Here is a 288,358-nt window from a genome sequence, read left to right on the forward strand (position 1 = left end):
TGCACAGGGAATACAAAATCACTTTAGTCCTTTCTCTTTGATGGCTCAGAAGGCATTTGAGACCATGCAGAGCCCCAGGGTCATGATTATGAACAACAATTATTGTACTGGAGATTTACAGATGTTCTGGTTACTAGAGGGTTGTGGTTAATAGAATGTCGAACAACAGAACAACAAAGAGTTTATTGTATAACCCAGAAGGGGAAAGCCCTCCAACAGCTAAATACATAATCTCAGAAAGTCAGGAGATCTAGAGGCGAACACACAAAGTTGAATTTTTTCCCTTTATTAAAAAAATATATTGTTTCCCAAAATGAAATGGTCAAACTTTTAAAAAGCCACCCTGTGGGGAACATTTTTGCTTCAAAGAAAAGATCAAATGTAGAAGCAACAAACCAGCATGTCCCATATGTAAAGTCTCTTCCACAGCAGAGTTCAGCATCTGATGAAATCTGATTAGCTCATGTCACTAAGGAGCTGCTTCAGTGGCTTTTTAGTGCACTATCCCAATTTGGCTTCCCTGGACCTCCTACTGAACAAAGAACATCAGACTTGATTGTATTGTAGCAAATTCAAACACAGTTCAGGTACTACTATGACTTTACACTGAGTTCATTACCATGATGCCACCTTTTACTCTAATAACCATCTATCTAAATAGGGTCATGCTAAGCATATTCACTCAAAACTAAGAAAACTCCATTGTGGTAATGTCAATTATCAGTAAATGTAACTGCTTTGGACCCATTTCTCAAAACCAGGGGAGAGCAAATCTGTAGAGCAAATCAATTGCTATTGAAAATTTACCTTATGTAAAGGGTATACAGGTTACAGAATTCTAGGCAGGTGGTGGTAAAATATACAGTATTTGTGTCCAATGACTTCTCTCTGTATCTTTGACTTGCTCCTTCAGATCCAACATTTCATGTGCCCATGAAGGTTGGCCTTAATGAGAGCACCATAACTGGGAGATTCAAAGAAAAGACTAGATTAATATTCCCACTTCTGGCTCCTAGGACCTAGTATTCACTTTTCCCTATTGACATCCATAGCAATTTGCTAGGCAGTTTATTCTACCTCTTGGTTCAGTGACTACTCTCTTCCTTGATCTTTTCAGGTCTAAGAATTCTAAGAGCTAGCTAGCCCTGTTGTAGCTTGCCCTAAATTGCGTACTATTGGGATGTAAAAAAAAGTCACAAGACATTTTTTTTTCATAGGAAAAATGTATTATGAATTTTCTTTTTTTTAATTTTTTTTATTTATTAAAAGGAAGCAATGACAAAACCATTAGAAGGGTACAGCTTTGCACAATTCCCACCAACAGAACTGTGTATCCCATCCCCTCCCCTGATAGCTTTCCTATTCTTTAACCCTCTGGGAGTATGGACCCAAGGCCATTGTGGGATGCAGAAGGTTGAAGGTCTGGCTTCTGTAATTGCTTCCCCGCTGAACATGGGCATTGACAGGCCGATCCATACTCCCAGCCTGCCTCTCTCTTTCTCTAGTGGGGAAGGGCTTTGGGAAAGCAGAGCTCCAGGATGCATTGGTGGGGTTGTCTGTCCAGGGAAGTCTGGTCAGCATCTGGAACCTGGTGGTTGACACGAGTGTTAACATACAAAGCCAAACAAATTGTTGCACAACCATGGACCTAAGGGCTGGAATAGTACAGATGAAGAATTGGGGGGTCCTCCATTTTGTAGGTAGCTAGTAGGCATATTTTAGTTAAATTCCAAAGGGCCTGTGGCTATAGTCTTTTTTTTTCTTATTTTTCTTATTGCCCCTGAGCCTGAAATCTGATATGCCAGTGGATCCAAGTTATTATCTGGGGAAATGATGTCATGCCTGGAAAAGGACCAGAAAGCTGGATCAGGGAAGAGAGTAGCTCCCTAATATGGGAAAGGGGTATAAATATTGTTAACTGTAAACTCCAACCGATTTGATGTGATCTGGGGGTATGATGAATTTTCTAACAAGTCAATACCTTTTGTGAATTCTCTCTCCTGCCCAGATCTTTGGAAAGAGCCCTTTGATTAATTTGGCCTTTAATAATCCAGATTGAGTGTGATGGCTTGTTTTCTGCTGGAATCCTATTGAATCCACAGACTTAGCCCCAGTCCTCTCTTTACTTGCAGACCCACATTTCTGACTGTAGGTAAGAATGAGATAATACTAGGCTCTGATGAGTTTTTCTTTGCCTCCTCAATATTTTCTGCAGGAAAACTTTCCATTGCTGTTCTAAAAGTCCTCTTTACTTGACCCTTCAGAATCATGACCTTCCTCACTTCCTGTTCCAAATCAGTGGGCTGATAATTCTAACCATCTCAAAAGTTAGCAGAGCCAGACTTATCCTCCAACTGCTTCCTTAGCTTAACTCCTGCAGAATATGAAAGTCCTGCATACAGATACCAAAAATCTCTATAGTTAATGCAATAGTTTCCAAACTACAGTTGTCAGCACCAGTGTGTGTGTGTCCATTCCACCATGATCTTTTCTTCATACTCCAAGACTTCCTTGTAGATGATATTTTTATTTTTGCTTCTTCACCAGAGCCTGCTTCCTCAGAGACATGGGCATGTGCCAAGTGGAATGAATTTAATCTGAGGGACAGCTAGTGAACTGATCTTACAACCAGGTCACTCTGGCTTATCAGCCTTTCTGTCCTTAAACAATCCCCCTGCCTCCATTTACCCTTCCCTTAAGGGAAGTAGTCTTTCTCAGGAGACAAGTTTCTCATGTCAGACTGTCTTATTCTTTATTCTTAGGAACTTGCCTAGAAATGCCTGAATCCTAGGGAGAATGCAACTTGAATTTATTTCATCCCTTCTTCTACTGGTTACTCTACTTTTGTACATAGAGAGCTATCTTCTGGCCTCAGCTGCCTCTATCTGTACTGGAGTAGCTGAACTTTATGAATTCCACCATCAGGCTCTCCTACCTTCTCCATGTCCTCCAGGTTCAGGAAATGAAACTGCAGGACATTAGAGGATGAGCAAAGAACAAGATGCAGAGTATTTGGCATTCTCCTTTCTCCTGTTGGGACAAAGTTCGCTGATAATTATTTGCTCTTCCAGCAGCTTCCTAATAATTCACTTTTCTGCATTCTGATAAAAGTGCCCTCCTGTGGTTCTTTCAGTTCTGAAGTAGAAAAACAGAAAAAAAAGGTACTCAAAGTTGGTAATACTCAAGTCCATAGAGTCTGTTACATGACATGGCAAAAGAGATTTTTGAGTAAGAATATGGTCATTTAAGGAAAGAAGAATTTGCAGGTGTTCCCAAATCTAATCATAGCACAATCCCACCCCACCTCCACCATTACCACCGAACACTGAGAATTCCCTTCAGCTGAATTAAGAGAGTAGCAGCAGTGGAATAAATTATTGAGATTTCAAGCAAGAGAAGCAGTCAATTATGATCTGTGGCTGGAGGGGCCAGTGAAAGAAGCTAAAAACAATCCCTAGCTGACAATCAGCAAAGAAACTAAGATCTTTGTTCTTTTCTTCAAGGAAGTGTAATATACCAACAAACTGTTTGAGTTGTAAGAGGATTCATCCCCAGAACCTCCAGAAAGGAATATAGGCCTGTCACAACCTTGATTTCAGACTTATGAAACTCAGAATCACACAGACTTCTGACCTACAGAAAAAAAAAGAGATACTAAACTGGTGCTGTTCTAATACACTAAAGTTGAGGTCATGTGTTATAACAGTTGTAAAAAATGAATGCAGCTGTCCAGAGTGTTCCATCCTTGTTGGTGTTTAGGTGCTACACCATCCATTGTGCCCTCAACTCTGCCTATAACATATGGAGTGTTTCATCACACTGTTTTTAGTTACCACCGTGGGCTGTTAGCATTTTCCTGTTGGGATCCTCACAGATACAAACTGCTTTATTTAAAGCCCTAAGGATACTCATCTTGATATTTTCCATGTAGCCACAATACATTTTTGAGATACAAAATGTCATAGAATTCATCAGTCTCTATAGAAATCTGTTTCTCTGGAAGTCGGGTGGTAGCACAGTGGGATACATGCACATGGCACAAAGCACAAGGACCGTTGTAAGGATCCCGGTTCGAGCCCCTGGCTCCTCACTTGCAGGGGAGTCCCTTCACAGGTGGTGAAGTAAGTCTGCAGGTGTCTATCTTTCTCTCCCCGTCTCTGTCTTTCCCTCCTCTCTCCATTTGTCTCTCCTATCTAACAATGACAACATCAGTAACAACAACACTAATAACTACAACAACAATAAAAAGACAACAAGGGCAACAAAGGGAAATAAATAAATAAATAAATAAATAAAAACTAAAAAAAAAAAGAAAAAAAATCTGTTTCTACAATACCTATGAAGGCATTTTAAACACCAACTGGAGGGTTTATGTATGAGATCGGTGACCTGGAAGAATTTGACTACCCTTACCTCTACGATTTATGCAGTTTTCTGGAACACAGGGACTACAAAAAGCAGAAAGGCATGACATTTAGTGCCTTTCAGTGTTCCCAGGGACTCAGATACTCTCAAAGACCCATGTACCAGGTTGGGTAGGCAGATCACTGTACTGACTGTAAGGATGCAGGATCCAACCAATATTTGCTGCTCTTTTCCACCTGCTTGTGAAAGTGAAGAATGCCCAACCCTGCAAGTCGTCTTACATCTTACACTAAGAATTCCCCATCTCTGTTCCAGATGAGATGGTGTGAATGGATCTATGCTTTTTGTGAAAGGCCTGCAGGTGGCAAATCCTTTTCATTTGCCAAGTGGACTGTGTCAGGAGATACTGGCCTGCTGTTCTTACTCCTCTGAATTCACAGAAACAACTTAACACAACTGCCTAGCCTTTTAAGGGGCTCCTGATAGAGAGTTTCAGAAATCTGTGCCTAGTGCAAGAGTGGGAACTGAGATTAAGTTTTACAGGAGCAATGTAGTAAGAGTTGGCATCTTAATGAAAAGACAAAAGATTGGCTTAAACTTCACTTTGAAGCAAGATTTCCCTTCATTTACATTCCCCAGGGGTTCCTGGGTGTGGGATATTTTCCCTAGGATCTGAAAGATGCTTCTATTACAATAAGCCAAGGATGCAGGGTATCATAAAAGACATTGCAGTTGAAATCAGAGCACAAAGAAAGCTCTTCACAGGGCCTTTGTTTCCCTCACCAGTCACAGCCAGTCCTAGACGTCATGGGTAGTATGTCACTAATTATAAACAAGCGGACAATGGAGTTTGTTTTTCACCCTGAGAATCTGCACTCACTCCTAGTCAGATTTGAATGCATTTTCATCAGTAATAGAAACCAGAACTGAGAGCTTTATTATGTTTGGAGAGAAACAGAAATAAGTGAAGAACCCAAGACACATACACACACACACACACACACACACACACACACACACACACACACAGCCATACTATATGTGACTTGTTTTACACATTTTTTCACTAGTAGATAAAATAATTCTGCAAATTCACTATAGCCCCAGTTCCTAACTGATAGATGTGAAAACCAAAGCTCATTGTCATTATTTCCACTTGAGTAGAACTTGGAATGTCCATAGAAAGAGAGAGATCTCTGTAAGGGTGTCTTTCTCTAGGTTAGGACTGGGGAACATTTTTTTGTCAATGATCATCTGGATATTTATAATTTCATTTGTAGGCCATATTACCAACTAAAAATTAACACTTAGGACCAGTGAAATAGCTCATTTGGGTAGTGCCCTGCTTTGTCATGTGTGTGGCCCAGAACTGAACCTGGCCCCCACCGCATTGAAAGAAACTTTCTCTGTTGTAGTCTTTAATTGAATTAGTAGGGCCTTAGTTGCCTTGGTAGGGCCAGACTAAATTATTTTGCTAGACATTCCCCATCCCTGCTGTAGGTACTAGAGAAAATTTAACTCCCGTATCTCAAATCCATGCAGATGGGGGAAATTAAGTCTATTTCTTGTGTTTATTGTGTCCCTTTTGTGGTTACTCTCCTAATACTTCTTTTAAAAAAGCATTTAATTTATTTCTTTGTTTTAATGAAATGGAGAGTGAGAGAGACCAGAGCACTAGTTTATGGTTGTTCTGGGGATATAACCTGGGACCTGAGGGCCTCAGACATGAGTCTTTTTAGATAACCATTATGGTATCTCTCCAAACCCCTAGTGCTCTGTCTTTCTTCTCAAAGTCACCTGCATTAGTGAAGTTATTTAATATCATATCTAGGGGAAAATAGGTGAGTTACTCAGAATATATGGGTTCCTTCCACCTGTGTGGTAGTTATACATGTGATTAATGCATTTGTCTTACCAACTTGCCTCAGGCCTGTTTGGTTATTTGTCCAGCCTCTGGAGAATCCAGAAGGGAATGAGATGATTTCTTTTCCATCCTGTACACTAGCCTTTTCCAACCTTCAGTATTCTTAACAATCATTTCTACTTATTCCCTTTCACCTCCTTTTCTCTCTCATCATCTTCCAGTTAAAAGACAAGAAAAGAGACAAAAATTGGAGACAGATTGGAGGGAGGCAGTTAAATATAAACATCAAATAGTCTATTAAATTTATTTGCTAAAAAATGTCTTTGTGGAAAGCAAGATGATAGGGCAGAAGAGCAAAGGAGACCACCTCTCCTGCCTGGCACCCAAAGTACCATAATACACACCTGACTGAACATGAGAACAGCTCATCAGGGCCTCTTGAGTGGTTGGAAGATCAAAGCAAATGAACTCTTCCCCCTGGTCTAGTCTTTTCTTGGAGGAGTCTGGAGCTTGTCTGGAAAGGGAGAAACCAGCCAAGGGAGGCTGCCCACTATGGATGAGGATCAGAGGCAGGGCTGGGCAGTGTGGTCAGTGGTTGGTAATAGTATTCTCATTCAGGACTAGCAAGGCTTTGAAAGGGAGCCAAGATACTAGATGGCAGACCCCAGTCTTGGTTCAGAGGAAGCCACAGTGGGTACTACAACACTGTGAAGATCTGGGAGCTGATCAGTTCCCTGGTGTTGGCTCTTGACATTCAGAATGTGCTGGGCAAAGAGCAGAAACCCATGCAAACTGAGATTATGCTGGGTTCCCTTCTCCTGCACTGAGACCTCCTTGAGCTGTTACATAAATTCTCAGGGTTTTAGTCTCCACCTCAGCTCTCTCTCCATCACAGTTTCTGTATTCCTCTGGACAACAGGTCCCTTTTTTTTTTTTGCCTCCAGGGTTATTGCTGGGGCTCAGTGCCTGCACCATGAATCCACTGCTCCTGGAGGCCATTTTTTCCCTTTTGTTGCCCTTGTTGTTGTAGCCTTGTTGTGATTATTATTGTTGTTGTTGATGTCATTCATTGTTGGATAGGACAGAAAGAAATAGAGGAGGGGAAGACAGAGAGGGGAGAGAGAAAGATAGACACCTGCAGACCTGCTTCACCACTTGTGAAGTGACTCCCCTGTAGGTGGGGAGCTGGGGGCTCTAAATGGGATCCTTATGTCAGTCCTTGTGCTTTGCACCATGTGCACTTAACCCACTGTGCCCCCCAGATCCCTATTTTAAAAGCCACTGGAAGGCCTTTCTTCCTCACCTTGGACATTAGCTTCACTCTTTCTAATTCTCCCCAAGTTGGGGAAATTCAGAATCCTCTGAGTCCTCTGATGCTCTGACCCCTACTCTCATCCATGTTCTGTCATTGCCTGAATTCAGGCCTCTCTTATTTCAATGAAGGATTAAGACAAATCCTCATCAACTTCCCCATCATAGTCTTTGTCCATCATTGAATTTGTCCTTTGCTCTACATCAGATGGACTTTACACACCCTCTACATCCAGTTGCACCCTTGCTCTACAGTTCTAGAGGTTCCTTTATTGTCTGAAGAACACAGGTGAGACTTTTTGGTCCTTCATGCTCTGACCTAAAACTAACTTTCAGAGTGCCTTGTCTTTATCACACCTCTGCAGTTTAGGCTCTGAAATCAGCACATTGAATTTATAATCCTGGCATCCTGGGAAATAGTTTTGTTTTCATTGTTTCCTGAGGGTGGAAGGCTATGGGGAGATATCTGATAGCTTTTTCACATCCACTGATTGTTCACTTAAGTGATAAGATACTTGTGTGTATGCATATCTAAATGTATTTGTAGATATATACTTCTGTGAATATCCACTGAACATCTACAGTTCCAAATTCCTTATATATGCTAACTCATTTATTTCTTCTTCAAGCCATTTGATGTAGCTGTTGTTATTAACCTTCATTGCAGAAGAGGAGATAAAGGCATAGAAAAGTTGAGACTCAGTCCAAAGTTGTATAGCTAGTAAGTAGTTGAGACCAGATTTGAAGCTGTGCTGTGGATCTCTGGAACCTGTACTACAACTAAAAGGCCTTTGCATACAACATACTGCCCCAATATTAGCTACATAACACCACCTCACTCTATACTGCCAGAGCTCACATGGGTTGGCTCTCAGCCAGGAAGGTAAACGACCGGTTCTCCCTCGCTGGCTCAAGGGCCCAATGATACAGACAAGAGACACCAGGGATAATTGAAGCACTCTCATTTATTTGGGCGTGGGCTTGGGTTTAAATAGGGTTTCAGACAAAGAACATTTTTCAAATATGTCAGAAATTACAGGTTTCTTAAAGTTCAGCTTGCCCCTATGGTAGGGGGCTGGTATGACAGGAATTGATGAGATACATAAAGGTCAAGACAATTATTCTCCATGATGCAAGCAACTTAATTATCCAAAGGTATTTGAGAGAAACATAGGGGTTAAACCAGTAGGGTGAGACAGAGAGAAGATAAATAAGCTTGATAGATATCAGAAGGCTATAAGGAAATAACATTTGGAGTTTCACTGACTGAAGTCAAGGAGGTCTTTGATGGAGTATGCTTTCTCTAGTGATCAAAAGTGAGGTGATTGTGTGAACTCTGGGTGACTATGTGAACTTTGAATGAACCTTAAGGCAGACAGCCATGTGGACTGCAGTTAATGGGAGAGACAGTGAGGTTTCTGTGGGCTTGAGAGTCTGAAAGGGAAGAACTGAGTCTGGGAGACTGTTTTTCCCCTTTGCTTATCTCGGTGAGAGAGACTAACAAGGGGGTGTCTTTCCCAGACCTCCATCCAAGGATGAGGGGAGTTTTCCTTAAGCTCTATCAAGTTTACACATAGCCCCACACTATACCTTCTGACTATGGGACAGTCCTTTTGCCTGGAGAACCTGGGGATTCTTTTACCATTAACCCTTCTGTATTTTGGAATCTTGGAAAATCCAAATTGGAAGGGCTTTCTACTATGGCTCACATGGCCCTACATTCAGAGAGTGCCAGAGGAATAAGGATCTAATAGGCATGTGTTTTGCTGTACACACAGCCTACATTCAAACCCTGGCACCATATGGGTGATATCATGTGCTGAAGGTAGCTCTGTGACTTTGGTGTTTTTCTCTCTCTCTTGCTATGGCTCTTTTCCTTTATGTGGATGACAAAAGTGGCCTGAGAACCCTAAAATTATCCATGTGTGAGTCCTTGGCTCATCAACAACAACAAAAAAATTGTTCAGGGAAAGAAAATGACTTAAATAGAATCAACAGGAGAACAAACAAGGCACTATACAGAAATTCCATACTGCTCTTGTTTTATGCTTCTGGATGCAATTTCTTGCTCATCACCCCCTTGTTAGTTCACCTCTGATTTGCAGTTCCTGCAAGATCTACTGTATCTTGGAGAAAAGAGGAAAATATGTATGATATATACACACACATACTCAGTTATATAAATGAAGACATATCCTCAAGCTTTGCCATAGTGAGTTCTTTATCCTCAGTCAAACTCTCCTCTCCTCTCTCTGGGCTCCAGGCCACAGCATCCTTTCCCAGTTCTTGTTGATTTTATCTAGGCTAGAAATGTGGAAGCAACTACAGTGCCTCAAAGAGCTAAATACCTTACTGTGACTGTGCTCATCTGTTACTAATGCGCAGTGAATGCAAACAAGGACTAACAAAGGCGGAGGGATAAGCACATTTAAGCCAGACCGATTTCCAGAGAAATAATTTAAAGACGGTTCAAACAAGTGCTTCAAACACACCAGCATAATGACTTCCCCATGGATGCATTGTGTGTTCACTGGCACTCTGACTTTGGACTTACATGCAGAATCCCATAAAATGTCAGGGGCAAGATAAAAAGAAACAAGTAGTGTACAATAGAGAGAAGCCATTTCTGTTACAGACCAATAGTTCTGTCCCAAATTCCCCAGGCAGAGTCTGCTGTCTGGGAGTTGAGGGAGTTGGGGTGTTGCAAACTCATGCCTCTAGGACACGTGAGGAACAGACTCTGATATGTTGATTCCTTGTGACTTTTTGGTTTTGCAATACATAAAATTACTTCATGAGTTTTTTTAAAGTTGCCATAGTTTTATTTTGATGTGGAGAGTTGTAGCTAGATCTTTTTAATAGGTTTACAAAGTTGTTTTAGAAGTATAACTTCACCACTTCCTGTATCTATAACCATACCACACAAGTACCAGTATTTCCGTGCTTTTTTTTTTAATGAATTAAATAAAATATTAATTGTTTGCCAGAACATTGCTTAGCTCAGGCAATTGATGGTGCCTGGGATCAAACCTCTTTAATGTAAGTCCTGTGTGAAACCACTACACTATCTCCTCAGCCCTCCTATGCTTTTTTTTGAGTGAACACTTTAATCTGCACACAAAATATGTTTGCCTATCCTTATTTCTCTCCCTTCCTCTCCCTCTCCTCTCTCTTGCAAAGAATATCACAAATGCAGACATGTTCTTGGGCAGTGAGCAGTAACAGGGACCCAGCAGGTATAAAATATACCATACAGGAGACTAAGTTATTTCTGATTCCAATGAAGTCCACCCTTTCTCAGGACATCACAAGACACTTTGGCCATCTTGAAGTGTTGTATGACTCTGATCCTCAAAGTTTCCTTTGGCCATTCCCACTACCCACATAGTAGACCAACATTTTGGCAAGAGATATAGGAGAAATTAGTCCAACTACCTATCTATTTTGACCTGCCCCCACACTGGAAATATCATCTATACTGGCAGTGAGTTGTGTTTCTCAGAGCTTCTTTCCATGCTCAGAGATCAACTGAAAGTAATTAGTTATTTTCAGTATTTTAAGGAAGCTTTGAAAAAGTCTACTTCTACAACAGCAGCAAATGCTGGAGAGGCTGTGGAGACAAAGGAACCCTTTTGCACTGTTGGTAAGAATGTAAATTGGTTCAACCTCTGTGGAGAGCAGTCTGGAGCACTCTCAAAAGGCTAGGCATGGACCTTCCATATAGCCCAGTAATTCCTCTCCTAGGCATATACCCCAAGGATTCCATAATGCCCAACCAAAAAGATATATGTACACCTATGTTCATAGCACCACAATTCATAATAGCTAAAACATGGAAGCAACCCAGGTGCCCAACAACAGATGAGTGGGAGGAAGCTGTGGCATATATATATATATACAATGGACTACTACGCAGCTATGAAGAACAATGAACCCACCTTCTCTGACCCATCTTTGATGGAGCTAGAAGGAATTAGGTTAAGTGAGCTAAGTCAGAAAGACAAAGACAAGAATGGGATGATCCCACTTATAAACAGAAGTTGAGAAAGGAGAACAGAAAGGGAAACTCAAAAAGCAGGATTTGACTGAATTTAGAGTAGGGCACCAAAGTAAAAATCTCTTAGTTGTGGGGGAAGGCAGAATGTTGGCTTCACTGGTGGGGTGAGGGGAGGATGGATGGGACACAGTCTCCTTTGGTTGTGGGAATGGTGTTTATGTACACTCCTATTAATTTATAGTCATATAGATCACTATTTAATTAATATGAGAGGGGAAAATTGATTAAATGTCTCAAACTTTTTAATGCACAAACCATAGGCTGAGCCTTTGATATGTTGACTCTCTTAAAAGCTTAGACCAGGGAGAACAGAAGCAACCAGTGACACAGCTATATACAAATAATGTCAAAGGACATAAATTATGGTGTTGTTGTGTATGATACAACAAATCCTAACAAAGAGATATTTCAAAGTTAACCCAATTGCCAAATAATGTGATTATAGCAATAATTATCTATTGCCTTCTTAAACCCTAGGACAGCAGGAACCTCTTGCTTCCTCTATAGAGCCAATATTTCCCCTAGTCTTGGAACTTCTAGGGTGGGGCTCACTTTCCTGCATGCTTCTCTCAATTCATACCAAATGATATTGCATCTGCTGATCCCAACCTAATCAATGCAATGAGTACCACCTCAGCATGTTTCACTTCAGACTGTGTCCAGAGACCTCAGGCATGGAATGTCAACTCCTCAGCATCATTACTCGGGTGAGACCTTTCCTTTCATTGGATTCTCTAATTCCATTTTGGCTGGTTCACTTCCTAACAAAGTTCTAAAACCTAGATATAGACTAGGTCTCATGAGATAGAGCATATGTTCAGATGTATCCATAAATTAAAGCAAAATATATACCTGAAAGCAAAAGTACACAATAGTCTTCAGTGAGTCAATATAAAGTTCATAATGAAATAGTGTCTACTTATACTTAGATACCCTCCTCACCTCCTTCCTATTACACTTCCCTCACTCACTCCAAAGTTAACCTTATCAAAGCAAGGACTGCAAAAGCTGAATAAGGGCAAGAGACTGGCAGCTATCTACAAAACAGAGACCCCTCAACTCTTCATTTGCATTATTCCAGCCTTTAGGTTCATGATTAGTCAACAACTTGTATGTCTTTATATGTTAAGTTTCTTTTTAGGCACCATGTTCCAGATGCTACCATGATGCCAAACAGACTTCCCTGGACAGACAACCCCACCAATGTGTCCTGGAGCCTCGCTTCCCCAGAGCCCTGCCTCACTAGGGAAAGAGAGAGACAGGCTGGGAGTATGGATCGACCTGCCAACACCCATGTTCATCAGGGAAGCAATTACAGGAGCCAGACCTTCCACCTTCTGCACCCCATAATGACCCTGGGTCCATAATCCTAGTGGGTTAAAGAATAGGAAAGCTATCAGGGGATGGGATGGGATGGGATGGGATGGGATGGGATGGGATATGGAGTTCTGATGGCAGGAATTATATGGAGTTGTACCCCTCTTATCCTATGGTTTAGTCAATGTTTCCTTTTTATAAATAAAAAATAAAAAAAGAAAAAGGAAAAAGTCTACTTTTTCAGTAACATGAGTGTACATGTTGGCTAAAAATATGTGTTTTTGCTATGAATAGAGTCATATTAACTCAGAATACTGATGTTTTGACATCCTGCTCACCTGTGCTGACAGCTATTGATGGCATCTGAGAAATTGCCTGAAACTTTATAAGGCATCAGTTCTGGGTTTCAGAACCACACATGATTTCTCTCTTCTCTCTCTTTTGTAATGGAATATTTTATATTTGCATTTATTTATTATAGGATAGAGACAAGAGTTGAGCAAGGAGGAGGGGATAAGGAAAGAGACACCTGCAGTACTGCTTCACTACTTATGAAACTTTCCCCCTATAGGTGGGGGCCAGGGACTTGAACCTGGGTCCTTGCCCACTATAACGTGTGCTTAACCAGATGTGCCACTGCCTGGCCCCTCTCTCTTCTCTCTCTTCATGCATCCTATCCAATTCCTTGTGGAATGCTTAGATAGCCAACAGGTAAAACACTCAGCTTACTCCTGACTTTGGAGCTCCTGACTTGTTATCTTTCCCAAATTTGGGTTCCTAGCTTACCACCCTATATACCAATGACAGATTAAGCTAAGATTTTTCCTAGCCTCCTAATTTGTCTTCTACAAAGTCCTCATCAATAAGGAGGGCTGATGGGGTACTCAGTAAGTTTTCTCTTCTAGAGGCCTCAGTGTGGGTCCTAGATACAGTCCAAGTTCCCTTGCTGAGATGTTTAGAGTAAGAGTGCTAGATATGCAGTCAATCAGAAATCCCAGTTTCCAATGAACTACACTAGAATCAGAATCTATTACTAGATCAGCATATGATTGTGGAATGAAAGCCAGGGTTGAGGGACACATCACAAAAAGAATGTTAAAGTGAATACTTGTTGCTGATATTGGAAACCACTGTCTCTCCCTGCAAAAGGTATACCCAGTATCCTGAGACTGGAAGATGTGTCTGACCTTGGGAAATGCTCTTTCAGTTGTAGGATCTTGTATAGTGGGGTTGAAGAAGATAAAGTATCAGAAGCAAGGATTAGAATGCTGCAAACTCAAGAAAAAAAAAAGGTTCATCTGAAAGGTATCAAATTCCAAAAGACAAAAGATTTTAAAATGTATATTTAGTATCTGGTTAGAAGGAAGGAAAATTTAGAGGTGACTTAAACAGCTCCCCATGCTTTAGACTCTTCATTTGACTGATGACTTAGGTAGAATGCGACAGGAGCAAACCTGAGACAATGACTTATTTATAAGTAAATTATTAAGAAGCTACTCCTGGGTGTCAGGCAGTGAAAAACCTGGTAGATTACACATGTTATCATGCATAAATATATAGTGTCAATTTCATGTCCCCCACCTGTAGGGGGGGGTAAACTTCATGAGCAGTGGAACAGTACTTCTGATGTCTCTATTTTTCATTCTCTCCCTTTCTTCTCTCTCATTTTCCTTACATCTGTATCATAAATCAAAGAAAAAATGGCCACCAAGAATTGTGGCTTCATTATATACCCCCAGTGATAACACTGGTGGCAGTACACATATATTAAAGCTGCAAATGGTTATAAAGGAATGGAGAGGCTAACCAGGAAAGAGGAAAAATATAAACAAGGAAGCATCTCTGGCAAAACTCTAGTTGGGGAGGACTTTATAAGGAGTCTCTGAATGTATAATCTGCCTCTGAGTGAACACAACCTATTGCAAAGGATGGGGATTTCTGTTCTCCTCATCACATGGGCTAAGGACATTGAGTGTAGGGAGAGCATTGTAGACAATTACCCAGCTCTCTGTGTGAGGGGGCAAAGTATCCAGAAGACATACAGCTAAAAAAAAAAAAAATCACATGTGCAGGTGATTAAAACCAACCAAAAAAAAAAAAATCAATGTATGAGCAAAAAAAAAAAGTACAAAAGAATTCCAGGGGACTATCTGGAATCATCCACATGTTCTTCCACAACCCAACTTCCCTTCATGGATCCTTTTCTCCAAGCTGACTTTTCAGGTGTGGCCAGGAGCTGGTTTAGAAGCAGCCACTCAGTTGCTGACTTGAAGATTCTGTCCTCCCTCTCTCACAATCAGAGACCTGAGAGTCAATGGCTTGTCCTAAAGACAGAAGACAGAAGTCAAGAGACTGACATGGAGCCCACCCCATATCTTCATGGTCACTCTGCCACTCAAATCTATACACTCAGTCCTACTGCAGTTATATAGGCAGTTCCCCCAATATGTCTACATAGTAGGGTTTGCCCATGCCAAACAGTAGAACACTGATTATCTGTCAGTCAGGGTTGTTCACACCACTGCTCTTTTTCCATTGTCTTATTTGTTGGATTTTACAATTATGCCCAGTGCCTTTATTTATTATCTAGATTTATTGATGAGAGGAAACAAGAGAAAAATCACTCTGGAATACGCAATGCTTAAGCTCAAACTCAGGACCTCATACTCGAGAGTTCAACACTTTATTTACCATGCCACCTCCTGGCTCACATACCTAGATTTATCAAGTAAAAAAGTAGGAAATAATATACTAATGATTTATGTTTATGGAATTTTGCCAAGCAAAGAAGTACATGATCATTAAAGAGCATACATCAGCACTATCCCTTCTAGGTTTATTTCTTTTTTTTTAATTATCTTTCTTTATTTATTGGATAGAGACAGCCAGAAACTGAGAGGGAAGGGGGGATAGAGAGGGACAGAGACAGAGAGACACTTGCAATTGTGCTTTACCATTTGCAAAGCTTTCCTTCCCCCTGCAGGTGGGAGCCGGGGACTCAAGCCAGGGTCCTTGTGCACAGTAACATGTGCACTCAACCAGATGTACCACCACCAAGCCCCTAAGTTTATTTCAATTGATAACAATATACAGTAATAATCACCACAGCAATAGTACTGCATTGTTTTCTTTGTATTGTGCCTCATGTGAATTACATTGTCACTATTTTTATCATTCTCATTTTGCAAAGGACATAACTGATGCACAAAGAGGAAAAGGTAGCTTGCTCATAACTACACAGCAACTAAGGCATAGAGCAAAGAATCAAACCGAGGTCTGGCAGATTCCTCAGTTCACCTGCTCATTCACATTGCCACTTGCTATTGGTTGCTATGCAGAAAGGTGCTGAAAGTTTGATGAAATGATATTGTAGAATAAAGAGAACACTAGTTTAGGCACCAGGCAGTGGCGCACATGGTTAAGCACTCACACTACAGTGTGCAAGGACCCAGGCTTCATGAGTGGTGAAGCAGGTCTGCAGTTGTCTCTCTGTCTCTCTCCCTATCTCCCCCTTCCCTCTCAATTTCTCTCTGTCTTTATCCAGTAATAAATAAATAAATAACTTTTTTAAAAAAGAGAGAGAGAGCACTAGTTTAGAAATCAGGGGAGATGGTGCCCACAAGATGGTGCCCACAAGACAGTTAAAAGTAACAGTATAGACCAGTGAGATAGTTCACTTGGATAGCTGTTTCACCACATGTGTGATCCAAGTTTGAGCCCAGCCCTTACCAGACTGGAGAAAGGTTCTGTGCTGTCATTCCTCTCACTCTCTCTCCACCTTCTCTCTTCTCCCTCTTTCTCCCTCTCCTTTCCATGCCTTTGCTGTCTATATCTGATATAGTCATCCTAGAGTGGTGACACCCATTTACAACAACAACAACAACAACAACAGCAACAACAAAAATCATGACAATAAAGGGCCAGTTTTAGCGCTGACCACGTGTGGAAATACCAGGTACTCAGGAAAGCTCCAGGGGTGATGGAGCAGTGCTGTAGTATCTTTCTCTTTTTCTCTTATTTTCTCTATATAGATATCTTTGTCTTATCTTAAATAAAAAGAAAGGGGGGAAGTTGGCTCAGGAGCAGTGGAATCATGTATGTGCAATGGGGAAAAGAAAAAGAATAAAATGAACAGAGTCTTGGCCTTCAGAGAGAGTATGATTACTATAAAGCTGATGACAGGTGCATGTGCAGCCTTCACAGAAGCACAGATGCCTAAATAATTGATGAAAGCCCCATGAGAATCTAAACATGGTACTAGCTTAGCTTCAACCCATATTCATTTTTATAATATATTCTTATTAGTGATGCTATATAAAAATTCTAAGATGCCAGGTATATTTTTAGACCCACGAATAGTGTATGTGAGTCACCATAATCTTCACCAAAGTTCTGAGCCCCCACTCTTCCCTGTAAACACCTTAGTTCTCATGAAGTCCAAGAAACAATTTGATTGTTATTTTTTTTCCAAGTTCTTACACTTTAGTCATCTATATTCCACATTACGACCAAAACTATTCAGTAGTTGTCCTCCACTTCTTATTTCACTGAGCATAATCACATCCTGCTCCATCATGTTGTTCCAAATGATACAATCTCATCTTTATTTTTTAAAACATTTATTTATTTATTCCCTTTTGTTGCTATTGTTGTTGTTGTTGTAATTATTGTGTTGTTGTTGGATAGGACAGAGAAAAATGAAGAGAGGAGGGGAAGGAAGGGGGAGAGAAAGATACCTGCAGACCTGCTTCACCTCCTGTGAAGCGCCTCCCCTGCAGGTGGGGAGCCGGGGGCTCGAACCCGGATGCTTATGCCGGTCCTTGCTCTTGGTACCATGTGTGCTTAACCTGCTGTGCTACTGCCCGATCCCCCCCTTTTTTATTGCAGAGTAGTGTTCCTTTGCACAGATATCTCGTAACTTCTTTATCCAGTCATCTGTTGTTGGGCACTTCAATTGCTTCCATATTTTATTTATTGTAAACAGTGCAGCTATAAACATAAGAATGTATATATCCTTCTGGATTAGTGCTTCTTTGTCTTATGGATATATGCCTAGGAGGGCTATTACTAGATCACAGAGTTATTTCCATGCTTATTTAAGTATCTGATAAACTGTTTTCCATAGATGCTGCACTTATATTCCCACAAACAGTGCACCAGAATCCTCTTTTCACCACATCCTTATCAACACTTCTCATTTGTTGTTTTGTTGAACCCTTTCTGGTGGGTTGGAGGTGTGATCTTATTTACTCTTCCTCAATTTTATCCAATAGTTAAGCATTTCTCCTGAAATGCAGTGGGAAGCTGGGCAGAAATAAGAGGAATGAACAGAATCAGGAGTTTGCTACAGTAACTTTGGGCTGTGGATACACACTTCCATAAGAAAGATAAAAATTCTTTTTTAAAAAAGATTTTATTTATTTATTAATGAGAAAGATAGGAGGAAAGAGAGTGAGAGAGGGAGAGAAAGAACCAGACATTACTCTGGTACATGTATTGCCAGGGATTGAATGTGGGACCTCATGTTTGAGAATCCAATGCTTTATCCACTGAGCCATCTCTCGGACCATAAGATAAAATTTTTTATACTGACACCTCTACATGTAAGGTCAAAGCAGTCAGAAAATTTGGCCTTCAGCTTATAAATAAAATGACATGGTCTAAAAATAAATGAATGCAAAATAGTAAAAGGGAAGAACACTTTATTATGAATTTCAGGCTTTATTTTTTTAATGTGATGACATGTGAAGATAGTCTGACTTGAGATGGCTAATTTGTAATCTAAAAATAATTATTTTCAATTGAAAAAGGGAGACTGGGGGACAGAAAACAGTTTTCTGTAGGTGATTTATAAAAACAAGCTATTCTTGTGGATTAAGACTGTCTACCTGGGTTTGAGTTATTTGATTGGTTAAAAACATGAGTGAACAGAAAAGAGTTAATTTGCTGGCTTTATGGTTGACCTCTGTGTCATCATGGCCTCTCCAGTTGAGCTCTGGAGAGATTTATTTAGGGTGGCCTCTCAGTCGCACTGGTGTTGTAATAGCACTTTGTCACTCTTCCTTCTCCAAAAGCCCCTCTTGTGAAGCTTTCACAATGGTTGCCATTGAACCTAGAGAGCCTCCATCTTGTGGGCTTCTGTCTAATGTCTCTGAGGAAAATGTTAGAATCCCTCAGAGCAGAAGAAAACTGGAAGGGGAGACATCATTCTTCCAGTGCTGACTATAAATTGTGTTGTTTAGTCTGTAAAGCAGTTAGGTCTGGGTAATGTAATAAGATGCTTTAGGCAGACTGGACTGTGTGACTTTTGTTGATCTGTCAGTTCTTTGTGGGCACCAACACTGAGCTTTTCAGGTCAGTATCCTGTTCTCCTAAACCTAAACACATGCTTCAGAATACATTAGTATCCTCTGAGGAACTGAGTGCAAAAGGTTTGAACTTGGGTCTTAAGGACCTGAGGACTGTAAGTGTAAATATATCTTTCATTTGAAGTATCACATCATGAAAGTAGTCCCGAACAGAAATAACAAGGCCTGCTTAACAGAAGGAAGACTTGTTTGGGATACTTCAAATGAAAGGTATGTTTACACTTACAGTCCTCAGGTCCTTAAGACCCAAGTTCAAACCTTTCGCACACATAGCAGTCCCAAACTAGTCTTCCTTCTGTTAAGCGGGCCTTGTTATTTCTGTCACAATGTTTTATAAAATGGTACGGGACTGGCCTACTGTATGTAGAGTGCAATGCATGCTCTTCTAAGCTTATACATGTCCATGTACAATGGGCCGGGTGTTACATGGCAGCAGTCATGTACAGAAGATAGCCTATCCTTTCCTTTTTAAAATGTATTCTTTATTTTTTATTGCTACCAGGGTTAGCAATACACAATATGCCTTCACAATGAAGCTACTTCTCCCACTGGCCAATTTTTCCCTTTTGTTTTTTTATTGATAGAATGGAGAGAAATTGAGAGAGGTGGGGCAGATATAGAGGAAAGAGAGAGATACCTACAGCACTTTTTCACTGCTCATTTTCTTCCTGTAGGTGGGGGATCTGCCAGGTCCTTGCACATGATTATGTGTGTGTTAACAGGATGCTTGACCACCTGCCCCCCCCCCCCCAGTGCATCTTATCTGATTCTTGAAAATCCTGACTTGGGACAGGGAGATAGCTTAATGGTTATGCAAAAGACTTTCATGTCTGAGCCTCCAGACTCACAGATTCAAACCCCAACATCACCACAACCCACAGTTGGGCAGTGTTCTGGTGGAAGGAAGAAAAGAAGAAAGGAAAGAAGGAAGGAAGGAAGGAAGGAAGGAAGGAAAGAAGGAAGGAAGGAAGGAAGGAAGGAAAGAAGGAAGGAAGTAAAGAAGGAAGGAAGGAAGTAAAGAAGGAAGGAAGGAAGGAAGGAAGGAAGGAAAGAAGGAAGGAAGTAAAGAAGGAAGGAAGGAAGGAAAGAAGAAAAAAAGGAAAGAAGGAAGGCAGGAAGGAAGGAAAGAAGGAGGGAGTCCGGCGGTAGCGCAGCGGGTTAAGCGCATGTGGCACAAAGCACAAGGACCAGCACAAGGATCCCGGTTCGAGCCCCCGGCTCCCCACCTGCTGAGGAGTCGCTTCACAGGCGGTGAAGCAGGTCTGCAGGTGTCTGTCTTTCTCTCCCCCCTCTGTCTTCCCTTCCTCTCTCCATTTCTCTCTGTCCTATCCAACAATGATGACATCAACAACAATAATAATAACCACCACAACAATAAAAACAACAAGGGCAACAAAAAGGAAAATAAATAAATATTTAAAAAAAGAAAGGAAAAAAGGAAAGAAGGAAAGAAAGAAGGAAGGCAGGAAGGCAGGAAGGGAGGGAGGGAGGGAGGGAGGGAGGATAGGAGGAAAAGGAGGGAGGGAGGCAGGGAGGGAGGAAGGCAAGCCTATAACTTGAAAATCTCTGCCATGGAGAAGTCTCTTCTCCATTTCTGTTGAATTCTAGCTCTTTTTCATACCACTTTGAATTAAGGGGGTTATCCATAAATTATTATTTCTATTATTGTACCCTGACTGCTCTCTATATGCCACTTAAGCTTCATTTTTCACTTTTTAAATTTTTTTATTAATTTATTTATAAAATGGAAATATTGACAAGACCACAGGATTAGAGGGATACAACTCCACACAATTCCCACCACCAGAACCCCATATCCCATCCCCTCCCTTGAAAGCTTTTCTATTCTTTACTCCTGTGGGAGTATGGACCTAGGTTCATTATGGGGTACAGAAGGTGGTCTGGCTTCTGTAATTGCTTCCCCGCTGATCATGGGCGTTGACATGTTGATCCATACTCCCAGCCTGTCTCTCTCTTTCCCTAATGGTGCAGGGCTCAGGGGATGTGGGGCTCCAAGACACATTGGTGGGGTCTTCTGCCCAGGGAAGTCTGGTTGGTGTCATGGTAGAATCTTGAACTTAATGGCTGAAAAAGCATTAAGATATAAAGCAGAAAAAATGTTAACTAGTCAGGAACCTCAAGGCAAGAATATTGCAGATGAGATTTGCGGTCTCCATTTTGGAAAAAAGTTAGTAGGTCTATTTTAGGTATATTCCAAGGGGCCCATAACTTCACTATTTTTTGCCAGACCCTGACAGCTGACATGCAGGTGGGCCTTTGGGCAGATGGTGTCAGAGTTGTAACATTTTCATTTTGTTTGCTTCTTATTTGGTTTCCTTATTTGATTTGTAACAAGAACATTGGCATAGTTACTTTAGTCACACTATACCCTGGTATCTGGCATATAGTGACTATGCAGGAAATATTTTGTAGGATGACCTATGAAAAATAATACCCACTAGGTAGGTGATAGACAGGGTGGGGTAGATGCCCACTACCTTGCAGGCCTGATAAAAGCTCAAGGGAAATTCTGCTGGGGCCTTCACTTTGATTCTTGGTTACCTCTGACTATGCCACACACATTCTCTGCACCACACACACAGCCTTAGGCTCCCTACCTCTGTTCTTTTCTTACCTGAACAAGAAACAAACTTCGCTTCATTTATGTCACTCTGATGGATTTTCCACTATATGACAGCCAGGATTTATTTACTTGGCATGCCAGAGAATTTATGTTTAAGGCATACTTAAGGATAGAATCATTTTAGGAATAGCAAATAAAGCAACAAGAGACCTGGGAATGGGTAACAAGGAGGAATTTTCTCCAGAATCCTGTGTGCACTTGTGTAAGTAGGAAGGAGTCACTTTTCCCTAGTGAAAAAGAAAACACTAGGAAGACTTCTTACAATGTGCAGTAAGCCAAACCTATTTTTCTCTGTGTGGACTCCAGTGCACATTTGTTTTAAATTATTCTCTAATTGCTTAAGTGTTTGTGGTGTCTTTGCTATTAACTTGGGGCCTTGAGAATGGAAAGTGGGAATCTTGCTGTCTCCAGCCCTCTACTCTTCCTCATTGAAGCTCCCTTTACTAGGCCTGGGGGAAGGTGTGTTGGTCAGAGAGCCAAGACTCCTGGGCAAAAGGAATGAAATGGCATGGAGGCTTTTTTGAGCCTACAAATTCCAATTCTCAGCTGGGTGTTGTGTTGGGAAACCTGACTCCTTTGCTTTTGTGGCAACACTAACATATACTTAATTAGTCTGTTTGTCTTAAAATCCACCCTCTCTTCAAAAGAAAAGGGAAATAACTGGGGCTTAAAATAGTTCAGTTGTATATGTGGGAGACCTTGTCAAAACTTTGATAAATACAGAGTTTCTTTTTGGCTTTTGCTGGACCTGCTTCTGGAGCCAGTGCTCTCTCACTCTTCTGAGATTAAGAGTGGTCTTTCATGACTATAGGTGTATGTGGGGGAAAGACACACACACATCTGTGTCAGGTAGGAGGCATAAAGCAGTCATACACTGTTAGAGATGAGAGTGAACAGGAAATTATGGCCATTAACCCAACTAATTATTATAGAGACAAGAGAAGTGTAGAGAGGGGAATGGGTTGCCCAAAGTCTTATAACTCAGAATAGTAGAGTGGTAACTTGAGCACATCGCAGACTTAGTCCTCTCCCTTTGCATCTCAAATCAGAAACATACAGAATCCAACTTTTATATTGAATAGGTACTTCTTTCGAGTCATACCCATAATTTCTTCTTCCTCTTCCTCTTATCCTCCTCCTCCTTTTCTTCTTCTCCTTCTCCTCCTTCCATGTTTTTTTTTTTTTTGGGGGGGGTAGAAAATGTTTTACTGGATAGAAATGAAGAAGAAGTGAGAAACACCTGCAGCTCTCCTTTTCCCTCTGCAGATGGGGACCGCTCCAACCAGGGTCCTTGTGCACCACTACCCAACCCTCCAAATATCTTCTTGCCCAGAAACTTCTATGTTCTGTTACTTTGTAAGAAAAGCTAATCATTATTGACTTTTTGCTACGGTCCTTGACCCCATGCTTTGCACATGGAGCTCATTTGATTCTTATTACAATCTCATTCTAACTATAACAATCACTATAAACTAATAGATAACTATTATTATGCTCTCCAGGCCTAGAAGAGTTAGGAACACAAGTTCACACAGCTTGAATATGAGGGAGCTTAGATATGAGCCCAGTGTTTTTGCAATCTGTTCCTGGAGTCCCTAGTTTTAAACATTATATTGCCATCCAGACTTTTAACATCTTAACTTCATGACACTGCTGAATTTGTGTCTCTGCTGCTCTGTTTCTGATCCTCGTGTAACCAGAAGCAAAAAATGAGCTTTCATAGGAGTTGGGTGATAATGGAATAAACTTTACCCTTGTATTGTATTATCCTTCCACACCTGCAACTCAGAGGACTGATCTTCTCTGATACTAGATAAAGTCTCAGGCTCAATGACTTTCCTTTTCATTCGTAGGCATTAAAGTTTACTTCTGGTGCTGGGCAGTGGTGCAAGCAGTAAAGTGCACAGGTTGCCTCATTCAAGCCCCTTTACTGCTTCACAAGTGGTGGAACATGCTACAGTCGTCTCTCTTTCTCTCCCCCACTGTCATTCATTGTATTTCTCTGTCTCTATGATAACAAAAAATAACAAAAAGTGGCTGCTGAGAAAGGTCAATTCATCATGCAGGCACAATAATCCTGCTTGCAAAAACAGAAAAAAAGAAAAAGTTAAAAAGTTAATTTTTGTCATTGCTGAGGTTTCACTGCTTTGGGCATTTTATTTTTTTGAGAGAGAGAGAATATGACACCACAGCACTGAGGCCTTTCTCAGTGTAGTGGGTGACTGGGTTTAAAACTAGGGGCCCAAGAGTGAGGGAGAGAGTATAATGGTTATAAGATTTTTATGCCTAAGACTCAAAGTCCCAAATTCAACCCCTGACATGCCATAAATTAGAGCTGAGCAGTGCTCTGGTAAAATGAATGTGTAACTTAATTAAATAATTAATATTGAAACTATGGGCCTGCTTTGCCATGTACATCCTCACATGGACTATCTCACCTCTTGTTATTAGAAAGTTTTAGGAACATGTTATGAGATAAAACATATACCTGGCTTAAAATACTCAATCCTATATTTACACTGGCATTTCAATTTATATGTAAAAGAAAAAAAAACTTCTCTAACCTCCTTATACTCACCTCCTCCCCAACTGAAATTAGAGTGTAACTGTAACTTTAGGGAAGGGATGTGGTTAGTATCTTTTTTTTCTGGCTTTATTTGTGCCACCAGGACTGGGTGGTGTGAGAAAGGAAGAAATGCAGAGAAATGATCCCTCCCCCAAGTTTTGCATATACCCACACTGTCTCTTAAACTTTGTCAGAACTCTGGTGGCTGCACAGAACTTTTGTGAAGGGAGTGGTGATTTATAAACATACATGAATGAATGGGTGTGAAACTGTACCCCTGAAATCTTGCAAATTTGCAAAGCATTTTAAATCACTAATAATAAATTGTCGTTCAGAGTTCAAGGCGCCAGTATGCCGGGCTAGCTTCGACGATCAGGGACACATGGCTGAACTGAGAAGCAGTATTTCTTTATTCACGAATGAACGGTTCAAAAAACTAATCTAATCTAATCACCACACAATTCTGTCCTGCATCTTTCTCCTCCAGTGGAGTCAGGAACCCAGGAAGTATGTAGGATAGGGGGCGGGGAGAAGCAAGAAGCGCGAAAAGGCAAAGACTAAACCAAAATCTCCCTGAGGCAGGAGGAATGAGACCAAACCAAGACTAAACCAAAATCTCCCTGAGGCAGGAGGAATGAGACCAAACCAATGTAACAGAATGACCATGTAAATAGACCACAACGTCAAGCAATGTAACAGAAGGGATCCCAGAAGCAGAACTAGAAGCATAGCAACAATAAATAATCTGTAAGTTTTGCATACCACAATTTCTACACTGTAAGATTTACCCGCTGTAAGTGTATGAGTTTTAGTAGATTTGCAAAGATGTTCAACCATCATCACTAGCTGTTAGAATATATCTCTGAACTCAAACGATCTTTCAACATATTTGCGGTTATCTTCCTGCCTTTCCTCTGGTCTAAGGTAACTAATGATATATTTTCTGTCTTCATGCATTTGTCTTTTCTAGATACTTCCTAAAAATAGGATTATAAACCACTTACTGTTTTGTGTCTGCATTCTGTCACTTAGCATAAGGTTTTTATGTTTATCCACAATGTGGCACAAAAAAAGCCCAGAATTTTTTTCATTACTAAATAGTATTCTACTTTATGGACATGGCATATTTGATTTATTAATTTGCCAGTTGATGAACATTTGGCTTATTTCTAGATTTTTGTTACTGTAAGAAAGGTTATGAGGCCAGTGAAATAGTTCTCTTAGATAGTGTGCTGTTTTGTCATGTGTGCAATTCAGGTTTGAGCCTGGCCCCCATCACACTGAAGGAAGCTTAGGTGTTGTGGTCTTTCATTCTCTCTCTACTTTTCTGCCTCTCTATCTAAAAGTAAGAATGAATGAAAAAGAGAGAAAGGAAGGGGAAAATATTTATTGCTATGAGCACTCATGCACACATACTTGTATGAATTATTCTTGAGTATATTTCTAGAAAACAAATTTATAAATCTAATGATATGCTTATATTGAAGTTTTTAGAAACACTAGACCGTTTCCCAAAGAGATGATAGCATTTTATTATCTATTTACTTATTTTTATTATTATCTTTATTTACTGGATAGAGACAGTAGAAGCTGAGAGAAGGGGAGAGACAGAGAGGGAGACACCAGCAGACCTGCTTTACCACTTGTGAAACTTTCCCCCTGCAGGTGGGGGCCAGGGACTTGAACCCAGGTCCTTGCACATTGTAACATGTGTGCTCAACCAGGTGTGCCACCATCTGGCCCCGGGATGGTACCACTTTGCATTTTTGCTGATAATGTGTGAAGCTTCTAGTTCTTCAAAGTCTTAGTAGCATTTAGTGTTTATTTTTATTCTATTCATTCCAGTGGACTTACAGAAGCATCACACTGTGATTTTAATTCTCTTCTTATCCTAATAACTAATGAAATCCATCATCTCTTCACATATCTGTTAACCATTTGTGCATCTCTCATAAATTATCTATTCAAGTCTGTTGCCTATTTTAAACTTGGGTTGTCTTCTTTCTGAATTGTAAGATTTTTTTTTTATATTTCTGGATATAAATACTTTATCAAACACATGATTTGTAGATATTTTCTCCTCTATGGCTTGTTCTGATTTCAATAGTATGAAATACAAAATTGAAATTTTGTGACATTCCGTTTCTCAATTTTTAAAATTTGTACATCATACTTTTATTGTCATATCTAAGAACTCTCCACTAAATCCAAAGTCAAAAGGTTTTTTCTAATTTTTATTTAGACATTTTCCCAGATATTTTCATTTTTTTCTATTTGTTTTTATTAGTGATTTAATATTTATTTACAAAGTTATACACCATTCCTGCTACCAGAGTTCTGAGTCGCTATTCCCTCTACTGGAAACTGCAGTAACCTTCCCAAGGTCACGGACATGGGTCAACTATTATTTCTCTAACTACCTGTCCCCATTCTCTGGGTCCTAATGGAATTGCAGTCCAGAGGCCTCTGGTCATTTTACCCTAACATATCTCACCCTCTGGAAGTATGAATCAAAATTCTTTGTGGGGTGCAGAAGGTGGGAGGTCTGGCATCTTTAATTGCTTCTCCACTGAACATGGGCATTGACAGGTTGACCCATACCCACAGCCCGTTTCTATCTTTCCCCAGTAGGGTAGGGCTCTGAAGAGGTGGGGTTCTGGGACACATTGGTAGATCATTTGCCCAGGGAAGTCAGGGTTGAATCATAGTAGCATCTGCAACATGGTTGCTGAAAGGCGGTAAGATATAAAGCAGAACAAACTATTTAATAAACAGGAACCAAAAAGTAGAAATAGAGTAGATGAAATTAGGGATCTTGGGGTGGAAAGAAGCTAGGTAGTCTATTTTAGGTAAGTTCCAATGGGCCCTGACTTTGGTGTTTTTTTTTTTTTGTTTTGTTTTTGCCTAAGCTCCATAGACTAAAAATATTGTCTGGGAAGATGGTGTTGAGAGTAGAACTAGAAAGCCGGGTTAGGACAGAGAGTAGCTCCCAAACTTGAAGAAAGTATGTAAGTATAATTCACTGTTTAAACCATAGATCTGGCCCGTGTCCATATATGTTCACATTTAACACAAGAGCCTGTGTAACCCCTGAGTCCCTGTCAGTCTGAGCTTGCAGTTTGCAGTTAATGGTCACAGTTGAGAACATTGTAGGTCGTATTAATTTCAGGACTAGTTCTCCTGGAGTGGTAGTGTAGGATGACCCAGCCTCCCTTTAGAAAGTGGGGCAGTCTCTCCCATTGCTACCTCATAGTGAGGGTAAGGTCCTTGAGTAGCCCACAAGAGATCTTATGATGAAATTCTATTTTTATAATTTTAAATGTTGTATTTATTTATTAATGAGAGGGATAGGAGAAAAGAGAAAGAAAGGCCCCAGCTGTACAAAAATAAAAAGTAAAAAATTCTTCTCAGATTGTTATATGACTTTGAGTGAGCTGAAATGTTTGTTTTTTGTCAATTTTCAGCTGGATTCACTGATGCTTTGAGGAGGAGAAGGGATAAGGTTTGGTGATGGACTTACTCTGTCATAGCTAGAAATTCTGTGCTCCATTAGGAAGTCTTTAACTCTGACAGTTATAAAAGATCTTTTTATGTATCAGATTTTTTTCCCCTGAATCTTTTGGTGGGTTCTCCAAAAACTATTTAGCTGGACCTCTTCAACTACATGTCCTGTGGTTATAGGCTATGCATTCTTTTCCTTTGGATGTTTTTTCTTCGGCTAGTTTGGCTTTCCAATAGCCTACTCCACACCACTTCTTCATATTCTTGGCTCATTAATTCCTTCAGGTAGTATTTTTGATAAGATCTAAAAATGGCTCCCACATCACTTTTTCTCCCACATGGACCACATCTGGTCCTCAGGAAACACCTATTAATTCTTGTTCTAGCAAGCAAAGGGAGAACCAGCCTTCCCAATAAAGTAACTATTTGGTTTTATTTGCTTTCTTTGATCTATCTTTAGATCAGTTGACCACCTGTTTCTTCCCTTTAGCTTTCAAGAATACTGACACTGTCCACAGTGCCCAACTGTAGGAGCAGTTAGCTCCCCTCATTTTGGAGATGGGAAGGTGCACTGGGGCTCTCAAAGAAATCCTCCTTATTCTTACTCAAAGTAGACACTTGCAAGTCTTTCATCAGAAGAGGTTTTCAGAGGCCTGAAATCAATTCCCAGATACTTCCTTTTGGAAAGCTGCTTTTCACTCTGACATATTATTTTAGAATTTCTTATCTGTTGTTTCTTGCTGCCTCATTAAAAATTCCAATTTAGCATCCTGTTACACTTGTGTTTATTTTTAAAGACTTCTGCTCCCCGTTCAGACTAAACATTATTTCTTCAAGTTCTGGGACGTTCCTAGATGTTATGTGAAAAATGGGTCCAGTGAGGAAATAACTTTGGGGAAGACTGTGTTAAGCTAAGTTAGCTGGATCTCTTTTGCTGTAGGCCTTCTCACAATTCTTCACTGAATTAATATGAAGTTGGAGGGGGGCAGCACATAGAATACAAATGTTAGACCAAATATGTTTTTTTCTTTCCCCTACTTCTTGGCAAGACATTCAAAGGAGTTTGTATTTTGGAGACTATTAGCATTGAAGGTACTAATGGAAAGGGAAGGTATTTTCTTCATCAGTCTGAGTGTTCCCCTAAGGTTAGCAACATGTCATTGCCTATCACCTCCTCCCAACCATGACAGTTCTGAAGATTTCGTACTGTCTTCATTATTTTTAACCTAAGTGTAGTGATGTTTGATCACTCCACTAGACAAAATTCCCTACTGATGGGAACATTCTCTTAGTCATTTTTTTCACTGCCAAAGTTTATTATATTGCCTGGCATCTAGCAAAAATGAACAAATTAATTAATGTTAAAAGAAGTCCTCCTCCCTGCCCTTTCTCCTCTTAAAAAAAAAGTTGAAAAAGTCTCCACAACTATAGTCCCAAGCTACATATATACAGCAATCAAACAAGCCTCCATGGCTGTTTGTGAAACTCCTCAGTGTGTGAACATCTGTGCATATGAATATTTACAGGATGATTCAGCAAGTGTGTAAATGGTCTGTGCTCTTTCCAGGGGTGACCAGGGTTGGTTTTCTCTGTATTCCTATCTGAGTATGTGATTGCGGATGCATGGATAAAGAGGCAAGTTCAGGACTTTCCAAAAGAAATGAATGGGATAAAAGAGATTGCCAAGTTACTGAGCGGTAATTAAGAGCAGACTCTTAACATCATCACTTTTTTAAAAAACTATTTTTAAGATATTTTCCTTTAAAAGACAAAACCATTGAATGATGAAACTTATCATGCTTCTCTGAAGTCACTTAGTCTCACGAAAGATTTTGCTCAGTGAATGCACACGTACACCCTCCCACACACACACACACCAGTCCAAAGTGTCATATGCCTGAACATTGTAAGCAGTTTCTATTTACTTTTCAATGAAGAAAAATTTGCATGCATTCCTCATCCTTAGTTCCAATATAGAATCAGTTGGGAAGATTTCTTTCTCTCAAATGTATCAAAATACAATTTCATCCTAACTTTGACCTAGGTCTTGCCCCTGAGCAGTATGTTTCAGAGGATTTTGAGTTACTGAAACTGGGACTATCATGAGAGTTTGTATGCAAGCACAACTGTACAGGAACTCTGGCTCCAGAAATAACATAAGCAGCTGTGGCTACCAGTGGGCACAGGCTTTCCTAGCCTAAGGACTTTGGGCTCTCGTAGTAGTGGTGTGTGTGGGGGTAGCCAGGAAAGATATCCACTTCCTTCCCACCCACTTACATACTCTGTGCAGTGGGTGATACTCCATTCCACATCTGGCCAGGTGTAGTGCCTTACTGGCCTCTGCTTGGGATGGAGGGGGGGACTCAGGGGTGGGAAGGGTACATACCGAATTAGACACACGCATGGCTTGCCTCTCCACGGGGGTGGAGGGCCGCCGCCACAATGTCCCAGGACTGTGTGTCTTGTGGTTAAACACTTATGGTTTTGACGTAGACAAGGCAGCAGAGCTGACCCTTAAAGCCTCTGAAAACAACCTGAGAAGGCTTCTCAAAAATGTAACCCAGCACCTCGGAAGGAGACGGCCTTTATGAGGGCAATTTTCTAATCGCTGCCTATTAGGTGTGGTCATGTCTAAGCCAGAGGAGGTTGATTTCTTAACTCTGGGCAAAGATGTTTGCAAAGAGCTAGATTCCAGGAACCTGGTGAATAGTAGACTAACATTAACTGCCTTTTTGGTAAGAACTAAAGGCTGTGTGTGTGTGTGTGTGTGTGTGTGTGTGTTAAGTGTAGGGCAGGGCAGAGGTGGAGGTGGTAAAGGACAAAGAAAGGAAAAGACAATAATAATGGTCATTCATAGGGTGCAGAGTATTTGTAATTTACTCATCACTCTAGTATATGAAATTGAAACTTCTCAATCTTTTTTTTTTTTATTATTTCCAAGAGAAGCCATTATACATGATGTCCTTATTCAGCTGTAAGAATAGAGCTGAGATTAGAAACCAAGTTTTTTTCTGGTGTCATGCTTTCTGACATTTCTACCACAACTTCACCACAACATGAACCTAGCCCTATCTTTTTGGAAAGATTTTTAAAGAGGTTTACATTCTGAAGAAGGGTACCAATGGAAAGGGTAACTTTGTGTTCTATTGAAAAGCCCCAAATAGACATGAGCCTGAGATTATATCTATGGGGTTTATAGTTAATGGTATTTTATATACTTTCCTCATTTTGGGGAGCTTCTCTCTGCCCTTATCCAGCTTTCTAGTCCTATCCTCAACTCAGACACCATCTTCACAGACAATATTCCTAGGCCACTTGTATGTTAGCTGTTGGGCTCAGTAAAAACATAGTAAAGTCATGGGCCTCTTAAGATGATCTAAAATAGACTTCCTAGCTCCTTACAGCATGAAGACCCTAAATTTCATCTGCTATACTTTTAGCTTTAGGTTCTTGGTTATTAAACAAATTGTTCTGCTTTATATCTTAATGCTTTTTCAACCACCAAGTTGCAGATGCTTCCATTATGCCAACCTCACTTCCCTGGACAGATGACCTCCCCAGTGTGTCCTGGAACCCCACCTCCCTAGAGTTCTACCCCCCTAGGGAAAGATAGGAACAGGCTGGGGGTATGAATTGACCTGTCAATGCCCATGTCCAGAAGAGAAACAATTACAAAAGCAAGACCCCTCACCTTCTGCACCCCATAAAGATCTTTGGTCCATACTCCCAGAGGGATAGAAAATAGGGAAATTTCTAGTGGAGGGAAGGGGATATGGAACTCTGATGGTGGGAATTGTATGGAATTGTACCCCTCTTATACCACAATCTTGTCAATCATTATTCAATCAATAATAAATAAATTATTTTAAAAAAGAAAAAAATCTTTCAGGAAGAAATCGTAGTTCTGGATTTTTCCTCTCTTTGGTCATATTCTTGGAAGTTATTGTCAGATAATGTCTAGGAGGTCACTTCTAAGTAACAAAAATTACATTTGCCATTATAAGTGACAGAAGCAGGAATGAGCTTAGGATCAATATGGCTGATGTATGACATGTCTATGCTGGACAGAGTCCAGTTTAGCAAAATTCTTTTTTTTTATTTATAAAAAGGAATTCATAGGATAAGAGGGGTACAACTTCACACAATTCCCACCACCAGAACTCCGTATCCCATCCCCTTCCCTGATAGCTTTCCTATTCTTTAACCCTCTGGGAGTCCATAGACCTAAGGTCATTGTGGGATGCAGAAAGTGGAAGGTCTGGCTTCTGTAATTGCTTCCCCGCTGAACATGGACATTGACAGGTCGATCCCTACTCCCAGCCTGCCTCTCTCTTTCCCTTGTGGGATAGGGCTCTGGGGAAGCAGAGCTCCAGGACACATTGGTGGGGTTGCCTATCCAGGGAAGTCGGGTCAGCATCATGCTAGCATCTGGAACCTGGTGGTTGACAAGAGTGTTAACATACAAAGCCAAACAAATTGTTGACCAATCATGAACCTAAAGGCTGGAATAGTGCCGATGAAGAGTTTGGGGGTCCTCCATTTTGTAGATAGCTAGTAGGCATATTTTAGTTATATTCCAAAGGGCCTACTACATTAGCTTTTTTTTTTCCTTTTCTTTTTTCCGCTGAGCCTGAAATCTGATATGCAGGTAGATCCAAGTTATTGTCTGGGGATATTGTTGTTTTCTCCGGGGCCCAAACCAATGTGAAGCATACAACAGGATATGATGTCAGTTAACACAAATTCTACCTTTTAGGCATTAGCAGTTCCCTTGATCCCAGATTTTGGCACTTTGCTGAACAAGTAGAGATTTGAAAATCTGTTTTGACTAAACTGACTTTTTCAGCAATCCTTCAGGATAGAACAATCTTTATCCCATATTACAAATGAGGAACATTGTATTAGTCAGGATTATCCAGAGAAGTAGAACCAACTGGATGCCTGTATATGTGTCAGTGTGTATACTAAGATAGATGGATTATTGCTAGATAGATTTTAACAACATATGTTCAGCGGGGAACCAATTACAGAAGCCGGATCTTCTACCTTCTGCATCCCACAATGACCTTGGGTCCATACTCCCAGAGGGTTAAAGAAGAGAAAAGCTATCAAGGGAGGGGATGGGATATGGAGTTCTGATCATGGAAGTTGTGTGGAGTTGTACCCTTCTTATCCTATGGTTTTGTCAGTGTTTCCTTTTTATAAATAAAAAAATAAGGGTCTGCCAAACTACTATTTAAAAAATTATATATATATATATATATATATATATATATATATATGGCAGAGAGAAGGGGGTGATAGAGAGGAAGAGATGTTAGAACACTATTCAGCTCTGGTTTGTGGTGGTGCTGGAGATTGAACCTGGGACCCCAGAGCTTCAAGCATGAACGTCTTTTGAATAACATTATACTACCTCCTCTGCCCAAGGTCTGTAATTCTAATCCCTTCATTCTTTTCAAAGTGTTCTACAACTTATGCTAGTAAATCAGGAGAATTTTTATGTTAATGACAAAAAGCCTCATATTGATTAGGTGTCCTATCTACAGGATTCTTATTTATTCTCAAAAAGATCTTTACTCAGTATTCCTATGCTCCATATGCTATAAACTATGAGTTCTACCCTTAAGGTTGGTGATGATAGTGAGCAAGGAGGAATCTTTGCAAAGTTTCCTTAACAGCAACACTAGACTGGGTCTTGGGAATACATGGTTGACTTTGAAAGCTGGAAAAAGTATGGTGCACTATTTGAAGACATATTAGCATGTCTTGCCCAGAACTTGACTGTATGTTCAGAGAACACTCCAGGGGTATGACAGTTGAAGAAAGAGACCCATCCTTGAAGGTCTTGAGAACAAGAGATTAGTACTGTCTCCACAAACATTAGGGTTTTTTGTGTGTGGATTTGGGAGGAGGAGGGTGAACCAGATGACTTTGGAATGGGTTCTCCTAATCGTGGACTGTTCAAGACTCACTAGACAAAAAAAAAAAAAAAAAAAAAAAAAAAAAAAAAAAAAAACAGACTGGAAGTGAGGAAGGGGAGTTGGAGGGCCGAAAACCACACATTTTATGATTTTATGAGCTTCTTGTATTTTTCCCAAGAGAAAGTGAATAAACTGACCTATGCAAAAATGGAGACACTCCTCTCCCAGACCTAGAGAATTCTGGAAGATTCAGTTGTATAACCTCACTCCCCTTGTAATATTCTCCTTATATCCCCCCGCTCTCACTGCTAGGTCTTTATCTCACCTCACCTGTAATCCCTTTCCTTTTCTCATTTTGCCTAGAATAAGGTAGCGAATATACTTTAAATCAGTTACCTCTAAAATGATTTAACCAGGCTATTTTATTTCTCATTCAGTCTGCTACTTCATTTCTATTTGGTCTGCTGCTGCTAATTTCTATTAATTCTATTACATTTCCTTTTCACTGTGGATATTGGCCTGTGGCATGGTTTCCAGGCCAACCACAGCTCTTGATACTAAAAATGAGTCAGTTATATAACTATTTTATGTGTTAGTAACTTTCCTGTATTCTTTTTTGCACAAAATAATTAAAAACAAACACCACTTATTTAATATTAACCATATGCTGTGACAATAGACAATAAAAGTTGGTAAAGGAAAATTGAAATTAAGAAGGAAATGGCAGCTAGAATATAGATTTGGACATCAAGATAATGATTGATTTTCCTATGCAGTTATTGAGACCATGGTGTACTTCACCAGAAAGGTACAAGAGGAGGGTCTATGATGCTAAGGAGAAAGGAGAACACTGAAGAATCTCTGGGGGATAGCAACATGTAAATGGAAGCAAGGAACTAAAGAGAAACTTTTTCTCCTAGGACAAAGTAGTAATGGGAAGGTAGAAATCAGAGAGGGGAAATCTATGAGAAATGAATGCTCTAACATTTCAAAGCATGCCAGGATACAGAGTGAATACCCGGATTTATCACAAAGACCATGTATATGACATTTGAAAGAGACACAGCAGAGATTCAGGAAAGAATATCAGTGAGCAGTCTGAAGGTGAACAGAATTCAGAGAAACAGTATACTGGACTTCATTTCCAAGTAGACTGTGGCACTTTGCAATTGCAGAATTTATTTATAATAATACATTTGTTTATGAAATGAATGCAAATTGAAGTGAGCACACGAAATGCAAATTGCTTGTATGGTTAGATAACATCAGTGTTAATGGGAGGGTCAGGGAAAACTGCAAATGATTACTAAAAACAAGTCTAGTAAGCTTTCTGTTAGCCTAGTGGGGTGGGGGCAGAGTGTGCCCTAACCACAGTTGCAGGGCAGCAGGGACTCAAGAACCTGGGAATGAACAAATGAAGTCTTTATTTTTGGGTTTGGAATTTTTAATTATTATTTTTATTTATTAATTGTATATAGACAGTAAGAAATTGAGAGGGATGGGGTGATAGGGAAAAAGACAGAGAGACACCTGCAACACTGCTTAATACTCACAAAAGCTTTGCACTACAGGTGGGGGCAAGGGGCTCAAACCTGGGTTCTCACACATTATAACACGTGTGCTCAACCAGGTGTGCCACCACTTGGCCACAAATATAACCTTTGAAATGAATAAATGAAAAATTTGATTCATCAAAGTCAAATTAAATAGGACCCACTTTGATTTGGGCATGAGAATTCTTCATTAAGCGCTTCTTAGCTGTTTTGTTAAAAATATTGCTGAAAATCCACAAAAAGGAGATATGTAGGTGAAAGTCCAAAGTTTTTGCAGTGTGATTGTGAGCACAATACTTATTAGATATGACTTCTTTTCATACATAAGTAATGGAAGTTTTGAGTTTCAGGTGAGATATATGAGAACAGACTCTGAAAACTGTAAAGAATTGCACTATTGCAATGTATCATTTCAAAAAGTAATTGCCATACCTATAATCTAATGCCTAAGAATTGCCTCAGTGTAATACTTTTTGGAACATTTAGTGTATCAGTGTTGTATTTGGTTGTAATCAACAGAAAATTCAATCACAACAACTTAAATACATAAGATAAGTTAGAATTTTCTCATCTAACATAAAGTCAGAGAAAGGTACAGTTGCTTAGGGATATCTTCTTGAATACCAGCTTCTTCTTTCCTGCTCAACTGTCTGTAAGTATCTTTTGTTCTTAAGGTTGCAATTTGGCTACTGCATTTCTGGATATAATATATAAGTACTTAGGTTCTAAGAGAAAAGAATAGAGGAAAGAGGATACGAAAAGTTAAAGGGATGAAGGAATATGCCATCTGAATCTGACCTTTCCTTTTCTTTTCCTTTTTTTTTTTTTTTCTCTTGATGGGCCAAAGAAGTTTCTCTGTTGGTAGTGAGCTGCTTTGCCATGTGTACAACTCAGGTTTAACCTTGGAGTCCCACTACATAGGAGAAAATTTCAGTGTTGTGATCTTGGTGTGATTCTCTTTTTCTCTCACTCTACTTCTCTGGATCCATGTCTTTATATAAAAACAAAACAAAAAACACCTCTAGTGCTAGAAATAACTCAAGTGGTCATCAATAGATGACTGGCTAAAGAAAGTATCTATAGCTCAATTATAAGAAAGGCCAAGTCCTGCCATTTGAAGCAGCATGAAGGAACATAGAGAGCACTATGCTTAATGAAATAAGTCAAAGACAAATGTCATACAATGTCACTCATATGTGGTATATAGAGAAACCAAGAAAGTCAGTTAAAACAGAAGACTATAAGAACAACTAATTAATGGTTAACAGAGTGGAAGAGGGGAAAGGAGTAAGTAAATGAGATAAAAGGAGCCAATTATATGGTAAAAATTTTGCTTATATGTTCAATTCTCTATATTCTGCATATAAATGAGACCATTCTGTAGTTGTTCTTTACCTCCTTATTTGCTTCACTAAGCATTATCTTCTCCAATTCTATCCATTTTATTGCAAAGGACACAAGAGCATCTTTTTTTATTGCTGAGTAATTCTCCATTAAGCATCACTATCTTTTTCTCTCCTTTGGTAGAATGACCTTGAAACCAAGCCATTTTCCTCAGCTCCCTCAGTTAAGTGGAGAAACGAATGGCCACCAGAATCCAGACAAGAACACCTAGAAAACTCTCTCTGGATCCTTACCTAACATCGCTCAGACATCATCTGCATGTACATTTTGTGAGGGCAAAAAGAGTGGAGAAGATAAACATCCTCCCAGGAGATAATGACGCCAGTTTTGGAAGAGGTAGTTGCTCTTAAGTAAGGCAACGTCCAACCCATTTCAGGAGATGGATCACAATCACATTAAAAAAAAAAAAAAAAAAAAAAGAGAGAGTGAAAGAGAAATAATAAAGGTAGTTTTTAAAAGTATGAATAAGAAGTATTGTAAATGGTTCAAACTCAGTATATAAGCAGTGAAGGAAGATGAATTGACTGGCACTGAGTTGGAAAAGCTATACAGAGGCAGTGAGTGTGGAGCATAATTTAATAAAAATAAACTTTTTTTTAAACATACACACTCCCAAAGAAGAAATGGGCAAGTTGTTAGGGTGTGGATCAGGGCTTCTAATGAGCTGTTTTGTTCAGTCTAATGTTTCTCCTTTCTTAGTCTGTACCTTCCTAAGGCTATCCTATCCGTTGAAGGTATGCTTTGGCCAAAAAGGGAAGCCATTCTCCAGCACCTGTCTCTTCAACAGGCTCAAACCATGTCTTTCTGCCAGTGGCCCATTGGAGGAGGCACTTGGAGAAACTCACAGCCCATTTCGCCCCCTTTGCCTCCTTGACCCTTCCATGTTTCCAAAACAGAGGGAGCCTTGAGAAGGCTCCTTGCCAGAACTGGAAACAGCCACCCTCATTGCCTCACCCTGCCTGCCGCAGCTCCCTCACAGCCTCCTTTCCCTCCTTTCTGTCTGAAAGTGTGAAACTTACAAATCCCAAGGAGCTGCAATCAGAACTCTACCTAGGGAAAATTCGAGAGTATACTTGCCATAAATATCCCGCTCCAAGACGCCTGACGTCAGAGCGGGGCGGGCGGTGAGCGAGGCGGACCGGGAGGGGCTGCCTGCCGCGGTGCTTTCCCTGGAATACAGCGGCTGCGGAGCGGCCGGCCGGCGGGCAGACCTGGGAGAGCAGAGCGGAACGGCAGCTGCGGGGGTGACTCGGGCTGAAGAGCCGCGGGCGCTCCATGGGGTCCTCACAGTAAGTACGGCTGCCCTGCCTATCCTCCCAGCCACCCTTCTAGGGTCGGGGCGCCCCACTTGAGGAGGACTTTTCAGCGGGCCGGGCCACACTTTTTCTCTCCGTCCACGAACTTTCTCGACTCTGCTACAAGGGGCTTAGAAATGCAGTCAGTCTCCACTCTGGCTGGGATGTTTTTGTTTTTTTCTTTTGTTTTGTTTGGTTTGTTTCTATCAAGTGTTTGCAGGAGCCCCTAGTACGTAAGTGAGCTCCTTGCTCATGTGTGAGCTCCTTGCAAATGTGTGCGTGTTTCTGTTGTGTGGATGTGATTTGCATGTGTGTGTGTGTTTGTGTGTGTGTTTGTGTGTGTGCGTGTGCGTGTGTGTGTGTGTGTGTCGGTCCATCTGGACACAGGAAATGTCTTTGGAAAACTTGGGAAAATGTTGCTTGTGGCTTTGAAATCCGAGTCCTTGGTGTCACAAGTGGACAAACAAAGCTGGTACCCCTCAAACTTACAACTTAGTGTGTGTGTGGTAAAACTCTCCCCCTCCCCCCACTTAGTTCACTTGTACCTTCATTTGGGTGATGGGTGATTTAACTCTTTACAAACCCTGGGGGCTGGAGAATGGGGGGGGGTGGTGGTGGTGGTGGTGTCCTATTTGCAGGCTTGGCCTCTAGCCAACTGACGGGGGAGAGGGGGCTGGAGGTTCTTGTTCTCAGCTCTCAGTGGCTCTGGGACCTTACAGGAGAGAAGGCTCTCCTAGGAAAGGAGTCTTGGTTTTGGAGTCTTCAGCACCTGAGCCTCTGCCCAGTCTTGTGCTGTGGCCCTGACATCATCAGGTGATGAACTGTGCACCCAGAAAGGGAGGTTATGGACTGGAAGCAGGTAACTAAGAAGGAGGAGGAGGTGGTGGTTCAGATGCCCTTTAAGGATGGGAGTGTATGCCAAATGTGCCCATGGTAAGAGACAGGCTGACTTCTCTGGGCACCTAGCGGTGCCCCAAACAAGATGCAAGCTCCTAACATAAAGAGACATGTCTGAGCTGTGGGCTGGAGGAAGGGGGGCTGATGGGGGAGAGGGAGAGAGATTTTTATCAAAATTGAACACAGATTGCTGAGGTCTGGGCTTCATTTAACTCTTCTCTCTCTGCCTCAGCCATTCTTCCACCCTTCTGTGGGGTTATTTGGGAAGTTCCTGGGAAAGGTGGGAAGGAAATCATACCTCTTCAGCAAAGAGTCCTCTGAGGTGTTCCTTGAAATCTAAGTGAGCATGAAAGCCACTTCTCACCTTTGAGAGGCCTTCAGTTTTGGTTGCTCCAAGTTCAGTATCAGTTTCTTGGGTTTCTCAGTAAAGTCTACTGAAAGTAGGGGGAATTGTGCTCTACGATGAGTGGAGCAAAGGGAGCATGTGGTTCTAAGCACCCATGGGTCCTGGATTGCCCAATGCCTGGTGCTGGATGTCAACAGTTGGGTTTTAACAGTCAGCACAAAGAGAAACCCTTCCAGTTTTGCCCTTGTCACCAGTTTTGTCTTTTGCAATACAGACAACCTACAGTTAGAGTGGGAGGAGGATAACTGGATTCTCCCTGTGTCTTAGGGAAAAAAAAAAGCAGCATGAAGAGACAGGGAGAAAATGTGGGTCTGAAAAGAGGCCTACAGGAAGTTTGAGATTTGGACAGGGTTTCAAAAATTATACAGATTGATTCCTAAGGAACTGCTCTAAAAGATCTAGGCAGAAAACAATGTCAGAGGTAGCCTTTTTTTTTTGTTTTTGTTTTTGCCTTTTTACTTCAGGAGTGTGTCCTCTAACTGGAGTGTGATGAAGAAGCAGGAACTTTACCTAAGGGCAGTGTAAACAGGCCTTCTGTTAACAGGGGTAGCTGGGCCTCTGTGAGGTGCACAGCAGCTGCCTATTTATGCATTCATGGCTGTGGTGATGGTCTTGGCCTCAGGCATGGAAGCATAAGTGGCCCATTTCTCATCTGCATTGGGAGCTGTATCTGACCCCCATTTTCTTCCTTGAAAAACAAACAAGCATGCTATTCTTGTCCTGCTCCCTGGTATTGCATATTCTGGCTCCCAACTCCTAGCTGAGTTCTCAGATTTATTTTTCCTCTGGATCCTTGGATGTTTAGGGAATACTAGTGCCTCCATCAGGACAAAAAGTGGAGAGAACACTCTCTTGGGTATTGTCACTTAGAGAGTCAAGAGTTCAGGAAGAAGGGGGTACATAGGGGGTGGGGGAGTGTAAGGCAGGACCAGTAAGAAAGCCAGCAGGTGTTTTGTTTTGTTTCTGCTGGTGGGTATGGGGGAGGATGAAAGTCTACTGCTTTCTGTGGGGGACCTGTTCTTCCTTCAGTCTTCTTTCCCAACCTTTTGTTTTCCCCCAAAGCTTGCTAAGCAGGTTCAGTTCTCCCTACTGTCACAAAGCCTGGATCCTGGCTGAAGAAGACAAGGAGGTGAACTCTATGTAGTCAGGAGGAGGCAAAGTTCATGTATAAGGTAGAGGCTTGCTGCTTTGGTTTCAGGGGAGCCAAAGGAAGTAACAAGTTTGGATGTGTCTGCTCATTCCCATTGTTTATAAACAGAAAACTGAGTGTCCAGGTGACCTCAGGGAGGTAGATTCCCAGGAATCTTCCAATTAGCCTTCTCGGAGAGAGCTGAGGGTGAGGACTGTTTTTTCAGCTCTTTCATATGACCTTATTTCCCCCCAGAGGATCTATGGAATTCTGACCCTCTGAGTTTGCTCAGGGAGGTGTTTCACTGACTTTAGAAGGGGGCAGCAGGGGTGGGAGGGTTGTAGTTGTCAGGTCACTGCGATTTGGGCTGACCCTGAAGCTTTCTCAGTATCCAAACATCTTGCCTGCTTTTCAGTGATTTTTGAGATCAGAATACTTAGAGAGGAGATGATACATTTTCAGGCTCTCCTGGAGTCCAGAAGGCAAATCATTTGACAGAAGGAAAAGTTTGGAGGGTGTCCTTATCTTTGTTTTTTTGTCATTAATTTATTTATTAATTTATTTTTAGTTGTAAAATGGAAACATTGACAAAAGCATAGGATAAGAGGGTCACACACTTCCCACCACCAGATCTCTGTATCCCATTCCCTCCTCTGATAGCTTTCCTATTCTTTAACCCTCTGGGAGTATGGACCCATGGTCATTGTGAGATGCAGAAGGTTTCTGTAATTGCTTCCCCACTGAACATGGGCATTGACAGGTTGATCCATACTCCCAGCCTGCCTCTCTCTTTCCCTAGTGGGGTAGGGCTCTGGAGAATTAGAGCTCAAGGACACATTGGTGGGGTCATCTGTCCAGGGAAGTCTGATTAGCATCATGGTAGCATCTGGAACCTGGTGGCTGAAAATAGAGTTAACATAGAAAGCCAAACAAGTTGTTGATTAATCATGAACCTAAAGGCTGGAGTAGTGCAGATGAAGACTTGGGGGGGGGGGGGTTTCTCTAAATCCTCATGGCCCGAGGCTCTGTACCTAGACTTAAAATGTCACCTGGTACAAGAATACAGTGAAAAGATTGCAGACATCAAAGCAGACTGCTCTGGGAGAGAATTAGGAACATAAGAATTTGTTTACTTGCTCTTTCTCAGTGTCAGTCTTCTCATCTGTAAAATGAAGATATTTACCTCATAAAGTTACTATGAAAATGACATTTTTGAGGAAGGATGTAGAACAGAGCTAGGAGTGCTTCTACTCTCTAATAAAGGGGATTTCATAATTTCAATTTTAAATGTTTTTAGCCATCCAGATTCCATCTTACTTGAAAAGGATGTCTCCCCAAACCTAGCTGTATATTTCCCATACTGGAAGGACATTTGATGAAATTTTGAGGGTTTAGGTTACCCTTACTTCCTCCTTTTGGGAAAGATGGCCAGTGGGGTTTTCTTGGTCCATTATTCTGAGAGGTGGGAAGAGGCACCAGGAATCTGGACATTTGGTCTGAAAACACTCCTATATTGGAACTCTCTTGAGAAGAGACTATGTGACTATGACAAGGCATTGAGGAGATGGGGAGGTGTGGAGGTGGGGTGAGAGACAAACAGATGCTCATACTGCTGATGTATGTAGTGCAAGAGATAAGACTGAACTCAAGCATGCAAGTCCTGTATTCTTTATGGTGCAAAAGAACTGACCTGAAGAGCCAGGTGAGTTTTGAAAAATAAGGGTGAGGTCAGAGGTCAGTTAAGCAGCCCTCAAGGGTGCTCTGGTCAGAATAAGAGGAGGATCTGATGGGTTGTAAAGAGTGGAGACTAGCTGTCAGTAAACATTTCCAGTGGGTGTGGTTGGGGTGGGGGCTGCTCTCTGCTCCCCAACCCCCCTCCCCTGCTTGACACTCTAGAGAAATGTCTCTTCCAAAGGACACAAGGAGCTTCTGATGCTGGCAGGCACAGCTGCAGGTTTTCTTGGCCCATCTCACTGCTTCTAAGTTATCCTTCAAGTTGACATTTAAGACTTTGAAGATCACATTTGTTTCTGCTTTGTTCAAGCTCTCTTTCTTTCTTTCATGATGGCCTGGGATGACTTTTCAGCTTTTAAGAGGCTTAGTCAGTGGCCAACTTCCCTTGAGATGGCCTAGATTTAGGGTCAGTGAATTCCTCATTTCTGACAGTATCTATTTCTTTTACTCTCTCCTCACATTTCTTGTTTGTTTGCTTCATTGCAAGACCATAAATCTGCACCATCAAGATGCAGTGGAAAGAGGAAATGCCTTTTCTCAGACCTGTGTAGTATTTGGCTAGTGCTGTTCAAGACTGATCAGAATATAGATGTTAACAAGTGATGTGGATTCTTCACAAGTATTTTCCTCAAAATTCAAAAAAGAAAATTAAAAAGAAAAAACTTGAAAAGTTAAACCTCAGACAGTGGTATCTCTGAATCCTGCCCAAGGGCAGCTGAATTCTTTGCATAGTACCTCAGGGTTCTATGGAAAGACCTTCAGATCCACGTAGACCCATGTTTGAGCTCTGGCACCATCCAGTCACAAACAGTTCACTCTCTATTTCATCTATGAAATGAGAACACTATCTAGTTCCACTTCTAAGGGTAGTTGTGAAAATTAAATAAAAATGATATACAGGAAAGACCTTGCAAACCCTCTCATGCCCTTCTCCCTTTCTGGTTTTGATCTTAGCAGAGTACATAGTTTTGGATATTTGTCTTTTGAGTCAAATTAATAGGCCATTGATTCAAGACTTAACAACAATACTCAAAGGCCAACTAACTCAGGTTGGAGGCCTTTAATCCAGAATAGGGGTACAGAGCTGTGTCTTTCTTTCTTTTTTTTAATTTATTTAAGAAAGGAGACATTAACAAAACCATAGAATAAGAGGGGTACAATTCCACATGATTCCCATAATCCGATCTCCACATCCCACCCCCTCCCCTGATAGCCTTCCCATTCTCTATCTCTCTGGGAGTATGGATCCAAGGTCATTGTGGGTTGCAGAGGGTGGAAGGTCTGGCTTCTGTAATTGTTTCCCCACTGAACATGGGCGTTGACTGGTCGATCCATACTCTCAGTCTACCTCTCTCTTTCCCTAGTAGGGTGGGGCTCTGAGGAAGTGGCGCTCCAGTACACATTGATGGGGTCGTCTGTCCAGGGAAGTCTGGTCAGCATCCGGAACCTGTTGGCTGAAAAGAGAGTTAACATACAAAGCCAAACAAATTGTTGAACAATCATGGACTTAAAGACTGTAATAGTGCAGATGAAGTGTTGGGGGTATTCCCTGCATGCTCTTGTGTACTTCTGCTTTCAGGTATATATTTTTCCCCTAGTTTATGGGCACGGGTGAACCTATGGTCTATCTCAGGGGACCTGGACTATATCTAGGTTTGGGGACTTTATTGGGGAGTGGAACACCTGGGATGGAATTAGAGAATACTATGAAAGAGAAGGTCTCACCCGAGTGATGAAGCTGAAGGGTTGTCATTCCACACCTGAAGTCTCTGGTCACAGTCTGAAGTGAAGCATGCTGGGGTGGCACTCGTAGCGTTGATTAGGTTGCGATCCATGGATGCAATATTATTTGATTTGAATTGAGAGCAGCATGCAGAAAAGTGGGCCCCACCCTAAAGTTCCAGGACTGGGGGAAATATAGGCTCTATAGTGGAAATGTGAGGTTCCTGTTGTCTTAGGGTTCAAGAAGACAATGGATAGTTATTGTTATCATCACATTCTTTGGTGATAGGGTTAACTTTGGAAAGTCCCTTTGATAGGGTTTGGGGTATAGTATCCAGCATCTTGTGTATAGCTATACTACCGGTTGCTTCTGTTCTCCCTAGTCTAGGCTTTTGGGAGAGAACATATCAAAGACAGCCTATGTATTAAAAAGACTCATTCTGTGTTTTAAGAAGTTCTAGACATATCATCAGTTTTTTGCCTCTCATATTAATTAAATAGTGGTTTATATAATGTTTACACTTTAATAGGATTGTAGATAAACACCACTACCACCACCAAAAGACTGTGCCATCCCCAAACCCATCCCTGCCCACCCACCCTCCACCTTGCCGGAAAGCCCAATGGCCATCCTCCCCTTCATCACAGTGCTTTTACGTTGGTGCCTTATTCTCAATTTAATCAGATCCTGCTTTTAGTTTCCCTTTCTGTTCTTCTTTCTCAACTTCTGTTGATGAGTGGAATCATCCCATACTCATCTTTATCTTTCTGACTTAGCTGACTTAACATAATTCCTTCTAGCTCTGTCCAAGATGCGTCAGATAAGGTGGGCTCATTGTTCTTAATAGCTGCATAGTATTCCATTGTGTATATGTACCACAGCTTTCTCAGCCACTCATCTGTTGTTGGGCACCTGGGTTCCTTCCAGGTTTTAGCTATTATGAATTATGCTGCTATGAACATAGGAGTACACACCTCTTTTTGGTTGAGCATTATGGAATCCTTGGGGTATATCCCCAGGAGAGGAATTACTGGGTCATATGGAAGGTCTATGTCTAGCCTTGCAAGAGTTCTCCAGACTGCTCTCCAGAGAGGCTGGACCAATTTACATTCCCACCAGCAGTGCAGAAGGGTTCCTCTGTCCCCACAGCCTCTCCAGCATTTGTTGCTGCTGTCCTTTTTGATGTATGCCATTCTCACAGGAGTGAGGTAGTATCACAATGTTGTCTTTATTTGCATCTGTCTGACAATCAGTGACCTGGAACAGTTTTTCATATGTTTGTTAGCCTTTTGTATCTCCTCTGAAGTGAATGTTTTGTTCATATCCTCTGCCCATTTTTGGATGGGGTCATTTGCTTTTTTGGTGCTAAGTTTGCTGAGTTCTCTGTATATTTTGGTGATTAGTTTCTTGTCTGATGTTTGGCATGTGAAGATCTTCTCCCATTCTGTGAGAGGTCTTTGTGTGATAGTTTCTTTGGCTGTACAGAAGCTTTTCAATTTGATGTAGTCCCATTGGTTTGTTTCTGCTATAGTTTTCCTTGCAATTGGGTTTGTTTCATCAAAGATGTCCTTGAGGTTTAGGTGGGAAAGTGTTCCACCCATGTTTTCCTCTAAGTATTTGGTAGTTTCCAGTCTGACATCCAGGTCTTTGATCCATTTGGAGTTGATTTTTGTTTCTGGTGAGATAAGGTGGTTCAATTTCATTCTTCTGCATATATAACCCAGTTTCCCCAGCACCATTTATTGCAGAGAGCCTCCTTCTTCCATTTAATACTTTGGGCCCCCTTATCAAAGATTACATGTCCATAGGTGTGGGTGTTTATATCTGGGCTTTCAATTCTGTTCCACTGGTCTGTGTGTCTATTTTTGTTCCAGTACCAGGCTGTTTTGATGATGATGGCATTATAATATAGTTTGAGATCTGGGAGTGTGATGCCTCCGTTTCTGTTTCTTTTGGTTTTGGCTATTCTAGGTGTTTTCTGGTTTTGGCTATTCTAGGTGTTTTCTGGTTCCAGATAAATGAATGTAGTTTTTGTTGTATTTTCTTAAAGAAGCTTGGTGGAACTTTGATGGGTATTGCAAATTTGTATATGGCTCTGGGGAGAATATTCATTTTGATGATATTTATTCTTCTGATCCATGAGCATGGGATGTCTTTCCATTTCTTGGTATCAGTTTCTATTTCCTTGAAGAGTGACTCATAGTTTTCAGTATACAATTATTTCACTTCTTTGGTCAGCTTTTCTACTAGGTATTTTATTGATTTTGATGCAACACTGAATGGGAGTGATTTCTGGATGTCTTCTTCTTCAGTATTAGTGATTTTTATAGAGAAATGCCACTGATTTTTGTGCATTGAGCCTGACTCCTTGCTATATTGCCTAATAACTTCCAGTAGTTTTCTGCTAGATTCTTTAGGTTTTTCTATGTATACTATCATGTCATCTGCAAATAGTGAGAGTTTGACTTCTTCCCTTCCAAACTGTATTCCTTTGATTTCTTTCTCTTGCCTGATTTCTATGGCAAGAACTTCCAATACTATGTTGAAGAGTAATGGTGGTAGTGGATAGCCCTGTCTAGTCCCTGATCTGAGGGGAAATGCTTTCAACTTCTGTCCATTGAGTATGATGTTGGCTGTAGGTTTGCTATATATGGCTTCCACTATCTTGAGGAATTTCCCATCTATTCTCATTTTTTGTAGAGTTTTGAGCATGAATGGGTGTTGGATTTTGTCAAAGGCTTTCTCTGCATCTATTGAGATAATCATGTTGCTTTTGGCTTTGCTTTTATTGATGTGGTGAATGACATTGATTGACTTATGGATGTAGAACCAGCCTTGCATTGCTGGGATGAATCCCACTTGGTCGTGATGAACAATCTTTTTGATGTGCTGTTGTATCCGGTTGGCCAAGATCTTGTTTAATATTTTGGCGTCTATGTTCATCAGAGATATTGTTCTGTAGTTTTCCTTTTTTGTGTGTGTGTCTCTATCTTCTTTTGGTATCAGAGTGATGTTGGCTTCATAGAAACTGGAAGGGAGTGTCCCTGTTTCTTCGATCTTATGGAAAAGCTTTAGAAGTATGGGTATTAATTGTTAAATGAAGGATTTGTAGAATTCATTTGTGATGCCATCTGGTCCAGGACTTTTGTTGTTGGGGAGATTCTTAATAACAGTTTTGATTTCTTTGTCTGTGATAGGTGCATTTAGGTTTTGTAGTTCTTCTTGGTTCAGTTTTGGAAGGGCATATGCTTCTAGGAATTCTTCCATTTCTCCCAGATTTTCTAGCTTGGTGGCGCATAGTTCTTCATAGAAGTTTCATATGATTTTCTGGATTTTTGTGGTGTCAGTTGTGATATCTCCTCTAACATTTACAATTCTATGAATTTGAGTCTTCTCCCTTTTTTGTGTAGTGAGTCTGGCTAGGGGTTTGTCAATCTTGTTTAATTTTTCAAAGAACCAACATTTGGCTTCATTGATCTTCTGTATGGTTCTCTTATTTTTTGATGTTGTTTATTTCTGCTCTAATTTTAATGATTTCTGTCCTTCTGCTTGCTTTAGGATTCCTTTGTTCTTCTTCCTCTATGTCCTTATGTGTGCAGTAAGGTAGTTTATTTGGTTTTTTTCTTGTTGTTTAATATGTGATTGTATGGCTATGAGTTCCCCTCTCAGTACTGCTTTAGCTGTGTCCCAAATATTTTGATAGGTTGTGTCTTTATTTTCATTTGTTTCCAGGAACATTTGTATTTTCTGCTTGAGTGTCTCTCTGACCCAGTGGTTCTTAAGCAGTATGTTGTTTAGTTCCAGATTCTGTGACTTTTAATAATTTTCTGTTTGTTGTTAAATGTTAGCTTTACTCCACTGTGGTCTGAGAAGATACTTGGGATGATTTCAATGTTCTTGAATTTATTGATGCTGTCTTTGTGGCCTAACATGTGGTCTATCCTTGAGTATGTGTTGTGTGGATTTGAAAAGATTGTGTATTCCAATTTTTTGGGGTGAAGAGCTCTGAAAATGTCCAAGTGGTCTGGTCTGTCCATCTATTCATTTAATTCTCTTGTTTCTTTGTTGATTCTGTGTTTTGTTGATCTAAGTATGAGAGTGGGGTGGTAAAGTCTCCGACTATTATTGTATTACTATTGATGTATTTTTGAAGTTCTTTGAGAAGGTGTTTAATATATTTAGATGGTCCCTCATTGGGTGCATAGATGTTAATAATTGTTATATCTTCTTGGCTGATTGATCCTTTAATCATTATGTAATGACCTTGCCTATCTTTTATTACTTTATTTAATTTAAAATCTATTGTGTCAGAGATGAGAATGGCTGTTCCTGCCTCTTTTTTTTTTTTTTTGGTCCATTAGCCTGTAGGATAGTTTTCCATCCTTTCACTTTAAGTCTGTGTTTATCTTGTTGTGTCAAGTGGGATTCTTGCAAGCAGCATATGGTTGGGTTATGTTTGCTGGTCCATCCTCCCACTCTGTGCCTTTTGATGGGTGAGTTTAAGCCATTGACATTTACTGATATTATGGATTTAATGTGTTGTAGTGCAATTGTTCAGCAAGTATTTATTTGATGTGTTGCAAGAGTTACAGTGATGTTCTTGTTTATAAGAGGTCTTTTAGAACCCCTTTCAGGGCCGGTTTGGTGATAGTTGCTTCCTTTAACTGTTGTTTGTCTGAGAAGGTTTTGATGACTCCATCTAGTTTGAATGAAAGTCTAGCAGGATATATTATCCTTGGTTAAAACCCTTTTTCATTCAGGGCTCGATAGATATCTTGCCATTATCTTCTGGCCTTTAGAGTTTGGGTAGAGAAGTCTGCAGATAGTCTTGTAGGTTTTCCCCTGTATGTGATTTTTTGTTTTTCTCTTGCAGCCTTTAGGATCCTTTTTCTTTTCATTGTGACTATGATGTGTCTTGGTGTCTTCAGGTCTTGGTTGATTCTGTTTGGGACTCTCTGAGCCTCTTGGATCTTAATGTTCTTTCTGTTGTTTAGGTCTGGGAAGTTTTCTTCTATAATTTCCTCTAGAATGCTTGCTTCCCCTTCCTCTCTTCCTCTGGCAGGCCAATTATACGAATGTTACTTCTTTTGAGATCATCCCATATGTCTCTGTTGTTGTTTTCAGTGTCTCTCAATATCTTTTTGAGCTCTTTCACCTCTTTCTTAGTTTTCTCTAGCTCATCCTCTGTCTGGCTAATTCTGTTTTCTGCTTCTGCTAGTCTGCTTTCTCTTCCCTTGGCTGCTTTCTTCATTACAGCTATTTCAGCTTTCAGTGCTCTAATTGCCTCAAGGTAGTTAGTATTTTCCTTGAGGGTCTCATCTGTTGTTTCCCTAATAATGCTATTCCTTTCTTCCAAAGTTGTTTTCATTTCTGTGATTAATAAATTTATTATTGCTTGCATGCTTTTCTTATCTATGGTTACTTCTGGCTTATTTGTAGTTTCTTCTAGGCTCTTCTCTTCATTCATTGGAGTAGCAGTTTTATTTGCTCTTGATCTACCCATTTTTTAATGTGTTTTTTATTTTTATGTTCTGTTGTTCCTCCGTTGCTTTGTTTTATGTACAAGCCACACTATACTAGATAGCTTTATGACAATTGCAATCACCATCCTCAGAAATTGCAGTAGTAACTAAAGCAATGACTGAGCAGTTTAACCAATACCAGTTAGTCCCACATTGTCTCCAGTTCAAGAAAAAATAACAACCAAATCTAAATGAAAAAGAACGAGAAAGGAAAAAAGGGATAGCAGGAATAGACAATTATGCAAATCTACTGTCCACTGTGGATTCTAGGGGTAGAAAGAGGGGAAGGGGAAGTAGAGCAGAGACACACACAAAAAGAGTCTACTCTGATTCAGACTTCTTCCCTGAAATAGTTCACATATATGTATCAGTGAATTCAGAAGGCAGAGGGAAGAGGAAGGGAGAAAGGAAGATGGGAAAAAATAGAGAAAAGAAAAAAGAAGGAAACAGAAAAAAAAAGCAGTGAAAGGAGAGTTGTGTGTATATATATATATATATATATATTTTTTTTTTTTTTAATTGGCTTGGAGGTGGGAGAAGGGCGATAGTGTATAGAGGAGGTATGAGAAGTGAGACAAGTCTCTCACAGTGGCTGATAATTCTTGTCGTCTAGCAATAGAAAGTATACTAAGAGTTAATTTTGGTCACCTGAGGGGGGGAAGGGATATGCGTGTATATATAATAGTATTTGTAAAATAGAACAGAGTAAAATGCCCACGCAGTGGGTCTACAGCTTGGACAGCTCCCTGTTAGCCTATGTACATTTAGTCTAGACAACTGATTGAGAAAGAAAACACAATACAAAACAAATGTGAAAAAAAGAGAAAGAAAAACTTTCATGCAGGCTAGGTGAAGCTTGCTTGATCAGCTAATTGTCACTTGTGAATGGGTCTAAGTCCCTTACTCAGAGGAACAACAGAAATAGCCTAGAAATTTGGAAGCAGGGTTTAATGGCACCCTGGTGGCCAGGAATCTTGATAAAGAAAGGAGCTCCACGGGGAGCCTGCTAGCAGCAGCTCCCTACCTCTGGGGTCTGGTTATGGGTAGAGGGGGGCTGAGAGAAATAATCAAGAAATTTCCTTTCTTTTTGCTCTAACTTTTAACCCAAATTGAATTATAATCACCTCCCTGGTCTACCTTTAGTATGCCTCCTTGCTTGTCCCGCTGAATGCCAGGATTTCAAGGCTTTCTAGCAGTTGATGTCAGAGCCCATGGGTGCTGCTACATTCCAGTCGCCATTTTGGCTCCACCCCAGAGCTGTGTCTTTGATGCCAAACAAATGACAGACTCTGTGATCATCTACTGGGATAGAAAGACCAATAACTTACCCAACCCATGAGTCTGGGCTATTAGTGAGCTCTTTATTTATTTATTTTTTCTTTCCTTATTGGGTGGATTAGTAGTTTATAGTCAACACGAAAATACAGTAGTTTCTAGCATGTGTAAAATTTCTCAGTTTTCCATATTCAGTCCTTTCTAGGTCCTCCTCTGCCATCATTTTCCAGAACCTAACCCCCCCCCCCCCATGCCCTAAAGTCTTTTACTTAGGTGCAATATGCCAAACCAAGTTTCAGTTCTGCTTTGTATTTTATTATTTTTCAACTTAAAAAAAATATTATTGATTTAATAATAATAGACAATTGTGGGATGAGAGAGATACAATTCATGCAGTTCTTACCACCAGAATGTCGTATCCCATCCTCTCCATTGGAAGTTGCCCTATTCTTTATCCTTCTGGGAGTATGGACAAAAGATCTCTATGGAGCACAGAAGGTTGGAGGTCTGGCTTCTGTAATTGCTTCTCCACTGAATATGAGTGTTGACAGCTCAATTCATACCCCCCATCCTGTTTCTGTCTTTCTCTAGTGGGGTAGAGCTCTGGGGAGGTAGGGTTCCAGGACAAATTAGTGAGCTTGTCTGCCCAGGGAAGGCAGATTGGCATCATCCCATATTCATCCTTCTCTTTCTGACACTTAACATGATCACTTCAGGCTCAGTGAGCTCTCTTTAAACTTGATTTCAGAAATCTTAAAATATTTTCTTGATTCAAAGAGTCAAGGTCAAACACTTGTGGAGTGAAAGCAATGAGACAGTACCAGAGATTAAAACTTAGAAATAATGACAGTCCCTTATATTTGCTTAACCTTCTTTAGTCTAAAAGAATGTGATCTCATTTCATCCTCATAAAAATCCTGTGAGATTGGCATTAACCAGAGTTTATGACTCAAACTCTGAGGGCATAGAAGATTTACTCTATGCTAAGCTACAGGTCTTGGAAGAAGCAGGAGGCCTGCAGCAGTCCAGGCTGTAACTCTGACTAGACTTAGAATCTGATTAGAATCACCTGGGGGAGCCCACCCAAGGCTGATCAAATGAAAATCTCTGGGGAGTGGGGCTTAGGTATAGCTGCTCTCCTACCTCCTCATGTGATATGAAGGCTACAAAAGAAATAGGGGTATGAGAAAAGGGCAAAAAATACCAAGGCTCAGACCCAGGGAATCAAGCATGCATAAAGCATACAAACAAAACTTTGATAGGATTTAAGCTCCCAGAGGGGAAGGACTTTTGTCATTCTTCCTGTATCCCCAGAACCTAGATTGGTGCCAGGTGCAAAAGAATGAGTGAATAAAGTAATGTACATGTTTAGCTGTTAATTCCAACAGCTAAATTCAACCTGCCACCTTGTTTTTGCTTTTTTAAACAATTATTTATTTATTTTTAAATTTATTTATTTATTTTAAAAAGGAGACATTAACAAAACTGTAGGATAGGAGGGGTACAACTCCACACAACTCCCACCACCAGGTCTCTATATTCCATCCCCTCCCCTGATAGCTTTCCTATTCTTTATCCCTCTGGGAGTATGGACCCAAGGTCATTGTGGGTTGTAGAAGGTGGAAGGTATGGCTTCTATAATTGCTTTCCCTCTGAACATGGGCATTGAGTGGTCAATCCATACTCCCAGCCTGCCTCTCTCTTTCCCAGTAGGGTGGGTCTCTGGGGAAGCAGAGCTCCAGGACATATCTGTGGGGTCTGGTTGGCATCATGCTAGTATCTGGACCCTGGTGGCTGAAAAGAGAGTTAACATACAAAGCCAAACAAATTGTTCAACAATTATGGACATAAAGGCTGGAATAGTGCAGATGAAGAATTGTTTGGGGTACTCACTGCAGACTATTGTGTACTTTTGCTTTCAGGTATATATTTTGCCCTAGTTTATAGATACGTGTGAACATATGCTATCTATCTCAGGGGACCTGGTATATATCTAGGTTTTGGGACTTTGTTAGGAAGTGAACCACCTGGAAAGGAATTAGAGAATACTATGAAAGAAGGTCTCACCCGAGTAATGAAGCTGAAGGGTTGTCATTCCATACCTGAAGTCTATGGACACAGTCTGAAGTGAAGCATGCTGATATGGCACTTGTTGCATTGATTAGGTTGTGATCAGTGGATGCAATATTATTTGATATGAATTGAGAGAAGCATGCAGGAAAGTGGGCCCCACCCTAGGGTTCCAGGACTGGGGGAAATATAGGCTCTATAGTGGAAATGTGAGGTTCCTGCTGTCTTAGGGTTTAAGAAGACAATGGATAGTTATTGTTATCATCACATTATTTGGTAATTGGATTAACTTTGAAAAGTCCCTTTGTTAGGATTCGTTGTACAATAACCAACATCTTGTATATAGCTGTGTCACCGGTTGCTTCTGTTCTCCCTGGTCTAGGCTTTTGAGAGAGTCAACATATCAAAGACTCAGCCTATGTATTAAAAAGACTCAGTCTGTGTTTTAAAAAGTTTGAGACATACAATCAATTTTCCCCTCTCATATTAATTAAATAGTGATTTATATGACTACCATTTAATAGGAGTGTACATACACACCATTGCCACCACCAAAAGACTGTGTCCCATCCAACCCCCCAAACCCCCCCCCCCCCACTGCCCGGGGAAGCCAAATGTCCACCCTTCCCCTCACCACAGGGTTTTTACTTTGGTGCTCTACTCTAGGTTTAGTCAGATCCTGCTTTTAGTTTCCCTTTCTGTTCTTCTTTCTCAACTTCTGTTGATGAGTGGGATCATCCCATACTCATCTCTACCTTCCTGACTTAGTTCACTTAACATAATTCCTTCTAGCTCCATCCAAGATGGGTCAGATAAGGTGGGTTCATTGTTCTTAATAGCTGCATAGTATTCCATTGTGTATATATACCACAGCTTTCTCAGCCACTCATCTGTTGTTGGGCACCTGGGTTGCTTCCAGGTTGTAGCTATTATGAATTGTGCTGCTATGAGCATAGGAGTACACACCTCTTTTTGGTTGGGCATTATGAATCCTTGGGGTATATCCCCAGGAGAGGAACTACTGGGTCATATGGAAGGTCCATGTCTAGCCTTGTGAGAGTTTTCCAGACTGCTCTCCACAGAGGCTGGACAAATTTACATTCCCACCAGCAGTGCAGAAGGGTTCCTTTATCCCCACAACCTCTCCAGCATTTGCTGCTGCTGTCCTTTTTGATGTTTGCCATTCTCACAGGAGTGAGGTGGTATCGCAATGTTGTCTTTATTTGCATTTCTCTGACAATCAGCGACATGGAGCAGTTTTTCATATGTTTGTTAGCCTTTTGGATCTCCTCTGAGGTGAATGTTTTGTTCATATCCTCTGCCCATTTTTGGATGGGGTCATTTGCTTTTTTGGTGCTAAGGTTGCTGAACTCTTTGTATATTTTGGTGATTAGTTTCTTGTCTGATGTATGGCATGTAAAGATCTTCTCCCATTCTTTGAAGGGTCTCTTTGTGTGATAGTTTCTTTGGCTGTGCAAAAGCTTTTCAATTTGATGTAGTCCCACTGGTTTGTTTCTGCTTTAGTCTTCCTTGCAGTTGGGTTTGTTTCATCAAAAATGTCCTTGAGGTTTAGGTGGGAAAGTGTTCCACCAATGTTTTCCTCTAAGTATTTGATAGTTTCTGGTCTGACATCCAGGTCCTTGATCCATTTGGAGTTGATTTTTATTTCTGGTGAGGTAAGGTGGTTCAATTTCTTCTGCATGTTTCAGCCCAATTTTAACAGCACCGTTTATTGAGAGCCTCCTTCTTCCATTTAATACTTTGGGCCCCCTTATCAAAGATTACATGTCCATAGGTGTGGGGGTTTAGTTCTGGACTTTCAATTCTGTTCCACTGGTCTGTGTGCCTATTTTTGTTCCAGTACCAGGCTTTTTTGATGATGATGGCCTTATAATATAGTTTGAGATCTGGGAGTGTGAGGTCCCCATTTCAGTTTCTTTTCCTCAAGATTATTTTGGCAATTCTAGGTGTTTTCTGGTTCCAGATAAATGAATATAGTTTTTGTTCTATTGTCTTAAAGAAGCTTGGTGGAACTTTGATGGGTATCACATTAAATATTCATTTTGATGATATTTATTCTTCTGATCCATGAGCATGGGATGTCTTTCCATTTCTTGGTAACAGTTTCTATTTCCTTGAATAGTGACTCATAGTTTTTAGTATACAAGTTTCTCACTTCTTTGCTCAGCTTTATTCCTAGGTATTTTATTGATTTTACTGAAACAGTGAATGGGACTGATTTCTACATGTCTTATTCAGGTTTAGCATTAATCATCTCTGCCTTATGATGTTGTTATGGATTGCCCTGAGAACTCACCTCATTCATACTCATTCACATTAAATTTGTATATGGCTCTGGGGAGAATATTCATTTTGAATATTCATTTTGATATTTATTCTTCTGATCCATGAGCATGGGATGTCTTTCCATTTCTTGGTAACAGTTTCTATTTCCTTGAATAGTGACTCATAATTTTTAGTATACAAGTCTTTCACTTCTTTGGTCAGCTTTATTCCTAGGTATTTGACTGATTTTGCTGAAACAGTAAATGGGAGTGATTTCTGGATGTCTTCTTCAGATTTAGTGTTTGCGTAAAGAAATGCCACTGATTTTTGTACATTGATTTTGTAGCCTGACACCTTGCTATATTGCCTAATAACTTCCAGTAGTTTTCTGCTGGATTCTTTAGGTTTTTCTATGTATACTATCATATCATCTGCAAATAGTGAGAGCTTGACTTCTTCCCTTCCAAGCTGTATTCCTTTGATTTCTTTCTCTTGTCTGATTTCTATGGCAAGAACTTCCAATACTATATTGAAGAGTAATGGTGATAGTGGATAGCCCTGTCTAGTCCCTCATCTGAGGGGGAATGCTTTCAACTTCTGTCCATTGAGTATGATGTTGGCTGTAGGTTTGCTATATATGGCTTCCACTATCTTGAGGAATTTCCCATCTATTCGCATTTTTTGTAGTGTTTTGAGCATGAATGGGTGTTGGATTTTGTCAAAGGCTTTCTCTGCATCTACTGAAATAATCATGTAGTTTTTGGCTTTGCTTTTATTGATGTGGTGAATGACATTGATTGACTTATGGATGTAGAACCAGCCTTGCATTGCTGGGATGAATCCCACTTGGTCATGATGAACAATTTTTTTGATGTGCTGTTGTATCCGGTTGGCCAAGATCTTGTTTAATATTTTGGCGTCTATGTTCATCAGAGATATTTGTCTGTAGTTTATTTTGCAGTGTCCCTATCTGCTTTTGGTATCAGGGTGATGTTGGCTTCATAGAAGGTGGAAGGGAGTGTTCCTGTTTCTTTGATCTTATGGAAAAGCTTTCGAAGTATGGGTATTAACTGTTTCCTGAAGATTTTGTAGAATTCGTTTGTGAAGCCATCTTGTTCAGGACTTTTGTTGTTGGGGAGATTCTTAATAATGGTTTTGATTTTCTTTTCTTTGATTGGTGTATTTAGGTTTTGTAGTTCTTCTTGGTTCACTTTTGGAAGGGCATATGTTTCTAAGAATTCTTCCATTTCTTACAGATTATCTAGCTTGGTGGCATATAGTTCTTCATAGAAGTTTCATATGATTTTCTGGATTTCTGTGGTGTCAGTTGTGATATCTCCTCTATCATTTACAATTCGATGAATTTGAGTCTTCTTTCTTTTTTGTTTAGTGAGTCTGGCTAGGGGTTTGTCAATCTTGTTTAATTTTTCAAAGAACCAACATTTGGCTTCATTGATCTTTTGTATGGTTCTCTTATTTTTGATGTTGTTTATGTCTGCTCTAATTTTGGTGATTTCTGTCTTCTGGTTGCTTTAGAGTTCCTTTGTTCCTCTTCCTGTATGTCGTTATGTGTGCAGTAAGGTCATTTATTTGAGCTTTTTCTTGTTGTTTAATATGTGGTTGTATGGCTATGAGTTTCCCTCTCAATACTGCTTTAGCTGTAATTTTTTATTTATTATTAATAGTTTGTTACAAAATTGTAAGATTATACTGTATATTTCCATACCACACCCACCACGAAAGTTCTGTATCCCCACCCTCCCATCTCCCAAAGATAACCATAGGTCTTACAGTTTATGTTTACCCTCTCAATCTCCTCCTTCTCCTGCTCTCAACTTCTCTCTGCCCTATTAAATAAAGTATTATAAATAAAAAAGGAATATGGGGTCTAGAATCAGATTAGGCTGCATTTGACTTCTAACTCCTCTATTCACTTCCTGCAAGAGCCTGCATTTTACCCCACCTCTCAGTCTTCTCATTTGCAGGATGGGGGTGATAGCAGGTAACACTGCATCACAGGGTGGTTTCAAGTATTGTCAGCCCCTGGTCTAAAAGATAAGCACCTAGTGGATGTTAGCTAATTTGTTAAAAAAAATATTTATTTATTTCTTCCCTTTTGTTGCCCTTCTTGTTTTATTGTTGTAGTTATTGATGTCGTTGTTGTTGGAGAGGACAGAAAGAAATAGAGAGGAGGGGAAGACAGAGAGAGAGAGACACCTGCAGACCTGCTTCGCAGCATGTGAAGTGACTCCCTTGCTGGTGGGGAGCCAGGGACTGGAACCGGGATCCTTACACTGGTTGTTGCGCTTTGTGCCATGTGCACTTAACCCACTGCACTATCACCCATCTCCCAACCTTTTTTTAAAAATTGGTACCCAAATGTTCGTTGTTTTTTTTTTAATATTTATTCTCCCTTTTGTTGCCCTTGTTGTTTTATTGTAGTTATTATTGTTGTTGTTATTGATGTCATCATTGTTGGATAGGATAGAGAGAAATGGAGGGAGGAGGGGAAAACAGAGAGGGGGAGAGAAAGACACCTGCAGACCTGCTTCACCTCTTGTGAAGTGACTCCTTTGCAGATGGGGATCTGGGGACTCAAACCCAGGACCTTTCACTGGTCCTTGCACTTTGTGCCATGTGCAGTTAACCCACTGCACTACCACTGGACCCCCTGTTAGCTAACATCTTTATGTTCAGTGTAGTTACTGGCAATTAATCAAATAGAAAACTAAAATAAAAATTCAATTCTAGTGTCACAGAAAGTACAAGGGATATGGTAGGAAGAAAGAATAACCTGGTGTAATTGACAAAGACAGATGTGAGATTTCAAGGTAATGGAGATCATGGATTTACCTGCATGATTGTATGCTATGATGAACAGCAGTCACCATCATCTCTTAAAAATTAACTTTGGAGGGGTAGGTGGTGGTGCACCTGGTAAAGCACACATATTATCATGCCAAAAGACCTGGGTTCAAGTCCTCTGCCCCCACCTGCAGGGGGAAGCTTCAGGAATTGTGAAGCAGTGCTCTAGGTGTCTCTATCTTTCCTTCCCTATCTCCCCATCCTCTCAATTTCTGTCTCTATAAAAATAGTGTAAAAATGTGTTTTAAAGGAATTAACTTTGGCTTTATTGCACTGATTCCACTAACAAACATGCCTCTCATTGATAGTCTTTCTACCTGAAAGGACCGTTTCTCAACCCTGATCTTCTCCCTTCAGATTTGCTCCATAACAACTATTTCTTCATCCTCACTCCCATGAACTGGGCACACAATACTTAACACACTGCACTATGATCAAAGATCAATTAAGTCTTCATCTTGCAGTTCATGTGCTTAGTGCTTATAAAAGTCAGATTGCTTTGTATCATCTACACCTAGAGCCAAACAGGATCAGACACGTTTCGACTCAATGATACTTGAGTTAAGTCTTGAGACACCAGTGGGACTTATCCAAATGCTGAGGGAATGGTAAGAGCAAATCCCCATAACTTACCAAATAGAAAAGAGCTACCTGGTTTATAGATGAGGTAGACCCTTTGTGTCCTCATGCCTCTGCTTTATGCTGACTCCTGCCCCCAGGAATACCTCTTCTAGAGGGTAGACAGGGACAGGGAAAGAAGGAAGGAACTTAAAACCAATTCTTTTGACCTCTTGTCAGCAAATGTGGTGAAAAGTTGGGTTTTGGCTTCTCTGGGATTTTCATGTATATGTGCCAAGATAATTGAGAGTTGACTATGTATGGTCAGCTTTCATTAGCATGGAAATAAAGAGAAGTGTGGTCACGGATCAGATAATCCACAGCATTGCCTGTCAACTGTAGGATATGTTGGGTCATTTTTAGAGATTTTAGTGGCAGATTTACTTTGGTCGATGCTATATAGTGCATGTGGAATAATATTAAAGTTCTGACAATTAAAGGGAGAGCATAGAAAAATCTTGACCCTGAATTGTATTTTCCTGTCATTAAGTCAAAAGACAGCTAGGAGTTGCCTCTTAAAAAGGAAATGATGCAAGAAAATGAAATAATATTTTAAATTAAAAATATTTATTGATTGATTGGACAGAGAGAGATTGAAAGGGGGATTGGGAAATAGAGAAACACCTGCAACAGTGCTTCACCCACCGTCCATCTGCAAGTGGGGACCAGGGGCTTGAATGTGGGTCCTTACATATTGTAACAGTGCACTCATCCAGTGGGGCCACCACTGGTCCCATGAAATAATATTTGTATGTAGGTTCCCACTGTATACATGGAACCATGCTGATGATTTTTAAAAGGCATATTTTGCATTTGACTTTTCCCAGATAATGAAGGTCATACTGTTTTTGCTTACAAGTGAGTCAGTATCATGTAGAGAAACCAACAAACAGGTTGAATAACATCTCTAGTTCCCTCTACACCCTGGTAACTACTATATATAACCTAGAATCATATCCTTCCTCAGTTTTTCCTTTGTTAATACAAATGTCTATAGATGTATATATAGTTGGGGGGGGTTGTATCTTAAGTGTTTGTTTCCTCCTAAAATGGCGTCTAACTGTATATTACTCTATGGTCCTCTATTCTACCAGCTGAGCTATCGAAAGGGGTTGTGTATGTTACTCTGCAGTTTCTGCCCTTCCTCTTGACTGTGTATCAAGACATCCCTATGATGGATTGAATTTCTTTTTTTTTTTTTCTCATTTCTTTATATCTATACACACAGCTCTCTATATTTGAGGTCATGTCATTCTTGTAGGGCTATTTATTTTTTTCTGTCAGTTTTTAATATGGTTTCATCCAAGATAATCACGAGCTCAAGACCCTGGAGTCTTATGCACCAAAACATCTACCACCCAGGAAAGTTTATCTTGGCATAAGGCTGAGTGATTGATGTACTTAGCTTGTTGACCATGTTAGATATCCCTATCCCTCGTGTGTGTGTCCTCAGTTGTCACTTAGGGAAGTTATTGAGCACCAGGCTGCCTCCCAATTCTCCTCTCTGCCTCATTTGGCTCTCCTCAATCACTGAATATGCAGGAAATGCAGCAGAAGACAAACATCAAAGATGGATGCATTCCACTGGGGAATGATTTTGATGGAATAAATCAAGGAGTGTAGCATAATGGGAAAGTGTATGGACTCTACACTTAGATTGCTTGACAGGATCCAGATCCCCATGGAGGGACAATGGGTTTTTCCTCCAGTACTCTGATCAAAGCTGACTCACAGGGGCAAGAAGTCAACAACTCATTTAGAATTGTCTCAGTTGAACAGAGTTGTACTGCCCATGTTCATTCTTGTCCATGAGCCTGCCTGTCTCACCTGTGCTCAATGATTGGTGATAGTGATGAAAGTCTGGCTCTGTTGTATCAGTGTAGGAACATCTCAGCTTCCCAGATCCTCAAGGTACTGCATGCATGACAGCCTCATATCTCTCTCTGCCCAGTGCTGCCTCCCATTTGTTCTTCTTCCCTGTGGGTGGCTTTATTTATTTATTTATTTATTTATTTATAAAATGGAAATATTGACAAGACCATAGGATACGAGGGGTACAACTCCACACGGTTCCCACCACCAGAACTCTGTATCCAACCCCCTCCCTTGAAAGCTTTCCTATTCTTTGTCCCTCTGGGAGTATGGACCCAGGATCATTATGGGGTACAGAAGGTGGAAGGTCTGGCTTCTATAATTTCTTCCCCGCTAAACATGGGCACTGACAGGTTGATCCATACTCCCAGCCTATCTCTCTTTTTCCCTACTGGGGCAGGGACCTGGGGAGGTGGGGCTCCAGGACACCTTGGTGGGGTCATCTTCCTAGGGAAGTCAGGTTGGCATCATGATAGTATCTGGAACCTGGTGGCTGAAAAAGAGTTAAGATAGAAGACAGAACAAATTATTGACTAATCATGAACCTAAAGATAAGAACATTGCAGATGAAAGTTTGGGATCTTCATTTTGGAAGAAGCTAGTAGGTCTATTTTAGGTATATTCCAAGGGGCCCATGACCTTACTAGTTTTTTCTAAATATTTTTAAAATTTATTATTTTTTTATTTTTAAATATTTATTTTTCCTTTTGTTGCTCTTGCTGTTTTTTATTGTTGTTGTAGTTATTATTGTTGTTGTGATTGATGTTGTCATTGTTAGATAGGACAGAGAGAAATAGAGAGAAGAGGGGAAGACAGAGAGGGGGAAAAAAAGAGACAACTGCAGACCTGCTTCACCATCTGTGAATCAACTCCCCTGCAGGTGGGGAGCCAGGGGCTTGAACCAGGATCCTTATGCCAGTCCTTGTGCTTCGCACCACATGCACTTAACCCACTGTGCTTCTGCCCAACCTTACTGGTTTTTGTCTGAGCTTGACATCTAACATGCAGGTGACATAAGCTATTGGAGATGGTGTCATAGTTGAAAAAAGGACTAGAAAGCTGTATCAGGGAAAAGAGTAGCTTCCAAATATGGGAAAAATATGTAAATATTATTAACTATAAATCCCATAGATTTGATTTGAGGCCCATATTCAGCAAAGGAGCCTATGTAACCCCTGCATCCCTGTAAGTCTGAGCTGGCATTCTGTGGTCATGACTAGGAACATTCCAGGCTGTACTAATTTCAGGATTCATCTTCTTCGAGTGGTGGGTAGAGTATGTTGTCCAACCTCCATTCAGAGAATGGAACATTCCCTACCCTTGTTTATCCACATTAAGGGCAAGGTCCTATAGGGGCTCACAAAAGGATTCATTATGTTGTTCCTGATGGAGATGACCAGTGACAGTGTTGAGATGAATCCACTAGAGGTCTAAGTGGGTGGCTGATTTTGATAGCTCTTCCTAATAACCTCCTGCTTGCCCCCAGAAGGTGTGTATGTGTGTGTGTGTGTGTGTGTGTTATGACATTGCTTTACAGTAGTTCAGCCCCCCCCCCCCCCCGGTAATTGTTGGTTGCCATATTGAACTAGGAAAAGCCTATTTTTTCTTTAATTAATAATTTTTAAACAATTCTTCTATTTTTTTCTTTATATATAATAGTGACAGAGAGAAGTTGAGAAGGAAGGGGGAGACAGAGTATGAGAGGAAGATACCTGCTCCATTGCTTCACTGCTTGTGAAGCTTTCCCCCTGCAGAAGGAGATCAGGGGCTTGAACCAGGTCATTGTGCATGATAACTTGTATGCTCAACTGGACGTGCCACTATCCGAACCCTGTTCTATCTTTTATAGATTCTATTTCTGCCTCTCTATTCTACTTTTTAGACAGTCAGAGAGAGAGGAGAAGAGGTGGAGAAAGACTTTATTACTGAAGCTTCCTTCAGTGTGGTGGGAACTGGGCTGGAACCTAGGTCAATTCTATGACAAAACATGGCACTAGCCAAGTGAGCTGTTTCACCATCCCCACTTTCATTGTTAAATTTACATTTTTTCATTGCCGCCTCCCTTCTTCCACCAGAATCTTCAATGTTGAGTTGAAAGGTGTGAATTTTTCTGGGTCAAAGTATGTCTGGAGGTCTTTGTGACCATCCTACATGGAAACTGTGGGCTGGACAAGTTGACCATTGGGTATTCTGCTCACCGCCCCAGCACATCTTACTGGTCTTGAAAGGATCCCACCACCCCACTCTAGGCTGCCTTCCTCCCTGCAGAAGTATTCATACCAGTCCTGCAGGGATCTCTGCCAAATCTGATTTGTTCTTATGGGTGTTTGTTTCTAACTTCTTTGTCTGAGGCCAGGGCAGTCTTTGGCGCTGTGTGTTCAACATTCCACCTTTCAGGTTATGTACACTGCTCGCCTGTCCCAAGTGCCAAAGCAAAGCTTTCCTGTGTGATGGATGCTCTGTGTGCCAAACTCAGGGACCCAGACTCACAGCTCAATGTCAGCCCACATTCCTGGGGGTCAGCGTCAACATTCCCTCCCTCCCTCCCTCCCTCCCTGTCTCTCCCTCCCTTCTTCAAGCCTTAGGATACCCTAGTCAGGCTGCCAGAGAAGGGAGTAATCTCAGGTCAGCTAGGAGATTGTCAGCACTTTGACAGTGCCAGAAGCAGCTTTGAAGTGAGTTTTAAGCAAGTCTGGAGTTCCTGTGGATTTGGAGTACTTGAAGGACCAAGCCAATTTAAATTTTCTTTCTTAATCACCATCAGTGTATCTGTCAGTCTATTCCCTGCCATGTGGCTTTGGGTTGTCAGCTGCTCATTGACTGGGTTAGGTGCACCCTCTCCCTTTCTGTGACACCAGTTGACAATGCATCATTACTGCTGCCCTGAATTGAAATAATGCTGTTGATTTCTGTAGATACCCGAGTGGATTGGACAGAGCTTGGGATGGACAGAGCTGGTAAGCAGACCAGATTTCTGAGAATAAGGCTGTAGAATAAGCCCTGGGTTCAGATTCTGGGTCTACTTCTTGGTATTTGTGTGGCCCTATTATATAGCTTATATATTCCTGTGTCCTAATCTTCATCTTTTAAAATGAGTTTTTAATATGAGTTTTTAATAACTATCAATCAAATATATGATTTTTTAAAAGAGAAATACAGATAGAAAAATTAACAGAAAGAGAGAGAGGGAAAGGGAGAGGGAGAGGGAGAGGGAGAGGGAGAGAGAGAGAGAGAGAAGCCATGACTGGCACATAGTAAGCACTAAGCATACAGTAAGCACTAAGATATGTTAGTGATGATGGTGTTGAAGATTGTGATGGAGATGAGGATGGAAATGATCACAGAGAACAGGCACAAAATCTAATTTCCTTGATTTCCCAACCATCTTGCACAGTGCCTAGTTCAGAACTGGGGAATAATAAACATTACTTAAGTAAAAAATCCCCTTGCATTTTGCTCTACATTGATTGCCTTGTCTGTTCAACTGTCTACCAGAAATATGCTTTCCATTTTGAAATTTTCTTTTAACTTTTTACTGCAATTCAGCATATTCAAAAAAGTACAGTTCATAAGAATATGGCTCTGTGGAGGGTCAGACACTAAATATTCTTGTATAGAATTGTTTAGACAGGGGCCTGGTGGTGTCACACCCAGATGAGCATACACATTACCATTCAAGAACTCAGGTTTGAACCTCTGCTCTGCTCCTCACCTGCAGGGGGGGATGCTTCATGAGTGGTGAGGCAGGTCTGCAGGTGTCTATCTTTCTCCTTCTCTATCCTATTGAAAAAATAGAAAGAACAAAAAAAGTAAATGAAATATGGCTACTAGGAGTGGTAGATTCATAGTACTGATACAAAGGCCCAGAGACAACCCTGGTGGCTATTAAAAAATAATTGAATTGTTTAGATCAAGAAACAACATTTCAAACCTCCTGTCTTCTTTGTCTTAAGAAACCCAACATCTCCCTCTTATTATCATCCCACAATCCTGACTTCTTATAATGCAGTTACATTTCCCTGTCTGTGCACATCATATACATGGAGTCATACAGTATGTGTGTTTTGTTGGCCTGACTTCTTTTGCTCAGGATAATGCTGCCTCATAGATTACTCATGCACATTGTTGTTTAGTATTCCATCATGTGACTATAACACACATTTTCCTCTCTTATACTGGGCATTTGGAGGGTTTTTAAGACTAGGATTGTTGTAACTGGCCTTGCTGTGAACATTTGTGCCTTTGGCCATGGGTGAGCACATGAGTGCTTTGCTTTTGGTGTGTTCTGGGGGCAGAGGGAGGTGGAACTTTTAAATCATCCAGAATTATATAGTCCACTTTAGGAAATTTTATGAAACAGTTTTATGAAGTAGTCGTACATGTTTTCATTTTCTGAGATGAAATGAATAAGGAAGTGATTCTTACAAACTATTGTATTCACTGTCAAATGTAAAACATTAACCCCCGCCCCATAAAGGAAAAAAAAATAAATAAAAGAAGTGATTCTAACTTGGTAGTATATGGGGCTTGAGGTCTTGTAATAGTACTGGAGTTCCTGAAATTCTTATGTTCTCCATGCTTTTTGTATCTATGTGTCTCTGAAGTCTATAAAACCTGATGAAGTTAACAGTATCCTCCATACTGCATGCATGATGTTTGCACTCACAGCACTTTACCAAATCCTCACAAACATCCCATGAGGTGGGAGGGATACGGGTTTTCACCCACCACACTTACAGATGAGAAAACTGAGGCTCAGGCAGATTAACTTGCCTAAGATAAGAAGAAACTATCAGGATGATCTCACCAATGTGTCCTGGAACCTCACCTCTCCATAGCCCTAACCCACTAGGGAAAGATAGAAACAGGCTGTGGTTATGGATCCACCTGCTAATGTCCATGTTCAGCACAGAAGCAATTGCAGAAACCAGACCTTCCACCTTCAGCACCCCATAAAGAACTTTGTTCCATACTCTCAGAGGAATAAAGAATAGGAACACTTACAGTGTTCTGAGTTGGGACACAGAACTCTGGTGGTAGGAACTATATGGAATTGTGTCCCTGTTATCTTAAAATCTTGTTAATCATTATTAAATTACTAAAGAAGTTTTGAAAAAATAAAATAAAATGAGACTGCCAGAGTCAGAATATAAAACAAATAAACCTCAACCTAAATCTCATGCCTTCTGGGATGCAATGGTGAATAGTTTTGGCTTCCTAGCTAACCCTAGAGAGAAACATAGGCACACATGTGGGAGCTGTCCCCCTACAACTGTTGCCAGCTGTGGGTGGTGGCTACAAGGGGAGGCTCTATAACAAGGAACAGAAATAAGACAACTCAGTGACCTTGGGAAGCCAAATTGTTTTCTGGCCCAGGGACTGTTGGAGAAAATCATAAATTTCCTGGAAGACCAGGGTGACCATATAATTTACTATCTAAACCAGGACTCTTTCAAGAGTAAAAGGGGCTATAATTGGATGGGACACTGAGGAAGCAGGTGTAAATTGGGACTAGAAATTAGGCTCACCTGCTGGCAGTCTGGTCACTTGCTGGTCATCACTTTTTCCATTTGTGAGACTATATAGCTTCTTTTTAACTCTTCAAAACACTGTCTGGAGTTTTCCCTGATGTTGGTATTTTTTTAATATACTGGGGGATTGATGTTTTACAGTCAATAGTTTGTTCAAGTGTAACATTTCCAAGTTTTCCACATAACAATACAACCCCCACTAGGCTCTCTACCAACCTGTTCCAGTACCTGAACTCCCCCCTCCCCTCACCCCAGAGTCTTTTACTTTGGTGCAATACACCAACTCCACTCCAAGTTCTGCTTAGTGTTTTCTCTTCTGATCTTGTTTTTCAACTTCCGCCTGTGAATGAGATCATCCCGTATTCATCCTTCTGTTTCTGACTTATTTCACTTAACATGCCTTCTTCAAGGTCCATCCAAGTTCAGCTGAAAATGGTGAAATCGCCATTTTTACTCTGAAAATGTCCAATAGTTCTAGTTTATCTATCTCTTCACTTAGCTCCTTTGTTTCTTTATTGATTTTATGCCTGGATGATCTGTCAAGCTGAGAGAGTGGGGTGTTTAAGTCTCCTACTATTACTGTGTTAATAATATATTGCTGTAGCTTTTTCAGAAGATACTCGATGTATTTTGATGGCCTCTCCTTTGGTGCATAGGTATTGATAATCATTAAGTACTCTTGATTAATTGATCCTCTGAGAACTAAGTACTGTCTATCCCTATCTTTTAAAATTTTATTTATTTTAAGGTCTATCATGTTAGATATGAGTGTAGCTGTTCCTGCCCCTTTTTTTGTGGTCCATTGGCTTGTATGATAATTTTCTATCCTTTCACTTTGAGTCTGTGTTTGTCTTGTTGAGTTAGGTGGGATTCCTGCAGACAACATATGGTTGGGTTGTGTTTTCTGATCCATCATCCTATTCTGTGCCTTTTAATAGGTGAATTAAGGCCATTTATTGATATCATAGATTGAAGATATTTACATTTCATTATTGTATATTTTTAGAATGTTCTGATATATGGCATGTTTATGGTGATCTGATTGTTTATAGGAGAACTTTCAGAACTTCTTTTAGGGCAGGCTTGGTGATAGTTCATTCTTTCAACTGTTGCTTGTCTGAGAAGGCTTGCATGCTTCCATCTAGTCTGAATGACCATCTAGAAGAATACAGTAGTCTTGGTTGAAAGCCTTTCTCCTTGAGCAATCCATAGATATCTTGCCATTCTCTCTGGCCTGTAGTGTTTGTGTGGAGAAGTCTGATGTTAATCTTGTGGGTTTTCCTCTGTAGATGACTCTTTGCTTTTTCTTTTGCAGCCTTCAGGATCCTTTCTTTATCCTTATTGCTTTCCATTCTAAATATGATGTGTCTTGGTGTCTTTAAGTCTGGATTAATGCTGTTTGAGACCCTCTGAGCTTCTTGAAACTTTATGCCTTTTATACTGTCTAGAGTAGGGAACTTCTCATCTATTATGTTCTGTAGACTGCTTTCTTCCCCTCCCTCTCTTTCTTCCTCTGGTAGGCTTATAATGTGTATATTATTTCTTTTGAAGTCATCCCATAGGTCTCTGTTGTTGTTTTCAGTATTTCTTAATTGCTTTTTGAAATCTCTTACTTCTTAGTTTTCTCTAATTTGTCCTAGATCTTGCTGATTCTGTTTTCTGACTCATTTATTCTATTCTCTCTCCCCTTTGTTATTTTCTGTAGCTCAGCTATTTTGTTACCCTGTGCTGATACTGTATTAGCTAGTACAGATAGTTGTGCTCTTAGATCAGCTATTTCAGCTCTCTAATTACCTCAAGATAGTTAATGCTTTCTTTTAGAGTATCATTTGTTGTTTCTGCATTTCTGATGGCAATTCTTTCAAACTCTTTCCTCACTCCTGTGACTAATTCCTCAGCTAGTGTTTGGATGTTGATCTCATTCTTCTCTTCTACCTTTGGGGGGCTTCTAGCTGGGCTTTTGTCATAGTTCATTTCTCCAATATTTCTCCTTGGTCTAACCATCATTATAGTGTGTTATGAGGTCCTTCTCTCAATACTTTTCAGTCCACTGATCACTGTTGCCTGGATTGACTTGTGTCTAATTAAGGTACTTAAAGAGTTCACAGTTGCGGAAATTAACAGTTGTTTCAATGCTATCTCAATCACTGGGTTGAAGCACAGTGGCTTTTAAAGTATTTTTTTTCTTCCCTTTAGACTATGGTAGTCTGAGGGCTTTTTACCTATAAGTAGGTTTTTTTAGCTTAATCACTCACTCCAGTTACTTGGTGGGTTCCCAGTGTCATCCCAGTCTCATCTTGTTGCACTCTCAGGTGATCTTTGATATTTCTTATTCTTTAGAGAAGTTTCTTGACTGGGTAGAGCTGGAGGTCTGGGCAGAGTTGTGTTCTCTGGATGCTCTGGTGATTTGGTGGGTTCCCAAAGTAGTTCTAGTCCTGTCTTGTTGTGGCCCCAGGTTGTCTCCTTTGTTATCTTCTTTTCTCTTTTTTTACTGAATTTTTTAATTTATAAAATGGAAATATTGACAAAACCATAGGATAAGAGGGGTATGATTCCACACAATGTTATTAATTTTAGTCTTCTATATTTATGCTAAAACAGGGTGTGCCTTTTTCTTTTTCCTTTTCTCCTAATCCGTGCTCAATGGAGTTCTGATCAGATGCATTTGCTTTGACAGATCCAGCTATGCCGAGATACATATACCAACAGACTGGAAGTTCCTCATAGTTTTAGACTATGCCATTGTTATTCTGGTTTTTATAATCTCTACCCCTAACCTAGTAACAGGTTCAACATTAGCATTCAGGGAATACTTGTTGATTGTATGTGTCATTGATCCCCTGCGTTCATTCATTCAGTTATTCATTCACAGTTCATACAAAGCTTAGTTTAAATTATTTCCTTTTTTTGATTTGACTCATATGCTACTGATTTGGAAAGAGAAATCAGTTGTGTGTGGGTGTGCACACATCTACAAAGGACAAAGAACAAAATAAATGAAATTTGTGAGTAGAAAAATATGTTGTATGGTGGGATTTGGCATCAGGATCTAGGTTTGAATTTAAGCCATTCACTAGTTAGTTAAACTACTAACTTAGATAAGTGATTTAGTAAGTTAGCATTTCCAGTCCTTGGTTTTAGTCATGTGTAAAATGGAAAAGACAGTAATCCCCATGGTTATAGCAGTTAAGTAAGTCTGTGAAATGGGGTATAAGAAAAGGGGTGGCTTTACTGTGGACTGCTAATTCTTAGGGTTAATGGAGGCTGTAGTTTTATACTATATAAAGAACACTGGGATTAGACTCTTGTCTACTGAGGCAAGTCCTGTGGTATGAACTCCATGAGCAATAGTTTCTCCTTCAGGCTGTCTAGTCTCTCAAAGTGCTGTTCACAGTGAGTATGTGATGAACCCATGTGCCTGGGAGCTTTTACTAATAACAAAGGAAGGAATCAGCAAATTATTCAAGGTTATAGAGATTTGATGTGGGTGTCAAAGATAAGGATAAAGGATAATTAATTTCTTATTAAGCCCACAGCTGCATGTTCACAAGAACAACATCAAGAAGGAATTCCCCCCCCCCCCGTTTCAAGAAGGATTTTTAAGGGCTTCTATGTGTTCAGCATTTGCTTCAGGTGGGTCATTATAACTTCTAGTGAAGAACTGTGGGTGGAGGGGTCAAGCTACTGGGACCCACATTTAAATTCCACCACTTACTTGACTGCAAGTAAAGGACACTTGAGCAAGTGTCCTTTATGAGATTAAAGTGTCTTAATCTGTACAGTTACAACATGAACAAATGAGGGCAGAAGCAATATGTGGAAAGTATTTACAGAAGTTGTTGAGGTATAGTATACACTCCATGAATCTTTATGATTATTTGTTAAATAATTTGCTTTCTGTTGGAATACTAGGGATTGTCTGTAGGTACTGTGTTGTGCTGGTGCAATATGTGGGACAGGGAAAGTAATTTTCAACTAGGAGAGTCATGCAAGACTTCATGGAACACCCCAAAGATTTTTAAAATTCTTTTATATTTATTTATTTATTGGATAAAGACAGTGATAAATTGAAAGGGAAGTTGGAGATAGAGAGGAAGAGAGACAGAGAGACACCTACAGCACTATTTCACTACTTGCAAAGCTTTCCCCCTATAGGTAGGGATCAGGACTCAAACCTGGGTCCTTGTGCACTCATCCAGCCAGGTACACCACCACCCAGCCCTTCCAAATATTTTTTAATGCTGTGCTAAGGAATGAACCCAGGGACTCTTGCATATGTAATATTGCTGAATAGTCTTCCTGGCATGGTTTTTATTATATATTTTTGAGGGAGGGAGAGATGACAGGAAGGAGGGAGAGAGATACCAAATTATCATTCCACCATCTAAGAAGCTCTCTTGGTGTTGTCTCTGGTGACCCTATGTTGGGACAGAGCTGGAATCTAGGCATCATAAGGTGTGTGTTTTGTCTGTTGAGACATCCTTGAGATATTTCAACTTTTATACCTTGAGTAAGGGGGTTTATTTCCACAATTACCCTTTACTTAAGGCTGAAAAATTTATAATGGAAGAATATCACTTCCCTTGAGAAACATACATCAAGTGCTTCCATGGATTTTGAAGTTGAATATGATGTGATCTGTCATGCATATCCAAACTGGTCCATCTATCCTTGTGCCAAGGACAAGGAATATTAACATAAATTCCCAGAGAGCTCATAGTGCTATGGAGGCAGAGTCTAGAAAGAAAGAATTCCATGCAATCAGTGCTAGGAGATGTATATGCTTGAAGTGGAAGATTTGAGAATCCATGTAAGAATATTTAGGAAAGGAAATAAGTTACGGAATCTCCTTCCAGGGGTCTGTTGTTATCAGAGCAATGATCTCATCTGTTAGGATGGTTAATAGATGGTACTTTCTGCACTTGCAAGATGGATAAATGATTCAATGTTGTCTTGAGCCCACTTGTGATGTGCACATACTGGTGTTTCTGGGTACAACAAAGACATTCTAAACTCTCCCAGATAATGTCAGTAAGATCTAAGAAAATATATTCCCCACATTACCCAGGGATTATTGAAATTTCTGTTTTATTTGCCTCATCTCTAAGAGCATGACTGATTAAAAAAAATCTCCTTCTCTCAGAGCCAAGGGATAAGGGGAGTTTTCCCTCTGTCTCTATCTATAGCTCTTTTCCATTTGATTCATGATGAAATACCCAACTTGCTTAAATTTTTATAAATTAAAATTTTCTTGAGTTTTCAAGGCTGACAGATATAATAGTAAAGTGATGCCATAGAATAAAAAAATATTAAAGATGTTCAGCCTCATTTGGAATTAGGAAAGTATATAATCTGAAATCACACTAGAGCCAAACCTAACACCCACTCACTAACAGTGAGAATTAAATTAGTATGTATACTTTAAAGAGAAATTTGGGAATATTTAGTAAAAGTGGAGATCCACTTACCCGATAGGCCAGTAGTTTCACCATTAGGTTAGTTTAGAGAAAAGTTCACACATGTGAAAATGAGGTGTGTTAAAAATATTCATTATAACATACCTTCTAAGAGTTAGAAAGCAACTGAAATATCTCTCACCAAAGAAGACTAGCTAAGTAATGTGACATATACAGTGAAATTCTATGGACACAGTGAAAAGAAAAATAGTCACTAAGATTTTTCTAGAAAAGCATAAATTCAGAAACAAAATTCAGTGGGAAGGGCAAGTTGTAAATGAATGCCATTGCTATTAAGTTTAAAATAATGCAAAGTAATGTTCCTTTCTATACAAATAATAAAAAATGTAATCAAAGTGCCAAAACATGTTTGAAATTAAATTCAGAGCAGTGGCTGCATTGATGAAAGACAGGAAGACCAAAGAGGGATACGCACATTATGATAGTATGTCTCTTATACTGAGTTTCTACACAAATGCTTACTTTATTATAACTTTCATTTGATAGGTGGGTAGACATTATTTATGCTTTTTTTTTTGTAAGTTCATTTCTTTTCTTTACAAGTTCATTTCTTTCAGCTGAACACAAATTCCCAATTTATCTCCTCTGCTGGTTGGCAAATAGACAAACTAAAATGCAAAGATGAAGCTGCTTCATATTTATTCAAGGCCCTTCTGGGAAATTTTCAGTAGCTGTGACTGTCTTCAAACTGTCATTTCTTTAATGTATGAATCCTGTATGCACATGGAAAGCACTATTTTTGAGCTAACTAATCTTACTTTTTTTTTTTTTAGTTTGTCATTTGTTGGGATCATATTTTGATTATTGGTGGAGCTAAGACAGAAAGTCATAGTAATGGAAACCAAACAGCAGCTGTCCAGCTTGTTCCCTGTGTAGCATATTACTAGTGCTTGTCTCTCATCCCATTCCTTCCTTGAGAGTTACTAGAATTTCTTATATGTACTGGCCAATGACTGTAGTCATCATCTTCACATCTTTTTCTTAAGGACCAGCAGTCTCTAGTATTTCTCATTGGCCCCCTGGGGGTGACTGTGGTTGGTGGTGGTAATAGAAGAAGCTCCCTCTCTCCACTATCCATGTCTGGTTTCAATGAAGCTTTCCCTCCCTTCTGATTCTCATGAATGCACTTAGCCCTCCTTTCCTCTTACAAACATCCTGCCCTGAAGTGGGAAAGTATTGCCACTGGGAATTGCTTCACTTTCATTCACTGGACAATGAAACCATGCTGATTTGTCTTCTGGGTGTCTTATTGAGTTGCCATACATTTTGCTCTTGAATGTGCCATACTCTCCTTACAATCTCCTCTCACTTGGTATCTGGTGACAGCTCAGTCCAAGTGACACTCACTGTGTTGAACTATTCTATCCTCTTTTGTACACCCTCTTCTGTTGACCAAATCCATTAACTTCAGTGCTCAGTCTTACCACATGGGATCCCTTATCTGGCTGACATGTGACATGGTGCTTCCTTTGGGGACAAAAGTTGGGGGGGGGTTATGGGGTGGGAGGGTGACATTTCTCTCTGCTTCTTGCTTATTGTTACATCATAGAATTCACCTTAATTAGAAAGAGGGAAATCCTATAAAGTCAGGATTTGTCAGAGCCAATATGGTTGTTCTGGGTATGTACATTGTAGACTGTATCATCCTGGCTTTGGGTAGGAAACAACTGACACTCCCCAAGGGCTTAACTGATAAAAATGTAATAAAAAGGCTATTTGCAGAGAGATAAGGGCCTGGGGAAGATGCCCAGGCCACCAGGGATGAGCAGAAGGAAGCTGTTAACACTCCCATTCTTGAAGGGAAGCAGGGGAGGAATAGTGTTATCAGAGCCCTGTGCCAACTGCAGACAGAGAAGAGCACAGCCACATTCAGACTTAGAGGGGAGTCTAAGGGCAATAAACACTTTGAGCTCTTGAATTATTACCTTCTAGTCACTTGCTGCTGCTTCTCTCTAGTTGAATCCTACTAAGCATTAGATGCCCAGACATCTGGGAAACATATTCTGGAAGGTCATGGATAGGAGAATGGCAGAAGAGGACAGGGAGGTGGCATATAGGGACAAGCAGAGAATATTTACTGCTTTATATAGGTCTGTATACATCTATAGTATAACTAGATAAATCAAACATAATGATAAATCACCCATGATTTGATCAAGAATCACTTTTGGGCAGTTTGGGCTAATTCTAGGAGGTTTAGATGAGTTAATGCAGGAAGGTGGATGGGAAAAGGAATTGACATTTATGGTTATGGGTCATGTACCTTGTGCTGGACATGGAAAAGGAAGATGTTTGGGATGAATCATATTGTCTGTTTATTATGGTCTAAATACTTTGCTATCCATGGAGTGCATATGTCTCCCTTAAAGTCACTGAACTCTGGTTTCAGGTGGTAGGTTGAGGATTCCACTCTGTTCAGAGCCACACTACATTGGCCTTGAGCTAAGAATGGATAAACCAAGGATGCCTTTGATGTAAGCTAGTCTTAATAGAATTTTCCTCCTGGTTTCTCCTTCTTCCATACTTTTGACTTCCTTTATCCTAAGGTTTGCTTAAATATATCTCACCTCCAGTGAAGGGTGTGATAATATCAGCCAAGAAACCTTGACTAAGTGTCCCATATTGTGGAGCTAAGTGAGAAGGTTCAGAGAAAGGAGAAAACAACATAATCCCAGCAGACAGAAATATAGGACCTGCTCCTGAGAATTCTAAAGTCAGTATATGATCAGGGTGTACACAACAAACACCAAAGTTCACAGTATACAAACAAAATGTGTGCTTGATAAAGAAGGGTAAAAGAGGGGGCAGGGCCAAGATGGCAAATTGCAAGCAGCTGCTGGCTTGAGCTCCAATAAGCAGAAGCTTGTGACCAGCGATTCTCTGGATAGGGTAGGATACTGGGCCATCAGCGGGAGGGTGAATAAGAGTGGATGAGACCACTCTTGGGTTAGAAAATGGAGGGCAGAGGTAAAAGAAAGGAAATCTTTTGATTATTTCTGAAGATCACCCATCCCCCCACCCCAGAACCAGCCTCCAGAGGCAGGAGAGCTGTTCTTAGCAGACTCCCTTTACCAAGATTCATGGCTCACTAGGGGTGTCATTCCAAACCTTTTCCCTTTTTGTTTTCCTTCACTTTTTTTTTTAAGTGGTTGGAGCTCTATTTGATGGAAAAATGCCTCACCAGTCAGAGCCCTACCCCAGCCTGGGAAAGATTACCAGGAGTTTTTAAATTTTTTTTTTCTTGGATACTTCTTACAATTGGCTGTCTTTGCTCAGGCTGCCTGATCCAGAGTGGTCCAGGCTGCAGACAGACTATTAGGGTTTCTTACTCTATTCTATTTTATTATTACTATTATTATATACATGTGTCCCTTTTCCCTCCCCTTCTTTAGGTTGACCAAAATTAACTGTTGTTTTCTCCATTGCTAGGTGACTGCATATCCTATCCAGTGTGAGAGGAACTTGTTTCTCTCTACCTCTTCCCTCCACTCTCCTTTCTCCCTCCTCCTAGCTAATTAAAAAAACAAAACAAAACTCTTTCCTTTCATTGCTCTTTTTTTCTTTTTTCTTGTTCTTGTCTTCTTTTCTTCCTTCATCCTTCTTTTGATTTCTGAATTCACTGATACTCATTTGTGAATTATTTGGGGGAAGAAATCTGACTCAGAGTGGAAATCTGACTCTGTGTGTGTGTCTCTCTTCTGTAGTTCTTTTTCTCCTCTTGCTATCCCTAGAATTTACATTGGACAGTAGATTTGCATAACTATGTATTCTTGCTTTCCCTTTTTTTCTTTCTCTTTCTATTTCCTTTGGATTTGGTTGCTGTTTTTTTCTTGGACTGGAGCTGTTGTTTGTCTAACTGGTATTGGTTGAACTGCATCAATCCTTGCTTAAGTTACTGTTGTTGTAATTTCTGAGGTTAGGTGACTACATTTGTCCTAAAGGTATTTAATATAGTGGGACCTGTACTCAAAATACAACAATTGAAGAACGACAGAACAGAAAAATAAAAAACAGATCAATAAAAAGAAAATGGATAAATCAAGAGCAAATAAAACTTCTTCCACAATGAATCAAGCCAGAAGCCCAGAATGAACTCCAAATCAGTCAGAAGTAACCATAGATAAGAAAAGTATGCAAGCAATAATAAACCTAGTAATCACAGAAATGAATACAACTACGGAGGAAAGGACTATCAGAATTAGGGGAACAACAGATGAGACCCTCAAGGAAAACATTAGCTACCTTGAGGTAATTAGAGAACTAAAAGCTTAACTAGCTGAACTAAAAGGTCAGTTATCAGAAAAAACTAATACTATAAATGAACTGAATAAAGAAGCTGAGAGAAGGGAAATCAGGCTAACATAAGCAAAAAACAGAATTAGACAGAGCATGAGCTGGAGAAAACTAAGAAAGAGGTAATATAGCTCAAAAAGAGATTGAGAGACACTGAAAACAATGACAGAGACATATGGGATGATCTCAAAAGAAGTAACAGTCATATAATTGATAGTAAGGGAAGTAAACATTCTAGAAGAAACTCTAGAAGAAAACTTCCCAGACCTAAACAACAGAAAGGACATTAAGATTCAAGGGGCTCAGAGAGTCCCAAAGAGAATCAACCAAGACCTGAAGACACCAAGATACATCATGGTTACAATGAAAAGAAGTAAGGATAAATAAAGGATCCTAAAGGCTGCAAGAGAAAAACAAAAAGTCACATGCAGGGGAAAACCCATAAGATTATCAGCAGACTTCTCCACTCAAACTCTAAAAGCCAGAAGAGAATGGCAAGATATCTATTGAGCCCTGAATGAAAAAGGGTTTCAACCAAGGATAATATATCCTACTAGACTTTCATTCAAACTAGATGGAGGTATCAAAACCTTCTCATACAACAGTTAAAGAAGGCAACCATCACCAAGCCTGCCCTGAAAGAGGTTCTAAAAGATCTCTTATAAGTAAGAACATCACCATAATCCTTGTCATATATATCAGAGCAAATAAAAAATTCTTGAATAATGGCACTACAATATATTAAATCCATAATATCAATAAATGTCAATGGCTTAAATTCACCCATTAAAAGGCACAGAGTGGGAGGATGGATCAGAAAACATAACCCAATCATATGCTGCTTGCAAGAGATCCATCTGACCCAACAAGACAAACATAGGCTTAAAGTGAAGGGATAGAAAACTATCCTACAGGCTAGTGGACCACAAAAAAGGGCAGGAACAGCCATTCTCATCTCTGACACAACAGACTTTAAATTAAATAAAGTAATAAAAGATAGGCAAGGCCATTACAAAATTATTAGAGGATCAATCAAGAAGATTTAAGAATTATCAACATGTATGCACCCAATGAGGGCCCAACTAAATACATGAAACATCAACTGAAAGAACTAGAAAAATACATCAATAGTAATCCAATAACCCAATTGCCAAATAATGTGATTATAGCAATAATTATCTATTGTCTTCTTAAATCCTAAGGCAGCGGGAACCTCCCGCTTCCTCTTTGAAGCCTATATTTCCCCAGTCCTAGAACCTCTACAGTGGGGCTCACTTTCCTGCATGCTTTTCTCAATTCATACTAAATGATATTGCATCCGCCGTTCCCAACCTAATCAACACAAGGAGTACCACCTCAGCATGCTTCACTTCAGACTGTGTCCAGAGACGTCAGACTTGGAATGTCAGCCCCTCAGCCTCATTACTCGGGTGAGACCTTTCCTTTCATAGTATTCTCAGATTCCATTCCAGGAGGTTCACTTCCTAACAAAAGCCCAAAACCTACATATATATATCAGATCCCATAAGATAGAGCATATGTTCACATGTACCCATAAATTAGGGCAAAATATATACCTGAAAACAAAAATACACAATAATCTGTAGTGAGTCAGTACTCACTACAATTTCATAATGAAATAGTGTCTACTTAGACTTAGATACCCTCCTCACCTACTTCCTTATTACAGTTCTCTCACTCACTCCAAAGCTAACCTCATTAAAACAAGGACTGCAAAAGCTGAATAAGGGCAAGAGACTGGCATATTTTAATGATAACTCTTTAGTCACTATCAGGTCACCCCATCAGCTGGGGCCGTATTTGAGGAGTCCTGAGATTCCCAAACAGACATGATGGGACTATACCTCAAATAAATCCTTCTCTCTATTGTTACTGGTCATTCCTAATAGGAGCAACACAATAGACCCCTTTGTGTGCCCTCATAGGACCTTGGATCAACAATAATAGAGAATGTTCCATCCTCTGAAGGGAGGCTGGACAACATACTCTATGCTGCACCTGAGGATAATGGGTCCTGATATTGGAGCAACTTGGAATGTTCCTACTTATGACCACAGAATGTGATCTCTGATCTACAGGGATGCAGAGGTCACATAGTCTCCTGAGCTGAATATAGGCCCCAGATCAGATTAAATTGATGGGGTTTACAGTCAACAATATTTATACACCTTTCCCATATTTGGGAGCTATGCTCTTCCCTAATACAGCTTTATGGTTCTTCTTCCAGCCATGACACCACTTCCCCAGACAATAATTAGGATCCACCTGCATATCACATTTCAAGCTCAGGCAAAAAGAAGAAAAAAACAAAATGAAACAAAACACTAGTATAGCCACAGGCCCTTTGGAATATAACTAAAATATGCCTACTAGCTATCTACAAAATGGAAGCCCCCCCCCCCCCCCAACTCTTCAGCTGCATTATACCAGCCTTTAGGTCCATGGCTGGTCAACAATTTGTTTGGCCTTGTATGTTAGCTTTCTTTTCAACCACCAGGTTCCAGATGCTAGCAAATGCCAACCAGACTTCCCTAGACAGACAGCCCCACCAATGTGTCCGGGAGCTCTGATTCCCCAGAGCCCTTCTCCATTAGGGAAAGAGAAAGACAGGCTGGGAGTATGGATCAACCTGTCAATGCCCATGTTCAGTGGGGAAGCAACTATAGAAGCCAGACCTTCAGCCTTCTGCATCCCATAATGATCTTGGGTCCATACTCCTAGAGGGTTAAAGAATAGGAAAGCTATCAGGGGAGGGGATGGGATACAGAGTTATGTTGGTGGGAATTATGTGGAGTTGTACCCTTCTTATCCTATGGTTTAGTCAATGTTTCTTTTTTAAAAATAAAAAATTAAGTTAAAAAAAGAAGAAGAAAGAGCAACCCTAGAAGAAGCAGTGGAGTTGGTCATGCTTCCTGCTTACACTTCTTTGGATGGACACAACACCCTCACTCACCCACGTTCAACAACAGTGCCATCCTTATGATATAAGCTATGGAGCAGAGACAAACAATGAAAAACATTTTTGCACTCCTGTAGTTTACCAGATTCATTCCTCTAGCTCTGGTGCTTCAATGATACCTTCTCTTGGGGATCCAGTGATCCTGACATGGCAAGATTATAATGGGTTTTTCTTGAGGTTACCCATTATTGTATATGTCTTAAAATATTTAATTCTTATACAGTATAAAATAATTTCATTTAGCAAGTATGACTAATATTGGAAGCTTTTAATCTTTGTCTTTTATTTAACCAACACTTGTAAATAAATCTAATAGGGGAAAATTTTTAGAACTGGAAGGAAGAATATGTTTTAGGTCATTCACTGAGTCATTGTTGTTGTAGATTCAGTATTTGTATCTAATATTTCAAGTTGTTCTTACCTCCCTCAAAATATTCAATATTGTTTTTAGTTTCTATTTTACCTTAACTTGTGCTTTTCTGTCTAGTCTTTTGCTGTGAACTCTATTGGGTGGGGCCACTTGGGTTAAACTGGGTAAATGAAGTCTACATTTCAATGAGTATTAAAACAAAAGATGGGTAGAAGAATTAAACCATTTAAGTCGATGAGACCTTGAATATGTATTTGGCAACTTCCAATAGATTTCAGGTTCCACATATGAAAAGTGAGCAAATTGAAAGTATAATTTCCACTATGCAATTGAAAGAATTGTCTGTGGGTAGCCCGTCCAGTATAACATAAGCGTTCAGTAAATGTTAACTTATCAATACCATTATTATGTCTGCAAGGAGTACTGATCACTGCTTATAAATAGGGGTGAGCACCTCAGAATTCCAAAGGAGTAAACATCTCCTTCTTAATTTATCTAGTTCATTGACCTTTTCCAACTTCCCCCAAGCCCTTACTTCTTGGATTCACACTTGTTCTCACAGAGTCACATTGTCAGAGGAGCACTGTTGTTTCATACTATTTAAACTAGTATTCTCTCATTTGTCTAAAGAGACCTTTTGTCTGTTAGACATTCCATGAACATTTTTTTTTGAGGTATAAGTTCATTCAAATTCATGTTTAGCTGCATGGTACAGAAACCTGACCTACAGTGATGTTGTCAGTAAGAGTTAGTTACTTTTCTTATACAATAAATCCCAAAGACACAAGCCAGAGTTGGCAGAGTGGCAGTGTAATACCATCAAGGGTTCAAGCTCCCTCTATCTCTCTACCTTAGAATGAGACTTTTGTCTTCGTGCTTATTACCTCATCACCTCGGCCTCACGTGAGCTTAATTGCAGCTTGGCAATACGAGAATCCGGCATGCAGCCCAGCCAGTCTATCTTGGTGTTACTCTCGATCGCACTCTGTCATTTCACGAACATCTCATAAAAACTGCAGCAAAGGTGGGCGCGAGGAATAACATCATTGCAAGACTGGCCAGCTCCTCATGGGGCGCGAGCGCTTCCACACTACGATCAACATCTCTGGCATTATGCTATTCCACTGCAGAATACTGTGCCCCAGTATGGTTCCGTAGCCCCCATGTCCACTTGGTCGATTCCAAATTATATTCCTCCATGAGGATCATTTCTGGAACCATCCGTTCCACCCCGGTCCCATGGCTGCCAGTTCTTAGCAACATCACCCCGCCAGATATTTGTCAGGATGCGGCATCATCTAAGTTCATTTCCCACATCTACGCTCGATCGGACCTGCCAATATACGCGGATATCTTTGCCCACCGTGTTCAACGCTTGATGTCTCGTCACCCAATCTGGTCCCCTATGCCTACACTGAACTTCTCTGTTCCAGTCTCTTGGAAACAGAGTTGGCAGTCAGCTGAGGTAAAGAACAAACACCTCATCGCAGACCCCTGCAAGCGTCAACCCGGCTTTGACCTAGCACATTATGATCGGGCCCTCAATCGCTATCAAACAGGCCATGGCCGGTGCGCTGCTATGTTCCATCGCTGGGGAGCCAGAGACGACCCAAACTGCCTCTGCGGCTCCAGACAGACTATGACCCACATAGTCAACGACTGCCACCTCTCCAGATTCAAAGGAGGTCTCGAAACTTTACATCAGGCTCAACCTGATGCTGTTGACTGGCTACGGAAGAAGGGCAAACACTAGAAGAAGAAGACCTCATCACCTTTGTCTTTACATCTGCATTCCAAGCAGGAAGAAAGAGAAGTACAAAAAGTGCATGCCAGCTAATTCTACTTTCATTGACAAACTTTTCTGAAGCCCCGTTCAGAAACCGACCAAAACTTTGTTAAAGAGAGACTTCAAACTACAGGTCTAGGGGAAAGCTGACCTTTTTTTTTTTTTTTTTTAATTGGGCATGTTTCTGCCTCAAATAAGGGAAGACTGGATCAGGTGGTGGCTCACCCTTTAGAGCACACACTATGTGTAAGGACCCAGGTTCAAGCCCCTGGTCCCCACCTGCAATGGGAGGCTCCAGGAGCAGTGGAACAGTACTTGCAGGTATCTCTTCTTTTCTCTCTTCATCTCTGTCCCCATCTCTCCCTCTGTTTATAATTGACCACTGGAGATAATGGAATAGTATAGGTTCTCAGTTCAGTGGTAATGCCAGTGGGGGGAGGGGGCAGGAATCTGTGCATATGGAAGGAGGTAAGACTAACGTTAGGTGAGTAACTCACATTATTTATGTGCCCCATGCTGTTCAAATGTTCCTTTCTCTCAAGTCAATTTTAAAAAACATTATATACAAGAGAAAAAAAAAACAAAGAAGCAAACAAAAATTCAAAGCAACAATGATTTGAGACTGGAGGACCTTGTAGAAGATACTCTGTGTACCTAGCCCAGGTGCCCCAGCTGCTGTGGGTGCTCGAGCGAATGACTCACAGCTGTGTGGGCTGCCTGTGGATTATGGTATTCCTCATCCGGGCTTGGGGGCCTGGAGGCTCTGTCACACTCATCCTGCCAGCTGCTTCCTATGCCATTGACTACCAGGGATAAAGGTGCCAGTGGCTCCTTCCCCTGCCTTAGCAGGACCTTGTCCAATGGGGTAGAGCAGATTCTCTCTAGAGCTCACCATAACTTCCCCCAGGTGGAAGGTCTGGCTAGAGTTCTCCAAAAATCACATAAAAAATTTGTTCTGGAGGCCAGGCGGTGGCATACTCAGTGGAGTATACATTACCATGTGCAGGGACCCAGGTTCAAACCCCTGGCTTTGAACCTTCCCTACCTGTAAGGAGGAAGCTTTACTATTTATTTGGTAGGACAGAGAGAAATTGAGAGGGAAAGGGGTAAGAAAGAGGGAAAGAGAAAAAGAGATACCTGTAGCAGTGCTTTACCACTAGTAAAGCTTCTTCCCTGCAAGTAGAGACAGGGACCTTGAACCTGGGTCCTTGTGCATTTTTTATATTTATTTATTTATTTATTTATTTTCCCTTTTGTTGCCCTTGTTGTTTTTCATTGGTGTTGTAGTTATTGTTGCTGTTATTGATATTGTTGTTGTTAGATAGGACAGTGAGAAATGGAGAGAGGAAGAAAAGACAGAGAGGGGGAGTGAAAGATAGACAACTGCAGACCTGCTTCACCACTTGTGAAGCGACTCCCCTGAGGGTGGGGAGCTGGGGGCTCGAACCGGGATCCTTATGCAGGTTCTTGCGCCTTGTGCCATGTGTGCTTAGCCTGCTGCACTACCGCCTGACTCCCCCTTGTGCATTTTTAACATGTACACTCAAATAGGGGCTGGAGCCTGGGGCTTACCCCCTCTTTCTCTCTATTTCCCCTTCCCTCTCAATGTCTCTTTTTCTATCTAGCCATCAAAAAGAAAAAAAAAGTTGTTTACTTTGCTGCTAATGTTATTGCTGGATTCTCATACTTGCTCAGCTCCACTGCTCCTAGGGCAATTGAGAGGCAGAGAGTGGAGGAGAGACTCCATAACATTGCTCCACCACACCTGAAGTTTCTTCCGTGCAGGTATTCCCATGTGATGGGTCTTTGCACAGGGTAAAATGCGTGCTGTACAGGATGAGCTATCTCATCACATTCTTACATCACATTCTTGCCTTACATCACATTCTTGCCAGATCCTTCCCCTGACTTTCCTGGCTCTCTTATTCTATTCCTTGACCTCAGTAAATCACATCTATGCCAAATTTTGCCTCTGCCTCTGCTTTGAGGGAACCCAACCTGAGGTGTCCTGCATCAAGTGGAGTGCTTTCTCAGGGATTCAGTTCACCCAGATGTTAGGGAACAGCTCTAAATTTATGATTCTAGTAGCCTCTCTCCATATCCTGCCAAGTTTGTTTGAATATGCCTCAGTACAAGATAATGACCAAAGGGGCAGCACTATATGGGGTCAGGCAAACTGACTTTGAAACATGAATTTACATCCTTTAAACTCAAACTGTTTGAAGGTGTGTGTGTGTGTGTGTGTGTGTGTGTGATTTTCCATCTTGTGGCATTGGCAGCTGGGTATTTATAGCTGGATCTACAGGGCCATTCTCACATGGCTAGAGAAAATCAAAACCTCATGTGAATTTTGTTTTGTTTTCCCTCTCTGCCACTGCTGTTGCAAACCCTCCAGTTCTTAAACCCTTGTTGTTGTAACTAGAGCCTCACCAAGCATCACTCAGATTTGAGGTTATGTAAATTTACTATTTCGGGCAAAAGTGCTTGTTCCACTTCATTCAAGCCACAGGGCCTAAGAGGGGGAACTTGGGGGGAAATTTGTGGGTGACACTAAGTGGCAACCCCACCCATCACTGCTCTCTCCAGTCTTCCTGAATTAACCCTGTGGAATGTGGATTCTTCAGATCACCTCATGATCCCTCTGCCCATATGAGTTCCTTTGAAAGAAAACTATTTTCCTTCCCCCTTTTCTGTATTCCTAAGTCTTTTATGTCTATGTTTTGCCTTCTTAGTTAGTCTGAGAACACCCTGGGGGCCTGGTCTGTTTGCCCTTGGTTAGTAGAGCTCTTGGCAGGGGGTGTTTGGGGAGGGAAGGGGCTTAGTGGTAACTGGTCCCTGCTTTCTTCATTATGGTTTAAGAAATGCTTATAGTTTTCAAGAGGGCAAGGTAGGGTTCTTGCCTGAGCTTGGCTGAAAGGTCGCTGTGCTTGCTGATCTTTTAAGTTGAGAACACATTCGAGACCCCTTTACCTTTTTCATCCAGATTATCTGGAAAGCCCTTATCTAGACTCTGAATTTAAGCAACTGAGGATGTGGAGGGTCTGTAGCTGGGAGCACAAGGTAGGAAGTTACCACCTATACCTGGCAGCACTAACAGAGACCCCAGAAAAGCATAGACTGAGCTGCTATCCCTCTGCCTCCCCCCACCCCAACAAGAAGGTGCGTTTTCTCATTCTCTAGCCATCTCATTGTCAGGCCTTCTGCAGCTGGTCCATGGAGAGTTTTATTAACTCCTACTTCTCAGATCACCAAACTATACCTAACTGTCTCTTGAAGTCACACCACATATGGGTACTGGGCTAAGTGGGTGCATAGCTCAACATATCTCATCCTCACAACAGTTTCTTGATCCCTATACAAACCAGTTTTGCAGACGAGGCAACCAAGTGTTCTAAGTTTGGGCACTTGGCCTGAAGGCACAGAGTTAGAAGCATAGAATGTACCCCAAGATTCCAAGTAAGATATGTCCTCATAGGAGACCTCACTCTCTGAATGGCACCTGGCTTTGTTGTTGTTATATCCTTCTAAAGTGAACGCCACAGTCCACAACTGGCTTCTAGTATGCTGTAACTTTCTAACTTCAGCAAATATTATTTATCTCCCACTCCCACCCTGCCTATCAAACAGTAGAAAGTGACAACTGATTTGGGGGTCTATGACTTCTCTCCTGCCTATAGCTTGGGCACAGTGAACCTGTATTTTAAACCTGTCCCAAACCCACCACCACCACTACCACCACCAGCAAGTGCTCTCCTTTTCCACTTCTCTCCTCTCCTTGCCTGGGGCTTTCAAAGAGTTTCCAAACCTTGGACAGGGTCAGCAGTTCCTCAGCCCTTATCTGTTTCCAAGAATCCCAAATATATAAGAATTCCTCATTGAAAGTCAAGCATTCTTGAGCTAAGTATGTGTCACAAAGAAAAGAATCCTCACATTGGGAATCAGGATCTTAGTCCAGTCCAGGAAAAGAAGTGTGGATTTCGGAGCCAGAGGGAAGCAGATTGGCTCTTCCTGACATTCCTCCTGCCCCTATCCCCAAGCTTAGCTACTCACTCTCTAGAAAACCACAAGTGGGGAATTTGCCTTCCTGGTTCATCTGAGGGCACTAAGCAATGACACTTTCCTCTAAATACAAAGGAACGAATAGATAGTGCACTCGGTTGAGAGCACATATCTCTCCGAGCAAGGACCCATGTTCAAGCCTCTGATCCCCATCTGCAGGGAAGAAAGATTTATGACTGAAGCAGGTCTGCAGGTGCCTCTTTCTCTCTCCCTCTTTATCTCCTCTACTCTCTCAATTTCTCTCTGCCCTATAAATAAAAATAGACATAAAAAGGGAAAAATGGTTGCTGGAGCAGTGGATTTGTAGTGCCAACACTAAACCCCAGCAATAACTCTGTGGCAAGAAAAAAAAGGGAGTTAAGAGGCCTGCTGTGCATTTGTAATGGCAGTTCTCACCAGCAGGTCACTCTGTGTGACATTCTGGTTGGCATGAACCACTCACTTCATGGAGAACTTTCTAGTGAGTCTCCTGGGGCACAGGTGGAGCCCAGGATAGAAAGTGGCAGGCAGTGAGCTAGTCTGCTCTTCCATGGCAAGAATCCTCCCACTTTGGGGCAGTTTTGCTTACCAGAGGGTCTCAGGTCGAGGCCTAGGAAACCTGCTGCAGGGCATTGAGAAAGCAATTTCCTACTGTTGCATCTGCAGACTCAAGGGCTAGAGCCAAGTGGCTACATGAGTACAGCGAGCTGGGTGGATATAGAGTGGGGTATAGTCAAGAAAACTCTGTAAGGCTGTGAAGCTAAGAAACAAAAAAGTCCCACCTCAACTATGGAAAAAAGCAAGTTATTATAGAAAACATAGAAATACACAGAAGCAGAAATATAAAAATACAATTAACAGGTAAAATATAATTAGCAGGCTGGGGAGACAGCATAACTGTTGCACAAAAAACTTTCATGCCTGAAGCTTTGAGGTCCCAGGTTCAATCCCCAGCACCACCATAAGCCAGAGCTAAGCAGTGCTCTGGTCTTTGTATCTTTCTCTCTGTAACTATTTTATAAAAAACAAAATGCTTTTTTAAAATTACTTTATTGGGGAATTAATGTTTTACATTCTACAGTAAATACAATAGTTTGTACATGCATAACATTTCTCAATTTTCCATATAACAATACAACCCCCTCTAGGTCCTCTGTCATTCTTCTTGGACCTGTATTCCCCCCCCACAAATACCCCCCCCACACACACCCCAGAGTCTTTTACTTTGGTGCAATATGCCAATTCCAGTTCAGGTTCTACTTGTGTTTTCTCTTCTGATCTTGTTTTTCAACTTCTGCCTGAGAGTGAGATCATCCCATATTCATTCTTCTGTTTTATGATTTATTTCACTTAACATGAATTTTTCAAGGTCCACCCAAGATTGGCTGAAAACAGTGAAGTCACCATTTAAAAAACAAAATACTTTTAAAAATACAATTAGCACATAAACCCATCACTAGGAGCCTGAACATGGCTTGAGGTCTTTTCTGTCCTTCTGCTGGCTGGAACCCCACAACTTCCCACAAAGCCACAAGCTTCACCTGGAGGGACTTGCCTACCTCATTCACTAAACAATTGGCAACTCACATTCCATTCATGTCTCTTTGCATTTTAAAACAGGGCTGAGTACCTATTGTATGTGCAGATGTTAGGCACTAGGCACTTTTGTGTTCTGATTTTTCCTCCTCTTAGTGCTATCAACTTTGTAAATGAGGGAAGATTTGAGGCAGGTGTGGAAAGGATTTATTAGACTTGCTTTGGCTAGAAAGCAAACTGTAAACTGGGGGCAGTGCCCAGAAATATCACAAGAGACAAGTGGTAACGGGAAAACAATGGCAGTTGAAGAGGATTTCAAGTTCAACCTCCCAACTTGCTCTGTTAGCAGCAACAGTTACGCAAATTTACCTGTGACCATGGTTTGGACTCCCTGGCTGTGCTATAGAGATCTCATGCCATCACTGAGGCTTGGCAGAGCATAAGTACTCCAGTGAACCTTTCACAAACACCTGACTTTGAGACTTGCTATTTGGTCCATTGTATAGATTCAGAAACTAAAGCCTGGTTAAGACTCTTAAACAAGGTGTATACTACACAATAGCAGGACCAGAATATGAACTCATTCTTACTCATCCTCCTCCTTACCCCTGCCCCTCCACTGCTTTGTTTCCACCAGAACTATCCCTGGGGCTTGAGTACTACTTCTAGTGGACTCTTTGTCTCTCTCTTTCACTCTTTCTTTCTCTCTCTTTCACTTTTTCTCCCTCCCTCCCTACTTTCCTTCCTTCCTTTCTTTCTCCCAATGGAGTGGGAGAGAGAAAGACAAAGAGATGAGAGACACCACAGCCCTGCCCCATAGCTTCTGAAGCTTATCTCATACAGGTACTCCCATGTGCTGTCCAGGGCCTTGAACTTGGGTCCTCACACATGCTAAAGCCTGCTCAGTACCAGCTGAGCTATCTTTCAGTACCCACTCCTCTTTCTTCTAACAACTGCCCTACATAGTCCCCATTCTATGAAAGAGAGTATCTCCTAGTTACACATTTTCTGCTTAGACTTTCTGAATGGTCTCACCAAAGAACCCAGGGAGCACTTTCCCCAGCAGTTTGTGGGAGGGTAGATAATCTGAATTAATTACATTTTCCCAAGAGAGGAAATGCTTGAACCCTACCATCTGAAGTGTATAACAAATGAATAATCCCAATGTCACTTCTGTGCAACATTCGGCTGTTTCTCCAAGAAGTTTTCCAGGTTGGTTTTACTCCCCCCTCCTCCCATTTAGTAGTTGATGTTTTAACCAGATGTTGCCTGAGAAGGTCTGTCTTTGTCAGTCAGAATGAATGGACTGAATCAGCCCCTACAAGCAGAGGAAGAACCACATCCCTCTGGTGAAGTATGGTACTGAAGATAGTGGTGTGTAGCATTATGTAGGACTTCTTAAAAATGCACACTTTTGTACCCTGCTTGAGGCCTACAAAGCCAAATACTGGGTGCAGCCGGACTGTTTTCTCAGATGCCCAATCCCAAGTGGTTATGGTCATATTCTTAATAGATTTTAAATATTTTATTTACTAAGTGGATTGATACAGTGAGAAATTCAGAGGGAAGGGAGAGAGAAAGGAAGGCATCTGCAGCACTACTTTACTGCTCATGAAGCTTTCCGCCTGCAGGTGAGGAGATCCTGGTCAGATTTTAAACCTGATAGCCACTGGTTGGTGCTGAAATTCCAAAGTGTGAGGAGGTGACTTACATCCTATCCATAGGCTTCAGTTCTCACTTCTTATTTCCCAGCCAATGAATTCAGACTATTAATTAGCTTCTGGTCACAGTCAGAGTGACCCAGAAGTTAAGAACATAGACCCTGGAGCACAAGACCACTTAGGTTTGGATTTTGGTTCTCTTTTTACAACCTTTGTGGTCTCTGAATGAGTGGCTTAAATTCCTTTTGCCTCAGACCTCTTACCTCAATGTAAGATAACAGTGGTGCCGCAGAGGCCAATTTTGAACATTCAGCAAGACCTCAGGGTCTTGAATAGTGCCTGGGACATGGGCTATTAACTATTAAGTTAACTATTAAGGCTATATTTATACAAATAGACTTGCACTATATTGAACCAGATGCCAGATGTGGGATTTAGGCTCCATATCCTCACTTATGGAGAGAGGAAGAGAGAGTGAGAGAGAGAGAGAGAACTTGCACAACATTTACATCACAGGACTTTGTGAACACAGTGTTAAAGAAGTCTGAGGAGACCAGTGGTATTTAAATCATAAGGCAGTTTGAAACTGGATATTGGGTAGTCATGTTCTAAAGATATGGATTATTTGGCCAGAGTCCTGATGTTATCTTCCTCTTTTCATAGTGTTTTCAAGCAACTCAAACTAGCACCACTTCCTTAAACTGAATCATTCATTCATCTTTATTCTCCAACTCCATTCCTAAACATTACTCAGCAAATCTTAGGACAACTTCAAAACAATGGACCTTCTACTGTATTTCTCACACTGTCTTCCTCTCTCATCTAGGAGGGAGAGAGTAGTGATGAAATGTATCTCCCTAGAGATGTGAACTATGTTACTTCTCATAATGTTTTAGTGGCTTATCTGCATATATAAATATGTCTTTGAATATCTCTGTTTTCTCCACATTGGGCATTTCACTGTAAATGTTCTTCCTGTTCCACATCTTTATAATTAGGGAATTAATCTCAAGCAGGACATCTCAGCCTTGGTGCTAGTTCAGATCATTCTTTGTTGCAGGAGGCTGGTGGGATTGTCCCCCTCCCCATCTTATATGTTTATAATAGCATTCCTGGCCTCTTCATATTATATACATTAACATGCCAAATGTCTCTGAAACCACCCCAGTTGAGGACCTTTCCTTCAGGCTAAATGTTTCCTGTAGTAATTTAATTCCGTTACATCTTAGTCTGCCCCAGAATTTATCTCTGCAGTTTATTTAAGGTCAGGGGACGGGATTTATCCATTGAGAAGAAAATCACAGAGTCTTAGCAGCCTCTGGGTCACTTTTGATTCATAGGGAGTATCATCAACACTTTGTAATTGCATCTGATTTGAGCCAAGGACATCCAGCTCTGCTTCTAGTACCCTCTCTAATCTTCTTGATCCTCACTGTACAACAGGAAACCTCACAGGAACCAGGGAATGGCCTTTGGATTTTGGCTTATAAATACTCACGGTCTCATTTTTCTTACTAAGAAAAAAAAAAAGTCTTCTTAAAACATGTTTAACATTCTTGTTGCCGTAGTGGAAACTTTTGTTCTTTGGAGAATTTCCCATTCCAGTCCAGTCCCTGGGTCAAATTCTTCAGCAGAACTATGAACATTTTCTAGGGAAGTTTCTTTCACCGGTGAGATTACGCCTTTGATGCACTTACACTGTTGTGGCTAGATTCTGTGTGAAGACATCCAGGACCCCAAGTTAAACAGTGAAAGAAGCTAGGCAGATGGTGGAAGAGTGTGTGATGGGACTCAATGGGAAAGACCTTTTGTGACTTCTTTCCTTTTTTGGAGGGATTTCCCTTCCGACACCCTGGCATCTCAAATCCATGATTTCAACCACTTAGACTATAATGTGGTAATTTACAATCTACAAGTGTCAGTCAATTAAAGTACCACCAGAGGCTTGATTTTTATGCTACCTGTTTTTAGTGGATTACCAGAGGGTCTCTGCAAAAATAGTCATTTACGGGAGTCCAGAGGTAGCGCAGCGGGTTAAGCGCGCGTAGCGCAAAAACTCAAGGACCAGCATAAGGATCCTGGTTAGAGCTCCTGCATCCACCTGCAGGGGAGTCGCTTCACAAGCTCTTTCTCTACCCCTCTCTGTCTTCCCCTCCTCTCTCCATTTCTCTCTGTCCTATCCAACAACAACAATAATAACTACAACAATAAAACAACAAGGGCAACAAAAGGAAATAAATAAATAAATAAATATTTAAGAAAAATAGTCATTTAGGAACCCAGATAGCAGAACAGGCGCTTTCTTAAATGTTGGCAGTTGCTGTGCCAAAGCAAAAGAGTCTTTGAGCCAATTCAGTATTTTAGATAATGGATTACACGTTCATTCATCAAGTTTATTCAGAAAAACAAAAACAGTAGGCTATCTATCATCTATCTATCTTTTTTACACCTAGATTTGTTTGAGGACTTATCTTAATTGTGGCAGCGGACAAATCTGGAATCTACAGGCAGTCTGAAGGCAGAATTTCTTTTTTCCTTTGGGGACCTCAGTCTTTTCTCTCTAGACCTTGAGTGAGTGATGTGACCCTCCACATCATGGAGGGCACTCAGCTTTCTGCCAGGCTTACTGATTTAAATGCTTACCCATTGAGAAGTTGCCTCCATAGAACCATCCAGACAGGTGTTTGGCCTAATGTCTGGTACTATGGCCTAACTGAGTTGATACATAAAATTAGCCATCACATACTCAACTTCTGCTTTCAACTGATAGGTCTAAATTAGTCAGGTAGCCTCACCTAAGCAGAAGTTACCAGAAAGTACAGTTTGCTATGTAACTTCAATGAGTGTTGGGGATCAGTAGTCATTGACAGAGTGCAAATATCCATCACAGGGGTAAATAAAAGATAGTACAGTCTCTATAGAGTACCATAAAGGATAGTCTCATATCCTCTTATCAGTGTGTTCTACTAAGTCAGCACAGAAACAGTTTCAGACTTTGTGTAACAAGCTTTTTTTGCTCAGAGGTTATGCAGGGGGTGAGTTATTTTCTAGTCTCCATGGTTATTAGTTTTAAGACAAGTTGCTGGACACTATTCTCTGGTTTTCTTTATGAACTATTTTCTCTGATGTTGCATTTATGCATCTTTCGTATATTGTGTACATGAAGAACTCCTTGTTAACATGGCCTCTTTGACTTCCTTAATAAGAATCTTTCAAATTGTATTTTTCTTGCTTGGATCTGAAGGGCTCAGAAATCAGCTCTCACCTTGCTTCTATCTCTCTTTCAGTTTTGTGTACATCTCTCCCCAGTCGAGTTTGAGTTTTTCTGGATAACTATCTAATGGGGTGTGAGTGAGAGAGATGTGTGTGTGTGGGGTGGTGGTGGATGGTTAAGTAGTTAAATCTTTTTCTTTTCTTTTCTTTTCTTTTCTTTTCTTTTCTTTTCTTTTCTTTCTTTCTTTCTTTCTTTCTTTCTTTCTTTCTTTCTTTCTTTTTTTTTTTGTCTCCAGGGTGTTGCTGGGTCTTGGTGCCTGCACTACGAATCCACTGCTCCTGGTACCATTTTTTCTTAATTTAATTTATCTATTTGGATAGGATAGAGAGAATTTGAAAGAGAAGGGGGAGATATAAAGGTATAGAGAAAGATAGACACCTGCACACCTGCTTTTCACTGCTTGTGAAGCATCCCCCCTGCAGGTGGGGAGCCAGGGGCTCAAACCCAGATCCTTGTACTTAGTATAATGTGCATTTAACTAGATGGGCCACCACTTGGCCCCCATGAGATCTCTAAAGTTTTTTCTAGCATTAATATTTTATGCACATTTGGTCTACATCTCCTCCCTGATATGCCCAGTTCCTGGCTGTTTACTGGCAGAGCTGTTCCATGAAAGTGACAAGACCATTCTAGGTTCTCACTTGAAGCTGAGGCTTCCTTAGCAAGCACCTGGCTCTGCTGAATTCACTATCCCAGAGAAGCATCACCCTGTCACCCACTGACCCTCTGATGTCCCTGTGTCTGGCTGGAGTAGGAGCTAATGGCAAAGGTATGTTGGGATGGAACATTGAGGGTCATGAATAGAGCAGGAGATGGGGAGGTTCTAACCTTTTCAAATATGAGGCCAACAAACATGTCCAGCCTTCCAGGACTATCTGGGCAAACTTGGCTTCCAAAGTGCAAGGTTTCAAGGACTTCAAACACAGCTTGTTTTTTCCATTATTTGTATTTGATACTTTCAGTATCTATTCAGGCCAGTTGTTAGGAAGCTTCTATGGTTTAATACAGGAAGTAGTGCCTGAGAAACTGCACATTTATTTTTATTTTTTAATTTATTTTTCATATTGGATAGAGAGAGAAATTGAGAGGGGAGAAGGAAAAGGACAGAGAGACACCTGCAGCCCTGCTTCACCACTGATGAAGTTTTCCCCATGCAGGTGGGGACCAGAGGCTTGAACTTGGATCCTTCCACACTGTAATGTGAGTGCTTAATCAGATGCACCACTACCTGGCCCTTGAACATAGTGTTTAAACAGTAATTATGTTTGCCATGTGCTGCCATTTCTCCTAGATATTCTGGTGCTAGGTGCTAGAGACAGAAAAGTGAAAAAAAAAAAAGAATTAAATCTATTAGAATGCAGTGCAGTGCCAGCTTGTATAGAATACTTTGAATGGGTAAATCTTGTGGAGGGGGTGGTGGAATAGGAGCAATCAATTCTACTTGTTAGGTAGGATGGGACATTTCACATAACAATAATGATTCAGCCGTGTCTTGAAGGAAGCCAATGACTTAAAAGAAAGAAAGCAAGGGCCTTCTAGGCAGAAGGTACTCCATGAGCAAATGTCAGAGGCTGTCTAGAAATCAGGCCAGAATGACCTGGGGACTGTGGAGGTGGGTTGATGATCAAATTATCATTATTAAGGGAATGGAATTATATGTGAGATAGGTTTTAATCAAGTTTTTAAAACTCTTTATTTTTAATTTATTACCCAGGAGAATAGAGTTTTACATGGAGAAGAGTTAGAGAGGCAGAGAGAGAGAGAGAAAAAAAAAACTTAGTGGTTAAGCACCAGTAGAAGGACTTATAGCCTAATACTAATGTTTCCATTCATGACCTGTGAGGCCTAGGCAATTTATTCTCTGACTTCAGTTTCCTAATCTGTAAAATGGAAACAAAAGCAACCCCCTACTGCCCATCAGATTGAGTGACAATCAGCAGACAAAACCCCTTATCTGTCATCTGCATTCAAAGAAGGATGCAGAGTGTTTTGTTTTGTTTTGTTTTTGCAGCCTACATCCTAAAACATGGGAGTTTACAAGTTCCTTCAAGCAAACTGTATAGGAAAGAAACTTGTACCCAGTAAATTATGCATATCACTGTTGATGATCATACTGACTTCTTACGGAGTCCAGCCCCCCAGGAACTGATACAGATGGAGAACACTCCCCTGGAGAAACATCTTTCTGTGTTCTGTGTCCCACTTATCAAGAGATGGGACAAGTCTATCAATATCTCAGGGTCAAACCAAACTCTGGTACTTGTTCACAATTTTCCCCTGGAGGAGACTGGTGCATCCTTACATCTCTACTTCCTCCTTCCAGTCTAGTATTTCAGGCTGTCTCTCAGGGTAGGCTGTTCCTTTGAGAAAGGTGGCCACATACTAAGCTATGTAACTCTTTGTCCCCTGCTGGGTATGCTGGGTAACAACTGGGACCCTCCAAGGGGGGTTTAAATGCTAGAGCCTCTGGAGTGAGGGGCAATAGCAGAGGAAACCCACCCCCTTCCTATCAAGTGGCCTCCCCTCAAGAGTGGAGGCCAAAAGAGAGAAAGGCTCCCTGTCCACATGCCCCCACTGCAGCCCCTGGCTCTGGGACATACAAGGGTCATTCTTAAAATCTGAGCTCAGGATACCTAAAAGGAAAGTTGGAAAATAGCAGGATAAAAAAAGCCTGCTCTGCATCCTCTTCAGATTGCGGATAACAAATTAAGGATTTTGTCTGCTCAGTGGAATCTGATGGGCAGTGGGGATTGGGAGTCCCAGGGGATATAGTGCTTGGACTTGGGGACAGCCCTGAGACCCTTCTGTTGTTACCCTGGAGGCAGGGGGCCGAAGGTTGACATCTGGAGCTATCTAGAGCCTGGCTTCAAGGGAGAGGAATAGATGTCAGATATCTTTTGAAAACAGTATAGTCTATTTGCAGAGATACCAGAGGAAGCAAAGTGACATTTGCAGTCTGAGGGTGAAGTCAATGACCCTAGGACTCTGCTCAGCAGGGGACTCATGCCAATTCCTTGTGCTGCAGGAGGGCTGTCCCTGAATCTAAGAGGTAGGCATAAGGGCCAATCCCTCTCCTGGGGGTTGTTGGTTTGCTCACGGATTACATTCTAGAAGAATTATGAAAGACTTTGTAAACCAGGTGTGCAAACTCCATCTCAAACATTATTCCAAAGAAGTGAGGTAGGAAGTGTGCAGAAACAGGATTGAAGGTACAGATAGCTCCAACACAGTCATACATGAGAGCCACAGAGAGTCTGTCTGTCGGATTTACACCCTACCTTAATCTCACCTCCACCTGAAATCAACTTATTTCAGATGTGGCAAACTTCTGGGTACTCCTTCAAGTCTCTTCCCTTCTCACTGCGGAAATCAATGAAAACAAAAACAAAATGGCCGTAAGTCTTAAGTAGTCTCAAGTAGAACTATGGTTCAGGGTCTCTTTTGCCCTGTTCTTCCCCTGACACTTTTTCTCCTGGAATAAGCAGATGGACTGGATCCTGGACTTGTTCTCCAGACTCCAGTGAGATTTGTGATGCCCTACTTGGATTGGGCAACAAGTGTCCGTGAGTAGCAGGAGCCAGAGTGACTGTGGGAGGAGGCAGGTCTGCCAAGAGCAGGGAAGAATGGACGGCCTGTTATTGCTGAGGCCTGGGAACACTGCCCTGGGGGGAAGCCCACGCTATCCAGAGTTCAGCATAAGAAAGAATGAGGGCAGAGGTCTGTCCAGCAGGCGTAATGGGGCTGGGCTGCCACGCCTACCCTCTGCAGAGCAAATGGTCCCCCCAGCCCTATCCCTAGGGCTTAGATACAGGTGTGCTCCCTGACCTTGAATGACTTGTTTCAATTTGGGAGCTGAGGTCTGTACCTGGAGGTCTGATGCTCATGGAGGATGCAGACTGTGGTAGCAGCCTCAGTCCCTGCCCCATTCTAAGCATATTTTCTAGATGTGCTCCACCAGCCCTTTCCAGTCCTCCCATCTATGTCGGACTCTAGGATGGAGGTGGTGTTTACAAAAGCAAAAGTGCCACCCCATCAATGTATACTGGAGCCCCACTTCCTCAGAGCCCCACCCACTAGGGAAAGAGAGAGGCAGACTGGGAGTATGGATAGACCAGTCAATGCCCATGTTCAGCGGGGAAGCAATTACAGAAGCCAGACCTTCTACCCTCTGCAACCCACAATGACCCTGGATCCATACTCCCAGAGAGATAGAGAATGGGAAAGCTATCAGGGGAGGAGATGGGATATGGAGATTGGGTTATGGGAGTTGTGCGGAATTGTACCCCTCTTATTCTATGGTTTTGTTAATGTCTCCTTTGTTAAATAAAAAAAAGAAAGAAAGAAAAAGAAAAAACCAAGTAAAAAAAAGTGCCATGAAGGAATAGGAGGGTGTGAAGATCTGGAACTATGGTTTGGATATCTCACCCAGATAGTTCATCTAGATAGTGCACCTGCTTTGTCATGCACATGACCCTGGCTCATTATGAGCCCAACCCCCCACAGCACTGTGGCGTCCTGCCCCCCCCCCCACATACTCTGCTTGTCTCCATGTCTTTGCCTTTCTCTTTCAATCTGAAAAAGTTAGCTAAGAGCAGTGAAGCTCCAGTGATGACAAAGATCTTCGAAAAGTACCAGTAATAGTTATTATTTGGGAGTTGGGCTGTAGCGCAGCGGGTTAAGCACAGGTGGCGCAAAGCACAAGGACCGGCATAAGGATCCCGGTTCAAACCCCGGCTCCCCACCTGCAGGGGAGTTGCTTCACAGGCGGTGAAGCAGGTCTGCAGGTGTCTATCTTTCTCTCCTCCTCTCTGTCTTCCTCTCCTCTCTCCATTTCTCTCTGTCCTATCCAACAACAACAACAATAATAACTACAACAATAAAACAACAAGGGCAACAAAAGGGAATAAATAAATAAATAAATAAAATAAATATTTAAAAAAATAGTTATTATTTATTCTGCACCTTGTGATTGCCAGTCACTGTGCCAGAGCTTTATGGGCATCATGCCATATAATTTGCACTGTAATTGCTTGTTGAGTCCTTAAGCATTTTGAAGATTGGGGCTGGGCAGTGGCATGGTGCACTTGGTTTAATGCACATTTTACCATGAGCAAAATCCAGGGTTCAAGCTCCCTGTCCCCATCTGGAAAGGGGACGCTTCACAGGTGGTGGAGTAATACTTTCTTTCTCTCATCTCTCTCCCTTCCTCTCTCAATTCCTCTTCACCATATCAAATTAAAAATAAATAAATATTTTTTTAAAGTCTTGAAAAAAAAGAATCTTAGAGATTTTACAAATGAAGAAGCAAGCTCACAGATTTTGCTTGAGGACACAGAATTGTCAAATTGTTAAATCACAACTCCAATATCTATATTCATTGATTTTTTTTTCTACAAAATTATCTACTATGTTCTAGAGGCATGAAGACACAGTGGAACATGGGACTGCAAAAGGTCTAGACTCTTTTAACTCCACAGTGTGGGGCTTGAAATGGCCCAGAGACCCTTGTGTGGGTGGCGTAAAGAATATATTAATCTCTCTGAGGTTCTTCTTTTTCAGAGACATCTCATTTTAATCATCATCTAAAAATTGAATACATTCATTCTGGGTCAACTGACATACTGTCATGTAACTTACTGCTAGCATGAATTTTTAGTCCTTGAGTTTGTGCCTCTGTGCAACTTGGCACCAATTGGTTTCCTGAAATGATAATGTTTAACTTTTAATGCCTTGTTTCTTAGGCTGAGTTGTACATTGTATGCTTGGAAGGCCCAAAGCTACATTGATTCTATTCCAAGAGAGGAGATGAGTAGTCAGGGTATCCCCAGAGCAATGGCTCAATATCCCTCTCCCCACAGGGCAGTAAACTGAATTCTGTTGGGGTGGAGGGTAGAGTTCTCATCTTCCAACCTTTGGGTCTCTAGGATCAGAATGGACCCAATCTAGAGAATGAGTAGAACACATAAATCAAGAAAGTAGAATTCTGGAAGTAGGAACCAGAAGTCCTCTTCTGATACAGTCTCTCTGGCCTCTAGCAAATGATTGCTCCTCTAGTTACCTTTGCAGATGGAAATTATTGTACTGTCACTGAAAAGGTCAAGCACTGAGCACCTTTCTCTCTTAGAGCAGTATTCTCCCTCCAGTCATTCCAGAACTTTCCATCCATCCTGGGATCCATCCAGCCATTTTTTGAGAAGACTGCAACAGGGTTCTGAGGGCCTGTGGTGCTTTGTTCTGACCGGAAGGGCAGCCATGATGGATCCTGGTCCTCACACCTATATCAGTCTAGCACCCAGAGTGGTTCTGATGTCCTGCTGGTGCAGGTGGCTGGAGACAGGTAACCTACGACACAGAACTCCTTTTGTTTGTTTGTTTTCCTTTTTCATTTCCTTTTTCCAGTTCTTTTTGCTAAAGCTTGAGTTTGGGTTTTATCATGAAGTTACTTGTGTCCAAAACTACACTTGAATACTGGTTCAAGGTCTGTTCATTCTTTGGTTGCTACGTCTTTCCTGGAATCAGGGTGATCATCTTGGTCTTCCTGTCTCCAGAACCCTCTCTGCTCTTGACCATTTTATGACAGATGTGGACTCATCTTTTCTGTCAAGGTCCTGAGAGTAAACATATGTCAGCTTTTGTGGCCATATAGTCTCTGTTGTAATCAATTAACTCAAGCAGCAAAGAAGCAAACCTGTAAATTGTCCAGTGACACTGTATTTACTGAAGGTAACCTGGGCTGAATCTGGCAACCGCAGTCCTGAATGGAGCTTGACTCTGCTGAAACCCCTTTGATATCTCTCCTCTAAGCTGATGGGCCTCTCTGTCTACTCCTTCTGCCCCCTTGGGTGCCTGCTACAGCAGTGGACTTTCTGCTGTCCACCTGTGCTGTCCACCTGTGGGAACTTATGATCTTGTCACATGTCTGGTGCTAAGACATCCTACAGCTAAGCCCTGCCATGCTCTTGTCAGCCTATGTGATTCTCTCTCATGCCTCCTAGCTTCTTCCTGTGCAGTCCCTCTGTCTGCCATGTTCCCCATCTCCCTCTTATGCATCCTGTTCATGCAATAGACCTTGACTCCTTGCTCAGGGCAGATGTTTCTTCTGTGTCTGTCTCTGAGCCTCCATTTTCTCTTCTCTGTGACCCTGTCACTTTAGACTTGCCTTAAGAATGTTCCTTCTGATGTTACACTGTAATAATCTGTTCCCAACTTTATCTCCCCAAGGACAAGAATCAACAGAGCTTTCTTTCAGCTTTCCTGGCCACAGGGTCTCTGTTACAAGCACTTAACTAGAGCACCAAGGAAACAACCCTGTAAATAGATGTGACTGTGGTCCCCTGAAAATGTATTTGCTGATAGTATCTTGGGGCCAGATCTGGCAACCACAGACCTGAATGGAGTTCTGGATCCTTAAAGCCTTTCTTCTCAGCCTCCCTTTCCCCAGCTTTGTCCCTGCTCATGAGTAGACAGACACTCAGGCAATAAAGCTGGCAGTCAAACCCATATCTTCCTTTCCTCCTGGGATGCCTGCTGCAGCAGTGGACTTCTTGTTGTCTATCTGTGCCATTTTGGAAACTCGTGATCTTGTCATATGTCTGGTGCTGAGGCATCCTACAGCTAAACTCTGTAACCTGAAACTGCCATTTCCCACACCCCAGGATCCACTATGTCTGTTTATTTTGACATCCCATGCAGGGCATGCAGTAGGGCATAAGAGATCCAGATTTCAAAGCAATAATTTTCTCTAGCAGTCACTGAAGGCCAGGCCCCTGCCAGCTCCTGGGCTCCCATGTTAGCATTTTCAGTTAATTAATAAAACAAGCCCAGCTCCCTAACAGAGATGGCTCTATAGCTTCAGGTCAAGATTTGTGTCAGCAGGCAAGAGTAGCCTCCTAACTCCTGCAAGCAGGACAAACTAAAAGGGGTGGGGTGGAGGGTATAAGCCAGCAAGGAGCTACTGGGACCTTTTCAGAATGAGAACGGTATCTTGTATGTCTTCTTATGGGAAGCCAGCTCCACACAGGGTCCAGAGCATAAATATGTGTCATATATTTTTTTTTCCACAGGGTTGAGAGAAATTGAGAAGGAAGGGGGGAGGAATATTGAGAGGAATAGGGAGAGACACCTGCAACATTGCTTCTCAGCTTATGAGCCCCCCCCTTGCAGTTGGGGACCCAGGGCTTGAACCTGGATCCTTGTGCATAATAACCTGTTTGCTCAAGCAGGTGTGCCACTGCCTGGCCTCTTCTGGGGTGTTTCTTGAATGGGTAGAATATGGAGCAAGGTCATCTAGGTGAGAATATGATCGAAGGATATAAGATAATGATTTGCCAGAATCAGGTTCTTTTAGCTGCCTAACTTAGGAGAGTGGGGGGCAAGGGGTGGTGGCTTCAAGTTGGCCCAAAAAGCTGACCTGCCAACATGGAGCCCTGATCTGGGATGCTGCCCCTGCATTTGAAGTCTTAGTATGTATTTAAGTTCATGTCTATTTCTTAAGGGGGAAAGATATTAACCATATTATTATAGAAGCAAACCAACTCTACCTGAAGGTAGGGGGCTAGGCTTACTTCCCCAAGTCAGACAAGCACACCCTCTGCCCTCACATACACTCTGTGCTGGGATTCTGCCAGCACTATTTCCTGACACAGGTGCCATTTGGCATGTGGAGGTTGGAATTGGTATCTGGAAGTTGCAGGAGCACAGCTGAAATGCTGAGGATTTTTTCACTTGGGTGTGTGCCCCATGGGTAGGCAGGCTGAGTTCATACATCCCCTTGAATGAGCAGTTTTCTTGGAGTTGACATCCTGAAGAATGCACATAGTAGTCCTGGCCCTTCTAAGACAGGTTGGAGAACCATAGAGCCTGTTCAACCACTGCAAATGAGTCCAGGATAAATGATCTGGCCTTTGTGAACCTATGATCATTTAAAATTTTTATTGGTGATTTAAAATTGATTTATAAGATTGTAAAATAACGGGAATAATTCTATACAATTCCCACCACCAGAGTTCTGTGTCTCATCCCCTCCATTGGAGACTTTCCTAAGGTCTACACCTCTGGGAGTATGAACTACAATTATTTTGGGGTGTAGAAGGTGGGAGTTCTGACTTCCTTAATTACTTTTCCTATGGGCCATGGATCTTCACAAATTGATCTATACCTCCAGCTTAATAAACCTTTAATTATTTTTTAATTTCTTTATTGGGGGATTAGTGTTTTACAGTCGACAGTAAATATATAGTTTGTATATGCATAACATTTCTCAGTTTTCCACATAACAATACAACCCCCACTAGGTCCTCTGTTCATCCTTTTCCAGAACCTGAGCCCTCACCCCCTACCCCAGAGCCTTTGACTTTGGTGCAATACACCAATTCCACTCCAAGTTCTCCTTAAGTGTTTTTCTCTTCTGATCTTGTTTTTCACCTCTGCCTGTGGGTGAGATCATCCCATATTCATCCTTCTGATTCTGAGTTATTTCACTTAATTTCCTCAAGCTCCATCCAAGATGTACTGAAAATGGTGAAATCACCATTTTTAATAACTAAGTAGTATTCCATTGTGTATATAGACCAAACTTGCTCCGAGACTCATCTGTTGTTGGACACCTGGGTTGCTTCCAGGTTTTGGCTATTACAGATTGTGTTGCTATGAACATAGGTATACACAAATCTTTTTGGATGGGTGTGTTAGGTTCCTTAGGACATATCCCCAAGAGAGGAATTGCAGGATCATAGCGTAGGTCCACTTCTAGCCTTCTGAGTGTTCTACCGACTGCTCTCCACAGAGGTTAAACCAATTACATTCCCACCAGCAGTGCAGGAGGGTCCCTTTGACCCCACAACCTTGCCAGCATTTGTTGCTCCTACCTTTTCTGATGTATGACATTCTCACAGGAGTGAAGTGGTATCTCATGGTTGTCTTTATTTGCATTTCTCTAACAATCAAAGACTTGGAACATTTTTTCATGTGTTTGTCAGCCTTTTGGATCTCTTCTGTGGTGAATATTCTGTCCATGTTATGTTGCCATTTTTGGATGGAGTCAATTGTTTTCTTGTTGAGTTTGTCAAGCTATTTATATATTTTAGTTATTAAAATGTTGTCTGATATATGGGATGTAAAGATCTTCTCCCACTTTGTGAGGGGAGATCTTCTCCCACCTTGTGAGGGGTCTCCTTGTTTGGGTATTCCTTTCTTTTGTTTTGCAGAAGCTTTTTAATTTGATGTAGCTCTATAGGTTTATAGTTTCCTTAGTCTTCCTTGTCACTGGTTTTGTTTCATTGAAGATGTCTTTAAAATTTATTCAGAAAAGAGTACTGCCAATATTTTCTTCTAAGTATCTGGTAGTTTCTGATCTAACATCCAAGTCTTTCATCCACTTAGAATTTACTTTTGTGTTTGGTGAAATATAGTGGTTCAGTTTCATTCTTCTGCACGTTTCAAACCAATTTTGCCAACACCATTTGTTGAAGAGACTCTGCTTTTCCCATTTAATAGTCTGGGCACCTTTGTCAAAGATTAGATGTTCATAGGTGTGGGAACTTACTTCTGGGCACTCAATTCTATTCCACTGTAGGGTATGTCTATTCATGTTCAGTACCAAGCAGAGTTGATTACAATGGCCCTGTAATACAATTTGAGATCTGGGAGTGGGAAATCTCTAATTCTGTTTTTTCTTCTCAAGATTGTTTTGGTAATTCTAGATCTTTTCTGTCTCCAGATAAATATTTGTAGCATTTGTACTATTCTCATAAAAGTTGTGGTTGGGATCTTGATGGTGATAGCATTAAATTTGTAAATGGCTCTGGGTAGTATATATATTTTAATGATAATTCTTCCAGCCCATGAACATGGAATATCTTTCCACTTCTTTGTGTCTTTTTCAATTTTCTTGACAAGTGACTCATAATTATCAGTATACAAGTCTTTCACTTCTTTGGTGGTTTACTCCTAGATATTTTATTGTTTTTGTTGTTATAGTAAAAAGAATTGATTTCTGGATTTCATCTTCTTCTAACTTAGTGTTTGCCTAGAGGAATGCTACTGACGTTTGAATGTTAATTTTATAGCCTGACACCTTACTATATTGCTTGATGATTTCAAAAAGCTTCTTGCTGGATTCTTTAGGTTTTTCGATGTATACTATCATGTCATCTGAAAATAGGGAATGTTTGACTTCTTCTCTTTCAATCTGTATGACTTTAATTCCTTGCTCCTTCCTGATTGCTATGGCAAGAACTTCCAACACTATGTTGAATAGTAATGGTGATATTGGGCAGCCCTGTCTAGTACCTGATCTGAGGGGAAATGCTTCCAGTTTTTCACCATTGAGTATGATGTTGGCTGTATATAGACTCCACTGTCTTGAGGAACTTTCCATCTATTCCCATTTTTTGTAGCATTTTGATTGTGAAGGGATGTTAGATTTTGTCAAAGGCTTTCTCTGCATCTATTGATATAGCCATGTGTTTTTCGGTCTTGTTTTTGTTGATGTGGTGGATCACACTGTTTAATTTACGTATATTAAACCAATGTTGTATCCCTGGGATAAACTCCACTTGGTCATGATGAACAACCTTTTTAATATACTGCTGTATCTGGTTGGCTAGAATTTTGTTCAGTATTTTAGTATCTATGTTTGCTGGTGCTCACATGGGTGGCCTCACAACAGAGGTAAGCCACTGGCTTTCCCATCATCAATTCCAGTGATCACGTGGTGCAGAAAGAAATGCCAGGAGAAATTCAGGTATGAACCTCCAATTTATTTGGAGAAGGAAAAAGCTTATATAGCCAGGTGGAACAAAGAACATTTTTCATATATGTCAGTAATCATAAGTTTTCAAAAGGTCAGTACCAAACTATAGGGGGGAGGTCTAGGAATGATGAGAATTAATGAAATACTAAAAGGTCAAGGCAATTAGTTTCCATGATGCAAGAGATATTAATTATCTAAAGGTATTAAGAAAAACATGGTGGTTAAACCAGCAAAGTGAGATAAAGCAGATAAGGGCAGAGTTTGATGTAAATCATGGTGATCAAAGAATCCAGGAAGTGCGGTGTGGGGGTCTCACTGTTAAGTTACTGGCAAGGCAGTGATGGAGTGTATACTTTTTATGTGATCAAAAGATGGTTAACTTATAGTGAACATAGTGAACTTTAAGTGAACTTTCAAGCAGGCAACCATTTGGTATGCAGCAGGGGAATGAGGTAAGTGTGAGAGGTTGCAGGCCTCTGTGAAGCCTGGGAGACTGACAAGGGGAAACTGAGTCAGGAAAGCATTTCCCTCTGAGCTTTATCTTCAAAAGGGAGAGACTGAGAGGTGGAGTGTCTTTTCAGACCTCCATCACAAGGTTGGGGGAGTTCCCCTATGCTCTACCATGCTTTCGTATAATCTCATATATGTTCATCAGAGATATTGGTCTGTAGTTTTCTTTTTCGGTTGTATCCCTGTCTGCTTTTGGTATCAGAGTGATGTTGGCTTCATAGAAGCTGGCAGGGAGTACTCCAGTGTCTTCAATCTTCTGGAGGACTTTTAAAAGTAGAGGTATTAGTTCTTCTTTGAAGGTTTTGTAGAATTCATTTGTAAAACCATCTGGTCCAGGAGTTTTATTCTTGAGAAGGTTTTTCATAACTGTCTCAATTTCGTTAGGTGTGATGGGCCTATTATCTAGTTCCTCTTTACTTAATTTTTAAAGGTACCAAGTAACATTTCTTTCTTTCAGGTTCTCTAGCTTGGTGGCATATGGTTGTGCATATAAGCCTTGCATGATATGTTGAATTTCTGTAGTGTCTGTTGTGATATCTCCTCTTTCATTTACTATCCGATGTATTTGGGTCTTCTCCCTTTTTTGTTTTGTGTGTCTGGCTAAAGGTTTGTGAATTTTGTTCACTCTTTCAAAGAACCAACATTTACTTTTGTTGATCTTTTGTATGGTTTTCTTATATTCAATGTTATTTACTTATGCCCTACCTTTAGTTATTTCTGTCCTTCTGGTTGCTCTAGGGTTCCTTTGTTCTTCTTCTAGGTCTTCATGGTGTGCAATCTGATTGTTTATTTGTGCTTTTTCTGGTTTCCTAATGTGTGCTTGTATTGCTATAAACTTCCCTCTCTGAACTGCCTTAGCTGTGTCCCAAATATTTTGATAGCTTGTGTCTTCATTTTCATTGAACTCTTGAAACATTTTGATTTCTTCCTTTATTTCATCTTTGACCCAGTAGCTGTTGAGTAGTGTACTGTTGAGCTTCCACATTTTGGGACTCTTACTAATCTTTTGTTGATTGTTAAGTGTTAGTTTAATTCCACTGTGGCCTGAGAACGTGCTTGGGATGATTTCAATGCTGTTGATTTGCTGATGCTGTCTTTATGGTCTAACATATGGTCTATTCTTGAGAATGACCCATGTGAATTTAGTTGAATGTGTATTCATTCCAGTTTCTTGGGGTGAATGACTCTGAAAATGTCCAATAGTTCAAATTTATCTATCTCCTCACTTAGCTCCTTCATTTCTTTATTGATTTTCTGTCTGGATGATCTGTCAAGCTGAGATAGTTGGTTGCTGAAGTCCCCTACTATTAGTGTGTTGCTGCTAATATATTGCTGTAGCTCTTTCAGTAGATGTTTGATGAATTTAGACGGCTTCTCAATGGGTGCATAGGTGTTAATAATTGTTAAGTCCTCTTGATTGACTGATCCTCTGAGATTAAATAATGTCCATCCCTATCTTTTTTCATTTTATTTATTTTAAAGTCTATCATGTCAGATATGAGAATAGCTGTTCCTGCCCTTTTTTGTGGCCCATTGGCCTGTATGATAGTTTCCCATCCTTTCACTTTGAGTCTGTGGCTGTCTTGTTGAGTTAGACGTATTTCCTATAGACAGCATATTGTTGGGTTGTGTTTTCTAATCCATTTTCCTACTCTGTGTCTTTTAATAAGTGAATTCAGGCCATTGACATTTATTGATATTATAGATAGAAGATTTTTTAACTTCATTATTTTATATTTTTAGAGTTTTCTCATATATAGCATGTTTATGTTGATCTGATTGTTTATAGGAGACCTTTCAGAACTTCTTTCAGGGCAGGCTTTGTGATAGTTCATTCTTTCAACTGTTGCTTGTCTGAGAAGGCTTTTATGTCTCCATCTAGTCTGAATGATCATCTGGCAGAATATAGTAGTAATGGTTGAAAGCCTTTCTCATTGAGCACTTGATGGAGATCTTGCCATTCTCTTCTGGCCTGTAGGGTTTGTGTGGAGAAGTCTGCTGCTAATCTTACGGGTTTTCCTTTCTAGGTGACTCTTTGTTTTTCTCTTGTAGCCTTCTTTATCCTTATTCCTTGCCATTCTAAATAAGATGTGTCTTGGTGCCTTTAAGTCTAGGTTGATTCTGTTTGGGACCCTCTAGTCTTCTTGAACCTTTATGTCTTTGATGTTGTCTAGACTAGAGAAGTTCGCAGCTATTATGTTCTGTAGACTGCTTTCTTCCCCTCCCTCTCTTTCTTCCTCTGGTAAGCCAATATATGTGTATATTATTTCTTTTGAAGTCCTCCGATATGTCTCTGTTGTTGTTTTCAGTATCTTTTTTGAGATCTCTTACTTCATTTTTAGTTGTTTCTAATCGTCCTTGATCTTTCTAATTCTGTCTTCAGCCTCATGTATTCTATTCTCTCTCCCCTCTACTGTTTCTGGAGTTCATCTGTTTTGTTACCCTATTCTCTTACTGTTTTAGTTTGTTCAGCTAGTTGTGTTCTTAGCTCAGCTCTTTCAGCTTTCAGCTCTCTAATAACCTTGAGATAATTATTGTTTTCTTCCAGGGTCTCATTTGTTGTTTCTGCATTTGTGATGACAATTCTTTCAAACTCTTTACCTGCTCCTGTGACTATTTATTTAACTAGCGTTTGGATGTTCCCCTCATTATTTTGTGTTTCAACCTTTGGGGGGCTTTTAACTGGACATTTATCCTGGCTCATTTCTCCAGTATTTCTTGTTGGTTTAACCATTCTAAATAGTGTGTTATAAAGTCCCTCTATCAGTACTTTTCAAATTACTGATCACTCTTGCCTGGATTGACTTGTGTCTAATTAAGGTACTTAAAGAGTTCACAGCTGTAGAAATTAACAATTGTTTCAATATTATTTCAGTCTCTGAGTTGTAGCACAGTAGCTGTTAAAGCCCCCTTTTGTTCTTTTTCTTCCCTGTAGGCTATGAGAACCTGAGGGCTTTTAAACTATAAGTAGGCTTCTTAGCTTAATGACTCACTCCTGACCAAGAGATAAAACAAGGTGGAGGAGTGATAATACAGTGCTTATGCAAAGAGACACTCACATCCCAAGAATCCAAAGGTTCGGGCTCAGTTCAGCTTCTCTGCCCAGCTGGGCCACACAGCTGGTCCCTGTGAGTTTCTAAACAAGTCCTATTTATAGTTTGTAGGTTCTGAGGCAATTATTCACCATGTTCTCATCAGAAGGACAATGTGGAAAGGCTCCCACCACACAGCCCTCTGCTAGGCTAAGGAGGTGAAGATCTTCTCCTGAGTGTCCTGGTCAGTTCCCTGTCCCCTGATGTTAGTACAGGACCTTACCTCTGCTGCTCTGGCCTCTGAAGGCAGTAGCAATGGAGACTCTCAGTTGCATTTGGTGAGTCTTAGGGGAGTCCTCTCCTCATTTTAGCAGTCTTTTTGTTGGTAAAACAGACTGGAGGTGGTGCCTCAACCAGTAAACTACTGGACTGTTACCAGCCACTCAATCTCTCCTTAGGCTCCTCTCTGTCCATGAGCCACAATAGGTGTTTGCACTTACTGATGATTTGGTGGGTTCCTGAAGCCATTCTAGTCCTGTCTTTTTGAGGTCCCAGGTGACCTCCTTTGGTATTCCTAGTTGACCTGGGAGTGGAGAGGAGAAGAGAGGAGAGGAGAGGAGAGACAAACCTTTGATTTTAATAGGCAATGAGAACTAGGCTCACATTTTCAGTTTCCCAATACTACAGAGGTGCTGGTAGATAGTGTAAACAAGTATATGCCCCACCTGTCTACATGAACCTGTTTTTTTCTGTTGTTGCCACCAGAGTTACATTTGGGGTTCAGTGCTCACATGGCTACTGTTCTCATAATTTTTTTTAAGAAAGAAAGGGAGGAGAGGAACAAAGAGAGATACTTGCAACATTTCTCCACTATTCACGAAGTTTCTCCTCTGCCCATAGGAACTGAAAACTTGAACTTGAGGTTCATGCGTGGTAATGTGTGCCCTACTGCGTGAGCCCCCACCTTACCCTGACCTGTTTTTCTTCCCCATCTGGCATGTGTCTTGGTTAAGTTTTTGGTACAACTTGCTGGCTCTCTGTCTGGCTGCTTTAAGAGGGACTGGGGAAAAATAACCAAGTCAGGGTTCACATCTGTTCAGCTAGGACAGGATAGGGCAGTAGAGGAAGTGGTTATGGGACTACGTCTCAGGATTGGCTATGATTATTTCAAATAACTGAGTTATTTTTGCCTTGAAAGAGCCCTCCCTCTACTCCCCTGGGATTCTTGGGGCTCCCTGCCTTTTGCAAGTCACCGATCATTATTCTTAGGACAGAACTCCATTTAGCAAGTAGTTGGTGACAGTTTAGGAAATCAAGTCTCCAAAAGGTGAACATCTTATTGTAAAACCAGAAAAAAAAACATTATTTAGGGTTTTTAAATTTCATGTCTTTCCCTATGGTTTTACTTTTTGTATTTCTGACAAAGTTTTCAAGCTATATCATTGGTCTAACCAGTAATTCTTTCCTAGAAAATATATTAAAAATGCCAGCCTATTCTCCTGAAATTCCCAAGACACTGGCCTGTTTAATGGTTTCCTGCTTCTACTGCTGATTTTTCTTACTTTACATAAGGGATATTTGCAGACAAAAATTAAGGAAAATACATACATACATCAAGTGTGGATTATTATAAAACCTAATAGTAGGTAGGTGATAATTACATATACATTTAATCATAGTTTTAAGTTTCTTTAATTTTAACTTGACTGATCTAAGCTTTTTGGACTGACAGTATGGAGCTCTTCCCCTACCCTCCTCCCATTTTTAGGAACTTTCTAGGCTTCAAAGAGAAAAAACTTGTAAAAACCAGGAGAAGATATGAATTTGTTTCTGGAATACTAGGGAACATCAATTAAAGAGTGTAATAGAATAACATAAACCCAAGTAAGTATCACGGAATTTATGGAGATACGTGTTTGTTTTTATGTATAGATGAGGTAGAGAAAGAAATTGAAAGAGATCACAGCACAGAAGCTTCTTTCAGTGTGGGGACTGGGCTTCAACCTGAGTCTCACACTTAGCAAAACAGCACAGTACCCAAGTGAGCTAATCACTGGTCCAATTTAGGGAAATATTTATGAATGAAACTTGCCTAACATTTTTTAGTGCATTGTTGTGTTAAATTTTCGCAGTTGTCATTTACATAATATATATACAATCTCTCTATGTGAAGGGAAACCAAGAACCAAAGTAGGGCCTGGTGCTGCTTTCTTTTAAAAAATTTTTAATTATAAAATGGAGACAGTGACAAGACCATAGGATGGGTGCAATTCCACACATTTCCCACCTCCAGAACTCTGTATCCCATCCCCTCCCCTGATAGCTTTTCTGTTCTTTATCACCCAGGGTCATTATGGGAGGCAGAAGGTGGAAGGTCTGGCTTCTGTAATTGCTTCCCCACTGAACGTGGGCATTGACAGGCTGATCCATACACCCAGCCTGTCTCTTTCTTTTCCTAGTGGGGCAGGGATCTAAGATGGGGGCAGGGTTCTCATTGGTGGAGTCATCCGCCCAGCTAAGGCAAGTTGACATCATGGTAGCATTTGGAACCTGGTGGCTGAAACAGTTAAGATATAAAGCAGAACAAATTGTTGACTAATCATGAACCTAAAGACAAGAATATTGCAGATGAAGATTTGGGGTCTCCATTTTGGAAAAAGCTAGTAGGTCTATTATAGGTATATTCCAAGGGGGCCATGACTTTACTAGTTTTTGCCTGAGCCTGATGGCTAATATGCAGGTGGAGCAAAGGTATTGTCTAGGGAGGTGGTGTCGTAGTTGGAAAAAGGATTAGAAAGCTGTATCAAGGAGGAGAGTAGCTCCCAAATATGGGAAAAGTATATTAATATTGTTAACTGTAAACCTCATTGATTTTATCCCATATTCAGCACAGGAGCCTATGTAACCTCTTGTCTCCCTGTAGGTCTGAGCTCACACACTGGTCATGGCTAAGAACACACCAGGTTGCAATAATTTCAGGACCCATCTTCCTCAGGTGGTAGGTAGAGTATGCTATCCAACCTCCCTTCAGAGAATGGAATAGTCCCTACCATTGTTGATCCACACTAAGGGCCAAGTCCTATATGGGCCCACAAAGAAGTCCATTATGTTGTTCCTGATGGAGATGACCAGTGACAGTGGTGAAAGGGATCTGTTAGAGGACTAGGCCCATCATGTCTGTGTGGGAATCCCCAGGACTCCCTGACCTGGGTCCCAGGTGATGGACTGGCCTGATAGTGACTAAAGAGTCATCATTAAAGTTTGCTGGTCTCTTGCCCTTATTCAGCTTTTGTAGTCCTTACTTTGTCTAACAGGGTTAGCTTTGGAGTGACTGAGGGAAGTGTAGTAGGAAGTAGGTGGGGAGGTCTAAGTAGAAACTATTTCACTAGGTACTTTATGGTGTCCTTTTAGGTCTTTCTACTTTCTTGCTGCATTTATTGACTCACTGCAAACTATTGTGCATGTTTGCTTTAAGGTATGTATTTTCCCCTAACTCATGGATACATGTGTATATATGCCTTATCTCATGGGCCTAGAAAATTAGTAAAAGTCATAAAATTTGGAAACTCAATAAAATACTGCTTAATAACTGCTGGGTCAAAAAGGAACTCAAGCAAGAAATTCAAATGTTCCTGGGAACAAATGAAAATGAAGACACAACCTATCAAAATAGTTGAGACACAACTAAAGTGGTACTTAGAAGGAAACTCATAGCCATAGAAGCACACATTACAGAATAAGAAAAAGATCAAGTAAATGACCTCACTGCATGCCTTAAAGACTTAGAAGAATAGGAACAGTGGAATGCTAAAGCAACCAGAAGGACCGAAATCACTAAAATTAGAGCAGAAATAGCGTCAAAAACAAGAGAACCATACAAAAGATCAATGAAGCAAAATGTTGGTTCCTTTATAAATTAAACAAAACTGACAAACCTTTAGCCAGACTCATTAAAAAAAAGGAGAAAACTCAAATAAATAGAATTGTAAATGATAGAGGAGATATCACAACAGGCACCACAGAAATCCAAAAAAAAAAAAACAAAAACAAAAAACCGGCACTGCTTTCTTATGGGAAAACATAAAGTGTGCTAAGGGCAGGAGGATGAGATCCTAATCATGGAATACAATTAGTTTTCTATAGGGTGGGGTTTCGGGGTAACTCTCTCCCTCTCCAGCGGGGTGGTCTCCAGGGGAAAGGTAACGGGCTGGTTCTTTCTCGCTCACGACAGGGGTGACACGAAGTAAAAGACACCAGGGGACTCTTAGTGTGAATCTAGAATCTGAGTCCTAGAGTCCCAGAATCCTAGAGTCCGTTTATTAGCAAAATTGACATGAGTTAAATAGCAAAGCAATGGAGGTAATTATTGTTGAAATATGACAGAAATTACAGGTTTCTTAACAGTCAGCATGCCCCTAAGGTAGGGGGCTGGTATGACAGGAATTGATGAGATACAAGACAGTTATTCTCCATGACACAAGCAACTTAATTATCCAAAGGTATTTGAGAGAAGCATAGGGGTTAAACTCATAGGGTGAGACAGAGAGAAGATGAATATCAAAAGCCATATAGTTTGGAATTTCTCTTGTCTGGGGTCTGAGGTGTGTGATGAAATGTGTGATAAGGTGTGTTCTTCTGTGATCAGAAGGTGACTTTGAATAAGTGAATCTGCAGCCATGTGGCCTGTGGTTAATGGAGGGAAGTACTGGGGTATCTGTGGGCCTGAGAGTCAAGAAGGAAAGAACCAAGTCTGAGTTTCCCCCCTTATGCTCACCTCGGTTGAGAGAGACTTACCAAGAGGTTATCTTCTCAGACCTCCATCCAAAGATGGGGGTAGTTCTCCCTAAGCTCTATCAGGCTTACACATGTTACCAACAGTGGGGGAAGGTGTTGTTGTTTCTCAGACTCTTCAATAGTCTTCTCTGTAAAGTCGTCTTAAAAATGGTCTATTTCTTTTGGTGTGAGTGATTGTGTTTGAGACATCTGAGCACCTCTCAGCACTGGTGTATGGAAGTACCAGGGATTGAACTTGATGTTCTTGCAGCCTCAAAATGCATGTTTGGTGTCCTAACACATTGAGTTATCTCCCTGATCCTGTAAAATAGTTTCTTTTTTTTCTTTATTGGGGGGTTAATAATTTACAGTTCATAGTAAAATACAGTGGTTTATACATGTGTAACATTTCTCAGTTTCCCACATAACAATTCAGCCCCCACTAGGTCCTTGTCTGTAATCATGTTCCAGGACCTAAAGCCTCCCCCCACCCCAGAGTCTTTTACTTTTGTGAAATACACCAAAGCAGTCCAAGCTCTGCTTTTTTTTTTCCCTATTCTGTTCTTATTTTTCAACTTCTGTTGAGTGAGATCATCGCATATTCATCTCTCTCTCTTTCTGACTTATCTTAACAGGGTCTCAATTCTATTCCACTAATCAGTGTGTCTATTTATGTTCCAGTCCCAAACAGTTTTGATTACAATGGCTCTATAATACAATTTAAGATCTGGGAGTGTGATGCCTCCAGTTATGTTCTTTCTTCTCACAATTGTTTTAGCAATTCTGGGTCTTTTCTGGTTCCAGATAAACATTTGTAGCATTTTATCTATTCTCCTAAAAAAATTAGGTGGGATCTTGATGGGAATAGCATTAAATCTGTAAATGGCTCTGGGTAGTATATTCATTTTAGTGATGTTAATTCTTCCAGCCCATGAACATGGAATATGTTTCCACTTCTTTGTGTCTTTTTCTATTTCCTTGAATAGTGACTCATACTTTTCAGCATATAAGTCTTTCACTTCTTTTGTTAAGTTTATTCCTAGATATTTTATTTTATTTTATTTTGCCATAGTAACAGGAATTGATTTTTGGATTTCTTCTTCTGCTCCCAGAGAGGAATTCCATTGACTTTTGTATGTTAATTTTTAGCCTGACACCTTACTATATTGCCTGATAATTTCTCTCTCAGGCTGGGAAGGTCAGTAGTGTTCAGGCTGGCAGAACTGGGCTCTGAACCCAGACCTGTGCTGAGACTGTTGTCTTTCTCCTTCTGGATGGGGACACAATGAAGCAGAGGGACAGACCTGCCCCTGAAGGCCTTTGGCTTAGTCAGCTCAGTGGGGCCAGCAGAAGAGCAGGCCACTTGGGAATGACTGGGAAGCAAGTCCAGGCCTCGGGCCCACCTCCCCCAAGGCCAGGATGTGGCGTGGGACCCAGGCAGGCTGAGGTTCCCACTGCTCAGCTCTTCTACTTGCTCTTAGTGCTCCAGACCCAGGCAGCATCTCCCAGCAGGAGAGGCTTGGGGGAAGACTCCAGCTGCTGGGGTCAAGGCCCCACATTAGGACTAGGCCAACTCTGCAGGCATCCACCTCTGACATTTGCCCTCCACCTGAATAGCTTCCAGTAGCCCTGCAGCCCAGGCTTGCTTTGTATGATGGGGGTAGGGGAGCCAGGGATGAAGCCTTTGCAGGCTCTGCTAAGTTAGCCAGCCTGATCCTCCCAAATTAGCCAGCACATCATGTGCCAACTGCTAGAATGAGCATATTCACAAATATTACCGCCTTTACTCCTCACAAACTCAGAGGTGGGAGATACAGGCCCAACACTATTTTTCAGATGAACCAACTGAGGTGCAAGGAGTTACATGATATCTTTATGTACTTAGTAGGTAACGTATTTTTAGGCACTGGGCGGTGGCATACCTGTAGAGTGCACACATGACAGTATACAAGAACCAGGTTTAAGCCCCTGGTCCCTGCCTAAATTGTAGGAAGATTCAACAGTGGTATAGCAGTGCTGCAGACATCTCTCTCTCTCTCTCTCCTCCCTCCTTTACCCTTTAATTTCTTTCTCTCTTTATCCCAAATAAATAATTTTAATTTTTTAATAGACATCCTTTATTATATGTGCTATATACTAGGCAGTAATCCCAGACACTATGTACACAATAATGAATAACAGATAAAAATGGCATTTTTTTTTCGATTATTGAATGATGATTAGGAGATCCTGGTACCACCTAAGGGATGATAAAATGTTTCATGATGTTTGTGAGAACTCTCTCACCCTTGCTCACCCATCCCTGGAAGAGCCCTGTTCTGAGCTTGGCTGCAGGCAAAACTTCTCTAAAAGACATGACATTTTCCAGGCATTCATAGCAACCCATCATGGGTGTGTGTGTGTGTTGGCGGGGGGGGGGGGGATGAGCCTTTCCTTTGTCTTAGGTGGGCTTCCAAGCCCCTCCTTCTGCCTGGAGAGAACCTTATCTCTCGTAGCAGCTAGAATATCCCCGCACTCAGTCATTCTTTTGGTTCTGGGGACATGAGTGATCTTTGCCAAGGGAAAATCAGGGAATGATTTAGCTCTGATATTAGAAAGGAACAGATAAATCAAACACCTGGATTTGTGTCCCAGAGGCAACAATTCATTATGGTCTACTTTAGATATTTTCCTTATAAGATAATCTATACCAGGGATGTAGTCTTATCCTGAACTGTTACTCCTCATGACAACATTACAAGGCATGTCCTGTCATAGTTCCTTTACAAATAAAGCAGATAAGGCCTGCAGAAGATAAGTCATATACTTCCCAAGGTCTTATTATCCCTCATGACAGAGCCAAGTTTAGAAGCTGAAATCTCTGGATTCTTGGCCCCATTCTACTTCTGATATTTTTGTTGCTTCTCAAAAAGGAATCTTGGGGTCCAGGTTCTTGAGTTAGCAGAGACAGAAAGTTTAGCCCCTTGAATAATGCATCAAATCTCCAGAGAACAAGGATTGGCTTCCACAGGCTCAATCCTGATAAATATTGAGGGTGGGGGCTGAAAGAGGCTTACCCCTCATGCCATAGGAAATCTCATTGTGACTGTGCTTGATCAAGGGTGAAACATTATCCCCCCTCTCCCACCCCCTCTGTTTCCTTAGTTAGAGGAATTTGAACCTACAGCTCCTTTACAGACTGCCACAACTCTCTCTGCCCATGAGTGAATCAAAGTCCTGCCCTTTGCTGTCAGTCTGTAGCTGTTTTCCTATTAGACCTGGGGTGAAACATTTTAAAACTCAGCTCTGGTCTTCAGCTGCTTGGGAGTTATGTGATGACTAGGGGGGAATCATGGCATCACTTCAACTTAGCCAGGACAGTCTCTTCCTTTAGCTTATATCACACAAGCCTGTGGACTATGGTCCTCCACCTAAACCAATGACAGGATTTATGAACTGGCCTCACTTTTCCATGGCATACTAACAAGTTCACTGAGGCCAAAGATAGGAAGTCACATATCCCCCTGGCTTTACCAAGAGCATGGCTGATATTAAGAGCTGCATTGCAGACAGAGAGAAGCTGAGATAGGAGAGAGAGAGAGAGAGAGAGAGAGAGAGAGAGAGAGAGAGAGGAAACCAGCCCATTTGTGAAGCTTCTGTCAGGCATCAGGTAGGGACCAGGGGCTTGAACCTGGGCCTTTGTGCATTGTAATATGTGTGCTCAAGTGGGTGTACCATTTCCCACCCCCCCATACCTCCTGTACGTCTATGTCTCAGCTGGTCCTGGACTCATGGAAGAAGAGGAAAATTGTTGTTTATTTATGCATTTATTATAGAAGCAGGGCCACTAGGATCATTTCTTGGTGTTATAGTACTAAGTCTAAATTAAAGGAGAGGGGCCTAGGAGGCTGTATAGCACAAAAGCACAAGAGTCTCAAGCATTAGAACCTAGGTTTTATCCTCAGCACTTGCATGTGCCAGAGTGGTGCTCTGGCTCTCTGTCTCTCATTGAGATTTTGGTTTTTTTGCTTCTTTTTTTTGTCACCAGAATTTTCCTTGGGGTTTCATGACTGCACAATGATGACATTACTTTCAGTGGTCATTTATTTCCTTTTTCTCACAGAGATAGAGAGAAACAGAAGATGAGTGACACCTGTAGTACTGCTCCACTGAGTGAAGCTACAGATGGGGACCCAGTTTTGAATGTGTGAACTCAGTAAATCTTTGTTAAAAATAAATTAATAAAGTAGAGAGGAACCCACCTGTATCTGTGTCACACACACCCCTTTACACCCCCTCCCCCCCCACACACACACAGTTCTATAGTCTTGATGTCTAGGCTTTCTGACTGGGGGTGGGAGGGCAAGAAAGGGAAAGGAGAAAAGGCAGTGAGATATGTGGTTAAGATGATCTGGAATCACAAAAGTCAAGTCAAGGCACAGGTTCAATTTTCAACTTGCTGTTTCTCTCCTTAGTTTCCTCCAGGCACCCTCCCCTGGTTTCCTCTTTGTTAGCAATCTGATTGTATTAGGACCATCTCTGTGTGTTTCCCATTCTGTATTATGACTTCATTTTCATGTTAGGCAATCCTACTGAACTCTGTTCTCCAGGTTATTAGGAATAAATTGTAGCCATCTCTGTGTCTCCATGGCCCTGTTCACCCAATCGGGTCAATTACTGTTGGTTGATATAAGCTACCAGACCTATGGGTGCAGAGAGTTACTGAGGATAGCATACACCAAGGCAGACAACTTCTGATGTCTGCAGGTTGGAGAGCAATATGGACTCCAGACATGTGTTATCTGCTTCATGTGGGTGGGTTTTTCTTACTCTGCGGGAGTAAAGTATATGTGCAGGGCCAGGCAGGGGATGGGGGGAGAAGAGGAGGAGATGTGGAGATAGGTTATTGGTAGAACATAAGACTTGCATACATAAGGTCCCAGGTTTGATCTTGGCACTGGATACTCCAGAGCTGACTGGTACTCTGGTCTTTCACATAAAACTTGTCCGGAAATTGTGAGGATGTGGTAGAGCCTGGCAGGGCTTGACCTGAGAAGTGTGTCTATCCTGTCAGTCTCTCTCTTTACCAAGAGGTTGATCAAGGAGGGACAGGAGTAACCCCAAAGGTTTGCCCCATCTTATCAGACTCCCTGCCTCACAAAGCAAAGCACCCTGCATTCCTGATACTATGGCCATTAGATAAAAAGAAAGGGGGAGATGTCAGGAAATTCTGAGGATGTGGTTGAGCTTGGCAGGGCTTGACTTGAGGAGATATCCATCCTCTCATCTTATCAGATTTATTATCTACATAATCATTGTTTTGCCTGAAAGATCCCTACCCATTCCATTCCTTTGATCTATCTTCTTTCTATCCTCAAGACCCTCCCTGCCTCCAGGATATTATTAATCCCACCAGTTAAAACCCTCACAATAACTGCTAAGGAAGTTCCTACCTTTCCAGCCCCTTTTGCCTTTCTCCGCCCTTTTCCTAGTCATTTCCATTTCCGACTTGCCACTTCCAGGTCCAGCCTTTAAAAGCCTTGGCTCTCTGATCAATAAAGAATCGAATTGTCTCTCCACCACGAGTCTGTTCCTGAGTCATCTCCCTCGAGTTGCTGAGTGAGTAGCAGCCCAGGCTGGCTCCAGTTGAGTTCTCTCCAACCCAGAGAGTATATGCCCGGGAAGAGGCACCCCCATGCTAGCCCAGAAAAAACTAAATATATATTTTTAAAAACTTAAAAAAAAGAGAGAAAGAGAAGAGGAAAAGCAGGAGGAGGAAGAGGACTAGGAGAATGAAGGTGAGGAGGAGGGGCAGGAGCAGGAGGGCTTAGACAATGACAATTTGGCTGTATTTTACCAGTGACTATACAGTTTCTTCTCAAATTAGAAAAGAGGGTTGAAGAAAATAAGCATGAACTCAAAATTCAGTGTCTTTTCCCTAGCCTGCAGAAGGTCAAGGAGTGTGTCTTTTTCATGTTAAAACTTGCTGCTTGCATGAAGACTGGTTACAGGTTAGATGCCAAGTGAAATTGTTTGAGATTAATGGAAGGATGGATTGATGGATGGATGGATGGATGGATGGATGAATAAGTAAATGATTATATGGAGTAAGGAACTCTTGTACTCAAGGGAAGTTCATTGGGGACATCAGCACAGAGTCTAATTAAGAAATAGAGAAGGGGTTGGAAGAGAAGGTTAGGTGAGGGGAGGAAGGCTACTGGCACCCTTTTTGCTTTGGCTACTTATAACCAGGTGCTAACTCTGGAATGGCCATGTCTTGTGGAAGATTAAGACTGGGGGGGGGGGGCTGTGGGAAGTCATACAGAGACACAGGCCTAAAGAGAGGGGCTTCTCCCTTTCATTTTGCTTCTTTCCAGCCAGCACTGAGAACTGGACACATTACTAAGATTCCTTGAGTCCCTAGGGCAGGGTTGGGGGGGGCAGTTTTAACAAATGAGTCTGGACAATGGCATGTGGAGTGTGGCCCAGGGAGAAAGGGAGGAGGCAGTGGGGAGTAAACTGTGAAGCTGGAGAGAAAGAAGTTCTATTTTGGATAATTCTGACTCCCAGTCTCCCTCCTGGCCAGATCTGCAGCAGACCCCCACCTTCTGCATATGATCTGCTATTCCCACTTCTGTGCACTGGCTTCCACTCCATTTCTGGCTCTCATTCCTGAATCCTCTAAGACTTGGCTCAGTGTCTCCTAGCCATTCTGCCTTTTTGTTTTCTTGACTGTAATCAAAACTTTTCCTGAGGTTTCAAAGAAGCCATTCTTACATAACAAACTCTACAAATTAATAATAATAATAATAATAATAATAAAGTACATCTATGTTCCTACTATGTGCCAGGCACCACATGGCCTCACTCAGCTCCCAAGAAACCCATGAGGCCATTAGACTACAGTGCCTATTTCACAGATGAAGAAGAAACTGCACCAGAAAGGTGACATAAACCAGGTAAGGTTATCCTGTGACTTGGTGGCAAAGCCATGACTAGAACACATATCTACCTAACTCAGAAATATTAATCTTTCCTTCTGAAAAGTGCACAGCCCTCTCTGAATCATATCAGGTCCTACCCTGTGAGTACCCAAAAACTACATTTTAACAAACCCACCAAGAAAATCCTAGAGGTACTAGTATAGCTGTTCTGGCTCCAGTCCAGATGAAAACTTCCATGTTGACATTTAGATTTGGAAAAAGCTATTAATTCAGTTGCTTTTCATCCCTGATTTTCATCTGTTTACTAACTCAGGGCACAGGGCAAGATGGTTAACCCTCCAGCACGCACCTTCCCCTGGTTGTGAAATTGGACGTCCATAGCTTCTTTCCATCAAAGGCACTCCTAAGAGGGGAAACTCCATACTGAGGGCACCATAACATCACCTGGGGGATAATTTTTTTCTTTTTCTGGTTTATTTATTATTTATTTATTTTTATTTATAAAATGGAAATATTGACAAGATCATAGGATAAGAGGGGTACATTTCTACACAATTCCCACCACCAGAATTCCATACCCCATCCCCTCCCTTGAAAGATTTCCTATTCTTTATCCCTCTGAGAGTGTGGACCCAGGATCATTGTGGGGTGCACAGGTGGAAGGTCTGGCTTCTGTAATTGCTTCCCCGCTGAACATGGGCATTGGCAAGTCAGTCCATATTCCCAGCCTGTCTCTCTCTTTCCCTAGTGGGGCAGGGATCTGGGGAAGCAGGGCTCCAGGACACATTGGTGGGATCATCTGCCCAGCGAAGTCAGGTTGGCATCATGATAGCATCTGGAACCTGGTGGATGAAAAGAGTTAAGTATAAAGCATAACAAATTGTTGAATAATCATGAACCTAAAGACAAAAATATTGCAGATGAAGATTTTGGGTCTCCATTTTGGAAAAAGCTAGTAGGTCTATTTTGGGTATATTCCAAGGGGCACATGACTTTACTAGTTTTTGCCTGAGCTTGAGATGTTACATGCAGGTTACCTAAGTTATTGTCTGGGGAAATGGTGTTGTAGTTGGAAAAAGGACTAGAAAGCTGGATCAGGGAAGAGAGTAGCTCCCAAATATGGGAAAAGTATATAAGTATTATTAGCTGTAAATCCCATTGATTTGATCTGAAGCTCATAGTTAGCACAGGAGCCTATGTAACCTCTGCATCCCTGTAGGTCTGAGCTCACATTCTGTGGTCATGGCTAGGAACGTTCCAGGCTGCACTAATTTCAGGACCCATCATCCTCAGGTGGTAGGTAGAGTATGATATCCAACCTCCCTTCAGAGAATGGAACATTCCCTACCCTTGTTGATCCACACTGAGGGCAAGGTCCTATATGGGCCCACAAAGGGATCCATTACGTTGTTCCTGATGGAGATGACCAGTGACAGTGGTGAGAGGGATCCGCTAGAGGTCTAGACCCACCATGTCTGTGTGGGAAGCCACCTGAAGGATTTTTATAGAATGCCAGTATCTTGTTGTCTTCCCTATCAAGAGTCTAGCCAATGCAACAGCACAGCTAGGTCAGCATCTCTCGAGTGGACTCAGGGCAAGAGTGACTATAATATGAATAGGATTGACTAGCTCTCAAGTCTCTCCCTCCTCATTTCCTCAAGAGAAGAGGTGAGGACTGTGAAGCAGGCATGAGAATAAGGTGTCCTATTCACCCATTTATCAGAGAGAGCATGATGGGGTTTGCAGGGTTGTCAGAGTCAAAGAAAGACAATTCAGGAGTTGGGTGGCAGTGCAGTGGGTTAAGTGCATATGGCACGAAGTGCAAGGACCGGCACAAGGATCCCGGTTCAAGCCCCCAGCTCCCCACTTGCAGGTGAGTCGTTTCTCAGGTGGTGAAGTAGGTCTGCAGGTGTCTATCTTTCTCTCCCCCTCTGTCTTCCCCTCCTCTCTCCATTTCTCTCTGTCCTATCCAACAATGATGACATCAATAAAAAACAAGGGCAACAAATAAATAAATATTTTAAAAAGAAAGATAATTCTATGAAGATTTATTTATTTAATTTTCTGAGAAAGACCAGGCTGACACTGAGCTCTGGCACATTGGGTGCCTGGGATTGAATCTGTGACCTCAGTCCTGTGTGCGACTATTATTCTGGCTTCCCAACCAAAGTGAAATGAAGGAGTCCATGCAAAAACCTCTCCCCAAAGCTGCACAGAACTATTGGGAGGGAGGGAGCACGGGAGGGTCTGGACACTGACAGGAAATCCCAGTCACAGCAGATCCTCCTCCTTCTTTTCCTTATTCTTTTCATCCTCCCCACTTTTTTTTTTCCACTAGGATTATTTCTGGGACTCAGTGTCTACATGACTCTACAATTACTGACAACCACTTTATTTCATTTTTCTTTCTTCTAGACAGAGAGGGAGACACAGATGAAAAGAAAAAAGAAAAGAAGCACTGCAACACTGTTCCACTGTTTAGGAAGCTCCCCCTACAGGTGTTTCTATGTGGTGACCCGGGGATGGAGCCTGGCTCCTTGGCCTTGGCAACATACCCTCTACCTGGTGAGCCACCAGCCACTGGCTCTACTCCTGGTTTTTCTAGCCTCAAGTCCTGGAGCTTGGATCTTGTTTTTTCCCTCCTTTCTTGGAGCACTGGAAAAACAAAACAAAACAAAACAAACAAACAAAAAGCCCTCTCTTCTCTCTTGTACCTTGTTATTTATTTATTTGTTTGTTTATTTATTTTTAATTATTTATTTATTCCCTTTTGTTGCCCTTGTTGTTTTATTGTTGTTGTAGTTATTATTGTTGTTATCATTGTTGGATAGGACAGAGAGAAATGGAGAGAGGAGGGGAAGACAGAGAAGGGGAGAGAAAGATAGACACCTGCAGACCTGCTTCACTGCCTGTGAAGTAACTCTCCTGCAGGTGGGAAACCGAGGGCTCGAACCGAGATCCTGACGCTGGTCCTTGTGCTTTGAGCCACCTTTGCTTAACCTTCTGCGCTACTGCCTGAATCCCCTCTCTTGTACCTTGTATGTGCATGATGCCTTTTATTTGCGGGGGGAAGGAGGAAACAAACAGTAATGAAAATGCCCTGCATTTTATTCGAGCATTCCAAGGTCTGTCTTCACAGAGCATGCCACTGAATTTTGCGGAGTGTCACTTGAGACACCTCTTGAAGATGTTTGACCATTGATCTCCAGTGGCCTCTGAAGAAGAGGAAAGGCCAAGGGACCTGAATTCGCCAGGTTTGCCATGATGTGGTGCTTATGGTCTTTCTGCTCAGTTCTGACAACTTTACACCCCTCCTGCCATTTGATTCCATCCATTCAGCAAGAGAACACACTGCTCAGAGATATTCTGCACTCAAAGTCTACATGGGCAGGGGGAGAGTTCAGTGGGATAAAAAAAGAGGGATGTAGAGGTCACACAGGCTCCTAAGATAATTATGGGCCCCAGATCACATCAAATTGATGGGGGTTACAATAATATTTATACCCCTTTCTCATATTAGGGAGCTACTCTCTTCCCTGATCCAGCTTTCTGGTCCTTTTACCAGCCATGACATCATCTCCCCAGACAATAATTAGGATTCACCTGCATATCAGATTTTAGGCTCAGGCAAAAAACAAAACAAAACAAAACAAAACAAAAAACCACTAGTATAGCTACAGGCCCTTTGAAATATAACTAAAATGTGCCTACTAGCTATCTACAAAATGGAGGACCCTGCACAATTCCAGCCTTTAGGTCCATAATTGTCCAACAGTTTGTTTGGCTTTGTATATTAACTCTCTTTTTAGCCACCAGGTTCCAGATGCTAGCAGAATGCAACTAGACTTCCCTGGACAGACAACCCCACCAATGTACCTTAGAGCTCTGCTTCCCCAGAGCTAGTCCCCACTGGGGAAAGAGAGAGACAGGATGGGAGTATGGATCGACCTGTCAATGCCCATGTTCAGTGGGGAAGCAATTACAGAAGCCAGATCTTCAACCTTCTGCAACCCACAATGACCTTGGGTCCATACTCCCAGAGGGTTAAAGAGTAGGAAAGCTACCAGGGGAGGGGTTGGTATACGGAGGTGTGGTGGTGGGAATTGTGTGAAGCTGTACCCCTCTTATCCTATGGTTTTTTTCAATGTTTCCTTTTTATAAATAAAAAATTTAAAAAATGGGATGAAAAAGTAAACATTAATATAAAAACACAAATAGAAATTTATAGGATAAATGAAAGTGCTTTGAGTTTGGGAGCATACAAGCAGATCATGGGGGTCTGGAAGGCTGCTTGGAGAAGAAAAAGGTCTAGAAAGTGGATAGAAAGAAAGGAGAGGAGATGGAAGAAGAGTGAGCATGGTGTAATATTGTATCCCCAAATGTAGAGCCAGCAGTCAGCCTTACTGCATTTCAAAGCTAACATATGTATATATTTTTACTTCTAATATTTATCTGATTACGGATGGCCCTTCATTCCTTCTGTAGGATTAACACAGTGCCATCACATGGGTAGTATGTTTTATGACCCATAGGGTCAAGAATTCAGGACATACTGTGATTTATTTCAGCCACCTGCTCTGAGGCTCTTATGAAATTCCTGTTGTTTGTGCAGAAAGAGCCTATGGTGTGTGTGGGGTGGGGGGAGGAGTTGGAGATAAAAGTGAAAATGCTGTGCCTTCTAGGAATTTGTCTCTTGAGCAATGGTGCACTTGGAAGAGTAGAATAATATCCTACTATATAATAATAATCAAAAACCTAGGAGCCTGGATAGGAGAGGGGTGAGGTGTAGGGTAAGGAGGAGAGATGGTACAGTAAGTAACTGAGTTGCTCATCAAGGCCATTTGGACAGGAAACCACCCTAGATTAAAGTAACTTGTCTCCATTCCATCCTGACCATTCAGGGACTGTGGGTAACATTTTTGGAAACACAGGGAGTGGCTGGCGGGGTTGCTCTTCCTGGGAAAGCTTGCCTGGGCTGGCTGTGTGGAAGATGGGCAGCACCAGCTGCATGCTTTGCAGGGTCTGGTGCAAAATGGAGATGCTGGGCTCCTCAGACAACAATTAAAAATTTCAAGTTGGTGAGAGCAGAGCATTAAATGGGTGGGGACCCCTTCTGAGGAGCTCATTCCCCCAAGTGGCAGGCCTCAAAGAAGAGACATCCTGGACTCTTCTATGACTCAAGAGTGTGTGGTAAGAGAATGGGGCTGGGAGGGGCTGGTCTGGTCTGTGGCTGTGTGTGTGTGGTGGGGTGGGGTGGGGTGGGGAGAGGGGGTTCTTTGTATTAATGGTAACACTTCCCTGAGAGCTGGGCTGGGGCATCCTGGGAAGCTGCATTCGTGTAAGGGGGCCTGTTGTCTATCATGATACTGATGCTTATATATGTTGTTAGCTCTGTGCAGTGGGAACGTTGGGTCTATTTGTTGTAATAAGTCAGATTGAAGCTTACATGTGTATGAACTTCACTCATTCAGTAAAGTGCTGATTATCTCTAAGCTGTGATTTCCTTATATGTAAATATGTAGATCACAATACTATTATCACAAATTTGGGAATAAGTATTTGAAACAACAATGGGAGAATTGAAGGGCTGGGTAGTGGTGCACCTGGTCGAGTGTATATGTTACCATGTATAAGGACCTGGGTTCAAGCCCCTGTCCCTACCTGCAGGGAAGAAGCTTCATGAGCAGTGAAGCAGTGCTGCGGGTGCTTCTTTTTTTCTCCCTACCTCCTGTTCCTTCTCAGCTTCCCTCTGCATCTGTCCACAAAATTAATAAGTAAAAAAACATAAAAAGTTAAAAATATGAAAATGGGAGAATTTGTACATAGTTATGAATAAATACTGGTATCCTTTCTGTAAATATATTGCATTGCATTTCTGTATCAGGCCTGTTGCATCAGCAGCAAATATGCATCATAATTTGACATAGAGTCAGAGAAAATATACACACCATTACAACATATTCTGAGAGGAAACCCAGTCACACATGTTAACAGATACATACATGCACAGGAGCTGAATCAGAACTGGGTTGAATGGGAAGGTGTATATATAGAAAATAGCCCTAATTTGCATGTTACCTGCTCATTTTGAAACTTAATGTCCTCACCAGAGAGAACTCCCACCTTCATGGGATTACTGGGAGATTCAATGGGCTGACAAGTGTGAATACTGTGTCTGGCCCATGGCATCTAAAATATCCTTTGAATGGGCCTCTGCTTCGAGGCTGTGGTGGTATAGTTCATGGGAAACTGCAGATAAGCCAGTGCATTCCCCATGGTAACATTTCCTAAATATTATGCTTGGGCAGCTCCTTTATAAACTAAGGGTGAGCTGACTTGAAATTGGCATAGTGGCTGACATTACTGTTTCCTCTGCTCAGATACCTTTGGCAGCTGGCTGGGTTGTCTTTTTGCTGAAAATTGAAAGTCAGTAGGGTCATGTGTATTTGTTTCCTAGAAAGGTACTCTCAAGTGCACACACACACATACACACCCCTACACATGTACACCATAGTACATACACACAACTACATACCACACATCATGCTTTAAGTACATTAACATGCACAGGGCATACAACTACCTCCTCACACCACCTACACATAAACCCCAACACCCAGAGAGGCAAAGCTTGTCATATATTAGTGTGATCTCATTTCTTCTCTCCTCTCCTGTCTGTCTTCATCAGTTATTTACGGGGCATCTCCTATATTTGCTTGTCTAATGTGCAAGGTCACATTTGTCCTATATTTGCTTGTCCAATATGCAAGGTCAAGCCACCATGCTCAAGCCATATCCTTCCAAATGGCTTGTCCTGATGCCATGTCTTAATCACTGATTTCAGTTTCCTTTTCCATTTGATCTGCCTGTGACAAATGCTGGGACACACAGCAAGGACTTTGATTTCTGTAAGTTCGGTTCTACCTTCTGGAAATATGCTGATGGAACCAGGATTGTGCCTATTTGTGTCTCACTGAACTCCTAAGTTCCCCTGTCTCTCAGCTTTTGAGAACCTTCAGCTTTTCTCATGCTTTTGTGGACTGAACCCTGAACCTTACTTAGCCAGCACCACAAGGAGCTTAGAGCGAGGAGATAGGGAAGGAAGCTCGGTTTGAGGGCCTTGGAGGTGTTGGGCACATATTCTTCATTTGATGAGCTTTGCCATCTGTGTGCCCATGAGGGAAATGAAGCTCAAAGGTACTGAGCCACATAGACACAGGCCAAATATGAATGCATGTACTCTCTCTTTTTCCTTTTTCTTTTTCTTTTCTTTTTGGTCATTGCTGGGGGTTTCACCATTCTGAGCTGAATTTTTTGGATAGAAGAGAGAATGAAAAAGACCACAGCACTGAAGCTTCCTCCAATGCGATGGAGGCTGGTTCAAACCTGGTTTACATCTGTGACAGAGCAGATGTCTATCCAGGTAAGTTATCTTGCTAACCTGAAAGCATATATTATTATTTTTCTTCTTCTCCTCTTCCTCCTCCTCCTTCTTCTTCTTTGTATAACAAGATTAAATAGCTATTTGTGATTTTTAAATTTAAAAATTATTTATAAAAAGGGTACAATGACAAAACCATAAGAGGGGTACAACTTTGCATAATTCCCACCACTAGAACTCTGTATCCCATCCCCTCCCCTGATAGCTTTCCTATTCTTTAACCCTCTGGGAGTATGGACCCAAGGTCATTGTGGGATGCAGAAGGTTGAAGGTCTGGCTTCTATAACTGCTTTCCCGCTGAACATGGGCATTGACAGGTTGATCCATACTCCCAGTCTGTCTCTCTCTTTCCCTAGTGGGGAAGGGTTCTGGGGAATCAGAGCTCCAAGGCACATTGGTGGGGTTGTCTGCCAAGGGAAGTCCAGTTAGCATCTTGTTAGCCTCTGGAACCTGGTGGCTGAAATAAGAGTTAACATATAGAGCCAAACAAATTGTTGACTAATAATGAACCTAAAGGCTGGAATAGTTCATATGAAGAGTTGGGGGAGGGTCTCCATTTTGTAGATAGTTAGTAGTCCTATTTTAGTTATATTCCAAAGAGGCCATGACTATACTAGTGTTTTGTTTTTTTTCCCTAAGCCTGACATCTGATATGCAGGTGGACCTAAGTTATTGTCTGGGGAGATGATGTCATGACTAGAAAAAGGACCAGAAAGCTGGATCAGGGAAGATTAGCTTCCAAATATGGGAAAGGTGTATAAATATTGTTGATTGTAAACCCTATAGATTTGATCTGATCCTGGGCCCATATTCAGCTTAAGAACCTATGTGACCTCTGCATCCCTATAGATCTGAGCTCATATTCTGTGGTCATGAGTAGGAATGTTTCAAGTTGCCCCAGTATCAGGTCCCATATTCCTCAGGTGGAACATAGAGTATGTTGTCCAGCCTGTCTTTGGAGGATGGAACATTCTCTACCGAAAGCATATATTCTTTCCAGTATATAGCTCAGCCTTCTGGGAAATGGAACCAGGCTAGGTAAAGCCTGGATCTCTGGGGAATTCTTGTTCTCCATCTCCCACTTAAAAAAAAATCTTTATTTATTGGATAGAGACAGCTATAAATCAAGAGGGAAGGGGGTAATAGAGAGGAAGAGAGACAGAGAGATACCTCAGCACTGCTTCACCAGTCACAAAGATTTTCCCCTGCAGGTGGGGACCGAGGGCTCAAACCCAGGTCCTTGTGCATTGTAATACATGTGCTCAACCAGATGTGCCACCACCCGGCCCCAGCCATTTCCTACTTTTATGCTATGGGGACTTCCCCAGAATTTGTGAAGTAGCTTATAGTATTAGCAGTCTTCTAGAAGGCACCCTGCTGCAGTGGCTAGAGCACTTGGTGTTTTGTTACTATGAAGTCATGAATCAATATACTTGTCTGATTTTTTTATTAAGTAATTTTATTGAGGTATAATTGGCATAATATAGGCCTCACATAATTAGAGTACATAATTTGATATGCTTTAATACCTCTGAAATTTCATTGCAATCAAAACTGTGAACATGCCCATCTTCCTTCAAATGTGCCTTTTATAATCCCTCTCCTCCCTGCCCACCCTCTATCCCCACAATAGGCACCCACCAAACTTCTAGTCATTAAAGATCAGTTTGTACTTTTGCAAATTTTAGATAAACAGAATCATACAGCGTGCACCTATTTCCCCCCTTTTCTCCTTCTTCCTTAGTACGATTATTTTAAGATCCGTCCACATGTGACAGGTATCACAACTCATTCTTTTTATTGCTGAGTAGTATTCAGTGTGCAATTTGCTTGTTGATTCCCCTGTTGGTGGGCATTTGGGCTGCTTCCAGTTTTTAGCTACTACAAATAAAGCTGCTATGAACATTCATGAATAAGACTTTGTGTGAGCATATGCTTTCAGTTCTCTTGGGTAAATACCTGAGAGTGGAACAACTGGATCATATGGAGTTATTTGTTTAACTTTTCAGAAATGGTCAAACTGTTCTTCCATAAAGGTGGCACAATTTTACATCCCCACCAGCAGCGTACTTAAGATCTTTGTCTTCACCACACTTAGGATGTAGATCAGATTTCAAAGCATGGTTGGTATGGAATTTGTGAGCTCCACCAAATGACCAAACCTAGAAACTGAAGCAGGTGCTTTTCAGCTTGGACCAGGAGGCCCAAGGAATGCTGGATCAAAAAAATGCAGAATCAGTGGACTCAGAAATGTCTGCAGAGCTCTGGTGCACAGGAGAAAGGAAAGATCAGTATGGTCCCTGCATGAGATTAGGTAGGGCTAGACCTGGTTTAGAGCTTGGTGTTTGTAAATGGAATAAATGCACCCCCCCCCCCGGCATCTAGGAAATTTGGTGGCAAGAATCACTAACAGGATGGATCATTATGGATGGAAGAAAACGATAATCGAAAGGGACTCCCAGATTGGGAAGCTATAGCACTATGAAGCAAAGAACTGTTTCTGCTTCATTTGTTCTTATGTTCTAGCAATAAGAGCCAGACATAGAGTAAGTGCTCAGAATAATGATGGTTGAATGAATAGATGAACTAATGAATGAATAATGAAACAAAAGGAATTCATGAGATATAATTTGATTGAGCCAATAATGTTTAGTACATGTTTATCGTTTGGCACATAGTATAGTGTGAGGGGCTCCAGAAAACTCCTAATCTTTTATAGAAAGTAATTATTAATTTTTTAATTTCTTTATTGGGGAATTAATGTTTTACATTCAAAAGTAAATACAATAGTTTATACATGCATAATATTTCTCAGTTTTCCACATAACAATAAAACCCCCACTAGGTCCTCTGTCATCCTTCTTGGACCTGTATTCTCCCCATTCTCCCCACCCCCGAGTCTTTTACTTTGGTGCAATATGCCAATTCCAGTTCAGATTCTACTTGTGTTTTCTCTTCTGATCTTGTTTATCAACTTCTGCCTGAGAGTGAGATCATCCCATATTCAGCCTTCTGTTTCTGACTTATTTCACTTAACATGAATTTTTCAAGGTCTATCCAAGATCGGCTGAAAACAGTGAAGTCACCGTTTTTAATAGATGAATAGTATTTCATTGTGTATATATACCACAACTTGCTCAGAAACTCATCTGTTGTTGGACACCTGGGTTGCTTCCAGGTTTTGGCTATTACAATTGTGCTGCTAAGAACATAGGTGTACACAGATCTTTTTGGATGGATGTGTTGGGCTCCTTAGGATATATCCCCAGGAGAGGAATTGCAGGATCATAGAGTAGGTCCAATTCTAGCCTTCTAAGAATTCTCCAGACTACTCTCCACAAAGGTTGGACCAATTTACATTCCCACCAGCAGTGCAGGAGGGTTCCTTTGACCCCACACCCTCTCCAGCATTTGCTGCTGTTACCTTTTCTGATTTATGACACTCTCACAGGAGTGAAGTGGCATCTCATTGTTGTCTTTATTTTCATTTCTCTGACAATCAGAGACTTGGAGCATTTTTTCATGTGTTTCTTGGCCTTTTGGATCTCTTCTGTGGTGAATATTCTGTCCAAGTCCTCCCCCCATTTTTGGATGGGGTTATTTGTTGTCTTGTTGTTGAGTTTGGCAAGCTCTTTATATATTCTGGTTATTAGCCTCTTGTCTGATGTATGGCATGTAAAGATATTCTCCAATCTGTGATGAGCTTCTTGGTTTGGGTAGTAGTTTCTTTTGCTGTGCAAAAGCTTTTTAATTTGATGTAGTTCCATAGGTTTATGCTTGCCTTAGTCTTTGTAATTGGATTCATTTCATTGATGATGTCTTTAAAATTTATGCAGAAAAGAGTTCTGTCAATATTTTCCTCTAAGTATCTGATAGTTTGTGGTCTAACATCCAAGTCTTGATCCACCTGGAATTTACTTTTGTATTTGGTGAAATACAGTGGTTCAGTTTAATTCTTCTGCATGTTTCAACCCATTTTTTCCGACACCATTTGTTGAAGAGACTCTGCTTTCCCCATTTAATAGTCTGGGCACCTTTGTCAAAGATTAGATGTCCATAGGTGTGGGGGCTTACTTTTCCAGATTTACTTATATATGCCAAATATTTTGATAGCTTGTGTCTTCATTTTCATTGAACGCTCAAAATATTTTGATTTCTTCCTTTATTTCCTCTTTGACCCAGTAGTTGTTAAGTAGTGTACTGTTGAGCTTCCACAGTTTGGGACTATTACTAATCTTTTGTTGATAAGTGTTAGTTTAATTCCACTGTGTTCTGAGAACATGCCTGGGATGATTTCAATGCTCTTGAACTTGCTGCGGCTGTCTTTGTGGCATAACATAGGTTCTATTCTTGAGAATGATCCATGGAGACTTGAATAGAATGTGTATTCATTCCAGTTTCATGGGGTGAATGACTCTGAAAATGCCCAGTTTATCTGTCTCCTCACTTAGCTCTTTCAGTAGATGTTTGATGTATCTAGATGTCTTCTCATTGGGTGCATAGATGTTAATAATTGTTAGGTCCTCTTGATTGACTGATCCTCTGAGATTAAGTAATGTCCATCCCTATCTTTTTTCATTTTATTATTTTAAAGTCTATCATGTCAGGCATGAGAATAGCTGTTCCTGCCCTTTTTTGTGGCCCATTGGCTTGTATGAGAGATTTCCATCCTTTCACTTTGAGTCTGTGTTTGTCTTGTTGAGTTAGATGGGTTTCCTGTAACAGAATATTGTTGGGTTGTGTTTTCTGATCCATCTTCCTTCTCTGTGCCTTTTAATAGGAAAATACAGGCCATTGACATTTATTGATATCAAAAATTGAAGATATTTTAAGACCTTTCTTATAGAGTTTTCGAGTGTTCTGATATATGTCTTACTTATGGTGGTCTGACTGTTTATAGGAGAACTTTCAGAACTTCTTTCAGGGCAGGCTTGGTGATAGTTCATTCTTTCAACTGTTGCTTGCCAGAGAAGGCTTTTATGCCTCCATCTAGTCTGAATGACCATCTAGCAGAATACAGTAGTCTTGGTTGAAAGCCTTTCTCATTGAGCACTCCATAGATATCTTGCCATTCTCTTCTGGCCTGTAGTGTTTGTGTGGAGAAGTCTGATGTTAATCTTATGGGTTTTCCTCTGTAGATGACTCTTTGCTTTTCTCTGGCGGCCTTCAGGATCCTTTCTTTATCCTTATTCCATGCCATTCTAAATAAGATGTGTCTTGGTGTCTTTAAGTCTAGGTTGATTCTTTTTTGGGACCCTCTGGGCTTCTTGATCCTTTATGTCTTTGATGTTGTCTAGACTAGAGAAGTTCGCAGCTATTATGTTCTGTAGACTGCTTTCTTCCCCTCCCTTTCTTTCTTCCTCTGGTAAGCCAATATATGTGTATATTATTTCTTTTGAAGTCCTCCGATATGTCTCTGTTGTTGTTTTCAGTATCTTTTATTCTCTTTTTGAGGTCTCTTACTTCATTTTTAGTTGTCTCTAATCGTCCTTGATCTTTCTAATTCTGTCTTCAGCCTCATGTATTCTATTCTCTCTCCCCTCTACTGTTTTCTGGAGTTCATCTGTTTTGTTACCCTATTCTGTTACTGTTTTAGCTTGTTCAGCTAGTTGTGTTCTTAGCTCAGCTCTTTCAGCTTTCAACTCTCTAATAACCTTGAGATAATTATAGTTTTCTTCCAGGGTCTCATTTGTTGTTTCCGCATTTCTGATGACAATTCTTTCAAACTCTTTACTCACTCCTGTGATTATTTCCTTAACTAGTGTTTGGATGTTGACCTCATTATTTGTGCTTCAGCCTGTGGGGTCTTTTAGCTGGACTCTTGTCCTAGTTCATTTCTCCAATATTTTTTCTTGTTGGTTTAACCATTTTATATAGCATATTATGAGTTCCCTCTGTTAGTACTTTTCAAATTACTGATCACTCTTGCCTGGATTGACTTGTGTCTAAGTAAGGTACTTAAAGGGTTCACAGTTGTGGAAACTGACAGTTGTTTTAATCGTATTTTAATCCCTGAGTTGGAGCTCAGTGGCTTAAAAGCCTCTTTTTTGTTCTTTTTCTTCCCTGTAGGCTATGGGAACCTGAGGGCTTTTAAACTATAAGTAGGCTTCTTAGCTTAATGACTCACTCCTGACCAAGAGATAAAGCAGGGTGGAGCAGAGATAATCCAGTAGTTATAGGAAGAGTCTTTCACAGACCCACCGCTAGGCCACAGAGGTATAGATCTTCTCCTGAGTTTCCTTGTTAGTTAGTCCTCTGTTCCTTGGTGTCAGCACAGGGCCTCCCTGCTGCTGCTCCAGAGGCTGAGGGCAGTAGCAATGGAGACTCACTGTTCCATTTGGTGAGTCTTATGGGAGTCCTCTCCTCCCTTCAGCCATCCCCTTGGTGAAACAGACTGGAGGAGGTGGTGTTTCAACTGGTAAACTACTGGACTGTCTCCAGCCACTTAATCTCTCCCTAGGCTCCTCTCTGTCCATGAGCCACATGTGTTTGCACTCACCAGTGATTTGGTGGGTTCCTGAAGTTGTTCTATTCCTGTCTTTTTGCAGTCCTAGGTGGTTTCCTTTGGTATTCCTAGTTGACCCGGTAGAGAAGAGAAACACAGATGCTGCTGCTCAATAGCCCCACCTCCGGAAGTCCAGAAAGTAATTTTTTTTCTTACCCAAAGCCATTCATCTTGTTCGGGTCAGCTGACAGGACAAAAATACTCCTAGGTCACCTTACTGGTTTTTTTTTTTTTTTTTTTTTTGTCTAAGATTGAGTGTTATACTGCTTTGCCCTATGTGACCCAGGCTGGAGTCTGATCCCCACCACCCCCACCTCCTTAAAGGAGACTTTGGTGGATAGCTATGTGCTATCCTCTCTCTCTCTCTCTCTTCCCTTCCCTTTCCCTCTCTCTCTGCTTTTCTATGCTTCTTTTTAAATTTTTTAATTACCTTTATTTATTTATTGGATAGAGACAGCCAGAAGTCAAGAGGAAGGGGGAGAAAGAGATATAAAGAGACAGAGAGACACCTGAAGCCCTGCTTCACCACTTGTAAATCTTCCCCCTGCAGGTGGGAACAGGAGTGGGGCTCGAACCTGGATCCTTGAGCATTGTAACAGGTATGCTCAATCAGGTGCACCACCACCTGGCCCCTTCTATGTTTCTATATAAATAAAAATATTAAATTTTTCTAATGAAAACAATATTCATAGCAGGAAAATGGGTGGGGATTCCAAGATAGATAGATAGATAGATAATAACCTAAATACATCAACTCAGAGGTTAATTACTTTGGCAATTACTCTGTGTGTGTGTTTATGTCTTATTAGTTTTTCAGTATCTATGAAAAACCTATCTACCAATCAATACTTATGTTCTAGTATGTGTTCTCAGCCTTTCATAGTATTTGTAACCATATGCGACTCTGGTTCTGAATATTTAGTAGCATCTCTGATTATGCCCAGTGCCCATTGCAGATTATGTCTCATCTAGATAGGAGCTCTGGGTGAAAGGGAACCCCATTTTAGGATGGAGTTCTGCAAACTTCTCTCAGACCCAAACATTTGCACTTCCCCTATTATAGGCATAGCTCTGTCATCATGTTTATTTGCTTAGTTGTCTCTCTCTCCCCCACACTAAACTCTTGTTTACCAGGGTATTTTTCCAGCTTTTAGCCTATTACTTAGAAGCTCAGCAAATATTTGTTAGAATTCAGGATTACCCTAGGTCTGGACTTTCAATCAGTTTGCCTTTTTGGGGTCAGTTCTGCTCTCTCCCCCATTCTGCTCAGGATAGGTCATGTGCCGGGGCTCAGGATTTATGTGTAGCTAGGCTCTGAGGCATATACAGAGCCTCTTCTGGTGTGGATACAGGCTGCTATTGTGTCTGGGGAAGACTCAGTCCAGGGTTCAGAGTGCTGCCATATGCAAAGACACAGTGGGATCCTGTGCTGAGGGGACAGCACAGCACGGGAGTCCAGGGTGAAAGGACCAGTAGGGTGGCTAGTATGGAGCTCCTCTCAGGCCTGGGATCCTAAAGTAGGCTCCCTGTATGCTGGGCTTAGGAAGGAAAGCCTGGCAGGAGAGCCTAGCAGAGAGCTGTAGGCCTTTTCTCCTGTACCCTTTCAGTAAAGACAGTACCATTTGTGTGAACCGGAGGGGCTTGGCTTCCAGGAAGCTGAGGGGGTGAGGCAACTGGGTGTCAGAAGCAGGGTGATTTCCCTTTGGCTAGGAGCCTCAGACCTCTGGCTTTAATGGGTAGCAGTGACTTGGGTGTTGAATTCCTTCTTCTCTTTTACTTCGCAGCTGTTCCCAAAAGAACGTTTCCATTCCCACTCATGCACAGCCTGTGCTTTTGTTTTATGTGCCTAAGACTTGTCTTGCCAGAGTTGCACCACACACACACACACACACACACACACACACACACACACACACACACACACACACACACACACACACGTGCTGAGACACACCCCTCTGTCACATCTATGGCATTCCTCCCTTCCTTTCTACTTATAGCAGTGTAGGAAGGCCTCTATTACTATTACTCTAAAGAGCTGCCTCCTAGTCTTCTCCTTCTTCTGTCTCTCCTGTAACCCACCTCATATGATGCTATCAAAATGGTCCTTCCAGCCCCAGTATTGAGCAGGATTTACTCACTGCCCTTAATATAAGCCAACTAGATAGACAGTCAGTCAGCCAACCACCAGCTCAGTGTTCCAGCCTGGTGAACTTACTTCCTTTCTCTTTTCTCTTACTTGGCAGCTTCTCCTGATGCTGCCTTTTTTGGAGCCTGTCTTGTGGGATAAACCATCTACGAGTATCCACCTTTCCTCAGTGCTCAACTTCAATGCCTCTTCTTCTGAGGAATGTTCAAGATTGCCCACTCAGAAGTCACTTTTCCCTCCCTGAAGTCTTAGGGCACTGATTGCACTTGCTCTCCTCTCTTACAACCTGGTTGATAATGTGCAAAAGCCTCCCAACAAAGCCACAGGCTGAGTAAGGATAGATAACCTTTGATGGTTGATTTCTCTGAAACACCCAGAAAATTGCTGTCAATGGCAGTCACTCAAAATGGAGAGATAGAATAGTGCATGTTGGACTATGGCTTTCGAACACCATTGTGTGCCTGTTTTATCCCCAGTGAGACAAATAAACCTCTGTTAGATTTCAAAATGAGAAAACCATCTGGAAAACCCATAACATTCATATTCACCCCCCAAATCAGGGAAATGCCACTTGGATAGAGGGAGATTTTCAGTTTTGTTTTCCTAACAAGATGCCCATTTCCCTCCTTCCCATCCCTCTCTGTCTCCCACCCCCTCTTTCAGCCTGCAGAGAGGGGACTCTGGGTTGGAAGCCTTTACTTTTTCTTTCTTAGCCTTCCCCAGAGGGGGAAACTATAATTTAGGCAGCTGCTAAAGATAGCTTCCTTTCTGTGGGAGCTTACTTAGCCCTGAGACTGGCACTGTATATCTCTATTTCAAGCACCATCCTGGAACTGACAAGAAAGCCACAGGACTGAACCATCCACCAGTAAGTTGTCTGAGTTTACTGCCTGAAATACTGGAGGTCTCTGTGCTCTTCCTTTCTTGTATGTGTTAGAGATGACTCTCACTCCCAATAGTCTCTTCCAGACCCCTGAGGGAGGACAGCAAAATGTGGGGTCCATAGAACTGGTTTGAGTGCTAGGCTCATACTTGGCATCTTTCTAAGCCTCTAAGTTCATCATCTGTGAATAAGAGGTGGGTGGCAGAAGAGGGTGCAGTGATCCTTTTTATCTTGCAGGAGTGTGGAGAAAGTTTCAGATATAATTGAACATGGTTAGTACTCAACATATGATGATGACAATTTTCTGATTATTAGATTCGCTGGATTTAGAGCATGACTTTCCCATTTTAATGGGTATGAGGGACCTTGATACGTCTGTGTGATTGGACCATGTAAATTGGATGACTTTTGTAGATTAAAAAAAAAAAACTGAATACTGTTCATTATACATGACCCAGACTAATAGCATGGTAAGCAACAAACTTTCTTTTTTTTTTCTAGAGACACAGGGAGGGAGAGAAAGAGAGAGAGAGAGATAGAGAGAGAGAGAGAGAGAGAGAGAGAGAGAGAGAGAAAGGAAACTATAACAAAGAAGCTGCTTTCAGTGTGGTGGGGGCAGGACTCAAACATGGTTTTGTACAAATGGCAAAGTAGTGCGCTATCCATGTAAGCTATTTTGCCAGCCCAGATCAGCAATCTTTCCATACTGAGTTGAGTAGTAAATATTTGTGACTTTGAGCACCATAGAATCTCTGCTGCATGAGAACAGCCACAGATAATAACAAAATCCATAGGAGTAAGTGTTTATGTGCTGATAAAATTATATTTACAAAACCAGAGTTTGACCCTGGAATATTGGCCAGTCCTATAACAATATTAAAGATTTACTCAGGTAGAATGGCTATAATTAACACTTAGGTAAACTTTGAATTATCTTAGTGGCTTATCCATAACTACTGATAGTGTCTGCTATTGCTAAGTTCTATTCTAAAATGCTTTAACAATATTAACTCATTTAGTCCTCATCAGCAATTCTATGAAGCATGTTTTATTATTATTTCCCCATTTTACAGATGAGGGCACCAGAGTTTAGAAAGACTAAGTAACTTGTCTAAAATTATATAATTAAATTTGATCACAGTGGAATAGAACCATGTTTGGGGTGGGTGTGGAGTAAGCTGTCAGTAATCTTGGCAGCTTTGGAGTGGAAGCATGTGTAGATAGGACTGTAAAGGATCACCTCCCACCCCAAGTCTGCTTGTAGTCCACAAAGCATGAGAGGATGGCCTGCAGAGACTCACAGTGAGAGCAGTGCTGCTGTACATTGGCAGAGGGCTATGGGTGGGCAGAGGGTCAATGCATAGAGGGCAGTGTTGCCTGTGATGGAAAAGTAGAGATTCTTCCTTGAGGAGCCAGGCTCTGGGTAAACTGGGCCTGAGGCCATCTCTTTGCTGACCCTCAGTGGCACAGGAAGGGTCAGTGTATAAGGAGGAGGAATCTCTGGTCTGTGGAACAGGAAATTGTTTACATTCCTTATGTTCCATGCAGCAGCTCTGGGGAGCCATGGGCCCCATTCCCAGACTCGGGTCCTAGGGGACCTAGTAGGGAGAGGAGTGAAAAGGACTCAGCTCCTCAGGATGCTTGAGCTCTGCTGTCAAACTAAGGTAATTGTATAGCCTTGTGCTTACTAATTTAGTCACAAATTAATAGGTTATCAGTCAGGGCTTTGACCTGACTGATAACCTATTCAACATGCTGTTTGTCACACTGTACTTTTGCTTATACTGTTTCCCATGCCTAGAATGCATTTTGCTACCTCTTGTGCCCTGTCTTAATGTTCTCATCCCTAGAAAAACTAGTTCAGAGTTGCCTCCTTCGGAAAGCCTTTCCTGATTACCCCTTCACCTTTTAGACCGGACTTGGTCTTCCTTCTCAGTATTGCCAAAGCACATGTCTCTAACCCTTCTGTATTGTCACTGCCTGACACTTATGGCTTCCCGACAGTAGGAGAGGATCCTTTAGAAGCAAGAGGTTGTAAATATTTGTTAAAAAATATGTAAACATCTATAAAAAGAGATAATGGTTTTAGCTACCCCCCACCTCAATGTCATTGCGACACTCAAATGAGGTCACAGAGCTATGAAAACACCCAACCCAACTCATAGGGAACACTCAGTTGTGAGTGACTGAGTCTGAATGCATAGTACACTTGAGGAAGCTTTGAGCATGTCTCAGCTTAGGCTATTCCTTGGGAATGTGTCCTATGGCTTAGTGGTTTAGGGTTTAGCTTAGAGGTTTACTTTAGAGCAAAACAGCAATGTGCTTTGAGTCCTGGCTATGCCACAACTAGTTGTGTGTCTTTAGACAACTTAATGAGCCTCTCTGAACTACTCTGGAAAACAAGACTTCTTTTAAAATAGTGCCACTTATCTTAGAATTATTAAGGGCATTGATCTTGCCTTTCCAAATAGAGACAGCTCAGAAACTGGAGCTGGAGCTCAGCTCCTTTGGTCCAGACTTTCCCATGAATAAAGGCAAAAGTGGGTGATTCTTAAATATATAGGATAAACTCCTTCAGCATCAGCTCTGGGTGGCCCCATCATTCTGAAGCAGGGTTGATAGATGAAAGCTCTGGCGAAGACATTCACAACTCACTGATGGTCATGATGATGATGGTGGTGGTGCTGGAGATGATGCCACATACAGAGTTTCCGTTTGCTACTACCCTTCACTGTTCCACTGGGAAAAAGGATAATGTTATGGTGGTGTCACAGATGGGGAGCCTAGAACTCTCATGAAACATGTTCAGTCTCTCCTAGCTAGGAAGGTAAAAACTAGAAAAATTCCCTTCCATCTGATTTGAGAGACTGGTGCAGTAAATGAGTGTTAGAACAGGGGCTGGTAAAAAAGTGGGGTGGTGGAAGATGGAAATAGTCTTCACTAAAGAAGGAGGAGAAATATCTGACTGGGTTAGCCCTTTGAGACTGAAGCTGTTTGTAAGCTAGACTCTAGAAACTGACCTTCTCCAAGTGGAGGGCGGTTATTGGGGTCTGGGTTTGGTTGTGAGGAAGGGGTTAATGATGGGGGAAGATGAAGTCTGGTGAGGGAGTGAGCAGACCACAATCAAAGAACTGGAGTCCTGGTTTACAGTTTCAGCTCTGTCTCTAATACTGAGACCTACAATAAGACATGCCTTCCCCCACCCCCTTTTCATCTATATCATTAAGCTACATGATTTCCATCTATTAGTCTGTGGGCTTAGTTTTGGATGTTCAGATAGGACACTAAGAAAGGGAATAGGAGTCAACAAGTTGGGGTCTTTGAGAGGAGGGCATCCTCAGAAACATGACCATATCAAACATGACCATGGCAGCTTTGGAGTGGAAGCATGTGTAGATAGGACTGTAAAGGATTGCTCCCCACCCCAAGTCTGCTTGCTGTCCACAAAGCATGAGAGGATAGCCTGCAGAGGCTCACTGTGAGAGCAAGGCTTTTATACATCAGGCTGTCCCTTAAAGTGTGCAGTATCCCCTGACTGGTCGTGGCACTTCCCATCTGGAGGACCTGTGTCTACTTATTTTTTTCCTACAACTATCCTGCCACTATACCATCTTGCTCCACATATTCAGGGCAGGCAGTGAACATATTAAATGACAAGTAGGTCATGGAACTGATCAATCAGAGAAGTCATGAGTGTAAGGAGCTGGCTTAGACTAACAGGGTGTGCCATTTGGGTGCCCTTCAGTGGACCAGCTATTCTCTACACCACCACCTCCTCCAGTTCCTCCTGAGAAGTCTGAAAGCAGGAGTTAAAGAGAAAAGAAGAACAAAAAGGGAGGATGGGGAGTGAGAAGATATTTAGATGAAGGCAGGAAGAGAGACTACAGGTCCTCCCATCCCTCCCTGGTACCCCATCACGCAGTCAGCCCAGCCTCACCATGAACTCTAGGGGGTTCTTCCCTGGCTTTGTGCCCTGAACAGACCAGTCTTGCTTTCCAGCTGCAGCCTTACTTGGAAGGCTGATGAAACAAATGAGAGCTGGTGTGTCCTCTGCATCATTATCTTACACTTGACAATGGAGAGGGGACCTTATGCTTGTTCAGCTCTCTCTGTCTGCCATTGGTGCTTCACGAAGCCTGTCAGTCAGAGGCTGTATCTCCTGTTCTTAACCATGAGCATTGGCTACAGATAGCCTTAGAGCCTCCCTTCCGCTATCAGTTATGAGCCTGTTCTAGGCCTTTACCATCATGTGCCTGAATTGTTGCAGAGTGTGCTGGCTGCTTCCCCCACCCCAACCACTACCACCTAGTTTTGGAATTGTGCCCTGTAAGCATTCCTGATTGCTTATCATCTGGTAGGAGTCAAAGATTTCAATCCACATTTTTGACTGATAAGGACCTCTCCTTTTTCTCAAGCTCCAGTTTTTCAGTTGACAAGAAGTATGTATTGCACACACACACACTAAAAACAAGGTATTTTATTAGCTGTAGAAGTGATGTTTGGGGGGAGGAGGTATATCATAGAAGCAGTTGATATGGCCCCTGACCTACAGAAGTCTTCATTATAGCTGTGAAAAAATAATAAGCACAGGAAAATAAGCAGTGAATTAGGCATCCCTGGATAGTGTATTATTTGAGGTTCTCCTGGGTCTGTTAAAAAGTCTGTTACAAAGCTTGTAAAGAAAGATGAAATGGAACTGGTAAAGAGTTCTTGAATGACAGGGGCTGGGAGGTAGCACATCTGGTTGAGCGCATGTTACAGTGCGCAAGGACCTAGGTTCGAGCCCCCAGTCTCCACCTGCAGGGTGAAAACTTTGCAAGTGGTGAAGCAGTGTTGCAGGTGTCACTCTGTCTCTCACCCTCTCTATCCCTCCCTTCCCTCTCGATTTCTGACTGTCTCTATCCAATAAATAAATAAAAAATAAAAAATGTTGTTGAATGACAATGTGAATCATGACTTATATGCAAGTGCAGATCATAATAAACTCTTACTAATTAGATTGTTAGGGCTTAAGAAATAGAAGCTTCTTTAAAAATTACTTTGTGTTCATTAGGAAAAATATCTTTTTAAAAAACTCTATTTATAAAAATGGAAATATTGACAAGAAGACAGGATAAGAGGGGTACAATTCCTGCCACCAGAACCTTGTATCCATCCCCACCCTTGAAAGCTTTTCTATTCTTTATCCCTCTGGGAGTATGGACCCAGGATCATTGTGGGGTTCACAAGGTGAAAGGTCTGGCTTCTGTAATTGCTTCCCAGCTGCACATGGGCAGACTCTTTCTCTCTCTTTCCCTAGTGGGGCAGGGATCTGGGGAGGCAGGGCTCCAGGACACATTGGTGGGGTCATCTGCCCGGGGAAGTCAGGTTGGCATCATGGTGTCATCTGGAACCTGGTGGCTCAAAGAGTTAAGATATAAAGCAGAACAAATTGCTGACTAATCATGAACCTAAAGGCAAGAATATTATAGATGAGATTTGGGGTCTCCATTTTGGAAAAAGTTAATAGGTATATTTTAGGTAAATTCCAAGGGGCCCATGACTTTACTGTTTTTGCCCGAGCCTGACAGCTAATATGCAGGTGGACCCAGGTTACTGTCTGGGGATATGGTGTCATAGTTGGAAAAAGGACAAGAAAGCTGGATCAAGGAAGAGAGTAGCTCCCAAATGTGGGAAAATAATATATAAACATTGTTAACTATAAACCCTGTTGATTTGATCTGGGGCCCATATTCAGCACAGGAGCCTGCCTATGTAACCTCTTGTCTCCCTGTAGGTCTGAACTCACACTCTGTGGTCATGGCTAAGAACACACCAGGCTGCAATAATTTCAGGACCCATCTTCCTCAGGTGGTAGGTAGAGTATGTTATCCAACCTCCCTTCAAAGAATGGAATAGTCCCCACCACATTAATGTTGATCCACATTAAGGGCTGGGTCTGACAAAGGAGGTGACAAAGAGGTCCATTATATTATTCCTGATAGAGATGACCAGTGACAGTGGTGAGAGGACCAGGCTCATCATGTCTGTGTGGGAATCCCCAGGACTCCCTGATCTCGGTCCCAGGTGATGGACTGGCCTGATAGTGACTAAAGAGTCATCATTAAAGTTTGCTGGTCTCTTGCCTTTATTCAGCTTTTGTAGTCCTTACTTTTTCTGACAGGTTAGCTTTGGAGTGACTGAGAAAAATGTGTAATAGGAAGTAGGTGAGGAGGGTATCTAGGTCTAAGTAAAAACCATTTGATTAGGTACTTTATGGAGTCTTTTTAGGTCTTTTTACTTGTTTGCTGCATTTATTGACTCACTGCAAACTATTGTGCACTTTTGCCTTAAGGTATATATTTTCCCCTAATTTATGGACACATGTGTACATATCCCCCTATGTAATGGGCCCTTTGTCTATATCTAGGTTTTGAGGCTTTGTTAAGAAGTACAACACCCAAAATGGAATTAAGAAATTAGCTAGGAAAGGTTTCACCAGAGCAATGAAACTGAGGGCTGACATTCCAAGCCTTATGTCTCTGGACACAGTCAGAAGTGAAACATGCCAAGGTGGTACTTGTTGCATTGATTAGGTTGGAATCAGCAGATGCAGTATCAGTTGGTATGAACTGAGATAAGCATGCAGGAAAGCAAGCCCCACCCTAGAGGTTTCAGGACTGGGAGAAATAGGGGATTTATAGAGAAAGGGGAAGTTTCCTGCTGTCATAATGTTTAAGAAGGCACTAGCTAGTTATTTCTTTTTTTAATATATGTTTTTTAAATTTTATTTATTTATTGGATAGACACAGCCAGAAATTGAGAGGGAAGGAGGTGATAGATGGGGAGAGAAACAGAGAGACACCTGCAGCCCTGCTTCACCACTTGTGAAGCTTTCCTCTTGCAGGTGGGGACCAGGGGACTTGAACCTGGATCCTTGCGCACTGTAACATGTACGCTCAACCAGGTGCACCACCTCCTGGCCCCCAGCTAGTTATTTCTATAACCAAATTATTTGTCAATTGGGTAAATTTTGAAAATCCTATTGTTAGGATTTGCTGTATCATGCAAGACCTCACCTTCAGCACAGGAGCCTGTGTAACCTCTGCCTCCCTGTAGGTCATAATTTATATCCTTTTATGCTATTTACTTATACCTGTATCTTATAAAGGAACAACAGCAGTTGCTTCTGTTCTCCCTGGTCTAAGCTTTTAGGAGATTTAATATGTCAAAGAACAAGTCATAATTAAAAATATATTAACAATTTAAGCCCACTGTTAAAATTCAATGCGATTACCAGTTTGAAGTCTTAAGTGCTTAGACTGAAGGAACATATACTCAGCATATGGTCTATGCATCAAAAAGTTTGAGACATTCAATGCATTTCCCCTCTCATATTAATTAAATAGTGATTTATGAGACTACAAGTTAATAGAAGTGTATATTAACACCATTCCCAGAACCAAAGTTCTGTGTCCCTCTCTCCTCCCCCCCACCCCACCCCCACTGCCAGTGAAAATGAACATATATCCTCCCCTTCCCCCCAGAGACTTTTACTTTGGTACCATACTCCAAACTCAGATTCTGCTTTGAGTTTCCCTTTCTGTTCTTCTTCTTTTTTTTTTCTATTTACATTTTTATTGATTGATTTTTTAAATTTAATTTTATTCTTTATTTATAAAAAGGAAACATTGACAAAACCATAGGATAAGAGGGATACAACTCCACACAATTCCCACCACCAGAACACCATATCCCATCCCCTCCCCTGATAGCTTTCTTATTCTTTAACCCTCTGTGAGTATGGACCCAAGGTCATTGTGGGATGCAGAAGGTGGAAGGTCTGGCTTCTGTAATTGCTTTCCTGCTGAACATGGGCATTGACAGGCCAATCCCTACTCCCAGCCTGCCTCTCTCTTTCCCTAGTGTGGCAGGCCTCTGGGGAATAGGAGGTCCAGGACATATTGGTGGGGTTGTCTGTCTAGGGAAGTCTGGTTGGCATCATGCTAGTATCTAGAACCTGGTGGCTGAAAAGAGAGTTAACATATAAAGGCAAACAAGTTGTTAATTAATCTTGAACCTAAAGGCTGGAGTAGTGCAGATGAAGAGTTGGGGGGGGGTGGTCTCTGTTTTGTATATAGCTAGTAGGCATATTTTAGTTATATTCCAAAGTGTCTGTGGTTATACTAGTTTTTTTTTTTCCCCCTGAGCCTGAAATCTGATATGCAGGTGGATCCAAGTTATTGTCTGGGGACATGATGTCATAGCTGGGAAAAGGACCAGGAAACTGGATCAGTAAAGAGATTAGCTCCCTAATATGGGAAAGGGGTATAAATATTGTTGACTGTAAACCCTATCAATTTGATCTGATCCTGGGCCCATATTTAGCTTAGGACCCTATGTGACCTCCGCATCACTGTAGCTCTGAGTTCACATTCTGTGGTCATGTGTAGGAACGTTCCAAGCTGCCCAAATATCAGGACCCATCTTCCTCAGGTGGAACATATTGTATGTTGTCCAGCCTCCCATCAGAGGATGGAGCATTCTCTACCATTGTTGACCCAAGTTGAGGGCAAGGTCCTATGGGGGCCTACAAAGGGGTCTGTTTTGTTGTTCCTGATAGAAATGACTGGTAACAATGGAGAGAGGGATTTATTTGAGGTCTAGGCCCTTCATGTTTGTTTGGGAATCTCAGGACTTGCTGAATAGAGCACCAGCTGATGTGGTGGCCTGATAGAGTCATCATTAAAGTATTCCAGTCTCTTGCCCTTATTCAACTTTTGCAGTCCTTGCTTTGATAAGGATAGCTCAGGAGTGAGTGAGGGAGGTATAGTAGGAAATAGATGAAGAGGGTATCTAAGTCTAAATAGACACTATTTCATTATGAACTTCATACTGACTCACTGCAGATTATTGTGTACTTTTGCTTTCAGGTACATATTTTGCCCTAATTTATGGATACATATGAACATATGCCCTATCCCATGGTACCTGCTCTATATCTAGGTTTTGGGACTTTGTTAGGAAGTGAATCACCTGGAATGGAATTAGAGAATCCTATGAAAGGAAAGGTCTCACCTGAGTAATGAGGCTGAGGGGTTGACATTCCATGCCTGAGGTCTCTGGACACAGTCTGAAGTGAAGCATACCGCAGTGGTGTTCATTGTGTTGATTAGGTTGGGGTCAGCAGATACAATATCATTTGGTATGAATTGAGAGAAGCATGCAGGAAAGTGAGCCCCCACCCTAGAGGTACAAGGACTGGGGAAATGTAGGCTTTATAGAGGAAGTGGGAGGTTCCTGCTTTCTTAGGGCTTAAGAAGGCAATAGATAGTTATTGCTTTAATCATATTATTTGGTAATTGGGTTAACTTTGAAAAATCCCTTTGTTAGGATTTGCTATATCATATACAACATCACCATAATTTATGTCCTTTGACATTATTTGTATATAGCTGTGCCACCAGTTGCTTCTGTTCTCCCTGCTCTAAGCTTTTAAGAGTCAACATATCGAAGACTCAGCCTATGGTCTGTGCATTAAAAAGTTTGAGATATTTAATCAATTTTCCCCTCTCATATTCATTAAATAGTGATCTATATGAGTAGAAATTAATAGGAGTGTACATAAACACTCTTCCCACCACCAAAAGACTGTGTCCCATCCCATCTTCCCCTCCCTCACCCCCTTCCTCCCCTACACCCCATGATGCTGAACATCCACCCTCACCCTCACCCCAGGGTTTTTACTTTGGTGCCTACTCCAAATTCAGTCTAATCCTGCTTTGAGCTTCCCTCTCTGTTCTTCTTTCTCAACTTCTGTTTATGTGTGGGATCATCCCATACTCGCCATTGTCTTTTTTACTTATCTTACTTAATAGAATTCTTTCTAGTTCCATCCAGGATGGGTCAGAGAAGGTGGTTTCATTATTCTTAATAGCTGCATAGTATTCCACTGTGTATATATACCATAGCTTTCTCAATCATTCATGTGTTGTTGGACACTTGGTTTGCTTCCAGGTTTTAGTTATTACGAATTGTGCTGCTATGAACATAGGTGTATACATATCTTTTTGGTTGGGTGTTATGGAGTCCTTAGGATATTTTCCTAGGAGAAGAATTACTGGGTCATATGAAAGGTCCATTTTTCGCCTTGTGAGAGTTCTCTAGACTGTTCTCCACAGATGTTGGACCAGTTTACATTCCCACCAGCAATATAGGAGGGTTCTTTTGTCCCCACAACCTCTCCAGCACTTGTTGCTGCTGTCATTTTTGATGTATAACATTCTCACAGGAGTGAAGTGGTATCTCATTATTGTCTTTATTTGCATTTCTCTGAGAATCAGTGACCTGGAGCAATTTTTCATGTTTACTGGCCTTTTGGATCTCTTCTGTGGTGAATATTATGTTCATATCCTCTACCCATTTTTGGATGTGGTCATTTGCTTTTTTGTTGCTAAGTTTGGTGAGCTCTTTATATATTTTGGTTATTAGTCTCTTGTCTCATGTATGGCATGTGAAGATCTTCTCCCATTCTGTGAGGCATCTTTTTGTTTGGGTGATGGTTTATTTTGCTGTGCAGAAGCTTTTCAATTTAATGTAGTCCCATTGATTTGTTTTTGTTTTAGTCTTCCTTGCAATTGGGTTTGTATCATCAGACATGTCCTTAAGGTTTAGGTGGGAAAGTGCTCCATCAATGTTTTCCTCTAAGTATTTGATAGTTTCTGGTCTACCATCTAGGTCTTTGATCCATTTGGAGTTGACTTTTGTTTGTGGTGAGATAAAGTGGTTCAGTTTCATTTTTCTGAATGTTCCAAACCAGTATTTCCAGCACCATTTATTGAAGAGACCCTTCTTCTTCCATTTAATAATTTGGGCCCCTTTATCAAAAATGAGATATCCCTAAGTGTGGGGGTTTAGTTATGGGCTTTCAATTCTGTTCCACTGGTCTGTGTACTTATTTTTGTTCTTGTACCAGGCTGTTTTTATTATGCTGGTCTTATAATATACTTTGAGATCTGGAAGTATGATACCTCCATTTCTGTTTCTTTTCATCAAGACTGTTTTGGCGATTCTAGGTGTTTTCTGGTTTAACTTTTTTAATACAAGTTTCTAGGATTTAGTTTAAGGAAATTCCTTAGATTTAGCATTTCTTGAGTTGCTTAAGGTCTTATAAAAAAAAAAAACTCATAAGCTAGATAAGGGCATGCGTTCATGGACCAGAGTAACAAGAAGAAACAACCGAAGTATCTCTCAATAGATGACTGGACAAAAGGGAATCAGTGCATACAGTAGATTATTTTTCAGTCTTAAAAGGAAGAAATCAAAACTGTCATTGCCCTTTCAAGAAGTCTCTTAAAAAGATAGTTGAGCTTACTCTATCTAGAAGCTATGTGGCATAAAAATTAGAGCCGGTGTTCTTCTTTTTTTAAAAAAATATTTTTTAAAATATTCATTTATTTATTGCCTTTTTGTGATTGTTGTTTTATTGTTGTAGTTATTATTGTTGTTGTTATTGATGTCATTGTTGTTGGATAGGACAGAGAGAAATGGAGAGAGGAGGGGAAGACAGAGAGGAGGAGAGACAGACACCTGTAGACCTGCTTCACCACTTGTGAAAGGACTCCCCTGCAGGTTGGGAGGTGGGGTCTTGAACTGGGATTCTTATGCTGGTCCTTTCACTGGTCCTTGCACTGGTCCTTGCACTTTGTGCCACCTGCATTTAACCCGCTGCACTACTGCCCAACTTCCTGGTGTTCTTCTTTAAATTGAACTAGTTTTTTGCAGTGGCAAGCCAGAGACCTAACCCCTTCTTTTCCAATAACCACCCAACTGGTGGATGTCCCTTAGTTCTGGTTTCTTGTCAGAGTGGTTTCCTCACTTCTTGCTTGGTATGCAAAACATATTTATTAGATTCCCTTCAGTATTTTTCAACACAATTCTACTGATAAATCCCATTGCCATACCCAAGGCTGGTTGGTGTTAATGACTCCTCCAGAACACCCCTTTTTCTAGATAAACACCCTTTTTTTCTAGAACCTGAGTCATATTGACGTTCCCCACTCATCCAAAACATGACTGAGTATAGTGGACTGCGAGGAGATCCAAACAGACTGCCAAAGTTTTCTGTTCTTTACTCCTTTGGAGGCTCTTGCTCCAGGAGCAATACCATATAACTTGGTGTTTGCCCTGTCAGCTGACTTCAATTTTTCCTATCCTATTGAATGAAGTACTTAAATCGGGTGTAGCCTAACCCCAGAGTAAATCGAGTGAGTGGAAGTGGACCTGCCTAAAGATGGGCAACAGGATTTCTACTTGTACAGCCATGGGTAAAATGCATTCTGTAACTACGGCTCTCCTGTTTTCTCTGGGGGCACAGAGGGTAAACCTGGTGGCCTAGGTGACAGTATATATAGTAGGAGAGTGAGGGTGGAAGGGTATGTAAACACTTCTAGGCAAACAAAACTGAGAGGGGTCATAGAGAAAAATTGTGGAAGTAGAGAAAGGACCTTAGCTACTAGGTTGAGGATTCATAGTAGCTGGATAAAGAAGTTATAATGGCGAAGTGGCCACTACCTCTCCCTGCCTGGCTGCCATGTGTAACCACTTTGTACTCTCTGCTCTCCTACTCAGATCATGATGAAGACCTAGGCCATCTGCCTGCTGATTGTCCCTCGGGCCTGCAGGCACCATGGCCCCCCACAAGAGGAGCCGCCATGGCCTTGGCTTCCTGTGCTGCTTCGGGGGCACGGACCTCCCTGAGATCAACCTCCAGGACAGCCACCCTCTGCAGTACATGGAGTTCTCCAGTCCCATCCCAAACCCGGAGGAGCTCAACATCCGCTTTGCAGAGCTGGTGGTCAGTTAGAGGACAGGAACAAGGGGTGGGGGTGGGGGATGGGGGACTGACAACCATGGGGAAGGAGGGATGACAGGAGCAGATAGAGGACCAAGAACAATGTGTTGAAATTTCTACAGTTTGAAATTCTGCTTGGAGCAGTTATGTCCTCCCACAATACCTCAGTTTTGTGGAATAGAACTGAGTCACACATTGGACTGAATACTGTGAAATATGTCCCCAGAAGACTATCACCTATTTCCATTGGATTCTAAACCATATGGTATAGCAATTAGGTCATTATGAAAGGGGCAGATATAGGTTTTAAAAAAAAAAAAAGACAGTGAGGATCCTCAAAGAACATCAGGGGCTTAAAGATAATGCAGAAATAGCATATAAGACTTGCACACAAGAAGTTCAGGTTCCATCCCTGGTACCACCAATAGCCATGGTTGAGTGGTACACTGGTAAAACAAGCACTGATATACTTGACATCTTGTTCCCTTCTGCTCTCTGAACCTTCTTTGAGATTCTTTTTGTCTTGGACATAGGAAGAACAAATAGAACAGAACTATACAGATAACTCAGAACAGAGGACATAGTGACTAGATAGATGGAGGGATAAATGCCTGGGTGATATTTGGAGGATGGTTGAGGTTTGGGATGATTTTGTCCTATATGCAAAGCTCTGTGATACATCTTAGTAGCAATTCTTTGTGACTCTTCCTTAAATATATATATATATATATATATATATTTATTTAAGAGGAGAAAGAGAGAGGAGAGAGAGAGAGAGAGAGAGAGAGGACATATCACTCTGACAACTCTGACATATGTAATATCAGGGATTTGGATTCAGAACTTCATGCTTTTGACTTCAATGCTTTATCCATTGCACCACCTCCTGGGCTGCACTTGACATCATTGTGATCCCCATTCAGAACAGAGATGCACTGCACATTTGTGAGAACTCCTCTGTGATACTTTGCTTTATATGGAAGTGCAGAGCAATGACAGAGGGGCACCCACAGAAGAAGCAGTACATGTGAGAATATCAACTCAGAGCTGAGTCCTTTTGGAGGATAGCATGAAGGCATGAATAATTCAGGACTTTGGGTACAATCCAAAGCCACTTAAAAACTTTTAGCAGGAGGAGGAAGGTAATCTATACTTTCTGGAAGATCTTTTGTGGTATACTTTTTTTTTTTGTTTTTAAAGATTTGTTTACTGATGAAAGGGAGAGAGAAGCCATCACTCTTATACACGCAATGTTGGGGATTAAACTTACTACTTTATGCTTCAGAGTCCAGTATTTTATCCACTGCACCATGTCTGTGCCTTGTGGTCTACTATTGAGGAAGAGTTCTGGGTTAAGAGGATACTGTTATAGTCCAAGATAGTATAATGCCAACTATCTCTAGGTTTCAGAAATATAGTTTTCTGTTGTCTTTGCAGGATGAATTGGATCTCACCGACAAAAACCGGGAGGCTGTGTTTGCACTGCCTCCGGAGAAGAAATGGCAGATTTATTGCAGCAAGAAGAAGGTGTCATCTCTAATCCCTTCCACTACCACCTCTGGGTTCACTGCATGGGGGAAACTCTTGCTTTCATACGTACTCATTTACTCTATAGATTTTTCCAACAGACGAAGGCAGGAGTGGAGATGAGGGGCTGGAGGAGGATACAGTAAATAAATCAGAAAGAGAAGAAAATTGATTTTGTAGAGCATAAGCTTAGGGAAATAGAATTCTATTTGTCAAAAATCACTAGGCAGATACATGCTGGATTCTGTGAGTAGTTTTGGGGCAGGAAGATAAAAGGATGACAAGTCTAAACTTCCTTCTAGAGGGACCAAGTGGTGGTGCACCTGGTTGAGTGTGCATGCTACAATGCACAAGGTCCCAGGTTCAAGCCCCCATCCCCACCTGCATGGGGAAACTTCACAAGTGGTCAAGTGGGTATGCATATGCCTCTTTCTCCTTTCCTCTCTATCTCCCTTACCCTTCTCAATTTCTCTCTATTTCTATCCAATTAATAAATTTATTTAAAAATAAAGTAAACTTCCTTCTAGTGTCTGTATCCATGCCTGGGTACCCTGGCCACACTTGGGGGAAGCTTTGTTGGAAGGAGTCTTTAAATTTAAAAAAAGAACCTTTTTATGTATGTATTTTTTATTGAGGTGACATTGGTTGTTTTTTCAATTATTTTTATGATCTTTATTTATTGGTTAGAGACAGCCAGAAAGAGGGAAGAGGGAGATAGAGAGGGAAAGAGAAAGAGAGACACCTTCAGCACTGCTTCACCACTTGCAAAGTTTTCCCCCTGCAGGAGGGGACTGGGGGGCTCAAACCCAGGACCCTGTGCATTGTAACATGTGTGACTAATCAGGTATGCCACCACCCGTCCCTATAACATTGATTGTTTAATGGTACATTTATCTTTGGTACTGTGATTGCCTCCCCAAGGTAGAGGATGAAGTTTGAGGGTTTGAGCCATGGACATTTAATGCATATGACCACATGAAGTGAACCAAAACTAAATCAATTCCTACTACTCTAACGTTTGGATTTAAGAAATAAAATTGTCAAACATCAACAGGCAGAGTTGATGGCAAACTAGTGGTTCTTCATGATGGTTCTGGAAGGGATTGCTTTCATGTCAGTTTGAAGCAGAATATTGACACAAAACTGACCAAAAGAAATATGTAAATTGACTAGGAACAGGGTAAAATGAGCAGCAGTGTATAATGCCTGGGAATATATAGATAATGTTGGCAAGAGGAAAATAACTGTTTTCTATCAACCTTAATCAAATTGTTGTCATCCTTACCCACAGTTGGGCATGAGCTGAGACTTTCTTTTGAGACATGATGGTTGGATCAAAAGTCTTCTGCTCTGAGTACTCCTTCCTAGCTGCAAGACTCTCTTAAGTCTTTTTTTAATCTTTAAAAGGGTTTACTTATGAGAGAGGTAGAGAGTGAGATATTCCAGAACACTGTTCAGCTCTCTCCTCTAGTGGTGCTGGGGATTGAACCTGGGATCTCAGATCCTCAGGCACAAAATTCTTAAGCATAACCATTATGATGTCTTCTAGCCTCCTTCTGAATCTTTCTAAAACCCAGCACTTTGGGCATTTCTCTTGCCTTTTATTAATTTATTTTTACAAGTTACAATTTACGATGTGCTTACCATATACTAGACACTGCACCCAAAACCACATAACAGTGCTTCTCAAATTATCTGAAAAGTGAAGTTAATTTTTTTCCAAATGGGGCAGTGACACACCCGGCTGAGTGCATATGTGACCATGCACAAGGATCGGGGTTTGAGGCCCCCTTCTTCATTTGCGCAGGGGGTGGGGGTGTGTGCTTCAAGAGCAGTAAAGCAGGTCTGTAGGTGTCTATCTCTCTCCATCTTTATCTCCCCTCCCCTCTCAATTTCTATTTCTCCTATCTAATAAGAAAGGAGGGGGAGGAAAATATGGCTGCCAGGAGCAGTGGATTCATTTGCTGAGTTCCAGTGACAACTCTGGTGGCAATAAAGGAAAAAAATTCCAAATAGTGGTAGACATACTTTTGTAAAATATGGAGATACTATCAGAAAAGTAAGCATTAAAACACAGATATGTACAAAACATAAACAGATCTTCTTAGATTCAGCAGACACACATATGTGCTTTGTTAAATAGAACAAATGCAATGTGAAAATAATTTTTGATTGTCAGTCAGTATTATTCATTGAAATTTCATATACTTCTGTGCTTTGTGCCCATTTGATTAATTGATCATGAGATATGACTGATCATTATCTACACTTCGCCAAGAAATGGAAGCCTGGGGGAGATTTTAACTTCCTCAAAGTGATCCTTTCTAGGCAGGCTAGGACATGAATCTCTGCTAACATGGAATCAGTTCAGGATCTCCAGTGAGGGGAACTATCTTATCCATTCATCCATACAATCCTTCATCTTGTCCCAGGAACAGGAAGACCCCAACAAGTTGGCAACCAGCTGGCCTGACTATTACATTGATCGAATCAACTCCATGGCTGCAGTAAGTGGCTTCTTTTCTGCCTAGGCCCCACCAAGAAAGGCTATGAAGGAGAAGGGCCCTTCCTCATCTTTTCTCCACTTCACTTACCAGGACTTGGTGGCTCCCCCAGTTATTTCCAGGGTTGTATCATAATCCCTCTTCCTCTGGGAATTTAGAATCCCCCAGTCCTCTAAACATGTGTCAAACATTTGTTCATCACATAGGCTTGGAAAATTTACTAGGTTGAGAATTGTCCCCATTTTGCAGATGAGGAAAGTGGAATCCAGGCACATAATCTGGGTCTTCTCACAGTTGGAGTCAGAGCAAAGCATTCCCAGAGACCTCAACCATCCTGAGGCAAGCACAGCCCCTGGGTCACACCAGAGCAGGGCTGCAGGGCACTAGGAGGCAGCCAGCTCAGTGTAACCTCCAACCCTTTCTATCTCAGTTGCAGAGCCTGTATGCATTTGATGAGGAGGAGACCGAGATGAGGAACCAAGTTGTGGAAGACCTCAAGACAGCTCTCCGGACTCAGCCCATGAGGTCACTCAGCCTGTTTCCTTTCCCTAGCTTCCTTTCGTCCTTTCACCCAGTGGTTCCCAAGACCTCCTGAAGCCTCACACAGGGCTCCACTCCCATGTCTGTCCCACTGGCCAACTCCGCTCCCCAGCATTCCCCAGTGTTCACTTCACTGGCTTTACTTCCCAGCTTCTACTCTCTCTAAGGAGCTAGAAGCCTGTGAGAGGGTGGGATTAGAAAAATAAATAAATACCAGAGCTATCTGAAGACAGTTAAAGAGCAGGTGTTTGATTTTCTTGGGAAAAAAGAACAGGAGGGACAGAAAACAGTCAAATGGACAAGATATGGAAGAGCTTTCTGGGAATAAGGAGAACCTGAGAGTGAGTGAGAAATGTTCCTGCCACTAGAGGGAGATGTGATGTCTATGGATGAGATTTCTCCTAGAGTAGGAGCAATACTCACAAAGGAAAAGGGATGAGAGTCTCCAAGGCCATTGAAAGAATCTCACCCCCTCTTCGCAGACCACACTGTGCAAAGGTTCAAACAGGATCCAAGCACAGCTTCTTCTAATGTCTAGGGGTTAGATCATACCAGGTTGTGAGAGCTGTTAATTTTTTTAGCAGTTTTACAAGCTGGTTGTTAGACATAGATATGATTAAAATGTATGTTATTTAAAGTTATCATTAGGTAAGCTATAGAAAAAGATGTAGTAAAGACTTGAAATGCATCACCCCCTCACTGCATGACGATTATTTTACTGTTATGTGTGTCCTTATTGTGACTTGTGCCCTTGATGTTATTTATGTGCACTGCACATGTGTGATGGGGACACAATTAGTGTTACATCTCTATTCAGGTCCATGTTGAATGGCATCATATATGACTTAAAATTGGCTATGCTGAGAGCATTTATATAATGGAAACTGGCTAACATGCCAATCGGGCCTTGGTTTTTGTTTTTTTCCCCCACAGAATCAGTTGTTAAACACATTAGTTTCCTCCTCCCTTACCCTCCCCTTCCTTTCCCCTTCTCCCTCCCTTCCACTTGGCTTTATTTTCTTTCCCTTGTCCCCTCTCTCCCCACCCACATCTAAGCTGGCTCTACTTGGCTCTCAGATGTCCATTAAAGGAAGGAAATCAGGAAATAGAGGCATTGGAAGTTAGATTTGACAGGTTCATCTCCCATCTCAACTTACTTTTCTTCCTATTGATAAAACCCTGATAATAAAAGTTATGCATAGCCATGATGAATTTTGTGTAACATAGAAACACTTGTTATAGAAAAAATTAAACAATACCTACTTTAATTGTGAATTACATTTGAGAGTGTATTCTATGTTTCATGCATATTTGTGAAGTGATGTGGAAATGCACACAAATGAGTTTGGATAAAATTTATTAATTCTAGGTAGTCTCTCTTTATGATATGTCTTCAGATTAGTCACTGTTCTTCTAAAGTAAAGACTCTTAGTCTTTTTGTATGTGTGATGTGTGGTGGTCTGGATGATTTGGGCTTCCTGATGAAATTTACAGGCTGCTTATCAAAAATGATGTTTTTAAGTACTATATGCAGGTAAAATTTGACAAGCGTAAAAATAAATTCAATTTAAATAGTTATCAAATATTAAGAATTTGTGAGCTGGTAATATATGACTCTTTATGCCTTAAATAACAAGTACTTGCAACTACCATAATTTTGAAGTGCTGATGAGTATAAATGGTATTTTTGCAACACCTATAATTTGAATTGAAAACAGCAGTGATTTCTTTGGGTGACAAAGTCATAGGTTATGCTAATACTAGCACTGTCACTTACTGCCTACAATCATCATCAAGGGAAATGTAATGTTTCTGCTAGAGATTGCCAGAAAGAAAAGTGTAATTTCCTTTGAGCAGTCAACCTCTTTGTTGCCATGTATTAGCTTAGGATAACACAGACTCTCATTAAATAACCCCTGAACTAAACAGAGCTTACTCTTTGCAACTAACATTTAAGAAAACCCAGCTGCTGTCTTAAGACTCCTTGAAGTGCAAGCCATTCAGCCTTGGTCCCTTGACTCAGTGACTGTGTTACCATCTCCCCATCTGGAAGTCTTCCTATTCATCTCACTGTAATCTTTTGATTTCTCAGCTTCACTAGAAATGAATTCTCATGATTAACAGCTGTAAGAATCCTGATCATCTCCATCATGCACACAGCATCATAGCGATGCAAATGACAGCCAGTGGCATGCAAACACACGGCACTTAAAGTTCAAATGAGACACTAGTATGTTTTGAGGGTGATCAGATTTCAGTGCTTGTAAATAAGCTTTATAAATGAACTTGGGCAGGTGATGTAGGTAGGTACACAGACATAATGGGATGAGCATTTGCAAAAATGTATACAGAATGGCATGCAAACCCAGGGATGTCATACTAACTACTCTGGCCTTGATAGGTTTGTGACCCGCTTCATCGAGCTGGAGGGCTTAACCTGTCTGCTGAATTTCCTCCGGAGCATGGACCATGCCACCTGCGAGAGCCGAATCCACACGTCCCTCATCGGCTGCATCAAGGCTCTGATGAACAACTCCCAGGGGCGGGCACATGTGCTGGCACAGCCTGAAGCCATCAGCACCATTGCACAGAGTCTGCGCACAGAGAACAGCAAGACCAAAGTGGCTGTGCTAGAGATCCTCGGTGCTGTGTGCCTTGTGCCTGGCGGCCATAAAAAGGTTCTGCAGGCCATGCTACACTACCAGGTGTATGCAGCTGAGAGGACACGCTTCCAGGTGAGGCACCTTGCTGAGGATAGGCCTCCAGCCGAGGATGGGGTAGGACTCTCAAATGGTGAGGGTGAGGGACTGGGGATTCTTTGTAGTAGAAACTGAAGAGAATGAAAAGGAAATGCAGTGCATGACTGTGAGTCTAAGTTATCAGAATGAGTGCAATAGAGCCTACAGGTTTATGGATTCAGACATGTGAGGCTCTGGTTTGACTGAGAAAACGGGGCACTACATTTGGGTTCCTTGAGGCTGGGCTACTGGTCTGTTTCAGTTGTGTGACTCTACATCTCCTAAGTCCAAAAGCTGGCTCATTATCAGAGTACAGTCAATAATTATTAAATTGAATACTATTTCTTTGATTGGTGTTTTAAGCTCCATAACCAGCCCTGAGCCTATTTTGGGAACATCAGGCCAGTCCTGGTAGTTTATGCTATTGTCTTCTCTTTTATTTTCCCTGACTTGCCCCAGAAACACAATAAGGCAGGTAACAAAGCAAAGGATTCTGGGAGAAGGAAGGCAAATGGAAAGCATATTGGAGTCATGGTGCATGATGGTAGAAAAATGAAAGTAAGCCAAGTGTTGACAGTTGAGTGGAGAACAAGTAAGGTGGGATGGAGTTTGAACGGTGGAGTATTGGCAATGCTATTTGGAAAAAAGGGAGCTCTGATGTGGAAAGAGTGAGTAGAGAGAATGAATGCTGCATTCTAGGAAAGTTGAACAGTAGGAGAGAAGCTAAGAGGCTAGTTTTATATAATCCTGTGCCTTCCTCTCTTTGTTTTCTTGCTTCACCATCCAGACGCTGCTGAATGAACTAGACCGAAGTTTGGGCCGATACCGGGATGAAGTGAATCTGAAAACAGCTATCATGTCATTTATCAATGCTGTCCTCAATGCAGGAGCTGGAGAGGTGAGACCTCTTTATTTTACCCTTTGTGTGTCCTGACTTTATGGACCCAGGGTAGAGTGCCTGAGTACTTTCTGGAGAAGGAGCAGAGAACTAGTGTCAAGGCACTCCGTCTGGTTGGTGTGGCTGCCATTCTCATCACTGTCTTTAGATGATTGTTGTCTCCTCTTATCACCTTTTCCTGGGGTCTAGGTGGAATGGCTTGCTTTAAACTTGCTGTCACAAGGCCAATGCCATCTCAGGCAGACTTGGTACTACATGCAACCCTGTCTGTCTTCTCTTGGGCTCATCAAAATATTGGTGATGGCCAATTTGGGCTTTGCTTCTCTACAAAACATTTTGGATTTTATCAAAATCTGGAAAGACTCCTGGGGCGGGGGAGTGAGGGTTCCCTACATAAATAGTATTTTGCATTATGTTTGATATGGACAAACCCTGAACCTGAACCTGATTAGGTAGTGACAGCTCAGGTGTGGGAAGAGGATATGATGACTCTTCTTTCTTGGTCTTTCCAAAAACCTGCATCTGGATTGATTTCTGAGTTAACTGATTATTTCCTTCTACTACTTTCTGTTAGTGGGTGTGGCTTCTAATTTTTCTCCCTTTAGCGTCAAAGGTTTCTCAGACCATAAAAATAGGAAGAAAAGCTTGAGCCATTGAAAACCTGCCCACCAAACAATAGAGTGTTCAGATCAAGGTCAACTTGTTGAAGGACAAAGGAAGAGAAATTCAGTGATATCTACTTCCCCTCTTTTCTACCAGCATATCTTTTTTTTCCTTTTTCCTGACAACTTGCATTAAGTGAAATGGACTGGGGGAATAGTCTCCCCCTAAGATGCTGACATCTACTTGTCCATATTTATAACTGACATCTGTTCCAATTAATTGATCACCATATCTCATGAAGCAATTTTTACAAATGCCATTCATGTAAAGTAAGTTGCATTGTGATCAATTTACAATGAGGAAATAAAGGATTTCCTAAAATCACAAAAAATAGTAGATGATGGATTAGGCCTTAAACTAATATCTATCTGATCCCAAAACTTACGCCATTCTATGATAGGGGTCTTTAATGCCATAAGTCAAGAGAAAGGGATTTAAAGGCAATGAGATAGGAGACCTACAGGATATCACTTTCCCATCTTCTTGAAATTCTGGAATTTGAAGCAGCTAGAGAAGAGTGGACCACAGGAAATGTGGGGCAATATGTGGAGTGGTAATGAGAGGTCCTGACACTTTGATTGAGAAAACCAAGACCAGCCAATGAGTCTGTCCTCCCTTGATGGCCCCTAGGATAACCTGGACTTCCGCCTACATCTACGGTACGAGTTTCTGATGCTGGGGATACAGCCTGTGATTGACAAACTCCGGCAACATGAGAATGCTATCCTGGACAAGTAAGTCCCAGCTCATATAGTTCTATTACAATCTTTTGGGGACAGTGCATTGCTAGAGAATGGTCAGGAACTTCGTGGAGATTGTGATTTCCACTGGAGACCACCTGTTATAGGCAGCATGATCCAGAATCAGCTCTGTGTGAGAAGGTTGACAGCTCTCGGATGTCTTACCAGTGTCCCTGCTGTTCTTTCTGCCCTTCTACTGTCTCACTTCTGATGTTAATGGATAACTGAACTGGGTAGTCCACAACCATTACACAGTTATTTATGGGGGTACATACTTAGAAACTTGTGTGTATTTGGGTGGGGAGGTGTTCTTTGTTTTTATTTGTTTGTTTGTTTTAATACTGATTGGTAGGGGCCAAGAATGCTAAGTGTCCTGCTGTGCAGTTCATTTCTTTTATTTTTTTAGTGTTTATTTATAAAATGGAAACACTGACAAGACCATAGGATAAGAGGGGTGAAATTCCACTCAGTTGCTGCCACTGGAACTCCATATCCCATTCCATCCCCTGGTAGCTTTCCTATTCTTTAATCCTCTGGAAGTATAGACCCAGGGTCATTATGGGGTGCAGAAGGTAGAAGGTCTGGCTTCTGTAATTGCTTCCCCACTGAACATGGGTGTTGACAGGTTGATCCATACTCCCAGCCTATCTCTTTCTATCCCTAGTGAGGCAGGGATTTGGTGAAGTGGGGCTCCAGGACACATAGTGGGGTCACCTGCCCTGGGAAGACCAGTTGGCATCATGGTATCATCTGGAACCCGATGGCTGAAAAAGAGTTAAGATAGAAAGCAGAGCAAATTGTTGACTAATCATGAACTTAAAGGCAAGAATATTGTGGAGATTTGGGGTCTCCATTTTGGAAAAAGCTAATAAGTCTATTTTAGGTATATCCAAGGGGCCCATGACCCAACTAGTTTTGCCTGCGCCTGACATCTAATATGTAGGTGACCTAAGCTTCAGTTCTTTTTAACACAGAAATGTCTCACCCCTGAAGCATCCCCAAATTAAGACTTTTGCTGATCAGAGAACATACAAATTCTCCTGGGTCTCCAGATAGCCCCTTCACTATAGAGTCTTTTATTAACAACAAGTCTTCAGGGCATGAGGACAGATTCATTTGAGGTGGAGTGATGGAGGTGGATGGGATAGAATATGAGAGGTTGACTTTGAGGGGTGACATGGGAACAGTATAATACTTGGGGGAAGTAAATATAGGACTGTACTCCTTGACTGAGGTAAAATTTACCCACTCCCCCCAGGAGTCAATTGACAGTGTCTGGAGATATTTTTGGTTTTGGAAACTCAAGAGAGGGGACTGGGTGGTGGCACGCCTGGTTAAGTGCGCATATCACCATGCTCAAGGACCTGGGTTCGAGCCCTGACTCCCCATCTTCAGAAGGAACACTTCATGAGCGTGAAGCAGGCTGCATGTGCCCAACTTTCTTTCTCCCTCTCTGTCTCCCCTCTACTCTCAATTTCTCTCTGTCCTACCAAAGAAAAATAGAAAGAAAGAGGAGAAATGGCCACTGGGAATGGTGGATTCATAGTATAGAAACACTGATCCCCGCAATAACCCTGGTGGCAAAATAATAATAAAGAAAAGAAAAGGAGAAACTCAAGGGACAGGTTGCATAGTGGGGTGAGGTCAGAGGTGCTGCTGACCCTCCTGCAACTCATAGATTAGTCCTCCACCACCAAGGACAACCTAGTCAAATGTCAGGAGTGCTAAAGCTGAGAAAGCCTGATCTGAGGTGCTGGGGTCCTATGTTGGCCTTCCTGAGGGAGGGGCATGGGTCTACAGACAGGTGGGGTCTTTCTGGTTTTGCTTTGGTATAACTTGAGTGAAGCTCTTAGATTGAGTAGGTGAAGATCTAGAAGGGGCTACTAACCCTGGAACAGGATGCTTGGCTACTTATCTACTCTCTCTGCTCCCCTATCCCATCTAGGCATTTAGACTTCTTCGAGATGGTTCGGAATGAGGATGACCTGGAGCTAGCAAGGAGGTTTGACATGGTGAGCAGCCTCTGTGTGTGTGTGTGTGGGGGGGGGGGGGGGGGCGGGGTGGTGGTGGTGGTAGTAGTAATGGTGTTGACTGCAGTGAGAACCAAGGTCGCCTCACAACCACTTCTGAAAATCCTGTGTTCTAGCAGGTCTAATGTTGACTGAATTCTTTGCTAAGTGCTCCTTTCCCATGCCACCCATGGCCAGGGCCCATTTGTGGAGTCCTGATAGTATGTTATCCCTGGTGGGTCTCACATGGTTTACCTTCCCTATGGGATTCCCTTTTGGGCAGCACCTGGCAAAGCCCCTAGGAGAACACACATTCAAAGGAAAGACAGTTCTTACACATGCATAGTCTCAAATGCCTCTTCTATACTATATTTTTGTTAATATTTATTAAGTATTTTTCATTTCACAGAACAGAGAAATTAAAAAGGAGAGGGAAATAGAGAGCAAGAGAGAAATGTACATCATTGCTTCACCACTCTTGAAACTTCTCTCCTGTAGGTGGGAACTAGGTGCTTGAACATGGGTCCTTATATATGGTAATATGCCCTCAACCAGCTATACCACTACCCAGCTCCTCTCCTATGCTATTTTCTTCTACCTTCCAGCAACTTCCTAACTCATTTCTCTTTATCAGTTACCAAATCCTGATTAACCAACCAAATCTTGTTTTCATTTTAGCGTTAGTAACCCTGTAAGCATACCACTTTGCTCCTTAAATATTGTTTTATAAAATTCCTATCCATAGGGGCTGGGTGGTGGTGCACCTGGTTGAGTGTACATGTTACAATGTGCGAGGACCCGGGTTCGAGGCCCCAGTCCCCACCTTCAGGGGGAAAGTTTTGCAAGTAGTGAAGCAGTGTTGCAGGTGTCTGTCTGTCTCTCCCTATCTCCCCCTACCCTCTAGATTTCTGGTTGTCTCTATCCAATAAATAAATAAAGATAATTAAAAAAAAACCCTGTCCAGATAAAGATAATTAAAAATATATATCTGTCCAGATAGAAACCTACTTTGGGATAGGTCTTTAATCATCAAGCACCCTCCCATTATATTCTCAAGAGAACCCTTGGTTTACTATAGATAAATAAAATTAAGTTAGGAGTGGTAAGCAGTTTGCCTGTTGTAGCTTAAACAGAGATTGGATTTGGGATTTGAAGCCAGACTGTAGGCCTGTGTTCCTGCTTCCTTCCCTTAGCTTGTATCAGTTTCTCTCAACCAGGAGCAATTTTCTCCCAGCAGCCCCTGGATGTATTTTCTGTGTCTGAAGACATTTTCACTTGTCACAACTGGTGTGAAGAGAAGACCACTGACATCCGATGGACATAGACTAGGGGTGCTGCTATAATATCCCATAATGAATAGGACAGTGCCCCACAACAAAGAAGCCCCAAGTTCAAAAAGCCAGTTGTGTCAAGGTTGATAAATCCCAGTTTATATAGTCCCCTCCTCCTTTTATAAGCCTGGACCAGAGGTAGCGGAGGAATATTCTCTTGGGAAATGGGACTTAGTGAATGGAAACACGGTCTTCCCTTCCTGTCTTCCTCTGCTGCCTTTCCTGTTCCCAGTCACTGTACCTACCCCTTCCCCAGGTCCACATCGACACTAAGAGCGCTTCCCAGATGTTTGAGCTGATCCACAAGAAGCTGAAGCACACAGAGGCCTACCCCTGCCTGCTGTCTGTCCTGCACCACTGCCTACAGATGCCCTGTGAGTAGTCCATACTTCCTGCTTTCCTCAGTCATCCTGAGCCCTGACCTACGATAGCTTAAGTTAAAGCATAGGACCTCCCAGGGATGGTGAGTTTCTCCCTGTCTCCCTCTGGACTCCAGCCCCTGATCTTTCCTCCTTCTTTGAGGTCAGAATTTCCACTACCACTCAAGGGAGAAGCTTGGAACCTGACCCTGAGCCCAACTTACAATATTGCTATTGCTGTAAATAGAACAGCTGGGACTGACAGTTTATGACAGCAGAATGAGCAGTCTTCTTGGGAAATGCCAAAAGGAAGTCTTGTGCTTAGGGGAATAGCACAGGTGTGAAATTGGTGTGCCCTTTTTAAAAAGGCTTTATCAGCTTCTCCATCTCTACTTTCCTGACTCCTACCTTGACACCATTGCCCTTGCCTTTCCTTATGAATTCCAAATGTCAGCATGTGCAGGAGCAGCTACTAAACTCTTAAGATCCAGGTGTACACTGTGACTGAATGAATTATACGTAATTACTAATAGCTACCCCAGCATGCCATTTGAAGTTAGCTTTTTTAAGTCCCTCATAAAATAAGATATTTTCAAAACGAGCGTGACCACCATACTGTCCAACCTAGACAGATCCTCTTTAGATAGTGGCACTGGTAATTGTGGTGATGTGACAACTATAATTTATTGTGCACCAGCTATGGGCCAGGTGTGATGTGAGGCCCCCTAGCAGACCTGAAACTCAAAGTTGAATTAAGGAGTGGAGATAGTCTCTAATTTGTAGTTCATGCATTTGAGGATTTTTGAATCTTGACATACAATGAAATTGTGTTTGTGTGTGTGTGTGTATTTATTTAGGGATAGGGCTTTAGACAAAACCCTTATGCCCCTGTGGGTCATTCACCTGGCTTTATTCTCCTTTCCTGGATGAAAGGTAGGTGGAGAACCATACCATTTGTGGTGTGTGTGCTGGTAGAACTTTGGGAAGTAAAATAGACACAGAAAATTGGGCTGTGGATTTTTCACAAAAACTCAGTCCTGATGGTCTTTATGGGAAGTCATGGCCTGTTATATCCCCAGAAGTTTCTGTGTTTGGTTCCCCCTTGTGTAATATAAATGGGTCCCTCTACACTACCTCAGATGATACTTTGCAGACTTGGCCTTCTAAGGCCTATAGGATTCAGAATTTGGTTTTGATGGCAAGATCATTCCAGTTGATAATTCTTAGTGATCAAAAAAAAAAGGCTTGGGATCAAGAACTGAGGAATAGGAGCATACAACTGTCATGTGAGAAGAACGCCCATGTTCAACTAGAATGTGATTAGAGGGCATGAGAATAAAGCCTTATGATGCCAGGCACAACACATGGTGCCTAAGCCTTCCAAGTTCAAGGTTAGCTTCACCCAGGAATCAGCCTGGATTCCATTACCACTTCTTCAATACATGCTGATTCCCTCTCAGTGTAAACCTGTAATTAGTTTCCATTCCTTTTTCTCAACAGAATGATAACAGAGATAGTCCTAAAACCCTTTCTTTTCAAAAAATTTCCCTGGAGACTTCATTATTCAGCCTGTAATATTTTGAAGCACATTTATTTTCTTTAAAGTGCTTTTTGCAGATAATGTAAAAAGCAATTTGCATTCCTAAGGTATTAGATGCTCAGGGTACCAACAGGGAAGAAAGGCATATAGGAAACATTTTAAGAAGTAAAGAAATATGTTGAGAGGGTTGAACCTTCGTAGAAGGTCAGTTAAAGGTGATCAAAAATATTCAAATGTGTGTTTCTCCATCTTCAGCAACTATAGTGCTTTCCCCATCAGAATGGGGGACTTGCCAAAGGTAGATCACCCTATTGGACCCAGGTGGGGACTTGAGAGCATAGGTCCAGGGGATTCCCAGCCTCAGTAAAGATGTGATGCCTGTTGTTCCTTAGACAAGCGGAATGGTGGCTACTTCCAGCAGTGGCAACTCCTAGACCGCATCCTTCAGCAGATCGTCCTGCAGGATGAGAGGGGAATGGACCCTGACTTGGCTCCCTTGGAGAACTTCAATGTCAAGAACATCATCAATATGTGAGCAGTGGTCAGCCTTCACCTGTCTTCCTCCTCCTTCCCTAGATATTTTTTGCACAGTATAACTTCAGTTTCTTCTCTCAAACCAGCCTCCCTCAAATGAGTCTTGAGAAGCATTGTCCAATAGAGCTGTCTGGGGTTGTGGAATGGTCCCATATCCACACATGTCATTGTGGAGCCAGATGTTGAGACATTGTGGAGCCCTTGACATATAGCTAGTGTGATTAGAAACTGCATCTTAGATTTTATTTATTAAGTTAAATAAAATGTACTTATTGTCATTGTTGAGGTTTCATCATTCTAAGATGACTGTCAGATAGAGATGAAGAGATGGCGACAGAGAGAGAAAGATACCACAATACCAAAGCTTCCTCTGGTGCAGTGGGGGCTGGGCTCTAATATAGGCTGTGTACATGACAAAGCAGGTGCTCTCTCCAGATGAGTTATCTTGCTGATCCACTTAAAAAATAACCGATTATGTTTATTCTGTTGTTTAAGTGATATGAGAGTGTTTCATATGAGAGAGCAAGTGAGAGAGAGACAGAGAGAGAAGCAAGATCACCAGGCATTGAATTGTGAGTCTCAGTCATGAGAGTCCTATGCTGTAGCAACTGAGATATTTCTCCAGCTGCATGCTTTACTTTTTAAAAAATATTTATTTATATATTTATTCCCTTTTGTTGCCCTTGTTGTTTTATTGTTGTAGTTATTATTGTTGTCGTCGTTGGTGGATAGGACAGAGAGAAATGGAGAGAGGAGGGGAAGACAGAGGGGGAGAGAAAGATAGACACCTGCAGACCTACTTCACTGCCTGTGAAGAGACTCCCCTGCAGGTGGGGAGCTGGGGACTTGAAATGGGATCCTTAATGCCAGTCCTTGTGCTTTGCACCACCTGCGCTTAACCCGCTGTGCTACAGCCCGACTCCCATGCTTTACTTTTTTAAAATCAGATTTCAATAGTCATATGATACCTGAGGAGGTACTAACTTTCAGTGATCCACTACTTGGAGTATATAGAGGAGGCGTTAGCAAACTATGGCCTACAGGCTAGTTCCAATCTCTCATCTTTTTTGTGCATGACCTATGAACCATGACATTTTTATATTTTATTTTATTTCATTGGGGGTGTTGTCTGGGATCAAATGCTGGGATTCATGACTGCAAATATGTGTTCTACCAGTAGAATACATTCCTAGATCCACATTTCTTTAAATTTTTATTTATAAAATAAAAACACTGACAAGACCATAGGTTAAGAGGGGTACAATTCCTACCACCAGAACTCCATATCCCATCCCCTCCCCTGATAGCTTTCCTATTCTTTATCCTTCTGGGAGTATGAACCCAAGGTCATTGTGGGCTGCAGAAGGTAGAAGGCCTGGCTTCTGTGATTGCTTCCCCGCTGAATATGGGCGTTGATTGGTCAATCCATACTCCCAGCCTGTCTCTTTCCATAGTGGGGTGGGGCTCTGGGGAAGTGAGGCTCCAGGACACATTGGTGAGGTCATTTGCCCAGGGAAGTCTGGTTGTCTATGCACATTTTTTTACATTTTAAATTTTAGGACCAAGAGCACTGGATTGTCTTGTAGATGTTAACCTCAGTAATAGCCCTGGTGGCTGATTAAAAAAAAAAAATTCAGAAAGTTCACCTGGATAGTGTGCCTGCTTGTCATGTGCACCACCCAGGTTCAAGCCTGGTTTCTGCTGCATTGGAGGAAGCCTTGGTGTTGTAGTTCCCCTCTCCATCTGTCTGTTTCTGTCTTTCTCTTTCTACCTGAAAAAGCCTAGCATGGTGAAACGCCAACAACAAAAAGAAAACATATATAGTTAAAGAAGTGTGGCTGAGCCAGTTTTTATGTATGAAGCTAATTTTGTTTCTTTGTGGTTAGGACTTTCAGTGGAACTATGTTCTGCCTCTGTGAACCAAACACAAGAACATACAACATAGACTGTGTATGGCAGGTGTTTTTTTAAAGACATTTACACTGGCCCTTACAGAGCCTGCCTGCCCTTGATACAAAGTATGGCCATTTGACTATGGGTTGTTGGACAAGAATGTCAGTTTATGCTTTTCTAGTTTTGACTAAGTGCTGAGAAACAGAATGAAGTATAAAGTCAGATTCACCAATAATCAGATTGTATGTTAACACACAGAGTTTTAGTTTTGTGTTTTTACTTCTCTTTCAGTATGATTTTGTGAGATGCTCATATGCAGATAAATTGGCTCTCAATGATTTATTGCATGCATTGCAGAGCAAACTAGAAAATGGCTGTTGAATTATTTGTGTTACTCTTTTCATTTGTACAACTTTTCATTTGTTCAGCAGTTAATTTTGATGTAGTCAAAATCCTAACTGGCATGTTAGACAAATGTAGCTACTAATCAAAATACATCTTTATTTTTATTTCCTACCAATTCTTGATACTAGTAGGGAAGGTTTCCTTCTGTCAGAGTTTGATTTTTTCTCAGTTTTAGTAAAGCATTTGCTTTTTCTTGGGCAATGAGAGGCCTAAGGACATATTATGTTACCAATATAGTCTCAAGTCTTTAATGACAAAACTAGCTATAGGAGTGAATCAATATTCTGGGTTTAATCCCTCTTCTTGCTGGAGTGGGGAAGCTGCAATAGGAAGGTGTGTGTGTGTGTGTGTGTGTGTGTATGTGTGTGTGTGTGTGTAAAAATGGTCAATTACTTAGTTCTCTTTTTCTTCTAATCTTTATACCCCTTACCCATTTTGCCACTATCTAACCCACTTCTGACCCCCCCTCCCACCAACACACACTTGGCTATAAGCAGCAAGGTGTCAGAAAGAAGAAAGAGAAAATATCTTTCTTCATCAGCTAAGCAGGCTTCCTGCTCTCTGGGTTTGGCACGTGGGTAAAGATGAGCATGTATTCCTAGCATCTTCATAAGTCCTTGTTGGGTTTCTCTATATAAGGTCCCTGGCTATGTGCATTTTATTTTCCCAGAGCTATCTGCTACCATATGTTCCATCCATCCCCAACCCATAGGCAATCCAATGTACACAGACATGTAATGGAAATAAGTTTTCTCCTGGGTGGACTTCTTGGACGGGTAGGATCAATATTTTGATTTGTCTGATGTGAAAATAAAGTTTTATAAAAAAGAAAAAATAATTATACAACTGAAGAGAGTCTGAGATCTAGCCTTAGTTCTCCCATTAAAGAGCTTTGACTGATACAAAAAGGGATTGAATTATAAGGCATCTAGTGACTCTTTCATCTCTCCCAACCCACAAAGAGACACTTAATGGGCAGTTTAGCAGAGGCAAGGGGCAGGGGGAATTAAAACTCCAGCTTACTTGTTGTGGCTGGGAAGATTGGAGACCTCAGTGTGCTGGTGTGGAGAACAGGGAATTTGTGAACCAACAATTCACGGGCCCTTCCCTCTGTCCCTATCTAGGCTCATCAATGAAAATGAAGTGAAACAGTGGAGAGAGCAGGCAGAGAAGTTCCGGAAAGGTGAGGGGCTCTGCTTAAACCTACTACATGCCTCCCCAATCATACCCTGCTCTGCTTTAGACCCATTTTCTCATTGGAGGAGACACACATAATATCTACTTCCTCCCCTCCCATTCTGTTCCCTATCCCAACCCCATGTCAGAACACATGGAGCTGGTGAGCAGGCTGGAGAAGAAGGAGCGAGAGTGTGAAACTAAGACATTGGAGAAGGAAGAGATGATGCGGACGCTGAACAAGATGAAGGACAAGCTGGCCCGAGAGTCCCAGGAGCTGCGCCAAGCTCGGGGACAGGTGGCAGAGCTGGTAGCCCAACTCAATGAGATCTCAGTATGTGACATCTTCCTCTCCTCTTATGTAGGTAGCTGAGCTGAGACTCTGTGCTTTAGGATATGGCAGGAAGAGCAGGTAGGGGGAGGCCCCAGGGACCTCAGTTCAGAATAGGGGAGCCTCTGAGGCTGTAAACACTGCATTATTGTGTTCATTAGAAGTTGAGTTCCCCTTTCTCTGGGTGACATTCTCTTGGGAAGCACATCTCATGTTGTGCAGGTGTGATAATGGGGTAGAGGGGGTAAATATGTGTGAGAAGTGAGAGCAGGGCTTGGGGTCTAGAACAGAGGAAAAATAGAATAAGAAAAGAAATAGAAGTGGGGGACCTGAATGGCATCCTTGATGATAATGTTGTTTTTTGATTTCTGTCTCCCTACAGACAGGACCTGTATCTTCCCCGTCTCCCCCTGGGGGCCCACTTTTCTTGTCTTCCTCCATGACAACCAGTGACCTGCCTCCACCCCCACCCCCTCTACCGTTTGCCTGCTGCCCCCCTCCTCCGCCACCACCTCTCCCACCCAGTGGGCTTCCTTCTCCCCCAGGTGCTCCACCTTGCTTTGGCTTGGGCCTGACCCTCCCTTCAGACCCCTTCCCCAGCAATGATACCCCACTCAGGAAGAAGTGTGTCCCTCAGCCTTCCCACCCTTTGAAGTCCTTCAACTGGGTCAAGCTGAGTGAGGTGAGTAACAGGAGATTGGCAATTCTGTACTCCCATAGTTCCCATGGACTGGTTGGCATTGTTTATGTACTTCTGCCTTGGCTGCTCTTCCTGTGGTAGGGGTTAAAGCAGTGGGTGCAGAAACTGGGGCTTCTGGTGCCAGGTAACTCACTGTGCACTCAGAAGAACACTTGTACTGGGTATTCACATTGATGAAGGGATTTGTGTGTGTTGCATGCTAATGGGATAATATAGAAATCAGGAACCACAGGTATGCTTTCTAGGCAAGACAAAGCTGGGGCTAGGATAGAGTCAGCTTGAGGAAAAGTATGATAGATATTGACAAGGGTGTTGGACTATGGTCTAGAGATGGTAAAGATCAGGGCACTGTGTGCAAAAGACTGAACTGATGAGGTTATCACAGGGGGTAATAACAAGGAGATGTATGTCAAGTTGTAGCCCTTTTGACATCCTCTCATATTGGCTATTTTTCTAGACTTTTCAGCAGTGAGAGGCCTTATTGAAAATTATCCATTGATAACTGTCGATGCAAGGCCATGTGGGAAGTTGACTCCCCTTACTGAACTCTCATGAGTGTAGAGATGCATTACACTTGTAGTAATTGAAATGCAGTTCCAAGACTAGGTCAGGACTTGCCCTCTTGTTCTATGCCATGTCCCATTAAGAGGATCAAGAGCTGTGTCCCCAGGTTAAACACATGCCAGCTAACAGAGTTAGCCTGAACCACAATTACATGTCAACAACAGTCATGTACAAATCAGTTTGGAATTGGAACTAATGAGTGCCCTCAGACCATGTTACATAGGCCTGTTGGGAGTAACTCTGGGGACATTCATAGTAGTAGCATTGTGTTTGAGCTCCAGTGAGTCCTAATGGAGATTCAAGTAGGAAGAGATTCAGGACTACTAAATAGAAATTCAGTTATTTGTTAGGTTCATGCTCTTAATAGTAAACCAGATAGCTAGTCTGAGATCTTTTTGGGTAAAACTGTTTGTTGGGCATTATGATAGATAATAGGAAAAGATGAGAAATAACATTGTCCTGTATCATTTAGGTAGGATCTAGCAAATTAGGAATTGTATTCAAGGAAACACTGAGAGTTCCTGGGGGGTGAGGCAGGGGTAGATAGCATAAGGGGTATGCAAAGAGACTCTCATGCCTGAAGCTCCAAAGCCCCAGGTTCAGTCCCTTGGCACTACCATAAACCAGAGCTGATCAGTCCTCTGGTACAAAATATATATATTAATAAATTCCTGGGGATGGATAATGGATATATGGAGAGTTTAACTTTTAACCAAGTCAGGTTTTGCTCTATGATCTGCATTTGTCTGACTGAGATTTGCTCATCTCTGACATGTAGAGATGCTGTTATGATCGCTCAGATTCCTCCTACCTCCTAATTTATTATGCTGTAGGAAAACAGAAGCATAAATACAACCCTGTCCTAGCCTCTTATCCAGCTGAGAACATCACCCATCTGAGTTTTTAACATTTTTGGGCCACCTGTTAGCAGTAATTTGAAGCAATATTGGTGAAGTTTGTGACAACTGTGAGGCACAACTGTGTCCTGGGGCTGCTTCTCTGTGGTCATTGTCACAAAGGAAGCCAGGAAGGCTAACTACTAAGAGCTCATAAATAGCTCCCCAGATCAAAAGGTTATTGGTCTTCATTAGAAATAAAATTTTAACACATGATTGTGTTAAAAATAGAAATAGAATTTTCTTTCTCCTGTACTTACAACTTATAATTTAAAGGTTTTAAAACTGTAATGAAAAGTAGATAAGGCTCGTCAGCAATTAATGAGGATAGATGAAGCAGCTAGTATTCTTTATTGCATTTTCATCACATAGAGCTTTGTGCTTAGGATTTTCCCTGGGGTCCAGTAACAATAAAGTCTGTATAAATGCCTCAAAGATGCTGTGCAGGGCAGATTTCATTTCCAGAATAGAAAGTTTGGGTTTGATGAGTTGAGCAACAGACAACATATGCAGGAATTTCAGGCACTTCTCAGCAGGGTAAGGGTGGGGGTGGGCGGCCAGGCGGTGGTGCACCCAGTTAAGCACACACAGTCTGAAGTGTAAGGACCTGGACAAGGATTTGAGTTCGAGCCCCCAACTCCGCACCTATAGAGGGGATGCTACACAAGCAGGGAAGCATATCTGCAGGTGTCTGTCACTCTCTATCGCCCCTCCTTCTCAATTTCTCTCTGTCCTATATAATAATAATAATAATAATAATAATAATAATAATAATAATACCAGTATTTGTGAACCTAGAATCACACTCCCAAGCTTTTGACTGACTGTATGGCTATGAGCTGGTTATGGTCAGGTCACTCTGGTTAAATTGTAACTAGGTTTTTTTTTTCTGTAATAAATGGTGTTAATAACAAAATCCATATCAAAGGAACAAAGTGAGCATTGATCTAAGACAAGTAAAGAATTTGTAACAGTGTCTGATGTATATTAAAATATTAGACTACTGTTAGTGGCACTGACACTCAGTCCTGACTTTAGATGACTAAGTGAAGCATCACTAATTCTCAGTTTCCTTTTATATGAAGTAGGAAAGAACAGTACTTTTTCATCTGTTAAGAAGCCCAGGTGATAATGAAACAGAATGTGAGCTGGCTCTGTCTATCTGACTCCAAAGAGGGAAACCTAATGAAATGTGTTTTTAAGACAGATTTCCCTGACATATAAAAGCTGTTTCTAGAAATCAGACTGGAGGTGGTGAGGTCCTGACCTGAGTAGTATACAAATTAAATGTGAGAATGATTATCCAAAGTGGGCACACAGACTTGATGAAATTTAGAACAGGGGAACTTATTCTTCTCTAGCTCTAGACCTTAGGTATATTTCCACAAAGAACTCTATTTCCTTCTGGCAATTTATAGGTCTGGATAAGTGTTCTGGATAACAGGAGAGAGAGTCTGGCTGTTCAGTCTCTTCTCTCACGGGAAATTCTTCCCTGTGTACAATATCCTAATTCTCATTCCTGCCCTTTCCTTTTTGTTCTGGCCTCCCCAGGAATAAAGTAGTGGGAAGTTTACCTGCCAGGGCCTTCTCACTCCCAACATCCACTCCAGGGCTAGACTGAGGTGGGGAATCACTTACAATTCCCTGCCTTCACTATCTTTCTGTTTCTCATATACCCTTCTCCAGGAATTTGCTCTTCTCCATAGTCCCCTTATCTACTCCACAGTACTCATGTGTACACACACACACATACACACACACACACACACACACACACACACACACACACTAGCTGCTTCTGCCATGAAAAGATTGTGTTTTTGTTGGGGTTGGCTCTTTGCCTATATCCCTAGCTGCTCCAAGATTTCTAGTCTGCCATTCTACAAGAGGGTCCCTAGCTTTAGGAAGGCCACAGGAATGCCCCCTGCCTCCTGCTCTGACCTAGTCTTCCCTTTCCAGAGTTTAAGAAAATAAAGCTAAGTGAAAGGTATGTTTCTCTCTCTAAGCCTTACTGAGGGGGAGATGGCAAGGGAGGAGGAGACAGTAGTGGCAATCACTCTGCAGGCAGATAAAGGTGGGGGTATTCTGTCTAATCACTGCAAAGCTCTAAATGGGGTGAGAATTCCTAGGAGGGGAGGGGAAGCAGCTGGGACAGAGACTCTACTCACTGTCCTTTGAGTCATTATCAGTTGTTCTATGGCCAGGAGGGCATTCTTGACTGGGCTAACAACTCCTCACATCTCTAGAGAGGGGTTTCAAGGCAAGAGAAGTAGGGGTAATAACTCAGTTGAGATACCTTGGGGATGTATCCACCTCAATCATAAAGAAGGGTACTCCCCTGAATCTCACTCATAGGTGATTGTGACAGGTCTGCTAGCCTGAGCTGTCACTATAAGAGCCAATATGTCCCAGATTTTGGCTTTTGCTTACTCTTTGGGAATCTGAGAAAGAAGGAAGAAGACCCCTAGGAGGGAAAATGGCTATCCCAGATGCAGGAGATGCAGCCTTTGCAGGAGCTTAGTGTGATCATGATTCCTGCTGGTGACTCTAGCCCATGGAGGAGAGTTGGCTCTGCAAAGTTCCTTGTGAGCAATGGTTTTATGTCTCTTCTGGAAAGAGTGTGATGCTCCCCTCTTTTTATAATACCTATTTATTTGAGAGAGAACCAGAGCATATGCCAGTGACCAAACTCCAGAACTCCAGATCTCATGCTTGAGAATCCCCCCCTTTTTTTTCCTTCAGGGTTATCACTGGGGCTCAGTGCTGGCACTATAAATCCACTGCTCCTGGTGGCCTTTTTTCCATTTTATTGGACAGAACAGAGAGAATTTGAGAGAGGAGGGGGAGACAGAGAGTGAGAGAGAATGATAGACACTGCAGACCTGCTTCACCACTTGTGAAGCTTCCTTCCTGCAGGTGGGAAGACTGGGGGTCGAACTCAGATCCTTATGTGAGTCCTTGCACTTAGTACTCTGTGTGCTTAACTGGGTGTACCACTGCTCAGCCCCTGAGAATCTGTTGTTTAATCCATTGAACCACCACCTCCTGGGTCACTACACTCCCCTCTTATGTCGTGCCCACCCATCATTCCAGCTCTCTTACTGACTCATGGAACATACTGGCATTTAGCTCCAGGAGAAAAGGAAGAGGAATGGCTTCCTTTGACCACCACTTTGGACCACAGAATTGAAGAGGGATGAGGGATTAAGGTGGGGGGGGGGCAGAATTACCTACTTCTGAAGACCTCAAAGCTTGGCTGTCTTGTGTGTATTTGGAGAATATGTGGGGATGAGGACATCTACAATGTAGGGAATCTGAGGCAACCAGGGAGTCATCTCTTCTCCCTACCCTGAATCTTAGGACCGTGTCCCAGGCACCATATGGAATGAGATTGATGACATGCAGGTATTTCAGATTCTGGACCTGGAGGACTTTGAAAAAATGTTTTCTGCTTACCAGAGGCACCAGGTAAGACCCTGTCCCTTCTAGCATCAGTCCTGGGCCCCACTTCTATTCCCTCAGGTAGATACTAAAGGATTCATTTCCTCATCAGGCTCTTGTTCTTGCTGGGTGGAAAGGTATAAGTTGGAAGTGTGCAGCACAGTGGACAAGTCACCCCCTTCAGTTATGATTTGGAATAGCATTTCATCCATTTCTCTTTCTCTCTTTATCTCTCTCTCTCAGCACTGAGGTGAAGCAGCAGGGTCTGTCTGACCACTGTTCACCCTTGCTCTTTCCCTGGACCCAGCATTTAGGGAGTATCCCTAAAAGATTGTAACTATTTTTTAATTATTTGATTAGTAATTTAATATAGATTTACAAAATTATATGTCAACAGGGACATATGATGCTAGAATAGGTCCTGAGCCTTGATGTATGGACACTGCGTGGGCAGCTGGTCAGTAAGCCTGACCTTCTAGCAGTAGTAGAGGGAGTGGGGGTGGCAGTATCATGGGGGTCGGGGTGTCAGGACATCCTGGACCAGCACCTGGAGGGTTGTTCTAAATGCAGATTCTAGGGACTCAATCTGAAAAGAGTGTGATACACTGGAGTCTGGGAATCTACACTGTCATATGCTCATCTGGGGACCTTACTCCCAGTCATTAGCTGCCCAGGAATCCGGGAGTTTGCTTTCTCTCTGGTCCACCTTTGAGGGTTTCTTCTTCCCTCTAGACAGTACTATTTTCTCTGATGAGGTCAGGGTCCTAGGTCTTAGGGCCTTCTTGGCTGCCAGTGAAGAGGGACTGTGCTCCCCTGGGTTCTGGGCAGAGACTGAATGCTATAGCTGGATACCCTACTGATTTACTCCAAGGCATGGACCTACAGAGGTGTCCTCCACAAGGCAGTTGGGAGTGAGCACATATCCTCATTCCCTGGGCGCTAGGAAAGGCAAGGAGAGGGGTAGGATGGGGTTCTGACCCTGTCTTAGAGTTCTAGAAAACTGACATTTCCCTACCCTTAATTCTAGGAATAATTTATTAAAGACTTACTTATTTAATAATAAAAGAAAGGAGAAAGAGACTGTGAGGAGAGAGAGAGAGATAGAGATGGAGGGAGAGCATCACTTTGGCACATGCAATATTAAGCATTGAATTCAGGACCTCATGCTTGAGAGTCCAATGCCTCATCTACTGTGCCACCTCTCTGGTTGCACTAGGAGTCATTTTGAGCCCCACACCCAGATCAGGCTGATATGGTCACAGGCAGCAGTTATGGGCAAGTCACTGGCAAGAGTTGGAAGGGACTTATCTGGGCCCTTGATGGCCTGTGGGTGCTGGAGATAAAGGCTGTGTGTTTACAGGGTGTGTATCAGGTCTGGGCAGTCCACACCGCTCTTGGTTGGAGGGTTTCTTCAGTCAGGGTACTGATCCAGTCTACTCAGTGTTCTGGGCCCTGATGTCAGGCTAGCATACACACTGATGAGGAAAAGGAAGATTTAGGACCAACTGGGCCCGAGGTCTTCACATTTAATGAGTGGAGGACAGGAGATGAAAACTCTTCTGGCCTTTTTTGCCATTTGAGTCCATTGAATTCAACCCCTACTTGGGAACCAGGCTCACCCACCCAGCAGACATAGAGGCATCTCAGAGGTGGCCTGGTCACCTCCGTCACCACCCTGGGGTCCTGTGGGGAGAGGAAGCCTCAGAGTAGGGTGGTGGGATCTCCTGTGAGCTGGGATCTTCCCTTCCTGCCCTACCCTGAGCCTGAACTACTGACTTCAGATCCATCAGGGTCAGGAAAGGAGAACCAGGTGTGGGCTCCCCAAGTCTGTTCCCCTGAAGATATTTGGTCTTTCTGGAGATCAAAGGGCTAACAACATCAAAGGGCAAGGAGCAAAACTCAGGATCACTCCCCCCCAACACACACACACACACACACACACACACACACACACACACACCATACCAAGAATGCAACTTCAGAGACTCCCAGCTCAAGGTCATTTACATCTCCTTCCATTTAGAAAGATAAACTCTGGGCTGAGTGGTGGCTCACCTAGTTGAGCACACATGTTACAATGTGCAAGGACCCAGGTTTAAGACCCTGGACCCCACCTGCAGAGGGAAAGATTTGTGAGTGATGCAGGTGTCTCTCTGTCTCTGCTACTCTATCTCTCCCTGCCACTCAATTTCTGGCTGTCTCTATCCAATAAATAAATAAAGATAATTTAAAAAAATAAAAAGAAAGAAAGATAAACTCCTCTAGGTCAGAGGAATGACCTCTGTTGGGGGAGAGAGAAGCTTCTCAATAGGGGAGAGGGAAGAATGGAGCAGCTCAGACCTGAGATGGGGGCACTTGGTTCCTTGTCTACCCTGAGCTAGGAGGCAGAAAGAGCTGCTTCCTCCCTGCTTTGTCTGGCTTCTCTGTGAGTGCATGTCTGCTAGAAGCAGCTACTGCCCAAAGCTACATGCATGTTCCACTTCCAACCACGGGGTGTCATGGAGATGGGGGAATGGGGGGAGACAGTGGATGCATGAGGGGTCCCCACATCTCTCCTATGATTTCTGGGTCCCCAAACTCTTGGCTAATGTTGTGCATGTTTAATTCTCTGTTGGCTGTGGCTGCTACCTGCCTAGGAGCTGATAACTAATCCTTGTCAGCAGGTGAGTCACACTTGGAGCTCTGACACTCGATAACTTTTAACTCTAGTCCTAGGCTACTGATCTGTATTGGGTTTAAAAAATGAGGTTCTATGCAATCTACTTTGTACCTTTTTATCTATTCTGCAGAACAGTACAGGGGAGGGTCCCCAGAGAGAACCTTGAAATGTAGGAGAGGCAGGTAATGCCAGTAGACCCCTTTGGTAATGGATATAAATGTAGTAGTGAGGAGAAAACTTCTGGCTATATTTTACCAAAACCCCATCCCCCAGTACCATGGCAAGGTTGTCCTATAAGGTTGCACAGGCTGCACACTACACCCTTCTGGAGTCACAGCTCACATCGATTATGATGTGAATGGTAGCCCCTGGACTTGCGCACCATAGAGCTTGTGCTTGTAGGGTATGAACCAGCTTCTCTCAGAGTAAGAACCAGCTTCCTGTCTTATCTCACTGCTATCCAAGAAAAAGAGAAGGGGCTGAGTATTTGACTTTGTAGGAATCTGTCTGATCAGGGGAGAAAATTCTCCATTAAGTTCTGCCTTTGTTTCCCCACTTATGGACATTGGATGCTCTGTACCCTGGGTTCATTGGGCTATGCCTGAATTCCCCAGGAGTCTAGGAGGTCTGTTCTAAAGGGGACATGGAGCCAACTTCTCCTTATAAACTTGGGAAGATTCTGAGGGTCAGGTGGTAGCCGGGAAGGTTGACTCCCTAGGGATGTATAGGTCATATCCCATTGCCCAAAACCAAGGAGTCCCTCAGTCACCTCCCCAGGAACAGCTCCTTCTCTAGAGGGTGTTTTTCACTGGTTCCCCTAAACCAGTTCTAGCTCAGTTGCCTCCTATTAGCATTGGTTATTAACCAGCCTTCTCCTTCCTGTCTTTTTATTTCCCTTTCTTTCTTCAGAGCATTCCCTGGTTGGCAGGGAGGGGGTGGCGGATTGGGGTATGGGAATACGCAGTGGAGGGAGGGGCAGAAAGACTGAGGAAATGCTTATTTCCACCCACCTGGCTGATCGTTTGCAGAAAGAGTTGGGCTCCACGGAGGATATCTACTTGGCCTCCCGCAAAGTCAAAGAGCTGTCAGTCATTGATGGTCGGAGGGCCCAGAACTGCATCATCCTCCTCTCCAAGTATGTGCTGGTCCTGCCTCTTTAGCCCCAGCCTCATAATAGGTTTCTGCTGAGAGGGACACCACTACCACCACCATCACCACCATCACCACCATCACCACCACCACCACCACCACCCCTCCTCCCAGAAGAAGAGGCCTGAAATGGAGCTAGAACAAAAGAAGACAGTGGAATGGAATGCCTAGAGAAGAGAGGTGGCAGGGGAACAGGGTGATAGTAGTCCTGCCTTCCCCTTCACTGCTGTCACTTGTGAATGAGAGGCATGGACCTGGAACCTGCTCCGGTTGTTGAGCAGCAACATGAGATTGGGCAGAAAGTACCCACTCTTCTGTGGCCTCTGGTCAGTCTGGTCTGTAGGCAGCAGAGGAGAGAGGCTGTGAGCCTGTGGAGGGCTCTCTAGGGTCTCAGCCACAGAGCAGCATGATCTCAGTCCCCAAGCATTTCCCATGGCTGCAGAACAAACAGGGCAGTATGTGCACCCTCAGTGGAGCTTCTGTGCTGGGCCTCCTGCCCAGTCAGGGTCAGAGGGCACTGCCTCCCAGACTATTCTTAGTGCTGCCCCAGCTCCCTCTGGGGTGTGCAGGCCCACACACCTCCCAGAAATCCTCGGGTCTGTATTTCTCTCCACTCATTAGTGGTGGGGAGTTCTGTATCCTCAGAGCTCCCATGAGTTTGCATGTAGAGGGGAATGACTATGGTACATAGGGGTATGGGGGAGTGGTTTCTTTCTTTCCTAGACAGTGAGATGAGTTGAAACAGCTGTGGGGGAGCCAGGGCGCTGTACTGTCAGAAGAGAGCTCTTCTGTCTTCTGAGAATACAGAAAGCAGGAAATTGCCGCCTTCATGGCCCACTGATATTCCCTTCTTCCCTTGAAGCATTTGTAGATATTTTAGGTATGAGGCAAAGGAGCAGGTTCAGAAACCCTCCACTCTATCTCTCAGTCTGCATGGAAGGTGACCCCTGTCCTCCTAAATGCTGTTTTTGTCACCTCTAACAAGGGCTCAAACAAGAGATCAGAGCTTCGGGTTTCTCTTAGACATAGACTAGCTCATTATCTTTGTGGAAAGCAACCTATGAATGTAGTTTGAGAAGACTATGCAGAGGAGGTGAAGAGGCAGTGCTCTCAAATGCATTTCTAAGTTCAAGTTAAACAAGGAGAAGGCTGGGATTAGGTTCTGTCTCCAGAAGGAAGTCTAGGGTCTGCCCTGAGCAGAGGGCCCAGACCAGGCTACTCAGGACTGGGGTTTTGCCTTAGGTTGAAGCTCTCTAATGAAGAAATCCGACAGGCGATCTTGAAGATGGATGAGCAGGAGGACCTGGCTAAGGACATGCTGGAACAGGTGAGGGCACTCCCTTGTGGGAAACAGGGTAGCTGAGTCTGGTGGCTCAGCCTTCCTATAGCCACAGAGAGGCTGTGGCTCTTAGGTCAGAGAGAAATCAGGCTGTAGACTGGAGAAGTAAGGGAGAAGGCTTATAGACAGGGTTTTGTGTATTGCACCAAAGCAGAAGACTTTGGTGGAGGTGGGAAGGAAGAGGATTAGGGGGTACTTTGAGGTCCTGGTGCATGATGGTAAAAAATTACCTAAGTTGGAGGTTAGAGTGTTTTGTAGATACTTTTCATGGGGCAATGAGAAATTGTAGCCATGTGTCATCAATTGTGCTGTAACTATTAACCATCACCCCCCAAAAAATAAAATGATTAAAAAAGAAGAAACTTCCCTTGATCAAATTGTCTGAGAGATTAGGACTTTGTTCTTTTGAGGGAAATAAAGTCCCTGAAAGATGATAAGGGGTTGTCACACATGATCTCAATGGAAAGTCAGATTGACTCAGACTTCTATCTTCTCCAAATTACTTGCACTTCATTATGTTAATGTCCTTCAAACACCCAGTAAAACCACTAACAGAAGGATTTTATTTCAATTAAGAACTATCCAAAGGCACTATTACACTAGTAAAGATAAGCGAAACTTTAGAAGCTATTTGTCTTAGATATTTATCAAAGACATCACATTCAAAACAAAGCACTCTGGAATCTGTGAGAAAGTAGTGAGCAGTCCAGTTAAGCATGAACAGCAACAACAACAACAACAAAAAAGCTAGAACAAGTGCTTCATGAAAAATGCTAGAGAGACAGCACAATGAAAGCATAGAGGAGATACTTGTGAAAAAATCCCTTCAATACTATTAGTCATAAAACAGTGTCAGAGTAAATCATAATGAGGGAAGCACCATGGATCCATCAGAATCATTCAGATTTAAAAGACCAATAAAAGACCAAATGTTGTCAAGAATGAGAAGCAGTTGAAATTCTCATTTGGTGCAACAATTTTATGAAAAATGTAATCTTAGACATGTACCTAGTGCTTATCATTCTCTACTCCTAAATATGCACACAGGAAAAAGTAGTACATATACTGTAAAAATATACACAGGGCTGGGGAGACAGCATAATGGTTATGGAAAGTCTTCCATGTCAGAGGCTCTGAGCTTCCAGGTTCAATTCCCAGTACAACCATAAGCCAGAGCTGTGCAGTGCTCTGTTAAACTATAAATAAGTAAATAAATACTAGCACACACAAAAATATCTATGACAATTTCATTTATAGCCCCCTATATTGTATAGTCCAAGTGCCCAATCGAAAGCAATTAATAGGAACAACCCAGTGTCCAACCAATAGCAGAGTTAACAGATAGGTTCTGGTATTCATGGAATAGGCCACTAGTCAGCGATGAATAAAAAAACAAAATACCCATACTTAATAACATGGCTGAATCTAAAACATAGAGTGAAAGAAGTCAAACACAGAGGATATATACAAACAGAGTCCTTTTTATATGAAGCTCAAGAATAGGCAAACCAGTACCAACAAAGTAGCTCACATGGATAATGTGTCAGCTTTGTAGGTTCAAGTACAGCTCCAACCACATTGGAGGAAACCCCAATGCTGTGGTGTCTTCTCCCTCCTCTTTCTCTTTCTAGCTGGAAAAATCAGTCGGGAGTGGTGAAGCCCAAATGACAAACAACAAATATATATGCACACAAATCTAATGTAAAATGATAGAATTTTGCTGAGAGGTTATACTAAGAAAGTAGAAGACCTTTCTAAAGGGATGGGTGGTAGATCAAAAGGCAGATAGTTATGTCAAAACATCTTGATAGAGTATGTGCATTTTATTCTATATAAATTATCATTCAATAAAATTGGTTTTAAAAACTATTATATGCACACTTACTTATTTTTGCCTCCAGAGCTTTTGCTGAGATGCTCAGATTCTACCTCTCCCAGTGAATTTTTAATTCCTTTTTCTGATAGAGACATAGAGAAAATAGAAAAGGAGAGAGAAAGAGAGGCATTTACATCACTGCTTCACCATTTGTGAAACTCCCCTGCTCCAAGTGGGGACTGGGAGCTTGAATCTGGATACTCATGCCTTGCAATGCTGGGTTTGCCCCCACCAGGCCCCTACATATAAACTTTTTAAAATAGTGTACTTTGGGAGTCGGGCCGTAGCACAGCGAGTTAAGCGCACGTGGCGCAAAGTGCAAGGACCAGTGTAAGGATCCCCGTTCGAGCCCCCAGCTCCCCACCTGCAGGGGAGTCGCTTCACAGGCTGTGAAGCAGGTCTGCAGGTGTCTGTCTTTCTCTCCTCCTCTCTGCCTTCCCCTCCTCTCTCCATTTCTCTCTGTCCTATCCAACAACTACAATAATAAAACAACAAGGGCAACAAAAGGGAATAAATAAATAAATATTAAAAAATAGTGTGCTTTATTTTATGTATGTTATAGCTTGATATTTTAACTTAAGCGGAAGGAAGGAAGGGAGGGAGGGAAGGAAGGAGGGAGAAGGGGAGTAAGGAAGGGAGAAAGGAAGGAAAGTGAGAGAGAAATCTATAGTTGAGTGTCCTGGTGTCCTTTCAGGACAGGTGAAATGCCAATGAATCCACAAGAAGGTGACTCTCCTTTTTAAGGGTCCCCCGCCATCTTGAACCTGGCAGTGTTTACACTTCCTTGCACTGGATATATGTACCCCCGTATCACCTTCTCATTAGTATCCTGACTGATTCTGATTTCCCCCTTCACAGCTCCTCAAGTTCATCCCTGAGAAAAGTGACATTGACCTGCTGGAGGAGCACAAGCATGAGATCGAGCGAATGGCCCGGGCAGACCGATTCCTCTATGAGATGAGCAGGTGGGCAGTGGGTGGGCCTGAGAGACTGGGGGTAGGCAGGCCATGCGGACAGCTAGAGCTGGGCTGATGCTGGCCTAGGGATGCTGCCGCATAATGAAGCTCACCCTGTCCTTAGGATCGACCACTACCAGCAACGACTGCAGGCCCTCTTCTTCAAGAAGAAGTTCCAGGAGCGGCTGGCTGAGGCCAAGCCCAAAGTGGAAGGTAAGACTGATGACATTCAAGAAGCCTAGAGGGAAGCACCATCTGAGGAGGCCTGTGGTGAGACTCACAGGATCAGAGGAACACTCCTTTCTTACTTTCTATCTTCTCAGAAAACCAAATTCAAGGAAAAATGTAAACTATGATTAAATTAGATCATTGCACTTTTATTCACACACACACACACACACACACACACACACACACACACACACACACACATACATATAGAGAGGGAAATCAAAGTACCACTTCACTGTCTATGATATACTTTTTGGTTTGTTCACTCATTTTTATGTGGGATCAGGAATCAAACCCAGGGCCTTATGTATACCAAACATGCATTGTACTGCTGAGCCACCTCATTAGCTACTCACTACACTCCTCTGTAGTTATTATTACCTCCAGGGCTTCACCACTCTGGGCCAACATTTATAGATAGAAAGATACAGAAAGACAGAAGGAGAAAGACTACTGTCTCAACAGGCAGATTCTCTAAAGTAAGTGCTCTGTTGACATCTGTGCCAGCATGGGGAAGAGATGTTGAAAAGATGATAAGGAAAGCTAGAACCATGCTAGACACTTACTGAACTCGCCAATCTTTGCTGGAGTTCTGCTCCAGAGGTACTAAACCCTGGGCACATTATTTTCTTTAGAAAGTAGAAATTTGGCGGGCGGGGGTGGGGGGGGTGATCCTAGAGGCATCTGATTTGCTGGGTTTGGGAACCACTCAAATACAGGCCTGTCTAGATGGAAACTTTATAACTCAGTGAGAACCATGTGTCAAGAACTGTGTGAAAGAAATACTGTGGTCTCATCTGGTCTTCACATCAGCTCTAAGGGTAGATAGACCTTGTTCTCTCATCTCTCAAGTGGGGATCTGTTGAGTGGTGAATGGTGGAGCAGAGATTGGAATTCAGATGCTTGTGCCTCTAACTCCATCCCTTGGAATTAGTAGTACTCTGAAAAGGGCAAAATCTCAGAACTACCAGGAGAGGGGGGTACAGAGTATGACTAGGCAGGGAGCTGGGGGGAAAGATTAGGGATCAGGATGGTGAGTTGCTCTGCTGTCCCATGAGGGCAGCTCAGGAGCGATTGCTGGGAGGTTGAGCTCAGTGGGGTGGGACAACAAAGCCTGTGTATAAGATGCTGAGGCTGGGGGCAGAGCATGGTCTCCCTCTGCTGAATACTAATGTTGTTCAGCACTCTCTGGAAGGTCTAGTCTGGAGAGTGTCCTTGCCTGGAGTGAGACAGGAAAGCAATGTGACAATGTGAGGCAGATTTTTCTGTCATCTGGATACAAACACACACACACACACACACACACACACACACACACACACACACACACACACGCTTCAGGGTGACTATGATCACAGATCATATCCCTTTTATTCTGAGAGAGAAGAAGACAAGATCTACAGGATCATAGGCTAAGGTATGTCAATAGTTGCTGCCCTAGTGATAGGTAAATTCATACCTTCACAAGAATTTCTTTGTCCTATTGCAGACTGCCTTTGGGCAGTGGAGCAAATGTGGGTCATTGCCATTTGGAGCTATGCAATCAGAGTAGCTTGCAATAGAGACTCAGTCTCATACTTGCCTGCTCTCAAGATCCCTGCTGAGGGCCAGAAAAATAGCTCACTTGGGGAGTGTGCTGCTTTTACCATGTGCGTGACTCAAGTTAAAGCCCAGTCCCAATGGCATTGATAGAAGCTTTGGTGTTGTGGGTTTTTTATTTATTTATTTATTTTCCCTTTTTGTTGCCCTTGTTGTTTTTATTGTTGTTGTAGTTATTATTGTTGTTGTTATCGATGTCGTCATGATTAGATAGGACAGAGAGAAATGGAGAGAGGAGGGGAAGACAGACGGGGAGAAAAAGACAGACACCTGCAGACTTGCTTCACCGCCTGTGAAGCGACTCCCCTGCAGGTGGAGAGCCGGGGGCTTGAACCGGGATCCTTATGCCAGTCCTTGAGCTTAGCGCCATGTGCACTTAACCTGCTGCGCTACCGCCCAACTACTGGTGTTGTGGAGTTTTATACACACACACATGCACACACACATTCTCTCTTTCTCCTGTCTCTGTCTAGTTAGTTAATTTATTAACCACCCTGCTGTAGCAATGGCTGCCATGCTAGAATGACTTAGAGTTCTCTCCCCTCCTGGAGTTGGGAGAAAACTGTAGCATCTTATAGAATCAGGTCAGTAGATTTGACATGGGGTAGAGAAGGGGATTTATGTAAAAGTTGGGGTTCACATTCCTCCTTCCAATTCTCCTAGGAAACATCCCTTGGAAAAGCTAAGGTTCAGCTTATGCCAACTGAATGATTAGCTATTAACACTCCCCACCTGCCCCTCTTCCTGAGCCAAAAGCCAGTTCACCAAATTTAACATATTTACCACTTCTTCTATGAATGTTAGCATGAACATGTTCCTGTTGAATATGCTTCTTTATGAATATGCTCACTGCTGAATATACCAAATTTACCGATTTTCTCATTATGAATACATTTGCTGAATGTCGTCAAGATGAATATGGTTTCAAATGTAAACATTCTTATGAATATATTCATGGATATATTATTTTGATGAATATATCTAAAATGTCTGCATTGCAAATGGGAGTTTTCCCATTTACACTTATTTCTTTTGAACTCTTGTCATCTTCTATTTTGCCAACATTTTAGCATTTTTTAGGATGCTACAGCAAATGTTGAGATAGCATATCAACCTTAGAAAGCTATTGCTACCTGTGTAAGTTGCCCAAAACTTTCATAAGTTGTTTTCAAAGGAAACATCTAGTTGATAATCACATATGAAAAGTACATAAATCAGCATCCTACACAGTGAGTCATAAAGTGAATTCACCTGTGCAGTTAACACACAAGTTAGGGAATGGAAACTTTCCACCTCCCTCCTACCCCCCAGAATCCTTCCTCATGTGTCCTCTCAAACATCACCCCTCCCCTCCTCTTTAAAGGTAACAACAATTTAGGTTTCTAGATTACAGTTGTCTGCCTTGAATATTATACAGACAGAATATAGTGTGAATAAGTTTTTGCTGTACTTGTTGTGTACTTATTCTATAATTTAGTCAATCTATTTGTAACCTAAGGAAAGAAACAACTAGAAGCCATTCAGATATCCATCAAGAGATTATAATACTATTTAGGTTATCAATATACATATCTTCAACTTCAGATGCTATTTATAAACATTGATTTTCATGTTCTATAGATTTTTGAAGATTTCTGCAGACTTCTATGCTTTCAAATGCTTCTTACTTACCTTTAGAGAAATATCGTGAGGGAGTAAATTCACCTTCTTCACTTCATCTTGAAAGTTGCTTGAGTTAAGTGAGATAAGTTAGAAAGAGAAGGATGATCTCCCATATAGACAGAAGTTGAAAATTAAGAACAGAAGGGAAAACACAAAGCAGAGCTTGAACTTTTGTACTGCACCAAAGTAAAAGACTCTGGGGTGGGTGGTTCAGGTCCTAGAGCATGATGGTAGATGAGGACCTGGGGGACTTAGATGGTTACGTGGAAAACAGAAATGTTACACATGTACAAACTACTATGTTTCACTGTTAACTATAAACCATTAATCCCCCAATAAAGAAAAAAAAAGTATCTTGAGGAATGACATAAACAAAAGATCACAGAGTGACTTGGTCTTATCACCACATTTAATAACTAAAAGCATATTTTAGGGACTGGGTGGTGACTCATCCAATAAAGCACACACTGTTACTATGTGCAAGGACTTGGGGTCAAGTCCCTGGTCCTTACCTGCAGAGAGAAGCCTCATGAGCTGTGCAAGAGTGCTGCAGGTGTCTCTTCCTCCCTCTGTGAGAGTTAAAGCTGCTTGATCCCCTTTTCTGGACTTTGTGGTAGCACCTTCTCTGTCTGTACAAGGACTCTGATCTGTTCTTTCCCTCCCAGCCATCCTGCTGGCCTCTCAGGAGCTGATCCGCAGCAAGCGCCTAATGCAGATGCTGGAAGTTGTTCTCGCCATTGGCAACTTTATGAACAAAGGGCAGCGTGGGGGTGCCTATGGCTTCCGGGTGGCCAGCCTCAACAAGATCGCTGATACCAAGTCCAGCACTGACAGGTAGAAGGAGCCCCTTCTGTATCCTAAGTGTCCCTCTCCCCTGTCCTGCCCCACTTCTTGCCTTTACCCCTCTTCCTCCATTTCCAAATCCCTGTGTCACCTCTCCCCCTAGTCCCCCACTCTAGTTTCTGCCTGCTCCCTCTCCCCAGTTGCTCTGATCTTTACCCCTGTCCTGACTTCCACCCACAGAAACATCTCTCTGCTGCATTATCTGATCATGATCCTGGAGAAGCACTTCCCTGACATCCTGAACCTGCCCTCTGAACTACAGCACCTTCCTGAAGCTGCCAAAGTCAAGTGAGGGGGTCCTTTTAAAGCTTTCTTCTTGTGATCCTGTCTCCTCTTATCTCCGTGTCCTCCTCGGGGTTACCCTGAAGTGGGTAGGGATGGGCAGTGGCTCAGTATCTGCTTCTGGGAGAATGAAACAGAGATAACTATTTGCTTTCAAATCCTTATTTCAGAGCTAACTCCCAGAAAACACCAGTAGGGAGTGGGAAAATGAGTCAGGGGCATTAAGAATGGGGCATTCTTAAGCCAGTTACCACAATAGGTAATTTGAGCTTAAACTCACCAGAGAACCCCAGGGGACAGGGCAAGACACTTATTCCATGTATGAGAGTGGAGGGGTAAAGAACTGTAACATCATATACCATCTCCTGCCAGTCACTGGCTGAGTGGTCTGGGCAGGGCATAACTCTGGCCTCCAGAAAAGGTGCTCACATGGTTGAAAGTCATGGCTGTGATTGCCATGGAGGTACAGGTGGGACACCAAAGGTTTCTGCTGTCGACAGAGAAGTCAGAGGGATCATGTGGTGGTGCACCCGGTTGAGGGCACATGTAGCAATGCCCAAGGACCCAGGCTCAAACTTCCAGTCCTCACTTGTAGAGGGAAGGAAGCTTTGCAAGAAGTAAAGTATTGTTGTAGGTGTCCTTCTCTCTCTCTCCCTATCTTCCCATTCCCTCATGGTTTCTCACTATCTCTCTCCAATAAATAATAAATAAAATATTGTTAAAAATAAGAAGAAGAAGAAGAAAAGAAAGAAAGAAAGAAAGCAGATCTGAACACTTGTAGTGCAATGGCAACACTGCCAATCAAGGCAGAGATGCAACAATAAAAGGTTAGTGTGCAGCAAGTACTGCTAGCATGCAAGGCGGTGTGTTAAAAGCTTATCATTATTACCTGGTGGTGCCAAACAAATCAAAGCAGAGGCTGGGTTTGCGAAACTTTCTAATACACGGCAAGATGTTTCTGATCTGGAAGGATCTATAGAATGTGATTTGATAGATGCACAGACAGTGAGGAGGAAAGGTCATTTCCCTAGGCCATGTGTTAATAGCTCCAGGTTCTTACCCTGCATTGGCGAGTGACTCCTCAAGTCATTATGTTTTGTATGCCTCCATCCCTGAATAACCCTAAGCTCCCCTCTCTCCATGTCCCCCCACAGCCTGGCAGAGTTGGAGAAGGAGGTGGGCAACCTCAGAAAGGGGCTGAGAGCTGTTGAGGTGGTGAGTACATCACCCTTTCCTCTATGGGTGGGGGAGGGGATGTTGTCATAGTGCCACTTGGCTTTGTGACTGCCTGTCACTGGGCCAGGTACTAGAACCCAGGCAGCATGTGCCAGGTGATGTGTTTCTGTGACCCAAAGCTCTTGGTTGGCCATAAGACAATTGACAGAGTACCTACAACTTTGCCAACCCTTAAGAATGAATGACTGGATTGTCTGGGGCTTAAATTTAGACTCTTGAAGAGGGGACATCCCCTCTCTGTCTGAGACTGTATCCATTCACTCTTCAGTATGTCTTTTAGCTAGTGGTATGTAATGAACTATTAATCTTCCACAATGTGCTTAAGTTTGCTTCAAGTGAATAGAGAAAAGGATCCAGATTTCCCTGGAAGTCATATAGGGACAGGTAGCATATAGTACACCATTGGAGACAGTTGTTCTTAGAGGATCCTTGTATTTCCTCTCCATGTGGGCCAAGGAGGAACCTAGAGACTCTTTACTGGGGATTTAGGACTATGGTCACCACTCTTACCCTGAGCATTTCTCAGATGGTATGGCTCAGTATGGGAACTCACTCATCCATTGTCCCCCATGCCTAGGAACTAGAGGCCCTTCCCATCTTGTTCTTCATTGTGTGTGGTGTGGTGTGTTGTGTTGTGGTGTGGTATGGTGTTTTGTGGTGTGGTGTGGTGTGGTATGGTGTTTTGTGGTGTGATGTGGGTAAATATGGAGGTTCAGGGAAGAAGAGGCTTAGAGACTGAGCTTAAAAATGAGAAAGAGCATTTCAGTCTTAACTATGGCAGAGGCCAAGGGGCTATTTCCAGTTTTATAGGATGTGAAATCATTATCCAAAGTGTGGCCCAAGGGATCAGTCCATCCCCTGTCAACTAGGAGATTGATAAATTCACCTCAGACTTTATTCTGCACAGGAATCACCTGAGGGCCTTTTTGAAATGCAGTCAGTCTCTTATTAAAGAGTCTGGGGTGGGGTTTGCAAGTCTGTTTCTTAAAACCAACATCGCCACCAGCTGCTGTTTTCAGACAACACTTCATGCAGCAAAGATCTAGAAAACAAAGAAGGCAATGGTGGGCAAGGGGAAGGCTTAGGAGGGTGCACCAGGTGGTGATTCTCACAACCTTAGAATGTCATGGCTTGGGTGGTCCCGTTTCTCCCATTCTCCTTGCCTCTTCTCCTGGCTCTAGTCTGGCCAGCACTTCCTTCTCCTCCCTTAGGAGCTAGAATATCAGAAACACCATATGAGGGAACCCAGTGACAAGTTTGTCCCGGTCATGAGTGACTTCATCACTGTCTCCAGCTTCAGCTTCTCAGAACTGGAGGACCAGCTCAGCGAGGCCAGGGACAAGGTAAGGGTGTCCCATGTCGTAGCCAAATCCAACCCGCACTCCTCTCCAACCTGAGTTTCATGGAGACATAGTCCCTTTATCCATTCTTATAGACCAGGCGTAATAGTGCTTTCCAGAAATACTGTTTCCTTACCCCTACAGGAAAAGTTGTCATAACTCTGTTGTATGGAGCATGGTTCATATAACAGGTGTCAGTTACTACACAAACTGATCTATGGGATTGAGCTTACCACCTATCATATGGGTGTACTGAGAGGTTATTTATCATCTATGTGCACAGAGATCCAGAGAGGTTAAGTAACCTGCCCAAGGTTGCCCAGCCATGCTGGACAGAGTTGGTTTGGAATCCTGTCTCTGGATCTTACTTTGGGGCTTCTGTTGCTTTGTTTCTTCATGCTTCATACATTTGCAGGCATGTGAACTCCATCTGTAGGGGTATTATGAAAATGTGGGTGCTTCTGCAGATCTGGACTGAGGACTGAGGTCTAGTTTTCTAACCAATTTCCCAGCAGAAGCCCATGCTGTTGCCCATGAAACACTCTTGGGGAAACAATACCTGAGAGGCCACTTACTGGGCTGAATTAGTGAGGGCAGCCTCAAAAGCATATATCTTCAGAGCTAGCACTGTGTATAGCTTTTCTTTTAAAATTTTTTAATTATCTTTATTTATTCATTGGATAGAGACAGCCAGAAATTGGGAGGGAAAGGGATGATGGGGAGAGAGACAGAAATACATCTGTAACACTGCTTTGCCACTCACAAAGCTGTCCCCCTGCAAGTGGGTACCGGGGGCTCAATCCCAGTCCTGAAGCACTAACATGCGCTCAACCAGGTGCGCCCCCACCCATCCCCCACTGCATGTAGTTTTTAACAAGCTTAGGCCCTACAGTGCTATGGAGTAGGTTCTCTTGGGTCATCAGAAAAAGTGACTCCTTTTTACATAGAAGAAGACATCATGACTTTTCTGACACCAGTATTTACCCATTTTACAGATGAGGAAACAGGAGCAGAGAGGTCAAGTAGGCCACTAATGAGATGATCTCTGAGGTTCTGTTGCATTCTTGACAGGCAGATAGGGTTATTTTTTTAAATTAATTATTCTCTAAGAATTGTTTCTTTTTCTTAGGTAGAGACAGATGAGGCAGAGAGGCAGATAGAGTGAAAGAGACTACAGCACCAAACCTTCCTTAAATGTGTTGGGGCTGGGTTTAAACCTGGGTAGCATACACGGCAAAGTAGCACACTACCCAAGTCAGCTATCTGACCTTCTCCCGCCTGGTCAACTATTTATTTCACCTAAGCTCTGTAACTCTTTCTTCCACACCTATGTGGATCTAGAGGTGGCTCTGGGCAAACTCTGTCAGTCATCCTGGGGCCCCATGTCTCCTGCATGGTAGCCCCAATCTCCCCTTCAGTCTGGTTTCTTTTTCTTTCTGCCAGCAAGGTTATCACTGGGGTTGGGTACCTGCACAGCTCTTACTATTTCTGATGGTCATTTGTTTGGATTTATGAGAAACAGTGGTAGAAAAGGAGAGAGGGGGAGGGGGAAGAAGGAGGAGGAGGAGAAAGAGAAAAAGGAGGAGGGACAAGTGTAGTACTGCTCCACTGCTTGTGAAACCTCCCCTCTGTAGGTGGGGGCTGGGGGCTTGAACTCACTACTCTTCACTCATAGTAATGTGTGCTCTCTACCTGGTGACTCACCATCTGACCCCTCTTCTTCAGTTTTGTCTCTTGTTCACTGATAAGAAGCGTCTCCCCACTCTAGCCCCACCTCCTAAGTCAAAGGTCCCCAGGCTCTGCTTGGCACCCTGACCCCCACAGTTGCTAAGTCTACTACACTAGGGGTTGGCACCTACTGACCTTCCTTGCCCCTGCAGTTCTCCAGGGCCTTGACACACTTCGGGGAGCATGACAGCAAGATGCAGCCTGATGAATTCTTTGGCATCTTTGACACGTTCCTACAGGCCTTTTCAGAGGCCCGGCAGGATCTGGAGACCATGAGGAAAAGGAAGGAGGAGGAGGAGAGGCGGGCACGCATGGAGGCCATGGTGAGGGGAGGCTCAGTGGAGTGAAGTTAGGGGAGGGCATGGCTGGGTGTGTGCTAGGAGCACGGGGTAGCAAGTATCAGCCTCGCCAAGGAGAGAGCATGGTGCTCTCTGCCTGAAGGGAAAAGAGCAGCATGAGGTGGGGAAGGAAGAAAGTGGACCTTGCAGAAGAACACCAGTATCACCACATAGAGCCTGTGAGTGAGCACTGGGTAGGAGAGAGACAGTGAGACACCTATATCACTGCTCCACCACTCCTGAAGCTTCCCCCTGCAGGTGGGGACCAGAGCCTTGAGCCCAGGTCCTCAAGCATAGTAACATGTGTACTCTCCAGGGTGAGCTGCTACCCATCCCAGGGCATTCGTTTCTCACTGGGTTGTGAGTAGCAGCTCTGCCCTCAGTCTCTTACTCTTCATCTCCACCCCCCCACCCCCACCCCCAGCTTAAGGAGCAGAGGGAGCGGGAGCGGTGGCAGCGGCAACGGAAGGTCCTGGCCGGCAGCACACTGGAGGAGGGAGGCGAGTTCGACGACCTGGTGTCAGCACTGCGCTCCGGGGAGGTTTTTGACAAGGACTTGTGCAAGCTCAAACGCAGCCGCAAGCGGTCAGGGGGACCAGCCCTGGAAGTCACCCGGGAACGGGCAATAAGCAGGCTTCATTATTGACCTGGGGGCCGGCCACAGCAGGATGGACATAGAGGGGCTGAGTGGAGGAGGCTGGCTGTGATTCTTAAACAATTTGGTGCTCAGTTTGGAGCCCTGGGCTGGGCCCTGGGGTAGGGACTGTGTGTATGGCAGGACCAGGTGTCATTCCATTTACCTGAAAGGACTCTGCATCTCCTCTTCCTTTTATTTCTTCTGCACTCCAGCCTGGGGGAACATACTGAGGGTGACCTGGGGATCCCTGGTGGGTCTTGTCGGTAGGGGCCCTGCTCCCCACACTCCCAGCAAGGACACCCATGTGTTGGCACAAAGCTGTTGCACATCTAGACTGGAGCAGTCCTCACACCTTGCCAGCTTTCCTGTGCTGCGGGGAATCAGGGTGGGGTACCTGGGTGAAGGAATCCAGACTCCCATCTCTTAACAGCAGATTTAAGAGAACATTACTCTAGGGGTGGAGATCAGATTATGCTTTTGGATGGAAAAAGAAAAGGCATTGTGTGTTTCAGCTAGTTATGTTCCAGGAAGAAAGAAAAAGAGAGAAGAAAAGAAAGAGACTGACTGGCAGGATAATGGAGGGACCAAACCAGAACCCAGAGTAGTGCCCCTTTCCTCTATTCTGATTCCTCTGGCTCTTTGTCAAACCTCCAATTTCTCGCCCTTTCCTTTCCTTTCCCCACATCCATCCCGTCCCATCCAGGATCCCAGAAAACTCATCTTTCGGTTTCCATGACTATGACTCATTACCAAGTACTTTGTGAACCTGGTAAGGGAAGAGCTTCAAGGAAGACACATCTGATCACAGGGCACAGGGTCCCTGGGAGGGAACTCCCTCCCACAGAACCAGATTGTTGCTTAGATGACAGTGACCTGGAAGATTGACATAGAGTTCCACCAGCCCCTCACTAGAGGGCAGCACTTGAATGCCAGCTTCCACCCAGAACTCCTGGGTCCACTATTTCAGGTTCTCCCTGACACCTGCCTCTGTGACCTCCTACTTTGTCCACTTTGCAAGAGACCACTGCATATGAGGTGTTATGGAACTGAGACACTGGCCCTGAGAGGGTCCCAAGTGCCAGAGCTGCCCTCCGTATTCGCATGTCTTTGCTGGGGCTCACAGCTAAGCAGTCAGGCCAAGCTGGCAGCCAACTTCCTGGGAAGTACACAGCCCCAAGAAGCCAGCTAGGCTGAGAAGGAGGCCCAACTCCCATTTTAGTGCTTTATTTGGTTCTTGAGCCTGATTTCCCAGAAGTCCATTCTAGTCCTCCTATCCACTCTGCCCATCTTGATCTATCCTTTGAGAGCAGGATGGTGATTCATAGATTTTCTCCTGTAAAAGGATGGAGGTGAAGTCACTTCACTCCAGGTTCTTATTTTCCTATAAGTGACTTCCCAGCTAAAGCTAACCTTTCATCTCTGTGAGATCAGTTCCTCACCTCCCAACCTCCTCCTCCTCCTCCCCCTTCCTGTATATTTCTTGCCTTCAGGAATGACTCCTCCAGCTCAGGGTTAAAAACCATTGGATAGACCGGTGGGCTAGGCCCACTCTTCAGTTACCTAGGCTCTTTTGTACATCAGTTTTCTGGTGGTGAGGGCCACAGTAGCTATGGGGCAGAAGCAGTTGGGGAGCCCGGCATGTGTGCAAGGTTCGAGGAGGGGAAGAGATCAGAGCAAGTGCAAGCTTGGCTGGGACATGTACGAAAAGGCAAACCTGGAGTCCGAATGAGAGCAAGATGGAAGCTTACAAGAAGAGCAGCTGTGGAAAGCTGTGATATACCCACCTGAACGCCCAAGAAGCCAGTGTTTGGGATGATAAAATTGTGGATGGGGTCTCTGAAGACCCCCTCCCAGATGGACAGACTGAGTCCTGCCTGACTGGGAGGCGGAGAGGCAGGGAAAAGGAGCTTAACTTCTGTCCAGCAGGTGTGTCAAAATCCATTCCCACCCACCATGGAAGACAGGATACACATCAAGAAAGTATTGTGGAAGCTGGCCACTTACATATTGGATCTGCAGAATAAACAGTTTGGTTCAGCCATTTACAGCAAGACACATGCATTGTCCCAGGGCTCAGACTTCTTACCCTGTGAGACGACTCCATTTCTATTTATTATTTTCTAGATCTGGCCATGGCTCTGAAACAAAAGACCACAGTAGCTAGATCTCCAACAGTGCCTTGGACCATGGACCATCAGGACTAACTCAGCAAGAAGGGGCTGGTGCCCTGTGCAGACCAGCTGTTGTGTTGGTCCTTGAGACGCTAATTGGTTATGCCCGTTATATTTGTTTCTTGGTTTTGCTTTCCCTGCACTGTTCTCATCTTTGGGGAAAATGTCTCCTCCAGCTGTTTAATTTTGTGTCCAGTGTAAAATCGAGTTAACTCAATGCAGCCTGTCCCCTTGGTGACAGTACCCATCCCGCTCCTCTGTGACGGAAGAAAGGGCTGTGGGAATAGGAAATTCTCCAGGTGGGTGAGGAAGAGTCTGGTCCAGGTTCTTCCCCCACCCTCATCCCAAGTTCACCAGCTAGGGGGCAGCTACCCCTTCTCCCCTCCCACCTGCCAGGGATGCCTTCACTGTAGCGCTGCCTACACCAGCTATCTCTGATGACAAATGAGGCTAATGTACAAAGTTGACAGCATCCTTTTTGCCTGCACCTTTTTTTTGTAAGAAATACTAATACTAAAAAAATTAAATCCATACCATCCCCATCCAACCTGCCTTGAGACACGTGCCTTCTTCCCCCGAGAGGACTGGAGGTGTGCTGGGGTGCCAGTGGCTACAGCCGGTGGAGTGTCAGAGCCAGCTGAGCACCCCACATGGAGCATGTGCAGGAGTTCTGCAAGCCAGCTTGTAGAACTGCCCTAAATGAGTCTCAGAAATTTTTCTCTTCTCAAAAACTGGTTGTTAAAACGTTCACCAGCACATGGGTGTGTAGGGCAGAGGGCTGGCAGACTGGGGGCGCCCACTTGGGATCGATCTGAAAGTGTCCATTCGGGGGCTGGGCAGTAGCGCAGTGGGTTAAGTGAACGTGGTGCGAAGTGCAAGGACCAGCATAAGGATCCCAGTTCAAGCCCCTGGCTCCCCACCTGTAGGGGGGTTGCTTCACAGGCGGTAAAGCACGTCTACAGGTGTGTATCTTTCTCTCCCCCTGTCTTCTTCCCCTCCTCTCTCCATTTCTCTCTGTCCTATACAACAACAACGATAGACAAGGGCAACAACAAAAAACAAAAACAAAAAAAAAGGAAAAAATAACCTCCAGGAGCAGTGGATTCCTAGTGCAGGCACTGAGCCCCAGTGATAACCCTGGAGACAAAAAAAAAAAAAAAAGTATCCATTCATGTTAAAACAGCGGTAATGAGTGCTGTTTGGGGACGTGGAAACTGAGAGCCTCAGACTACTCCCCAAGAATTGTGACATCCCAATGAAGGCAGAGAAAATAAAACCTCCATCCATAAAAAGGTGAGGTGGGGTTGTCAAAACCTCATAGCCTATCACAATTCCATCTCAAGGTTTTATTTCCTCTGTCTTCGCTGAGACTTCACAGCTCTAAGTCGACTTTTTCAGACAGAAAGAGAAAGATACCACAGCACTGAAACTTTCTCTAGTGTAGTGGGGGCTGGGTTTGGGCTACTTACATACATGGCAAAACAGGTGCACCATCCAGGTGAGCTAAACCTTGCTGGCCCTAGATGGGAACATGTTTATGCTCCCATTCTTAACCTTCTCCCACAGGGAAGGGAAGAATATACAGAAATTATGCCCCCACCCCTTGACCTTTCCAGTAGTTCTGATTCTCTTCTTCCTGAAGGGATATGGGCCTGGGGATAGGGTGAGGGGAATGAGTATGAAGTAGCTGGGTCTTATCTACAGAGAAGCATCTTATCTATCATCTCCAAAGTTGGCATTGTGACTTTATTTGTGCTCTGTGAGAGTGAAGGCAATCTCTGGCTCTCTTCTTTCCCTGAATGTTCCAGAATGAAGTGATGCGGGCTGTGTGTTTGGTCAGGAGTCTTCAGGGCTATGGCTGCTCTGGTGTATCCTGTTGGGGAGCCGGGGGGTGGGACTGAGGAAGGGGAGCTGGTGGGATGGTGCAGATGCCAAGCTGACAGCCTGCAAGTCTGATGGAGAGAGTCACTGGCTCTCTAAAGAGGAGTAAGGAATGGAGAGGCAGAGGAAAGGCGAGGAGCGTGGCTCCACACACATGGGAAGACAAAGCCACAGGAGGGGAGAAGGGATACATTCTTTTTTTATGATTTATTTATTCCCTTTTGTTGCCCTTGTTTTTTTATTGTTTAGTTATTATTGTTGTTACTGATGTCCTCATTGTTAGATAGGACAGAAAGAGATGGAGAGAGGAAGGGAAGAGAAGGGGAGAGAAAGACGCCTGCAGACCTGCTTCACCGCTTATGTAGCCACTCCCCTGCAGGTGGGGAGCCGGGGTCTTGAACCGGGATCCTTACACCGGTCCTTGCGCTTTGTGCCATGTGCACTTAACCCGCATCGCTACCGCCCGACTCCCAGGGATACATTCTTAATGCAAGCTGTGCTTTTCCTCCTCTAAGTGGGTTCCTCTGCACAGTGAGCCCTTAATCTCTCCCCAGACAAGTAGGAGAAGAGAAAACCCAAAATGAGTAGTGGTGAGCTAGACTCGCCAAGTGGTGTCTCCAGTAATAGGATATGATTGTTTGGTGCCCTAACACTGCTTACAATGACTCCTCTCCATGACCCTATTTTTCTGGAAGGCTGAAGGGCCTACTGGCTTTCACTCTGATGAAAGGAAGTCTCACAGGTCCTTGATTATCCTAGAGGTTAAGGGGATGGGCGTGTATCAGGTTCTTATGGGCTGAAAGTAACAGTGACAGAACTGAAGGATCTTGACGTTGATCTTTTCTCCTGGTTAAAATTGTACCTTGTCTTTTGCCCTGACTAGGTCATAGATGGAAGTGGGGGGTGGGGGTACAGCTCTAAGACCGATGGAAGTCTCCCCTCTGGCCCCCAGTCTTGCTGATGAGCTTGATCTCCCCCAGCACAATGTCCCTGCTGACAGCCTTGCACATGTCATACAGAGTTAGGGCAGCCACAGCAGCTGAGGTCAAGGCCTCCATCTCCACCCCAGTGGGACCCCGAGCCTGGCAAGATGCCTGGATGGTCACAGTGTGGTGTGTGCTGTCCAGTTGCAGGTGCACCTGGATGTGGCTCAGGGCTACGTGGTGACACAGAGGAATCAGCTGGCTGGTCAACTTGGCTGCCTGGATGCCTGCCAGCTGGGCCACCACCAGGGCATTACCCTTCTTCAGCTGGTTCTCCTGGACGAGCTTGAAGGCCACGGGTCCCAGAAAGACTACAGCTGAAGCCACAGCCACTCGCTCTGTGTCAGGCTTCTTGCCAACATCTACCATAGCTGCCTGACCTTCTTTGTCCACATGGGTTAGTTGGCCTGAGGTTGGTAGGGGTCCTGAGGGGGTAGCAGGAGTCTGGGACACTGGGTTAAGGCACTCTCGGTTGGCATCTGGGTCTAGATGGGAACTGCAGTGTCTCCGAGGTGTACCAAACCCCAGCCACTGCCAGCCAAGAAGAGGGGTCTGGGGTACCCAGATTCCCTGCCACAAAGTCACTATATGGCTGCAGAAGCTCAGTCTGTGTCTCAGACCCTGAACGTGGAGGGGGTCCCAGGAGGAAATGCTGGGAATGGCTGGTGGAGAATCTTGGAGCAGCACAGGCAACTCTGGAAGGCAAGAAGGAAAGAGAACACTAAAACCAAAAGGCTGATAATTTGTCCCCTATCTTTTCTCCCAGCCTTGTTCTACCCCACCTTGAGTTTTCTTTTTCACACTAGGTAGAACAGAATGAAGAGCAAAAAGCATTATGAAAAGAGAGGGGGAAAATTGAAGATAGAGAACCCCCAGAATGCAATTCTATAACCCTTTCTCACCAGCATGACGGAGGACAGTGGCTTTGGCTGATCAGCAGTGAATATGGGGGTGTGCCTCGAAAAAACCTTCTTAGTGCTCTAAGAAATACTTAAGGCTTGAGCACTGAGGCCTTCATTGATGACCTCTTCATGTTTCTTCCCTTTCTTAAAATGAGAGTAAGGTCTCTGCTTGAATCACCAATTATGGTTAACTTTTACCATTATTTCATTCTAAAAGAGTAACAGTAAGGGGGCCGGGCGGTAATACAGTGGGTTGAGCACACATGGCACAGAGCACAAGGACCAGTGTTAAGGATCCCGGTTCGAGCTCCCGGCTCTCCACCTGCAGGGGTCGCTTTACAAGCAGTGAAGCAGGTCTGCAGGTATCTGTCTTTCTCTTCCCCCTCTCTGTCCTCCTCTCTATCCTATCCAACAACAATAAGGACAACAAAAAGGGGGGATGGCCTCCAGGAACAGTGGATTCATAGTGCAGGCAGCAAGCCCCAGCAATAACCCTGAAGGCAAATATATATATATATTTAACAGTAATGATGTAACTTATGTAACTTGTAAACTAGACACTAAGGAAAATGCTTAATTGATTTAACTAATATTTCCAAGCTTCCTCAAGCACATTTCAAGTGGATACAATGTGATGAACTGACTCAGACAGTTCTGAAAACCTTGGGAACTTACAGACTCATTGCTCAAAGGGTGGTCCATGGGCATGCAGAACCAGAACTATCTGGGACCTCTTTAGAGATGCAGAACCTTACCATGTACCTCCCATATATGAATCTGAAATAGCAACATTCCCAAACAATGCATATGCACATGGAAGTGTGAAAGATCCTACTCTAGGCAACTCTTGAACTTGTAGAAACCAGCATAGTTTACTTTGTATCCTGGAATGCAATACTAGCATACCAGTTTATGTAACATATTTTTATGCCTGAAGCTCTGAGGTATTAGGTTCAGTCCCTCCCACCATCCTAAGATCTGGATAGACAGTGCTTTAGCTATAATAGTAATGATAATAACATAATATTTCTGATGAAGCAAATAAGTTTCCCAACTTCCAGTTTTCCATCATGCTCTGGGCCCCCAGTCTTGTCAATGTCAGAAGTACAACCTCCCCACTGTGGGTAACATTCAGCCCCCCCCCCACACACACACACACACATTCTTTGCTATGTAGGTATGTCTGCACAGCTCAAGATCGTGCTATGATGAATTAAATGGCTCACCGAGATAGAGCGCTGCTTTGCCATGTACACAACCCAGGTTCAAGTTTGGCTCCTACCACAAGGAAGGAAGCTTTTGTGCTATGGTCTCTTTCACTCTCTCTCTGTCTCTAAAAAATAATAAAATATGATTTAAAAAAAAAAATAAAATGATGCTAGAGGTGAGGAAGAGAGATGGTGACGCTTTCTCCTCAGTGAAGGCCTTTGGGGGTGCTGTTCTTTCCTCTCTGAGTGGTCCACTCTAGCCTTCTCTGCTCTAGGCTATTGGGAGTCACTTGACCTTAATCTCTGGAGAAAGGAATTCCTCCTGTAGTTTTTCTCACTGCCTTGTGGTATAATCCAGGTGCTAGGTCTGGCAATGACTGAGAGGGTGAGGTCTCTCATGCTCTAGTCTGAGCTTATGCCAAAGGGAACAGTGTCCCTAAAGCTTCTTGTGGTCCAGTTTCCCAAAACTAGAAACTCCATGTGGCTAAAGAAAAACACAGCAATATGGATTGCTTTGATACACTCTCTGTACATGAGAGATGCCCTGAGCACAGAAGTTCCTGGGAGTTAAAGAATCAGACAGCAGTGATCCTGGTTATCCTCTCCTGGAGATGAGTAGCAGCCTCAGTATCTCTACCAAGGGGCGAGGGCAATACAGCTCCATTCACTGGGTGCTGGTGATCCAGGTATATGCACAGACTGGACTACAGAGGGGCAGGGAGATTCCAGAATGGGGGTTATGTTGGGGGTGGGTATCTGTCTTAAGTAGGAACTATCTTTCTTCTCTTTCTGTCTCTTTCTTTCTTTTCTTTCTTTCTTTCATTACTTTTCCTTCCTTCCTTTCTCTTTTAAAGAGCTAACTTAATAATCACACATCTGGAGAACATCTGCCATGATTTCTATTGAGACAGGACAATGATTTCTATGGCATGTGTACTAAGGAAAGAACTGTGTGTACGGAGTAGCAAAAAAGAGTCAAGGTTGGAAGGATTAAGAAAAGATGAATAAAGAAAAAATCTGGATGAGAAAACCAGAATGAGATGCAGGAACTGGGAGGTGGCCTTATGGTAGGGGCCCCTCCCACACATGATCCCCAAATGACAAGGGTGACTGGTTACGTACTGATGGCTCACCCACCGATGAGGATCATGGGCCGGTTCTTCATCTGGGAAATATTGAACATGCCTGGGGTAAGGGAAAGATGGGTGTGGGGGAGGTGGTTGCAGGGGGGAAGCAGGGGGAAAGGGAAAGGAAGGGGAAGGGGAAAGGAGAGTTGACTAAAATCAGTGGCACGCAGTGGCATGACATACTCCTTTGCTCTGACCCAGAGTCTCTACTGCACAATGCATAGCCACCCAGGACAGAGCCCAGAGCAGTGCATGGACATTCAGGACCCTGCCCTCTGTGACAGCAGCAGGCATTGTGAGAGATGGAAGAAAGAGGTGCCATGACACACTTCTGAGCCTCCCACCCATATAACAGCCCCAAAGAACCTGGAATTCCTGCTCCCCTGCAATCTTTGTTGTGTCCACTCCCTCCAGGAAGGTGAACTATCAGCATGCAGCAAGTCTAGAGGTCCAACCAGAGGGAGTGGAAGTGATTCCCACTGGCTCCTCCCACCCAACCTTCCCTGAGTCCTCTCACTCCCAAACTGGCTCTCCTGCTATCCGTCTTGGGTCATGGTCTCCTCCCCACCAGCCCAGATCTGCCCCACTCCAGTCAGGTACCTGCATGCTGCCGCTTCTTCCTGCCCACAGCGGCCCTGATGATTCTCAACAGTTCTTCCTCTGAAGCCCCAGCCCGCAGGTGATCCCGTAAAGACACTTCTGAGTTTCCAAAAAGGCAGACCTGCAGGGGGTCACCATGGAGGTGAGGACAGCCAGCCTCCCTTGTCCCATGAACCCTGGCCTTCCAAGGTGAGTAGGTATCCCCTTCATTAGTTCACCCCTTCTCCATAAGCTGATAAGCCAGGATAGGACTTTTGCGGTTGGGATCAGGAGGTGCTGTAAGGAGAAAGAAGCCAGAGAAGGCGGAGGGCAGGAAGCACAGACATCCCAAGGCCTGCATCAGAGTGAATCATATTGCCTTCCACTTGAAGAGTACACTTAGGAAACTTACTTAGTTGGCAACAGAAAAACAGGAACAAAATCCAGATCCATCTTCCTCCTCAGATATTTCATATGATTTCTATATGGTCATGAGAACCGACTTCACAGGTGAACATGGGAAGTGACATATACCTTTTTCACTTCAGCTCCCATTCTGGTCTCTAGCTCAGGGACAGTGCCTGCCCTCCCCCTGTTCCAGCCTCATACTCACTCCCATTTGAGACCTTCCTCCCCAACTGTGGTGGAAGACAGATGGGGACGGTGTCCTGAGGTGATTTAAACTCGACTGAGTGCTTCTTGGCTTCTAAGAGACAGGGTACACAGGGGAGCTCAGGAATGGGTGCATCCCAGCAAGCAAGATACCACCCTCCCATCAAAGTTGGTAGAGCACTTACTGGGTGCTAGCTTGAATAAGACAGTGGACACAAAGACAGAATAATGTTTGACAAGCCCCTGATAGACATTTGGCCCCACACCAGTGGAGAAGCAGCAAAGGAAGTGCAGGCTTGAGAGTTTTCCTCTGACTGGTTTTTATCTAGGCTTGGCTAGTGGTAGATTTGAGGGCTGAGAAGGAAAAGGTGGGACATTTCTGTCCAGTTGAGGTCTAGGGTGTGGCTGTGTCCTCCATAGTTACACACAGCCAGAAGGCTACCCTGCCAGGTTCCAGGTTGCTCAGCCTCAGTGACACCACTTCCTCCCACTTCCTTTCCCCCAGGGCGGGAGCTGCTATTAGCCACTGCTGTCCGGAGCCTTCCAACATCTCTTATAGTCATTGTGAACTGTCTTATTACAGTGTCTACAAAATCCAGCCTTTCATTTCCAGCAGGGGCCCTGTATCAGTGTTACAATAGATACCACTTAGACTCCAAGTCAATACTGTATCTCCAGTCCAGGAAAATCCTCTAGGTTCTCTCCCTTCACCCTCCTGATTTATTTATTTAGGAAAGGGGAGACAGCATAGTGGCTATGCAAAAGACTTTCATGCCTGAGGCTCAGAATTCCCAGAATTAACCCCAGCACCACCATAAGACAGAACTAAGTAGTGTTCTAGCTTCAATCTTTCTCTTTGTCTCCCCTTCTCTCTCCCTCTCTCTCTTTCATTAAAATAATAAAATATTTTAAAAGATCTATTTATTAATTAAATGGAACCAGAGCATTACTCTGGCATATATGATAACAGAGATGGAACCCAGGACCTCATAGATGCATGATAACCACCAGATAACCTCCAAGGTAACTCCACTAGCTTTTTTAACAGCCTGCTGGATGGTTCCAAATATATTCAATCCAGCAAAATTACTCACCTTGGTAATGCACCTGTTTTACTATGCACACCACCTAGGCTCTAGTCAGGCTGCCACTGCCCTGGAAGGAGCTTAAGAGCCATGGGATTTCCCCCTATCTCCCTCTGTCTCTCTTTTTCCAGCTATCTAAAAAAAAAAAAAAATTGACTTGGAGTGATGAAGCACTCATGACAACCAAAAACCAGATGTCAAAGTCAAGGCATCTAAATCCAACCCATCATAACCTCCCTCTCTTGCAATGCTAAACAGGACCCAGAGCTGACCATCCACCCGCATGCCTTTTTTTCTCCTCTCTCCACATGCTGTACCCATTTCCTGCATCCTTCCATCCCATGTTCACCCTACACTTTTAAGTATCGAACATTGCTACATGGTAACCTAGTCAGTGTTCCTGTTTCCAAATATTCTTCCTAAAATACAAGTGAAAAATCATGTCTGCCCACACCTACCCCCCCATTTCAGTCCCACCCACTCAGAAACTTGGGCTGGTGCCCTGCTATCACAGAGTATACTCTGTTCCTTTTATCTGAGTGTTCAAACCCTCCCTACTGTGGTCTCTCCATATCTCTATGGGTTTTTGATCTGCAAGCTACCCCAAAGAGGCAGCCTCTTGTACCTTCACATACCCTACCCATTCCTCAAAACTCACCAAAGTCCACAGTGTGCCCTCAGGGTCCACCACCCTCATAGCCAGTCATTGGGCAAAGATCACAGGCTGCTACTACACGCTCATCCTCTCAGTGAACATTTATACCCCTTAAAGTGAACAGGCATGTCTATGCCTCCATGACACCCCCACAGGGCTGATAGCTCAATCCATGCTGATTAGATATGGGTAACAGACACTGGCTTCTGAGCTCAGCCCCTGGCCTGGTGGAAGGGGCCAGCTAGGGTGGAAACTGGAACAAAATGCACACCCTGATACTTCACTCCCCCTCCCTCCTTGAGGCAAAGTCATGGAGAGTGGTTTTTCCAAGCAACTAGAAGCTATTTCTGGACAATCAAGGAAGGAAAGAAAGTGTCCATGAGCTCACCCTCACCGATGCACCAGAGTAACCACCAGCACACGCCCTAATCATCTCTCTTCCGATCATGGGGGCCATGGAAGAAAAGGAATTCAGAAAACAGAGGTGGCCAGGGGTTGTTGGGAGGAAAGGGACACTCACCTTGAGGTTCCCATCAGCTGTGATTCGCAATCGGTTGCAGGTCCCACAGAAATGCTCAGACATGGACGTGATGAAGCTGACCTGGCCTTGGAATCCAGGGATTTTAAAGGCCTGTAGGGATGGGATGAGGGAGTGAAGAACAGCAGAAAGATGGGTGGCTGAGCCCTAGTTCTGACTCCCCGTCATTGGAACCATCTCCGGATGAGTCCCTCAGGAAGTCCTGCAGAATTCACTGGTGCGACAGATGGCTAGAGCTCTGCACACCTGTCCCGCTTGATACACCTGCCTTACTACGGATACAGGGACCTGTGGGCAGAACAGCCAGAGAAGGTCCATGGAAGAGGGGGATGAGCATCTGCCCCACCACTCACTGATGTGTTTCTGCCCCACAGCACACTACTTAGCCCTGATGCCATGCTAAACCTGCTTTTTCATCTATAAAAGAAAAAAAAAAAGCTGAAGCCTTGCAGTGCCATGGCACTGCAAGGCTTCCTGCCTACATGACACAGTGCTGCATCACTGCACACTGACCTCAGTGCAGCTCCAGGCTCCTGCCCTGTACCCCACCTTGGCAGTGCTGGATTTCTCCTCAGGCAGTTTCTCCAGCTCTGGCCACCGCTGCCGGACGGTGTTGAGCATCTCTTTGTAGCTGACCATTTTCTTGAAGTTCCACCTGTTACCTGCATTGGGGTTGGAAGTTCCTGAGTCACAGAGTAACAAGGGCCTGGGGTCTTCAGATCTAGTCAACCACTCAGCCCAACAATCAAGTCAGGGGCCCCTGCCTATAATAGGTAGATCAAATCAGACCTACATCTGATGCTGAGAAGCCTCATTGCAATCGTAACCTCTGTTGTGCAGACCCTCCCCCATCTTCAGTTTCTTTAAAAATATTTTCTCTTAAGTTTTTTTCCACCAGGGTTATTGATGGGACTTGATGGCTACATGACTCTACTGTTTCCAGTGGCTTTTTTTTTTTCCTGACAGATGGAAAGATAGGAAGGAAGAGAGGAGATAAGCCTACGGCATTGCTCCACTCCTCATGATACATCCCCCTGCTTGTGGGGACCAGGGGCTTGCCCATGACAACCTGTGTGTTCTACTGGGTGAACCCCACTGGGTCCCATCCCAGAGAAATGTCTCCATGTATGCACATGCACACAACAGAGTAATAAGCCAGACTCTCCTCCCATACAGCTCTCCCTGGAGCTCTCAGCAGAGTCCCCCAAGCTCTCAGAGTGGCCCTGATTAAGCCTTGACAACAGGCCCAATCTCCTTTTTCCCTTCTTTCGCCTACCCCGTGCCACTGACCGTCAAAGGGCATGTACTCTATGAAGCGCACGTCCAGGGGGAGGCCCTCTGTCAAGGCCACGAAGTCCAGGAGTTCATCTTCATTCAGGCCTCGCATCACCACACAGTTTACCTGGCCAGGGGACAATGGGACCACAAGGGCTGCACCCCTATAATCTACAGGGTTAAGCTTTGGGGGCCTGGTATCTGCTCAGGCTCTCCACTAGGGGGCACCATTCCTAGTCTCTCCCCATTTTACTCCAGTTCTCCTTAGCTTGGGAGGCGGCATGGGGGGGGGGGCACACTGATGGTCTCCCTTTCCTTGAGGGGGTACAGGGCAGGGCTGGGAGCTGGCAGTGGAAGGTTACCCCAGTGGAGGAGGCAGACCCCATTCAGCACCAGTAGACTCTTACCTTCACAGGGCTGTAGCCCAGCTCGATGGCCTTGTGGATACCCTCCATGACCTTGTGGAAGCCTGGGAGGGAGAGCAATCCAAGTCCAGAACACTTTCCCTTCTCCTCACCCCTCAAATTCAGGGACTCTCTGGAATAGTAAGGAGCCTGGGAGATTGCCAGGGTCAGGGCCACATAGTAAATGTTTTAGGCTCTGCAGGTCCAGAGTAAAAAGAATTGAGGCTATTATGTAAATAGATATCATCAAGGCTGAGCAAACTCAGCGTATGTTAATTGAGTATATTTTGTAATAAATTCACACAAAGGAAATGGAAGACTAAACTTCATTCTGCAGGGATAATAGCTCTGCTGAAATGGGGTTCCCAGTTGACATTCCCTATCATTAAAGTGTAGAACTGGAAAAAAAAAAATCTGGCCTTGGTTTTCAGTGTAGAATGAAGGGGGAGGGGGCACATCTCAGATTTGGCTTGTGGACCAGAATGTATGAACCCTGACTTAGGTGAATTTTCCATGTAGCTGAGGAAATTGAGGCCCAGCAAGAGGCAGAGGCCTACAGGAGGGCTCACTCCCCCTCTCTGAACGTAGGATTCCCCAGGACAATATATGCTTTGTACACTTGAGGCCCTAGGTTTGATCTCCATATGACATACAACTGAGCAACACTCTGGTGGCTCTTACACATCCATGGAAAATTAAGAAAGAAATGCTTAGGGAGTCTGGCTGTAGCGCTGTGGGTTAAGCACATGTAGTGCAAGGACCAGTTAGGATCCCAGTTCGAGCCCCTGGCTCCCCACCTGCAGGGGAGTTGCTTCACAAGTGGTGAAGCAGGTCTGCAGGTGTCTCTCTGTCTCTCTTCCTCTCTATCTCCCCCTTCTCTCTCAATTTCTCTCTGTCTTTATCCAAAAACAAACAAATAAATAAAAAAATTTTAAAAAAAGAAATGCTTAAAAATTGCAAGTTTCCCCATTTCCACATTAGGGATGTCTCAAACTCACTGACTGCTGGCTCATCTACTCTGTTTGCCCTCACTGAGCACCTCCCAGGTGTGGGGCTGTCCTGGGATGGGAAGTGATCCCTGTGAATGTGAGTTTTACCTATGAAAACTGGGATCCTGGGTTGGCTTTTCTGGATACCTCCCTCCCCTCTGCTCACTTGGGAGTCCAGATGTTTGAGAGCATCCAGCAAGTTGGCCCCACCCATAGTCCACAACAGGTGACTCACACCAGGAAAGTTACCCTAAAGGGGAGTGGTTGGGGGAACTATACACTGTAATCTTATAATCATGCAACCCACTATTCATCATAAATTAAAATATTTTTAAAAAGGGTGGTTGAGTGACCATCTCCATGATTTCCTTGCAGTAATTTGGGGTGACCTAGTGAGAAGAACAAGGCACAGCTTTTATACAAAATACTATCAGGAGGGTCTTCAAGTTTCTCACTCTACCAAAGAGGGTGGTGATGTGGGGTGGAGCTAGGTGGTGGTGCACCTGGATGAATGCACACATTGAAGTGCACAGGGACTCAGGGTCAAGCTCTCAATCCCCACCTGCAAAGGGAAAGGTTCATTACAGGTAAAGCAATGCTCCAGGTGTCTCTCTCCCTCTCTATATCTCCCTTCCCTCTCAATTTCTCTATCAAATACAAAGAAGAAGGAGGAGGAGAAGGAGGAGGGGGAGGGGGAAGGGGAAGGGGAGGGGAGGGGAGGGGGAGAGGGAGAAGGAGAAGGTGGTAGTTTCAGGAGTCTAAATGGGAAGGCAGGTCTGATGTTAGGATCAACTATTCTGGTCCTCATTCCAAGAGACAAGGAGGCAGCAGATAGCAATTGTGAATGAATCCCACAGACACCTTCCGTTTTCCCACCTCAGAGCCCTTACAGATAGATGCTTAACTGATGATCCTATCTCAGAATAAACTCCCAAGATTCAAATTCTACAGCATGAGAGGGAGCTTTAAGCTTTGGTACTGTGGTGTCTTTCCTTTCTCTATGTTAAAAAATCAACACAGAGTAATAAAGCCCTGGTGACAACAAAATAAATAAAACTGAAAATTCTGTCTTCTGGTGCCTCACCCCTGAACAAGCTGTGGGTAGAGTAGGGAGAAGTCAGTAACTGATTTTTAGTCTCTGGTCACATAAAGTCTCCTAGGAGGCAGCCGCAGAGACAAAGGACATTTGGGGAAAGTGAAGGGCAAGGAAGAGTTCCTCTACAGCCCAGACATAGAGGGAACAGCCAGGTTGGCAGCCATGCCCACAGCACAGGTGAGTCCGCCTCCCTGCATCCTGCATCTGGTCACCTTTCCTACGAACGATGAACTCAAACTTGGCTGGCACCAGTGTATCCAGGCTGATGTTGATGGCAGTTAGACCAGCTTTCTGGAGCTGAGGCAGCAGCCGGGCCAGGTTGATGCCGTTGGTGGTGACGCCAATGGTCTGTAGCCCTTCCAGCTGGTGAAGCTGGGCTGCAGAGGGAGCAGAAGCAATGTCAGAATTTTTGTCCTAGGTAAGGTGGAAGGAGGTCCAGAAGGAGAAATTCTTGAGTTCAAATAAAATCAATGGAAAGGTGTGGGGATTGAGGTGGTGGGGTTGGGGGGGTGTCTCTCTGTGGACCACCACTAACCAAGCTGAGCTCAATAAGAAAATTAAAGATATTGGTAGAAATTGGTAGCATCCTTGGATAGGGCCCACTTTCCCGTATGCCTCTCCCAATCCATATCAAATAATATTGCATCTGCCGATTACAACCTAACCAACGCAACGATTGCCACCTCAACATGCTTCACTTCAGACTGTGTTCAGAGACTTCACATGTGGAATGACAACCCTTCAGCTTCATTACTCGGGTGAGACCTTTCCTTTCATAGTATACTCTAATTCCATCCCAGGTGGTTCACTTTCTAACAAAGTCCCAAAACCTAGATATACACCAGTTTCTGTGAGAGAGAGCATATGTTCAAACATATCCGTAAACTACTGCAAAATATATACCTGAAAGCAGAAGTACACTAGAGTTTGCAGTGAGTACCCCCCTAACACTTACTCTCCACTATTCCAACCTTTGGGTCCATGATTGCTCAGCAATTTGTTTGGCTTTGTATGTTAACTCTCTTTTCAGTCACCAGGTTCCAGATGTCATCAGGATGCCGGCCAAGCTTCCCTGGACTGAAGGCCCCACCAATGTGTCCTGGAGCTCAGCTTCCCCAGAGACCCACCCTACTAGGGAAAGAGAGAGGCAGACTGGAAATATGGACTGACCAGTCAACGCCCGTGTTCAGCGGGGAAGCAATTACAGACAGAAGCCAGACCTTCCACCTTCTACAACCCACAATGACCCCGGGTCCATGCTCCCAGAGGGATAGAGAATGGGAAAGCTATCAGGGGAGGGGGTGGGATATGGAGATTGGGTGGTGGGAATTGTGTGGAGTTGTACCCCTCCTACCCTATGGTTTTGTTAATTAATCCTTTCTTAAATAAAAAAGAAAAGAAAAGAAAAGATTAGACACTGAATGTTCCTTACTATGATAGAGTCTGTTAAAACTTTGTGCACACAGTGACAATTTACCATTTAATAGGTAGAGACAGAGAGGATCCAAAAAAAAAAAAAAGATGAATATTACACTGCCTTTAAGAAGACAAGCTGAAGTTCATGTATTTGACTCTGGGATAATGTGGTTAACAACCAACTCATAAGTTCTGATTTTCTGGATAGTAGAAATAAAAATATGTGTCTAACACACCCAGTCAACTCTTCTGTTTCACAAAAATATTTAGAAACAAAAGGAAGAAGGCAAGCACTGAAAGCATTTAGTGACCCATGAAGGAGAAATAATAAAAAATAGAAAGCTGGCAGATCAGGAGACAATAGCCCACGTGCACACAACAGGCTCTGGACATAGCAGGAGGGGTGACTGGGATGCACCAGTTTAAGCATCCCATAGACAGGGACAAAAGAGCACTTAGACATTTCAAGAAGGCTGCCTGGTTGGGAAATGACACTTGAGGGAGCTGGAAAGGCAACCTCCTATCCTTCTGAGTAGGAGGGAGGCAGGAGCACCACTAGAAGCCACACTTACATGGACTAGCTGGGAAAGACCTGAGTATATGAACACATAGGAACCTTGGGCCCCAACAGGTAGGTCTTCAGTCTTTCCCCTCAAACCTTGCAGCCAGCCAGCAAACTACAGCATCACCAGAAATGGCAAGGCAAATAGAATTCTGGAACACTGATATAAATTCACAGTTAAGAATTCACAACCCCTAAGGAGAATGCTGGAAAGAAAGATACATTACCCATGCAGAGAAGAATGGAAGAGGAAGACCATACAGATCAAACAGAAGATATTTTATTAAACATCAGAGTTAATATCCTCAGTGACAAATATTATATTCTGAAAGAAAGAACAAAGTTAGAAGTCTTAAAAAAAACTGACACAAAGCAAAAAATGCTGATGGAAAAAGCACAATGGGCACATATAGAGTAAATGAGCAAGCTGGACAATCTAGCAAAGCAACTCTTTCAGACTCTGTGAAAGAATGAAAAATAAGGGGACAGAAAAAAACAAAACATCTGCTCACACTTAAACTCAAGAAAATCAGAAAAAAAAAGTCAAAATGTCTGCAGGTGATCTCTATATTTACTTATCTAGAGCTAGTTGTAAGATTAATTATATACCTTTCCTGAGAGTAGCTCTGCATGGAACTCTACAAAGCTTTTGAACTGAAATTTCACTTGTAAAAATTTAACATAAGGAAATAATCATGGCTGTGAATAATTGTTACCTACAATGTTTACAAAAGTATATTAATAAAAGGAAGTGAGAAATCCTTCAGTTGTCAAAAAGAGAAAACTAGCTAGAATATTTTTTCTCTAGTTGATACAATAAAAAAGCCACTCTATACAATATTGTGCAAAGCGTCAGAAAATAATACTGTATTACACTGAGAGCAAAAGCAAAAAAAAAAAAAAAAAAAAGCTAAAATTTAGACCTAGACATGAAAAACAAAACAAACAAATAAACAAACAAAAAACCCAGGCAGGTCAATAAGCCAAAATGTTAGCAGTAGTTACAACTATGCAGTAGTAGTGATTCTCTCTTTGCTTATATGAAATAGATCTGATTTACTTTTGGAATACAAAAAGGAAATTTTTTTAAAGTAAGATTATTTTATGAAGAAGGAGGAAAAAGGCTATAGACCCTAGGGTTATGCAAAATGAAAAATTAGTAGTCAGTATCTGCTGATTCCTTTTAACAAAGCAATTCAGGTGTTATCTTCGGAGACTTAGAGAAAGAGGTATGGTTCTTTTGAACAGGGATGGAAAAGAGGTTGTGACCTTGTACTATAAGGAGATGTCAGAGAATTTAAGCAAGATAGTAATGGCAGCTCCAGCTCCGTTCTCACTCTCACCCACTGATGCCTTAGAACAATCATGACTAGTCCTCTTACTGAAAAAAATTGTCTGCATTGCCCCCAGAGAACTGGTTCTGGAATCCGTTGCAAATAAAATCAAGGAAGTTGCCAAGGCCCTGCTGAAAGAGGAGTTGAAGACAGTGGATAGGAACTGAGCCACCTGCACAGGTGGATTAAAGCAAAGGTGACTGCCTCCTTCTAAAGCTACTTCTCTCTAAGGATGTGAAGGTGAAGACCTATAGGACAGAATGTCACTTGACATAACTCCAGGAGGTACCATTCCCACCAAATTCTAAATGAATAGTCTCCTGGACGTGTGCAGTGTACAACCTGTGTAGCCTTGAATGGTAAGCCTACTCATTTGGAGGAGAGATTGCAAACCCAAGTGAGTAGCTCTGATGTTCTAGAATCTTTCATTTCTCCCATCCCACTAGGTCTATCAAAGATCTGACCTTAAATCTTTTTGAACTAGTCAATTCCATACAGAATAGCCAATTTCCTCAGGAGAACAATTTACCAGTCTAACTAAGGAGAACTTTGAAATAAACAACTGCTGTGCCCTCACCCTGCCTCCCCAAAAGAAATTCCTCTACAATATATACTCACAGGAGAAAATTTATTAAGATAGACTTCAAAAGGAGAATTAAGCATGATACGTATGGTAAAGGTAATAAAGGAAGATCATTAACCATAAGAAGCAATTTTTTACTCTAATAAGAAAAGAACATCAAAAATAAGATATAGGGCTGACAAAATACCTCACTTGAATAGTGTGTTGCTTTGCCAAGTGCATTACCTAGGTTCAAGGTCCATGCCCCAATGCATTGAAGGAAGCATCTTGCTGTGGTCTTTTTACTCTCTCTATCTGAAAAAAGTTGGTCTGCAGGAATAAAGTCCTGTTGACAATGAGGAAAATAAAGATACACAGATAATAGTAAGAGAAACTGGTGATTTAGAAGCTAAGATAAAAAGAAATCAAGAGATAGCTCAGCAGGTAGAGTATGCACTTCACTGTCTCCCTTACCTTGCATGACGTCTTGGGCTTAACTCCCCCAGCATCACATGAGAGAACTATGGGTAGCATCCAAGAGAAGTCCCTGGATGGTGGGGCAGTGCCTTGGCATCTCTTTCCTCTCTGTCTATCCCTTTCTAGAAACATAGACTAAATAAATAATAAAGGATTCTCTAAGACAAAGAGGTAGAAAAATAAATGAATGCATAACTTAAGACCTTTTTAAGTACAGAGAGTAATATCAGGTAACAAAGAATTCTACAGAAAAAATTAAATGGAAAAGAGAAAATATCTAAGGAAACAATGGGAAACATCTTCCCTAACTTTAAAACAAGTGACTTACTATTAAAGGGCAACTGCACAGAATACCAACAGGACAGGTGAGGAAAAGATATATTATAGTAGAATTTTTAGAAAAACAGTTACAAAGAAAATGCTCTAATAACTTCCAGAGCAAAAGAATATGTTAAAATCAAGAGCAAGACCCAGTCTGGCATCAGACTTTTCACAACAGTGTTACTAGTTGTAAGAAGACGGGCACTGACATCTATAACGTAATGAAAGAATGAACCTTGAACCTAAAATGTTATAAGCTTTCAAGTAACATTATAAAGCCATTATGAGGATAGATAATGATGATGGCTGCAAAACAATTAGAAGGAATGTAGTTAATAGCTCTGAATAGTCCACTTAGAATGGTTAAGATGGAAATTTTACATGATTTTAAATATGTGTTTATTATTTATTATGAAAAAGAGCAAAGAAAGAGGGAAACCAGAGTACTACTCATCTCTGGCATAAGGTAGTACAAGGGACTGAACTTATGACTCAGTCATGCATGCTGTTGTTCAAACAGGCCAAGCTTTCTCCCCAGTCCTTATGTTTCAGCACAATAAAAAGAAGAAAAGGGGAAGGCAAAATAGCTCAGTAGGATAGCACACTGTTCTGTCATATGAGCCACCCAGGTTTGAGTCCAGTCCCTATTCCATTGAAGAAAGCTTCAGGGCTATGGTTTCTTTGCTACTCTCTTTTTGCTTGTCTGTCTTGCTCTTTTGATTTGAAAAAGTCATCCCAGAGTGAAGCCCTAGAAGTGTGTGTGTGTGTGTATGTGTGTGTGTGTGTGTTGGGGGGGGGGGGGGTGATGGGGAGGGATGGGGGGGTAGGAGAGAGGAGGGCCCAACAAATTTTCCAAAGGACTTGGTAAGTTAATTCTTAAATTGAAAGGACAAAGTTTAACATAGCTAAAGAAATTTTGAAGAAAAATAAGGAATAGCTATAATAAACAACAGATTCATTATGAAGCTACACAGACTATAGCTGTAGGTTACTGGCATAGAGACAGGCAAAGTATTAATGGAACAGAGTGGAATTCAAAACAGACCAGCACATATAGTAGCTCCCTAGAGGAAATGAAGACTGTAAATAAAAAGAACTAAGAAAAAAAGTGATTATCACATGGAAAAAAATGAAACTGGATTCTCAAAAATCATCCACTGATGAACTAAGGACTTCAATGCCAATAGCAAATTTTCAGTTTAGTGGAAACATAGGTAGTTGTTGAGAAACTGGTGAGGTGTTTCATTAACAAGATAAAAAGAAGACGAAAAACAACAACAATAAAAGACAAGACTAATTTAAGAACAGCTACTGATGAAAAGATTTGCCACCCAAAACTTGGCTTTTTTTCCCCCCCAAACTGGAAGAAGGTACTTACTACACATATAAAGAACATTTTTGCCTAACTATTTTGAAAAGGCATGTAATCAAATAGGAGAAAAAAAATATGGAAAAACATTTGATCTGGTATGACACAGAAAAAATAGATATGGGTAACAAGCATGTGATGAAATATCCAAACTCATTCTTTTAAAAACAATTTATTTAGGGGTGTTGGGCGATAGTGCAGCAGGTTAAGCATACGAGGCACAAAGCGTTAATGGACCTGCGTAAGGATCCTGGTTTGAGCCCTCCACTCCCTGCAGGGGAGTCACTTCACAAGCGGTGAAGCAGGTCTATAGATATCTATCTTTCTCTCCCCCTCTCTGTCTTCCCCATATCTCCCCATTTCTCTCTGTCCTATCCAACAACGACAACATCAATAACAACAACTACAATAATAAAACAAGGGCAACAAAAGGGAATAAATAAAATAAATAAATAATTTTTTAATTTATTCATTTATTAAACAGAAACAGAGAAACTAAGAAGGGAGGGGAAAATAGGGAAAGACACAGGGGGACACCCGCAGCCCTGCTTCACCACTCATGAAGCTTTTCCCCTGCATGTGGGGACCAGGGGCTTGAACTAGGGCCATTGCACACTGTAATGTGTGCACTTTACCAGGTATACCACCACCTGCCCCCACCAACCTCATTCTTAAATAGTAAAATACAGATCAAGAACACAGTAAAATAATATCTTACAACCATTCAGAGGGCAGGCATCCAAATAATAATGCTGTGTATTGAAGAGGATGTGGTTCGAAGGGATCTCTGTGTACTTCTGGAATGAGTCTAAATTGGCACAACAATTCCAAAAAAGAATGCCAAGTTGTTTTCTGAAGTGAAGCATTCACATATTCTGCAAGCCAGTAATTCTACTCCTAAGAAAACTGTATACCAGGATTTATGAAGATGAACAAATGTTTAAAGCAGCGCTGTTTATCACATCAGAAAACTGGAAACAACCCAAATGTTCACTAGTAAGAGGAAGGATGGTCTATTCATAATGAAACAATCTGTCAGAGAGAAAAGGAGTGAAGTACAACTCAGGATGAAGTGTATAAATGGCAGCTCACTGAAAGAGTGAGCTGTGAAAGATTACACATAGCATGAGACTGTATGGAATTCAAAAGGATTACATCTCACTTTTGAAAGATTTATTTACTTATTTATGAGAGATAGAATGAAGTCAGAGCACCACTCTGGTACAAGCAGCACCAGGGATGGGACTCGGGACCTTATTATGTTTGCAAGGCCTGTGCTTCATCATTGTGCCACTTTCCTAGCTATTCAGGGAATGAAAAACACACATTTTAGAAGTGGCTCCTTCAGAAAGCAAAAGTGCAGCCATGTATTGCTTAAAGATATTTCAGTTAGGGCTCAAAAATAGTTCACTTAGTGTGATGTTTTGCCATGTGTGCAACTTAGGTTCAAGCCCGCCCCCCAACCCCCTACACTGGAAGAAATTTCAGTCCATGGTAAATCAGTCTGGAGTGGTGAAGCCCCAGAAACAACAGAAAAAAACAACAAAAAAGTATTTTAGTTAATATAAATGATAGTATTTCCAAAAGAATGAACCATATAACCTAAATATGTACTGAACTGTGGCACAGAGGCTTTTATAATTATCATACCATATGATATTCACACAATGACAAAAATCACTTCATGATGCATTTTTTTCAGAGAATCTCCCCATTTCTTAAGTGACACATAAATGTACAGAAGGACGTAAATATAGCTAACTAAAAACTACTGCAGGTGTTCTCAGTCATCCAAAAAAATAAAATTGGTGGGGTTATTAGGTTAATGTAGGAATTTATTACAGTATTAGAACAGAAGTAACTCAATATAAACAAAAGAAGGCCATACATGGAATAATGATAAGATTATTCCATGGACCAAAGAGGATGATTTAATCAAAGCTCATCTGACAGCAACAAGTCATTCTTGAAGTGAGATCCAAAATAGGCATTCTAAAAACTCTTTCAACACTGTCACTGCACTTGTATGTTTAGATTTTTTTTCTTTTCTTTTTAGAAAATCTTACACTGTTGCTTTCCAACATGACAACTAGTAGCTACATGTGTGCTGCTATGTAAATTAAATAACATAAACTTACAAATTTAGACCCTAGGTCATCCAAGCCAGACACAAACTGGCTGTATGATACACAACAACACTGATGGACATTTCCATCATCTGAGAAAGTTCTAGTGGACAGGGTTGTGTTACACTCATCTCAGCTGAAAGGAAGTGGCAGGGGAAATGTGTTCACACACAAGTGGGAAAAAGAAGGGCTAGAGAATCTAGGGATGGTTAGAGGTGACCATAGATGACTATAGACAGTGACAGTCAGAGAGTTGAGTTCCCCGGGAAACTCTAAAGTACCAGGCCCAAGGACAGAGCTTCAAGTACTGAACCAAAGTGAACTGCACATCAACCTCTGTAAAACCTGCAATCCTATCACTTTGACCCACGTTTGGGGAGATGGGTTTGATGAATATCCCAGCTCTGACTTAGCCTCTCTCCCTACCCTGAATAACACCCCCACCCTCCACCCAGTCTTCAGCTGCTCTGCCCTTCTGGTTTTGCTCTCAAGAAGTATCTCTTAGGATGATGTCAGTATCAACAAGAACAGCAACAGGAAGTCAAAACACTCCAGCTGCTGCTCTATACAGAGCACTGGGAGGGAGGGAAGGGTATAGTCTTTCAAGAGGTAAATCCTCAGAAGTAGGTCACTTGTACCTTTGCATTGATCAGCTCCTGCCCAACCCATGCCATCAGCCAGGATCTCTACCTATGGGCCAGTCCAACAGGAAAATCTTTGAGTTGGCCAATGCACATACAAGGAAATTAAGGCCCAGTGCAGAAAAGGAAGCTGCATAGATTCACAGAGCCAGGAAGTGAGGGACAAGGCTGTTAATTTTCCTGGTTCCCATTCTTTCCATTATGCAAGTCAACAGTTGCACAGAGAGACCTTTGTGTCCTGCTGCCCCTGATCTGTGCCTCCCTAGCCAGCAGGGAATCTACTACCCCTTTGCTCTCCCAGAGGCCCTGAAACAGAGCACAGAAACTTAAGGTAGAAGCCATGCCAGAGGGTGCACCAAGTAGCCTGAATGAGGAGGTTGGGCTTGGCAGTCTGTTGGCTTCAGTGGGTCCAGTCCATTCCTGGAAGCCAGCCTGCCTTTCCACTCTAAGAAAGTGCCTTAGTCACTGCCTTAGTCACTTGTCCAGCAGAGGAATGATGGCAGAATTCCAGGTCAAGTGATCATTAGGGAATGGAGAGAAGAGAGAATTATCAGGAGATTCCACAGTGGTCCCCTTCTGGCTGGTGCTGGGCATCTCCAATGGGCTTTGTTTCATAGCAGGGCCTGTGGCTCATTCACTGCTGTGACCACAGAAAAGAAATAGACACAAAAAGGCAGTCCAGAGAGTGCTTCCCAATCCAGCCAGTAAGGCAGAGAGCTAGGGAGGCCCCACACAGAGTGTAAGGAATATAGGGGGGGGGTTAGTATGAAGGTATATGTGAGTGGACGTGGGGGTGGGGGTGGGGGCGTGGCTCAGCAGTCAAAAGCACAGAACTCTCTTCCTCTAGTTTAATCATTAATTGCACATAACTGCACAAGCAAAGGCCACTTTGCCTGGACCCGTGCTTAGATACATCACATGAGAGAAGCTTTGCAGAGCACTAGCCATGCGCTGGGCATTTGCTTCTCAGGTCACTCCTAGAGGATTTGTCCAGAGGTCGAGAGTAGATATGAAATGTCACCCAAAGGATATTGCTAATCAGAGGTATAGTCAAAATACACAGGGGTACAGCTATCTTCAGAGATGGCCTTGGACCACTTTCCATTCATTTCGCAAGTATTAGTGAGCACCAGCTACAGGTGAGATACATTCCTAGGCCTTTGTTAATACTGCCTGATTCTGGGGCTGGGTGGTGGCACACTCAGTACAGCATAACCATTCCAGTGTGAGGATCTGGGTTCAAGCCTTGGTTCTCCCACCTACAGGGAGAGAGCTTCACAAGGAAGTCGTGCTGCAGGTGTCTCTTACTTTATCTCCCTTTTACATCTTTCTCTCTCTCTCTTTTGTCTCTCTCAAAAAGAAAAGAACAAAAGAAGGGAAAAAAATAATCACCTGCAGTGGTAGATTTCTCATGCAGGCACAGAGCCCCAGGGATAAGTTTGGTGGGAAAAGATTATTATTTAAAAAAAAAATTTAATTTATTTATTTTCCCTTTTGTTGCCTTGTTTTTTTTTTTAAGTTGTTGTTGTTATTGCTGTCATCATTGTTAGATAGGACAGAGAGAAATGGAGAGAGGAGGGGAAGCAAGAGAGGGAGAGAGAAAGATAGATACCTGCAAACCTGCTTCACCACGTGGGAAGTGACTCCCCTGCAAGTAGGGAGCCGGGGGCTCGAACCAGGATCCTTATGCCAATCCTTGCGCGTCACACCATGTACACTTAACCCACTGTGCTACTGCCCAACTCCCAGGAAAATATTATTTTAATTAAAAAAATCCTACTGCATAAGAGTAATCTTGGGAAATATGCAAAATAATTGGATGTGGCTGTGTACTAATAAAACTGCACCCATGAACAGCCAAGTCAGAATTTTACATAGTTTTCACATGTCACAAAATGGGATCCCTATGATATTTTTTACCACCCATTAGAAATCTGAAAACCATTCTTCCTCTGCAAATCACACAAGCACAGGGTAGCCCCAATTCAGCTGATAGGTTATAGGTCAGGTGGTCTTGCCAACCTTTGGGGAAAAAAGTAGCTGGGGTATGCATGTGGGCCTGTACTTTAGATAAATAAAGCAGTCAAGGAGGTTTCTCCAAGGGGCAACGTGTGAGCAGAGGCCTGAGTGAGGTCAGCAATGAGCACAGGACTCCTGCAGTGTGTGGGGAGTGAGGCAGAGGGAGAGGGGGGGAGGTCGAGGTTAACAGGAGCCAGATCACAGGCGTGCCCAAGCTCTGATGAGAACTTTGGTCTTTATGTGTCAGCAAATGGCCAACTGGGATTTGACAGTGACTTTGAGGCACTGGGTGAGCTACTGGACTCCTCTGGGCCTCATTTCTATCAAAATGGAGATAGTGATGGTGCCTAACTGGTAAGATCAAGTGAGCATAATGCTGTATATAAGTATCAGCTGCTCACCAGACTATTGCTATTGGAGTTCTGCTGAAGGAGGTAGAAGATGGGAAAAGTAGGGACAGAAGAGGTCAAACTCACCCACGATATCTACCACATCTGGCCGGATGAGTGGCTCTCCACCTGTGAGCCGGATCTTGTCCACACCTTCTTTCACAAACAGCCGTGCAAGAGTCAGGATCTCCTCTGTGGTCAGCAGGTCCCCTTTGGGGGTCAACAGCACACCCTCTTCAGGCATGCAGTATTGACCTGAGGGGGAGGGAGATGAATTGGGGGAAGGGAGTGAGGGCACCAAGAATATGCCTGGATATACCAGTCCCCCAACTTCCTCGTTAGTTCAAAATGTTTCCCCCAGAGTCAGCAGAATATCTCACCTGCACGTCCATGTGTGAGACCTGAGTCTGGCCCTCACCACAATGGACAAAGGTTTGGTGCTGTGGGATATCTCCCTCTCTCCCTCTATCTCTGTATTCTCTTTCTCTATCTGGAAAAGACAGCCTGGAGCAGTGAAGCCCAGAAGACTTAAAAATAAAATGGTTCCCGGGAGTCAGGCGGTAGCGCAGTAGGTTAAGTGCAGGTGGCACAAAGCGCAAGGACCAGCATAAGGATCCCGGTTTGAGCCCCCGGCTCCCCACCTGAAGCAGAGTCTCTACACAAGCGGTGAAGCACATATTCAGATGTCTATCTTTATCTTCCCCATCTCTCTCCATTTCTCTCTGTCCTATCCAACAATAATATCAATAATAACTATAACAATAAAACAACAAGGGCAACAAAAGGGCATAAATAAACAAATGAATATTTAAAAATAAAATAAAATGGTTCCCTCTGAACTCCTGGGACAGTAAAGAAAGACCTCCCAACCTGAGGTGACACAACCCCATAAGCTGTAGTCTCTCTGGGCCTCACCTTTCACAGCTATTAGTTAATACCCTCCCACCCTCCACAGGCCTGAAGAAGAGAGGGAAGGGCTGAAGGCAGAGGTCAGAGGCAACAAAGGAAGCTTAAGCGCAGTGTCTGTCTAGGGTTGGGGGGGATACTAAGATATACTAGGTTGTTGGAAAAGTCATGACATGTTTTACTCTATTTTTCTATGTAAAAATACATTATGACTTTTCTGACAACCTAACAGATTCCCTCAGAACAAGTGGTGGCTGAGCTGGGCCTTTCAGAGTTCTGACCCATTCCTTCTAACTTCATTCACCCTCCTTTATTTCATCTGTCTTTGGACAAAGAAATACTGCTGTCTGTGTGATGAGGTAAAAGAGGTTAGGAAGTATGCTCTGGCCTGGCAAAAATTGTTTCCTTCTCTAGGGACAAGAGTTCTCATAGCCAGCCTATCTATTTCAGATTCTAGTCAGTCCCACCTCACAGGTACTGTATTCTCAGGAGAAAGTGGAAGAGTAGGGTAACAAAGTGTGTCCTGGTGGGTGAAGGACTATCATCTCTTATTACTAGTCCCTGTGGTATAGTTTTTATCAAGGGTCAGGCCAAGTTCTATTAAAGGATCATTTAGTCAAATTAGTGGAGGATTCATAATTGGGTCTTTTTAAAACAGAACAGGTAAGACAAGCAGAATGCCAGTTCTGCATATAGTAAATATTACATAGTTGAACATGTATTAAACATATGTTTTCAAAATTTGTATTCATTAAGTACACATTTATTTACTGAACCAGGAAATAGAAACTTTTTCTTGTGTGTGTATGTGTATATTGCTTTTGTCACTACAGGGACTTCACTGCTCCACATGATTTTTTTTTTTTTCAGATAGAGTAAGAGACAAAAAGGCAGATAGATAAAGAGTTAAAGAGGAGGCAGTGGTGATCCACCTAGCAGAGTGCACATATTGCCATAGGTAAGAACCCAGGTCCAAGCTTCCGGTCGCCACCTGCAGGGAAGGAAGCATCATGAGCAGTACTGCAGGTGCTTCTCTTTTTCTCTCTACCTCCCCTTTTGCTCTTAATTTCCCTCTGCCTCTATCAAACAATAAAAGAGCACGAGAAAAGAAAAAAAATAATAACAGCTGCCAGAAACAGTGGATTCATTGTACAGGCATGAGCCCCAATGACAATTCTGATGGCAATAAAAATAAAAATAAAAATAAAAATGAGAGAGGGAAAGAGACCACAGCACAGAAGCTTCCTTCAAAGCAATGAGGGTTGGGTTCAAACTTGTCTTACTCACATGGCAAAGCAGCACACTATCCAAATCCAAATGCGCTATTTTACTATCCTGGAGTAGATATAGTTTCTTTTTCTTTTTATAGTGAGAAATGGAGAGGGGAAAGGAAGGGAGAGAGGGGAGAGAAAAACACCTGCTGCAGACCTGCTTCACCGCTTGTGAAGTGATCCCCTGCAGGTGGGGAGCCAGAGGCTCAAACAGGGATCCTTGCACCAGTCCTTGCACTTTCCACTATGTGTACTTAACCTGGTGTGCTACTGTCCAGCCCCCAAGTTGATATATTTCTTTATAGAAAATGGCAGTGATGTGTGGTCCAGGAGGTGGCACAGTGGCTAAGGCACTGAACTCTCAAGCATGAGGTCCTGAGTTCAATCCCCAGCAGCACATGTACCAGAGTGATGTCTGGTTCTTTCTCTCTCTCCTGTCATTTCTCATGAATCAATAAATAAAATTTTTTAAAAAAGAAAAAAATAAGAAAATGGCAGTGAAAGGAAGGAAGAGAAGAAATGAAGGTCAGAAGGACAAATAAACTGTGGAAGGCCCACCAGTAGCAGAATCCACACTCAAAGCTTGGGGTTGTGAAATGAGAACTCTCTGTCAGCCTGTCCCTGGACACCTTCTGCCCTGGAACTGGGCTGTCTCTCCAGCTGGCAGAGGGCCACAGGCACTACCATGTCCAGAACAGGTTTACCATGTCCAGAACCTCTCTGCCTCCCTGGCTATGAACTAAGAGGAGTGGCAAGAAAAAGTGGTGAAGAGTAAGAGCAGATGAGCTTGGTTCCAAATCTTCATGCTAAACCCAACAAGAACTCTTTCCTTAGAACCTTGACCCCAGTATCTCACCCCTGCACCCCGCCCAGTAGGCACACAGAAGAAGTGTGGGTGGAGAAGTTAGAGGAATGGGGAGGACTAAGGATTCCTGGACTTGAGGAGATTTCAGACTCCACTTCAGTAGTGGGACAGAAGCCCAGACAATGGGCCCAGGGCCCAGGATAGTGACTCACATCTGAGGTTGCATTTCTCGGTGAGGGAGATCCGCAGGTAGCTGTGCTGCCGGCCGAAGTTGTCGGTAAGAAAGTCAGAGAAAGGGGCCTTGTGCTCCTTCAGGAACTGCCTCCTCCTGGATAGCTCCTGCAGTGATAGGGAGGGTGGTGGGTGTGGGGCCCTGCTCTTAAGCTGAGGGAAAGTCCCTATCCCCCTGGGACCCCTCTCTTGCGGGCCACATCTGTATAGCATTTTTTCTCAATTATATTTATTAATTTTAATGAGAGGAGATACAAAGAGAAAGAGACCAGAAGATTGCTCAGCACTGGCTTATGGTGGTGATGGGGACTGAACTTGCAACTGCAGTGCCTCAGGCATGGAACTCTTTTATGTAACCATTCCGTTATCTCCCCAGCCCCTGTACAACACTTCTAACCTTTCTATGTGAGCTCCTCAGTCCTGGGGGAGCTGAGATTCACCTTCTCATTTACACACTGAGAAAAAAACATGAAGAGAAACACTTGTTCCAGAGGGCCCAGAGGCCGGCCTTGGGTGCAGGTTCTCAGCCAGGCAGTCATAGAGGGATGAGCAGGAAACCCCACTTACCCCCCACTCCCTTCCTCAAAGGAAGTCCATCCACCAGAAACAAATAAGCAGCTCTGATATCCTTGGACAGGGTTCCTGGGAGAGAAGCTCTGTGCCACTCAGCAACTGACATATCATCAGCTGGAAAGCAGGACCACAGAGAAGAGGGAGGGGGTGGTGAATGAGAGGGATAATGGCCCAGGTCACTGCTTCTGGCTGTCTATGACACAGTGAGCCATGTTTAAACCCAGACTCCCATTCTTTACCTTTACTGGGGAAGAAAGAATGAGCTCTCAAAGCAAAATCATTAACTATAGGAGGTGGGGGTATAGGGGGTAGGGGGAGGAAGGGGACACACAAGTTGCCTTCTTTTAATAGAGAGAAATTGAGAAAGGGTCAGGTAGAGAGGGAGAGAAAGAGACCTACAGCAGTGCTTCACCACTTGTGAAGAATATTCCTCCACTAGGGATGAGAGAGGGGAGCTTGTACCTGGGTCCTTGCTCATGATCATCTGTGAACTGCAGCCCTGTTGCCTCTTTTTAAACTACCCTTATATAGGCTGGGTTCACTAAGGCTTCCCCACTGCCTGGAAGGACCCAACAGAAGACCCTGGGAGCTCCACCCTACTGGAGAGATACTCTCTTCATGCAGAATGCCTTTAAGACAAGGGACAGCTCTCGTGGGAAGCCTTCAAGAGGCATGAGGTCACCAAGTCCCATCACTGGAAGAACGATTTAGAGGTGATAGTAAGAGATGACTTTCCCCCCTCATCGCTTTACTCACTCATTGCCAGAAGGAGAGATTATGCACCCATAGTCTGAGGCCAAGGGGTAGGGAGGTTCCTGCAAGGCCCAAACTTGTCCCAGGGAGAGAAGGGAATAGCCGACCTCGCCCTTTCTCAAGTCTGATCTGGTTTGATCACTCACTCCCCTTTGTAAATACAACCCTGAGCCATGACAGATGTTGATGAGATAATTGTTCCACAGAGGTTAAGATGTACAAAGCATCTTAAAGTTTCCAAGAACTTTTCTGTTTAATTCCCATACCTACCCAGTAAAGGATTATGATAAATAAGGTGTGGATGAGGTCCAAGAACACTTGGCAGAACCAAGATTCTAACCCAGGTCTTCTGAATCCAAGTCCTAGGTTCCCTCCTCTAACTTCACAAAAGGGGTCCAGAGGTAGCCTGGTAGGCACGTTAAGTGGGGAGAAATCACTTCTCTAGAATCTTAAGACAAAAAAAAATTCACAACTATCCAGAAATCCATGACAGAAGGACTTTTGGTTGAGGATAAGTATCCCTGGTTTCTAAGTCTGACTTGATGCAGTGTGAAAGTTTCTTAACTCAGACCCTTTTAAATTCCTAGTCTTGCCTTAAGACAAACTGGATAAGAGATTGGGGTTGGATACAGAAAACTGCTAGGAAAACAATCAGGATTATCATAATCTTGTAACCTAAGAATCTTGTGACCAGAAGATCTCAGGTCCCCCCCCAGAGGTCCCAGGAGGCTGTCATCCAGGAGGAAGAAATATTACATTCAGTGACCTTCTCAGTGTTGGGCCCATCTGAGAACCATCTGGGAAGTTGAAGGCAAAAACTTCACTGAAGCCTAACTGAACTCGGCAATCAGGGCCCTAGTGTTTTAAATCTCTCCAGGTGATTTTAATGCACAGCCAGGGTCAACAGTCAGTGAGTGGCTCATAAAATTAAAGGGAGATGTGTGTGGTGGTACTTTCATAATTTTGCTGGATTCACATATAACCAACCTCAGGATACCTCCCCATTTCCCATGTCCCTGTGCATCCTGGTAAATAGCTGTCACTTCTCAGAACTGGAGTCCCTATATCCCCCACTACCTTTGCACCAGCAGCTTTCAGGTGCACAGAGCAGCCAGGCACTGCTCCAGAGTTAAGAGTTCCATAGATCACCACAGTCCAGGAGAGGACATTCCCTGGGATATACAGATTTGCGATATGAACCTGTACCCTCCAACAACAACTGTTTGCAATCCAGTAAACATGTGACTCACCTCTGGCCACCCCAGTGCTTCACTGGCCAGGATGCATAACCCACCCCCACCCCCCATCTTAACACACTGTGACAGGTGGCTGGGTGAGGAAGGAGCCAAAATAAATCTAAGGAGGATGACTCAGCAGAAACTGGAGAGTAAGCAGCAATGGGGCAGTCAAGAAGGGAATTAGGCACTGTATTCAGGCCTTGGGAGGGGTGGATAAACTTTCACTTTGGAAATGTGGTGAGAGTTTACCAAGATTCATTCAGACTTTGTATTGCCTAAGCCTGGCCCACCCTCCTAAACACACAGTCTCTCTGTGTCATCCTTAGTGTCATGAAAATCCCATCACTTGGATACTAACAAGCCTCACCCCTGCTTCATTTCTCTCCCAACACTGAACAGTTCTACTTTATTCCTTCCTTTCTTTTCTTTCATTTATATTTATTTTGTTAGTTAGTTTGTCATCACCAGAGTTTCACTACTGTGAGTCTACTTTTTCAGAGGGAGAGGGAGAGGGAGAGGGAGAGGGAGAGGGAGAGGGAGAGGGAGAGGGAGAGGGAGAGGGAGAGGGAGAGGGAGAGGAGAGGGAGAGGAGGGGAGAGGGAGAGGGAGAGGGAGAGGGAGAGGGAGAGGGAGAGGGAGAGGGAGAGGGAGAGGGAGAGGGAGAGGGAGAGGGAGAGGGAGAGGGAGAGGGAGAGGGAGAGGGAGAGGGAGAGGGAGAGGGAGAGGGAGAGGGAGAGGGAGAGGGAGAGGGAGAGGGAGAGACCACAGCATCAAAGCTTCAGTGGAAGCCAGACTGAAACCTGGGTTTAGATCATGTGCATGACAAAGTAGGTGCATCATTCAGGTGAGCTGTCTTACTGGCCCCACAGCAATACTTTCATTTTTCCGTCCCCCCCCCTTTTTCTTAAACCCAATAAGTTCACTGGCATTTGCTTACTATACTTCTTCTTACTTGTGCACACAGTCACCCATTAAACAAGCACTCATGGAAGAGTACCAAGTATGTGCTGTGGTTAGTTTCTCAGTCTGACCTTCCTGCTTCCTACTGAGCACCTCTCCCCGCCTCCTTTTTTTCTTTTTTCCCCCAGAGCCCTGCTCAGTTCTGGCTTATGGTGCTGGGGATTGAACCCTGGACCTTCGAAGTGTCAGGCATGGAAGGCTCTTTGCATTCCCCTTAGGTTTCGCATCACCCCAAGATGTTTAAGCAGAACCTGAGCTCCCCCTGAAGCATGGGAACTAGAGATAGACAGCTGGTAATAGGCAGCTAGCTATCTTGTCTAATTACCTAGTGAAAACTGGTGGAATGTGGTAAAGAAGGGTGGCACAAAGGAGTTAGGTAAGGGAGGGACACTTCCTTCATTCTGCCTTTCCCCAACCGTTAAGTTTTAGGTGCTTAATTTGAATAATAAAGGTCAACCCCCAAAGTGCTCTAGAATATAGACAGAGTAGACAGAGGGATTATTCAAGGGAAAATAAAAGGAGTATATTAATGACTCCAACTTGACCGCTATCTGAAGGACCTAGCAAAGTGTCTAGTATCAAATCCAATTTTCATGCCCTCTGCCTCCCTCGTGCCCACACTAAATATAAAGCCCATAGATCTCTGGTCTCTGGCAGGCATAAGTGCCACTGAGAGATCCTGAAAAGCTGGGCAGCTTAAAAGTTGAGGTAAACCCCCAAAGGTCTCTTTTCCCTACATGTGTCATTACCCCACACCAGGTTCTATAGTCCTCGAATACCTGCTTCCTTCCTGCAAGACCTCTTCTTCATTTGCTCTTTTTAAAAAAATGTTTTATTTATTTATTGAGAGAGAGAGAGAAAGAACCAGACATCACTCTGGTACATGTGCTGCCGGGGACTGAACTCAGGACCTCATGCTTGAGAGTCCAATGCTTTATCCACTGCGCCACCTCCCGGACCACCTTATTTGCTCTTCTGGTTCCTCAACAGGCAGATGCTTTTGCCTTGCAGTCACCCTTGCCCCTGGGTCTCCCCCAAAGCAGCAGGCCTAGGACTCAGTCCAATCCCTTGTTCCAACAAAGCCTTCAGGAGAGTAAGAAAAAGGGGTGTTGTACTTTTAACCAGGATTAAAGCCCCATGAGAAGATTATTATCCATCCAGGTTGTCTCAATGAGGCCAGCAGACAGCTACCATCCCTACTTACTCATACTCTTGCCAACATTTCCTTTCCTATAGAAGCTGCTCAATCTGTTCTGGGATAAAGCATAAAACCTCTTTCCCCTGCTCTCACAATCAGCTCCCCTCCAGCATGACCCATGTCTCTCATACCCACATCTATTCAAACCAGATCTCCTGAGGCCCTGAGAGTGGGGGTGAGGGAAGTATGGAGAAAGGCACCCTGCAGGGAAGGAAGGGGCACAGGACTTCTAGATGCCCTTGCCCTGCCAACAGGCAGGCTAAGGTGAAGAGCTGAGAAAACAGAGCTCCAGATCCATCTCACCTCTGAGAGTCCCTTGCAGACATTCTATATGACCCCTCCAGCAAACCCCCCCCCCATACACACACACACACACACACACACACACACACACACGCCATGCAAGGACAGATTCCCCAACTCTCTGGTTTTAAAGACACAGAGTCACAGACTCAGGTGGAACCAAAGACAAAGTGAAGATGAAACTCTGGGGCTCCCCTAAGTACTGATTCCACTGCACAGCACTCTTAAACACTGTGGGGAAATACCCAATATCCGGCAAAGCAGGGAAGTATCTAGCACTGGGGAAGTAACTTATTTGCTGAGGATAAACCTAGTGAAGTAGAGTGGCGGGGGCCCTGCAACCAAACAGCTGACAGACTGACTACCCTGAGGGGCAAACCATGTATCAGTGACAGCAAAGATAGTTACAATTACAATGAACACACAGATAACACAGCACTTATAGGTGACAGACTTATCTATTAACACATTTTAACTCCTTTAATCCCTGTAGCCACCCTAAGAAGTAGATATTATTATCCTCATTTGACAGATGGGAAAACTGAGGCACTGAACTTGAAGTTCACACAATGAAGAGTGAGGACTGGGATCCAAATCCGGGCAATATAAGCCAGGGTCCACATTCTTACTTATTATACTTTCTGTCACAGTGGAAAGAAAACAGTAAGAGTAGTCTCCCCTCTTCTATCCACAGGGAAGGAGGAGCACAGCCACCTGAGTTTGAGTTTCAGTTCCCTCCCTCCCCTTCTCACTCCGCCTACACGTATTACAATTGTGACTTTGAAGAACAAACTTTTTTTTTTTAACCTTACATGGTTTACTATAAGGGCTAAGTAAAAACATACATGAAGTCACATAGACAGTGGGCTCTGGGCAGGGGTAGATAGCATAGTGATTATGCAAAGAGACTCTGATGCCTGAGACTCCAAAGTCTCAGGTTCAATCCCCTTTACCACTATAAGCCAGAGCTGAGCAGTGCTCTGGTTTAAAAAAAAAAAAAAAGTTGTACTAGGACAGTTGGCTGCACACTAGCACCACAGAATAAATTGGGGGTGGCTGTTTGGGCAGAAGATAAAATATTCCTTTTCCAGAATTTTTCTTTCTTTTTTTTTTTTTGCCTTGAGGGCTATTGCTGGGGCTTGGTGCCTGTACTACTAATCCACTGCTCCTGGCAATCATTTATTTTTTTTTTTTATTGGACAGGACATAGAGAAATTGAGAGAGGAGGGAGGAGAGAGGAGAGAGAAAGATAGGCACCTGCAGACCTGCTTCACCGCTTGTGAGGTGACCACCCTGCCGGTTGAGGAGATGAGGGCTCGAAAACAAATCTTTATGCTGGTCCTTGCGCTTTGCACTATGTGTGCTTAACCTGGTGAACCCTGAGCCCCTTCCCCCGAAATTTTTTAGTAATCTCTTTAATCCTGACTTCCTTATGTTCCCCCTTAGTAAAGTTCAGAGTTCCTGGATATTAGAAAAACATCCCAGCAGTGGTACTACTTATCTGGGGACTCCAGAGAGGATCATATTTGGAAAAAAAAGGCTGAAATCTTGCTTACTGAGCAATAGAGGCCAGAGTGGGAGTGGACAGGTATCTGATGAATCTCAGAACATAAAGTCTTGTTCTAGGAGCTTGTAAAAGAATGACCAGATGGGCCTAGAAAAGGAACTTCAACAAAGAAAAAAATGCTTCTCCCAAAATTCCTTCCTGTGGGCTGGAGAGATTGCATAGTGGTTACACAATAGACTTTCACATCTGAGGTTCTGAGGTCCCAAGTTCAACCTCTACACTATAAGCCAGAGTTGAGCAGTGCTCTGATCAAAACAAAACAAAAACAAAGCAGAACCAAACAAAAGTATCCCCTGACCATATAAACAAAAGAAGAAATTAAAACTTATTATGACATGAGCCAGCCTGAAGAGTGCTGTCAAAAACTGAGGGCATTTGCTACCCAATCTTAAAGGAATACAGGAATTCCTAACCTGCTCTAGAATCAGGCTGAACTTTCCCCAAAGGAAATGAAGATGAAGCATAAGACTCAGCAAAGGACAGGTCACAGAACCCTGTGACTATTGAAGTGACAACTACTGGTGGCACTAAGGAGACATTTTTATTCAATGTCACACTGAAACAAAGTGTCACAACAACACCTGGTCACACACACAGCTAGCCTCCACTGGGGGCGCCGGGGGTGGGGAGGAGTGGTGGTTAGGAAGGGAAATGTTTTAAGAGGCTCAATATGAAGCAGGGCTGAGAAGGGCACTAATAAAATACCTCACTGAACTCCTAACCACTATCACCCCCTCACAGTCCTCCTTCACTGGAAGTTACTCAGAACAGAAAGGAGGATCACATGGCTGGATGGGCAAGGAGAGTTTTACAACAAGACCTCAAGAAATTCCTCCAGCTGGGTTTTCAGGTGAAACTAGATAATCGACCTGGAGAACATCACTGCACACCTTTCCCGACCCCCAACTAAGTGCAGAGGGATAGCTCCAGAAGGAACCCGTGCAGATGGTGCAGGGGTAGTTTTGCCTGGTCTGCCCTCTCTCGGGGGAAGGTGTGGATGTCAGGGGGCTCACCTCTGTGGCAGGCTGGGAGGGCTCCCCAGGGCGGGGCTGCGTTACTGGAGCCCCTGAGCTGCAGCTCCTGGTGGTGGACCTCAGTACCCTCCCCAGCATCCGGGACATTGGCCGCGCCGCCATGAAGCCTGCTCTCCAGGGTAAGACTCCACCTGGTAGCCTGCTTTGGGACCGCACTTAGCCCAGGACTCACTGCCCTGGGTCATCGCGGTAGGGGCGGGCTAGAGGCGGGGCACACGCAGCCAATCGGGAAAGGCGCTGGACCGCATGGCCTTTGGGGAGTTGTAGTCTACTTGTTTCCTACTCCTTCCCTGGTTTTGTTAAGCATTCTAGGGCTAAGAAAACACAAGTTAAAATCTCTCCCCAGAAAAAAACGTGGCTCTTTCCCTCCAGTCTTCTCTGGCTATTCCAGCCCCAGACATAGGTCCTGATGTGACTGATGGAAAGTGTTGTAAGCAGGATGAGTTATAGTCTTGGGTGTAAAATCTAGGGTATACAGTAAATATCTCAGTTGTCAAGATAAATATGGCAATGTAATAATTTTAAGTGGGAATCATTACAAAAAATTGGTGAACAAAATATAAGCATTTTATACAGAAACAATCCGATTCTTTTCATTTTCATCACTCTCTTCACCTTAATGTAGGCCCTGGTTTTAGAATGAGCCAATTCCTCATTCATTTTCCAGGATACAGCTCTGAAAAAGTATCCCCCCAAAAGACATTAATAATCCTCACCTTTCCATTTATAAAAGAGTATATGGGGGCCAGACAGTGGAGCACCTGGTAATCACACACTACAGTGCACAAGGACTAGGGTTCAAGCCCTTGGTCCCCACCTACAGGCGGGAAAGCTTTACTAGTGGTGAAGCAGGGCTGCAGGTGTCTCTCTGTCTCTTTTATCTCTCTATCTTCTCCTCTCCTCTCAATGTCTCTGTCTCTATCCAATAATAAATAAAAAATAATATATATATATGAGAAGTCATAAAATAGATATCAGTTTGGTAATGTTCCCTGCACACAAAAACTGTGCAAAGGATTACTTACAACATTTCTGTAGTCACATCAATATTACAGCTAAGGAAACAAATAATATAATTTCTCCCAAAGCCGCAATTTATAGATGGCAAATCTAGGGTTAAAATTCAGGACAATCTAATAACTACAGTTAAGATTCAGTCTGTACCAAGAAAAGTGTGGAAAACAGCTTGGGGAGAGCAGAGTCTCATTAAAACAAAACAAAACAATAAAAAGGATAGTTTTAAGATTTTGGATGATAATGCACTCAATAATGAAACTGTGTGAAGAACCATTACGCTCAAACCAACTTAACTGCTATATCCAAAACAATAACTGTGGAATTCTAAGAATCATACGTTGAGAAGGACAAGCTATCAATGGACATTGGTAAATGGAGATATAGTTTTCTATTTTTGAACTAACGGTTGGTAAAGAAAGGATAACCAGCTGTGATTTTTACAAATGTAGACAAATCAGAAAAACTAGAATGATTTTAGTATTTGACTTAAGGTGAATTTCAAATTATATATTGAGAGTGTGTTATGGTATCTAAACCATTATGCAGGCTTGCCAGAACTCTTACTAGCAAAGGACTAATGACCTACTGAGGTTGTTAAAGCATTGTCCACTGGGGGCCGGGCGGTGGCGCACCTCGTTTAGTGCACACATTACAGTGAGCAAGGACCCAGGTTCAAGCACCTGGTCTCCATCTGCAAGGGGAAAACTTCATGAGCAGTGAAGCAGGGCTTCAGGTGTCTCTTTGTCTCTCCCCTTCTCTATTACCCCTTTCCCTCTCAATTTCTGGCTATCTCTATCCAATAAGTAAATAAAGATAATTACAAAAAAAAAAAGTACTGTACATTACACCATTTTAGTCCATCTTCTTTGATGCAACTTGGTTTGTCTTAGTCTCAGTGAATTGGTGTATTTTTTAAAGTCCAGAAATGAATTAAAAAATATCTCCTCTTTATTCTTCAGAAAAGTGTTGTCCAGTAGAACCTTCTGCAACAATGTATATAAGTTGAGTGCTCATGTAGCTACTAAGCACTTGAAATGTGATTGGTATGAATGAAGAACTGAACCTTACATTTTATTACATTTTAATGAAGTATAAATAACTATGTATAAATAGTGGCTAATATGTAGTTCAGTTTTTTTTTTCCTATAACTATGGTTTCCCCCTTAGGAAAGTAATCACTCCCACTCAACTTTCATTGAGTTTGCAACCCGATAGTACGTGCTACTGCATGATTTCTTATATAACTTGCCTTTTAAAATTTACCTCTAGTAATTAATCTGCTTTCTGGTCAACTGATAGATTTCTCTTTATCCCTTCAATCCATTCTTTTATTCACCTATCTTCTATCTATTAATCCTCATTAAAGGTCCAGGACAAAACTTACAAGCAACTAAGATGTCCATTCAGTTTGTTAATGAATAAATAAACTGTAGTGCCACAGACAATAGAATAGTATTTAGAGCTAGAAAGAGATGAGCTATCAAGTCATGTGAAAACATGGTGGAAAGTTAAATTCACACTTCTAAGTGAAAGAAGCCTATGTCAAGTCTAAGCACTGTATAATTCTTACTATATAGCATTTTGGGAAATATCAAACAACAGAGACAATAAGAAAATCTGTAGTAGCTAAGGGAAAAGAAAGAGGGAAAGGCAATTTCACTGAGCATAAAGGAAGGTTAGGATAGTAAAACTATCTGTTAGGATTGTAAAACTATTCTGTACAATGCTATAATAAGGTCAGCATGTCCTTATAAATTTGTCTAGACCCATGGAATATACAGCACCAAGAGTAAAGTAATATGGAATTATTATGATGGAACAAAGTAGGGTCATCAACTGTATTAAGCATACTAGTCTAGGTGGCACACCTGCACGAGGATCCAGGTTCAAGCCTCCAGTGCCCACCTATAGGGAGAAAGCTTCATGAGCAGTAAAGCAGTGTTGCAGGTATTTCTGTCTCTTGGCCTATCTCTTCCTTCTCTATTTCTGTCTCTATCCAATAAATAGATGAACAAATATAAAAATAATATGCATATTAATAAAAAACATACCATTTTGGGGCCAGACTGTGGCACACCAGGTTTAGCACACATAGTACTAAGCATAAGGACTGGCACAATGATTCCAGTTTGAGCCCCTGGCTCCCTACCTGCAGGAGAACAATTCACAAGCAATGAAGTAGGCCTTCAGGTATCTTTCTCTCTTCCTCTCTCAATCTTATCTCTCCTTCATCTCTCAATTTCTCTCTGTCCTATCAAACAAAATAAGGGGGAAAATGGCTGGGATGCCATGGAATTGTTGTTCTGGCACTGAGCCATAACAATAACTCATTCTGGTAATACCATTCCAGTGAAGGATATTCATAATAGAGGGGCTTATTGTGTGTGGAGACTGGAGGACCTCGGGAAATATCAGTGCCTTCCTTTCAAGTTTTCTGAGAACATAAAACTATTCTAAAGGTTGCTTTTATTTAAAAACAAACAAAAAATGGGATTAGTTTTTTGGCTACATTAAATCCCTACTATGCTATCTTTTGATGGTCCCATGACTAATACAGGATTCAAGGACTTCTTCCTAGCACTGTAGGTTGACCTTGTCAACAGTCAGAATTACAGTGAAGTGACTGATATTATTTATTTATACACTTGTAGGCAATAAACCCCTTGAAGGCTGCTGGCAAGTCTAAATCATCTTCAATCATATCATTTGAGTGTTTAATGCCTCCTGATAAGTGTTCATAAGTGATGGATTTCAGATCTTCATCTTGTATTTCCAGTTAGATGACTTTCAGTGAGGATGGGCTAGATTATATTGTTATAGCAAACAACCCTAAGATCTTCCTGGCTATGCTTTTTTCTCCCTTGTGCTAAATATCCAAGCAAGGATTATCTTGGTCTTGTTTTCCATTAATATTGTCTTCTCTCTGGACCCTAGGCTGATGGAGCAGCTTATATCTATAAGAACAATGGCAATTGCCACAAGGGAAAAATGTGGCAAAGACCAATCTGGTACTTAGAGCTTATTTCCTGAGAAAGTTACTTAATTTCTTGGTCAAAGCAAGACATGTAGTCATATTTAAAAGAAAAGTTTAGCCTTCCCATTGAGGAAAAGCAGATATTGGTAAACAACAGAGCAATCTTATTTAGCAAATAATGAACAGAGAAACAAAGTTCCCCTTGTGCTTTAATGCATGGTTCAGACTTTCCATTTCCCTTGGCAAGTTTCATTTATTCATCCCAGTTTCTCCATTTACATAAACTAGCCATGGTGACATTCTGTCATGGTGGCATTCTATGTCTGCATACAATAGTCATAGTCCCAGAGGCATGAAGTGCTGATTCTAATGGCCTCTTGGTTTAAGTCTGACATCTGCAAAATTAGGAGAAAGAGAATTTGTAATATAGCTTCATTTCAGTGGTTCTCAAAGTGTAGATTTTTATTGTCAATCCTATTTCCATAATAATAAGACATCACTTATCTTTGCACTTCTATGCCATTTTAACAGTACAAAGAAGACTTTCCTGGGTTACCCAATGTGTAATTTCATAACAGATTGAATGCACAAGTAGATATGAGAATCCAGCTGCCTTCTACTAAGACCAGCATTAGAGAAATGTATAAAAATGTAATGAAATGCCACTTTTCTCCCTAGTTTTGAAAAGATAGCTGTTTAAATAAAATTATTATGTTACTGTGTTGTAGATAGTGGCTTTGATGTTTTTGAGTGGGTTGAATAATCTAAAAGTTTCTCATCTTTAATTAAGAATGTGATAAAAAATATATAGTAAATAGATGCTGTAAGCTTATACTAAAACCAGACACACCTAAGCAAAAGCTTCTTGGGGGTATTTGGTACTTTTTAAGAGTACAAAGTGTTCTTAGAAAGGAGTCTGATACTTGCTGCCTTAAAATATACTCCTTTATCTTCTGTAGATCAGAGGGATCCTAATTGTATTTTATAATTGTTATGGCTACATCATCCTCTCCAAACCATTGAAAATAAAGTGAAAAGACTCATGACCATTCCTTTACTTAGCCAGGATCCCAAAGTGGAGTAGATATATGTTTTGCAAATTAGAAAATGTTGGGATAGTGACTTCAAGGGTCCCCTTCCCCTCAGTAGAGCAAGTTCTATAGGAGAACCCCATACTGGGAAATCAATTCCCCTTTCACCTCTAATCTCTGCCACCTAGTCTGTCACTTTCTCTCTACTGGTTTACTTCCAAAGACTTATCTTTAGTTTGTTATGGTCACTAAGCCATACAATGCATAAGCCAGTGATCTGTTTTTATATTGTTTTGGATCAAGGAGGGCCACTGAAGTGTTTTCCTTCTCCGCATGAAAGAGATTATAGAGAAGGATTCCTTTGTGTTTATTATGCCTCCTGGAGAGTTTTGATTAGAATTAGGTATGCCTTCTGAAGGATTTGTAGGTTCATTTTATACCAGGACTACCTCAGACCTAGTTAATTTAACTGCTTTCCATGAATAGCCAAGAATAATAGGGGAAAAGGGGCAGGTATAACAGTGAGCTGGGAAAATTGAAAAGAGGCAGGGATTGCCAAATATCATGTGTTCTAACAAGGTCTCTGATTACTAAGGAACCCTGAAGCTCTTAGTGCTTGGGATAAGAGGACGGCATGGAAGGACACAGAGATCTTCCTACATGTTTTGCAAATTAGTTCTATTATGAAATCATCGCAAACTATTTCTTCTTTTAATTTAAGTATGTAGTGATTTTACTTTATTTTTATTATTTTGGCAGAACTGTGAACCTTATGCATGCACAATTTCATTACTCCAGGCCACTCTACTTCATTCATAATGGAGACACAAAAAGAGATAGATAAGGAAGAGAAAGGCAGAGAGGAGAGACACCACAGCACCAAAGTGTCCTCCTCCATTTTTTTTTACGCCTACTATGTGGTGCCAGGGCTTGAACCTGGGTCATGTGCATGTTAGTGTGGGTACCCTACCCATTAAGCTATCTCTACAGCCCATTGTGATGGTTTTAAATAAGCCTATAAATTCTCAAATACTCCTCACTTTCAAAAGCTGGAATCTAGTCTCCTTACTCCGAAATGTGGGCTGATCTCTAAGAAGTGGAATGTATTAGACTTCTCAAGGTAGTTAATAAAGGACAGCATAGCTTCCTCCTTGCTCTCTCTCTTCAATCACTCACACTGAAGAATCCATTTACTATGATCTGTGCTGTTCTTTGGAGAGAAGTGACATTTTGCTGACAGACAGTGAGGAATTGAGACCTATAGCCAAAATCCACAGTCACTTGAATGAACCATCTTAGATGAAGATCTTCTAGCCCCAGAGTGAGCTTCAAATGACTGCATCCCCACAGCACTCCCACAGATACTTCAGTTGCACACTTATGGGAAACACAAGCTAGAACTCTAGCTCAGATTCCTGACCTCCTAACACCATGAAAAATAATGTATTCATCACCTATTGTTGTCATACTCCAAGTTACTCCAAAAGCATTGGCTTAAAACAACAAAAAGCATAAATGGGAAGCCATGAATAATTATTTCTTTAAAGATATTTCCCATCCCCACTGCTTTCCAAAAAGGAATTTCTTTTGATATCTGTGTTGATGGTATTGTGGGTTGTTCTCCATTTTTCTTCTACCTTTACCTGGGATCCATCCCTTTTCGCTTTTCTTTGCTTCACTCTTTGTTCTGAGAAGTTGAAAGCAACTTCCGATCATAACTCCTCTGACTCTGCTTTCCTGTCCTGTAAGCCTAGGGAGGCAAAAGATGATAGTCCTTATGTATTATACTCATAGCAGTAGAGTTGCAGTTCACTGCAGTAAGGTCCAGAAACCAACTCACTTTTGTTTTGTCCTTTGAACTGGAAAATAGTCTCTAGTTTCCCCCTAAAACAAATGAACTTACTCAGTAGAACTTTCATTTGCTTGCAAAGTAGTCAGGCTTGTCCGGATTGTGTGATTGGGTGGGGTTTATTAAACTAAGTTGGGATAATTATCTAGATGGAGATATGAAACAAAGAATAGCAAAGCCTGACATTTCTGGAAATACTTCAGAAGTTCCTTCTGCTCATTTGATAACAGGCCAGGCTAAGAACTCCGCATGTTCCCCTCCTGGAGAAACCAGGGAGGGGCTAGATGAGAAGGTAGGTGGTGAAATACTGAGCCCTGGCTTGGCAGCAGAAAGACCTGAATGTCATACCCTCATTTGCTTAGAGTTTAATATCTACCCTTGGGCAAATTACTTAACTTCATTTGTTTCCTCATATGTCAAAGGGTAGATGGTAAACTTATCTATTTTATAGAATATTGATTATGAAAAATCAATTAAATAAGATTTTGTCATAGTATTGAAAAATATAAGGCAAGGGACAAAGAGGTTAAGTAACTAGCCAAGAACTGAAGTTGAGATTTGAACCCAGGAAGTCAAGTTCTAGAATTTACCCTCATAAGCACTACTGTTGTTAAAATTTGGAGGCTCCAGCTGGCTGGGCTAGCTTCACGGGCGGGTAACAGAGACGACCAGACACACGGCTGGGCAGGGAAGCTGTATTTCTTTATTCAAGAACAACGATTCATAAACTAACCAAAACTAATCACCAAACAGAACTCTGTTGCCTCTTTCCCCCGTGATGGCGCCAAGCACTCTAGAACTCTGCAACTCTGGAACTCTCTCGGGGTTCCTTGGGGCGGGGACAAACGGGCCTGCGAAAACTAGCAGGACTGAACCAATTTTCTTGGCAGGGGGAGAGCTAGAACAACCCAATGTAAAGCATACAATACACTACCTTATGTCAGTGCCATTGACCCTGCCCACACTGCTCTAATACTCCCTTCAAGACATTCTCTTTAAATATACTTAGATTACTCTTCTCTTTTCTGCCACAATTCTGTACTATAGTCTATTACCTTTCACAATCAGAGATAATATTCAGAAGGCACAGGGGAAAACAAAATATAAAGTTCTTTAAAATCAAATATAGAAGTTTTTTTTAATAAAGTTAATCTGTAGGTAAAGAAGTTTTATTAATATTATATGAAAAGCATGGCTTCACCTATGTCTTTTCTAAAGAATATTATGGAGTTAAAGTGAGTCAGTCTATAGTGTAAAATGTCTTATCTGAAGGTCCAGAAGTAGTTGTGTTTCATTTTATATACCTTTTGTGTTTTATACACTTTTTGTGTTTTTTAAAATATATTGCATACATAGGGTATAGGAAAGTCTTTTGTAATCCACATAATTTTTCTGCAAAAACATTTTCTTTTTTAAATTTTTATTTATTGATTCATGAGAAATGATAGGAGAGAGAGAAAGAATCAGACATCACTCTTTTATATATGCTGCCAGGGATTGAACTCAGGACCTCATGCTTGAGAGTCCAATGCTTTATCTACTGTGCCACCTCCCGAACCACGCAAAAACATTTTCATATTCATTGTTATATATTATATATATCAGTGGGTCTTATTTTGCTGACAAATGACCTATGATAAATGACTTTCAGTTTTCAGAAGTAGTTTGGATTTTGGAATTACAAATAAATTACAGATAAAGAATTGTCAACTTGAGATAATACAGAAGTAAGCCCTGGGTAATTAAGATAAACTTGGTTCTTCAGGAGGGCAGAGTTCTACAGCCCTGCTCCTTCCCCAGGCCAAGATCAAAAAGTGATTCTTTCCTGAACTTTGGTAGACTGGGCCACTTTGACCCTAGAGAGGTGAGAGTGGTTTCTCTGTGCACTTTCAGACCTCTTCGCTGTCATTTTCCTTGCTCTGCTCTGAACCCCAGAATTCTGTCCCATGGGGAGAACTCTCACTCTCTGGTGTTTGCCTGGGCTTATCCTGTGGGGATCCCCAGCAGGTGACCAGAAGGAAGATGAACAGGGTCAGGCTGCTAGTCCCTCAGCTCCTTCCCTGAGGGTCTACTATGTTCCTCCAAAGTGGTCAGGTTAGCTACTAAGGCACTTCTGCCACAGTGGCTCTTTAATTCCTGGAGTTTATGTTCCTTGTCCTTTTTCCTTTATGTATAGGGGTGTATTCATCTGCAACTCTCTCTCTCTCTCTAGATCCGGATATTGTACTTCCTATTGAAGATCCCCTGTACCCAGTCCACACCTCTATAAATAGAATTTTTAAAAACTCTCCTGATTCTAGTATTCCCTCTGGACCTTCATGGAATATTGAATGACTCGATTGTTTTTGTAATTTTTTTTTTCCTTTTTTGGTCACCAGAATTATCACCAGGGGTTGGTGCCTCAATGATTCCATGCCTCCAGTGGTTTTATTTCTTTGTTTTTTTTCATTTGTTTTTTTCTAATAGAGGATGAAAAAAGAGAAAATGAGAGAGAGAGAGAGAGATGGAAGTGGAGGTACCTGTAGCATTGACCCATGGCTTGTGAAGCACTGTGGCAAGCAAGGGTTAACTTTTAAAGATAAAAGCAAGGGTTAACTTCTTAAAGAAAAATATTGTTGGCATCAATCTTCCCCTTCCTTCCAGCATACATAGGATTTCCTACTGCTGTAATCAAAGTGGCCTTGGTCACTGGCCTTAGAATCTGCTTCTTCGGCCTAAGAATCTTCTGATAATCCAAATAAATTGTACTCTCTGTATACACAAAAGAGAAAGCAACCTGTTGAGCTTGTTGCTATGAGTTACTAAGAGAAAGCTAATAACTGTATAAAAGGGCAAGTGCCATTGTGCTTAGAGCCCAGTCTTTTCTAGACATGAGTCTAGCTGGCTCTGCTGACACCATAAACACTGCTTTCGACATTAAAGCTTCCATGTGTCCTGCCTCTCTGTCTGAGAATCCAGTAACAGCATAACCTCTGAAGGTAGGGATCAGGGACTTGAACCCAGGTCCTCGTGCATGATTACTTGTATATTATACTGGGTGTGCCACCTCCTGAGACCCAGTTGCTTTCTATCAAAATAATTATTTTCTTATTAGTTTTTTTTAACTTTTCTTAAAAAAGATTTTATTTATTTATGAGAAAGATAGGAGGAGAGAGAAAGAACCAGACATCATTCTGGCACATATGCTGCCAGGGATCAAACTTGGGGCCTCACGCTTGGGAGTCCAACGCTTTATCACTGAGTCACCTCCCAGACCACTTTTTTTAAAACTTAAAAAAAAAATTTAAATTTATTTTCCATTTTTTTGACCTTTCTATTGTTGTTGTAGTTATTATTGTTGTTATTGATGTCGTCGTTGTTAGATGGGACAGAGAGAAATGGAGAGAGGAGGGGAAGACAGAGAGGGGGAGAGAAAGACACCTACAGACCTGCTTCAACACATGTGAAGTAACACCCCTGCAGGTGGGGAGCCAGGGGCTCTAACCAGGATCCTTATGTGGGTCCTTGCGCTTCATGCCACTGCGCCTAACCCGCTGCGCTACCACCCAACTCCCTTATTATTTTTTAATGAATGATTATATATATAAATATATAAGAGAAAGGGAGAGAGACTAGAGCACTGTTCTGCTCTGGCTTTTGGTAGTTAGGAATTAAGCCTGGGACATTAGAGTCTTATGTATGAAACTCTTTTGCATAACCATTATGCTGTCTCCCCAGTCCTGCTTTTAATTTTTAATTGATCTTAGGTTTTAAATTAGCCTGTACCTAAGAATTACATTTATTCAAAAGTTGCATTTGCTTCCTCAGAGCCCCGCCCCACTAGGGAAAAAGAGAGACAGGCTGGGAGTATGGATCGACCTGTCAACGCCCATGTTCAGCAGGGAAGCAATTACCTTCCACCGTCTGCACCCCATAATGACCCTGGGTCCATACTCCCAGAGGGTTAAAGAATAGGAAAGCTGTCAGTGAAGGGGATTGTATACGGAGCTCTGGTGGTGGGAATTGTACCCCTCTTATCCTATGGTCTTGTCACTGTTTCCATTTTATAAATAAATTAAAATAAAATAATAAAAAAGTTGCTTTCATGTAGTAATTTGATATATGGAACCAGTATCATTTTAGTGTTTTATTTATTGGATAGAGACAGAGAGAAATAAAGAGTGAAGAGAGAAATAAAGAGGGAGAGAGACAGAGATACACTTATAACACTGTTTCACTACTATGGTAGCTTTGTCCATAATGATGGGGAATGGAGGCTTGAACTCCAGTCCTGGGGGGTGGGGTGGTAGCACAGCGATTAAGCGCACATGGCACAAAGCGCAATGTCTAGTGTAAGGATGCCTGCTGGAGCCCCCAGCTCCCCACCTGCAGGGGAGTAGCTTCACAAGCGGTGAGGCAGGTCTGCAGGTGTCTATCTTTCTTTCCTCCTCTCTGTCTTCCCTTCCTCTCTCCATTTCTCTATGTCCTATCCCGCAACAATGACATCAGTAACAATAATAATACTAACCACAACGATAAAAACAAGGGCAACAGGAGTCGGGTTAAGGCAGGTCTGCAGGTGTCTATCTTTCTCTCCCCCTCTCTGTCTCCCCCTCCTCTCTCCATTTCTCTCTGCCATATCCAACAACAACGGCACCAATCATAACTACAACAATAAAACAACAAGGGCAACAAAAGGGAATAAATAATAAATAAATATTAAAAAAACAAGGGCAACAAAAAGGAAAATAAATAAATAAATAAATAAAATATTGAACTCCAGTCCTTGTGGGTTGTAGCATGTGCCCTCACCAGGTGTACCACTGCCCAGACATACCAGTATCATTTTTTAAAACAGTGAATCTATCATTTTAAAAGTTATATAATAAGAATAAAATTTCAGTGGTGGAATGGTTCAGCAGATAAACTAAAAGCCTTCTCTATACATGAGGTCTTGGGTTTGATCCTCAGCACCACACAGAATTATCAAAGACAGAGACAAGTGGAATTAGAGGGATGGTGAAAGAACACTTTGGTTTCTCTCCCTTCTTTTACTTCTCTCTCACTTTCATAAAAACATAAAAATAAAATAGTCTAGGAGGTGTAAATTCAGTCATAATTATGCCTAAGGTCATGGCTTCAATCTCTAGCAATACATTAAAAAAAATCAAAAAGTCTGTAGAAAATTCATTAGACATTCAACTGTGTCCCTGAGAATAATCTGACCTCATGAATGATTAGCTCTAAATCTTTTCTCGGATAAGGCAGAATACAGGTATGGCAAAACATGGACCCTATAGTTATCTACAATATCTTCAGCAGACTTCTGGGAAATTGTCTTTATCCTGATATAGTAGACTGAGTATAGAAAAGGAGTATTTGACCAGGATAGACTATTCCATAAACCCTGAATGCAAAATCCTATCTATGCCGTGTCACCTACAATCACATTGTGCAGCTTGCTACTCCAAGAAAAGGCACACCTGATCCAGGGAAGATCTTTAGCACAAGTACAAATCACACATATTCAAGGACTGCACCATTTAACATGTATGAAGTTGGACTTTAGAAAGGAATAATTTATCCTGCCCAAAGATCATTCCTAGCAAGACTCTGCATCCCAAGATCTTGCAAGGCTTTTGAGGTAGAAAAGCAGTATATTGAGTGGTGGTCATTTGAGTGAGTACTGGGGCAGGATTGTGGAAACTCATGTTCATCATTTAACATTTGCATGATCTTAATGAGTTAATTCTGTCTCTGTGCCTCCATTTCTTCAACAATTAGACTGGGACAATTGTAAAAATTCATTCTATGTACCAGCATATAGAGTGTTTAAAGTTAGAGCTGTGCCTGATACCTTGAACCATTCAAGATTTCTCTCTACCTTTGTTGTAGGTAATTGCTGATCAATCTGTGGTACATCCCTTAATCTGTATTCTATCTGTATTAATCCCTTCTATCTGTATTCTCTTAGTTAAGAGCACCCAGGTATGGCATTTTTTGTCATTGCCACCTATTTCTGACACCCACTGGTCTACTGTCTATCTTTGGGACTTGCTCACATACCTGTCAGGCACCATCAAACTTCTTGTGACATTCCTCCTGCAACATATGGTTGGGCATATAAGCAGGGATGACTGATTTCTAGGGGAGATTCCACAATTGTAGCTACGGAAATGGTGATTTCCACACATAGTTCACAGATCAGGAAGAATAATAATAATATTAATAATAATAAGAAGCCCCTAAGTGAACTCATGAGTGTAGATAAAGGCTGTTCTCCAAGTCTAAGTCTCAAAGAATGGACAGAAATAACGATGGTGGGCTGGTGAAATAGCTCACTTAGTGTGCTGTTTTGTTAAGTGCATGACCCAGGTTCAAGCCCAGCTCCTGCTGTATTGAAGGAAGCTTCATTGCTATATTCTCTATCTTCTCTGTCTAAATCTAAAAAGCAAAACAAGCAAAAGCAATAATAATAATACCAATAAAAAGAAGTAACAATGAGCACACGCCCTGAAAATCTATATTCTCTAATGCTGCAAGAAGTATGGACAATTCTTGTTTGTGTCTGCCAAACAATGCTTCTTTAAAATTCCCAGTTTTTGGAAACTTCCATCTACTGATCTTGCCTTATTTTCTGATCTATTCCTGCCATCTGCATATGGGGATTTGTTTCATGGATGTGCTCTTTTCTCAATGCATTCCTTATCCTTCTTCTGTCTCATTTTGCCAGCTAAACAAGGAAAATTTCCTAGAGCTTCAATCTGAATTTTTTCATGAAGGAAGGCAGGAAATGTGGACATCTAGGAGAAGCAGCATTGCTAGCCTGGGGGAAACTAGAGAAAGATTCAAGAGCAAGCAAACAAAGCTTGTTAGAGAAAGATGAACAAGAAGGGAGCTTCCCCTGGAGGGTTCTAGAAGGAGAGGCAATATGTCCTTAAGCAGTGAGCAGTGACATCTTCCTCATGGATTTGTCAATAAAGCATTTATCTGCAACTGTAACCACAAACTTTCTGACCTGGATTGACTTGCCACTCCACTTCTAAAACAAGCCCTCAGTTAAGTCTTCATAAATGCTTTTGGTTTCCTTTTCCCATTACCCAGTATCCAAAACTGCATAAATATATGTACTCCTGTCCTTGTCTGTCACTAGTTTCTGGGAAAAGTTACTGGGAAGAAATGACCCATGAGCTGAATTACTAGGGTCATCAGAGACCATCTCATTCCCCTCCCTTGGGATTGTGTGTTTCCCAAAGAACTCTAAGGATTCAGCCTGGGGAAAACCTGTAATGGATTGTTGAGACAACACTGCATACCTGACTAAACAGTATTAAGGCTGCAACATAAACTTGTGGGGTTTGGCTTGGGGTGGAGGAGTGGGGGCGGGATAAGAAAGTCTCATCTAGTCACCACCAAAATCAATGCCTTGTGAAATTTTAAATAATTGCTACCTACCAATCTGGAGTGTCTTGCCTTTATTAGGGGAAAGGAGTTGGGGGCTGTCTCTCTCTGCCTTCTACATATGGTGACTTATTTTGGATTACATCTGGGTTGTGCCCCTACTATCCATGCAGTCTTTTCTTCTTCTGCCTCTTCTTTCTCTTCTTCTTCCTCTTCCTCTTCTTTTCAGGCATGAAAATTCCCCCCCCCAAAAAAAAAACAACATGTGAGGGAGCTGGTGATAAGACTAAGAGCAGATAACAAAAGCAAGGTCATCATCCAGGGCCAACTCAAGGTCATTGGGGTTCAGTTTGCTTCCCATAACCAGTATAGAGACAGCCTTCCATGAAAATCTGCCCTGAGGTCACCTGGCTCACCCAATCTTTGACTATTCCCCTACCTGCCAAGAACATGTTTTCAGCAGACCTGGGTGTGTCCTCACAATGCTGTCTCTATGGTGAGATGGAAGGAGCACCTGTCTGTGGGGCTGGAGGCTGCTCATTGGAAGCACAACTCAACCAAGGGTTAACTCATCTTCCGCATTGTCAGCCTCCTCCAGACTCTATCCTTTCCCCCAGTCACATCTTCTTTTCCTTCTGTCCTTGACTTTCAGGGAAGAGATAAACAGGAAAGAGAATAGGAGTGGTAGACTGTTAGTCATTCATGCTTGCTTCAAGACTGTTTTCCCAGTCCTGTAATCAGTAGTTCTTATTTTTGTTATGATTTTGTTGTCATAGGGACTTTACTGCTCCTGGCTGACTTTTTCTTAATAGAGACAGAAAGGGAGTGAAGGAAAGAAACTGCAGCTCTAAAGCTTCCCCCAGTGCTATGTGAACTTGGCTGAAAGCTGGGTTATGTGCACGGCAAAGTGACTATCTTCTCAGCCTCCCAGGTGAGCTATCTTGTTGGCCCAAGTAATCTCTCTCTCTCTTTCCCTCTCTCTCTCTTTCTCTCCTCTCTGAAGTGATTGGGACTCAGGCATGCACACTTTTATAGCTCCTGAGCTGACTTTGTGATTATTTTTATTTCATATACACATATAGAGAGTGATGCTGTGGCACTCTTATGTAATGCCATGGTTTAAATTCAAGGAAGGCAAGCACCTTACCAGGTGAGCTATCTCTCCAGCGCTATCAGTAATTTGTAGTTTTTTGTTTGTTTTGTTGTGAACTAGGCCTAAGGATCATCATGTATCTCTAGGGCAAACATTTTTCCTAATCCTTGAGCATGACATATGATCAGTACACACTGAGGAAAAGACAATGGTACTGGTCTGTAAAGGCAAACCAAAGTAAGAGTCCATTAAGGGGTTGAAACTTTCCTTTCTATGTTTCTGCAGTACAAGATCAAGGGTTGAACTCTTGTGATAACAGTTGACCTCCATGCGGCTGCTACTTCTTCTGGCCCTCAAATATTAAAAAAAAAAAAAGAATGTGCAGCTGAGCAAAGTTTTTATTTACCACTCCACTGGACTTCTCCAACCACTATAAAGACTAATCACCTGCTGATTCACTGAATTCCTCATCTACTCTAGTATGTTGAAAAATCTCTTTCCTACCTAGTTGAAGTTAGATTTCAAAAGGCCCATTTTATCCCCTTACCTCTGTGGCATGGTGAAGGAGGGAAAGAGGGTCATGGGTGGGGTCAGTGTGACTGAGGCCCTGCCCCATACTCCCATGATCCTAACAGCAGTGACCCATAGTTCTGGCAAAGTAGGTTCTTCCTGTCTGGATTTTCAGAGTTTTCTCAGATGCCACAGGAGCTTACTTAGCAATGCACAAGAGTCAACATAGCTAGAGAGTTGTCTCCAGAGGCAACCTCAAACCAACAGGTCATGGGAGTCAGAATTTATAAATCCAGGAGAAGCACTGAGTCCTGTGCACACAACCCCCCACCCCCCGATGTACGTTGCCACTATTGTATAGAGCAGCCTTGCCCATCAGTGCCTCACTTTCTTTTTTTTTAATTTTTATTTATAAACTGGAAATATTGGCAAGACTATAGGATAGGAAGGGTGCAATTCCACATATTTCTCACCCCCAGAACTCTGTATCCACTCTCCTCCCTTGATAGCTTCCCTATTATTTATCCCTCTGGGGATATGGACCCAGGATCATACCTAAAATAGACCTCACTTTCCTTTCCCCCCAATCTTTCTTGCCATACTGCTCAGCTCTGGCTTGTGGTAGTATAGCACCAGGGCTCTCTAGCTGCAGGGGAAATATTCATATGCAGTGAAGCAGCTCGGCAGGTGTCTTTCTTTCTCTTCCACCCACTCCCAATTTCTCTCTTTTCTATGCAATAAAATGGAAAAAATGGCCACCAGGAGCTGTACCAAGCACCAGCAATAATCCTGGAAGCAAAAAAAAAAAAATGTAAGGTATGAAAAGCTAGAAATACATTGGCAGGAGCTGGGTGGTGGCACACCTGTTTGTGCACAACATATTACAATGTGCAAGAACCTGGGTTCAAGCCCCTGGCCCCCACCTTCAGGGGGAAAAGCTTTGTGAGTGGTGAAACAGTACTGTACCACTATCTCTCTCTCTCTTTCTTCCTCTATTTCCCCCTACCCTCTTGATTTCTGGCTGTCTCTATCCAATAAGTAAAGGCAATAAAAAAATAAAAAAGAAAGAAATACACTGGATTTTTTTATGATTCATTTTGAGAGAGAAAGTGAGAATATAGAACTACACCAGCCCCATACTTTTCTTTAATCTTTGACAAAGGTGCCCAGAGTATTAAGTGGGGAAAAGAGAGTCTCTGAAACAAATGGTGTTGGAAAAGTTGGGTTGAAATATGCAGATGGAGCCAAACTACTATATTTCACCAAACACAAAAGTAAATTCCAGATGGATCAAGAATATAGGTGTTAGACCAGAAACTATCAAATACTTTTTAGAGGAAAGTATTGGCAGAACTCCTTTCTATCTAAAGTTTAAAGACATATTCAATGAAATAAATCCAATTACAAAGAAGAAAAATAAAAAATAAACCAGTGGTACTACATCAAATTAAAAAGCTCCTGTACAGCAAAAGAAATCACCACCCAAACAAAGAGAACCCCCACAGAATGGGAGAAGATCTTTATTTGCCATATATCAGACAATGGACTAATACCCAAAACATATAAAGAGCTCACCAAATTCAGCAACAAGAAAACATATGACCTCATCCAAAAATGGGGAGGGGATATTAACAGAATATTCTCCATAGAAGAGATACAAAAGGCCAATAAACATGTAAAAAAGTGGTCCAAGTCATTGATTGTTAGAGAAATGCAAATAAAGACAATGAGATACCACTTCACTCCTGTGAGATCAGAAGGGAAAACACTAAACAGAACTTGGATGAGAGTTGGTGTACTACACCAAAGTAAAAGACTCTGGGGTGGCTGGGGGAAGGTTCAGGTCAGAGCAGAACGTAGTGGGGTTTGTATTGTTATGTGGAAATATTACACATGTACAAACTATTGTATTTTACTGTTGACTGCAAATCATATATCACCCAATAAAGAAATAAATAAAAAAGGAACTACATCATCTTATGTAAGCTGGGAATAGAACCCAGAATTGCATGCAAGCATATAAGTCATGTGACCTACTGTTTAGATACTTTCCTGATCCTCCAAAACTGGATTAAAAAAAAAAAGAAAAAGATTCTTACTGATGGATATAACTTGACAGCTACGTGGAGGTCTAAACACAGACATAGTTTGATAAAGAGGTTCATGATGCCATCTGGCTCCTTCAGTGACCTGTCTCCTTGTGATACCATCATTGTAGACACTACACCCATGCTACAACATCCAGCAGGGGAATGGGTGTACCCCTTTGGAGCTCCTGCAAAAGAGAGAAAGTGTATTCATCAAGAGACCCTGCAATTGTCTCCTTATACACTCTAGGTCCAGGCTGGGTTCTGTACACATCTGTGATGACCCAATGACAATGATCAGAGAAATGAGACAGCTTACTCTCTCACTGTGTTCACTGGGCTAGACCCATCCCCCAAAAAATTGGTAAAGGAAAATAGGGTGATTTTAGAGCAAACGGGGTAATAGATGCCTGAAAGAAACTAACAAGATCTTAACAGTTCATTTCTGAAGGAAATGAGAGAAGCAGATCATGAAAAGTTTGAAGCAATACTTGTGCTGAGGTGGGGTTCTGATGATGGTTGAATGAAATCTGTAGTGGCTTCATGCCCCTTGGCTTTATGAGTGTCAGCAGCCACCTAAAGTAGGCTGGTAGCAGGAGGGGAAATAGTAATTGGTGGGACTTATCTGCAGTTGGAGGTTTGCCAGTTACGTGTAAGGACAACTGAGCAAGCTTCAAGTTAAGGGTAATAGAGTTCTTGGACTGATGGATGAAGGAATAAGGGAACTGGATAAAGAGCTGATAGATTACAATCAAATGGAGTGGTTTGGGGACTGAATGTTCAGATGAAATCAGAGAAACCTCGGCTAGGGGAGAGTGTAAGAATGTGGGAGTGTGAGAGTGTGAGTGGAGACTGCAACTGAGATACAGTGAACTAGAAAGAAAGCTAATGAGAAAGGCTCAGGAAATATCCGCACTTAACATTCAGGGAAGGCAGTGAGGGCAAGGAACTTTCTGGGCCTTATTTTCTAAATCAAGTCTTCATGACACATACTTGCAAAGTATATAGGACCTGATAACATAATAGCCATCTAAACATTTACACCAGCCTCAAAATGTGAGATTATATCTTCAGGATTTTACCATCCATAAGTGTTATGTCTCCCAAATGGTCACCTCCTTGCCTTTTGAAATTGACATAATAAAACTCTCAAAATCACCTCGCAGTTTTCCTTTAGACAGGAGCAATGAAATGGGTTTCTTTGTTTTGTTATTTTCTTCCAAGGATGGATCAGACCACCTTGGTTTTTGAGACAGAAAAAAAAGGGGGAGGGGAAAGGGAGCTGTTAGGAATCGGGCACACTGTATGTTCCAACTAAAATCAAACTCTTACTGTGCATTAAGGAGACATACACATGAGAATTTCTATAGAATGAGCGGGCTGAAAAAGACCTAGGTGAAATCTAAAATCCTAGTTAGCTTGACTACTGATGTGCTCTTTGAATTAAATCCAATTATTTAATACACAGACCCTCAATCTGTCCACAGATGCAATTAGTTAAATTATAGTAGAGATCAGCAAACTTTTTCTGTGACTTTCCAGAGACTGTATATGTTTAGGTTTGGCAGCTTATTCAGTTTATTTTGCAACCAATAGCTCTGTTGCTGTAGCATGGAAATATCTAGAGACAATGTCAACAAATAAGTGTGTGTTCTAATAAACTATTTATTAGGCCAGGTGGACACAGACCTAAATAAAAATGTAAAACTGCCATAATATTGGAGATAACAGGAGAAATCCTAGCTGACCTTGGGTAGGGTGATGGCATCTTAACAACACCAAAGGATGAGCCACAACAGAAATAATTCATAAGCTAGACTTCATTAAAATTAAAAACTTCTGCTTTGTGAAAAATAATGTCAAGAGAATGAGAAGACAGCCAGGAGAAATTTTTTGCAAAAGACACACCTGGGATACAGGCATGTTATCTAAAATATGAATAAAAGCACACCTTGAAATTCAACAATAAGAAAATGAATCACCCAATTAAAAAATATTGGTCAAATACCTTAGCAGGTAACACTGAAAAATATATACAGATGACAAAGCAGCATATGAAAAGTGGATCAGCATCAATGTCCCTAGGGAAATGCAAATCAAAGCAATAAAATACCACTATACTTATCAGGATTGCAAAATTACAGAATACTGAACATCAAATACAAGTGAGGATGCTGAAGGGAATGCAAAGTGGTACAATCACTTTGCTAAGTTGTCTTCTAGTTTACTGCAAAACTAAATATACTTTTGCTGTATGATCCAACAATTGTGCTTCTTTGATGTTTGAAAAATTTATGCCCACCTCAAAACATGCACATAAATGCTTATAGCAGTTTTATTTATAACTGCCAAAACTTGAAAGCAACCGAGATGACCTTCAATAAGTGAGTGGGTAAACTGGTACATCTAGACAGTGAAATGTTATTCATTGCTATGAAGAAATGAGCTATTAATCCAGGAAATGATACAGAGGAGCCTAAATACACATTACTGAGTGAAAGAAGTCAATTTGAAAAAGCTATATACTATATGATTCCAATTATAAGACATCCTTCAAAACAAAAAGGCAGAACTATGGAGGAAATAAGAAGTCAGTGATTGCCAGGGGTAGGATTTATAGTGGAATGAATAGATAAGAGTGCAAAGGATTTTTAGGGTAGTGAAAAACTTCTGATTTCATACTGATGATTTGTATCATTACAATTTGCCTAAATACATGGAGTGTATACCACCAAGAATGATTTCTGATAGGACTGAGGGTTAGTTCATTTGGTAGATTTCAAATTTTATCATGTGTAAGAACCAGTTACATGGGGACTGCACATGAAGGGAAAGTTGCACAGCACTGGAGTAGTGGTGTGGCATTTCCTCTTTCTTCTGTTTCACATCCTCTGCTGGGGGGGGAGGCTGTTCTGAGAGTGACAAAAATCTTAGAGACAAAAAAAATAAGTGAACTATAACGCCCATGTACTTTGAATAATTACAATGTGCCGATGCAGTTTTATTACATAACAAGTGTGTTACTTTGATGGAAGACGGTGATAAGGAGGGAGAGTGTGTATGGGCAGGGCATATATGGGAACTCTCTGTGCTTTGTCCTGAACTGTTCTTCTTTTGAGCCTATGACTGCTGTTTTCATTTATTTATTTTAATTTTTATTAGTGGTTTAATTTACAAAATTAATTTAATTTACAAAATGATAAGATAAGAGGGTTATAATTCCACACTGTTCAGACCACCAGAGTTCTGTGTCCCCATTCTCTCCATTGGAAATGGCATTATTTTTCCCAAGATCACAGATATGGGCTGATGATTATTTCTGTAACAATCTATCTATATTTATATATATTTGCCCATTTTGTCTATAGTCCTGCCTTCTGTTCCTTTCTAAGTCAGACTTACTACTTCTGAGTGTCCTCCACCACCACCACCACCCATTCCCTCTCTGCACTACGAGTATAGACCAAATTCTTTATAGGATGTAGCTGGGAATTCCAGCTTCTGTAATTGTTTTTCCAATGGACATGGGCATTAGCAGGTTTATCCATACCCACAGCTTTTTCTCTTCTTTTTAATTTTTATTTATAAGAAGGAAACACTGACAAAAACCATAGGATAAGAGGGGTACAACTTCACACAATTCCTACTTATCAGAACTCCGTATCCCATTCCCTCTCTTTGACAGCTTTCCTATTCTTTATCCCTCTAGAGTATGGACCCAGGGTGATTATGGGGTGCAGAAGGTGGAAGGTCTGGCTTCTATAATTGCTTCCCCACTGAACGTGGGCATTGACAGGTCAATCCATACTCCCAGCCCAGTCTCTCTCTTTCCCTAGTGGGGTGGGGTTCTGGGGAAGTAGGCCATGGACTCTCTGGAAGATAACTAAAATAGGCCTACTAACTATCCACAGCTTTTTTCTGTCTTTCCGTAGTGGGGTAGGGCTCTGGAGAGGTGAGGTTCTGGGACACATTGGTGAGGTCATTTGCCCAGGGAGTTCAGGATGAAATCTTAATAGCATTCACAGCATCATTGCTGGTTTTCCATAACATATAAGGCAGGGCAAAATATTTAATGAACAGAAACCATAGGGTAGGAATAGATCAGATGGAGATAGGGATTTTAGGGTGGACAGAAGCTTGGAAGTCTACTTTAGGTATGTTTAGGGACCCATGACTGTGGTAATTTTTGCTAGAACTTAATAGCTAACCTGCAGGAGGACCAAAAATATTGCTTGGGAAGAAAGGATCCTTTTATTTAGATTTGCTTTATGTTAAACTGTGTATTTGCAAGAAAATAAGTGTCTCTGTTTAATATTAAACTGGTATAGTCAGTATATGGTAAAGAAAATGAAATAAAATGCATACAGTGGGAAGGAAGAAATAAAATTAATTGTAATTGTCTACATAAAGAATTCCAAAAGAATCTACAATAAAAGCTACTAGTGAGTTTATCCAAGTTTATCCTGAATGATATACCCCATTAAATATCCAGATCTATTTATATTCATGGAATAGCAAGAAACAAACATAGATATAAATTTGGAGAAAATTCCATTTATAAAAGCACCAGAAAAACTTATGAAATATTTAGAGAAACATTGCTGAGAAAAATGAAAGATGTAAATATAGAGAGATATATTGTGGTTATGGATTAAAACATTCATAACTAAGCTATCCATTCTATTCAAATTAACCTAGAAATTTAATACAATCCCAAATCTCTTAATGGATTTTTATATAAATGGAGACGTTGATTTTATGATTTATAAGAGTAAGCAATTGACAAGAATAGTTAAAACAAATTGAAAAAAAAATAAAGGACTAAAGTTGGAAGACTTACACTATTTTGTTTTAAGATCTACAATGTGACTATATCAAGCCAGACTGTGTATAATTAGCAAAAGAATAGATAAGATTGATGGGACAGATAAAAATAGAATTACACTTACCGGATCAATTGATTTACAATAAAAGTTGAAAGGTAATTAAGTGGAGTTTTGTTTTCTCTAAGAATTGGAAATGAACCAATTGGGCATTAACCCATACTAGCTTGTGCCTAATTATGAAAGTCTAAATCCTACAGGAAAACATTGGAAAATTTGTTACTGTACGGTCAGTAATATATATATATATATATATGACACTAAAAATATGGAGCCATAAAAAAATCACTGACAAACTGAACTTCATAAAAATTAAAAATATTATATTCTTTGAAACATACTATTCAGAAAATGAAAATATACATCATAAATTGAGATATATTTGTGAATGTAAGATAAAGTGTATCAAGTATACACAGTGAATCCTCCAAATCCCAAAATAGCATAATTAACTGATTAGCATAGAGATTTAATCAAAGCAGATATGGCTAATAAACAAAAAGATGTCTAATACCAGTTGGGAAACGCAAACACCCCAATAAAATACCTCTATTCACTAATACAAGGGCTACAATGTTAAAGACTTGTCATTTTAAGCACTGGTGAGGTCGTGAGTAACTGAATTATACTGGAATTGCAGAGTAATTGGAGCTGATTGCTGGTGGAGGAAGTAAAATGATGCAGAAACTTTGGAAAACATCATTTTATTTTTAGATAGAGAGGCAGGGAGTGAAAAAGTCCACAGCACTGAAGCTTCCTTTAGTGTGATGGGAGTCGGGGTCAAACCTAGAACACACACATAGAAAAGCAGCTCACTATCCAAGTGAGATATTTCACTGACCATAGATATGTGAAGTTAAACATACCACATGAGCCAGTACAGCCTATGTTCCCAGCTGTGACCATGAACTGTGAGCTTAGATCAACAGGGACTCAGAGGTTACATAGGCTCCTGTGCTAAATATGAATAGATATAGGCCCTGGGTCAGGTGGATAAGGCAAACAGTTAATTTTATTCATAGACTTTCTTCAAGTTTGAGAGCTACTCTCTGCTCTAGTCTAACTTTATTTAAAAATATTTTTATTGTATTTATTTAATTTAATTAATTTATTGGATAAAGAAAGCCAGAAATAGGGAGGAAGGGAGTGATAGAGAGCGAGAGAGACAGAGAGACACCTGCAGCCCTGCTTCACTGCTTGTAAAGCTTTCACCATTGCAGGTGGGGACAAAGGGCTTGAACCTGGGTCCTTGTGCACTTCTTCTTCTTCTAGCGTTTGCCCTTCTTCCGTAGCCAGTCAACAGCGTCAGGTTGAAAGCTGTCAGGAGCTGCTTGTTGCTGGCTTTGAAAGTGACTGGGATCCATGTGGATTCAGTCAGCTAGGAAGGATCGTCAGTTTCCCCAATGAATGGGTACTCACGGGATGCACCACGAGAAGGTTGATCCAATGCATCCCAAACACATTCGCTCAAGCATGTTCACCACCACCCGACACCCTCTAGTCTAACTTTCTAGCCCCTTTCTCTACTCTGACACCATCTTCCCAGATAATATTGTTTTCCAATTCCACGTTAGCTATCAAACTCAAGCAAAAAATATGAAAGTCATAGGCCCCTAGGAATGTAGCTAAAATAAGAGTTCCCAGCTTCTTTACACCCTAAGATACTTGGTTGTCATCTGGTCTATTCCTACTTTTGGTTCTTGTTCATTAATCATTTTGTCTTGCTTTATATCTTACTGCCTTTAGCCACCACATTGCAGATGCTACTATGATTCCATCCTGACTTCCCTGGGCAGACATCTTCACCAGTGTGTCCCAGAAACTGGCCTCCCCAGAGTCCTATCCTACTATGGAAAGACAGAAATATACTGGGGGTATGGATCCATCTGCCAATGTCCATGACCAGTGGAGAAGCAATTACAGAAGCCAGAATTCCCACCTTCTGCAAGCCCCCTCCCCCCAAAAAAATTGGTCCATACTCACGGTAGTGGAGAAATGACGACCAGAGGGCTCTTAACTTTAAATTCATCAGTATCCGGAGAGAGAGAAAAAAAAGGAAGGACATTCAGAGGTAGTAATAGGTGTAGGTGTGACTTAGAAAGGAAGAGAAGGCAGGACCATCAGGGGGAAAAAAAGGGAATATATATACAAATATAGACAGATAATTATAGAAATAATAGTCAACCCATGTCTGCAACCTTGAAAAAACTACTGTAGCCTCCAATGGAATTAATTCGCCACAGAACTCTGGCAGTGGGAATGGTGTGGAATTATACCCGTTATCTTATACTTTTGTAAATAATTATTAAGTTACTAATAAAATTAAAATATTTTTATTCACTGAGAGAGAGAATATGTGAATAGTGCATTGTTCTCATACACATGATGCTGGGTATCAAACTAGCAACAACAGGAATAGAAGTCTAATGCTTTACCATTTGAATTATTTCCAAAATTTCTAAATTTTATTTCTAAAATGGCTACCAGCATTTTCCTTTTTTATTAGACAAGTATTTCATGAGGCACCACAGTACTATTTTGGCACAAGTAATGCTGGGAATTAAATTTGTGACTTCACACATGAAAGTCTTCACTGAGTCACTTCCCCAGCTGTTAAAATTCAAAATGATTATAAAACAATACAGGGAATTCAGTCTTCTTTCAGTTTCCCTCATACTCCTTTCTTGCTGAAGGAGATCAAGGCTCCTTTCTTTCAAAACTCTTGTGTGAAAAGATTACTAATAACAGGACAATTAAACAGAAGAAGTAGGGGGAACAAGAAGCCATTTGTTAAGCACAAAGAAATTACTAGAGTCCAGGAGAGGGACAATGGAGACATAAATTTAAGATATAAGTTTAGATAGTAAGGATGCATATCACTGGTAACTATAAAGGTAAGCAATCTACAAAAAAAAAAAAAGACTTAAGACAAAGCTTTATATTTTTCTCATATAGAAAATGAGAGGAGTGGGGTAACATGACTGCTCCATTATTAGGTTAATGCTCATACTTCCATGTTTTCTGCTCTCTGTAGCTTAGACAGTTAAGTCGACATTCAAAATTTCCTTAAGGTTGCAAAATGGCCAGTACTGCCCCAGCCATGACATCAAGATGTTGATGTGGAAGACATAGGCAAGCTGTCATGTGCTTTCTAGCGTTCATACCTCCTAAGTCACAAAAATCACTTGCCTTTATACATTTATTCTGTTGAAGCAGGCTAGTGAGTGTGAACTATACCAGTAACCTTCTTACCCTAGGTTTTCTGATAGCTTCAGGCAATCAGGATCTGTGACAGGAGACCAGGGTTTTGGGAAGAGAATGAACTCAGTATATTTTTTTTCCACTGATTCCCTAGAGAGTCATATTTGACAAACTACATCTCTACCTGAAGGATGCTGTTTCTCAAGGAATTTTGTTCTACATGACCCTCTCTTTACTAGTTCAGACAGGGTCAAGGGGCACATGATTAAACTCAGCTAAACTATTATCACTATCCCTCATGATTTCCATACATTCTGCCCATACCTTTAGCAATTGCTCTTACCGGGGGCCAGCCCCAGCAGGTTATTTGGGTATTCTGATGGAGGAGGCGTGTCGGCGAAGAATGAGGAAGAATGAGAGATGAGTGAGTTGATGCTGAATCAAGCTCAAGCAGACATCTCTGTCATACTTAAGCAAAACATTATTTTTATAGTCTCATAAGGCTTAGATCATTAAAACAAAAACCACCAAGGCATATATTATTAAAACAGAAATCACCAAGGCTTTGATTATTAATACAAAAATCACTAAGTAAGAACAGCACAGGTATGGAACACCTCCCTCTTTGTGGAACATTCACATTCCAGGGGCACTTTACTCCCTAGAGATCACATCACAGTTTCTATGTCTTTTTGTTATTCCTGTACCTGTGTACTAGGAAAATGTCCTATTAAGATTAATATTCTACCTGTATGTTTATGCCATTTTCTTGCCCCTATGCACCAGAAACCAATGGTTCATAGAAAGTTCAAGCTTGTTATGTTTCTAAGAGGCTTAAACAAATTGAGCAGCCCATTTTTCATAAAATCTGTTCCATTGTTTGATCAGGGAGTTTTGTTTTATTCTGTTTTTGGCACCAAGGTGGTGCTGACCTGGCCAGCCTCTCCATAAAGTTAAGCTCTCTAGCTGGAATCCATCTTCTGTATATGCTCACTATATGACCTAGGTTCTTGTGTACTATTCCTGCATAAGGAAGTCAGAGCATAGTGGTGGGTGGTAGATTAAAAGGCCTGTTGTATCTAGGCAGGTACCATAGCTTTCCATTATTAATTATACTATGTAAGGTGGCCCCTCCACTGTGGGAAGCACTATATTACCCTATATTTTAGTGGGAATACTAAAGGAAGTGTTGTAGATAAAAGGAGAAACATTTCTTCTTGGAGTCTCCTAAAAAATTCTGCAGTACTGATATTGCTTGTTCCATTATCATCAGTCTTACAGAGTGCAGTGCAGGTTTTGTCATTACTTTTGTCATTGGTCAGGCTCTGAGCCTAGCCATATGTAAATATTGCTAAGACCACTCAGAGCTTAATCCCAAGCCCTATACATGGCAAAAGGCAAGATGGTTTCCGTTTGGTCTGGAGAGTCCAGCTGTGCTGAATTTCCTGCGAAGCTGGTACCATGTCAAGCATCTCGCATGACGGTGCCTGCGCCAAGCTCTATTATATATAAACCATCACTGAATTATTCCAAAATTTCCATGTACCATTTTTTTCCTCTATGGGGAGTGTGAATAACATTAAGTGTAGACAGCTGAGTCAACTTTTATAAGATCTCTAGAAAGATGTTTCCAGAGGCTTGGCCATGGAGTCACAGCTGCCTCAAGTCATTCCCCCGATTAACTAGTTAAAGCAATTAAAAAAAAATCACCTGAAAACTCCAATTGTGAACAACTAAGATCTCAAGTAAGATATAACATCACAACTGAACCAACTAGAAAAGGAGCAGCAGAGATTGAAAAGTCAGCAGGAGGAAGGAAATAGTTTCACACTGCAGTTGACTCTGGAGAGTTTGATGAAGTTTGCACACAAAGCTGAGAGACCTGTCAAAGAGTTACTGTACCTTAAGAAATAGTGGGATATAGAAGAGAAATCAGCCAAGTGGGATAGCTAGTAAATATGTCTGTCTTCAACTGTCACTGGATAAATAGGAAAGGCCTTCAAGACATCTGCCGTCCCTGAAGGCAATGTTGCATCTACACCACTTAGCAGACTAACAACTCCCAAGTTGATAATAGCTGTGACAAAGTTAATGCAAGCCTTCTCTGGAGGGACAAGACATTAGTCAAGAATTTTCAAGGTTACTTTCTATATAGCCCCACTGACTGAGCAAACCAAAATTTCAAATAAAAAATAATCTATCTTGAGTGACAATTAGCAATATACAGCTTCTCAGACACTTGATATTTTCAATAATTTGAATAATCTAATTAATATACTACTAACATTAACATATTTAAGCATGAGGCAACTAAGTTTCTCCAGAAGAACTAAAAGTTTCTTTTGCTTATTTTTCTATTTTGCAGAGCTGGGGATTTTTTTGGCCTCCATCTAGGGTTATCACTGGGGCTCATTGCCTGCACTGAGTCCACTGCTCCAGGAGACCATCTTTTCCCACTGTTGTTACTGTTATTGTTGTTGTTGTTGCTGCTGTGGTTGGATAGGACAGAGAGAAATTGAGAGAGGAGGGAAAGACAGAGAGGGGGAGAGAAAGATAGACACATGCAGACCTGCTTCACCGCTTGTGAAGTGACTCCTCTATAGGTGGGGAGCCAGCGGTTTGGTGCCGGGACTTTCTACATGCATGGTTTTCCTGTGCTGGGGCATCTTTTTATTCAGATGGCCACCATAGCATTGGAACTTCCTCCAGTGCCACAGCACCTCCCATGTGGTCAACTTGGCAAGGCCCACATTTTAGCCACTGAGATATCTCTGGCTCAATCCAAGTAAATTTTTTCCTCCCCTTAAGGGATATCACTGGGGCTTGGTACCTGCTTGATGAACCCACTGTTCTCAGCAGCCACATTTTCTTCTTTTTTATAGGACAGAGAGAAATTGAGAGCGAAGGAGAGATATAGGGAGAGAGACACCTGTAGCACTACTTCACCACTCGTGACCACCTGCAGATGGGAGTGGGAGCTCATACCTGGGTCCTTGAAGATAGTGATATGTGCCCTCAACTGGGTGCACACTGATCAACCCCCAAATCAGTTTGAAAGACTCTTAATGAGGTTTTCTAGAAAGTGAAGCCTGAGGCAAGGATTCAAGTATTGATTCTTTATATTTATGCACTACTTGAATCCTTGCCTCAAATACCATGCTGGAACCAATAGGCTATATTCTCCATGTTGAGTAATAATGCTTCATTATTATGTCCACAGAATGATGAAATTTCCTAAAAATACACTGATGAGAGTGTTTCTGTCATTAGTGGCACATGAGTCAATTCAGGAATAGCCTAGTTGAGTGCATGCAAGGAAGAAAAGAGGAAGTGAGACAAACAGTGTTGTGAAGCAACAGGATATGATAATTTCCATGCTGAAACCTTTCTTTGCTTAATGGTTTACATTTGGGGGGGGGGGTTTAGTGCTTTGTAGTACAATTGTTGACACATAGGTATAATCTTTCATCTCCCCATGAAAGGTGTCTGGAAAAACATTATCACCAGAGAGATAAAGAATAGGAACACTATCAAAGAAGAGGAGTTCTGGTGGTGGGAATTGTGTGGAATTGTACCTCTCTTATGGTCTTGTCAATATTTCCATTTAGTTAATAAATTTAAAAAAAGTATATCACCCCCAACTTAGATCTCCCTTCCACATCATGCACCACAACCCTAAAGCCTTCTCCACCTACACCAATCCACATTCCTTTCCTTTCTTCCTTCTTTCCTTCTTTCCTTCCTTCCTCCCTCCCTTCCTTCCTTCCTTCCTCCCTTCCTTCCTTCCTTCCTTCCTTCCTTCCTTCCTTCCTTCCTTCCTTCCTCAGAATCCTTTGTTTTGCTGTAGTACACCAAACCCAGTCCAAGAAAAAAGGAAGATTAGGAAGGAGAGAAGGAGGGGGAGAAAAGCAAAGACAGCTGGTCACTTCTATTTTCTGGATTTTTTTATTGGTGATTTAATAATGATTGACAAGATTGTGGTATAAGAGGAGTACAATTTCATACAATTCCCACCACCAGGGTTCCATAGTCCATTCCCTCCATCCAAAGTTTCCCTATTCTTTATCCCTCTGGGGGTATGGACCAAAGATCTTTATGAGGAATAGAAGCTGGGAGTTTTGGCTTCTGTAGTTGCTTCTCTGCTGGATATGAGCATTGGCAGGTCACTCCATACCCTCAGCCTGTTTCTATCTTTCCCTAATGGGGTAGGGCGCTATGGAGGTAGGGTTCTAGGACACATTGGTGAAGTCTTCTGCCCAGGGAAGTCAGGATAGCATCATGGTAACATCTACAACTTGTGGCTGAAAATCATTATGATATAAAGCAGAACAATTTGTTCAATAATCAGGAACCTAAAGGTAAGAATATAGCAGATGGAATTTGGGTCTTCATGTTGGAAGAATCTGGGAAGTCTATTTTAAGTATATTCCAATGGATTCATGACTTTGCTAATTTTTGACTGAGTCCAACAGCTAACATGCAGGTGGGCTAGGAGTATTGTCTGGGAAGATGGTGTCAGAGTGAGGATAGGACTAGAAATCTGGATAAGGGCAGACAGATTCTCCCAAATATGGGAAGAGTATATAAATACCATAAGCTGTAAACCTCATCAATCTGATCTAGGGCCCATTCCTATTCATATTTAGCACAGGACCCTATATAACTTCTACATCCTTGACAGTCTGATCTCGCATTCCATGGTCATAGCTAGGAACATTCTAAGCTGCACTCATTTCAGGACCAGTTTTCCTTCTTTCAAGTGGTAGAGTATGTCAACCCAGCCTGTCTTCAGTGAGTGGGCCAAATTCTACCATTGTTGTTCTACATTGATGGCAAAGACCTGTAGAGGCCCACAAGAGGGTTTCTGATGTTCCTGATGGAGATGACCAGTGGTGGTAGAAAGAGGGATCTGTTAGAGATCTAGGCCCATAGTATCTATATGGGAATCCCAGGATTCCCTGACTAGGGTCCCAGATAATGGGGTGGTATGGTAACCAAAAGGGCATCATTAAAGTGTGTCAGTCTCTTGTCTTTATCCAGCTTTTGTAGTCCTTACTTTATCTGACACAATTGGACTTCGAGTGACTAAGGGAAGTGAAATAGGAGTAGGTGAGGAGGATATCTAGTTCTAAGTAGAAAATATTTGATTAAGTACTTTATGGTGTCCTTTTTAGGTCTTTCTACTTGCTTGCTGCACTTATTGAGTCACTGTAGGATATTGTGTGCACTTTCATTTTAATGTATATATTTTCCCCTAACTTATGCATATGTTTCCCTATCTCATGGGCCCTGGTCTATACCTAGGTTCTGTAACTTTGTTAGGAGGTGTGCCACCCAAAATGGAACTAAGGAGTCTTATGAGCTAGGAAAGGTCTCACTAAAGTATTGGAGCTAGAGGGTTGACATCAGTAGGCCTGCCATCTCTGAATACAGTCTGAAGTGACATTTTGAGGTGGCACTGGTTGTGTTGATTTGGTTGAGATCAGTAGATCAGTAGTATCAAATCAATGGCATGGAGACGTATGAAGGAAAATGAGCAAAGCCCCAGAAGTTGCAGGACTGGGAGAAATATAGGTTTATAGAGAATGAGGAAGGTTCCTTGCTGTCTTACTGATGGAGAAAAAATATATATATTGAAGTTCTAAATTTAGAAGTTTTGGTTTTTCAACAAGATCAGAAGAGAAGATACTAAGAAGAACTTGGACTAGAGTTGGTGTACTGCACCAAAATTAAAGACTGTGGTGTGTGTATGGGGTGGGAGTGGGAAAGGTTCAGGTCCTGGAACAGGATGGCAGAGGACCTAGTGGGGGTTGTATTGTGTAGAAAACTGAGAAATGTTACGCATGTACAAACTATTGTATTTACTGTCAATTGTAAAACATTAATTCCCAATAAATAAATAAATAAATAAGCAGAGATAATGAACGAACGAAATTTTTGTTTTCCTTAAATTCCTAAATTCATCATACAAATCATACTATGTCAAATCTAATAAATTTTATATAAGAAAATTTTTTCATGGAAACTTTAATATAAATTGGGTTGACTACTTGAGGGAATTTGATTTTGATTACTGCTAAATAAACTCAAGTTGAACAAATTACCTTTAGATACTTCATATGTTTATAAATTTAATATATTCAATTTCCTTTAAGAACGTAGAATGTACAAACTCAAGAAACTTATGACCAATACACTAATCCTTCTACTATTTTTAATCAACCCTTTAATGCAAGTGCTTTTTAACTACTTTAGCACTATTTATAAACTAAGTCATCTCCTCTTAGATCACTCAGCTTCTAATCAAGCATTTAATTTGGAATCACAGGCCAATCTGTCATATACTTTAATATGCCAAATTCAATTATATTTTACAATACCAAATCAGATTATCTTGAATGAATATAACACAAAATAATTAATGTCATGGGTTTGATATACTTCATAATGCCTATGTATATGGGTTAAGAGATACAAACTACTGAACTTCATTTTGACTTTGGGTTACTGAGTCAGTAATTCAAGATGACAATAGTATCTTTACCTGGGACAAGTTGTTTATTGGGCAAAGATATTTTGTATTGCAGACCTAGGTTTACCTATGACCAATATACTGAGTTGAGTTTTAATAATCCTTAGATTACAATAAGACCCCAAATTTATATTCTTTGTATGGGGTTGATGTTTCCTAATGATACTTTCCAAATATTTATACTTAAGTTCCAGTATGGAGGGAAGCTTTTAGAAGAGACTACCCTGTGGCAGTGGTTAGCTTTAAAGAATTGAGTTCATGTAAGTGTATTAAGTTTTTAACCACTAAAATGCTACCTATATTGAATTCTAAACTTGTTATTGTTTAGATTGTAATTTCTAAACAAGCATAGGAGTAAAAAGGAAACTAAAATGTCTTAAATCAATAGAGATTGGAAAGGAAAGGTGAAGAGAAACTTGTGAAAAAAAAGTAAATATTTCATAGACTCTACAATGATAATACTCATAAAATACTAAATTTTATACATTAAGAAATAATAATAAGCTGCTAATTACATCAATTATAAGACCTTTTTCAAAGATGCTAAAATGTTGGGTGATGTATCTTATTGATGAAATTTGGTGGTATAAAGTAAGAAACAGTAATAGATAAAATTTTTAACAGCTACTTGACATAAAGGGTAACATTTAAAAGATCACATCATCTAATTAGGTTATATTTTAAAAACTAGTTGTAGGCTACTTAGAGACATTTCAAACAATAGAAAGGTCACACATAACAAAAAGATAACTCCAGGCAATATTAATCAAAGCAAAGCTTATCTCCTAAAAATGAGACAAATGCTTCATTTCTAGAAATACATATCTAGTCACTGGATAATGATAAAAATTCAATTCATAATCACATTGCTACATAAATATATATATATTTAAAGCCTACTGTCAAAACATACAATGTTCCAAATTGATGGTCCATACACCCAGAGGGGTGTAAACCAGAGGGCTTTGCACTTCTACTCCACCAATGGAGGTGATGAGGACACAGAACTATAAATAAAAGTCAAATCTACAGTAGAAAAATTTAAAAACATGTTTGTTTTGACAAAAATATGAAAAATACTTAGAAGCTGTCAATAGCATAACAAGTATGGTATATGAGTATATTGTGAACCTTTTGGTTCAAATGAAGATATATAAATTTTACTCATGGAGTAAATAAATGGAACATTTATGAAATGTGGCTACATATTAGGTCACAAACAAATAAGAATCAATATCATACAGATTATTCAATTACAATTCAATTAGTTACAAAAGAGTAATCATTGGGGCTGAGTGGCAGCACACCTGGTTGAGTGCACATGTTACAGTGTCCAATGACCCTGGTTCAATCCCCCACTCCCTACCTGCAGGAGAAAAGCTTAACGAGTGATGAAACAGTGCTGCAGATGTCTCTTTGTTTCTCTCCCTTTCTATATCTCCCTTCCTCTTGATTTCTGGCTATCTCTATCAAATAAGTAAAGATAATTTAAAAAATTAAAAAGAAGTTATTAAAGTAATAATAAAAATGATAATATGAAGTTAAATTTGAAAAAATTAAAAAGTACACTGTTAAGTAGCTTGGGGGTCAAAGATAATATTATAAAAGGACACTAATATTTCAACTTAATACCCAACTTGCAGGGGGGTTGTTTCACAAGTGGTGAAGCAGGTCTGCAGGTGTCTATCTTTCTCTCCCCCTCTATCTTCCCTCCTTTTTCGATTTCTCTCAGTCCTATCCAACAACAATGACAACAATAACAACCAAAATAATAACAACAATAAACAACAAGGGCAACAAAAGGGAAAAAATATCCTCCAGGAGCAGTGAATTTGTAGTGTATGCACAAGCCTCAGAGATAACCCTGGAGGCAAATATATATTTCAAATGAACAAAAATCTACATATCAAAACCCATGACATGCTGCTAAAGCAGTACTTCTAGAGAAATGTTCAGCTTCCTATGCTCAAGCAAATCTGAAAATATAGGAGTTAGTCACCCAGCTGAAGAAATTAGAAGAGTCCAAAGTGATTGGAGGGTAATAAAGGTCAGATCAGAAATGAGTTGTGATATATGAAAATGGTCTCACTTTCTTTCTCCTCTAATAGGCTTATGTAGCCATACTCTTTATTTAGTAGCTATAAAGAATACTGCAAAAATTTATCAGGCAGAATATACTTCCTTGTCCCATTGAATAGTTTCTTTCTTATCATTAACTTGCTGTAGCCAATGAGATCTTAGTACATTTGTTAGGAGCAAGGGACTGACATGTTTTGTGCAATTTAATTTTGTCTCTGTCTCTTGTTTGTCTGTCATTCAACCTGAAAGGACATGCTGCAGGCAAGTGCTGACTCTAGGACAGTAAACTCTGAATACAACCTAAAACTTAGAATGTCTAGATGTTAGCAGCCTAGCTGAATGAGGCTTACTCATTTGTGTCTTATGACATAAATATTTGTTTAAATGCTGAGTTTTGTTTGTTCTGCAGTATAATTGCAGCAACTGTTCATTCACTTATGGAACAAAAAAAATAGTAAATCAAACCTTAAAAATCCAATATTCTGAAAAGAAAAATATACGCCTTTTTTTTTTAATCGTAGAGTAGGTGGAAAGGGAGAGGGAAAAAGAAAGAAACAACAAAGTTAGTGGAGGTGGTAAATGGGAGACATAACTATAAATACATGAGAACTTTAAAGTGACTTTCATGCCATGCTAATAAGTTCAAGATCTTAAAAATATACAATGCCACAAACAGCTTACTGAAACTCAAATAAAAGGGGCTGGGCAAACAGCATAATTGTTATGCAAAAGACTTTCAATGCCTGAGGTTCTGAAGTTGCACTCAGGTTCAGTCCTTAGTACCACCATGAGCCAGAGTTGAGCAGTGCTCTTATCTCTCATTAAAAGAAATTATAAAAAAAAAAAAAACAAGCAAAAATAAACAAAGAAAGAGAGGAAGAAAATTGAGACTGGGGAAGTGGCTCACATATAGAGGGAAGGACTTGTATCTATGAGGTCAAGGTTTATATCCCTGGTACCACCACATTTGAAGGAGCAGAGTGGTGCTCTGGATTGCTCTCTCTCCATTGTGTTTCATAAAATAAATAAATAATAATGCCTATTCAAATTTTTACTTTTTCTTAAATATATCTTTTTATTAGTGATTTAATAATGATTGCCAAGATTGCAGGATAAGAGGGGTACCAGAGTTTCACATCCCATCACTTCACTACTCTTTATCCCTCTGGGAATATGGACCAAAACTCTTTATGGGGTGCAAAAGGTAGAAGGTCTGGCTTCTGTAATTGCTTCTCCACTGAACATGGATGTTGACATGTCAGTCCATACCCCCAGCCTGTTTCTATCTTCTCTTGATGGGATAGGACTCTGAGAAGGTGGGTTTCCAGGACACATTGGTGAGGTTGTCTGTCCAGAAAAGTCAGGTTGACATCATGGTAGCATCTGCAATTTGGTGGCTGAAAAGCATTAAGCTATAAAGCAGAACAAATTGTTTAATAATTAGGAACCTAGAGCTAAGAATAGAACAGATGGAACTAAGTGTTTATATGTTGGAAGAAGCTAGGAACTCTATTTTAGGTATATTCCAAGGGGCCCATGACTTCACTAATTTTTCCCTGAGCTCGATAGCTAGCTTGCAGCTAGACTAAAAGTATAGTCTGGGAAGGTAGTGCCAGATTTGAGACTAGGAATAGAAAACTGATTTCTGATGGAGTCAATGTACACTTCTCTATTATTTAGGGCAAATACAAATTCATGACCATTAACTATAAAACAAACAAGCAAACACTCTGAATGGCAAAGAGAAGACAGACTTTAGGACCTTAGGACAAAAGAAACAACAAGGTTGTGAGTTTCCCAAGTTTCCTTGGACAGAAATCATAAATGCAAATCTAATGATTCAGAAACCACACAAAGGACAAAAACAACTCCTAACAATACCATTCCACCCCAAGTAAAAGTACCAGGCAAGGGACACAGAATAACAAGAAGGAAAAAGATTTTGAACATTAATTATTTTGCTCTAGTGAAACACAGATTAAGAAATAAATCTGTGGTCCCATCCCACTCATGCCTACAGAAGGAGAGTGAGGAGACTTGACCAGGCTATAAGAAGATACCAAAATCTTATCTCCTCCCAATATTGCTGTGCAAATGTCCCCTCAGGCTAGTGCCAGTTCCCGCGAGAGTTAATACAATATTCTCGAAGTGCCCTTCCCAACCAATCCTGTCCCGGCTAGTCACTCCCGGTTTTTGCCCTATAAAGCCCTTCTTCTTCCACCCCTCTCTCTCTTGCTTGCTTTTCACTTCAGTGATTAGACACGGGGAAGGTTGCTGTGCGAGGCAGCCATTTTGGCCAACTCCATGTGACCGGAACCACGGAGCTCTCACCCAACTCTGAGGTGCCCACACAAATAAAGAATTGTGTTCCCTCTCTGCTCTGGATCTCCTCTCTCTATCTTTCCTCCACATCGCAGCACAACACAATGTAAACATGCAAGTGTAGAAAAGATCTAGTGGAGGGTTCAAAGTAATGAGGCCAGTATTCATTCAGTACTAGACTGTAAGTAAAGGTCATATGGGAAGCACTGATGAGGTTCTCTTACTCTTCCCAACCAGGCAGGCTTAGTGGGAGTCAGAGTCCTACCTTCTCCTCTGCACAGAAGGAATAAAGAGTCCTCTCTTTTCTCATGTGTTGTTGAAGACTATGTGGGTAACCTGGACTTCTGCCCTCACCTGGTAGTCATAAGGTGGCACTCCCCTCCCCCTAACAGAGCAGTGCCAATTAGGGTAAACAGAATATTTGAGTAAGATCCAGAGTCTCATGACTTAGTACACTATCCAACATTCAATAGAAAAAAAAAATCAATCATACCAATACCCAAGATCTCAATCTGAATAATAAAAACCAATCAATAGAAGACAATTCCAATAAAATTACTGTGCTAGAATTTTCTAACAAAGTACAGAGTAGTAATTATTAAAATGAGTAAATAAAAAATGAACTAAATTAAACAATGAGTAAAGGACCTGAATAAACAGTTTTCTAAAGATGTAGTAATGGCTAGTAAGAACATGGAAAAATGTCCGTCATTCTAATCATTATGGAAATTCAAACCAAGACCTCAGCAAGATACCACCCATTAAGATGGCTATTAGCAAAACAGAAGTTTTGCTGGATGCAGAGAAGTTGGAACCTGGAGCCAAGCAGTGATTTTTTTTTTTCTTTTCTGTGACCCAGAAATTCCACTTTGGGATATATGCTACAAAGAATCTGTCAGAGGACAGGTGATGAAATAGCTCACTACTTGGATAGTATTCTGCTTTGTTATGTGTGTGACCCAAGCTTGAGGCTGACTTTGGAGCTGTGGTCATTTTCACTGTTTCTCTGCTTGTCTATAAAAATAAATATTTGGGAGTCTGTGGTAGCGCAGAGGGTTAAGCACAGTGGTGCGAAGTGCAAGGACAAGCATAAGGATCCCGGTATGGAACCCCTGGCTCCTCACCTGCAGGGGAGTCTCTTCACAGGCGGTGAAGCAGGTCTGTAGGTGTCTGTCTTTCTCTCCCCCTCTCTGTCTTCCCCTCCATTTCTCTCTGCATTAACAACAACGACATCAATAACAACAACAAAAAAAAAAACAAGTGCAACGAAAAGGGAAAATAAATAAATATTTTAAAAGTTTTTTAAAAATAAAAATTAAACAAATAAATAAATTACAGGATATAAAAGAGAATTGTGTATCACATTCATAGCAGCATCACCCACAAAAGCAAAGAGGTGAAAACAATACAAGTACTTAGTGAATGGTGGATGGATAAGTAAAGAGTGGTATACACATATCATGGATATTGTTCAGTCTTAAAAAGGAAGGAAATGGGTTGGGGAGACAGCATAATGGTTATGCAAAAGACTTTTATATCTAAGGCTCTGCACTATATTTAAAAAAGAAAAAGGAAATTCTGAGATACACTAAACATGCATGAACCCTGAGCACATTATGTGAAATTAGTCACACATACAGACACACACAATTACAATTACATGAAGCAACTACCATGCTCAAATGCTATCAGAAACAAATAATAGAATGGCGATTACCAATGGCTGGGGGATGGCAAATAGGAAGAGCCACCATTTAGAAGGGTTAGAGATTCAATTCTGCAAGAAGCACTCTGGAGATGCATAGCAGTGATGTTTAAACAATGCAAATGTACTTGTGAACTTAAAAAAAAATTATTAGCATTTTGTGAGGGTGATACATATGTGGTGCCAGGCATCAAACTTAAGAGTTTCATGGATTCAAGTGCAAGTCTCTACTGATGTGTCACTTCTAAGATCATAAAACAGCCAATTTACATGTATTTTCTCCCATATCTATCAATTTCTATTTCTATCCAAAAATAATATTAAAAAGTCTCATAAAGAGTTTATTTACAGCATATATATTTCTCATTAGCGAAAGTTCTGTCTGGGATCTTTCTACAGAGAGGGTACCAGTTTTCAGAATGTAAGATAATGATTAATTTATTTGGAGCAGAATTCCAAGCAGTATGATTAAACCTTTTGTGGAAAGAGGTGTCATATATTTATTTATTTGTTTGTTTTTAATTTATTTTTTATTTAAGAAAGGATAAGTTAACAAAACCATAGGGTAGGAGGGGTACAACTCCACACAATTCCCACCACCCAATTTCCATATCCCATCCCCTCCCCTGATAGCTTTCCCATTCTCTATCCCTCTGGGAGCATGGACCCAGGGTCATTGTGGGTTGCAGAAGGTGGAAGGTCTGGCTTCTGTAATTGCTTCCCCGCTGAACATGGATGTTGACTGGTCAGTCCATACTCCCAGTCTGCCTCTCTCTTTCCCTAGTAGGGTGGGTCTGTGGGGAAGCAGAGCTCCAGGACACATTGGTGGGGTCTTCAGTCCGGGGAAGCCTGGCCGGCATCCTGGTGGCATCTGGAACCTGGTGGCTGAAAAGAGAGTTAACAGACAAAGTCAAACAAATTGTTGAGCAATCATAGACCCAAAGGTTGGAATAGTGGAGAGGAAGTGTTAGGGGGGTACTCACTGCAAACTCTAGTGTACTTCTGCTTTCAGGTATATATTTTGCACTAGTTTATGGATACGTGTGAACATAAGCTCTCTCTCACAGAACCTGGTCTATATCTAGGTTTTGGGACTTTGTTAGAAAGTGAACCACCTGGGATGGAATTAGAGTGTACTATAAAAGGAAAGGTCTCACCCGAGTAATGAAGCTGAAGGGTTGTCATTCCACACATGAAGTCTCTGGACACAGTCTGAGCTGAAACATGTTGAGGTGGCAATCGTTGCGTTGATTAGGTTGCGATTGGCTGATGCAATATTATTTGATATGGATTGGGAGAGGCATGTGGGAAAGTGGGCCCTATCCTAAGGTTCCAGGACTGAAGGAAATATAGGCTCTATAGTGGAGATGTGAGGTTCCTGCTGTCTTAGGGTTCAAAAAGACAATGGATAGTTAATGTTATCATCACATTATTTGGTAATTGGGTTAACTTTGAAAAGAGGTGTCATTTTATCAGCTTGAAGGGGATTGGGCAAAACATTGAGTTTATATTGACTTTTTAAACAATTATTCAACTTCTTCTGATGCTCCTGGGAGGAACTCTGGTCCTTCTACATTTTTTTTTTCAGGGGGAGAATATTTTTTCTTTTCTTTGTAATTTTTTATTATCTTTATTTATTGGATTGAGATAATCAGAAATCAAAAGGGTAGTGGAGATAGAGAGGGAAAGAGAAAGAGAGATACCTGCAGCCCTGCTTTACCACTTGCAAAGCTTTTCCTCTGCAGGGGTGGAGACTGTGGGTTCGAACCCAGGTCCTTGAGCACTGTAACATGTGCGCTCAACCAGGTGCACCACCACCCAGTCCTGGGAGACTATCTTTTCTAAAGCATATCCTGCATCCTAAATTCAGTGTTAGTGGGTGGAAAACTGAGTCGTTGAATATCAGAACACACCCATGGCTGCCCAAGAGTACAGCACTCAGCACACCCCCACCCCCTAAAACACTGAAGATAGTACAAATTGATTCATTGCTCTTTCTGCTGCCTTTGAGAGATTCCTCTCCTTTAGTGAAACAGTTTCTAGTCAGTGAGGAGGTATACCTGGGACTCTGCTTGGACTTGAGAACTTCTTGTCCTAAAATTTTAAACTGTTCTAAAACAACAATAACAACCACAACTAAACAAACAAAAAACACCTCCCATTCTTTTTTTTTTAAATGTATACTTTTTTTTTTAAGAAAGGATTAATTAACAAAACCATAGGGTAGGAGGGGTACAACTCCACACAATTCCCACCGCCCAATCTCCATATCCCACCCCCTCCCCAGTATCTTTCCCATCTCTATCCCTTTGGGAGCATGGACCCAGGGTCATTGAGAGTTGCAGAAGGTAGAAGGTCTGGCTTCTGTAATTGCTTCCTCGCTGAACATGAGCATTGACTGGTCGGTCCATACTCCCAGTCTGCCTCTCTCTTTCCCTAGTAGGGTGGGTCTCTGGGGAAGCTGAGCTCCAGGACACATTGGTGGGATCTTCAATCCAGGGAAGCCTGGCTAGCATCCTGATGGCATCTGGAACCTGGTGACTGAAAAGAGAGTTAACATACAAAGCCAAACAAATTATTGAGCAATCATGGACCCAAAGCTTGGAATAGTGGAAAGGAAGTGTTAGGGAGGGTACTCACTGTAAACTCTAGTATACTTCTGCTTTCTTACTTTGGTGCCATACTCCAAACTCAGTCCATTTCTGCTTTGTGTTTCTACTTCTTTTTTTTTTTTTTACATGCATAACATTCCCCAGATTCCCATTTAACAATACAACCCCCACTATTTCATTCATCATTTTTCATGGACCTGTATTCTCCCCACCCACCCACCCACCCCAGAGTCTTTTACTTTGGTGTAATACTCCAACTCCATTTCAGGTTCGACTTGTGTTTTCTTTTCTAATCTTGTTTTTCAACTTCGGCCTGAGAGTGAGATCATCCCGTATTCATCCTTCTGTTTCTGACTTATTTCACTCAACATGATTTTTTCAAGGTCCATCCAAGATCGGCTGAAAACGGTGAAGTCACCATTTTTTACAGCTGAGTAGTATTCCATTGTGTATATATACCACAACTTGCTCAGCCACTCATCTGTTGTTGGACACCTGGGTTGCTTCCAGGTTTTGGCTATTACAAATTGTGCTGCCAAGAACATATGGCAGCACAATTTTTTAGCGCTGCTACCTGACAGTGTTCTCACCAACTCTGTTGTTGCTACAGGTATCTGCCATCTTGGCCTGATGCTCATGAGACCTAGAACTTACATAACATCATATCACATTTTACCTGTTATTCTGTACAGAGTTCTGTATCTGCTTTCTGATTTTTGAGGACATTGCTCCTTTACCATCCAAGATTGCTGATGATATATTGTTTTATTATTCTTCCTCTGTACGATCTTATTAATACTTAGTTTATATTTTTAAAAATAAGTAAATTTCATATTTAAAAATTTATAAATATGCCTATTTCTTGTTCCTGAAAGCTTTTGATAGTCTATTTTCGAGATGCAGAACTGTTACTAGTATAAGCCTAGGTACACATATTATAAAACTTTTCTACTAAATACTTGGACTCTGAAGTTAAAAGTAAAATTTTTGGTTGGCATCATGTTAGCATCTGGAACCTGGTGGTTGAAAAAAGAGTTAACATATAAAGCCCACCAATGTGTCCATGATGCTTCCCCTGCTGCAGATGTGGACAAGTGGCTTGAATTCGGGTCCTTGTATACTGCAACTACCAGGTGTGTCACCTGGCCCCACTTCTGATGTTTTTTATTTACTAGAAGGGTATTGCTGGGGGTCAGTAATGATACTACAAATCTACCAGTCCTAGAGCCATTTTTCCCCTTTTTATATGTCTTTCTACTTTATTTGGTAGGACAGAGAGAAAATGAGAGGGGAGGAAGAGATAGGGAGAGAGAAAGACACCAGCATACCTGCTTCACTGTTTGTGGAGCTTCCTGGCTACAGGTGGGGTGCAGTGGCTTGAACTCAGGTCTTTGTGCATGGTAATATATGTGCTCAACTGAGTACACTACCAACTAGCCCCCTTTTGATGTCTTTTGAACATGGGCCACACACACTATAAGAAACAGTTATGAGGGCAAAGGTAGATAGCCTTAGCAGTTATGCAGAGAGACTCTGATGCCTGAGGCTCTGAAGTCTCAGGTTCCATCTCCCACACCACCATAAACAAGAGCTAAACAGTGCTCTGAAAAACAAAAACAAAAATAAAAACAAAAGCAAAAACAAAACAAACCAAACCCCAAACCAAATAAACCCCAAACCAAACAAACCCCAAACCAAACAAAACCAAAACCAAAACCAAATAAAACAAAACATCCAGTTGTGAGCAGGAAAATCATCCTTTTGAGAGAAGATTGAGAGTAAGGGAGAGAGAAGGTTACCCATATCGGGAGCATTTATTTCACAGACTTGGGCTACAAGTAGGTTGAGTAGATAAGCAGTTAGTGATCTGACCAAGGTTCAAGTAACTGGAGTTGTGGGATATTGAGACTCAGGGAGGCAAATGCAGGAATCACCCAGGAAGGAAACGAAGGCATCACTGCAGCTAACAAAAAAACAGAAAGTAAAGTGGATTGCCTTCTACTTTGTTCATTTTTGTCATCACCAGGGCTTCACCACTGTGGGCTGACATTTTTAAAACAGAGACAAATACCACAGCACTGAAACTTCCTCCACTACAATGGGGACAGGTCATGAGCCTGGATCATACACATAGAATAGGTGCACTATCCAGTTGAGTTGTTTTGCTGACTCATATCCCTCCTGTCTTAAGAAGGGATAGGCCAGTGGTGAGATGTGAAAGGCTAAAAAAAAGAGATGGGATGAGCAAATTGCCTGCCTCTGGGATGACAAAAGGTCTTAGTCATTGACAAATGTGTATGGAAAAAGAAAAATAAAATCAAAGGTTTCTTCCTGACATATTTCATTTCTAGTCTATTGTCTTCATTCATTTGTTTTTCCTTCTACCATCTGATTCCTTGTTTGTTTAAAAAAAAATGTATTAAGAGTGAGAACCAGATCATTACTCAGGGATATACAGTGCTGGGGATTGAATTTAGGTGCTCAAGTTTGAAAGCACTTAAGCAATGAATCACCCTCAGTTCCACTGCCCCTTACTTGGTTTATCCATGCATCTAGGTTTCCAAATAATCAGGGTACCTCCAGTGCTCAGGCCATGGATATTTCCTCTGTTTATTCCCACTCCTTATATGATATCTCATTCAGCATCTTGGATTTAAATTATCATTGTGTATGTTAACCTCTCAATTATACTGTCTATCAGACTACCACTTACTCTCTCTACTTGAATATCTAATAGACATCAAAATGAACAGTCAGCTTTTGATTTCCTCTTTACTGTCTGCCAAACTCCTTTTTTCCTCCATAACTCCTCATCTCAGAAAATGACAACCCTCTTTACCTTGTAGTCATTCCTGAGTCTGTCTTATCATCATTCCCTTGTGAATCATATCCAATCTATCAGTGAATGTTGTCAGTTTTCTCTATGAACCTGTGTCCTGCTCCTGAGCATTTCTTATCACTTCCAATGACTGCCAAACTCTAGTATAAGTCATCACTGCTTCTCAGGATTCTTACAATAGCCCCTGCCTGTCTCTCACCTCTTCTCCAGTGATAATGTAACATAGAAACACAACAATAGGGGTTTTCCCGGAAGATGGCAGACTGAGAAGCTGCTAGTGGCTGAGCTCTGACCACATCTCCTGAAAACGGTAGGATTTTCTGCCTTTAGCAGGCCAGCCAATAAGGGGTCCTAGTGGTGACACCAAGGAGGTGACTATAACTTAATTTGGGTTAAGAATTAGAGTAGGCAAAAAAGGGGAAAAAATTTTTTTTCCTTCCTTTAATTTTAAGCATACCTCCTTCCTGCCCCCCCACCCCCATAACCAGTCCCTGGGGACCAGCTCCTAGCAGGGGAGGGGAGCTCCTTTTCTTTACCAAATTCCTGCCCCACCAGGGAGTATCATTAATTCTAAGTCTATACCCTTCTGAAACCTCTGGCCTTTTTTCTTTCTAAGTAGTCAACCCCCCCCCCACCTACCCCGCATAGCTAATTAAATAATTAAAAATAAATACACACAAAAAAACCTTTCCTTTCACTGCCCTTTTATGACTGTTCTTTTTCTTATCTTTTTCTTTTTTCTCTCTCTCTCTCTCTTTCTTTTTCTTTTTTTTCTTTTTCTCATTCTTGTCATCCCTTCTTCCTTAATCCTACAGCTTCCAAAATCACAGCCCCCAGCCCCCACAACAACAAACAGTGTGTTTTTTTGAATTCACTGATACACATTTGGGAATTTCCTTTCACTGCTCTTTAATTACAGCTCTTTTTCTTATCTTTTCCCTTTTCTCTCTCTCGTCTCTCTTTTTATTTTTTAATCTTGTCAAACACTTCTTCCTTCTTCTTTGCCTTTCTGAATTTGTGAATTATTTTGGGGAAGAAATCTGACTCAGACTACTCTCTATGTGTGTATCTCTGCTCTAGTTACCTTTCCCCTCTTGTTACCCCTAGAATATACAGTGGATAGTAGATTTGCATAACTGTCTATTCTTGCTCTCTTCTCTTTCTTTTCTCTTTCTTCACTGGGATTTGGTTACTATTTTTTCACGGATTGGAGAAATTGTTTGGCTAACTGGTAACGATTAAACTACTTCAATACTTTCTTCAGTTGCTACTGTAATTCCGGAGGTTGGTGAGTGCAATTGTCATAAAGGTATTTAGTAACAGTGTTACTTGTACTCAAGACACAACAACTGAGGAACAACAGAGCATATAAAAAAAGAAACACATAAAACAAAAAAATGGGTAGATCAAAAACAAATAAAACTGCTACTCCAATGAATGAAGACAAGAGCCCAGAAGAAACTACAAATCAGCCAGAAGTAACCATAGATAAGAAAAGTATGCAAGCAATAATAAAATTATTAATCACAGAAATGAAAACAACATTGGAGGAAAGGAATGGCAGTATTAGGGAAACAACAGTTGAGACCCCCCAAGGAAAATACTGATTATCTTGAGGCAATTAGAGAACTGAAAGCTGAAATAGCTGTAATGAAGAAAGAAGCTGAGTTAAGGGAAAGCAGACTAACAGAAGCAGAAAACAGAATTAGTCAGAGGATGAGTTAGAGAAAACAAAGAAAGAGGTGAAAGAGCTTAAAAAGAGATTGAGAGACACTGAAAACAACAACAGAGACATATGGGATGATCTCAAAAGAAGTAACATTCATGTAATTGGCCTGCCAGAGGAAGAAAGAGAGGAAGGGGAAGCAAACATTATAGAGGAAATAATAGAAGAAAACTTCCCAAACCTGAATAATAGAAAGGACATCAAGATTCAAGAGGCCCAGAGAGTACCAAACAGAATCAACCCAGACCTGAAGACACCAAGACACATCATAGTCACAATGAGAAGAAGTAAGGATAAAGAAAGGATCCTAAAGGCTGCAAGAGAGAAACAAAAAGTCACATACAAGGGAAAACCCATAAGATTATCTGCAGACTTCTCCACTCAAACTCGAAAAGCCAGAAGGGAGTGGCAAGATATCTATGAATCCCTGAATGAAAAAGGGTTACAACCAAGGATAATATATCCTGCTAGACTTTCATTCAAACTAGATGGAGGGATCAAAACCTTCTTAGACAAACAACAGTTAAAGGAGGCAACCATCACCAAACCGGCCCTGAAAGAGGTTCTAAAAGACCTCGTATAAACAAGAACATCACTATAATACTTGCAATATATCAGAGCAAACAAAAATTTTCTTTTGAACAATGGCACTACAATACATTAAATGCATAATATCAATAAATGTCAATGGCTTAAACTCACCCATCAAAAGGCACAGGGTGGGGGGATGGATCAGAAAACATAACCCAACCATATGCTGATTGCAAGAATCCCATCTGTCACAACAAGATAAACACAGACTTAAAGTGAAAGGATAGAAAACTATCATACAGGCTAACAGACCACAAAAAAGGGCAGAAAGCCATTCTCATCTCAGACATGATAGATTTTAAATTAAATAAAGTAATAAAAGATAGGTAAGGACATTACATAATGATTAGAGGATCAATCAGCCAAGAAGACTTAAAATTACTAACAGCTATGCACCCAATGAGGGACCATCTAAATACATTAAGCACCTACTGAAAGAATTTCAAAAATACATCAATAGTATTACAATAATAGTGGGAGACTTCAATACCCCACTCTCACACTTAGACAGATCAACAAAGCAGAGAATCAATAAAGATACAAGAGAATTGAATGAAGAGATTGACAGACTAGATCTCTTGGACATTTTCAGACTCCTCCACCCCAAAAAACTGGAATACACCTTCTTTACAAATCCACATAACACATACTCAAGGATAGACCACATGTTAGGCCACAAAGAAAGCATCAATAAATTCAGGAGCACTGAAATCATCCCAAGTATCTTCTCAGACTAGAGTGGAGTAAAACTAACATTTAACAACAAACAGAAAATTATTAAAAGACACAGAATTTGGAAACTAAACAACATGCTCCTTAAGAACCAGTGGGTCAGAGACTCACTCAAGCAGGAAATTTAAATGTTCCTGGAAACTAATGGAAATGAAGACACAACTTATCAAAATATTTGGGACACAGCTAAAGCAGTACTGAGAGGGAAACTTATAGCCATACAATCAAATATTAAACACCAAGAAGAAGCTCAAATGAACGACCTTACTGCACACCTCAAGGACTTAGAAGAAGAGGAACAAAGGAACCCTAAAGCAACCAGAAGGACAGAAATCACTAAAGTTAGAGCAGAAATAAACAACATCGAAAATAAAAGAACCATACAAAAGATCAATGAAGCCAAATGTTGGTTCTTTGAAAGATTAAACAAAATTGACAAACCCCTAGCCAGACTCACCAAACAAAAAAGAGAGAAGACTCAAATTAATAGAATTGTAAACGATGGAGGAGATATCACAACTGACACCACAGAAATCCAGAGAATCCTGTGAAACTTCTATAAAGAACTATATGCCACCGGGCTAGAGAATCTGGAAGAAATGGAGCAATTCCTAGAAACCTATGCACTTCCAAAACTGAACCAAGAAGAACTACAAAATCTAAATGCACCAATCACAGACAAAGAAATTGAAACAGTTACTAAGAATCTTCCCAACAACAAAAGTCCTGGACCAGATGGCTTCACAAACGAATTCTATAAAACTTTAAGGAAACAGTTAGTACCCATACTTCTTAAGCTTTTCCATAAGATTGAAGAAACAGGAATACTCCCTTCCACCTTCTATGAAGCCAACATCACCCTGATACCAAAAGCTGATAGTGACAGAACAAAAAAGGAAAACTACTGACCAATATCTCTGATAAACATAGATGCCAAAATATTTAACAAGATCTTGGCCAACCGGATACAGCAAAATATCAAAAAGATTGTTCATCATGACCAAGTGGGATTCATTCCAGGAATGCAAGGTTGGTTCAACATCCGTAAGTCAATCAATGTCATTCACCACATCAATAAAAGCAAAGCCAAAACCACATGATTATCTCAATAGATGCAGAGAAAGCCTTTGACAAAATCCAACACCCATTCATGCTCAAAACTCTACAAAAAAATGGGAATAGATAGGAAATTCCTCAAGATAGTGGAGTCTATATATAGCAAACCTACAGTCAACATCATACTCAATGGACAGAAGCTGAAAGCATTCCCCCTCAGATCGGGGACTAGACAGGGCTGTCCACTGTCACCGTTACTCTTCAACATAGTATTGGAAGTTCTTGCCATAGCAATCAGGCAAGAGAAAGAAATCAAAGGAATACAGATTGGAAGGGAGGAAGTCAAGCTCTCACTATTTGCAGATGATATGATAGTATACATAGAAAGACCTAAAGAATCCAGTAGAAAATTACTGGAAGTTATTAGGCAATATAGCAAGGTATCAGGCTACAAAATCAATGTACAAAAATCAGTGGCATTTCTTTATGCAAACACTAAATCTGAAGAAGAAGACATCCAGAAATCACTCCCATTTACTGTTTCAGCGAAATCAATCAAATACCTAGGAATAAAGTTGACCAAAGTAGTGAAAGACTTGTATGCTGAAAACTATGAGTCGCTACTCAAGGAAATAGAAACTGATACCAAGAAATGGAAAGATATCCCATGCTCATGGATTGGAAGAACAAATATCATCAAAATGATTATTCTCCCCAGAGCCATATACAAATTTAATGCAATACACATCAAAGTTCCACCAAGCTTCTTTAAGAGAATAGAACAAACACTACAATCATTTATCTGGAACCTGAAAACACCTAGAATTGCCAATACCATCTTGAGGAAAAGAAACAGAAATGGAGGCATCACACTCCCAGACCTTAAGCTATATTATAAAGCCATCATCATCAAAACAGCATGGTACTGGAACAAAAATAGGCACACAGACCAGTGGAACAGAATTGAAAGCCCAGAAATAAATCCCTACACCTATGGGCATCTAATCTTTGATAAGTGGGCCCAAAGGATTAAATGGAAAAAGGAGGCTCTCTTCAATAAATGGTGCTGGGAAAACTGGGTTGTAACATGCAGAAGAATGAAATTGAACTACTTTATCTCACCAGAAACAAAAATCAACTCCAAATGGATCAAAGACCTAGATGTCAGACCAGAAACAATCAAATACTTAGAGGAAAACATTGGTAAAACACTTTCCCACCTACACCTCAAGGACATCTTTGAGGAATCAAACCCAATTGCAAGGAAGACTAAAACAGAAACAAACCAATGGGACTACATCAAATTGAAAAGCTTCTGCACATCCAAAGAAACTATTAAACAAACAGAGAGACCCCTCACAGAATGGGAGAAGATCTTCACATGCCAGACATCAGACAAGAAACTAATCACCAAAATATATAAAGAGCTCAGCAATCTTAGCACCAAAAAAGCAAATGACCCCATCCAAAAATGGGCAGAGGATATGAAAAAAACATTCACCTCAGAGGAGATCCAAAAGGCTAACAAACATATGAAAAACTGCTCTAGGTCACTGATTGTCAGATAAATGCAAATTAAGACAACACTAAGATACCACCTCACTCCTATAAGAATGGCATACATCAAAAAGGACAGCAGCAACAAATGCTGGAGAGGATGTATGCTAAAACCTGGAAGCAACCCAGGTGCCCAACAACAGATGAGTGGCTGAGAAAGCTGTGGTATATATACACAATGGAATACTATGCATCTATCAAGAACAATGAACCCACCTTCTCTGACCCATCTTGGACAGAGCTAGAAGGAATTATGTTAAGTGAACTAAGTCAGAAAGATAAAGATGAGTTTGGGATGATCCCACTCATCAACAGAAGTTGAGTAAGAAGAGCTGAAAGGGGAACTAAAAGCAGGACCTGATCAAATTGTAAGTAGGGCACCAAAGTAAAAACCCAGTGGTGAGGGGTAGACATGCAGCTTCCTGGGACAGTGGGGGGTGGGAGTGGGTGGGAGGGATGGGTTGCAGTCTTTTGGTGGTGGGAATGGTGTTTATGTACACTCCTAGTAAAATGTAGACATATAAATCAGTAATTGATTAATATGAGAGGGGGAAAATCAATTATATGTCTCAAAGTTTTTCAAAACACAACTGAATCTTTTTGATATATAGGCTGTGTATTTGATATATGGACTCTCTCAAAAGCCTAGACCAAGTAGATTAGAAGCATCCAATAGCACAGCTATATACAAGATACTGGATACTGTACAGCAAACCCTAACAAAAGGACTTTTCACAGTTAATCCAATTACCAAATAATGTGATGATAACATTAACTATTGATTGTCTTTTTGAACCCTAAGACAGCAGGAACCTCACATCTCCACTATAGAGCCCCTACTTCCCACAGTCCTGGAACCCTTGGATAGGGCCCACTTTCCCAGCTGTGTCTCCCAATCCATACCAAATAATATTGCAGCCGCCGATCACAACCTAACCAACGTAACGATTGCCACCTCAACATGCTTCACCTCAGACTGTGTCCAGATACTTCACGAGTGGAATGATAACCCTTCAGATTCATTACTCGGGTAAGACCTTTCCTTTTATAGTACACTCTAATTTCATCTCAGGTGGTTCACTTTCTAACAAAGTCCCATAACCTAGATATACACCAGTTTCTGTGAGAGAGAGCTTATGTTCACACGTATCCACAAACTACTGCAAAATATATACCTGAAAGCAGAAGTACACTAGAGTTTGCAGTGAGTACCTCCCTAACACTTCCTCTCCACTATTCCAAGCTTTGGGTCCATGATTGCTCAACAATTTGTTTGGCTTCGTATGTTAACTCTCTTTTCAATCACCAGGTTCCAGATGCCACCAGGATGCTGGCCAGGCTTCCCTGGATTGAAGACCCCACCAATGTGTCCTGGAGCTCAGCTTCCCCAGAGACCCACCCTACTAGGGAAAGAGAGAGGCAGACTGGGAGTATGGACCAACCAGTCAATGCCCATGTTCAGCGGGGAAGCAATTACAGAAGCCAGACCTTCTACCTTCTGCAACCCTCAATGACCCTGGGTCCATGCTCCCAGAGGGATAGAGAATGGGAAAGCTATCAGGGGAGGGGGTGGGTTATGGAGATTGGGTGGTGGGAATTGTGTGGAGTTGTACCCCTCCTACCTTATGGTTTTGTTAATTAATCCTTTCTTAAATAAAAAAAAAAAGAAACACAACAATACTCTTAAAGTCCTGTGTTAATCTCCGCCCAATTTTCCTTCCTGTAAATTAACTCAACACTGGCCTGGCTGTTTCTTGAATGTGTATCAACCATACTTGCCGCTTCACAACTTCTAGATTATTTTTAGCCAAAATTTCTCCTGGCTCTATTATTATATCTGTTAGGTCACGAGTCTTTATAAAAAATACTTTTATTACATTTTATTTTAATGTAAGAGGGAGTGGTGCAGAGAGAAAGACACTGAGAAAAATATCAGACACTGCTCAGTTCCAGTTGATGGTGGTACTGGACATTGAACCAGAGACCTCAGAGCCTCAGGCAGAGAGGCCTTTGCATAATCATTGTGCTGTCTCCCCATTCTGGTCAAAAGTTTTTCCTTAAGGACTCTTCCTTTTCTTGTCCTCAACATTACATACTATTCTGTCCTCTCTCATACATAACTTAGTATTATATGTTTACTATTTTACTCTATATTCCATATTATAGAAGCTGTGCACTGCCAAAAGAACATAATCTTCAGGAGGAATTTTATACTACACTGATGTATCTTAGGCATCTAGAAAAGAGTCTGGCTCATGGCAATATTTAATGAGTATCTATTCAAGGCATGATAGGAAGCACTGGCTACGCCAACACTAGAAACTGTCAAGGTAGAAATCAGAGATCAAGGGTATTGGGATTTTAGGAGGTTGTTGAGAATTAATTCCAGGACAGATATAGATATGAGAGGGGTCAGGAGCCTAGGTAAATAGGGAGATTGATGGTGGGTTAAGGAATCAGTGAATAGTGCAGAAGAAAAAGAACTCTTGGCAAAAACGTAATGCTGGAGTTAGATATTGTCAAGAAACGGGAGTATAATGACTATGAATTTTCTTGGAGTAAACATTACATTTAAGTCATTTTTAATAATCTGTGCTCCGTATAGAGTTTAGACACCCAATCCACCATTGGATGGGAGGCCCAGTTTCTAGGCACCATGGATACACACATATATTCCAGTTCTTTCTATTTTCCAAATGCTATAGCAAAAACATTCACACAGTCTCCAGGTATTACCAATGATTCTATCCACTTATTTACAAATTTATTTTGTCAGGAACTTGGAGAAATTCAATTCAAGCCGCCTGAGTTGGAGAGGTGGACAAACTTGCCTGACATTGTCCAACAACTGGTGGTAACATCAAAACTCAACTATCTCATTGACAGTAGTAGCTCCCATTGAACAGTCCCTGAACTCTCAATTTCTGACACAGATTTCAGACTCATACAAGGTCTCAATGCTCCTGAGTCCTTCCTCTAATTTGCCCTTCCACTATTGGTGCAGTCTACTTCCATAAGCTACAGAGTAACTTTCTCCTTCATTGCTCTTCTGGTCTAACAAACCCACCATGTAAGGTTATGGCACTTAACCATAACAATGACACTCCCTACTATATACCATGTGGAATTTTTGTACCCAATACAGCTTCTGGCACACAGTAGGCATGAAATGAAAGCTTGCTGGATGGAACTGAACAGTGTTAAACAAATAGACAGTAATACTAGTAAATAGCTAAAAGCTAGAACTTCTACTCTATTTGGGCCATTTGCCTCCCAGGTCAATTCATGTTCACCTCCAGAAAAAGTTTCAATTCTTCTGTCCTATTCCTTCCAATATTCTTTCCCAGATGAGAAGGAAATATGTCTTCAGCTTCTAAAATAAACAGGGTGGAGACTTAAGCCAACAGAAGAGAACAAGTAAAATCCTTGGGATTTATGCTGACAACAGTAACCTTGAAAAATGCATTGTCCAAAATTGACAAAAACACTCCTCTTTGGCTTTGCTGCTGGCAGAATTGAACAGAGACCAAATTAGTCAATTTCAATGATTTCAATTCCATTGCATGAAAGGAAGGGAGCCATGTTAAAAGACTGCTGAATGCTTTGAAAAGGTTGACAGACTTTTCTCACTCTTATTTTGCCTTCTCCCTCAATTATACTTTAAACTGAATACTGTAGCAAATTGATGATGGTTCAAGCAATTTTATCAATCTAAAAATTCATTCAGAATGTAACCAAGAGTCAAACTCAAGTGGGTTCTGAACTACTTGTCCTTTACCTAAGATGAAAATCAGACTACTTAAGCATCACTTCCTGGAAGTCTTGCAGTCTCATACCTAATCTGCTACAGGTTTAAGTTTTAAGGCAAGAATTAACTTGTTTAGACACAAGTGTATCCAGTTATATTAACTGAGGTCATACTATTCTGGTCCAAGGGTTGAAAAGAGTCAACACAGAACAGAAGAGTCAACATAGAACAAAAGAGTCAACATAATAACATAGGGGGTTGGGTGGTGGTGCACCTGGTTAAGTGCATCTATTACCAGGCACGAGGACTTGGGTTCAAGCCCACAGTCCCCAACTGTGGGGGGGGGGGAGCTACATGAGCAGTAAAACAGTGCAGAATGTATCTGTTTCTTTCTCCCTTTCTACCTCCCTAGCTCTCAATTGCTTTTTGACCTGTCAAATAAAATAAGTAAAGTTAAAAAAAATAAAAATAAGAAAGTAGAATTTTTTTCTTTTATATACATGTTTTAAAGACTTTATATTACTTTTTAAAAATTTGGATACAGAAATAAATTGAGGGTGAAGGGGCAGATAGAAAATAGAAAGAGAAAAACACTGCTTTACCACACAAAGTTTCCCCCTTGCAGGTGGGGACTGGGGGGCATGAAGTGAACCTGGGTTCTTGCATACTGTAATGTGTGTACTCAACCAGGTGCACCACCACCCAACCATATAGAGGTTTATGATCTTTTTAAAATTTGATTTTTTTAAAAAAGTTATAACTCTAGAAGAGAAAGCCTATCTTTTGATGTCTTCATAGGTCATTGGGAATGTAAGAGTGATCATTTTCTATTTCTAATTTATGACTACTAGCAGGTTACAAGATTGCAATATTATAATGTGTCATTCCACACCACATCCCAAGTTGTATTCCCCTTCTCCCACTTTCCAAGGATAATCACCATAGTTTCAACAAAGTACAAGACTTACTGGTGGTGAGGCGATATGGAAGGTAGGTAGGTATTGTCCCCAAAACAGGAACTTTGGCAAAGTCAGTGTCCTTGACAATTATGCCAGTAGCTTAGATATTAAAGTATACCTGGTGATGATGGCCTTTTATTCTTAGATACCAATGACCCCAACATCTCAGATGGACTTTTCTAGCTTACCAAGTATGGAGGAGGTGCATAATATTCATGAATAACAAAGACACCAGTCCAGGGAGCTTTTAAAATTATTGTTATTAAAACTAACATGGGGAGTCGGGCTGTAGCACAACGGGTTAAGCACAGGTGGCGCAAAGCACAAGGACCGGCATAAGGATCCCGGTTCAAACCCCGGCTCCCCACCTGCAGGGGAGTCGCTTCACACGCGGTGAAGCAGGTCTGCAGGTCCTTGTCTTTCTCTCCTCCTCTCTGTCCTCCCCTCCTCTCTCCATTTCTCTCCGTCCTATCCAACAACAACAACAACAATAACTACAACAATAAAACAACAAGGGCAACAAAAGGGAATAAATAAACAAAATAAATATTAAAAAAAAACTAACATGGTAGACAGACATCAATACGACTCAAACTGTTACATGGAATAGACAATTACCAAATTGTTGAGGAGAAACATGAAGGGAGTGAATCTTATTGGGGGGGGGATTAATGATTTACAGTTGACAGTAAAATACAATAGCTAGTACATGTATAATATTTCTCAGTTTTCCACATTACACTCTAACCCTCCACATAGGTCCTCTTCCACCATCATATTTCAGGACCTGAACACTCCTCCCACCCTATAGTCCTTTACTTTGGTGCAATACACCAGAGGGGCTGAATATTTTGAACAGTTGACAGTGAGGGGTACAGAGGCATGCCAAATTCCGACAGTATTGCTATCCTATGTTTACAGGGGCTGTCCTTGGGAAGATCACTGAGACTGGTAAATGAACATTGTTTACAGGCTGTAGAGATCTATTCACACTTAGATAATTGTGTTCATGTGCATGGCAGTGAGAATACTAGAGGGAGACCCTGAATTTTAAAGGGATAATCAGAGGGATTCTGCAAAGAGCTTGGGCTATCCTTCTAAGCTGGTGAGGTTCAGAAAGAGGCAGGGGTGAGCCAGTGATGCTTTTAAAAGGTTCCCACTAGATGGCAGTGTCGATCAGCACAATAATCTGAAAAACCTTTTCCAGAACATGAGCTGAATGGGAAATAGCATTTTACAGATGAGAAGATGGAAGATCAAGGGAGACAGAAATTTGATCTAAAATCCTCAGTGACTGTCCCATTCTCCTTGCCTAGTGTTTCCAGGAATAATGTAATGTCTTCCATCTCTGCTTCTGGATCTCTTGAAGTTATTTTTAAACATCTAATTCCCCCTTCACCCCTACAGACACTTTCATTGTTTATCCCCTGAAACAAGAACCAACCAAAAGCAGTTAAGTTTCTTTTATTTGAATAGAAGGGTCAATGGTCTTATACGACAGCAACACCATGACTTTCCCATAGCTTATTGGATAAAAGTTCAAATACTAGAACGTAGTGTTTTCAATATGCAGAATTTTCTTACCTTTTGCTAGTTGTTATTGCTACTTGAATTATTTAACTCTATAGGTGTGTGTGTGTGTGTGTGTGTGTGTGTGTGTGTGTGTGTGTGTGTGTGTGTGTGTTCTGAAGCCTAAGCCTTTAACAGCACCAGGACTGCTTCTTTGGGAAACATCCCCCAGCCCATTGAGATTATTTGGTCACTATTGAGTTATTGCTATTACTTGGTGCAGTCTATAATGTTAAGGGTGTATGGTAAAATTGGTATGATGGCTAAAGATGAAAAAAAGTTCAAACATCCTCCCCTAACAATCCCTTGCTACACCAACGGGCATTCAATTTGGATTTCTGTCACAACCAAGAAAGTCTACCCTAGACAAAAAGGAAATATTATTGACTTCAAGAAAAGATGCAGTTGAAGAAGATTGGAAGCAGGTATTATATGATCTCCCTGGAATATTCTTGCAGCTTTTCTCTATTGCTTTATGTCAACTGTATTATCTTCTATCTTTCTCCAGCTGGTGGAGGACAAGGATCCTGGCTGCTTTACGCTGATTTCAAATTCACCACCAGAGAGAAAAATACACTTCTCTACCCAAATTCAGACTAATAAAAAATAGCGTCTGCAAGTTACGGACATGTGATCAAAATAGTATCAACCATTAATGTTGCAAAAGGATCAGGTTTTGTGATTGGTCTATCTTCTGTTCTATGTCCACCAATGGCTTATGATTGATAGCTTTCCGCTCAAACTTCATGATTGGGTGAGGAGAATTTTTTCAAAAGAAAATGTGCTTCACCAGAGAAAAGGAATAGTTAGCAGGGGAAAAGGAAGTTAGGCAAGAAACAGTGAATATCCACTTCCCTAGCTACTCCAAGGATACATTTTTAAGTGTGAGCAGAAATGAATTCAAAGTACATCTTTATTACCAACCAGGTCACTGACATGGAACTCTCAACAAAGACCTCAGAATTATGCAGGGCTTGCTACCTATCTGTGTGCTCAAAAGTTACAGATCAGTAGCCAAGATGCTTTGGAAAAGAGTAGAAATTCAAATTGCAAGGAGGAAGGAATAGTGAAAAGACTATACAATAGAGATCATGGTGCTTTCTGCAGATCTTCCTCACTGCAAGAAACTAGTGCAATGAGTAAGCACCACCACACCACTCTCCACAACTAATGTATTAGACCCAATCAACACCTGTGTAAACTGGCTAGCTAACAGGTCCTCCCCAGGTTGTGAGGAGTTAGGAAGGTGTGGGTTGATTAGTGATTATGGTGATAAAGTTTCCCTTCCCTGCACCGGTCGATATAATACTTAATTTTACTGGCCCAATTCAAGAAATAGTCTTCACTCAAGTCTGTGGCCAACTGGGAGTAAAACCTCTTCAGTGGAGGGTCAGCTGACACTGACGTAAACTGTGAAGATTTTCCCCTAATATTTTGCTATTTTTAAAATAAATTTTTAGGACTAGAAAAAGAAACAGACAGTTCTGATGTTGACTCTTGAAAATTCTAGAGTGAATAGATTAAAACATAGAACCCCCCACACCTATGGACATCTAATCTTTGATAAGAGGGCCGAAAGCATTAAATGGAAGAAGGAGGCTCTCTTCAATAAATGGTGCTGGGAAAACTGGGTTGTAACATGCAGAAGAATGAAATTGAACCACTTTATCTCACCAGAAACAAAAATCAACTCCAAATGGATCAAAGACCTGGATGTTAGATCAGAAACAATCAAATACTTAGAGGAAAACATTGGTAAAAGACTTTCCCACCTACACCTCAAGGACATCTTTGATGAAATAAACCCAATTGCAAGAAAGACTAAAGCAGAAACAAACCAATGGGACTACATAAAATTGAAAAGCTTCTGTACAGCCAAAGAAACTATCACACAAACAAAGAGATCCCTCACAGAATAGGAGAAGATCTTCACATGCCAAACATCAGACAAGAGACTAATCACCAAAATATACAGAGAACTCGGCAAACTTAGCACCAAAAAAGCAAATGACCCCATCCAAAAATGGGCAGAGGATATGAACAAAACATTCACCTCAGAGGAGATCCAAAAGGCTAACAAACATATGAAAAACTGCTCTAGGTCACTGATTGTCAGAGAAATGCAAATTAAGACAACACTAAGATACCACCTCACTCCTATAAGAATGGCATACATCAAAAAGACAGCAGCAACAAATGCTGGAGAGGCTGTGGGGACAGAGGAACACTTTTACATTGCTGGTGGGAATGTAAATGGGTCTAGCCTCTGTGAAGAGCAGTCTGGAAAACTCTCAGAAGGCTAGACATGGACCTTCCATATGATCCAGTAATTCCTCTCCTGGGGTTATACCCCAAGGACTCCATAACACCCAACCAAAAAGAGGTGTATACTCATATGTTCATAGCAGCACAATTCATAACAGCTAAAACCTGGAAGCAACCCAGGTGCCCAACCACAGATGAGTGGCTGAGAAAGCTGTGGTATATATACACAATAGAATACTATACAGCTATCAAGAACAATGAACCCACCTTCTCTGACCCATCTTGGACAGAGCTAGAAGGAATTATGTTAAGTGAGCTAAATCAGAAAGATAAAGATGAGTATGGGATGATCCCACTCATCAACAGAAGTTGAGAAAGAAGATCTGAAAGGGAAACTAAAAGCAGGATCTGACTAAATTGAAAGTAGGGCACCAAAGTAAAAACCTTGTAGTGAGGGGTAGACATGTAGCTTCCTGGGCCGGTGGGGGGTGGGAGTGGGTGGGTGGGATGGGACACAGTCTTTTGGTGGTGGGAATGGTGTTTATGTACACTCCTAGTAAAATGTAGACATATAAATCACTAGTTAATTAATATGAGGGGGAAAATCAATTGTATGTCTTGAAGTTTTTAAAACACAGACTGAGTCTTTTTAATATATAGGCTGTGTATTTGGTATGTCGACTCTCTCAAAAGCCTAGACCAAGTAGAGCAGAAGCAACCAATGGCACAGCTATATACAAGATACTGGGTACTATACAGCAAACCCTAACAAAAGGACTTTTCAAAGTTAACCCAATTAACAAATAATGTGATGATAACATTAACTATCCATTGTCTTTTTGAACCCTAAGACAGCAGGAACCTCACATCTCCACTATAGAGCCTATATTTCCCCAGTCCTGGAACCTTAGGATAGGGCCCACTTTCCCGCATACCTCTCCCAATCCGTATCAAATAATATTGCATCAGCCGATCGCAACCTAATCAACACAACGATTGCCACCTCAACATGTTTCAGCTCAGACTGTGTCCAGAGACTTCATGTGTGGAATGACAACCCTTCAGCTTCATTACTCAGGTGACACCTTTCCTTTCATAGTATTCTCTAATTCCATACCAGGTGGTTCACTTTCTAACAAAGTCCCATAACCTAGATATAGACCAGGTTCTATGAGAGAGAGCATATGTTCACACGTATCCATAAACTAGTGCAAAATATATACCTGAAAGCAGAAGTACACTAGAGTTTGCAGTGAGTACCCCCCTAACACTTCCTCTCCACTATTCCAAGCTTTGGGTCCATGATTGCTCAACAATTTGTTTGGCTTTGTATGTTAACTCTCTTTTCAGCCACCAGGTTCCAGATGCCTTCAGGATGCCGGCCAGGCTTCCCTGGATTGAAGACCCCACCAATGTGTCCTGGAGCTCAGCTTCCCCAGAAACCCACCCTACTAGGGAAAGAGAGAGGCAGACTGGGAGTATGGACTGACCAGTCAATGTCCATG

The 288,358-nt window shown here is 41.9% G+C and overlaps 2 protein-coding genes and 1 long non-coding RNA gene across 9 annotated transcripts; 1 reads left to right on the forward strand and 2 right to left on the reverse strand.

Annotated features, from left to right (window-relative positions):
- The first annotated feature begins 37,872 nt into the window (after positions 1-37,872).
- On the forward strand, positions 37,873-191,153 carry DAAM2 (dishevelled associated activator of morphogenesis 2). Of its 4 annotated transcripts, none has more exons than XM_060189746.1 (27): positions 37,873-38,163; positions 141,257-141,333; positions 148,090-148,315; positions 149,750-149,839; positions 152,272-152,346; positions 152,774-152,868; positions 155,285-155,618; positions 156,409-156,519; positions 157,813-157,916; positions 159,868-159,934; positions 161,519-161,636; positions 163,554-163,692; positions 167,118-167,176; positions 167,319-167,503; positions 167,883-168,182; positions 173,021-173,128; positions 175,738-175,764; positions 176,789-176,895; positions 178,152-178,236; positions 180,983-181,089; positions 181,205-181,293; positions 185,238-185,406; positions 185,596-185,703; positions 186,852-186,912; positions 188,145-188,276; positions 190,154-190,324; positions 190,764-191,153. In XM_060189746.1, exons 3-27 carry the CDS (start codon positions 148,148-148,150, stop codon positions 190,983-190,985), a joined length of 3,231 nt encoding a protein of 1,076 aa, XP_060045729.1. In that variant the 5' UTR covers positions 37,873-38,163; positions 141,257-141,333; positions 148,090-148,147; the 3' UTR covers positions 190,986-191,153. The 4 variants fall into 4 exon arrangements, with proteins under 4 accessions (XP_060045729.1, XP_016041364.1, XP_007517864.1 ...); XM_060189747.1 differs by lacking the exon at positions 37,873-38,163 and adding an exon at positions 137,051-137,144; XM_016185878.2 differs by lacking the exon at positions 141,257-141,333 and having other exon boundaries at positions 37,874-38,163.
- Positions 186,581-190,241, reverse strand: LOC132538089 (uncharacterized). Its single transcript, XR_009549497.1, has 3 exons — positions 190,137-190,241; positions 188,642-188,703; positions 186,581-187,975 (listed from the first exon to the last, which is right to left on the reverse strand). It is a non-coding gene; the product is annotated as an uncharacterized LOC132538089 (long non-coding RNA).
- Positions 191,154-195,216: 4,063 nt separating the features above from the next.
- Positions 195,217-228,720, reverse strand: MOCS1 (molybdenum cofactor synthesis 1). 4 transcript variants are annotated; one of them, XM_016185879.2, is made up of 11 exons: positions 228,516-228,720; positions 220,892-221,018; positions 217,785-217,952; positions 206,694-206,858; positions 204,400-204,461; positions 204,008-204,119; positions 203,267-203,379; positions 202,700-202,810; positions 199,849-199,969; positions 199,259-199,306; positions 195,217-196,706 (listed from the first exon to the last, which is right to left on the reverse strand). In XM_016185879.2, the coding sequence occupies exons 1-11, from the start codon at positions 228,636-228,638 to the stop codon at positions 195,946-195,948; spliced, it is 1,911 nt and encodes a 636-aa protein (XP_016041365.1). In that variant the 5' UTR covers positions 228,639-228,720; the 3' UTR covers positions 195,217-195,945. The 4 variants fall into 4 exon arrangements, with proteins under 4 accessions (XP_016041365.1, XP_016041366.1, XP_060045731.1 ...); XM_007517799.3 differs by having other exon boundaries at positions 196,566-196,706; positions 199,244-199,306; XM_016185880.2 differs by lacking the exon at positions 199,259-199,306.
- Positions 228,721-288,358: the final 59,638 nt, after the last annotated feature.

This window comes from Erinaceus europaeus, chromosome 4, assembly GCF_950295315.1.
Source record: "Erinaceus europaeus chromosome 4, mEriEur2.1, whole genome shotgun sequence".
NCBI classification, from domain to species: domain Eukaryota; kingdom Metazoa; phylum Chordata; class Mammalia; order Eulipotyphla; family Erinaceidae; genus Erinaceus; species Erinaceus europaeus.

Coding starts and splice junctions, on each gene's coding strand:
- DAAM2 (XM_060189746.1), top strand. CDS start 148,148: ATGGCCCCCCACAAGAGGAGCCGCCATGGCCTTGGCTTCCTGTGCTGC. Junction 148,316..149,749: donor TCCGCTTTGCAGAGCTGGTG/GTCAGTTAGAGG, acceptor TTGTCTTTGCAG/GATGAATTGGATCTCACCGA. Junction 156,520..157,812: donor TCAATGCAGGAGCTGGAGAG/GTGAGACCTCTT, acceptor GATGGCCCCTAG/GATAACCTGGACTTCCGCCT.
- MOCS1 (XM_016185879.2), bottom strand. CDS start 228,638: ATGGCGGCGCGGCCAATGTCCCGGATGCTGGGGAGGGTACTGAGGTCC. Junction 206,859..217,784: donor AGATGTGGTAGATATCGTGG/GTGAGTTTGACC, acceptor CTCCCTCTGCAG/CCCAGCTTCACCAGCTGGAA. Junction 203,380..204,007: donor AGAGTACATGCCCTTTGACG/GTCAGTGGCACG, acceptor ACCCCAATGCAG/GTAACAGGTGGAACTTCAAG.